At 44.1% G+C, this 250455-nt stretch overlaps 5 protein-coding genes across 7 annotated transcripts; 3 read left to right on the top strand and 2 right to left on the bottom strand.

The window, feature by feature from the left end:
- Positions 1–7385: 7385 nt before the first annotated feature.
- Positions 7386–21910, bottom strand: HAUS1 (HAUS augmin like complex subunit 1). 2 transcript variants are annotated; one of them, XM_067545631.1, is made up of 10 exons: positions 21773–21844; positions 20696–20809; positions 17460–17634; positions 16341–16476; positions 14922–15056; positions 13602–13725; positions 12663–12728; positions 11140–11211; positions 9259–9306; positions 7386–7690 (listed from the first exon to the last, which is right to left on the bottom strand). In XM_067545631.1, the coding sequence occupies exons 3-10, from the start codon at positions 17491–17493 to the stop codon at positions 7607–7609; spliced, it is 699 nt and encodes a 232-aa protein (XP_067401732.1). In that variant the 5' UTR covers positions 17494–17634; positions 20696–20809; positions 21773–21844; the 3' UTR covers positions 7386–7606. The 2 variants fall into 2 exon arrangements, with proteins under 2 accessions (XP_067401732.1, XP_067401730.1); XM_067545629.1 differs by lacking the exon at positions 20696–20809 and having other exon boundaries at positions 21773–21910.
- A 2194-nt stretch (positions 21911–24104) lies between these two features.
- ATP5F1A (ATP synthase F1 subunit alpha) lies at positions 24105–36246 on the top strand. The gene is made up of 12 exons (XM_067545366.1): positions 24105–24259; positions 25487–25565; positions 27086–27255; positions 30268–30441; positions 30533–30699; positions 30876–31024; positions 32374–32525; positions 32665–32889; positions 33405–33512; positions 34436–34580; positions 34990–35140; positions 35753–36246. Exons 1-12 carry the CDS (start codon positions 24200–24202, stop codon positions 35832–35834), a joined length of 1662 nt encoding a protein of 553 aa, XP_067401467.1. The 5' UTR covers positions 24105–24199; the 3' UTR covers positions 35835–36246.
- Positions 36247–56415: 20169 nt separating this feature from the next.
- Positions 56416–121642, top strand: PSTPIP2 (proline-serine-threonine phosphatase interacting protein 2). 2 transcript variants are annotated; one of them, XM_067545365.1, is made up of 15 exons: positions 56416–56471; positions 83811–83911; positions 91334–91411; positions 93234–93268; positions 98173–98279; positions 99267–99329; positions 100050–100148; positions 100645–100690; positions 101721–101800; positions 104051–104149; positions 104707–104803; positions 105198–105282; positions 106506–106540; positions 107196–107253; positions 121539–121642. In XM_067545365.1, the coding sequence occupies exons 1-14, from the start codon at positions 56439–56441 to the stop codon at positions 107243–107245; spliced, it is 1008 nt and encodes a 335-aa protein (XP_067401466.1). In that variant the 5' UTR covers positions 56416–56438; the 3' UTR covers positions 107246–107253; positions 121539–121642. The 2 variants fall into 2 exon arrangements, with proteins under 2 accessions (XP_067401466.1, XP_067401465.1); XM_067545364.1 differs by lacking the exon at positions 121539–121642 and adding an exon at positions 107626–113112.
- On the top strand, positions 115716–189575 carry EPG5 (ectopic P-granules 5 autophagy tethering factor). The gene is made up of 44 exons (XM_067545363.1): positions 115716–115857; positions 121539–122477; positions 124467–124710; positions 125595–125731; positions 126962–127069; positions 127559–127632; positions 130930–131038; positions 132247–132361; positions 132879–133029; positions 135874–136029; positions 136527–136684; positions 140154–140308; positions 140959–141099; positions 141449–141613; positions 142581–142703; positions 144246–144505; positions 145958–146098; positions 147978–148122; positions 148964–149161; positions 149768–149878; positions 150791–150910; positions 152249–152415; positions 152635–152862; positions 155433–155556; positions 156591–156735; positions 158546–158717; positions 163042–163204; positions 163845–163987; positions 165795–165951; positions 166864–167058; positions 167956–168169; positions 169558–169712; positions 169866–170073; positions 170991–171066; positions 172226–172329; positions 173859–174034; positions 175538–175723; positions 179579–179788; positions 179926–180070; positions 181573–181815; positions 182517–182736; positions 184136–184351; positions 185343–185457; positions 187208–189575. Exons 1-44 carry the CDS (start codon positions 115810–115812, stop codon positions 187388–187390), a joined length of 7743 nt encoding a protein of 2580 aa, XP_067401464.1. The 5' UTR covers positions 115716–115809; the 3' UTR covers positions 187391–189575.
- Positions 189576–196453: 6878 nt separating this feature from the next.
- On the bottom strand, positions 196454–206987 carry SIGLEC15 (sialic acid binding Ig like lectin 15). The gene is made up of 5 exons (XM_067545628.1): positions 206936–206987; positions 204308–204691; positions 201699–202058; positions 199546–199576; positions 196454–196577 (listed from the first exon to the last, which is right to left on the bottom strand). Exons 1-5 carry the CDS (start codon positions 206985–206987, stop codon positions 196499–196501), a joined length of 906 nt encoding a protein of 301 aa, XP_067401729.1. The 3' UTR covers positions 196454–196498.
- Positions 206988–250455: the final 43468 nt, after the last annotated feature.

The raw sequence follows: 250455 nt of genomic DNA, 5'->3' as shown, positions 1-250455 counted from the left end.
TAATGTAGTTTTGAGTGTGTTTTCTCTCTCTATATATATCTTACTGTTTCCCCTTTGTGTGCTCTTGGTCTTAGATGGTAAGATCCTTGTGTAAGGACCAGCAAGTCTTGACCCAGTTATGGGCTTGATGTAGGAGGTACTGGATTAAAATCTATGGCCTATATTATGCAGGTGATCTGGCCTTAGAATGCCTGGGCAGAAAACAAAATCTGGGGAGCAGCTTGGAAAAATATATTCAGCTACATGTGGGGAAAATTATTGAACATACTTATTCAAAGGAAAGGAGACACCTGGAAGTATTAAAGAAACCTGGGGGTGACAGCCAGTTAGACACACATTCACATTGTGATATAGCTGCAAAAACAAAAAGAGCTGATGCAGAACTGGACAGCATACAGGAAGGCAGTGCAGAGACTAAACCTTCATTTCTGCACAGTCATGGTGCAACAATATTACCACAGCATCACAAATGTGAAAAAACAACAAAAGCGAGCAGATGGGTGAAGGTATTTAAGAGGGAAGATCAGAAAAGCTGAATACAATATGTATAGTTTGCCAATATAACCCTGCTTAGTTCATTAGCTAATCCACACATATTTGAAAGGTGTAAATACCAATGGAAGGAGAATTATTGATTGATTCAAGGGATATCCTAGTGATGGGCTGAAGTTAAGAAAGGGCATGTTTAGGCTGAATGTCAAGATGGGAAACTTTCTGAAAGAGAAAACACTAGACTGGAGAATTGTCTCCCAAGGCAAGGGCTATTGCTTGCAACTTTTAGTACTAGATTAGAAAATACACCATGGAATAATCCGTATGCAGTGTGCTTGTAGCTGTGTCGGTCCCAGGATATGAGACACAAAGTGGGTGAGGTAATAACTTTGATTGGACCAACTTCTGTCGGTGAGAGAGACAAGCTTTCACACTTACACAAAGCCCTTCTTCAGGTCTGGGAAACTGAAGAGTCTGGGGCACTCTGAGTGCATTTCCCAGACCAGAAGAGCTCTGTAGAAGCTGAAAACTTGTCTCTCTCACCATCAGAAGTTGGTCCAATCAAAGATATTACCTCACCCACTTTGTCTCATGGAATAATCTTGCATTTTAAGGAGACGGATTGGAAAATTAAGTATGGAGCAGGGAAGTAGAAAGACAACAGGTGGTGCTGGCTTACAGAAATGTATGAGGTTAAAAAAAAAAAAAAAAGGTAGCTACTCATTTACAATCCTTTGGCTGAGCTGCAGTAGACTTAGGCTATCATTACCTTAAAAATGACCCCATTTCAACATTATCTACCAAAAGAGAAGGACATGACATCTCTAGGTAGACATCACAAAATAGGAAAGTCAAAGGAGGTCTTTTTTTTAAAAAAAAATTCAAGGGTAGTGTTTCAGCACTGCAGTGCCAGGAAAGGATATTTAAATAAGTAGCAACTGGAAGATATAGCACAAGACTTGCATTTGCAGAGGACACTGAAACCCAATTTGCAACACTCACACTAGCTACTCAAGAACACTAGAAGGAAGTAAATTAAGCCTTCATAATACATTATCACCATTAGTATAAAACAGGGTCACCATTGAGCACTATCAGAGTGAAAGCGCATCCCTAAAGAAAGATATACTGAAGTGCTTGATACCAAGATGGATTTCAAGTTTTGAAATGTCTTTCTCTACATCAGTCTCAGTCATGCCTCCCTTCATTTTTGCTTTCTCCCTTCCTGATCATTGCACTTAAATAGAGCCACCTCCAAAACTGCTCATCATTAGACCACCACAAATGAGTTCTGGAGGTAATAGTTCCCAATCCAAGACCTGGACTCACTAAAGAGCCCTTTCTACTGGAGAATGACTTTTAAAAACATACCCAGATTTAACCATTAGAGATATGTATAGTCATGTTACTAAGCACCACCTGGAACAGAAATACACACATCTCCCCCCTCTCCTAGCGTAAAAAAGTCACATTTAAAATACACGTTGTTTTCCCAGTTTAGTCATAGATCCCCAAGAATCTGAAATCTTAAATGCACAATTTAAATCCATCTAGAACATCAAAGTGTTCTCCTATTTCTCTCACACTATGCCACACCTCAAATGAACTCACAACCTAAGTCGTAATCACAATCTAGACCTTCTAAGAAAAGAAAAAACAGCAAAGGCCCCCTTATTGTTTTATACAATCCCAATATTTAGCTAATTAACCAAGGAGGCTACTTAATTAACATCAAAGTCATATTAGCATGAGGGTACAAAAGGAACTCTTACTATCTGAAACTACTCTGCGATGTGGGAAGAGTTTTACCACAAACTGCAATGGTGGAATTACTTATGGATAGATGTAAGTAGTATTAAAAGCTCTTCTACAATTCTTTAAGAATAGAATCATAGAAGATTAGAGTTGGAAGAGACTTCAGGAATCATCTAGTCCAATCCCCTGCTCAAAGCAGGACTAACCTCACCTAAATCACACCAACCAGGGCTTTGTCAAGCCACACCTTAAAAACCTCTAAGGATGGAATTTCCACTTCCCTAAGTAACCCATTCTGGTGCTTCACCACCCTCCCAGTAAAAACTTTTTCCTAATATCCAAACTAGACCTCCCCCACTGCAACTTGAGACCATTGGTCCTTATTCTGTCATCTACTACCAGAGAACAGCCTAGATCCATTCTCCCTGGAACCCCCTTTCAGGTGTTTAATGGCTGCTATCAAATCCCCTCTCGTTCTTCTCTTCTGCAGACTAAACAAGCCTAGTTCCCTCAATCTCTCCTCATATGTCTTGTGCTCCAGCCCCCTAATCATTTTTGTTGCCCTCCACTGCACTCTCTCAACTTTGTCCACATCCTTTTTGTAGTGGGGTGCCCAAAACTGGACACAATACTCCAAATGCGGCCTCACCAATGCTGAACAGAGGGGAATAATCACTTCCCGTGACCTGCTGGCAATGCTCCTACTAATGGCACCCCAATATTCTATTAGCCTTCTTGGCAACCAGGGCACACTGTTGACTCATATCCAGCTTCTTATCCACTGTAACCCTCAGGTCCTTTTCTGCAGAACTGCTGCCTAGCTCGTCGGTCCCCAGTCTGTAGCTGAGCATGGGATTCTTCCGTCCTAAGTGCAGGACTCTGCACTTATCCTTGTTGAACCTCATCAGATTTCTTTTAGCCCAATCCTCCAATTTGTCTAGGTCTCTCTGTATCCTATCCCTGCCTTCCAGGGTATCTACCACTTCCCCTAACTTAGTGTCATCTGCAAACTTGCAATCTACTCCATCCTCCAGATCATTAATGAATGAAGATGTTGAAAAAAACCGGCCCCAGGACCAACCCCTGGGGCACTCTGCTTGTGACTGGCTGCCAGCTAGACATGAAGCCACTGATCACTACCCGTTGAGCCCAGAAAGGTGTGAGTCTCTAAGTCATGAACAAGAAATGAAATTCTGTGCATGGCAGCCATAAGCTCAGGAAGCAAATCATCTATGCTACAAAACCCAAAAAGAAGACAAGAAGTAATAGTGTTGTATTACTGTGGGTAGAAGATATTCAGCTAAAACAGCTAAGTGAAAGAAGAAACTTAATTTTTCAGTTTAAACAGATATTTATTGATAAATCCTTATCTTATTTTCTTCAGATTTTGCAGAATACACTCGAGTTTGTGAAATGGAAGTTGTAGTTATGCTGAGCCAAATTTAACTCTGGGATCATTTTACTGAAGTCAGTGTAACTCCAAAGTGCAAAAAAACCCAAGTTTCTAAAACCATTAAGGTTGCTGAAGGACAACAGAATGCTCAGATACTGGGGCGATGGGTATAGTACATAAACCTGAATGGAACAGAATTATCTATCACCTCATTCACAAGCCTCAAGTATTTAAAAGCAAGAAATGAAGTTAAGAATTTCTTAAATCTTACCTTATTGTCATCATAACCACAGTCACATTCTTATTCAATACTATAGCTAGTTGAAATTTTGAAGTTTAACAAAACTACATTTGGATTTTTTAAACTTGTTTTTGTTTGAAGAGTTAAAAATGGAACCATTTGGGGTCCCCCCCCCATTGAAAATTTTAATTGGGTAAACTATTAGAAATGTTCACATATTAGAAACGTTCACATATTAGAAATGACATTAAACTATTATTAAGTGTTCACATTAAACTATTAGAAATGTTCACATATTTTCTTACTGAATATTTTTTGGGTAAATGAAAAACTTTAATCATTTCAGTAATGTTTTACTTTTTCATAAATATTTCCCAAAAACTATTGCAAATTAAGGTGATCTTTTGAATACTTCAGAATGAAAAGTTGGAAAAAATTATACTGAAATATTTGCAAAGAATAGAACATTTTAAAAACATTGACAATATTTTTTGCAAAAAAACCCACCTTTCCAAAAAAACCCATTTTTTAAAACCAAAAGGATCCTTAAATAAATAAATATATTTCAACTCAACAAACTTAACTTTGCCCACGGATTTGTATTTTTTTCTTTAGTGTTTTGTTCATTTTAATTTTCAGCATCTAGTTATTTTTTAAGGCACATATGCTGTTAATTGGGAAATACTAACAGTTAATATATTTGACAGACTTTTTAAAATATGATTGTGGTTTAATAGGCAAAATGTATAACTTTATCATTATATGGTAAAATAGTGTACACATATGAATGTATATTTGAAAATAACCAATGTATCATTGTGTACGTATAATTTTTCTTTTCCAGAGATGTATTTGACATGTTTGTATCTTGATATTGTTGATGGAAAAATAGTATTTATTTTGGGTCAGATTATTGCGTTATGATCAAGTATCTTTTGTACTTGATAAGCATAACTCAGTTGATTTTCAGTGACACTGAGCAATTCCGTAACTCATACTGACTTTGGCCCAGATCCTCAAAAGTGTCCACTGGGAATTAGGCACTTAAATACTTTTGAGGATCTGGACCTTTTAGCCCCAGTGCTCCAAAAATCTTCACACCTGTTTAATTTTATGCAGTGATTAAATCCCATCGAAGTCAATGAAACTACATAAAGCTAAGTAAGCATATACGTCTTGGCAGAACGAGGGGCCTTCACTTGAAATTCTGGGTACTCAGCACCTCAAAGTCAGGTGCAATATCTTTCAGAAAAATGGACTTAATTTCAATTGAATTGGACTGTCTAGTGTCTGGAGTATTCTCAATTGTATGTCTTTAATAATGTACAATACCAATCATGAAGAGATCTCTTACTGTTTTGTAAAGCAACAGGTACGTTTACAACACTATGTAATTGAAGAACTGAGAACTCTTGTTAAAAATAAGTTAATTTATTTGATTTTCTCCACATTTACTGAAAGCTGAACTGTGCTATGTGACAACTGGCAGCTGATTTATGTGACTTTGTGCAGCAGATGGCTCAGTTCTGGCATGAGCCTAGCATAAAACTGTTTGATTCCCCCTCATCCGTTTACGTTTCCTAGCAATACCAAGTAGGAGTAGCATCCAGCTATCTTTGGATAGCACTGAAGTCAAACTCCAGCCCCTGCTGCTGACTATAGTCAGGCTGTTGGCCAATACTACGTACATAGTGTGGATACTTGGATAGGTCCTGCTGCTGCAAAACTAGATATGGAACCATGCAAGTTAGCAATGTACTAAAATCCAGGGCTTAACTTAGTGCTGAACTGAATAAAGCCTCACTCAAGTACATAAGAACAGAATATAAGAACGGCCATATTGGGTCCATCTAGCCCAGTATTCTGTCTTCCAACAGTGGCCAATGCCATGTGCTTCAGAGGGAATGAACAGAACAGGTAATCATCAAGTGATCCATCCCATTACCCATTCCCAGCTTTGGGCAAACAGCAATCCCTGTTTTATTCCCAGCTAGTCCATTGCAACACTGTATCCAGCAGATTGATGTTCCTGGAGCCTCTGGGTCCTACTAGCTGAACCTAGAAAAAAATGAGATAATCTACAGCCAGGGTAAATAGCCCTAGTCCCAGTTTATTTAATGTTACCATTTAAACAGCCAAACCACAACAACCCTCTCCTCTGGGAGGGTGAGATGGTCCAGAAAATTCCCAGGTTTAGCTCGCAGAGCTTTCTTGAAATCATCCCCTTGGGAAAAGGTTTGGGGAGGATCACAAAGGAGGCAGAGAGTATCATACACCAGCTCTGTGGATCTGGTGCTCCTGATCGCACACCTAAGCAAGATCACTATGGTCCTAGACTCCATGCTGATATTGCAGCAAGAAGCAGGGAGGCATAAGCAGGAAGAAGGCCAAGGAGAAAGTAGACCTCCCCCCATAGACCCAGCAAAGCCTGATTCCTACTGTGAACTGAATGGGGGAGTGCAGCTGAAGAACTGGACAATGCAGGTCAGAAATTGGCAAGCAGTAGTGACTAATTTGTGCAAATGAACTCCTCTCCATTTGCCTGTTCATTCAGCCGTGGCTTGTATTTCCACCTTCTCTAAACTCCATATGCTCAAAAGCCTGTGTGCGCCCAGAGCTAGAAGGGTCAATTAGACACCTATATCTTTTCTCTAGATGTCACTTTTCCCTTCATGGCTGAACTGCAGTACGTTCTTTGTAGTTTCTTCCCTTCACTTAGTATTAATCAAAATATAAATGTAAAAAAAAAATCAAGGACAGCAACAGAGCCTTAATCCAGTGCAAACTTTACAATTAAGGATATAGTCTAATCTGATTAGACTGCAGGGCATGTGAAGACCTTTAGGGGGTCAGTATTAGGAGATTTAAGCTCTAAGTCACTGATTCAAATCCAACCCAGATGAGAGCTGTTGCCAGCCAAAGGCTGTTCAATGATCTCTATGAAATGAGGCACTGAGCTCAGGCTGCTGGCAGGCAGGCAGGCATCCATCCCACCTAAAAAGACACTCCTTGTTGGCTGGTTCCAGGGCTTGAATAGGCTAGAGTGGCCTTCTTACTCTGATAAAGACCTTCCAAGTCAGTCACTTCAATTTATACCTGCAGCAGGAGCCAGTTATGTTAAAGTGGAGAAAGTAGTTAAGTTTCACCTTAACAGCTAAAGCTCTACATTCATTTTAGAAAGATTTGAAGAGGAGAAAACGAATAGAAAAGTCATCGATGTTGGGTGAGGAGACAGTCATCTCACAAGATGTTAGAACAAATACTGTCTAGCTTCCTTTGACTCACCAAATAGCGGACCCTGCTAAAGATAGAGATCCAGAACCTGGGTAAGACCAAGACTGACCAGGTAACTTTCTGTCAAGCCCCAACTCCTTCCTACCTCCCCCATTGATCTACTTTGATAAAACAAAAGATACCTGGTACAGAAATTTAACCAACCATGAAACTGCTTCTGTTTGCTGATTAGGGCGCCATCTGGAGGCCATTTATCAGTTTTATCTCATTTATAAAAATTTGAACGGAGAAGAAAGCCTTGTTTTTATTATTCAAGCTTATGGAAAATATACATAATTTTTACAAAACCAAAAGGTATGAGAACCATCAAAATCTGTGTGCTTGGCAGAAAGATGGCAAGTGTGCAGGCCCTAACAGTGAGGAGTACAAAACCATGTTTAAGGGTCCAAAAAGTCTACAATTAAAAAACAAGTCCTTTTCCACACATGACTTTAGGTAAATCGTCGTTTGCTGGGCTCTGATACGGAAAGCGCCATCAAGTCCACTTTAGTGGAGAACTCAGCCTCAAGAGCATTCTAATGGGAGAAAGAAGCAAGAGAAGTCAGTGACCATCCAAATAACTTTTACAACATTGTTAGACAAATATGTTTATAATGGTCAGCCCTATTGGATGTCATTTGTATGTATTAACCCAACTGACTGAAAGAGCTTATTGATGGGGAATGCTTACCAGCATTTGGTACTATGCACAGTTAGTTGAGAATATAATAGATGACTCAGCATTTAACAGTTCATAAACAGAAAAAATGAGTCATTTGTAAAGAACCAAAAATTAACATTACAAATCCTAATGAAGATTCTTAAAAATTAGGACAATCTCCAAATATCGAACACTAATAAAGCATTCATTGTTTCTGGACTATAAGAAGACAAACTTGTTTGTTATACTGTACTAACATCTAGAAAGCTTATCACCATGGCAGCTAACAGGCTTAATCACAGTTGTTATTTCCAAACTGATACCAGTGATCTATGCTGTGTGATCCTCAGGTTCTTAGGAATGCACCCTTTTTAGAACCAAGCAGCTGGCGATCAGCAGCTGAATAGAGAGGCCAGTCCATGAAAGAATCTCTTATGATGTGATACACAGAATGGGAATGTTGGAGAACTCTGAACTCTTGTTTTACTGAGATTAACATACAAATTCCACATGTATGCACAAAAACAGCAAAATGCTACACATATGGTGGGTCTCCCATCATGCTCAGAAGGTTTACCAGACCCAGATAGGCTGCCAAAGCAAATTACTAAAATGAAAAAAACTCAACTGAGAAAGCCCTACCGGTGGTGAAGAGGGCTCAAATTCATGAAATGATAAGTGCCTCACCATTGATCCTAGTGGTACAGTCCAGAGAGAAGGATGGGCTCATAACTGTGATTCTGACTGTTTAGGGCTTTAAGGATTATCATCAACACCTTGAATGGCATCCAGAAGCAAATAGGAAGCTAGTGCAAAAACTTAAGCACAGGTTTTATGTACACACTGGTTAATGACATTCAAGAGGAGGGCAGCTGCAGTCCTATGTGGACTTCAAAGGCAGCCCTAAGTACAGCACTTAACAGCAATCAAGCCTGTAGGAGACAAATGCATGGATGGCCATTGTGTGGTCTGTTTTATAGTGGAAAGGCCATACTCCTGTCCAGCTGCTGATTAAAAAAATGCATTATGGACCACAACTACCTTCTGACAATCTAAGAGCGGCAATGAATCCAACAGGGTCTAGAGGTGCAAACCATTTTAGCAGAAAGCACCCTTGAGAGGTAGTGCAAACACTTCTGTTCAGTTCCTCAAAAGTATTTAAGTGACCAACTTCCATTAATTTCAATGAGAACAAGGCATCCAAATAACTCTGAAAATCTGGGCCTTCCTTCAACATCTGTTCCTCCCTATCAACAACAAATCACTTCCATCTAATTTGAGTCACATTTGCATCCAGATCTTTATCTCTGGAGAGCATCAAGATTAGAATCTGAAGCAGAGGAACCTGCACCCAACCACCATCAATGTTAGAGTTTTGGAGTATTTTTTTTTTGGAAGTGAAAGTGTCCATATAAATCTCTGTAAGCAACAAAAAGCCCCTACCAGCTCCCGCTTTGCTTCTTCAATCTTCACTCGAGCAAGGGAGGGATTCTAGAAGAAAGAAAACCACATGTTAACCGCAAGTAGAGACAGTCCTATTTCAGCTTGAAACACAGTGTTTCTCCTCACCCAAAGATTTTAATAAAGGGCAGGAGAAGAGTGGGGGGCTAACCAAATGGTCTCCATGTGCTCCCCCAAGGTGCAAGTGCTGCAATTAAAAGATAAAGCCACATCCAAAATGTAGTGGATTTTGAAAGAACTTTTATGAGGCCTAATGTTAAAAGAAATATTTCCAAAAATTCACAAACATGTTGATCAACAGAGCCTGGCTTTAAACATTTGCTGCAGTGTTTGCAGGCCAGACACTGAATAGGAATGTGCCCACATGTGCACATAGCCTGCTTGTAGGAATCTTCCTCTCCCGCTCTGAGCATCTCAGGCACCAATGGGCGCCAGATAAATACAACAGATAGAATTGTGAATCTCTACACATTGGTTCATTTAATAAATTAGATAACCATCACAATGCTACCCCCAATTGTTGCAGCATCTTCTCTATGTCCAAGAGGGAGAAGCCCTTGCTATTGATTTGAGAAAGGAAAATGAATTTTGTGTTTCATCCACTTCCAGAGGAGCTGTGCAAGTGCTGCAGTTAGATTGTCCCCCAAACAACACATCCAGTCCACTTCATGCAAAGCCAGGGTTTGGATACCTCTCACTTTGTGGATTAATAAACTACTGTTGGCTCTAATCTCGTTGAACTACTGTACATTTGTTTACAGAGGTTCCCTTAAGTGAAATGGGCTTTTGCAACATGGGTTTCTCCTAATTTCAAACTACTGAATTCCTTCAGATCAAGGATTGCTTTATGCAGCAGTTTGCTCGTAATTCCCAATACAACTAACTGGCAGTAACAGCAGCCAAGCTTTAAAAAACAGATGTTAAAATTTAGGCTTTCAAGTCCACGGTCAGACACCTAAATGAGCAGCCTGATTTTCAAGAGGGCCCAGAACCCAGCAGCTCCCATATAAGTCAATGGGATCTGTGGAATACTGAACACTTTTAGAAGTCAGGCCACTTATTTAGGTATCTAATCATGGACTTAAGAGCCTAAATTTGAGCAACCATTTTTTGAAATCTTGGCTAGGAACTCCAACTACTGCACAATGCTGTAATCATTTATACTGCTAAATAACAATAATGGTGGTATGTACCCGCAGATTTCAAGTTTGATTTATATACCTTTTAAAATTATTGATAAACTTTTGGAAAACAACTCTATGCCAAAGATTGTTGTTTCCTTCTCAACATTTCCAAATAATTCATCTCATACCTAGCTTACCCAACCAGTTTATTTGGGTTCAATTCCCATGCATTATTGTATGAGAAAACAAAATCTATTAGTGAAACTATTCAAAGAGCCTTCTATTTACGCAAAATATTTTGTCTAGACTAGTGGTTCTCAACCTATTTACCACTGTGGGCCACATATACAGCTCTCTATGTATTATGTGGGCTGCATCCATAATATTTACACTACGTGTATGGCCCTGAGGATGTCACGTGGGCCACAGTTCTATTCTAATTGGCCCACAGGTTGAGAATCACTGGTTTAGACAATTCATTAAGGGACCTACACAGAGATTTGAAAACAGCACAACTATCAGCCTGTCAACTCCATTGCAACAGAATTTATTTACATTTTGTGTGTGTGTGTGTGTAATATTTCAGTTACAAACACAACCTCCACCCCATAAAATTAATTTGACAGTGGAATTGATGCCTATCTATAGCACCTAATGAGAAACCTATTCCATTTTCTTATATATACACATACACTTTTAGGATACCCGAAGATCATATAATAGCAGTAAAAATAATTACAGGAGTTAAGTCCAAGTAGGACTCCAGTTTCTTCTTCAAAGGCACAGTCTGTTGCTTTAGTTCAGTCAGTGTCTGTGAACACAGTAAAGCATCGGGTTATATTTCTGCAGTCTAATTTGGTATAAGTGATGCAAATCAATAAAACAAAGCATTTATGAATTTCCAAATGTTTCATTCTGTATTGTTTTTAAGAAGGTCTATTGTTGCAGTATGTCTGATTAAGGATCTACAACTCTTCCCAGGATTTAATATTCCAACAATTATTTAGTCAGATCCAGCTGAAGTTTTATATTGAAGTAAAAATGCAATTTTTTAATTACCCTTACAAAAACATACAATGTCCTTTCATGCAGTGTTACCATCTGACGGCTGTTCGCTGGCCTCTGTGAAAGGAGATGGCCAACTCAATCTAGAACCCAGTGGATAGGTGTCCACCGCACAGAAAAACACCATCAAATGAGCACTAACTGAGGTCCTTGCTGGCAATCTCAGCACAGACCAAGACTAAATAGGTCACGAAGAATGAGTTACACACTAACACCTAAAGGTTGCCCTGCCAGAATAGGACTGAGCCACATAGGTGGGGGCAGTGTGGTGAACCTTCCACCACCACTTTCAGTGCTGCACCTATTCAGTAGACAAAGAAAAGAGTTAACTCTCGAGGGCTACTGATCAAGCAACTTTCACCAGTACTAAATCCATTTAAAAATCAAAGATAAACCTATAACGCATTATGGTCCAGTAATTCATCCCTCTCAACCTCAAACATCTGTTCAGCACTGCGAAACAGATAAAAGAACACTGTCAAGTCAAATTTGCTCCCATGTTTAGATTCTATGAGAAGAGAAAAGTTTTACCAAACCAAGACCTACATAGATTTTTTTTAAACTTAAGATTCCAATGGGAACATTTTTCAGCCAGCATTTCCCCTGCAACATTTCGCCAAACAATGCTAGATCATGACAACCACCAAGTGAAACTGACTAGGTTATATTCATCATTCAAACTAACTAATAAACAAGAAATAAAAGAACAGAAATGACGAAAAGCACACTGCATGTTTGGAATTCTCTCTCTTATTGTAACACAGGGTGATTGATATTAGTGCTCTGAGAGCAGAAAGAACAGACACAGAAAGACACCATGTGCAACAGCAAAGAGCTAGAGAATCCACAATTAGAAACACAGGAAACCTGTTTTTTAAAAATGAAAGCATAGTGACGGTGTCCCTTTAACAAATTACACCATTATTGTCCTACACTATTTACAATTTTTTCCAAAAATGTTATGTTCACATAAACTGGAGGAGGGCTCAAAATGTAAAATTTGGATTACAAATTGGATTTGGATACCCCCCACAGATCAGAGGCATTTGGATGTGGGATGTTGGTTTGGGCCTCTCTCTAACATATACATGTGCTTTAAGTATCCATGTAGATAAATGTTATTTCCTTAAACTACCCAAACAAATGCTGATTCGCATGCACCACTTCAGAAATGTCCCCTTGTCACAATACACCCACCTCTGAGAGGCTCACTAATGACTGATGTGTCAAGGAAGGATCCATGCCACTTGCAGAAAGTTGCTCCTAAAGGGAAAAACAGTTTACAGTTTGTACAGCACACCTTGATCCTCTACTGAAACAGATCTTGTACAATACATTATTCATAGCAAAACTTTACACAGAAAACATGTGCAAGTATTTTGCTGCTTACTTTAACATAAGCACATTACACTGTACCACTACCAAATTTGTGACACTGGAAGAGAACGTGCTCTCTGATATCATCTGCATAGACAAATATGTGAAGAGTAATTACAACGATAATCCATGCTTATACATTTTTTAATTTATGAAGGCTCCCCGTATCAAAGAACACTCTGGAAAAAATAGCTATTTCTCTGTAAAATAAGAGCAATGGGGGACCTGGACCTGTAACAGTTTCTTTAAGGTCTCAGTCCTCCAAATACTTAAAGCCCATGTGTAACTTTGACTTTAATAGAACAATTCACGTGAGTAAAAAGTTACACACTTGCTTAAGTATTTGCATTTGTTCTCCCAATACACAACTAAGGCTACATTTTTGGTACAGTGGTCATGGTATTCATGCTAATCATTAATTTTAATAAAGTCTATTTAATAAAGCCACCGTCGTGGGATGAGCAGGGGACACATTCAACCCCTAAGGCCTGTTTTTAAGCAAAAGAATCCAAGCATCACAGCATCCATCCACTTATCCCCAGCTATGCAGGAAACGTGAGTGGAAATCAGTTACAGCTGATCTTCTTCAAGGAACAACCTTTATTTCCAAGTGTCAGTTGTAACAGATTTCCCCTGTTGGAGGCTAAGCAGCTCCAAGGATGTCTCTGTAATTAGTAGTGAAACCCTACATTTTTGGGCCCAATTTGACGTGATCACATCTTCCTTTAATAATATTGGTGTAAAACTCTTATCACCAACCTCTGCAGCCTTGATCCTGAATTTGAAGTCCTCAGATTTATCCTTCAAGAACTTCATATTCTGGGTTCGGCTGTCGGCTTTGGTTTTTTCCATTGCCAGATGTTCTTCTGTTTTTTTAAGGTCCCTTTAAGAAGAAAATTGTGGTGAGTATATGTGGCTTACTAATCTTTAGCCAAATTAACCCTCTCAATTAAACACCCATAGGAGGGACAAAGTTAAGCAGAAAACTGAGTTTCAATCAGTCTCCAGCAGCTCAGTCTATTGGTGAGATGAGATTTCCATGTGCACAGACACCCCATAGATTCCCAAGACCCTGGGATATCCCCATTAATAGCAGGACATCTGCATGAAAAGCTAAGACATCTGTACAACCACACATATTAATAGTCTGGTGGGTCACTATACTAAGGTCTGGTCCACACTCACCTGGCGATTCGGTGGCAGTCGACGGGAGTTATGCAAACTATATAGAGTAGCTTGCGTAACTCACGTCGACTGCTCTGCTTCCCTTCTGCGTGCTGTCTACACTGTGTTGCGCTACTTGAGGGGGTGGTTTTACTCAGTCGACTTCCTGATCAATTGAGCGGGTCTGCACTGACGGCTCAATCGATCCAGAAAGATCGATCTGGCGGCGGCGAATTTGCCGTCTTCAGTATAGACATGGCCTAGGTTAGGTAGTAGAGAATCTGGGAATACAACTGTTAAGTGACTTAACTAAAATCATGTAGTGAGGCAATAGCAGAGCCGGGACAAGTACACAGCAATGCTAGTTCTACAACTTGAACTACGCTGCTGATATCATTGCCACAATAGTTAAGAGTTTTCTATAGTGCCCATCATTGTTGTATCCCAAGCACTTCAATGTAAATTAAATATGCATAGTGAGGTCACTGGTGGACTTAGTGGAATTTTATAATCGTCTGGTTAAAGGAGACTCTTCTGAGGAATCTTTTTTTTTTCAGACTCAGTCCCTTATTTTACCACTAAACAACACTGCTCATGATCAGAAAAATAGCCTCACTTTGAACCTATGCACAAAGCAATCAGTGGGAGATGCAGGCATATACTTGCAAGCAGTATTCAACCTATAATATTTAATTTCATCGTTATAGGTTTGGGGTTTTTAAACCTCTTGACTATTTAAAGTAATTTTGCTGCAAGTACCTTCCTGATGGTTTAAATTGCTGTGAAATAGAGATATGTTTTAAAACTGAATATTCAGATATCCTTGTTACTGTTCATAAACAATATGCAAAGTTGCTGAGAAGAGGGGATGAGCAAACACCATTCAGCTCTTTCTTCTTCTCCCGCACTACTCACTCTTGAAGCTGTTTTTCCAGCACCAGCATTGAAGTTAGCTTTTTCCTAAGATTGGTCAATTCAAGTTCCATTTCTCTGTTTCTCAATTCTGTTGCATGTAAATCTGAGGTCAAATCATTGATAGCAGGGATGAAGCTAATGAAACAAGAAAATTCATTGATCTGTTTAGGAGTCACCTCTGCTGAAGTTCAGGACTATATAATCACTTTTTTTTTTTTCCACACTTCCCATAAACGTATTGTGGCATTGTTCTCAAATAATGGCAAATCTGATAATAGTCAGGTCTGTCTAAACTATTTTACAATCCAAATAACTAATAACTTCTACAAGACAGGGTTTGACAATGTAAATACATTTCAAAATTGCTTAACATTTTAACTGCTATGCAATACACATTTACACAGCTCCTTTTATCTTGAGGAATTTCACAAGCTATAAACATACACTAGCTGAACTGCAACCATTTCCGGGGAAGATGATGGCAGGCAGCCTGCGCGCACCATGCTGCTGGAGTAGGAAGGAGAGGAACAGAGGCAGAAAGGAACATTTTAGCCAAAGACACATGGCAAACCCCTACTTTTATTAAAAGAGCCAGACTGGACCTCATTTTTGTAAGGTTTCATCTGAGATCTACACAGGGCAAAAAGCCCAATATTCCATTTAAATCTCTCCAAAGGATGAAAGGCTAAGCAGACCCTGCCAAGTTCTGAACCTGGAGTTTTAGGGAGTCAGATTTGCAATACTTCAGTGTCCAACCTGTGGCCCTTGAGGGTCACTTCATTAAGGAAAAGTGTATTTTATTACGAATTGAAAATGCATCCCCTGAGCCACACCCTGCAATCCTTCAACAGAAGCCTCTGAATCAGCCCCATTTGCTCAACTGCCTCCCACTGCAGCTGGCCAAGGAGCAGGTCTGAGCAGCAGCAGCAGGCCCTATCCTGCTGCAAGTGCTCAACAGCTCCCCTGCTGGCTGCCTGATGAATCACAGGAGTAGAAGGCGAGAGTGGCAATGGGAATGAGCAGCCAGTTAGATTCTCTGCCTGAGCCAAGATTAGAGTAGTCTGGGAGCTGGTGTAATTTGTGCCTGCTGGCATAAGAGCCCCAAGGGATCATATGTCATCTGGGGATAGCTGGAGTGCAGCATCCTGCAACTACTCCCCCTCCCACCTCTGACCTGCTGCCTGTAGCAGGGAGAGTAGTGAGGAGTAGGAGGAGATAGCCATTCTGTCTCTACATCCAATGGGAACTCCCCCACCACAGAATTGCAGGTGCTGTCTACTCCCTTTGTGCCACTTATACAGAACAAAGGAGAAGAACAGGGCAGAAAATTGGCCCCAGGGTATTGAATGTGGCCTCAAGCTGAGAAGGTTGGACACTATTGACCCAGACTACTGTGGGAAGAAAACTGGGAAGAATTACCTTGCTAGGGAAGTGTCCCTTGTTTCAAGCGCCATCGCACAATCTACCAGTGTGTTCAGATAGCTGGTGCCTGCGCTAGAGAGGCTGCTGAAGGAAAGATTCACACTTTCCATGAGAAGATCCTGTAGATAGTTGGCTGAAAAAACCACACAGTTACTTTCATTTAATATTCATCACAGGTGTGCATAGGACTGTACAAACTTAGAATACACAGTCTCTGCTTCGAGGTGCTTATCAGACACAAAAGACACAGTTTAAGGTCCAATGTGCTGTGCTCCATTTTTTAAGTATTACATAAACAATCTATAGGATAAAACAGCGAGAGTTCTGTGGCACTTTCAAGACTAACAAATTTAATTTTAGCAGTCATAAGCTTTCGTGAGGCTCAGCTCACTTCATCAGATGCAGAGATCTTCATTGGGAGACTGCATAAGAAAAACAAGTTTTTAGGTGTGATTAGGAAAGTAGAAAGAAATTCTCCTGCACATAGTATCAGACTTCTTAGGATACTGTAAGCTTATAGAATCTTACCTAATTAAAACCTTACAAGCAGTGTTTATTTGGTATATGAAATGTTAAAATAATGTTAAAATAAAAATGATTACAGTGGCCTGAGCTGCATGGTTGCCCAAGAAAGACTGATCACTGTTCTCCGTTTTATCCAATGCTCACTCCCTATGGTTAGCTAAAGAGTTGCTAAATAACATCACTGCTGTTTCAGAATCCTAAAGTGCTGCCCTTAGTTAGAGATTGGCATTGACTCAGACACTTGAGCTCAGCACTAACCCTGACTAACCCTCTTCTACTTACAGTATCACTATTTCTGTGCTGTGCCATCTAGCTTGACAGTTTAGGAAGTTCAGCAGCTAAGCTGCTTTTCAGCCTTTACTGCCTGCTCAAGTTGATTTAAGAAATTGTGGTTGGCCAATCTGATGTTGGGAGAAAAGCATTCCTGTATGCAGTGCATGACAATATATAGCTGCATTTCAGTGACAACCTAGCCTATTGCTATTTTTTCAAGCTTATAAGATATTACAGTGAGTAGAAAACAGAAACCCTATAGGGTCACTTAGAAAAAGGCATTTTTGCTGTAACTGGAATTTCAAGCTCCAAGCTCACCTTCTGACTCATATTCCGCAGTCTTCTGTTTCATGTCATCTATCAGGAGGGAGACATCCCTGTCTCTGGTTTCACTGCATTCCGCAAGCTCATATAAAATATCAACAGTCCGTGAATTCACTTCATATTGTGGAATGGGTTGATCCCCAAATGTTCTTTTTAGCCACAAAGTAACCTGCCAGGAAAATGGGAATAAAGAAGGTAAATGGTTTAATTTAAGGATCAGGAAATAAATATCAGATGAGAAAACTGGAATGTACAACAACAGCCATGAATCTTACTCCTTCCTGTCTGTTGGGTCTTGTCAACACTAGACTTTTTGGGGTATCTCCCACTGTTGCACTGCTGTTGGTTGTAGCAATGGTAGAAGTGCAAATGTAGATTGGAAGTGCAGGGTTAGGCAACACAATAGTAAAAATACCAGAGCACTGAGTACTTTGTGCTCCCATTGTTTCTCACTCCTGATGTAGCATGGTGAAAAATTTCCAAAAGACTATCTGGTACAGATACAGCCTAGGACAACATAGTTTTTTTGTTTTGTTTTTTTGCAACCATGAAGGAGCACATGAAGCTCAGATGCAAAATGGAGTGAGATTTCAGGACAACAATGAAATAGTAGATTACAACCTGTAAAATCTAACATGGTGTGGAATTTCTAATGCTATGAAAAACTGTTTGGCTTGCTAGCATAGATAAGGCTAAACAGTTTATAATGTAAGTTGTGGTTGAATGTAATTCTTGGCCAATTCATATTTAAAGCAATTTTTTAAACCATAATTGGCTTTTAGGTAACCCAGGTCCTCCTCCAGCAACTGGTATTAAATACAGTTTTTCTTCAGCATTCAACTGTAGCCCAGATTAGAAGCTGGTGGCCCATCTACACTAGCCAGCCAAACAGGTGAAACACAGTTATGGTTCCTGTTACCATAGAATCTCAATATCCCATAGTTTGTAATGTATGTACCCTCTCAACAGCCCTGTGAAATGGCGGGTGCTATTATTCCCATTTTACAAATGAGGAACAAACACCCAGATCCTCAAACTTCCTCCATGGAAGTTAGGATCCTAAGTACCTTTGAGGATCAGTGGTTTATGTGGCTTGCCCAAGGTGACATAGGAAGTCTGTGGCAGAGTAGGGATTTGAAGCTAAGTCTCCCCAAATCCCAGGCTAGTTCACTGAACTATTCTTCCTATCAGGTTAGCCTGAAATGGTTTTAGACTGAGTTTAAATGTGGTTTGAATCCACAGAAAAAAAGCCCAGAAAAAGGGAGAGTTAGCATTAGCAGTGATTTCAAACAAACCACATGAATACAGCAGCATAAACTAGTTACTTCATAAACATGAAAAGAAGTGAGAGATTTTAAAAGGTCATTTCAAAATACCTTTATGAAATCTAAAACCCATTTTCATATCACCCTGGTTCACCTCAACAGACCAAGCAGATGTTGGAGAGTTCAAAAGGCACACTCCTTTCACTGTACTCCCCCCATAGTTGTACCTTGGCCTTGTGCTTTGCACCTCTAACTTAATGAGTGGACTTCCTCCTACATCATACTGGAGAAAACAAGGTCACAGCTGTGGGGGAAAAGCCAGACCTCCTGGAAATGTATAGCAATGATGTTTTGCAGATAACTGTAGTGAAATATTAAAAAAATTCCAGTGGTCTACTGATGGAGGAAGGAATGTATCTTCCTGATAGGAACTGGATAACAACGTAATCAGTGTGAAGCTGACAAACCAGGTGCCAAGTCAAGTCCCCATGTCTCAATGGAACTCTGACAAATACATAGCTGGATTCAGTCTGGCTCATCTATATATTGGTATTGTTAAAACAAGTATTAGAATTATAAGAATGTATTTAGTCTTTATTAAACGCTTGTGAGTTACTGCCTGCATTTATCTCATTTATAACATCTGTATCCCATATTGTAAGGTAATATTTGAGCATTTGTATTGTGAGCCTGACTATGTAAATCACCAGACAATAGAGAGACATTAACCAGTGTGAAGCGCTGGTCTCCAACAGAAGATGTTACATCCTGCCCAACAAGAAAGGTCCATCGATAACAGATAGACTATTGTGGGATATTAAAGAGGACAAAAGATGCTGGTTGTTCTACCTCCCTCACCCCAAAGACAAGTCATGCAAGGGGATTCCTCTCAGCTGAATTTGCAACTCAGAACACAATGGAGGAGGGGGATAAAAACCTCTAACAAGAAGGAACTGGATCCCTGTGCTGCTTGGACTCTGAGGGGCAACGTTTTCTAGGCATAATGAAAAGGTTCCCCAGCCTCTTAGCCTAGGTTAGCCCCGAGGCAGTGGTTTTCAACCTTTTTTCATTTGCAGACCTCTAAAAAATTTCAAATAGAAGTGTGGACCTCTTTGGAAATTCAACCTGTGGTCCGCAGACAGCTACCATAGAAGTCTTAGTTGAATTCTGGTCAATCCGTTTTCAGTCTATCAATGTTGCATGTGCTTGGCATGGTATTTGATGCAGTGCGAGAAAGCTAAACTGTGGGCTTCTATGGTAATGACAACACTTCTGGGTTTTGACCTGTAGGTGGGGTATTCACATACTTTTCATTAATCAGAAAAACAGAATGCCTTTTCTGGGATCTGAAACTTCATGTTCATAGTCACCTTTTGTGGACCCCTTAGATATAGTCTGTAGACCCCAGGGGTCCGCAAACTATAGGTTGAAAACCACTGTTCTAAAGGACATCTTGAGCTTGCTGAATACAGAAGCTTCTATCACCTTTGGAAATTTAAGATTGTAACTCATTTGGGTGTGTATGTTTACCTGGATTAATTTTTATAAATAACTAATTTTCTTTTCCTACTTAATACATATTATACAGTTTATTATAGGATTGGCTACAAGCATCGTCTTTGGTGTAAGATATAAGGTGCAATTGACCTGGGGTAAGTGACTGGTCCTTTGAGTTTAGGAGAACCTGAATATTGCTGTGATTCTTGGTGTAAGGAGCCATCTATCATAAAGATAAGCTTACTTGAGTGGCAAGATAAGATCAGAGTGCCCAAGGGGACTCCCTGTTAAGACTGTTTAATGTCTGAGGAGTTTATATTTGATAATTGGTTGGTGTAATCTAACTATAGACCTCACAACCGATTTGGGGTTTGTGCCCTGCTTCCTTACAGTCTGCTTTCTGAGTCACTCCTGGTAGCTTTACATCAGCAATTTCCTGATAAAAGATCTATCTTAATAGTACAGTACCTTAAACCTGCCAAGGTTGTCAGCTCAGACATCATTTAAGGCTCACTGAATACGAGCTGACTATTTTTTTAATGGGACTTTGCTTTGTTTTAAACATTCCCCTTCCTTTTCTTCCTGTTATAGACATAAGAAAGAAGGGTTTTTGGTTTAATGTCCCATGCAGACAAAAGGTATGAAAGCACGACAGTATCTAGGCTAACATAGATGTATATCATCTTATACTACTGAAGTGGGATGTGGAATCTACATCTGTTCTTGCCGAGCAGAAATATCTATTTCTCTACAAATTTCTGAGAGAAGCACAATTTCTGGTTAAACTTAGTTCATTAGCTACAGAGTTCCTATCTCCCAAAATTTTTGACAAGGGTGGGAGGGCTTCAAGTAATCCCAAGTGACCCCACCCATTAGCAAGTAACACAAAGAGTAGGATAATGATCGATATACCCCTCCACACTCCATAGGGTAGGGGGATGATTGGGGCACACCTGGGGGGAGAAGAGTGGAGGGTGGGCCTGAAGGGATCTGGGGCACACAATGGAGAAGTGGGGATTTGGGGCACACACCAGGGAGTGAGGGAGACCAAAGGGGGAGAATATTTGGGGCACACACCAGAGTGCAGGGGAAGCCTGGGAGGGGGGAGAATGTTTGAGGCACACAGCGGGGAGAAGGGCACTGAATGGGGGGCTTTTGGGGGCACACAGTGGGGAGTGGGGCACGGGACGGGGGGGCCATTGGGGGCACACGGCGGGGCACGGGCAGGGGGTATAACAGGGAGCACACAAAGAGGAGTGGGACACGGGCATTGGGGGCACAGAGCGGGGAGAGGGACACGGGGGGGGGGGCATTGGGGCGCGGCTGGGGGGAGTGGGAGGCGCACCCCGCGGGGGAGAGGCTCGAGGGCCCCCAGTGAGGAGGGGCCATGGGCCGGGCCGGGCCGGGCCGGGGGAGGCGCGGCCCGGCCGGGGTCCGTGCGGTGAGGGTCTCCCTCAATATCCCGGGCTGGGGCGGACTGAGCACGGGCCGACGCGCTCTTCTCCGGGGCGGGGCGGGGCGGCCCGACCGCGCGGGGACCATTACCCGGCTGAGCTTCTCCTCCATCCCGGCCTCCGCCGCTGTGCGCCGCTGTTAAATTCTCCCGCCTGCTTCTTCCCCGGCTCCTCCCTGCGCGCCGCTGAGTGAGCCGCCTCGGCGGCGAGGCTAGGTCACTCGATGACGAGGCCCGCACGGATGACCTCACTGCCGCGGCGCTTGCTGGGAGTTGTAGTTCGCAGCGGGTGTCCTGCTCTCAGGCCCCGCCCCCCCAACCTCGTTCTGAAAGGGCTGGCTGGCTGGGGCTGTGTGAGCTCCCAGTGTCCTAGGGGAGCACGAAGGGTCTGGGCTGTGAGCCTGTGTCTGCAGCCAGGGGCCTCGGCTTGCTCAGCCTGGGGCGTGAGAAGTCCCCAAGAATGTTGCAAAAACGCCTTGTCATGTTACAGTACAGTAACCGAGTCCCCGGGGAACCTGTCACTGTGGTGGTGATCTGTCAACACAATGCTGTGAAACCCCTCACCATGACATGACATAGTGCCCTCTCCCCACCCCCAAAAATGGCATCTTCTGTCCGTGATACCAGGCAAAACCATGAAGAGCCAGCACCAGCAAGAGCCAAAACCATGAAAAAAGAGGACTGGCCAGTTTAAAACCAGAAAAAAGGCCTGCCTAATATTGCAGGTGGGATATGTGTATGCAAAGACATTTCCACACAATACACAGTGGCTTTGCCACACCATTGTCACATTCCCCACAGGGCCAGATTAACTTTTTGTGAGCCCGGCACAAACACATTTGTGGGTCTGACCGGGGGCAATGGGGCATGGCACGGGGAAGCAGTGTCAGTCTCTGGAGTGAGAACCAGCCGGGGGCAATTGGGCATGGCAGGGTCAGAATCCCTTTCTCTCCTTCGGAGCTGGGTTGGGAGCCACTTTCTCTTCTCTCCTTTCCTCTCCCTCTGGCAGCGAATTGGGTTACTTTACTGTGCCTGACCAGACACTGTCAGGTCCCTCTGCAGCTGATACCTCCCTCCCTGTCCAGAGCGATGCATAATTATGGGCCCCTTCCAAGTGTGGATCCAGCATGACAGTACCATTTGCACCATAGTAAACCCAGTACTGGTTCCCCATGGCAAAGAAGTACTTTCACATGGTTCAACAGAGGAAGCCTTGATGGCCAAGTTTGTACAGAACTGCCAATGACACGCTTTCAAAAATTATTAGGCCCCAAAATATCATGAGAGTGACTTAAAATTCAGAAAACTTTTAGCAACATAATACATGTTGTGTGCTTTTTATTTGCCTCTGGGTCCTTAGAGTGCTCTAACATTTTCAAACTTTTTTTCCACAACTACAAGGGTCTAGAAACTACATATATAGTGTGTGCACGTGCATAGATATAGATATATATATATATATAATGTGTATATCTATAAATTAAAGTGGAGCTTCTTACAGAATCACAGGACTCCAGGACCTGAAACTTCAAGAAAACCACCAAACATGGGGATATTATTGTGGAGCTGATAACGCTGCATCAATCCCCAACGGGCACCATCATGTTGGCTATGGGGCAGGGTGCCAGGTGCAGAAGGGTTGCCAACCTTACCTTTTAGTTTTTACTGACATGAAGATCTGAAGTTGATTTTTTTTAACTGACACAGTAAACTTTTTACTGACATCACTAAAAATACCATAAACAATACAACAATGTCACAAAAGTGTGTACTCGCTCCCGACTCTGTACACAGTGAATTTGAATTACGCAATTGTTTTAGCTGCAGTTAATTGATCAATCGGGTTCCTTGGGCCTGTGCAATAATAGAAAACGGGAAAGTGATCAAGTCACGATGAGTGTAGTTTTATGATACAAGAAGTGATTCTGAAGGATGACAATCAATGGCAAAATCTGGTTTATTTCTACCCAATTTCACAAGCATTTTCATTTATTTACACGTTTGTGCACAGCGTTAAAATTGTACATTGTTGTACTGATGGTGCGTGCATTTTTGGACGGCTGCCGGCAGTAACACAGGTTAGCCTGGCCCGCTGCCAGCCTGGGCAGGGCCCACCTTTGGATGCTGCTGTGCTGTCCTCTGCTGCTCGCCGGGGGGCGGGGCGCCTGCCTCTGCTCCAGGGGGCGGGGCCATTTGAAGGCACCTGACAATCATTTTAACCGTTGTCAACTGTATTTTTTTTTTCACATCCGGAACCAGGAAACTCCCTAAAAATGGTGTAAAAACCCCGAAATTGTGAAATAAAAAGTGTAAGAAATCAACCTGGGGTGGAAGGAGGGGCGGCGGGAAGCGCTTCCGGGTCAGGGCCTGCGCCGGACCCGCGTCGCGACCGGGCTGGGGCGTGACCTTCCCGCAGAAAGGGGCGGAGCGCCGGCGGCCATTTTGTGCGGAGCGTGTGGAAGACACCGGCGGCAGCAGCTGCAAGAGACACCCCCGGCCTGCTCCCTCAGCCCAGCAAGATGCTCTCCGTCCGTGTGGCCGCCGCTCTCGCCCGCTCGCTGCCCCGCCAGGCCGGCCTGGTGAGAGCGCGCCGGGCGCGGGGGAGCCGGGCGGGGACCCGCCGCCGCCATCTTGGCGCCTGGGTTTGGGGTGACATTGAAAGGGGGCTGCGTCCTCCCCCTGCCCAGCGGCTGGGGGGGGGCAGCCCGGCTCCCTAGGCCTGGAGTAGGCATGGGGGGGCTGAGTTTGGGGGTGCTAAGCCCCAGGCCCTGGCGGGCGCGGGGTGCGCCCCTTTTCCGAAGGCTAGGGTGGGGGTATTCCTGGGCCCCTCCCAGCCCGGGCCAGGCGACGTGGGAGCCTTGGGGTCTCGGTGGAGGTTGGGCTGTTGGGGTGGGACTGCGGGTATGGGTCTCTGAGGTTACTCAGCTCCCAGCTGTGTCCCGGGTGAAGGCGGCGGGGCGGGATCTGGTTTTCCAGTCTCATTGGCCTGGCATCGCTTGTGTTAATACGATGTTTAAGACAGGCCTCTGGAAGCCTTCCTAGTACTGTACCACTGCTGCTTTGTCTTCTCCAGTCTGCCACCATAGCACTAGTTTTTGTTGTTTTCTCAAACAAACCCGTTTTAATTGATCTGGCTTATGAAGGTGAGACTTTCGGAAGGACACTGTATGCTTCAGTTGACTCTTTTTTAAAATCCCAGTTTCTGACAGTGCCCTTTTAAAAATTTTAAAAACCGTTATAGCAAAGAATAAACTGATTGGACTGATTTGAAGTGATGGTGTGGTGAGGGATAATCATCTTGCTTAATGTGCTTCTGGAAGGTGCCCAAATACGACAGTGATGAGGCCAGCACAGAATGTGACTGGAAAATGCACTAACTAAACAGGAACTCTTTACTAGCGACTTTTAGTTATACTAATCTTGCGTCTGATCCTGCAAATTGTCATGTGTAGGAGGTCTTCTATTTGAAGTCAGTCGGGCTTGGCAGAGGCTGTCCCTTGAGTGCAGCTTGGGAAATTGAGGAATTAGGTGTTGGGTTTCTGTCTGGAAATTTTGTACCTGTAGGTAGCTTTCAAGGTGATGGTGTCCTTTAAAATATTGTTCCAGAGGGGTAGCCGTGTTAGTCTGTATGCAGCAAAAACAACGAGAGTTCTGTAGCACTTTAAATTAAATTTGTTAGTCTTAAAGTGCTACAGAACTCTCGTTGTTTTTAAAATATTGTGTTCCTCTTGCATGTTTTTACATAGTCACTAGAAACCCAAAAGAAATTATTGACTCTTTAAATAAAATGCTTTTTGGTGTGTTAGGTTTCCAGGAATGCTCTGGGTGCAGCATTTGTTGCTACAAGGAACATCCATGCCTCCAAAACCATTCTTCAAAAAACTGGTGAGTCAAAAGAAATTTCTTAAAATGAAGCACATGCTGTTCTTGCAGATTTGCTCACCAAATGGCAATAGTCACAGCAGATAGAAGGATGACCTTGGGATATAAGTGCTCCATGCTGAAATGTAGAAAAGTCTCACATTTCCCTGTTTTATGGAGATTTGTTTATATCAAACCATCTTTTAGAAGTTTTGTAGCTATTAAGCTATAGCTCTACTTTGTTTGAATGACTTGCTTAATTGCCAAGGGTATGCTCAAACTAGAGGGAATGGTGTAGTAGTTTTAACCATGAGATCTAGTTATACCTAGACTACCTGGAACTGAAGTTTGAATTTAGCCTTACTAAAACAGATAAATGGAATACCATGTGGAAGAGCATTACGGTTCTTCCAACTTCAAGTTCCTGTTGGTTGTGTATTCGTGCTAGAACTCATGGCTTTCTCAAGAAGTGCTTGGCCCTGTGTCCTTGGCCATAGTTCCCCTCCCCATCCAGCAGTATGCTTTTTCTTGTTGGCTGAATTTTTCAATGGAGCATGTATATGACTTGTCAAGTGGCTTTGGACCTTTCAGGTTGAATGACTTCATAAAATGTAAGCTTCTTAACAGCATGGGCCTAGTTTGTCTACTCTGTTGCCACAAGCTTTTGACCTCAATTTGACCGTATACTCTAACCAAGTTCTAGTGAAGTTAATGCACATTTGGCTAGATTAAGCATGGATTACAACGAAGAACTAAACAGACTAGATTTATCTTGCTTTGGGAAAGACACATTTGTTTTAATCTGTTTAATTTTCCGAAGCAAGATACATTTAGTCTGTTTAGTTTTTGTTGTAATCGAATAACTAACATTTACCTTGCTTTGTAAAAAATAAAATAAACTGTTCAGTTTCTTGTTAATCAATTGTATTTACATATTCTAATGCAGTATCTACTGTAGTCTTTGAACTGAGTTTTAGGGGAATATTCACGTCTTAAACTCTGTTTTATGGAAACACTTAACTTGGCTTTTTTGTAAAACCTTACAGAATTTTAATATTCAACCAGTCCAAGTGAATGCTCTGCTGGTCTAGCCGCAATAGGACTAAATTTTAGATCCAGCAACTGGATCATCCCAGGTGTTTCCCTGCCTGCATGTTGAGCCTCATAGCACCTAATCTCTACCTGTCTAGCACCTTCTAACCCCTCAGGCGGTCCAAATCTAGTGCTTTAATCCTTCTGTTTGGAGAATTAAGTGCTCCCATCTTAATACATTTCATCCAGCGTCACTCCTGAATTCATCATGCTGCCTCAGAGGCACTGTGCTGTTGTAGTGACAGAAGATTCCCTTTTAGATATGGGAGCAGCGAGGGCTACTGTTGGCTGTTTCTTCCAAGCTGTAGTTCTAAAGAACAGTTGTCCTAAGATTTTTGTGTAGTATACCCTTATGCCTGTTTAACTTGTAGTTTCTTGAATTAACACTACTAAACTTATGCAACTGTTTCAGCAAGGTACTGTTTCATTTTGCAATTATTCTTTCTTGCCAGGCACTGCTGAGGTATCCTCTATTCTTGAGGAACGTATTCTGGGAGCTGACACCTCTGTTGAGCTAGAAGAGACTGGGCGTGTGCTGTCCATTGGTGATGGTATTGCCCGTGTGTACGGCCTAAGAAATGTTCAAGCAGAAGAAATGGTGGAATTCTCTTCTGGGCTAAAGGTAAACTTGATACAAATAAAACTTGTTTCATTCTGAGTGTTTCTCATCATGATGCTAAAAGTGTCATTGGAACTTCTCTGAGAGTCAGTTAGATGGGCCAAACTGTGGCTCATAAGCCGCATGCAGCTCTTTACAGTTAAAGTGTGGCTTGCGAATCTCTTCCCCTTCCTTCCCCATCCTCCCTACCCATCTTCCACCTACCTGACTGGGGTGGTGAGCTTGGACTTCTGCCCTGCGGTATGGTGGCAGGGCTAGAGGATTCTGCCCAATGGAGACGGGTTTTGGAAGGTCAGTATGTTTGGTTACTCCTGCTATATGCTGAAGCACTTATCTTCTACTTGATATTAAAAGATCATGGCAGTGTAGTGAATATTTTGGATAACAGTTGTGGAAACCAGAATTTAACTTGGAATCTGAAAAATAATGTTCTGGTTTTAGAATGTCTAATTTCTCTGTGTATCGCTGTCTTGCTGTTTGATATTTCTTTGCATTTTCACTCTACTTAGTAAGTCTTAGGATGGAAACTAAACAGAACATGTGAATTTGTGAGCCTCTGAAGGAGGGGCTTCCCTAATTTCAGACTATCTTTAGTTCAGTGAAAAAATTCAAATAAAAAATTTCCAAGGCCCAATACACAGGAATTAGCTAGATTCTTATTCAGGATTCAGCAGTCTAGTATGAACAAAGCAGTGAGCTGAGCATATGCTTTGCTCCTTACAACACTTGTGAGTAGAGCCCTGCAAATCCGTGGATATCCGCAGATCATTTTTTTTGGTGGATCAGATGCGGATCTCAAAGGCAGGGAAGCAGCTTTCTGCACCTCATAGCCTTTGCGGCTGCTTCCCCTGCCTTTGAGATCCAGGGGCTCCCCTGCCAGCTGCCGATCAGCTGTCTGGAAGTGTTTGGGTGCCCCTGAGCTACAGGTGTGAATGACTACACTGAGGATGGTGGTTGGTGGGTAGACGATTTGGGTGGATGTGTATCTGCACAGGACTGTACCTGTGAGTGCTTGCTTAGTAACTCCTTGTCTGGTAACTTTGAGTAACTTCTCTTTTCTATATGGCTGTTTCTGCTCAAAAGAATGGGACAGGAGTTGAATGTGATTCTAGAAGCCTATAGCTACTGTTTCAGGGAATGAGGTGATTCGGTTAATGTAACTAGATGTTAGATTTGCCGAAACTTGTACAGTGAAGGAGCTTTAATTAAATTTAAAACACATTTTTCAAAAACTACACTTCCCAGGAAAAGAGGTCATTCAGTATGTGCACCAAAATTTTAAAGGGGGGGGGGGCCTTGTTGACCCCTTTGAACTGAAGTTTCAGTTGCCATAGTGCTGAAATATTTACCTTATCACTGTCTTGTCTCAGAACTAACATTTGGTCATTTTGTGCCACTCAATTCAGAATTGAACTGTCTTAAGAACGTAAGAATGACCATACTAGGTCAGCCCAATGATCCATCTAGCCCCATGTCCTGCCTTCCACCGTAGCCAGTGCCATATGGTTCAGAGGGAATGAATAGAACAAGGCACTTATCAAGTGATGCATCCCCTGTTGTCCAGTCCCAGATTTTGGCAGTCAGAACATAGGGTTGCATCCCTGACCATCGTGGCTGTTAGCTATTATGAACCTATTCTCCATGAATTTCATTCTTTTTTTTTAGTGTAGTTACGCTTTTGGCTTTTACAACCCCCCTGTCCTTCCCTCCCCCCCCTGAGCTCCACAGGCTGATTGTGCAGTGTGTGAAGAAGTACTTCATGTTTGTTTTAAACCTGCTTATTAATTTAATTGGGTGACCCTTGGTTCTTGTGTTATGTGAAGGGGAAAATAACATTTCCTTATTCACTTTCTCCATACCACTTGTGATTTTTTTTATAGACCTCTACCATTTTCCCCCTTTAGTCATCTATTTCCTAAGCTGAACAGTTCCAGTCTTTCATCTCTCATCACATGGAAGTTGTTCCATACCGATGGGTGGCACATAAATACTCCTCCTTTGGGGAGGCTAGTCCCCTGCCCTGCCCCTTCTGCTCCCCCCGGTCTACCACTCTCACAGGCCGGCCACCTGGAGCATACTCAAAGGCCGGCCAGCACGCTGGCACACACACAGCAGTCCGGAGGAGCCCCAAGCCCTGGCTGGCTAGAGGAGCTCTGGCTTGCACTGTGGTCTGGCCCCCCAGCCTCCATTATCTGCTGCCTAAGGTGTGGGGGCCTCAGGGAGAAGGCAGAGCAGGGATGAGAAGGGGGGGGCACTATAGCCCAGGCTGCCCTGGGGAAGCTTAGCCTTCCCTGGCCTATTTTACCCACTGCCAGAGACATAGCCAGAATTGATTTTTTTTTTTTTTTTGACAGGGCTTGTGGTTGACAGGTGGGCACAAGCCTTGTCACAAGCAAATCAGAGTCTAATTAAAAACATGGGATGAATTGCTTAAAATCTGATTGGGTAGGCCTGCTTTCAAAGTGGCCATGGACCACCCAGGCCCATCCATAGCTACACCACTGCCCATGTCCATACCCTAACTTTTTGTTGCCCTTCTCTATTCCTCTTACATTTTTAATATTTTTTTGGAGATGGGAAGACAAGAACTGAACACAGTATTCAAGGTGTGGGCATAGCATGGATTTATGTAGTGGCATTATATTTTGTCTTTATCCCTTTCCTAGTGGTTCCTAATATTGTTAGCTTTTTTTTTTGACTGCACTGCACATTGAGAGTGGGAGTTGTTTTCCAATGTGCATTACTTTGCATTGTCTTGATGTCTTGTTACTAATTTTAAAATATGCAGAACTCCCTCTCCCCCTAGAATCAGCTTGACTTTAGATGCACAGGCTCAGTCTTCATGCTGTGGCAACTCCATCTATGGGGAGTTGAACTCAAGTGTGTTTAAAAGTTACTGTTCAGAATATCTTGGTTTTTTTGTAATTCTTTTAATATCTGAAGAAACTGTTGCAAGAACTAACTGAATTCCTGGTTGCATCAAGCTACTCCATAATGGTATCACCTCTGTTTTAGGGAATGTCTCTGAACTTGGAACCTGACAATGTTGGTGTCGTCGTGTTTGGTAACGACAGACTGATTAAGGAAGGGGACATTGTGAAGAGGACTGGTGCCATTGTGGATGTTCCTGTTGGTGATGAGCTGTTGGGCCGTGTTGTAGATGCGCTGGGTAATGCGATTGATGGAAAGGTAAATACGGCAGCAAATATTTTTGTTTCTGTTAGATTACATAGTGACAAACACGTTGCGAATAGCTACAACATCTTTTTTTGCTTTAAAGGGTCCACTTGGTTCTAAGACGCGTAGGAGAGTTGGTCTAAAGGCTCCCGGGATCATTCCCAGAATCTCTGTGCGTGAGCCCATGCAAACTGGCATCAAGGCTGTGGATAGCTTAGTACCCATTGGCCGTGGCCAACGTGAGTTAATCATTGGTGACAGACAGACTGGGTAAGAAATTGGTGTCTTAAACTTATTCTGTCTAAACTGCTATAGAGCTATTTGATATGGAAGATTAGGTGTGAATGTACAGATCTAATTGTAAATGTGAAGGGAAGGGAAGGGAAAAAAAAAGTAACTTAGTAGTGCTAAAGTTGTCCATATTCTCACTTTCTACTACTTTGCAGCAAAACTTCAATTGCAATTGACACAATCATCAACCAAAAACGATTTAATGAAGGAACTGATGAGAAAAAGAAACTGTACTGTATATATGTGGCAATTGGTCAGAAGAGATCTACTGTTGCTCAACTGGTGAAGAGGCTCACTGATGCAGGTATAAAGAATTAGAGAAAACGCTGGCATTCTTTAACTTAGTTACTTTATAGTGTAAAAATTGAATTGGATACTATTCCTTTTATGCTTTTAACGATGGATTAACTTGTGCAACTTGGTTAACTAATGCGAACCTTTCAAAATGTGCACTCCTATGACAAATCTCACTAAAAGCAAACTGTCTTCTGAATCTTACTGATAAGCTGGTTCTTTATTTGCACGACTTCAGATTCCAGACTGTTTTGCAGGACTTCCAGTTGGCAAAAATATTCTGTCAACAGAAAGCAACTTCCAGAAAAAGCACAGAGGCAAGCATGGAGCCTGATAGTGCTGTGCTCTGGGTGGCTTTTCAGAATAGAACTCACACTATTGATTTTAATTTAGCTATCCCTGATCTTTGGCAGAAGGCCAGTAACTATATCTGGAAAAATGCTGTGCAATATACATGCTTCGTAAAGTAGATGAATGTTAAATAACTTGGGTCTACATTTAATCTGCAGATGAATGAGCACAAAATAAATCAGGCATCTTAAGAGTTTAATGATAGGAGATGAGGCTGAAGGAAAGATCTTAACTGTATTCTCATGATTAGTAACTACAAATGTAGGTCAAAAATAGGTTTGGGGGGGGGGGAGGGATTTCTTTCACTTTCTCTTCTGAATTCAATAGTCTTCCACTGCTTTTTGAAAATACCCAAGTCTGTACTGCTTTGCTTTGAGCATGTGGTGTCAACATTCCTGGTGGGGGGAGAATGTGAACTCTGTGCTGTAATTCCATGGAGCAAAGAGCCATGTGTTAACTCTGCAGAAGCTGAGAAATTGTATTGCTTTGGAGTCTTCTGAAGAATGAGCCCTTAAACTTATGCATAGCAGCAGCTTCATTTCAACTTAAACTATAAATCTCCTTTGAGGGAAACCAAAATAGTGAGTGAACTAGTTGCTTTTGTAACAGGATTGCATGGGATTTTATTTTTCCAGGGAAAAATCTGTCCAAGGAAAAACAAGCTTTACAAGAGGTAGGCTAAAGATTGTTTTACTTGGTAATATATGCATTTTAATTGCAGATGAGCAGTTTGATAACTTACAGTCCTTGTAAACATTTGTCAAATGCAGTCCTTACAGAAACCCATCCTGATCCAAATTTTTCTGCAGCAAATTCCCAATTTGGGGCATCAGTAACTGAAATGTCCTGGTTTGCCAGAGAGTTCCTGTTCTAGTCATATGGCCTCAGATGTCCAGTTCTAGGTTCAACAGGCGTATATCATCTAAAAGGAAGACTGTAAAGGTTTTTAAAGCAAAACAGTAACATTTATCGATGACTCTTTTAAAAAAAAGAAAATGTCTTTTTCAGATGCTATGAAGTACACGATTGTGGTTTCTGCCACAGCATCAGATGCTGCTCCTCTTCAATATCTGGCTCCTTATTCTGGTTGCTCCATGGGAGAGTATTTCAGAGACAATGGGAAACATGCTCTGATCATTTACGATGACTTATCCAAACAGGTAAAACTAAATATTCCCTATGTCAGTTCCTTGAAACAGTTTTGGGAACTTAAGTCCGTGTAGAGTCCAAAGTTAAGGTTTAGACTTACTTTTCTAGAGCTAACAAATGTCTAACGACCTTATCTTTATTTTTATACAGGCTGTTGCCTATCGTCAGATGTCTCTGCTGCTGAGACGGCCACCTGGTCGTGAGGCCTACCCTGGTGATGTATTCTACCTACACTCTCGTCTCTTGGAGAGAGCAGCCAAAATGAATGACTCCTTTGGCGGTGGCTCCCTGACTGCCCTTCCTGTCATTGAGACCCAAGCTGGTGATGTGTCAGCCTACATTCCAACTAATGTCATCTCTATCACTGATGGACAGGTAGGATATAGAGATGTATTCCTCATGTGCTTGTGTAACTGAGTGATCTAATACAGTGGTTCTCAGCCTTTCCAAACCACTGTACTCTTGTCAGGAGTCTGATTGGTCTTGTGTACTCCAAGCTTCACCTCTCTTAAATACTTACAAAATTAGACCTAAAAATACAAGTGTCACAGCACACAATTACTGAAGAATTGCTTACTTTCTCACTTTTACCATATGATTATAAAATCAAGTGGAATATAGTACTTAGGTTTCAGTATATAGTGTGGTATAAACTAGTCATTGTCTGTATAAAAATTTAGTTTGTGCTGACTTAGCTGGTGTTTTTTATGTAGCCTCTTGTAAAACTAAGCAAATATCTAGATGAGTTAATATACCCCCTGGAAGATCTGTGTGCCCTCAGGTGTACACGTACCCTTGGTTGAGAACCACTGATCTAATAGGCAGCCAATATGCACTTGGAGCAAGCCTGTTAGCATCTAGGTAGAAACTCCAGAAATCTGTCTTCACAGATCTTCTTGGAAACGGAACTGTTCTACAAAGGCATACGTCCAGCCATCAACGTTGGTCTGTCTGTGTCACGTGTAGGTTCTGCTGCCCAGACCAGAGCCATGAAGCAGGTGAGCATAAAATGTTACAAGAACACTTGCTTGAGAGCAAGAAATCTGTGAACTCTTCCTCTAGTTCCTGTCCTATACTCCTCTTCCTTTACTTTTCATGCAATAATCCTAAACTCTAGTGAAAGGAATTGTATGGTAAAACTGACTTCACTGTTTGTTTATATAAAAGTAGGCATACATACACTCACTAAACTCTCTAAAGAATAAATCTCAAACTGGCCTCAGTACTCTTTTTTTCATAAATATTGGAGTTATGGAAATCCCCCCCACCCCCCAGTTCAGACAGGATGAAGAAGTCAAACTGAACTATTGTGTCCAAGTTGAATCCAGACCTGAAGATATTGGCTCTGATCAGAGTAAAGATTTGTGGTAATCTAATCTAAATAGATTAGTTACCACCTTCCTATTTAATGTAAATTGCAAAATTATTCTCCATTGAAGATTGTATTTCAAGATGTGACACAGCTCCACTGCCTGCACTTCTGCTTACCTTTTCTCTACTCTTCTTGATAATTTAACTTTCTCTCATTCTTGCACTCTTACGCTGCTCTTTATGCTTGAAACTCCTTTCCTACCATGCCATTTGACCACTCTAAAATTTCTCCTTGCCCTGAAGGCTGAATAAATTGTTTCAGGAAGTCAGTCCAATCTGTCCTACAGGAAGGGATCTTCACAGTTATATTGTGCCAAACTCATGTTGATGCTCAGACCCATTTTAGGACACTAATAGCAAAGATTAAGTACAGTGGAACTCCTAGTTCTAAACAGTAAAAATGAATTTAATACCCATCATATGGACCTCAAATGTACTGGACCTTAGTTGCTCTGATGGCTTTCTAAGGAAGATGTTAGGGGATTTTAGTCTCTTGCAAAATGGGGTGTAATACCAAATCCAGACTTGTACTAATCTTCATGTATTTTAGGTGGCTGGTACCATGAAGCTGGAATTAGCTCAGTATCGTGAAGTAGCTGCTTTTGCTCAATTTGGATCTGATCTGGATGCTGCTACTCAACAGCTGCTGAATCGTGGTGTGCGTCTGACAGAACTCCTCAAACAAGGACAGTATTGTGAGTTCCCTGTCTTTATACAACATTCGATGAGCTGAAAAAGAAACAAGTCTGGGTCTATAGCAAAGTCAGCACCTGCAGTCGATGTGCAACACTTCAGTCCTTTTGGAGTCTCTGATCAGCCATGTATCTGGTCACTGTCACTTATTGGGTGACTTCTGGTTCTGATTTGGTGTTGCTAGGCCATTAGAACGCTGTAACTACTGATCATCTGGTGTTTGTGACTATAGCTGCAGTAAAGTAAAGCTGAGTAGTTGTGAACATGTTAAGTGCAGATTGTATACATCACTATTTTTTAATCATATTGTTACAAATATGCAGTGAGCTTTCCAGGTACTCTTGCACAGCACTGAACTACGTTGTTCTGAGGCTGGAAATAAGTCTGCTAACACTGTGCTTTTCTGTCCAGCTCCCATGGCTATCGAGGAACAAGTTGCAGTCATCTATGCTGGTGTAAGAGGTCACTTGGACAAACTGGAGCCTAGCAAAATCACCAAATTTGAGAGTGCTTTCCTAGCTCATGTTCTGAGCCAACACCAGACCCTTCTAGCCACAATCAGGTATGAGTATCTTCAGTGCTTTGCATTTTATTTTAAAGGTTATGTATGCTTAAGTACTCCAAACATATAGAGTAAGATTCATGTTGATAACACTAAAATCTTGAGCATTGAAAATGGGTTTTTAAGTGTGGGTAATTAGTCACTGTTAAAAACATGTTCATCCCTTCCTTCTCTACTTGAAGGATAGCAGGGGAGGACACATGGTTTTTTTAAAGCGTATCTGAAGCATCTTGGATTATCTTGAAGTAAAGGTAATTGGCAGCAAACAGAACCTAGATACTGAATTGTTGCCAAAAGTGTACTTTCCTTCTCATGACAGTTCTAAGTGTGTTGAGGCTTTACTGATGTTGCTGCCACAAAATACCATACTACCTTCAGTAATATGCTTTAAAATACAACTTTTGATGCCTTACCCTTACAGTCCTGTTCGCTCACTCGCTAGCCTTAACAGTCCTCCTACTTACTAGTTATATCAATGCAGTCTAGAATATTGTGTCTAGGAGTGGGGGTTAGGGAAGAGAAACTAAATGACCTATTGGATCTGAAGTGTAATTCATGCCTGTCTTTTTTTTTTTTTTTTTTTTTTTTTTTTTTTCTTCCCCCTTCTAACAGGACTGATGGGAAGATCTCAGAACAAACAGAAGCCAAGCTGAAAGAAATAGTCACAAACTTCCTGGCTACTTTTGAAGCATAAACTCTTAACTGTTTTAACATGCCAGACTATTTTTTGTCACTGATAGTCCCAGAGCTCTAACTCTATTCTTCAGAAGTTTAATGTGTGACTTGACTGTACAGAGATTTCATTGAGAATAAAAGGTTCCATGTAAAAAAGCTTTAGATGTTCAGTGTAAACACCTTTCTATCCAGGTATTCTAGCTGTATATATTACAATGTATACACTGTTTAGTGTATACATAGACTACTAAAGCAACACAGTTCTAAATCTCACCTGAAACTTCTCCACTGATGGAAGTGCTGTTTAATTCTGAAAAGTGTGGAAAATACCATAAGGCTCAAAGTTTTTCACAATGATTCAGATCACATTTTGCTTAGTGTACAAGTATTCTTTTCGCAGGGATGACAAGAATCTAAAGTCTAAAAGCTAATGTGGGTCCTTCCTGGCTCTTTTTTCAATAGGAATAGATTCTGTTAATTCCAACTACAGTTTGGCTATATAATAGGCAGGTGCTCAGATCATAATTGTAAGTACAGCAAAGCACTTAACACGTTCTCCTAAAGCTGTAAGGCTCTGCAGCATAGTTTCTGCTTTATGGATATACTTGAAGCATGTGGAATAGTGCATTGAGTTATGACTATCTAGGAATCTTGAGTGTGAAGCTGTCACTCTCCTGTCATAATGCCACTTTACAATCCTTTTACCTCAGTAACCAAAAGCCTGTATAAACAAAGTTTGCAACAATTCATGAAAAACCTTGAGTTGAGATTGAGAATATTATGTGCACCCTACCTAACAAACACTGAATGGCTTCTGAGTATGTTCAATTCCATAATACAGAAAACTCAAGAGGAGGTAAAGGACCATTTTAAAACTCATACAGGTGAAAGGTCCGGGTAATACTTACCCCATTACAGTAACTTCAGGAATAAAACAGCAGTTTGAGGAGAGCAGGGGGGCTATTAAGCAATATTCTCTTAGCATTGTACACAAGGGAACTGAATCTATTGTAAACTTGTTCGTTCTTGCTTGCTTTCCAATCTGACGCTAGCAGTTAGTATATACTGGCTTGAGGTAGAACACACAAAATACTGCCACATGCTTGTCAAATGTGTATAATGTAGCCTCTTCTACTTTTGTGAGAGTGGCTGTTGAATTATGTCAAAACTAACAGGGAACAGAGGAAGCAAGCAGTAATCAGACTGATGTCATGTAGTTTAGGCCAGGGCAGCTCTACTACACTACCAGGCCACTGCACTTGCTTTCAGCACCTTTGTCCAGACCGTGCTCCTGGATCACTGAGCAGACTTTGCAGTATTTACAGTAGTGTTTAAGTGCCTAAATAGGCAGATAGGTGCCTAGTAGAACTTACAAACACACGTCCTCACAAGCAGACTAGCTGACTATTGTAAATTCCACTAGGTGTCTGCATACTTTAGGTGCTTAAATACCCTATGTAAAACTGCTGGTAACACTAGTCCAACCCTCACAAGTGATTTCTGAGCAAACTTTTGTGTGTGACAGCCATCCTATCAAAATCAAGGCATAATGCTCTCCCCCAGCTCACCAATATATAATTCAGGTTTACTGTGCTCTCCTTGCATGTTATGAAAAAATGTAAGGTTCAGCTACTTGTACCATCTTAGCTTGTATTCCTCAAACTGGGAAAAACATAATTTAGCTAAGACACTTAAAAGCAGGTATGTATTAACCCCCAAGCATTTAATTGTTCCCGTTGAAATACATCTTTCTTTTACAAAAGAACTCTATTAAGCTTAGGCAACTACAGACTTTAGCATGTGCATGAATAAAGTGGCTCTCCTTTGCTTTTTTTAAAAAAGTGAGCTTCCCAGTTCCTTAAAACTGCATCATAATATTCAGCTGCTTCCTCCTTTTGCAGGATTAAAATAGCACCCCTGTTGCTAACTTGTCAAAATTCTGTGTGGGAGATGAGAGCAATACTCCAGTATGTGAATGCTGGAATTCATGGTGGAAAGATCTTAAAAGTGGAAAGATGTGACTTTTCTTGGTCAAGCAGTAACACAAACTACTAGGAGTCTGTAGCTGCCAATAAAACCTGAACATCTTGTATGTTAGCATAAACATTCCATCCATTGCAAGAGAATGTAATGGCCCTGAATGTTGTGCTACACAGCAAGTGTCAATGCTTGCCATAGGTAGTGCTTGTCTTCAAAGTGCTTCACCAACGTTAATCAATATAATATTCCTGAATGATAAAATGGGTAGTCTTCCCTTTTATACAGGAAAGGGTCTGAGGCACATCTTAATCCAACAGATTTACCTAAATGCTAGGGTTAGGTTTTGAGTATTCCTAGCTTCCAAATCTCTTCTCAGCCAATTAAACTTCCCAGTTGCCACCATTCTAAAGGAACTGGTTGCAGAGCAAGTATGTATACATTTTTGGTTGCTGTAGGGTCTGTAGTTATAACAGGATTTATTGGCATTTTTTCCACTAGCTGCTTTAGTGTATGTTGTGTGACAGGGTCAGACAGGATGACTACCATCGAGTGCTTTTTTTTTTTTTTATTTGTTTTTAATACAAGTGATCCTTATAATAAGAATTCAAAAAGTGTGAATGCAATACACCTCAAAATATACTAACCTAAATCTAGATCTACAATATACATTAGGAATGCAAGCTTTAACCATAGAAAGTGCTTTTACACACACCAGTTGCAAAAAACTTTTGCAATCCTGTGGATTTATAACAAATGTATTCCAGTATTCATCTTAAATTATTGGCAACTTTTGTGAGTAGTGGGCGTCTTGTTCTCTCCTTCCAATTCTTCCATTCCTGCTTGTGTCGTAAGGTCTGTAATAGATGGCCAATGTATCAGCCCCAGGCTCAGCAAGTCCCTTTTCCCCTGGTACCTGAGCTGGGGTGACTCCAGGTTAATTAACACATCTGCAGCCAATCAAAGCCCTATGCCGGACTTGTTAAAAGCCCCCCCTCTAGAGAAAAGGTGTGGCTGGAGTTGTGAGTGAGGTGAATTACCAGAGACTGTGAGCAGGCAAGATGTTGTCAGGAACCAGGCAAGGAGCAGAACGCTGGCAGAAGAGAGCCCTGTGGGTACAAAGACTGGGAGAGGGAAAAACCCTGCCCGAAGAGGGCAAAGGACCTTTCCCAGGCCTGGAAGCCTGAGGGAAAAGCCCCTGCCAGAAGGGGAAGACAAAACTGGACATTGGGTTTGGGCACTACCACGCCCATTGGGGCTGTCAAAGGTAAAGAGCCTCCCTTGGCAAGGAGGGCAGGAAGGGCCCCTGTGTGAGCAGGGTCTGACATTAAGTCAAAGGGCATGGGGAAGTAACCCAGGGAAGCTAGCAGCTTTTCTGAAGCCATTGCATGAGGCTGCTATTTGTAGGGTTCCTGACTTGGGGCCTGGAGTTGAGGGTGGGACTGGGCCACCTCACACCTGCTACTGGCCATTCATTGGAGGGGCAAGAGCCTCTGAGAACCAGAGACAGGACAGCAGAGAGTGGCCATCTTAGAGGCTGTATTACCCTCCCCCACCACTAGAGGGTGGAAGAACACTAAGGGGTGAAGCAGTTTCCCTAACCTACTGCTAGAAGGAAGCGCTGGGACCCACCGAGGTAGAGAAAGAGCTTTGTCCCAGTGGGTAAGTGCATATTGTATATAATAAGGTTGGGCACTGAGGTAAGAGCTCAGCACTCTCCAATTCTAATGTCTACCACTGGCAGGCCTTTGGAGAAGTGTAAATTCTGTTTCCTCATGCTGATGGAGAGCACCCCTTAAAAAGTAGGTGCTAAGAGGCATACAAAAATGAAGTTACAATGTCTAAAAGCCTGGCTGGAAAGCAAAGTGACATGCTTTGGCCACAGGATGGTGCTAGATGATTAACAATGCTGTTTATCATGGAGGAGTACTGGGCCAGGAGGACCTGTTACAAACTGGATTGCTGAACACAATGTGGTGATAGCTTCGATTCACAAATTAACTAAGGATTGTGTCTTGTCTACACAGGGTGTTCATGCTCTCTCTGAATACTGATACATACTCGAGTGCATAATGGGTACTAGCAGACATACAAAAAACTAAGGGACGCTTCTGAAAAGTTAACCGTAAAGCCCTATCCAAATATTTGACACGACTCTTATCCCTGGGACTTAAATACTTCTGCAGAGCAAACTATTTTTAAATGCAATGGACCAGATTTCACCACACTGCAGGAATCTTGAGAAGGTGCCCCAGAGCAGAGTGCTGGAACCTCTCCGAGGTGTTACAGAACTGAACACTACAACTACCACTCTTACAGGGGTAGTAACTGCTATCGGGATGGTTGCAAAACAATTTCCATGACCAATTCTTGCTGTATTCCTCACTGTTCTCAGGAACAAAGTATAAATGTCCTGTTTGCCAAATGGTGGTGTCATCTTGATTACAATTAAGCACCTTTGTTTAAATAAAAGGGAAGATAAATAGTCCTTCAGCCCTCTGTGCGAACTTGCACACATTGGACCACGGGGATTTATCTCAATCTTGGTCGGCCCGTTTCTAGGGGCCTCTTGTTAAAGTATTGGCAGCACATCACTGCGAAGTTCAAGTGGCAGGGACAGGAGGAACTGTCAGGAATAGGTCATCTGAACACACGGCAATGACTCTAACCTGATGAAAAGTGTCAATGGCTTTGATTCACCGATGATCAACCAAGGATCATGTGCCTTTTGCCTTCCTTGTAGGGGAGAACTGATTTCTGAAATAACCAGCTGGAATTTCATATAGTTGCTGATGATTATGGAAGTGAATTAGTCCTCAACACTTACCATAGTTGCACAACAGAACACACTTATGCATCACTGCCTACACGCCTGCTCTGACTGGGTAATTCCATTCTGCCTGTTGAAATTCCCCTGCAGTTCCACAGAGCTGCGGTGGTCTTCACTTTCTGTCCTTGATGGTAAAACAGCTGTCCCATTCTACTTTAGAAGTGGCTGCATATCACTAGTGGGTGAAGTGTTTCTCTGCAATGAATGGCATGCTATACATCTTGATATTTGTATTAAACGCAGTTAACCATGCTCTCTCTGGAGTTAGTGGTCTAAAAAGATTTCACGGTAATTCAAAGCTCTGCATCTTAAAAGGAGATTTGCTTGCTTCAGTTTCCCCTTATGGAACTGGCCTTGAACCAGGCTGGAAAACCAAGTGCCGTTGGCTATCAATTCCCCCAGTTCTGCGCATTTGTGTCCTCTCTCAAGGTTATGCACTGAAAGTCTAATGACTGGAAACTTGTTGGAGAAGAAGTGGAGGAGGCCCCAGCACAGCCAACACTATAGAGAGGAATGTGCAAAAGTGACACATCGTACACACAGGATTCAGAGGAGACAGAGATGGAAAAGACCTAGCAGTTCATAGAGTTCATTCCTCTGTAAAAACAGGACATGTGCATTCCATTCATGGTTGGGACACCCAGTCAATATTTCCTTCATGAGCCCAGCCCTGTATTTCTACAAGATGTCACATGCTCTGAGAAGCAGCTTTCAGCTCTCACCTTCATCTCAGCTTGTAGAACCAGAACCCAAGTCCGTTCTTTTTAGTTGTCGGCGGAAGAGAGGACTAGATCTTAGAGAGTGCTTTGGAACATGCCATTCTCAGTTGAAATGAATAGTGGGTGGGTGTGGGAGGGAGGGAGGAACTATAGATGCCAAATGAAGGTTCTGATTGGATGACCTCTATTTTCTTGGTTAAGCCAGCAACATGACATTTCATGCTAATTTGCAAGAACCACGTTGGATCAGAAATTCAGGCTGCTTTAGCGCACAGTGACCAGGTTGTGCCAAAATGAAGATAATACCAAACTGAGTCTGGATAGCATTTAACTAGATTTTTGACTGGAAAATGATAATATTTACGTTGTGACTTTCATCCCAAAGGGGATCTTTACAAAGTGAAATGTAGGCACACGCATCACACTTCATCCCCATTCTTTGGCGCTTTCATTGCTAGAGAGCAGTACACAGCAGTGTAGGTAGGGGCCACGCAGCTGTAGAAGTGATGCAAAGGGACAGCTCAGGGCTGGGACCGTGAACAAGTAGCAGGGCATGGAGGGGGTTCTTGGATTTCTGGTTTGTGAGGTTACAAGTGTCCTCATGAACAGACACTGGGCTCAATGTCCGTGCAGATGCAGGTGGGCAACTTCCATTCAGTATAGATTCGCTATATGCTGTATTTCCTTGCCCAATAATAATTAATCAGTGGTTTGCACTTCTATGAAGTCTTTCATCGGAAGGCTCTCTCAGCACTTCCCAAACAATAAGCGAGCCTCACAATGTCCCTGCTAGGTATAAAAGGATACTGGGAGGTCACTTTACCCACCACGGAAATGCAGCCACCTCTGGGGTGGAACACGGCAACATCAGCATTATTTTATCCTATTGTTTAACCTGGTTTCTTATATAAATAAATAAACCCCCTCAAGATACCACCTCTTTTCAGAATATACTGGTTATGCTCATGAAGAACATAATTGTATTCCTGAGTATTTGCCATTGTGTTTAATTACTGTAAGTCACAAAAACAATGTGTCTGGTGCATTCCACCCCTTTCCAATTAACTAAACAGCACCCAAAATATACTAGAAACTTTACAGACCAATATACAAATAAGGCTCCTTCCTCAAAGTATATACAGTCTATGGCCATGAGTTACAATCTCATCTTTGCTAGCAGATTCATGTGCCCGCAGAGATCCACATAGAAGTCAGTGAGTCACTTCCCGGGGTTGCAGCTTCCTGGGGCCTAACTACACATCAAGGATAGCACAAAAGTGGCAGAGTGGTGAACTTAGCAAACTCATTGACTTCAGGATTTCACTCCCATTTTTTTTTGTTGTAAAGTTTTTTTTTGTTTTAACTTGATTCTCAGATACTCATTCCCATGCTGAGTGAATGCTGCAGGTGCCTGCACCTAAATAACATCTGTAAATTTCAAAATCAGTTAAACCAATGAACGTCAATGGAGTGGAGTTATTTCAAAATTAACTGATAAAAGTTCTCCACACAGATCTTCAAGTTACTTTAATTTAATTTAGCATAATTATTTTAGAAGCATTAACAAATACACTCTTTCACTCCCCCATGCAATAGCTCGTTTTGTAGCTCAGGAAACTGAGCACATAGTAGTTGAGAGACTTGCACAATGCCACAAAGATAATCACTATCAGAGCTGGAATTAGAAGTTAGCAGTTCTCAGCCCCCCACCCTGGGTTCAGCTGACCAGACTGGGATTTATCACAATAAATAGCATTGATTATAATCTTTTAGAGAGAGAAGCAGAGTCGATAGAGCTGGAGAAACAAAGCACAGAAAAGAAAATGAGACAACGAATCTTTTAAAAGATAATATGGGAAGCGAGAGAAGCAGAAGTTTGCAGTAGCTAAGAATCATAATTGCAAAACTAGGAAAGGACCAGACCGAGACTGCTTCATATGCACTATCTGTTACAGTAACCTGAATCTTCCAAAGGGGAAGGCATCTTCATGACCCTAGCATCAGCCCAGCCTGGTTTCAGGTTGGCAGCTTGAGAGTTCTGCTTTGGAATTCACAGACCATCTTTGCTAGTTAACCTTTTTGTTGCCACGCTAGACAGAAACCTTACATCCCGCTGAAATTCCAGGGTTTGTTGTTTGTTTTTGAGGTCGGTATAATGCTGCAGGGATTAAAAAGAGCTGCTCTTTTAAAAAGGATTAAAAGGCTTCTAAAGTGACTTTGTCCTATAAAATTGAATATCTCTTCATAGAGTCTCTGCATTTTCATTCATTTATTCCCAAACTTGCTTTACTCTTAACTTCAATAGCATTAATTTCTGGACAGTAACACTTAGGTTTCATAATCCCATAACAGAGTTTATTGTTAAACTTGGATCTTCCAGTTAGTGGTTATACAGCCCAGCCCAGTCTCACTTCCTCCCAGTGTGTTGTATTAGTGCACTGTGATGGCTAGATGAATTTCAGGGCAAGGATTGCCTGGTGGGGCATTCATAACATGAACATGTACTTCTGCTATTACCAACGGGTCTGACTCATTCTCTGCGTGGAAAAACTTGCAGTCAATGGGGCAAAACAAGTCTCCGGCGAGCAGAGCTTATTGAAAAATGGAAATGAAAAAAAAAAGAAAAACAACCCAACACATCTGTGTTGTACGGGGAGATTTTGATAGACCAGTAAAAGGGCCAAGGACCACATGATGGTGTAATATTGACTATCATATTTGTTGCTAACAGCAGTCAAACTTGGTAGGCCTTTCTGCAGGCCAGAAGGGGGGGGGAGCCTCTTGCTCAACCTTTGCCTGACCCTGCACCCTTCCCTGGTGCTCTGATGAATGTGCTGGGATCTTTGTTTTAGGACAAGACCAAGAAGCTTATTCGTGCATGCCCTCTGGGAGATGTTTGTCCAGGCCTCAAGATATGCAGATTCTATAGGAACACACCTAGTTATTCTGGTGACCTTTTTGAAACTTTTTTTCCCCTTTTTTAATCTGTTATTGTCTACTAACAAGGATAAATGGCAGGGAGAGGCTTGGACTCTTTGGGATCTCTTCTTGGACACAGCTTCTGGATCCTCCAATGGCAGCTGGAAGATCAGGCCAATCAGAAAATCGTCACTGTTTCCAATGGAAGTAACTATTAAGGGTTGGGGGTTGGGGTGTTTGACTAACCTGTTGCGGATGTGTCTGAGTGCTTGAGCCTAAGTGAAAATATAGCTCTAAAGTAAGAACAGTTTTGATTTCCTATCTGTAGCACGACCCTGTCTCCTTAACAGAACATTACAAGAACTGTTCCACATTAATAGCTTGATCTAGGTCCCATTATCAGAGAGTGCATGCCCACTGCTGCACACTTCAGAGGGTGCTGCATATTTCTCCCCCATGCTGGTTCTGCTCCAGTACCATTTATTACAAAAGTGGTTGGATCACAGCCTAAGGGAGGAGAAGCAATCTTTGCTTGAAACTGCAAGTACTAAACAGTGTAGCAATATACAGGAAATGTGATCAGAACATACACTATATTGCAGTAATAATCCTCCCCACCAGCACAGACACGCCGGGCCCATGGTTTGGATACTAGCCGATGACTTGGGTTCAAGTCCCTGCTCTGCCACAGACTTCCTGCATAACCTTGGGCAAATCACTTAATCTCTCTGTGCCTCAGTTTCACATCTGTAAAAATAGGGATAGTAATACTTACTTGCCTCCCAGGGATAGTCTGAGGATAAATACATTAAAGATTGTAAAGTGCTTTGAGGTCTAGTGCTAACAAGTGCTATATCAGAGCTATGTGTTATTACTGTAGGATCATGACTGCTTGAATAGCTCAGAAATACAATCTGATCTTGCAACATGTACTGCCTAAACAATTTCTAATCTGTCAGGCTCTGTAGTGTTCTGACACAACGAAAATGAACACTTGTTATATTGATCTCAGGTGGAAAAACAACACACGGTATGTGGGTGAACCTGAGCCATTCGCTGTGTTAGGCTCACGACACAAAGTTCTCCAAAAAGGGCCACAAATCCACACGGTGTCCCTGTGCAATGGGTTGATCCTTTGGAGTTGGAGCTGGCTGCCATATGTCATGTCAGAGATGTGTCTACGCCCGGCTTTTAAGCTAAAGGACAATGTTGGCACCAGAGCAAATTAGTATAAACTGGCCATGAATCAGTGTAGGCTGGAAATTAGAAGAAGGTTTCTAACATCAGCGGAGTAAGATTCTGGAGCAGCCTCCCAAATAGGAGTAGTGGGGGCAAGCAATCTAATTCGTATTAAAATGAAACTTGTTACATTTATGAATGGGATTATATGATGGGATTGTCTACAATGGCAGGGGACTGGACTTGATGACCCAGAAGGTCCCATCCTATGTCCCTGTGTGGTCACAGGGTTCTCTGTTAGCATTGCATCTGAGCAGGCTTTGATGGAAGTTATTTGAACTACAGATCTGCAGTTGCCTATGCTCCTTCAAGAAGTGCACACCTCCTGCTAGTTTTGCACCAATGGCCAATGTGTGTGGGCAGGGGAATTGAGTGGAAGCAGCATGGACCTGCCCTTTGGGGTGCTGCGTAGAGACTGCAGTTGTGTCTGGCTCTGACATGGGCTGCACAAAGACAGGAAGGTTCACCTATCCACCCTGTGTGAACAAGGGCCAGATCAGCTACTGAATGAGAGACATTGTCTAGTGCTCTGAGAGCCTGAGACACCTGGATCCTTCCCTCGCTGACTTTCTCTATGTCCTGGGGATAACGCTGCTTCCACACTTCAACGAGGGGGCGAGGAGAAATTAGCTACGGTTGTGAAAGCGTTGCAGAGCAGCTCCACGGTGAGCGCTGAAGTTCGTTCTCTGTAGCCATCCCGTGTCCAAATATCACCTTCTCCCACCAGCTTTCCCAAGAACTAACCAATTTCCCTCGGATGTCACATGCGCCCCTCATTTTCCAGGAAGCTGGGGATGCCAGGCAGTCAGTGAGTCCTGCTCTTGGTCAAATAAGTTCAAAGTCTGGAATGTTGTGTGTGGGGGGGTGATTATTTATTGACAGAAAGCAAATAAGAAATTCTAATGAACCAGAGATTAACTTCAGGAACCACAGACAGGCCAGGGCCTTCAGTGAGGGACAGCTCAGACCCTAACGCCGAGCTGAGACCAACGGGCTCTCCACCCTTTCCATCCTTCTCCTGGCCTCCGGAGTGCTCTGGTCTCCAGGGGAGATTTAATTCCCTCACACACTGCACTCAGTGAATAACCTGTTAAACAAGGTCCTAGCCATCTCCTACGTACTCTTGGGCAGAGACATCATTTCAGAAAAATCCGGGAGTGCATTGCATACCTAATGACCGCTTCCAAAGGCAGGGGGGTGTGGAGTGGAAGATATAATGGAGCATATAGACCTCTGAAAAGGACCTCTGGAGGGGAGCAGCTGCCTCCCATGCCCCATAGCAAATGACACTCTTGCTCTCGGGTGGCTAATGGGGTGGGGGTGGAGAAAGGGGCTTCAGCTGCCTTCCTGGGAACAATGCCCTCAGGGAAAAGGCAACAGAGTCCCACCTCTCTGCTTCAAACTAGCCCCAGTTGGGACGTGGTAATACCTTCTCCCCGAGCATTTCAGCCCTACAGGAGGGTGTGTGTGTGTAGAGGACCAGGGGAAGCATAGGGGGACATGGTTAGGGTGAGGAGGGGAACGGTGTCATAGATTCTAAAACCAGAAGGGGCCATTAGGTCATCTAATCTGGCCTCCTGCATGTCACAGGCCGTAGAATTTCACCCAGGTACACCAGTACTGAGCCCAAGAACTTGTTAGGTGGAGGGGACGGAAAGGAGACGTAAATATACATGATAAGGGGGTAGAAGTTCTAAAATATTTGCAAGGAAAGTGTCATTTTGGACAGGACGGGGGGAAGAGGGAGGCTTCGGGTTGTTAGCTGGACTCATTGACTTCAGTGGGATTTGTGGACGTTCAGCACGTCTGAAAATCAGGTTTCAACCTACAGTCTCCCTACTCCCCACCCCCCACCAACCCCATCCTGCCCAAAATGACACTTTCCTTGCAAATAGTGAACTCTAAAAACCAAGCCCAGCCGAGCAGGTATGTAATTTAGGCTCCTCAGTCCCTGTTCGGAGTCGGACACATAAGTAAAGAACCCTTTCAGCGGTCTTCCTTTTTCTCACCACTACTTTTCACACCCAGTTGTTATAGAAAACAATACAGATTGGAGCATCTTATTCACCTTCGGGTCAGAATTTGCAGACCAGCTGCCTCAACAAAAGCCTCATTTGCAGAGGCGCTGAGCACCCCCAGCTCCATGGGGCTGCAACAGGATTTGGGGAAGCCCAGCACTTCTGAAAGGCAGGTTTCTTTACTTCTGTGTCCAAACAGGGACTGAGGAGCCTAATTTACGTAGCTGTTAGGCTTGGCTTGAGTTTTAAAGTGCAAAGAGATCTTATTTATGGTCCTGATCCAAAGCTTATTGAAAGTAAAGGAAAGATTTCCATTGACTTCAATGGCTTTGTTCAAGTCCTGTGTATCTTTCTTTCTTTCTAATCTGGAGTTTATTTTGCCAGGCCCATGACTGAGCACACTACGACCTTGTCTACACACAAATGTTGTAGCGCTTTATCTACACCAGTATAGTGAAAGCAGAACACCCCTCAAAGTGTGGACACAATTATACCAGTATAGAAGTGGTGTATCTCATCCCCATATGGTATAGTCCAGAGTATAAACACTTCTGTACCGGTATAACTGTTCACACGAAGAGTTAGAACCATAGAAATGTAGAGCTGGAAGGGACCTCAGGAGGTCATCTAGTCCAGCCCCCCGCACTGAGGCAGGACTAAGTATACCTACACCATCCCTGACAGGTGTTTGTCTAACCTATTCTCAAAAACCTCCAATGACAAGGTAAATTTGTAGGCCCAATTATCACAGCAGTACCCCAGGGTGAATTTCATCAGGCCCTGATGACTTGAATACATCTAATTTTATAAATAATCTTTAACCTGTTCCTTTCCTTTTTTGGCTTGCATTCCTTCACCCTTATTGAAAATATTAATTGTGTTAAGTATTTGGTCCCCATTCACCTTTTTAGTGACGGCTGAAGCAAACTAGGCATTAAACACCTAAGCTTTCTTGATGTAATCCATTATTATTATTATTTGGATATGAATATACATGCCTCCTATGTGATTTCTATTCCTTACATCTGACTAAGTGGGTTACAGCCCACGAAAGCTTATGCCTGCAGAAATTAAATTTGTTAGTCTTTAAAGTGCTACAGAACTCTCGTTGTTTTTGCTGTATACAGACTAACACGGCTACCCCTCTGGAAATTATTAGCTCTGCTTCCTTGCTAAATAGAGGACCTACAGTTTTCTTCATCTTTTTCTTGCTCCCAATGTATTTATAGAACTTTTTCTTATTGCCTTTTATACCCCTTGCTAGGTGTAACTCATTTTGTGCTTTAGCCTTTCTGATTTTGTCCCTACATGCAACTATTTTGGTGAAAATTCATCCCGACCAGCACAGTTATACAAAATCCATGTGCAGATCTGGCTTTAGTGTTAAAATACCAGTAACAGGGACATTTGTCTCTTTTTCCCTTCCTTCCTCCCAACTGGTAGAAACTAATTGCATTGCTTGGGATGTTCATTTTGTGAATGTAAAGGAAATGCACCCCCTGGCCCCTTAAAATTATGAACACTTACATTAGCCAGCATGTTGATGTTTTCCTTTTTATTTTATCTCCTCATTTTGGCTTGCTACCCTAACTGCACTATCTTCTTGTATTGTTATTACTATAAAATCATAGAAACCTGTGAATATTTCTTGCAAATACCATCCTTTTTAAAACAGGCTTTTGCCATGGAGCTGCGTGCTACATACATCCCATTGCAGCAGAGTAGTGTAGCAGCTGGTAACAATTCAGAATGCTGTTTCTTATCAACACAACAGCAAGGCAGACCCTGTTAGAAACAAAGCACAAAGGGCTGGTCTGTCCTGGTTAAGTCAGTGCTTGTTTCTTTTTCCATTCAGCAACAGGTTTAAGACGATTAATTAAATTCAATCTCTTCTTTGCCCTGGTTCACATTTTCTCTTCATAATTCAAGGCTGTGGCCACAACCCAGGATTTCTGATATTCCACTCCTTTCTGACTAGGACGATTTTGGGGCAGGTTATCAACTGGTGTAAATTGTGGAGTGATGTCAACTTGCACCAGCTGGGAAGCTGCTCCCTATACTTCTCTGTTGTACAGCTTCATGCTGGTGCCCATTTGAGCACCATCCACATAAAATCCAAATCAACAGCAATGTCTGTATTGGATTCCGTGGGGTCTCTGGCACTTCTCTTTTGGATTAAAAACTATGCTAGGTGTAAGGGTTTTGCTTTTTTAATTTAATTTAATTTATTTTTCGTTGATTGGGCAGAAGGGTGTCAGTGCTGTGAGAGTTGTTCTTACGGTGGAAAGGCCTTTTTTGAAGAGGAAGAAAGACTTTAGGAAGTAACTTTTGCTGCCTTTGCAGGAACTGATCTGGTTTGAAGGTAATAGAAAGGTTTCTTTCTGAAGTTTGTATCATCAATCATCATAACGCTATGGACATATAGGAAGTTTTCTGTCTTCAAAATGTTTAACAAACATTAATTAAGCTTCACAATCCTCTTCGGAGGTAAGAAAGTATTATCATCCCTGATTTACTGTGGGGGAAACTGAGGCACAGAGAGATTTTTTTTTAATCAATGTACTCAAGGCCACACAATTAACTAGTGTCAGCGGCAGGATTAGAACTTGGAAGTTCCTAGCTCCCAGTTCCACATTGACTAGAATAGCTTAGTTTCTTCTATGCATGTTTTTCATATAACTTTTGGATTTGACTCTGTTTTAGCCATATTTTTGATTCTGTATTTTTGTGCCTAATACGCAGCTATACAGATCCGTGGAGACATTTCCCAGGGGACTCGGGAGCACACGTTCCCAAACAACGCCCCCTGCTGGTGTGCTCCACCGACACTGTTGCTCCACTGGCTGCTCTGCTACAGAACTATAGACCGGTCGAGCCGGCTGCGTGATCTGCAGCTGGTTCGCTGCAGAACCTTGCCTAGACATCAGTTCTACCTGCTTGTGCTCCATGCCCTCCATTCCTCACCCTCACGTCCCAATACTAAGTGGCGGGACCTCCTTCCACCTGTGGAGGGTGAGGAACCCTGATGGGCCAGCCTTTATTCTACCCTGGTCCCACGGCCCACCGGGGATATCAGCTGGCAGCTCCTCCATGGAGCTGTGAGCACGGATGTGTACCTGGTGCAGTTCACCCTCCTCCCCGACACCTGCCCCTTCTGCAATGCCAGGGAGACCCTGGCGCACGTCTACCTGGAGTGCGCCAGGTTGCAGCTTCTCTTCCAGCTCCTCCAGAACCTTCTTCTTAGGTTCTGGCTGCACTTTTACCCACACCTCCTGACATACACCTTATTCGGGGCCCCCACAAAGTCATGCAACCTCCTCCTGGAACTGGCCGAGGTGGCCTTCTCTAACACCAGGAGTCTAACACCAGGAGGAAGATGCTGGATGGGAGGTGCTCTGTGACTCTGGGCCCTATTTCTTTTCCTCCATTTCATCACACGTCTGGGCACAGTTCCTCTGGGCCGCGTCCGCTGGCTCCCTAGGCACCTTTGCGGAGCAATGGGTGCTCGCCAGGGTTCTCTGCTTGGTGCCCCCCTCCGGTTCCCTACTTACAACCCTGTGACCCTCATGCCCATTCCTGTCATCTGTTGTCCCCCCATAATTATTTGAGCCCCTGGCTTATTAGCTCCTCCCCTTAGGCTGGAGGAGGGGCTTTCAGCTCTGGGCGAGAGGCACATTCATACCTGTTTCACTGGCTCTACTAGTTGGGATTGTGCATCAGAGCTGACAGGTGCCGGGAGAAGGCGAGACATGGAATTCTTCTGGAACAGCTTTGCCCCAATAGAAAAAACGATATTCAAAGCGATGGCACCCCAGATGCAGGTAAGAGTCTTTGGCTGTGGTTGGGGGGAGGAGAAGGGTGAAATGCCCCCCGGCAAAATTAGTGAACTCCAGGGATACTGATTGATTGCTGGTTTTCCAAATGCATCGGTCCCCTGCATCTGGTGTGTGTCTGAATCATAAAAGGAATGTGTAACATTAGCCAGGTCAGGACAAGAGTGCCAGAAATGGTTACTGGCAGAGATTCCAGTGGGAGAGTGGTTTTGTCATTAGGATACAGGACTTGGAGTTAGGAGATGGGGTTCTGCTGCTGGCTCTGCTGTTGACTGTCTGTGACCTCAGCCAAGTCACTCACCAACTTGATGCCTCAGTTTCCCCAGAAGGGGGGATATTGCTTATCTGTCTGGCTCTCAGGGGCAGAGTCAAGTTTTAGGACACACGCCGACCACAGGACCCCCCCTGCTTTTAGAGACCAAGAAAGATCAGGATATATTTCAGCCCCTCTCCTTGTGGAGCCCTGAAAGCCTAAACCAATGGGAACTGGTCATTTCAGATGGTTCTGTGGCTTTCCCTGTAGATCCCCTGTAAGCTACTGAGAGCAAAAGAATTCCATGGGCTAATCTCAGCTCAGACACTGACTCCCTCTGTGGCTTTAGTCAAGTTGTTTAGCATCTTTGCCTCAGTTTCCCCATATCTAAACCACTGACGTGGATACTTACTTCACCTGCCTGCGGCAATTAACTAGTTAATGAGTGTAAAACTGTAGCATCCACATTCTCCAGTATCTAGCAGCCCCAGAGCCTCAGCTCATTTTGAGTACAGTCCCTCAACTAACCTTTCTGAGACACGTAGCTAGGGTCCACTTCTGTAGCAGGAAGCTGGTGATTATTATTATTGTTTTGTGGTGGTGCCTAGAGGCTGCAATTGGGATCTGGACCCGTTGTGCCCAACACTGCGCATGCACATAGCGAGAGGCAGACCCTGCCCCAGCGAGCTTACAATGTGCCTAGATAAGACAATTGGACCGGGAGAAAGGAAGGACTTAGATTGTAAGCTCTCTGGGCGGGGACCATCCTTCTGTTGTGTGTTTGTACAGTGTCTAGTGCAATGGGGCTCTGGGCCATGCCAGAGGCTCCTAGGTGCTATGGTAACACAAATCAGTGATAATATTACTATCCCCATTTTACACAGAGACTAAGTGACTTGCCCAAGGTCACTCAGCAAGTCTGTGGTCGAGCAGGGAACTGAATCCAGAACCTCTGAGTCCCAGGCCTGTGTCTTAAGCACAAGACCATCCCTGCCAAGAAGGGTTTTTCTACCCTGTTTTATAAACAATAGGTCAGTTAAGTTTTGAGAAGTCCTAAAGGCTCTTTTGTTGACCTTCTCTGGACATGATGAGATAAGCACCGAAATCTAGTTCAGGTTCTCCTCCTCCTGGCAGCAAGGGGAGCTCTACCTGTGATCACGGTTCCCAAGAACCATGGACTTTGTGCGTCTGTGTGAAAAATTGTTCTGTGGGCCTAAAGTTGGCTCCGCAAGCGAGGCAGCCAGGATAAGTCCATAAATGCTCCCAGGGCACCAGTAGATTCTTGAATGGGCATAAACCTGGCAGGTGCAAGTGCTCTTTCATTCTGCGCCCCTAAAGATTGAGAGAACATACATGGAGAGTCATTATTCCATCAGTCTGGGGACAGGAATTAGGAAACCTTATGAGTTAATGGTTTTCATGCTGTCGTTACTGAGCATGGAACATTATCTCTTCAAACATACTTCATGGCGGGCAGCCTTGCGCTCTCTCACAGAGGCAAAGCATACATCGGCATGTTAAACTGTGCAAGTATCCCTTCCTTCAGGACGCTGCAGACACTCAGTCTGTATCAGAGGAGAAAGAAACCCCATTAGGAGGAATTAATCAGACTGGCCCCTGCCATTGCCACATTTAAAAACAGACAAATCTCCGTGCATGGAGCAAGGACCCAAAGCTTCCCTTATCTTCACCCTGACTAGAAAGGGAGACTAATGGATTTAATTATCATTCTCAACAGCCTAGCTTCCCATTCCAGGTCTGAATCACAGGGTTATGAGACATCTGCATGTATATTACATGGCAAGAGAGCAGGAACCTGTTTTATTTTTCTCATCGCTGGCAGAGTTATTCTTAGTACCTTGACAGGGAGGATTCATTGAAGGAACTAGCAGGTCCTCCCACTTTTGTGGGATGTTAATGGCCAAATGCCACTGCTAATTGTTACATAGCTATTTAAAGCCTGTAATGAACATTCCTGAGCTCCTTCCTCCTTCCACATGGCGTTCTCTCTTCCCGCCTTCATGCACATTATTACCAGCTTGCACCAGAGTGCCGTTGCCCTCTCCGGGATGGAATGGCAAGAGCTGCTCAAGTATTTGGGATGATGTCACCTTCCAGTGGATGGCCCCGAAAGTCATAAGACAGTCACAAGCTCCCCTTTCTCTGCTAGAAGCTTTGGTATTTCGGTGCAATGTCCATCTAGCATTGGGCAAGTCTTGGTGGTTTCAGTTTGCATGGGGGGTTCCCAGCTCACACTCTTTGCTTTTGTGTCCGGCAAAGCACTGGAGATGATCCTTCGAAGTATTCAAGTAGAAGGGCCTGTTTCCGCCAGGCTTTCTACTTTGCTTTAGATGCCACCTGACAATACCACCACAGGACATTTTTTGACTAGCTTTCAGTCTGAAGGATCCCAACACACTTTGCGAGCTAAGGTCTGGATGGTTCCATGCAGAGCGGACTCCTGGCTCACGTGGAAAATATGGATAGCTGCCTCTACAACTGCCTCTTCCCCCATCCTGGGAGCTAGTGGTGCCCCTTCCTGGGCTGAGCATCATTGCCCCCGCTAACCTGCCGTCCTTTGAAAAGTAAATACAATCTGCAGCCATAGGAAGTAGTTGACATATGTGGAGATGCCAGCAGGGCAGCAGCGGGTGGAGGATTTCCAGGTAGTGTAACCCTGTGTTGCCTGGAAGCTGGAAATGGGTAGGGGCCCTGGAGCCCATACCCCCTCATGGAGCATTTGCACAGAGTGATGTGGCCTCCAGCAGATTCTCCTTTTAGATCTAGGTCTTTCCTCATGGGTGCAACACTCTCCCGCACTGGAATGACCTGGGTTAACCCTGTTAGTTACAGTTTGTAATAAACCACATAGGCAGCAGCAGCACTCCCCAGGGTACATCTACATTGCGAAGTTAACCCAGGTTTTAGCCCAACCCCCCTTCACACACACATTCCTGGATTTGGAGGTGCTTTAAACTTGGGCTAAGCTTGCCCAGATGGGAGCATAGATTAGAACTCAGGGGTCTGCTTTAATTTGTGCTGGAACCTGCCCACTTTGAAGTATGGACAGAGGCTAAATCACTTCAGTGCTGATCGTCCTCCAATGCCTTACCATGGTTCCCTCTGAAGGACTGAGAGGTTCTCTCACTGTTGAGTGGAAAAGCATCCTAGAGAATATACTCTGGTGGCAATCACCCAAGTTCACTGCAGCGAAGACATACCCTGTGTGAGATCTGCCATCCTCTTTGGGCTTTCCGTGGGAAGAAGCATTAGTAAATGACTGACACTAAATATCACCCCAGGATACGCTGCTCTTCTGCAGGGTTTTGTTATCCAACGGCTGAAAAGCAGCCAAGAGAGGAACTAATTCTAGGCCGTCTTTGATTAGTCAGATGGCAGTAAATGGACCTGCAGGTTCATGTCAGAAGGTTCTTGCTGGCAACAGAGTGCTTATTACTAAAGCAAGGTGTTGGCAGCACTAGCTAGCGATTAGTAGGACAAAGCCTGAGTTCTCATCCTTGCAATGTTTTTACCTCACCGTGTGACATTGGCTGAGTCACCCAGGCCGAAATTTCAGAAATGGCCACTAATTTTGGGTGTCCAATTTGAGTCACCATAAAAGAGTCTGATTCTCTAAGCTGCTGAGCGAGGGCGAGGTTTCTGTTCTGCTGGAGGTCAGATGAGATGATCACACTCAACCCTTCTGGCCTTGGAATCTATTCATCTGTCTGATTTGAGGGGAAATTCACACGCTCCTTGTGGGAAAGGTGCACAGCCAGTTGCACTAACTAATTGTGCCCTTGGCCTGTTGGCCCATATGCAATTAAAACTGTGCTTGCATCCCTGGGATTCTTTAAATAAACCCTGATTATTTGCTCGCTGGCTGTTTTGGGATGGCGGTTACCGGGCGTGCTTGATGGGCAGTGATTATTGGGTTTTTTTTTTTCTTTTTTTCCCTTGGTATTTCCACTCTGCCCTGGAGTTACTCCTCACTATCATCCCTTGAGTCAGCCCTGCAAATAGCTATGTATGTTACAGATCATTCACTTGGAAAGGCTGAGGGCCATCCAGAACCAGTTGTGGGCATCGAGCAATTGAAGATCTGGCCCCACGTCATTCTTGACCATGTTCTTTGCCTTACAGTGCTTTTCACCTGCAAAGTGTTGTACATGTAATTTAATTAGTGATTTAATATATGATTATTACGAATTATGCCTCGCTCTTACAGCAGTTTTCATCAATAGATCTCAGAGCACTTTACAATTACAGGATAATTAATGATCTCCATTTTATACATGGGAAAACTGAGGTCCAGGGAGTTACTTGCCTAAAGTCACCCAGCAGGCTAATCGGGTCTCCTGAGTCCCAGTCTAGTGCGCGCTCCCCTAGGCCACACTGATTTGAGGGTGGGACTTGACTCACAATTTTGGAATGTGTGGGGATGGCAGTGAGGAGTTCAGCAAGGAGCCTTGGAAGGAAACCTCCAGGTGTGGGCTAGCTGGCTTCACCCCTGAAGCCCAGACTCTCTCCGTTCCTTGCCCCTTTTTCCCCAAGAAAAGAGCCACTAAAAAGGAAACAAGCCCAGAAATACAGGGAGCTTGGCCAGAGGAATGTCCTGCTGAGCCTGGAGCCCTGCAATCCCATGCTCTCTGGCTCTGCAAGGAGGAGCGGAGAAAGGAGAGTGGCAGGCAAATTGATTTGGGGTTTAGGACCCAGAGGAGCCAGTGGCAGACAGCAGGGATTGAAGAGGAACTAAAAAGCTACTGGCTGGGTGTGGGTGGCTCAGATTCTCTGCAGCAGCTGGGGGGATCTGCCACTGCTTCCCTTCCTGCACCATGAAGGAGACTCTGTTCAAGGGGAACTTCTGGGTGAGAGGGGGAGCTCTGTGGAGGGCAGCTGATGGGGTGGGGGGAACCGCTGGCGCTGGGAACCAGAAGCTGGAATGGAGCCAGCAGCAAACTGGGCTTTTCTTGATTTCCCAGTAGGGTGACCAGGTGTCTTGGTTTTATAGGGACAGTCCTGATAGTCTAGGCTTTGTCTTATATAGGTGCCTATGACCCCCCCCCCAATCTTCTGTCTTGATTTTTCACACCTGCTGTCTCAGAGCATTTTTCTTTCTAAGGAGAAGTTTCATTCCGTGGTCTGGAGCTCCTGTCCTCGCCTTTCCTCCCCTGCTTTCTTTCCTCCTCTCCACAGCTGGGGCAGGCAGAGGCTGGCTCCAGGGCAGATGCTGTAATTTAATGTAAGCCATCCTGGTGACCCCCTCTGGTGCCCAGCACGCCAGGGTTTATGCGGCTCAGAAAGTAAATAATGCTGAGGGTTAAAAGTGCCTGCCAGCAAGGCAGTAAACTGCAGTGGGCTGTGGCGTTTGGATACTGTATGCTGCTGCTTCCCCTGGGTAGTGTGTTCTTCATTTACTGTTGTGTGGCTTTTGTTGTGCACTGTCCAGCAGTGGCTGTGTTGCACCCCAGAAGTGGCTGCAGTTCAGTGGTGGGTAACACCATCTTTCTGTGTACGTGCTTTGCGGGACATCCTGGCCCCAGTGAAGATAATGGGCGATTTGCTGTTAACTTCCTTGGGGCCAGGATTTCACTCTTTATTTCTGTGACGCCTCAGTTAAACTGTGTCTCAGAGTGCATTCCTGACAGGTAACACAGGAATAACAACGGCCAGTTAGAGAGCGCTTCTCATTCACAGATTCCAAAAGGTCTCTTACAAACTATGGCCCCAATCCTACAAGTTGCTCCCTCCAATTGATCCCATGAGCTGTCTCTCCACTGGAGACATCATAATGTACTGGGTCAGGCTCGGTGCTGCATGTGTAACTTTCAGGGGCAGGGTAGATGATGGAAACTGACTTTCTGGTCCTTCCATATAGTTTAATCCAGTGGCTCTGAACCTTTCCAGGAGGTCTGATTTGTCTTGCGTACCCCCAAGTTTCACCTCACTTAAAAACTACTTGCTTACAAAATCAGACCTAGAAATACAGAAGTGTCACAGCACACTATTATTGAAAAATGGCTGACTTTTTCTCATTTTTACCATATAATTATAAAATAAATCAACTGGAATATAAATATTGTACTTACATTTCAGTGTATAGTATATAGAGCAGTGCACACAAGTCATTGTCTCTGTGAAATTTTAGCTTGTACTGATTTTGTTAGTGCTTTTTCTGTAGCCTGTCGTAAAACTAGGCAAATATCTGGATGAGTTGATGCACCCCCGGAAGACCTCTGAGAACCCTCTGGCTGAGAAACACGGGTCTAACTAGACCAGTGAACTAGACACGCTTCTGTTTGGTTCTCTGCTCTTACACTGAATTGGTGTGTGATCTTTCGGAAAGTCACTTGTGCCTATGAATTGGTGTGTGAACTTTAGGAAGGTCACTTGCGCCTAAATTTTTCCCTCATCTTTGAGTTCCTTAATTTTTGGCGGGCCATGTGGTGACTTCTCTGGCCAGTGGAAGGCAGTCAGAGAAGTGGGTATGTGGCGCCTATGCAAGTCAGGCTCAGGGTATGTGGAGGTGGGCTCCCTAATACAGAGGCACCCAAAATGGGTGGCCATTTCTGAAAATGTTGTCCTTAGCCTCTTGGTGCTGCTATTCCCTATTTGTAAGATGGAGCTCATGATGCTTTCCTGGCCTTCCAAGGAGGTTAGCCTGCCTGAGAAGCACAGAGCAGCTTGCTCGAACTCCGTGCAGAGGTTGGATGGATGATTAGCTGAATGTGACTGCTGTGGTTTGCAATGCTGAGTGTTAGAATGGGTCCATTGTCTCCTAGCATGGCACCATTCCTATGTAAATACAAAGCACATATTGGAAACAATTATGAAAACAAGCCTTGGTCTGTGTCTCACCTCCGTTTTTCAGCTCTAAACGACACCCAGTTTTATCTTGCTCTTTGTTTTGTAGATGTGCAACAGAACTTCCTCTGCAGAGAGGAAGGTCTGTGGGATCCAGGGCTGTGTGTTTACAAACAAACAAACACCCCTGAAAACGGTACATTCAAGTTCCTCCTCACCCCTAGGATTTTAGAAAGGGCAGCGTGGGGCGAATGTGCCATCAGGTGCATGTGTGGGAAAGTAGAAGTGGTTTGAAAAACCTGCATCCGGACAATTTGCCTTGCTCTGAGGTCACTGTGGACTCAGGGGATGTCTTGACTCTGTGGTGAGCTACCGTCGAGTTAGCCTAGCTTGAGTGACAGCAGCCACACTGCGAAATGACCCAGGCGGGTTGGGTTAGCAGCGCAGAGGAGCGGCATCCCTCCTGCATGACTAGCTTGCGCATGAGCAGCACTCGAGCTTCGCTACCCACCCCCTGAAGGGCCAGCGAGCTTGAGCTTACAGCAGCATCCAGCTAGAGCTTTTTGTGTGTGGACAGGAGTCAGCTGAGGGGCAGCACTCAAGCCACGTCCTGCGCTAACGCTGCAGTGGAGACAAGCCCTTAAGTTAAAAGTAGGGCATCAGATCATCCCCTCCCATTCAGTCACCACTGAAAATTTTCACCCAAAACTTTTTTTTCCCAAGGAACAATGCGGCTCCAGCACCCTGAAATGTTTTTGTGTCTTTTTGCCAAATTGTTTCGTTACAAAGAAACCAAAAAAAAAAAAAAAAAAAAAATCAAAGTGAACTGAACAATCCGAGATTCGCACAGTTCTTGTTGGGAGGCCTCAGGTTTTGCATGGCCCGCTTGAGACCGCCAAAGACCTACTTTTCTGAGATGCAATGTGCTAAATTCCACTTGGAAACCAAAAGTGCTGGAAGTTCTGAATATCAGTGAAAACCAGGCCCTGGAGGGCGACGGGAGGAAGCTGGGCACCCAAAACTAATTAGATTGTCAACAGTTTGGGGCAGGGGCCATCTTTATGTTCTGCGTCTGTATAGTGCTTAGCACAGTGGGGTCCTGGTCCAGAACTGATGCTCCCAAGTGTTACCACAATACAAAGAATAAATAATAATGCTGGACACTTCTGGAAATGTTGTCCTCCTCTCTGTCCCCCTACTGATGTGTCAGAGCTCCTCAATGACGAAAGGGCTTGCGGCACTGGTTTAGCAATGTGTTTGACGTGGCTAGCTGGGATCCAGTTCCTCCCAGATAAGTTCTCAGTTGCACCCACCTCTTCCCCTCCACCCCCCCCCCAACGGCTTCTCCTTTTTCTCCTGAATTTAGCAGCCCAGTGCTGTAGTGGGGTCTCTCCTGACTAATCTTTTGTTACCTGGAGAAGATCTGCTGCAGTTCAGTTAGGAAGTATCCTAAAGGAATAAAGTTAAACAATGAAGCTGGTGGGGCGGGGGGAAGAGAAATAGATTTTGTGAAGTATTTTGAAAGGAATGAAAAGAATTAATTTCATTTGACACTTCCAGTGAATTTTTTTAAATGAACATTTCTTGAATTTCTGAAACAAAACTTTCTGAAATTTTTAAATACTTAAAAAAAAATTAAAAATTTGTCAGTGGGGCAAAAATATCTTTTTTTTTTCCAGCTAGAATGATGGAGGGTGGGGTATAAAAAGTGAGTATTCTCTCTCCCCTCCTCCCCCACCCACCAAAACAAAACCTTCCCAAAAGTTTCAAAACTTTGTGTTTCTAATTTTTTTGTTAAAATATACACATCTAATTTTGGTTGAAATTTTGTTTGCACGTGTATGTATGTGCAAGTTTTCATTCTGGTCAAAAAGATAATTTTCCATTGGGAGAAAAAAGTTCAACATAACATTTTTGATCTGTTCAACTAGCCAACACATGTAAAAATAAATGACTATAGAATGTCTTAAGATGCATGAGTCATGCTCTTTTTATTGAGTGTCACGTAAAGCCTGAGAATGGGTGACAGGGGATGGATCACTCATTCCCTCTGAAGCACCTGGCGTTGGCCACTGTCAGAAGACAGGATACTGGGCTAGATGGACCATTGATCTGACACAGTATGGCCGTTCTTGTGATCCAGCCAGCACTTAGCCAGATCATGTGAGTGATACCATGGAATTCAGTGGCACGATTCACAGTAGTAAAGTTACCCTCAGGCTGTGTCTACACTTAAAAATGCTACAGGGGTGTAGCTGCAGCGCTTCAGTGTAGATTCTCACTACAGTGCCAGGAGTGGTTCTCCCCTTGCTGTAGTTAATCCCCCTCCCTAGGAGGTGGGACCTAAGTCAATGGAAGAATTCTTCTGTTGACCTAGTGCTGTCTACACCGGGGGTTAGATGGACATAGCTAGAACTCTCAGGGGGGTGGATTTTTCACACCCCTGAGAGACGTCGCTTGGCCGATGTCAGTTTTCAGTGTGGAACCGCCCTCAATCCTAAGTGTTGATAGACTCCTAGACCCTAAGGTCAGAAGGGACCATTATGATCATCTAGTCTGACCTCCTGCACAGCGCAGGCCACAGAACCTCACCCACCCGCTCCTGGAATAGACCCCTAACTTCTGACTGAGTTACTGAAATCCTCAAAGGCTTCAAGGTACAGAGACTCCATCAGCAAGTGACCTGTCCCCCATGCTGCAGAGGCTTGGGCCCTGATTTGATTGCAGTTGTACATTAATCCATTCCACCCTCCTCAGCCCCTCCTTTTCAAAATGTTTCAGTTCTGCTATATTGCTGACCCCTTTCACTCTGATGTGAAGTTTTATGGTGGGTTCTGAGTTCTGAACACCTAAATGTCCAGGCTTTTAATGGAAATGCTGCTGGATTCTTAATCCTGCTATTTGGGGCACTTTATGAACAGGCTGGGCTTCTATCCCAGGACACATACAGTCTAATCTGCAGGGAGGTGGTGGTGGTGGGGGATTTGCTGATGGTTTTTTTGGTTTGTTTTTGTAACTATTTCTGTATTTAGGAAGTTTCGACAGGTTTGCATAGCTTCGGCATGCAGATATCAGCGCCAACACAATAATCTTTACAACCATGAGCTTTTGTTCAAAGACACATTGGACAGTACCATAATCACTGGATGGCTTTATTTGACAGGGTGTTACCATGCTACAGAGCGAGCGTCTTTACACTGCCCATGACACATCACGTCTAGGGATTTGATTAAACAGAGTGAAATCTCTGATGACAAACCAAGCGTCTCTCTCAAATATTAATATTCAAACAAATCACACAGGCACGCTAGGTATTTTTTTGCAGGGAGACGTACTTGATTTGAGTATTGAATAAATGATAACCAAATATCTACATATCAATTTGTCCTCTGTCTGTTTTCCTGTGTACATAATTGGTGCATTAATTTTTCAATAACAACCATCTCCCATCTTAGTTTGAACCATTCCTTTAGAGTTGGAATATTTTTAATTTTCCAGTGGGAAGTTACCAATAGCTTATCAACTATTAGCAGATAAGAGGTTAATACTTCACTTCCTTGTGTTTGACCCTTTTCTGTGGGAAGCCCCAGGGGATTGCCAAAGGATCAGTTGGTAATTAATATCTAGTAATTTGTGATATTTGGTTACAGATTGCATTCAATACTCGCCGAAGGCTGCAGATGTCCACCATATATGCATAAAATCTCCTTTTCTGCCACAATTGCCCCAACATTTAGCCCCCTAATTTTCAGTATTTACCTTGGCAAAATTCTTAGTGCAGTCAATAGGAGTTTTACCTGACTGAAGATGACCGGTTTGAACCAAGGATTAGATGGTTACAGTGCATTATTATTTATTTTGATTTGTGTTGTGGTAATACCTAGACGCATCAATCAAGGATCAGGGCCCCATTGTGCTACGCTCACATAATAAATCACACAATAAAGATTGGCCAGGAGTGTATGGTGGGGGTGCAGATGGGTGGGGGAAGGGAATAAATGATGGAAGGAGAATCCAACAAAGTAAATTTAAAGAGGGATTTGGAAGCCTTGTTTCAGGTTCTCAGCCCCTTTGCTTCAGCAGGTTACATGTGTATCATTACTGTGCTAGCTGTTGCATGCAATGACAGAGCTCCAACTTCCTCCTTTAATTTTGTCCTCTTTGTTTATTGAAAAAAGCAAGAGGAAGAAGAGTTTTTCTCCATTAACCCTACTGACCTATTGTGATCAGTGAGGGTGATACCATGGGAGAGTCAGAAGTTAACAACTTCTCTGTAAGGCCGTGTCTGCACTAAAAAACTTGGCAGCTATAATATCCACTGGTGTTGGCCAGGATGGAGTCTGTAGGGTAGACCAGCATCGTGACTGGTGGGTAGGAAGGGCTAGACTAAAAATCACAAAAACAAACACTGAGTTAGTTCTGTTTGTACTGTGGCTGTTGAGAGTGGAGTCACATTGGTGGCAAATTATGGCTACAGAGGTTCTTCATTTAGACCAGTCGGAGCAACCATGACTGGATGACAGCAGGTACAAGAAAAGTATCCCTTAAAGTGCAGCTGTGGATGCTGACTGTCCAAAGCTGCATACTGGTTGGCTGGTGAGGCCTTCTGGATGGCACAGGTATTCGCCAATTTCCAGCTGTGCGCAGCGAGGACCTCCTGATTGACCTGTTCCAAAAGTCTCTGTGACCGTTGTGGTAAAGGAGGAAAGTGTTCTGATGCTTCACTGATCAAGAACGGAAGGACAGTGGATTAGATTCTAATTTCTGGTGTGACTGAATTGTATAATGCTGTGTGTCAAAAACACAAGGTCCAAGATGAGCTACCCCAGGAGAGTGTGTTGTTCACCATCTGAGTGGATGTCTTTTTTCCCAGACATGTTTGAGGCAGATGAATACTCAAAGTCACTACATGGTTAACCAAGCCAACCAACTTCCGGTTGATTTTGATCTGAACCGCTTTATTTGTATCACCATCTGCCTGGCTGTCTATCTTTGATACGCTTGTGTGACATTAGAATTCAAAGAACAGCCATAGACATTTATTTATGTATTTTCATCTGAGAAATATTAGATAGAGGTGTCAACGGAGGTGGAAACTATAAATTAACTAGGACACAGTTTAGATCAGACACCATCCCTTACTACCTCACCTTACTTTTCTCCCACTTGCTACCATGCCTCACAGCCCCCTCCTGTTTCCAGTCTCATCCACTTGCTCCCCTATCCATGTACTTTTCTTCTCTTCCCTTTTGCTCTTCGTGCTCTTTTCTTCATCTCTGTTCCCACAACTTTTCTCCAACTGTCATAACTGTAGCTTATAAACAAACATTTTTGTAGCACAGCTGTTTCAAGCATGAATAACTAACCAACTTGACAGATTCTGATTACATGCATGTGATGTGCCCCTCTCGTGGCTACTTTATCGAGGTGTCTACTACTGCTACCAGCTAATGAAGTTATTCCTTTATGTCCAGTGGTAGAGGCCTATGCTTTGAGGGTGAATGTCTCAGGTTAAGTCCGTGCTGGTGGACCTGTGGAGGAGATGTTATTCTCATTACCCTTTCCTTCACTCCCACCTTGTTTATCAGTTTTCCTGTTAGGTCTAAACTTAGGTTGTAAACTCTATAAGGCAGAGAGGTCTCTTCCTTGTCTCTAAAGCCCCATATTGACCTCAGGCATTGTCGACATAAGCTGTGTCAGAAATTCTTAGTTATGTCCTTCACTAAGCAACACTCCTTCAGAACCCAGAAGTGAAAGATCAGTTATTAATGTAAACTGCCTCTACAAATGGAACTTAAATGAAAACAGAAACCTGCTGAAGGCAATATCTTTTTTCCCAACCTTCTATTTCCTGTTGGCCCTCCCTGAAGCAATTGCTGTGAATTGAGCAAGCAAAGATTTTGCAACTTGTCATTTTCATCTCATAGTTTTAGGCCTGTTCTTTTTTTTTAAATTTATTATCACTTCCTGGATTTCTGTGCTCGCTTCTCTGCAAATCAGTTCCCCCCCCACCTCCCTGAATATTTCAAGTAATTTGGCAGTCAAACACTTGGCTCCTAACTGGATATTGATTAGTATCTTGGGATGCCTGTAAATCAAACCATTAATAACAAAAAAGATTAAATTGCTATAAAACAATTAAAGGATAACCTACTGGAATGCAGTCCTGAACCCTTTAGTCATCTTGCTTTGCGTGATTTTAAACAATGCATTTATCTGTAGATTGTATGGAAAAATGCTTTAGAAGAAGATGCCTGGTAAAGTTTTCAAAAGTTTGTAAGTGAATGAGGAATCCAACGGTATGTCTACACTACAGACACTACAGCAACACAGCTGTGGCATTGTAGTGATTTAGTGTAGACATTTGCCACAGCGATAGAAGGGTTTTGTCTTTGAGAGGCAATAGCCAGATCGATGGAAACATTTTTCTGTCAATCTAGCAGTGTCTATACCGGGGCTTAGGAATTTTTCACACCCCTGAGTGACGTAGCTAGGTTGAAGAAGTTTTATATATCCACCAGGCCTAAGTTCCATTGACTTTCAATGAGACTTCGGTGTCTGCTTCTCTTTTGAAAATGGGACATAGCCTCTTAAACCTCTGAGGTGGTTTTGAAAACATTCCCTGTCCTCTCACTTCATTGATTCTATTACAAACTCTCCTATCTTTGTAAATGCTGGAGCATAGCGTGTCTTTGCATTGTTTTTATCAAGCATCTTCTCACGTCAAAGCCCTTGAGAAGCTTTAGCCTGGCAGTGCTGCGAGGGAGGTAAGAATTATTATCCCTGTTTTGCAGGGCAGGTAGATGAAGGGCTTAGCTCAGGCTTGTACAGTGAGTGGAAGAGTCCAGAACAGAGCCCAGGGGATAGATTCACAAGAGGGACTTGGGCATCTCAGGCCAATGTGTAGATGCCATTGGCAGACATAAAAACACTGCTTAGCTGCAGTTTAACCCTGCAAGTGCCTAAGTTTCCACCACTAAAGTGCCTTAGAGGCAGAAATGTAGGCAGCTGGGCACGCCCAGAGCCATCTAAGTCCTGCCACCACTGAGCAGTGTGGCCTGTAATGCATGCCCGAACCCTGTGAGGATTCACAAACTCGGTGTTCCCTTGCCTGTGGCGCCTGAATTGGTGGACTTGCTCAGACACCACCTGGGATCACTGCAGGATCCGGCCCTGCACAAAACGGAACGGTGCTGCTAGCCTCCCATCATTAAGGTTAAGATTCGGTCACAGGTATGTTTAGTAAAAGTCAGGGGCAGGGCGCGGGCAATAAACAAAAATTCACAGAAGCCCACGACCTGTCCTGGATGTTTATTAAAGATACCCTGGGGGAAGGAGGGAACCAGTCCTGCCGCTGCTCCAGCCCCAGGCAGGCTCTCCCAATCTGGGCCACTGCACCTGCGGGCTCAGCGGTTTGGCAGTCCCGGGCCTGCCCATCCATCTGCTGTTCGGGAGCTGCTCCAGCCCTGCCCCCGAAGTCAGGGAATCCGTGACCGAATCATATACTTACCCATCATAAACCCACTGGTCAGAGCAGTTATCCAGGGTGTAAGCCACCTGGGCTCAAATCCCTGCTCTGTCTGAGTCAAAGCAGGGACTTTAACCCATGTCTCCCAGCTCCCAGGTAAGTGCCCTAACCACTGGGAGATGGGCATGGGTGGTGGGTATAATAGGCCAGAGAAGGCTAAGCCTTCCCTGGCGCAGCCACCACCGCTCCGCCACCGGATGCCTAGGCTGTGGTGGCCCTGCCTCTTCCTGTCCCTGCTCTGCCTCTTCCCGTAGGCCCCCACACCATGGGCTGCGAGGAATAGAGGCCGGGGGGCCAGGCCACAGCAAGGCTCAGAGCTCCTCTGACCGGCCAGGGCTTGGGGCTTCTGTGGACAGCTCCGGGCGCCACCATGCTGGCCGGGGTTTAGGGCTGCTCTGGGCGCTGGTGGGAGTGTGGGGTGGGTCCTTGGGCGTAAGGGGCAGGGCAAGGGACAAGGGCATGCGCTATCCATGGATATAGGGTATTGGGGGTTGGTTTGCTCTCAGTCTCTCTGGTTGATGCTGTTCCTCTTTGTATAAAATACTTATCTATTCATTGAGCCAGAGAGAACTGAGAGAGAGAGAGTGTGTATCTCACACGCACACATTGACACATCTAGCGCTGGTAAACACTTTTCATGCAAAATGTTTTCACACGGAAAAATATGCTTTTTTTTTTTTTTATCACAACCACATTTATTTTTAGGGGTGGGAATGTTAATTTCAGTTTCTAACACATAATGTTGAAATAGACATCTTTGGTTTTAGTCAACATTTCATAATGAAATGACCATTTTTATTTGGACCTAAAAATATAATGTTGTGGCATTCTAGGGTTTTTTTTTTTGGTTTTAAAAACTGGAACGTGGTGCTCTTTTATGTTGATTAGTGATGACAATTTTTGTTTTGATCGAAGATGTCCACATTTTCCCTTTACTGGTTTGAAACTTTTCAGAATTCCTTTTTGTCATGTCAATATTTCTCCTTTCTATCCCAGTCAAGATCAAAATGTTTCAATTTTCCATAGCATGAAAACTGCATTTTCCAAACTGCTCTCTACACGTAGAATACCGCAGACCTGGAAGCTAGGTGCCCTCCACTCCTGATAAATGGCTCCTTGCTGCTTTGATCCTTTAGTGTGGTTTTTGAAATGGCTGAAATGTTAGTTTCCATTTGTTTGGAATCCTGTGTATCTTCTGCAGAATCTGGAAACATCAGCTGCTGCTTTGTCACCTTGAAATTGTCTGTTTAAAGTTTCCATGGATAATTCTGTAAATAGCATTTCTGGGTTTCTGTTAATAGCTGTAGCAGAGAGCTAAAAAGGTGGTTGGGAGGTGAGAATTGTGCTATATTAAGGCTCCCTTTATAGATCATATAAGGTTTTGTGAACAAAAAGCATTTCCCCTCACTTGCTTGTTAGTTTACTTAGAAATTCAGGTATTATTTGCCCTGGAAGACTTTCTGCTGGGAAACTGGTGAAATTGTGTCAAAGCAAGGGACTGAGGGTGAAATCCTAACCCTATTGAACTTGATGATAAATGTCCCATTGACTTTAATAGGGTTAGGGTTTCACCTTGAGTTGAGCTATGGAGGGTGGAAGGGATTCAGAGTAATACTATTTAAACCTCTGATTTTCACACCCATTTAACTCCAGTGCTTAATAAACAGGAGGGAGAAAGAATGTCCTTGTTAAAGATGTACCACCACTGCCCCTTATTAACATGCTAGAGCTCCCAGTAGTTATCTCTGAGAGCCCCAAGATGGCCTTCAGTAAAACTAGGGAAGATCAGACTGGACTTCCCTGATATCTGTAAAGTTTAAAAATAACCAAACCGTTCTCCTGTACCTCCCTGCCACAGACAACAAAAAGTCTTGTAGGGTTCCTTTGTTAATCAAAACCTCCCTTCATCCACAAACTCCCCTCCTTTTCCTTCTTCCCATTCCTCCTTGAAACTCTCCTTTGCTGTGATGCCTTCCAAGGCTTGACTGTTGTTAGACGGTTGCAGGGCTGAGACCACGGCCTGTCATACTGAGCAGCTTTGTCTCATTCTTTCCTCGTACTCCTCCCGTCTGTGTCTGTATGCACTTGCTCTCTCTTGTCTTAGGCTTTGTCTATGCGCAGACCTGCACTGGTTAAGGTAAATTAGTTAAATCAGTGCAAATCCTGCTGGAACCTCTCTTAGTTCAGTTGAGTGGCTGATTCTGGTTTAACTTAAACCTGTTCCTAATTAACTCCAGATCAAATGGGAAAAAAAACACTCTTATAATGGAACAGGAGGGTCGTGCACAGGGATTTGCACCAGTTTAACTATACTGGTTTAAATGCACACCTTTAGGTTACACTGGCATGGCTTTACACTTAGACTGGGGCAGGGACCATCCTTTTGTTCTGCATTTGTACAGCTCCTAGCACAGTGGGATGCTGCTTCACGGCTAGCACTCCTAAGTGCTATTGCAATAAACATAATAAGAGTAATAAATAATCACGTAAATAAAAGACAGAGGCATCCTTTGCAAGTCACCTTTAAAATAATCATGAATGAACATAAGAACAGCCATATGGGGTCGGACCAATGGTCTGTGTAGCCCAGTATTCTGTCATCCAACTATGGCCATTGCCAGATGCTGCAGAGGGAATGAACAGAAGAGGCAATCATCAAGTGATCCATCCCCTGTCGTCCACTCCTAGCTTCTGGCAGTAAAGTGTGGAGTCCCCACTCTCTGCCTTTCTTCATTTTATGTGCCCCTATTTTTACACACTCTTCTGTTTCTGGTCTTTGAACAGACTCTTGACTTTGACTCCCTTTGGATTTTTGGAGGGGTCTAATTCCTGGATCCGAGTCTGATTTTACTGCTTTGATTCTAAGTTGGACACAAAACCAGATGGGGCTTGTTTTCTGGTTATGGTTCAGAAGCAGCCAAACTCTCTTGCAAAAGAGCTTAGGAGACTTTAATTCAATCTGCACCTGAATTCAGACCCTGAATTGGACTCTGCCCCTAGCTCTCACCTAATATGCGTCTGAGTGCTGCAACTGTTTTCCTTCTTGTTCTAAAATCCGGGGTGTTTTAATCCCTCTAAATGGCTCTGTTATATTTTTACAACATACAAAACAGAGCACAGAGCTGGTGGTGATTGGGGGAGGGGTGGGAATGTGTCATGTTTAATGAGTTATAATTCATAACGAGCCATTCAGGGGGTCAGAGGAAAATATTTCTAGCCCTTGCGTCAAATCCTCTTTGAAATGACATATGTTATTAATCTGACCCTGATTCTGCAGATCTCTGTATTCAGTCTGTGAGAAGGGGAATTCAAAGGCTCTCTGCACCATATAAGGGACTCGGTGAACAGGACACTGGCCTGGGAACCAGAAGACCTAGGTTCTATTTCAGCCACTGCCTCAATGTGTTACCAGGGCTGAGTCACTTAATGAATATGTGCCTCAGTTTCCCCGTCTGTAAAACAGGGTAATGATTCTTCCCCACATCTTGTAGAGTACTTTGCACTTAGGGACATAGAACTGGAAGGGATCTTCTGGGATATCAAGACCAGCCCCCTGCTATCACGGGCAACAGTTTCTAGATGAAAAGTGCTAAGTATTTTTATTGTGTAAAGAAAGCAGTCTCTCATCAGGTAGAAATAATAGAAATGTTGAGCCATATTAGTATAATCACATCTCCATTCCTCCAAAGCTGATCTTCTGTCTTACCCCACTGGCAAACACTGATATCCAATGTACATCACCTGCAGGGGTAAAAAATCCCGCTGTCCTGAGCTGAACAATGCACAGTGCTGGAGACTTAGACACCTGCCCTGAGTGGGGGATCTTTCCATTTCTTATTTCATTATCGGGTCTCTGTAACGTGCACTACTGAGTGGAGCTGGTAGTAGATACCTGCTATTACGTTCCCAGCCTGCGCACAGAGAAACCAGATAGAAACATAAATCACTTGTGCTGGAAGGTTGCAAAGTAACACTGTGTTTGAGAATCCAGAATGATAACTCACTGTACCCAAAACCAGAGAGAGACAAAGTAGGCTGCTCCCTTAGCCAGAGAGAGGGAGACACAGCTCACCTCACTTTGTTTTAGGCTGGCTCTTTCCAGACTGACTTTGATTGCATGCTTTCCTACAGAGCCCGCTGGCTGGCATGTGGGACCTGGAAACAACTTACAAATTAAAGTGAAAGCCTACAATTCCAACATAGTTTTCCAAATATACCACACCTACACTGTGAGTCCAGTCACCCAACGGAGAGTTCTGCGGACTCTCTCTGTGTCCCAGCCTCAAGGAAGAGATTGCAGTCCTGAAAAATAGTGGACTATTATGTTTCCAGTGGGTCAGATGTTCTATCTCCACAGCATCCTAGCCCCGCTAGCTGAACCCAAATTGCTTTGAGTGAAACCTCAACTGAACACAAATCCGCAAAGCCGAAGACGGCTTGACTTTATTCAGGTACAAACAGAGCTCAGCACTGAATAAGCTCCTGCTCTGCAGAGCAACACAATTTCTGTGTAACGTGCTGAACACAAATACCTACGGAGCCGGGTCTGGAACCCGGATTTTTTTTTTTTTTTTAGCTATACCCTCCCCCAACCTCTACTATTTGAGCATGAGGAGAACTCCCTACCCTGCAGCAATAACCAGTTCCTTATTCTCTTTGAGGGCCAGCCACTTGCAAATCCAGTACATTACAAGGAGACCATGCTTCAGGCATCCAAGAAGCAGCAACTGGTTTTACTTTTCTTAGTCCAACCACAAGATCTGTGTCTTAAACCGAAACTACTTAAGCAAAGAAAGGCCAGGCCACTCTGAATAAGGAAGCACTCGTTGGCAGGGCTGGCAGCTCTCCCACAAGCCTGCGATGACCTTGCATGTGAATCAAAGATGGGAACAACTGGTTTTGCCCAATTTAGAATCCACTTGAAAATCAGAGTCTCCAAGTTTTGAACAGATCTTTGGCGCTTTGGAGCTTTGAGACTGTTTGTCTTTTGGCACAAGGCAAGCTCTGCAGCAATTTCTGAATGCGTTTTATTTCCCTGGAGCAGCACGACTTTCAGACAAGAGAGTCTTGGCTTGCGTAACACAGGCTTCCATATTGTTAGACTGTTTAAAACATTTAGACTGCCCTTGGAAAGTAGCGTCTTTACGTGAAGTGTGTAGAGGGGATGGGGAATGTTTTGTGGCATCCCAACCCCACTCCCGCCTCCTTGGTTCTCGCATCTCTGAATCAGATGTCCTCTTAGGGGGAGCCCTGTGAAGCGGAGTACAGATAGCTACAACAGTGTAAACCCTCAATAACTTGGGAGTCAACAGTTGCTGGGGATTGACACGGATGTCAGATTTCAGGTCAGATGTCAGATCATGGAGGCCAGATTTTTATCCAAGTCCATCAGTGGCCTGTAATTAGAACGTGCTGGCCATGCTCTGCGTGCCACATCTCTGACCTAGCAGACAATACACCAGAGACTGACTCACTGCTTCTGCAGGGAGCTATTACACAGACTGCAGGCAGCCACTCAACTTCCACAGACGCTCAGCAAAGCTGCATCAGACCTCGTCATGTTCCTCAGCAAGTTCATGAGGAAATTAAAAAAAAAAAAAAAAAAAAGTGTATTTTTTTTTTTTTTAAACAAGCCAAAATTTACAGCAAATGTCTTTATATAATCTCCTTGTGGCTGCGGCTATGGATTGCCGCTGCTACACAGCCAACCACAGGCATGCCACAGACACTTGACAAGTGCTTCAAACTGCTTCTGAGCATGTTGTCACCGTGAAAGCCCGTCTAAGTGGTTTTCTAACGTGTCCTCTTCCAGCAGCCAGCCCTTGGTGGTCGTTCTGGTTGTTGCTTAGAATTCAGCGTTGGTCTGGTTAAAAAGCTGGCCGTGCTACTCAGAGGGGGGCTGTGTTCTTGTTAATAAGTAACCCTTCTTTGTGGAAAGCCCTTTGGTTATTGACAAACTGATTCCAAAATCTTTCAGTAGCAAATCCTTCTCTGCGGAAGAGGAGATTTTTACAAAACAGGAGCGCGCCACCCACACTGCTCCGAAAAGTGACGCCCAGCTCCCCACAGAGGAGAGGCAAATGGAGCTCAGATTCAGAAGAGGAGGATTCCCAAGTTTGCTGGCATCAACAAGGGCAATAGCTGCAGCATCATAGCGCTAGCTGAGTAATGCCGTTGGAAGCCAACCGTTGCTCTGAATTTACACCATCGTAACCTGAGGCCAGACTTTTATCTGACTGCCCCCAGTGGCAGTGTAATCAGGGTGTGCTAGGCACATCCTGCAATCTTTTTATAGGAGCTTATTATCTCAATTGTCACGTCACTATAACTGCCTTTAGCATGTCGCGTAGACCTGATGATTTACCAGTGAAAGTGTCTCCAGCCTAACTTTTGGTCCGCTCACATGGGATGTCCCTTATCCCATGGCTTGGCACGTGCCTGCGTGCATCCCAAAGCATCAGGAGGAATTTGGCTTAACTAACCTTTGATTAGAATCCAAATGCATCTGGAAACACTCAGTTGTGGTGTTTATTAGCGTGCAGTGGCAATAATGGCTCCCGATGCAGGGTCTGTAAGTTTTTTGTATTTCAAATCGAGTCTCTGTTATAATCTTTCTGAGTCCCCTTGGGCTAAGCCCTAGAACAAACAGCCTCTCAAGATGAAAAGGGGAAGTATATGGATATTTGTTTCTGCGCACACAGGGCCTTTCCAGCGAACTAATTCTGGGCGTGTTGGTCTAGATCACTATATGTTGCCGTGATGGGTTGGATGTACCTAGTGGGGGTCCCGCAAGGGTCTGTTCTGTGTCTGGTACCATTCAATATCGTCACTGATGTCTTGGATAATGGAGTGGAGAATGTGCTTATAAAATTTGTGGATGACACAAAGGTGACGGGGGTTGCCATCACTTTGGAGGAGAGGCTTGGAATTCAAAATGAACTCCACAAATTGAGAGAATTAGTCTGAAGTCAACAAGATGAAATTCAGTAAAGATAAGTGCAAAGGACTACACTTAGGAAGGAAAAATCAAATGTACAGCTACAAAGTGGGGAATAACTGGCTATGTGGTATTACTGCGGAAAAGGATCTGGGGGTTAGAGTGAATCATAAATTGAATATGAGTCAACAATATGATGCAGCGGCGACAAAGGCTAATATCATTCTGGGGTGTATTAATTGGAATGTCGTATGTCAGACGTGAGATGTAACTGTCCCGCTGTTATAGGCATGGTGAGCCCTCAGTGGGAGTACCGTGTCCAGTTGTGGTGTCACACTTTGGGCAAGATGTGGACAAATTGGAGAGAGTCCCGAGGAGGGCAACAAAAATGATAAAACGTTTAGCAAACCTGACACTGACATACCAGGGCAAAATCCAGATGAATGAGCAGCTGTGTCACCCCTGCCCTGCAACCTTGGGTGCCTTACAATGTCTTGCAGAAGTAGTTCCCACCTGGGCCACTCATAAACAGCCTTCCACATGCAAGCCACACCCTGAGTGTCTGTGTGTAACCGCAGCCGACCAGCCACAGTTGGGTTACACTCTAGCTTTTACCAATCTGGGTTATACTGCAGGGTATACTAACACATACTAACACACCCCCATCTTAGATTCCCCCACCCCCAGAAACATATGTCCTCTACTACCCACCCCTATCCTGGACAGAACATTTCTTTTGAGTCAGTTATTCCTTGAAGGGAATAAATATGCACATAAATTGTCACCCCAAATGGAATTACCCAGACACTGGATTTGATAAAACAATAAAACAAGTTAATTAACTACAAAGAGAGAGATTTTAAGTGAGTACAAGTAATGAGACATAAAAGTCAGAAATGGTTACAAGGAAATTAGAGACAAAAGATTTACTAATAGCTAACATAACAAGTTACATTAGATTCAAGCAACGTTTCTCACCCCATGTTACAGCAGTCTTACTGACCAAGAGATGTAGGTCAGGACCCCTTCTTTCCCAGAGTCCAACAAATGCTTTCTTTGTCCCTTCGGGTACAGTGAATTCAGTGGGCAAGAAAAGAAACGGGTGCTTTGGGGTGTTTGTCCCTCCTTTTTATAGTTTGTCCCCCTTTTGAAAACCTTTCCAGCTGTGCACTAGGAGACAGAGAGTTTATGTGGAACAATATTCCCTGGTGGCTTTTCCTCACTTGTTTCATCTTTCTTTCTTTTCCTTCCTTCTTGATGACTTGGTTTACTGCTTAAATGCAAATTAAGTAGAGCATACATTCCTTTGTTTAGGACACACCTGGTTGCCAACCTTAGTTTGGGCAGAGTTCTGAGGTTTGGAACATGTGTTAACATTATACAAAGAATCTTATAACTTCACATTAACAGTGTTGCCACACACATTTTACCAGGACAATACTGACCAGCAAATTATGAGCTTTCAAATGATATCTTACAAGGCATACTTTGTACAAAGATAATTATATTAGCGTAGGGGTGTACTCTGTCACACTGACTGATGAGTAAAGGTTAAAAAAGTTGGGCATGTTTAGTCCTGAGAAAAGAAGAATGAGAGAGGACTTGAGAAAAGTCTTCAAACATGTTAAGAGCTGTTATACAGAGGACGGTGATCAATTGTTCTTCATGTCCACTGAAGATAGGACAAGAAACAATGGGCTTAATCTGCAGCAAAGGAGAATTAGGTTAGGTATTAGGAAAATTTTTTGAACTATAAGGATAGTTAAGCTCTGAAATCGGCTTCCGAGAGTGGTCAAGGAATCCCCAACACTGGAGGATTTTAAGAACAGGCTAGATTAACACCTGTCAGGCTAGATTAACACTGGGTCAGGATAAACAATTATTTTTTGTTAAGGTCCACATTTCTTGGTCAAGGAAGAGACAAGGTCCAGACTCCAGAGAAAATAATACAAAAGTAACAATAATGATGATAAGTAAATAAAAAGATTTCACGGTCCATTCAAAAGCATCTGGTGGTCCAGCTTTGGCCTGCAGTCTGCAGACTACCCCTGGCCTAGGTTTACATGGTCGGTCCTGCCTCAGTGCAGGGGGCTGGACTAGATTCCCTCTCAAGGTTCCTTCCAGTTCTGTATTTCTATGATTCGGTGGAAGGGGGGACTTCCCGTTGTGCTGACACACCACTTCTGCAGTTGACCACATTCATCACAGACATTCAGCAAAACTGCAAGTTCAGGGAGGATTTCACTGGAATTGTTTGATGGTGAAACTTTGTGTGGTGGGTCTAAATGGCTTTCAGTAGCATGTAGGATGGGAACAGAAAAATAGCAAAGGTCTGACCATTAAAAACAAATGAACAAACCATTCACAAAAATATATTTCTTGAAAAAGGCCACTTTCTTTTTTTAAATTGAAAAAGTTTTGTTTAAAGAAAAAAGTCAGCCTGCTCTTTGAGCGCTGGGGAGGGATTGTTTTGCATCTTCATGTGGGAAATTGGGAATAGGTTCTTCCCATCAGCCTTTTTTCCCCACACTGTGTACCAGCACAGAGGGAGACCGGAGTTTGCTCAGAATGTTATTTATTGAAAAGGTTTGCTTGTCTCATCTCCAGCCCCTGCAGCAAATACCTGTTCTCTCTACTGAGTTTGTGCTGTGAAACCCACACGGCTGGAATAAGAACAGATGTCACATTGACCACTAAAGTTTAAATCAGGGATGGGTTTGATCCACTGATGGCGGATCACATGGCAGAGGAATTGGCTGCTTAGTTTTGGTTTTAAAGTCAGTTTAACTTGCTGTAATTCACTCATCCCCTCTGCTTATGTAACCAAAGGGTCTAACAAATTTGAAAACCAGCTGATAACCTTTTTGATCCTGGTTATTGCTATCTCAGCATGTTTTTCATAAGAACAAAAGAATGTCCATACTGGGTCAGGCCAGTAGGCTGTCCATCTAGTATGCTGTCTTCTGACAGTGGCCAGTGCCAGGTGCTTAAAAGGAATAGGCAGAACAGGGCAATTTTGAGTGATTGATGCTTCTGTGGTTCATTCCCACCTTCTGGCAGTCAGAGGTTTAAGGACACTCAGCATGGGGTTGTATCCCTGACCATCTTGGCTAATAGCCATTGATGGACCTATCCTCCATGAACTTATTTCATTCTTTTTTTTTTTTTTTTTTTTTTTTTTTTTTTTTAACCCTGTTATGTTTTTGGCCTTCACAGCATCCCCCTGCAACAAGTTCCACAGGTTGACTCTGTGCTGTGTGAAGAAGCACTTCCTTTTGTTTCTTTTAAATCTGTTGCCTATTCATTTAATCAGGTGACCCTATTTCTTGCGTTATGTGAAGGGTAAATAACACTTCCCTATTCATTTTCTTGACACCAGTCATGATTTTATAGAACTCTATTATTTCCCCCCTTAGTTGTCTCTTTTCTAAGCTGACCAGTCCCAGTCTTTTTAATTTCTCCTCGTATGGAAGCTGTTCCATACCCTACTCATTTTTGTTACCCTTCTTTGTAGCTTTTATAATTCTAATATGTCTTCCTGAGATGGACTGACCAGAACTGCATGCAGTATTTAAGGTGTGGGCGTACCATGGATTTATAGAGTGGCATCTGTTTATTATCTAGCCTTTTCCTAATGGTTCCTTGCATTGTGTTAGCTTTTTTGACTGCCACTGCACATTGAGGTGCTGGAATGTAATGTGGTGGGTGAGATATGAAAAACAGGTCTGGTTTCAGGAGGGGAATGGTTTGGTGTGACATAAAGGACTCAGGAATGCAGGCAGCTACTGGACAAACACATGCCTCTCAGCATGTGGCACTGGTCACTATGCATAGTCAATAAAGATTTCTTTCCTACAACTCTGCCTGCCTGCCACGTCTCTTATTGCTAAGGAAGCTGAATGCTAGCAATATCAGAGCATTAGTGATATTAACTTCTGTTCACAAGAGCATATAATGGGGACACTTTACAAATTCTTCTCTGGGATACTGGCAAACGAATATCAGGTCATACAGTTTTGATCATGCCCATTCATCATGCAATAAAATGAGTGCCAGCTCCAGCTCTGAGTTGGCCTATTGGCTTGATGGAAAATCTGTGTGATAAAAGAAGACAGCTGTCTTTGTCTCATCTATCAGCTGTTCTAACACTTCTCTCACAGCTGTATCTAAGCACTGGATCTCGGGGCTCCTTGATCTTGATCTCCCAGATCTTGATCTTGATCCAGATCTTGATCTCCCAGATCTTTGGAGCTTCATTACATTAGCGGTGTCTGGAAAATAGAAAACCCTCTCTGCAAAACATTCACAATTTTGGGGAAAAAAACCTTCCTGAATCGGGACAAAAAATTCAAAATTTTTTACAGGATGGGATTTCCAGAAACATTTCGCTTTGAGAGAACTGAAACAGAATTTTTTTTTTGGTGCTTCTCAGCTGCCTGTCTAGAAGGCTTTTGTCAATTTCACCGTCTCCCTGCAGGTGGGAGTGAAATTGACAAGAGCCTTCCACCCCAGAGGCCATAATTTTGATCTTCTCCGTGGAAAAAAATCAAGAATTTTGTGAAACGAGAATTCTCTGTTGAAAAATCATTCCAATGACAAATTCCCAATCAGCCCTAGTGGTGACTTAGTGCCTGGGGGAAAGGAAATCTCTGTTGCATCCCATGTGAATTGTTTCTTGCCAGCTAACACAACGCAATGTTTGGCTGGCAGATGACGTTTCTGATGGAAAACTGGCTCCATAGCGTGTGGGGCTGTGGAGACTATTTCACCTCCAATAGGTCTGTACAGAGGAGCCTCTGTATTAAACAGTGGGGGTCGTATGTGGGTGTATGTATGTGTTATTATTTGTTTGTACTGCCGTAATGCGTGGGAGTCCTAGCCAGAGACCAGAACAAAACCCTGAGCAGAGCCAGTCCCTGCTCCAATGGCCTTACAATCTAAGTATAAGATAAGAGACAACAGATAGGAAGATATAGATAGACCGATAGGGGAATAGAAGGACACAAGTCTTAATACATGGAGTAAAATGCAGGCACAATCAACCACAAGGATATAAGGTAACAACTTGCAGGTATGCATGGACATATTACACTAAGGGGAAGTGCCCACGCTCATTACTATGGTTATTGTTGTCATTGGCTGAGCAACAGCAGCAGCAGCAACAATTAGTAAACAGTGAAGTGAGATTTATCTAAGCGGGTACAGGGGCGCTTACCAATGCAAGAACGAGGAGACCCATTCTTCGTTCTGATAAGCGAGTGGCGACTGGGGAACCGTCCTGGCCGAGGCATCCGCTAGCGCTTCCACGGATCCACGGAGAGTCTCAACTTGGGGAGGCTCCCGGGGTCTGATATACCCTTTTTCCCTCCTCAACTTGCAGTAAGCCTTACCCAGTAATACATGACGTATATCTCAATCCCAGTAGGGATTGGGCCTTAACACTTAGTTGCTATTAGTCTATTGGTAGTTAGCTAGGGACTTTCTGGAATAAAGTGATGTTAGTTGTTTACTTCAAAAGAATTTAATCATAGCCTTACTTTTACTTTATTATTACCAAAAACAGGAATCACTTAGCTTATCAAGCATCACCAGGTGTATGTGGTCGTCTCAGGACTCTTCAGACCCCAAGGCACTTCCTCCTTCGGCCCGAGGTCGGGCAGAGGGCAGTGTCTGGGTTCTGCTCCTGAGAGGCCTAACTCTTGCTTTACTTGCTGCAAAAGCTTAGCAATGCTTTTAGGACCTTGCTCTTGTCAAACTATACTGATTTCTTGTCACAAAGTTTTGCGCGCCCTAACACCTGCCCTGTAAATATACACTGGGAGGGGGATTTCTGGATCTGAACTTTCAGAGAGTTGCATGGGACTCCTAGATGCTGCCACCCAGTTTAATATATATTGGAACTGGAAAAGGTTCAGAGAAAGGTAACAAAGGTTCAGAGAAAGGTAACAAAGGCTTCCATATGGGGAAGATTAGTGCTGCTCAGCTTAGAAAAGAGATGACTGAACAGGGATATGATAGAGGTCTATACAATCGTGGAGAAAGTGAATAGGGAAGTGTTATTTACCCTTTGCACAAATACAAAACCGGGGTTACCCAATGAGATTTAATACAAAGTGAGGAAGTTCTTCTTCACACCGTTAACCTATGGAATTCATTGCCAGGGAATGTTGTGAAGGCCAAAAGTATAAATGGGTTCAGAAGAGAATGAGATAAGTTGATGGAGGATAGCTCTATCAAGGGCTGTTAGTTAAGATGGTCAAGGACACAATCCCATGCTCGAGGTGACCCTAAACCTCTGACTCCTGGAAGCCAGGAGGGAAAGGCAAGGGTGAAGGAGGGAAGGGTGTAGGGTGAAGAAGGGTGATGGAAAGGCAAGGCCAGGCCCTGTTCTGTACACGCCCCCGGAAGTCTGTGCTGACCACTGTCAAAAGGCAGGATACTGGGCTAGATAAACCATTGGTCTGACCCAGTCTGGCAGATTTTATGTTCTTAATCTAGGCTCCATCTGCTTTTTTTGCTAGCTGGATGCAAACACTGTTTTACTGGCCAGATTCAACTGGGTGGAAATGGGTCTATAAAGGTCTTACAAACGCATGGTTCTGTAAAATGGCTTTGTGATGGGATGTGCAAACCCCAGATGAGTCAGGAAAGGCTTAATGGGCGGCTCAGGTCCCACCCAATCCTGCCCTACAATCCCTAAAGCAGGGGGCAGGCTTTGAGAGAGGAGCTAAAAAGGGAGAGCCCAGTCCAGCTGCTGTCTGGTTGGGATGGGCAGCAGATTTTGAATTCTATCCGAGGGAGGGCGGGCTGGCTGGGGCCAGGAACTGAGGAAGGCTGCTGCCTATCAGGACCTCCCTCAGAGAAGGGAAAAACTTATGTTTCTTTGTGATTATTTTAGCCGTTGGGTACCCCGGGAGGAACGGAACTGTTACAAGACCGAGCTGGAGGGCTAAGTCACCTCCGCCTGGAAGATGTTGGAGACAAGGTGGAGCAGTGAAAGACTTGGAGGGAAACAGAGGCAGAGTCATTGCTGCACCATGCCATGCTATCGGGGGAGCACGGAGAGGGTGTGCAGCCCCAGACATATAAACCTGCTTCATCCCTCCCCGGGCTGGCCATAGACCCTGTGCAGTCTTAGCACTCGGCCAGCCAGGACCAGGTTGAAGTACCGCTGCTGCTAAGTAAGGCACTAAAAGTCTCATTGTGTCAGCATGCAGTTGCCTGGTGCAGCTGGGGATATTTGCATTCCAAGACGTGCCTGGAGATTGCAGGGGGCAGGACTGCTGGGGCTCTTCCTCCCTGACAGGGGTTGTTACAGATGCCTCGTGTTCTCTAATGCTGTAGGCTACAAACAGAACATGCTGCCCGTAGCCGGGTGCTAACCAGTGCTTGGGGGAAGGCCACAGACTGGGCAAAAATAAATTTTAAAAAAGCAGCCATGTCGCCGACGAGTGCACTTTAAGCTCGGTCTTTAGCAAACCTGTTGCTCCCAGGGTAACCCCCGACTTTTTTCAGACCACTCTAAATACTGGCACTGATGTACATAATCTCATGGGCCCTTCTGCTGTTCCAGCCCAGCTGTTCACCTGATCTACAGGGGATCCCTCACTCTCTAGCCATCACCGAGTTTCATTTCCTTGACATACAGCAGTTGCGTTTGCAGTGTTGAAATCCTTGCCATGTGCAGACAGCGCTGCTGCGACTTCTCTTATTTCTCTGTCCTGCCTCTTGCACGTGTGTACTGTGACAGGGTGGAGGGTGGTAAACCCCTCAGCTGCCTCTGTCGCCCCTAACCCAGTGGGCTGGGCTGAGGCAGTGCAGGTCAGCGGAGCCAAGAACTAAATGAGGCAAAGGGGGACAGCTGGCTATCTTGCCAGGGGAAAGAGTCAGAACAGCAGGCCGGGGACTCTAAAATGGGCCCAAGTGATGACTCCGATGCATTCCTCGGGACTTTTGAGATGGTGGTGACGGCAGCCGGCTGGGAGAGGGTGACCTGGGCCTGCGCCTTGCCCCATATTTAGGGGGTTGAGGCACAAGCTGCCTATATGGCCTTAGGGAAGGCCCAAGTCAGGGACTATGACACCGTGAAAGCCGCCATACTGGACCGGGTCGGACTCTTGGCCAGACAGTACCACCAAAAATTCCAAATGGCCAAGTGGACTGGAAGCCCACAGCCCCGGGCGTTTACCCAGAGGCTGATGGACTGGGCTACCCGGTGGCTGTGACCAGCCAGCCAGACGGTGGAAGAAGTGTTTAGACACCATAATTCTGGAGCAGTGTCTTCAAAGCCTACCAGAAACTGTCCGGGTATGGGTCCAATGGCATCTGCTAGGCTGAGTGGCGGAGGCTGTTGGGCTAATGGAAGATTATGTGGAGGCGGAGGTGCCTAGGAAGGTAGCGAAACCCGCCAAGGACTTGAAACCAGGGGGAAGGACCCCGGGGCCTATGCCCAAGAAAGGACCTGAGCGGGGGAGTGGCTGGGGCCAAGAACTGACGTGTTGGCAGTGTGTCCGCCCTGGTCACAAGAAGCAGGATTGCCCCGATATGGAATGTGGACTAGCAGACTTTTGTGGGTGGGCTGGTGGCCAGGGAAGACTGAGGGGGAAGCCGTTGGCCACCATACCCATCGGGGGGGGAAGAAAACCCCAATGGGGTTTGGTGGATCCCACCTCCACCCGGTTGCTGATCCGGCGGGGGCTGGTGAAGTCGTGATGGGTAGTGCCAGGGTAGAGGTACGGTGTATCCATGGGGACACCAAGTAATATCCGATGGCACAGGGGCCCCTTCGGGGTGAAAGAGCGTTTTAACTAGCAGCAGGTTAGGGTAGTGGGGGGGGATTACCCTACCCAGTCCTGCTGGGGACAAACTGGGGACCCCCTCCCAGGGAGTTGGGAGGACAGGGAGGCCTCTGGGAGAAGGAAGGAGAGAATAAGAGAGCGCAGGGCCCCTCGGAAGACAAGATCCCTAGACACAGTCAATGAGAGGAAAAAGCAAATAGGACCCGAGAGAGAGGGAAGGGGACAGGAAACCAACAAGGAGGAGAGGACAGGTAGCCCAGACCCCTCAGAGCCCACGAGCGCATGGGAATGTTGGGCTTGTGGGGGGAATGGGCATCAGTGGAAGCAGTGCCTGGACCCAGCAGGGCGGGGACCCACAGGCGTTACTCCCGTGGAATCCCCGACGATACCCAAGGGGTCTGAGGGCCTAACCGGCCAGGAGGCCTGAGGAGAGGAGAAGGCCGATAAGAAACCCCAGCAGGGAAGCTTAGGGGAGCAGGGAAAGGGAAAGGAGCGACCCACACAGGGCTCCGAGTGCTGGATCTGTGGGCTGAAGGGACATAGAGGGGAAGAGTGTCCGCATGGAGGATGGGTGGAGCAAGCCAGGAGTGATCCCCAGGAAAAAGACCCCGTGCATCCCCGGGTGGAAGAGAATTGGTTGCCTTGTAGCACCCCGTATGGCCGGCCACAGAGAGGTGGAGTTGGGTGAAGGAGGTGGTTCATTAAAGGGGGGAGGTGTGTGACGGAGTGGAGGGTGGTAACCCCCTCAGCTGCCCCTGTCGCCCCTTACCCAGTGGGCTGGGCTGAGGCAGTGCAGGTCAGCAGAGCCAAGCACTAAAAGGGGAGCAGACAACAGCTGAGCACACTGATGAGGCTAAGCCAGAGCCCTGACTAATGAGGCAAAGGGGGAACAGCTAGCTACCTTGCCAGGGAGGGTATATAGGCCAGCTCAGGGAACCAGGAGGGGAGGCATGGCCAAGCAGGGTGGGGAGGACTGCGAGTCAGCCAGCCTGCCAGCCAGGAGGGGTTAGCAACCCTGGGCCTCCGAGCCCCTAGAGTGCCCGGGGCAGGGACTGGGAAACTGACTGTGTGTGCACTGTAAATCAATGAGCACGGGTGACTGCAATGCAGACGGCTGTGAGTCCTTTGTACAGAGGGGGAACCCCAAGGGCGAGGAGGGCCCAGCCACATGGCGCCCTACAGTACACGCTGGGACCCTCTAGAAATTCCTTTCCCCTCCAATGATCTCTTATCTTGGTTTTGAACCGTTTCCTGAACCATAGTCTTGATATTCTTCTTCTTTTCACTTTAGGCTTCCTGTTATTTGTGTGGTTGTGGCTTCTAGTTTCTTTCTGCAAACTTCCTACCCATCCTGCCACTGCTTCCTTTTCCCACTGTTTGTTTCCGGATACTCTGTCCATATGTTTGTCTCTTCTCAACCGGTTTAAACTCTCACCCACGCTACACAGAGCTATCCTTTCAGCTGAGAACATCTTCCATTCAGATGTGGCTTGCAGCATCTGCTTCGGGCTCCTTATGTAGAGGAAGGAAGATCTGGTGGTTAGAGCACTGACCTAGGCCCTGGGAGAGTCTGGTTCAATGCCTGCTCTGCCACAGACCTCTTGTGTGACCTCGGGCAAGTTCCTTAGCCTGTCGGAGCCTCAGGTCCCTCTTTTTAAAAGGGGTAAAATAGCACTGCCCTCCTTCACAGGGGTCTTGTGAGGGTGCATACATTAAAGATAGAATGTGATGGTGGCCATATAATTACCTTTGATAAGTTGTGCCTTTGTGAGTTGAGAACATTTTTATTATTAATTCTCCAGGAGCACCTACAAATCCCACTCAAGATTGGGGCTCCGTTGTGCAAGACCCTGTACTAGATCTCCATAGTATTTAAGCTTGGCTGTTACATTTCCCTGAAAGCCAGCATAGATCCTTGTTCTGGGCCACAGGTTTTCTCAAACTGGGACCTTCCTCAGTCCAGAATAAAAGGATCTCATTTTATATATTCTGCAGACACAGCAGAAAGAGTTGGAAAGGAAACGAAGCATTAGAAATGGCTAAACTGTGAGCATCTTATGGCGCAAACTCCAACAACAGGTGATACTGACAATGAACTGTATTGGTGCACATGTGACATGCTTTTTATTTGTGCTTGCAGAGTACTGATATAACGAGCACAGCTGGTTATGACTGCATCATTCAACACTTGAATAATGGCAGGAAGAACTGCAAGGAGTTTGAAGACTTTCTGAAAGAAAGGTACAGCACTTTCTCTAAACACCTACAGAGGGATTGTCTACACTACCACTTTCGTCAGTAAACCTTACGTCGCCCAGAGGTGTGAGAAAACACACCTGTTGTGGGATAAGTCCACACTGGGTTGTGGAGTGAGTCCTCCCTGTCCCCCCTTTGGGCAGGGGACAGGGTGTTGTATCCTGGAGGCTAAATCCACCTGTAGCCTCAGGGTGGTAAGGTCTAGTGGCCTGACTCAGCACAGCTGCCTTTCCTCGCAGAGCTGTGTGGCCTAATGCTCACAGTCAAGATGGCAGCCCCTGGTTGCAGGGCTGTGAGGCCAATGGCTGACAGAGGGTGGACTACCCAGGGAGGGTCAGTCCCGCAGGGCCTGTACTTTATCCACAAAGGCCGCAGTTTCTCTCCTTCGATCGTATACCCTAGGTATGTTACTTCTGCCGGAGCTGACATTTGGCTGGGTTTGCCGTGAGCATGGTTTCTTAAGGGCCTTTAGCATGTTGGAGAGGTGCTGGAGGTGATCTTCCCAACTGGCACGGTATTCCACGATGTCGTCAATATATGTGGTGCCATACTGATTGGGGGGCTGCAAAACCTTGTTCATTAACCACTGGAAGGTAGCGGTGGCGCCATGAAGTCCAAACGGCATCATCATGAACTAATACAGGCCAAAGGGTATGGGGAAGGCTGTTTTCACTCGCAAGTTTGGCATCAGGGGTATTTGCCAGTACCCTTTTGTCAGGTCTAGTGTAGATAGGAACTTGGCTCCCCACCTCCCCCCAGTTGTTCCAGGAGTTCTACCCACAGCATCGGGGTATGTGTCAAACCGCGAGATGGCATTGACCTTCCGGAAATCAATACAAAAGCAAATGGTCCCATCCGGTTTTGGGACCAAGATTATTGGGCTCCGCCACTTGCTCTGTGACTTCTCCGCCACTCCCAAATCCAACATGGTCTCTAAATCTGTCCAGACGGTGTCCCATATTTTACTGGGGAGGGGTTGGTGGTTGTCGCACTCCTCTGTCTTGGGACAGTAGCAATGTGGTGGCTTATGATCATTGTACGCCCAGGGGGAGCCGATAAAACATTTGGGAAGATCCGTACAATCTGCTGTAGTTGTCCTTGCTGCTTGGGGCTGAGTTCAGGTCCCATTGTGACTGATCCTGACTCCAGTGGCCCCTTCACTAGGGTCTTAATTCAGACTCTGGGGGGAATGGGTTAATAAACAGGCCTTCCCTGGCCCTCCAGGCCTTCAGGAGGTTGACATGGTACATGCCGGTCTCTTTCCATCACCTTGGCAGCTGGATTTCCATTGGCCCTCATCGTCGGGCAACCTCAAAGGGGCCCTGCCACTTGGTCAGAAGTTTGGATTCCAATGAAAGGAGCAGGAGAGCGTGACCAGATGTCCCGATTTTATAGGGACTTTCCCAATATTAGGGGCTTTCTCTTACATGGACCCTATTACCCCCTGCCTCCTGTCCCCATTTTTCACACTTGCTATCTGGTCTACATGAGCAATCTTACAGTGGCGCAGCTGCATCAGTAGAACTTTGCTGCTGTAAGCTCACTAGCATAGACATGGCCTTAGTCATGATTAGGAAGTGGGTTGGTAATATATTTATCTGCTGTTCCCCATCTGGTTTTTCTGTCTTTCACTATCCACCGACAATGTAAAAATCTTCCTTGTTGGCCTGTATGGAACACACATTTTTATGCTTCCTGAGGTTGGTCTTGTGTGTGTTGTGCTTGAAGTCCTGTGCCAATTAAATGTAATGTCTGCTCCCAAGCCCGGTGTTCGATTCTGCAGCCCTTATGTGCCTATAACTCCTGTAGTAGTCCATGGGACGACTCTCTGCATGGGAAGTTCAAGGTTCAGTTGATCAATGGCTCCCTTTGTGAGGTGTTCAGATACTACAGTGATCGTTGGATGTTTTCTTAAAAGATCTGCTCTAGGACTTATTTTTGAGATAGTGCTAGAGCTTGTGTTATACAGGAGGTCAGACTAGATCAGTGGGCCCCAAACTTTTGATTGCACCCCCCTTACCCAATCCACACCCCCACCCCAGTCGCAGTTGGGAGCTGGGCCACGGTGGGGGCTGTGAGACACAGTCAGGGCCGGGGCTGAGCTGTGATCCTGGGGCTGGAACCAGTGTGCCGGAGCCGAGATGGGGGCAGAGCAGGGCAGGGTGGTGCTTCCTCCCTGTCCCCTATGGAGGCTGACCCAGCCCTGCCGTGCCCCCGATCATTCCTCCATGTCCCCTTAGGGGGCGTGCCCCACAGTTTGAGGACCTCTGGACTAGATGGTCACAATGGTCCTTTCTGGCCTTAGAATCTATGACTCTTTAACGTTTGTAGCCTCACAATCCCTTTGTGAGCGCGGAGGTGCTATTATCCATATTTTATACATTCTCCAGGGGGAACTGAAGCGACTTCCCAGCATCCCCCAGGAAACATGTGATGGAGCAAAGAATTGAACTCGGGTGTCCCAAGTTCCAGAATTATACCATAACTACTGGCCCTTCCTTCTCTCAGATTAGGGCAAGTAGGCAGATGGCATTTTATGGAAAACGTTGAGGGGGGGCAGGAAGTCTGCTTGAAACTATTCTCACTAGAGTCTCACCCTGTGGCTTTGTGAAGTATTTCAATGACGATCCACCACAACAAACGAAAAAGCTTTCTTATGTCAGCCTACGTTTCCAGCTCAGGAATATGTAAGCTGGCTTCATGGCCGTTATAAATGTTGGAGTCTCTAAAGACTGGCATGTATGCCTGTAAACTGGAGCTGTGTGCATCCCAGATTGTTTTGGAATGGTTGCTCTTTATTTTTCAGGGGCTCTACTGACTTTCTAATATGCTATCTGGAATTTTAGGGCCAATTTTTGGTCTTGGCAGTGTCAGTTTAAAAATAAAAATTGGGATATCGCCGGTAAATATTTTTTATTTTTCCTTAAATTCTTGTGCGTGGGTGTTCATACCTCTGCCCTGGGCATCTTTTACTCACCTACATTGGGGATACTGGCTGCATGTATGCTGAATTAGAAAGACTTATAGTTGTACTGAAAAGTATATATGCAATTTGTGGAATTGTGTGTTTTTACAGGCTATCCAACAAGCATTTTTTGGCATCCGGCATCTCTGTGTTGTTACACTTAAATGTGCAGGAGAAGCAGCGTGGGACTTAATTTTGGTCTTTTCGTTTCTGTTCCTGTTGCTTACTTGTTGTGTAACCTTGGGTAAATCATTTAAACCTTCTTTGTCTGTTTCATCATCTAGAAGATGGGTATAATGCTACCCTCCCTGAAGGTTGTGAGGTTTAAATAATAGTTGTAGGTATCTTCAAGGATTAAATGGCTGCAGAGGAAGAGATCATCTTTTAATCTCTTTAACTCATTTAGCACAAATATAGTGTTGGCGAAAGATGCTGTATGGGCAGCGCTGGAGACTAAATTCCTCGTTATGCACAGGTACGGTCAAGTTGCAAGACGAGTTTTCTCAACCCACCAATAGCTTTCAAACCTGACCTGGAGGGACCACATCTATGGAATAAGGGTTTGTTCAGCCTCCGTGATCCACTCAGTCCTCGGACCTTCTGCTAAAACAAAGTTGCCAGCTGGTGCCTTTTTGTGATGTGGACCATCCCTGACAGGTGTTTCTCTTACCTGTCCTTAAAAGCCTTCAATGATGGGGATTTCACAACCTCCCTTGAGAGCCGATTCCAGAGCTTCACTACCTGCAGAGTTAGAAATTTTTCCCTAATATCTAATCTAAATCTCCCTTGCTGCAGATGAAGCCCATTACTTCTTGTCCTACCTTCAGGGGACATGGAGAACAATTCATCACCGTTCCCTTTATAATGGTCCTTAACTTATTTCAAGACTCTTGTCAGGTCCCCACTCAATCTGCCCAACCTTTCCTCATTGGTCAGATTTTCTAAACCTTTGATCCTTTTTGTTGTTCTCCTCTGGACTCTCTCTCCAATTTGTCCACATCTTTCCTGAAGTGTGGTGCCCACAGCTGGAGGCAGGATTCCACCTGAGGTCTCCTCAGTGGGGAGTGAAACTACAGCTCCAACCAAGGAACTACAGTGAGCAACTCTGCTACAGTTCCCCTCCTCCTCATATCTCCTATCCCAGCTGCAGCAGGTTTTCACTGTACTATCCTTTCAGGGGAAGATTGCAGACGCGAGTCAGAAGATCCTCCTGATACTTAGCCCTCTGTACACATAGTTCTTCAGGAGCATCCATGGTCACTGTGTGGTGCTCCATCACACTGGGCTTATCTGATGGTTTTACACTTCTCTTTCAAGAGGAAGCCATGGGGATATTAAAGACAACTGATATTATTAGGTCACAGCTTTGGCAAGCAATAGGATACATATAAAATTAAGTAGCTGCCTAATTTTCAGGGGATCTTTACATTTTTAATACACTTGGAGTGTGTGTATTGGTTTCATATCAATTGTAAATGTCCATTTGGGCCTAGAATAAGGTGACCAAACACTACTTCTATGGTCTATCCAAGGGTTCAAACTCTGTCTTCCTCCAGAGAGGAGAGGCTAGTATGATATCTCAGAAGTCATGTAGCCTCTGGGACATGCCATATTTAACAGCTGTCTTGGTGGGTGACAACTCCAGGACTAAGGTCCTGCTTCAGATGTTGTTGTTTTTAAAACTTGTTTCTATTCCAAAGACCCCTTACAGATGTTGATCCATGAAAAAGTCCCACTGGAGCTTTTCGGGCCAAATTTTCTATCCATTTAACAGATGTAGCCCCTGTAAACCTCATTGGGGTAACCCCAAATACAGGGGGAGCTGTCCTTTGAGCTTCAAAGGAGGCAGAGTCTGAACACAGGTCTGGGAACCAGTAACTTGGAAATAGCATCGGGTGATTTTTGGGGGGAGGGGGACAGATTTTTTTGGTCATCTTGAAATTCTGAAAAAAAAAATCAATTTGAGTCTACTCAAAATATTTCAGTCGATTCAAAACGAACTTTTTTCAAGGAATTTTTTTTTTTTTATTCGACCAAAGCATCTGTTGGTTCAAAACAAACTGGATATTTTTTTGGTTCAGTCCCCAAACTGAGTTCTAATACCAAGTCTGATCCTGATTTTTCTTTGTGTCGGAGTAGAGGTGAGGTGGTTGGCTCAGCTGTCAAACTGAGGTGATACTTAGCTGCCTATTAAAGAATGCCTTAGAAGTGCAAGTATCAAAGCAATCTTTGCATATTGCTGATAAAAGGCTGTGCAGAAAGAATTGGGATTTTAAATAGAAGAGGCAAGTTCAGGACAAGCGGGTGAATTTTCTCAATGAACGTGTAAAGATGGGAGCGTGGTCAGGCATGGTTTTCCTTGGTTTCCCCTTCTTAAAGAAGCCATATTTAATACAGTTGAACTACAGTTTGGTATGGCAGGTCATCTGCTCTATCCTTCAATGGGAGAAACCGACCAGCCTGCCCTCTCCTACACATGAGCCCCTGATGGGAGGTCTATCATGGGTGCTAATGCAGCCCTCGCTTAGGCTGTTTACTTGTGTATGCTCTTGTGCAACTGGTTAGTGAAAACGTGTGGGTGGCTCTGGGTCAGAGGATTTGATTGGGGATTAAACCACCCACAGAAGCCATCAGTGGGCCCGTGGGCAAAACCTATGTTTCGGGGGTGATGCAAACAGACATAGATTGACAATTTCCCAATTTATGTGGATGAGTAACTTGTATGTGGAACCCAAGCGGGGAAAGAGGTTGCACAGATTGCTCCTTTTAAGTCACCTGCCCGACAGAACAGTCCCTGCCCAAATGGTCTCTGTGTTTGTTGGCCTATGAAGGCAGGACTCAGACAGCTCTTCATCACGCCATGTGCTATCGGAGTGTTGGCTGTGGTCATGTGACAATGCAGGGCCTAGACACTGGTACCAAATAAGCAGAAAGACTAGGTCAGTTTGATGTAAAGACTCTTACTCCTGGGGGAATTCTGTGCCATTGCGTGTGCACAGAACTCATGTCCCCTGCAGACTTCTTTGCTTCCCTGCAGAAAAATGACTTCTGACGGGGAAGCAATGGCAAGCCACAAGAGTGGTCCCGTGCCCCTCCCCAGCAGCACAGGTGTATTGTTTCGGCTGCTCGGAGCAGCCGGTGGAGAGGTAAATCCTGGTGTGGGGGAGGTGGGGTGGGCTGAGGACACCCTGGCCGGTGTCTCCTACGCTGTGCTGGGCTCAGCTGCCAGTCCTAGCTGGGCTTAGGGCAGGGGAGGATGGGACTTCCTTGTCCCCTGCACGGAGCGGCCGGGGCTGGGACAGACCCACCCTCAGAAACCTCCTCCAGCTGTAGGAAGATCCATGCACATACCATACGCTTCCTGTCTCCCACTGCTCCTTAGCCGTGGGGGGAGGGGTCCCTGTACGGGTAGCTGCTCTCCTGTCCCCCCAACCCCTATGCTTCCCCCCACCCCATATCCAGACCCCTCCTGCTGACCCCCACCCCTCAGCACCCAAACCCTCCCATTGAGCCCCCCGCACCCGAAACCCCACCCTGCTTAGCCCCACTGCCCACATCCAGACCCCGCCAAACCCCTCCCCCATGCATCCGGACCCCCACCCCAGTACCCAGACCACCCCCCGCTGAGCCTTCTGCACTTGAACCCCCACCCCAATGAGCCCCACTCCCCCAGCACCTGCCCCCCACTAAACTCCCCTCCATGCCCAGACCCCCACTGCTGAGCCTCAACCACCTTCACCTGCCTGGGCGTACGTGAGAGACTCTGTCCCTCTGTGCCTGGTGCAGAGGGGCAGGTCCCCAGGATCTTTCTGGGGCAGGGCTGGCCCTTGTGCTGTGTCAGGGTCAGGTGCAGCCTTACGGCTGAGTCTCTGTCTCGGGGGTGGCAGGATGGTCTCTTACCTCCAGGCAGCCAGTGGCCTGTGCACCCCACAGCCAGGCTGGGGCCTCCACATTTATTTACTGACAAATAAAAATATGCAGAATTTTAAAATATCGTGTGCAGAATTTTTTTATTTTTTGGTGCAGAATTCTCTCCGGAGTAAAGGACTATTGGGTGAACAGTGACGACATAATCTTAGCGGCTGCTCTTTTGGACTAACCACATGCCGCCTGTCTCTAACAGCCAGCTGGAAAACCGGGGGGTGGGGTGGAGAGGTGAAATTCACAAGACCTTATTTCCCTTTTTGGCCAAACCTTAGCTATTAGTCCTCTGGTGGTTCTGACCAGGTAGTTAGCAGTCCATTTCATGAACCCTAAGACCAGGCCAGCACTCGGCAAAACACCCTATGGTAGCACGAGGCAGGGCAGATTGTGTGTACCAGGTCTGGGAGCTAGAGATCTTTATAGCATCCTCTCCTTCCAGCCTTTACTCTTATAGCAAGCAACTTTCAGACTCTGCACTTCATGTGAATGTCCTCTAACCTCCTCTCTTTTCAAAACAGGGCAGCTGTGGAAGAAAAATATGGCAAAGAGCTCATTAACTTGTCAAGGAAGAAGCCCTGTGGGCAGACAGAATTGAAGTAAGTTTAGACCCGTGTGTGTGTGTGTGTGTGTGTGTTCATAACAAAAGCTGCCTTGATGTGGAATGCTGATGGAATGCACTGTGATGTCGAATCCAAAGAAGGTAGTGCATGGTAGAAGGAGGTTGAAATTTAGTATTGATGTTACAGGGAAAAAAACCCTCTCTAAAATCAAATCCTTGTGAACGAGAATCATGCTGTAAGTCCTACCCTTGCCTGTAACTGGGATCCATGGCTTTAGCTTTCCAGTAAACCAACTTCCTATTATCCAGAAACTAACACTACTTAACGGAAGTCGAGACTAGATGTTGCAGTCTAGTGGTCGGAGCAGGGGCTGGGAGTTGTGAGAACTGGGTTCTCCTCCTGATTTCATGGGTGGCCTTGAGGGGTGGGTCCCTTTGCTTTCCTGAGCAGTGGTGTGTGGATGTTATGAAGGGCTGTCTTCTCTACTTGCTCAGATCCCCCTGCATCTGGCTTTGTATGGAATGGAAATAAGATCCCCTCTAAAATTCATAATTTAAAATTCACTGTCTAAAAGATTCCAGTTTCTTGGGACACATTCCAGCATTAGGGGTGGTGAAGGGCTGCTTAGGTTGAACCTATTATGCCCTGAAGGACATTGCAAACTCAAGAGAACATATAACTAAGTGGGTTTTTTTTTTTTAATGTTAACTACACTTCCTTTTCTGCTACAGTTTTCCCCTCAGGACATCCTGTGACTACACTGCAAATGAAGGTGTGGTTGTGCCACGGATAGGCATATCTGTGCTAGCTTTAATTTAGCCAGCCCTAGTAACGGCGATCTCTCTATAGGCCATGGCTGCGAGCTAAAAATAGCTGCGTCCACAGCGCTTTGAAGTCATGGCTTCAAACGTTGAAGCCTTCGCTGCCCCTCCGTCCCCCCCCAACATTGTGGCTCAGACTCAGAAGCCTATCCGCTATTTTTAGTACCAAGTCTGCAGACCTGAGCTGGGAGGCTTGGTGCCACGGGCAGTGTACGCATACTCCGTGGCAGTGGGGACTTGGATTGCATGGGCTTCAGTGCGGGCTAGCAACCCAAATATTTACCCAGGGTCCCCAGTGGGTCGCTAGCCTGCGCTGAAGCCCATGCCGCCATGTCTGCACTGCTACTTTTACCTGTGCTAGCTAGAGTGAAGCCGACCCTAGCCACAGTCACAGAAAAGGAAGCGGAATTAAAGCAAGCACGCTAATTTTATATTCTTTTGAGTTTGCAATGTCTGTCAGAGCACCTCAGTTTCCCATCTATAAAATGGGGATAATAACTTTTCCTTTGCCTGTTTTGTCCCTGCCCTGAAGATCTTACAGCCTCTTGCTATGTTTATGTACAGTGCTTACATCAGTGGGACCTGATCTTGGTTGGAGTCTATGGGTCCTACTATAATACCAATAAATATGAATAATGATAATAATATAAGCATTGGTTAAAGCTGCCCAGGGTGTCACAGGAATATCATCCTGAACTGCCCTGTTGGTTGGCATATGCAGTGATGTTAATAGTGCCTCCTGTTCCCACAGTCTGTGCTGCTGCTGCATAGGGGAATCAAATCGTGTCCTTGAATGACAGAATGGTGAAAAGCCCAAATCTCCTCTGGGTGTGAGTGTGTGACACATACCCCATTAGTGTACATGATCGCAAAAGATTGCCTGAGTGGGTGTGAGCAGCATGTGAAAAGGGTCAGCTCCTGCCCAGGTTAGAGCAAAGTGGGGTATCTTGCTACTGTCGGTGAAGCCACCATTACATGGCATGGTGAGTCTGGCAATCCTATTTCCTACTATTTAACTCTCTGCCTGTGTTTTTCAGCACCCTGAAGAGAGCTCTTGAAGTTTTTAAGCAACGTAAGTAACTGTTTAACATTGTTCTTTGTATTTGTCAGGAAATCCTGCTGCATTGGGGACTGTGGACTACAGTTTGGAAAATATACACAAGTCTGCAAACCTGTATAGTCACTTGCATCAGAAATAGACTGTTAAATCAAATTAGCTGGGGATTTGTTTTAGTCTCTCTAGCAGTTACTTTCACTCCATAGTTTCTAGGAGCATGGTGCCATTCTAGAATACACTGCACTGTTATCTTCAGAGCACTTTACAAACCTTCATCAAGGAATCCTCACAAACACGCTTTGTGGACAGATCAGAGAGGGAAGTGTAATCTCTGGCTCACAGAGAGGGGAGCTGTGGCAGAGAGAGATGAAGTGAATGGCCTAAAACTGCAGTCAGATGGATGCAGTGTTAGTTATATATATGAGTCAGCAGTGTGCCCTGGTTGCCAAGAAGGCTAATAGCATATTGGGCTGCATTAGTAGGAGCATTGCCAGCAGATCCTGGGAAGTGATCATTCCCCTCTATTCAGTATTGGTGAGGCTGCATTTGGAGTATTGTGTCCAGTTTTGGGCCCCCCACTACAAAAGGATGTGGAGAAGTTGGAGAAAGTCCAGCGGAGGGCAACAAAAATGATTAGGGGGCTGGAGCACAAGACTTATGAGGAGAGGCTGAAGGAACTAGGCTTGTTTAGTCTGCAGAAGAGAAAAATGAGGGGGATTTGATAGCAGCCTTTAACTACCTGAAAGGGGGTTCCAGGGAGGATGGAGCTAGGCTGTTCTCAGTGGTGGCAGATGACAGAACAAGGAGCAACGGTCTCAAGTTGCAGTGGGGGAGGTCTAGGTTGGATATTAGGAAAAAGTTTTTCACTAGGAGGGTGGTGAAGCACTGGAATGGGTTACCTAGGGAGGTGGTGGAATCTCCATCTTTAGAGGTTTTTAAGCTGCAGCTTGACAAAGCCCTGGCTGGGATGATATAGCTGAGGTTAGTCCTGCTTTGAGCAGGGGTTGGACTAGATGACCTCCTGAGGTCCCTTCCAACTCTGTGATTCCATGATATAGCCTCTCTCCCCCGCCCCCCCCAGTATATATTGCATTATACATAGTGGGTCCCTGAGAAGCTAAACATCTAAACAGGTCAGATGAAGCACTGGGGGGAAGAGCAGGGATGTGACAAAGCAAATGGGCTGCCTGAGTGAGTCATGTGGTTTGCCACACGCCCTGTTTGAAGTTGTGATGTGTCCAGTTTCTTTGATGGGAATGCTAGGATTCTAAGAAGGGACCTGGACGAGATGTAGTGGTGTTGGATGCAAAATGACTCCACTGTTGCCTTCCACTTCTGCATTCTTCTCCATATCTCCTGCTGCTTAAATGCATTTACATTTGTGGTTCTGCTCGGTTGTTCCCTTGTGGTCCAAATATTTCGTGTCTTTCTCCACCTTGCACTAGCCCTTATCGCCCTGTGTGTAACAGCTCATTGTATTGCTTAGTCCGGTGGTAGAAAGAGAGAACCTACTTGTGGTGGTAGTTAGTGATTAACACGAGAGAAACAACTGATCTGACATGAGAAGAAGAGCTCTGTGTAAGTTGGAAAGGTTGTCTCTCTCTCTCTCTCCCTCACCGCAGAAGCTGGCCCAGTAAAAAACATGACCTCACCCACCTCGTCTCTAATATCCTGGGACCAACGCGGCTACAACAACACGGCAGGCGCCGATATGAAGCTTTCCTTTCGCATATCAAAGAGACTAGTTAGACTACAGCCAAACGCAGAATAGAGCTGGTCGGGGATGTGGTGATGGAAACCTAAGTTCAGTTGGAAAATAACAGTTCAGTGGACTGACGTGTTTGACCAACTCTGTTACAGATCAGATAAAACTTTCATGAGGACACAGGGAGCTCTCTACTGCCTGCTTTCCAGGTGGGCTGCTGGGAAGCCCTTGTTGCTGGGGCCAGAGCTCTGGGACAGTCCCACCATGTGGACTGCTCAGGGCCCAGTCAGGTCACTCTGTGACAGAGAGTCTAGCAGCCGTGTGAGTCCTGGCTGGGGCCAGGGATGCCAGAGACCCTGCAGTGGAGCGGGGAGTCAAGAACTCAAGAGCCTTGACTCTGGCTGCAGCTTGTGGGCAGCCTCGCCATGGCAGGCCTGCCAGGCTCCCTGCTTGGAGTCAGGAGTCTGAAAGCCTTTGCTGCTGTGGCTGTAGCATCAGCTTGGCTCCCACCTCCGCAGCAGGGAGTCTGGAAGCCCTGAGAACCCTGCCTCTAGATGTGTCTCGGCTCCAGCCCCTCGGCTCCAGCCCTGGCTTCCAGGCTTCCTGTCGCAGACCGGGGAGCCTGGAATTCGTGGAAGCAACATCCAGTGTCTGTGGCTCTGGGGCAGCTTGGCCATACAGATGCCCCGGGCTGGGGAGTCCAGGGCTTTCAGATGCTTGGGTCAGCTGGCTCCCTGGGCTGCCCTCCCTGACCAGCAGTGGTGAAATGGACAAGAATGTCAATTTCACATGTTTCCTTTTCCAAAGGCCAGGTGTCAGTGTTTGTCCCTTAGCAAAATGTGTCAGTAAATTCCCAATCGCAGAGAAACCAACCTCCCAAGTGCCACAACTTTTGGTGAGCTGGGAACCCCACGTTTCCGCCGGCTCTCGTGCTGTGTGCTTTTAAGTTCTTTTTCTTTTGTGCGTGTACAATGGGCCTGACTGGCCTTTCACTTACAAGGGTATAAAATCTGGGGTAACTCCATCCACGTCAGTGATGTCAGACCAGTGGGAAAGGCAGGAGAACGGAACAGTAATGTTATTGGGCGCTACAGGAAGGTTCATGGTGTACTTCACACTGCTCTGTTCTATGCACATTCTGACCACTCCTGGAGAGCTCAGAAGACCCTTCAAGAGACAAACTTGTCTCTTAAAAACAGCTGAGGTTAATTAGAAGTAACTGGCACGATAGAGCCACTAATGCAGTTCCAGGGTCCTGAAGTGTATTTTAAAGCAGGCGGACAGAGCAGTTATTTTGATAACTGTTTCTTTTCAGGCAGATAATCTGAAAGGGAGGAAGTGAATGGCGCATTAATAGCAATGCTGGCCTTTCAACACCCACGCTGAGTTAGACATGAGAGAGGCTGAAAAGAAGGTGATAACACCATAGTGTTGCCGGAAGTGCGCTCTAGGAACAGCACACTTGCCACTATTCTGCACACCGCCGTCGCTCGGCATGCTATGGCATCCATGGAGTTAGAGCTCCGATTCCTTGGCACCAAAAGAAAAGGAACTTACTGCATGAGCGGAGGAAGAACGAGCCATCTGGTGTCTGTTAGAGCAGGGCAGAGACAGGAACTCCGTTTTGTGGGTGTTTATGATATTTCAAAACTTGGTTTCATTCTGATTCAGAACCAAAACAGAAATTTTGAAATGTGTTGCAAAACGGGAATGGAGTCCCAGGTCGCCTCCATTCCCAAGGAGTTTGTAATTCTGAGGTTCTACTGTAAATCACATTCTGGAAGGTGAAGTATGTCCATTAAAAGCCAGCCTTTGTGGTACGCCCTGCACTTTTTTATTCATCCGTTTCAAGCAGTAATACTCAGTGGCTCAGGAGCCAAAATAGCGATCATCATTATCCAAAAGAGCCACAATTGTGTGAATTCATTGTTTCATTTTCTATTTATATATATTAATGCAACTCAATAACTTAATAACATAGTAAAAGCATCCTGACTGGTTAATAATTTAAATAATAATTAAATCAGTTTAATATCATGTGCTGCAAAGAGTCGCAGGAGAGCCACCTGCAGCTCGCGAGATGCAGTCTGAGTATCACTGGTTTAAAGTCTTATCTCCCACAAAATTCTGCCAGCACATCTTGATCCTGACCTGTTGCATCCCCGACTCTTCCACTCCCAGGCCTCTCTTGAGCAGAAACTGCCAATTGTCGGAGTTCTGGGTGTGGTTGTATATAGTGTCCTGTGGGACAAAATGGAGAACCACAAAACTTTCATCTGTAAGCTCCATGGCCTCTAAACCCAGACCATGCCATACCCAGTCAAGAGGATTCATATTAAAATGAAACCAACCTTGAGTGTCTTCTTTTCTGATTCAGGGTCCATCAATGGGAGTCCTAAAGCTAGTACTTTGCCTGTGTCTGTGCCTCAGTTTATCTATCTGTAAAGTGGGTTTAATATGAGGACCTACGTGATGGGTGTTTTTCGGGCTTGATGTGTATGAAGCATGGTGCAGCTAGAGTTGGGCAAATAACTGATTTTTTTTCAGTTTGCTGGCAGTTCCCAAAATATCAACAACAAAAAATTCAGACCGAATCTGAAAATTCAAAAAAAATTTCAGCAAATTGAAGAAGTCCACAGTAATTTTACTTTGGGTTGAACTAAATGCTTTGTTTGATCCAAAATGAACCAGTTCATTTCCAGGCACCTTTTCCACATAACAGCAAAGGGAACAAAGAGCTAGATTCACAAAACATCTCACCCGTTAGCCCAGCAGTTAGGATGGGGCAGGGATGCAAACTGAGGTCCCACAGGTGAGTGCTTTAACCACCTGCTGTTGAGATAGTCTCATGTTCTCTCTCTGGCATAGTGAGTATTTAAATACTTTATACTCAGTAGAACAGCTTTGACACAGGAGATGGAGAGAGCCCCATGCTAGACTACCCCATAACCCAGCGGTTAGGGCATTCACGTACACTGCGGGAGACGTAAGTTCAAATCTCTTCTCCAGATAAGGCAGAGGGGGATTTGAACCCGTCTCCCACATCCCAGGTGATTTCCATTTGCCTGAAGAACTCCACCTGGTGCTAGTTGAAACTCTTAGAGAAGGTGTATTAGAAATGCCAATAAGCGTTGTGTGTTAGATAATACAAGTGACTCCAGTCAAGATGGGCTTTGCGTGCATGTTGTTTTTATTTTATTTATTTTACTTGCAGAGATAGATGGTGTAGGGCAGAGTCACATCCAGCTGGCCCAGATGTTCCGGGAAGAGGCAAGGAAGATGGAGGATTTCAGGGAAAAGCAAAAACTTCATCAGAAAAAGGTCAGGAATTTGGGAAGTCATCATGTGGTTCTGTGAGCTGGAATTGGGCCAGAATGGCAGGCTTAAAATCTGACTTCTGCAAATGGTGCGATGGGATCTTTCATGACCCCAGAAGGCCAGTTCCTTAGCTTTACCCCTGGGGCCCGGAGCTGTGAAAGTTTGCACGTGTGCGAAGTTTCCTGTTCAGTGTATATACTGTCTGCTGGGGCAAGGGTTTTCTTTCTCTGTCCCGCCCCTTCTCTCACCCATGAACTCCCTGCTGCTTTGGGAAGTCCAGAGTTCACTCTGAAATGCTGTAACTGTATTGGAGTGAATCAGGGTGGCGATTTACAACTTCACCATTCAAGCTGTGTGTGTTTGTTTTTGTGTTCCTAAGCTCCTTTTAAGGAAATAAAGATTGTTTTAGTATTTTCATCCCATTGAAAGCTGCGCCTGGGGCCTTTTCTGCTCCCTGAACTTCACATCTTGGCGAGTGATCTTTACAATGTACAGTTGCTTCTAATGGGGCAGCTGTGGTCTGTGGGCAGGTTTTCAGACATGCTCAGTACCCAGCAGTTGCCTTTGTTTTCACTGAGGGCTGGAGTACATCTGAAAATCAAACCCTTAGTGGATTGTATTATGTGTGGGATCCAGGAAAGCTGGCTTCTATTCCTGACTCTATTTCCTGTGGAATTTTGGGCCACCCCATGTAACTCCTCTGTGCCTTAGTTTGCCCTCTGTAAAAGGAAGGCTAACAATAGTTCAAGTTGAGGGCTCACCAGTGTTGCCAGGCCTGGGGGAGGATGTTGAAGTCATGTGATGTAACATAGCGTCACAAGACTTGCTGGTCTCCCATTGCTGAGATGTTGTCTGACACACAAAAGACAAAACTTGAACTGGGAACCTACCAAGGTGAACGTCTTACCCCCTAAGCTCATCAACAGTTTTCTCCCTTGCAGCGCTCCTGGGCCAGATGGTGCACTAATGCAGGTGTTGTTCCCCTTGCAGATAGAGCTCATAATGGATGCTATTCATAAAACCAAGAATTTGCAGTATAAGAAAACAGTGGAGGTAGGCGACCCTGGTCATCTGGTTCTTACAGACCCCAGGTCTGTAACATGCAGGCATGTTAGAAATATAACACTGTATCTGAGTTACCTACAATGATTTTGTGTTTGAATGGTTTAAACAGTGGTAATGGCATTTGCATGAGCACACGTTCTGTGTCCAAGTGCTGACGCTGAATAAGCCACCGAATCTTTCGTTGTCTTTGGCTCTGTGTATTTACTGTATTTTTTTCCTGCACCTTGCGAGTGGTATTCAGGACAGGAGCTGCTAAGCAAATGCAAAGAATGTGGAAGGAAAATGAATGTGGGGCGACTTGCCGTTATGCAGGCTGTGATGAGGGTGATCAAATCTCATGCTTCAGGGCATAAACTGATCTTGGATCAGGAAGGAAAGGTTTCCTCACATACACAGCATTGCATAGTAGGCTGCCTTCATTTGAGGGGCTTTTCTTCCTCTGAAGCGTCAGATGTTGGGGGCTACCAGAGGCAGGATACTGAACTAAAGCTCCAGTAACGTATATGGCAGTTCCTATAGTTGCATTGATTTAACTTGAATGCAAGAACTGATCCAACAGGTTAGGGGGTGTGTGTGTGTGTGTGTGTGTGTGTGTGTGTGTGTGTGTGTGTGTGTGTGTGTGTGTGTGTGTGTGTGTGTGTGTGTGTGTGTGTGTGTGTGTGTGTGTGTTGCATTTCCTACTCGCTTACATACCCACCTCTCTCTTAGGCAAAGAGACTGTACGAGCAGCGATGCAGGGATAAAGATGAAGCAGAACAGGCCGTGCACCGCAATGCAAACCTTGTAACACAGAAGCAACAAGAAAAGGTAACGAGGGAGGGTGACTGGAAGGCAGTTTTCCTGGTCTACTGTAGGTACTGTTCCCCTTACAGGTTTGAACAATCAAATCACCTCCAGGAACAAAATACCATTTTAGAACTAAAGATATCGGCTGCAGTTTCTAAGAAACTTACCAAACTAGGACCCTGATCCTGCAGTTGGGTTTGCACAGGAGAGCCACCTTTCACTGCACGGAGGCTCTGCTGGTAGAAGCTCCAGGAGTTCAGAGATGGTTCTGGGTGCTTGGTAGCTAGCTAAAGGCCTGATGGTTGACAGCCAATGTGGAAGATTTGAGCCACTGGTGAGGGATCATTGACTCAGAGCTCAGGGTTAAAAATCTGGGTTGGTGGGGAAATGGTTTGACTTCACCTGCTGGATAAGGATGGATTTGCAGGATAGAAATGAAGTCCAACCTTACCTTCTCTGCAGTGTTTGGAGTTGAGCTGCTGTCTCACAATGACCCCTTTATCTTCCTGTTTTTCAGCTGTTTGTAAAGTTGGCTCAGACCAAGTCAGCTCTGGAAGATTCTGGTGGGTGTTGGTAACGTGGAGTATCAGTGACATTTGGAGGGGGTGGGACAGGGTGGGGACTGCTAGTAGGGGATAGGGTGGAGGAGAACCCATTACACAAGTTCTCTGTTGGGTTGACTGGCATAGACCTTCCTTTCCCAAAACAGTGGGTCGCACAGTTACACACTGGATACATTTGACCCAAGGAGACGTACGTCATGTCTTGATGGCTCATTGTCTCCTATGATGAGACAATGTCCCAGCTAGAGCTGGTTGGAAATGTTTAGTTGAAACTTTTTTGATGGAAAATGCCATTTTTGTCAAAACTGGAGTAATCTGAAAAACATTTCATTCGACTGACAAATATTCCAGCAGAAAAAATATTTTGAAATAAAAATATTTCCATTTTGGAACATGTTTGTTTTGAAAAATTTCAGAGTTTTGTTTGTGCATCATTGTCAGGACTAGAACCGGTTGAAATTTGGAATTTCTTAGTTTGCAGGAAATTTCAACATCTGAAATTTCCTTTTGTACTGATTCAAAATGAAAAGAGATTTTTGAAATTTCCCACAAAATGGAATTTCTGAATTTGGGAATTTTTTGTTTTGAAATTTTGTTATTTAATTTTGGACTTTCAAAATTTCATTTAGTATTTTGCGTTTGGAATATTTTTATTACATTATTGCATGATGCGTCAGTAGAAGTAGTGCTTAATATCCACTACAACTTCTGACATGTCATAATATGGCATAACAATAATCAAATAAAAATATAATATTTTAATTATTTTCTTTTCATACTTAAGAGCAGCTGCTGCTTAGAACTGATTGAAATATCTTAGCTTTCCTAGGTGAAAGTGTCTCTACATTGTAATTAAACAATATGACCCTTTGAAATGAGTTTGAAACTCACTACACATGCTCCAGACCCAGATTAAAACCAGGGCCCAAAGTATTCTGATCAGTGTTTAGAATTGTTTACCTCGGTCTTTCATACATCCAGACCTGTGTGTTATACATGTGATCAAATTGCTGTTGGATTTCCCTAACAGACAGGATTTATCAGCAGAATGTTAACACGCTTGAGAAGATTAGGGAAGAATGGCAGAATGAACACACCAAAGCTTGTGAGGTAAAGCAACCATCCATTCTAGAAATAATGAAGGGTCTTAATGCTGGAACAGTCTATCTTTGAGGTTGGGATTTCATTTCCTTCACTGCCAATGCTAGTAAGGGACCGCAGTTGGCCTCCTCTGTTTCCTTATTGGTAAAGCTTTAAGACACTTCCCAATTAAACTTGCATGTCCCTAACTCTTGGCTTCTGGTTACAAAGCTCCAAAATTTGGCATTTAAAAGTAGGGAAAGATAAAAGTAGGGAAACCTTAAAGTGCAAGGTTGCAAAATAGTGGCAATTTAGTGCGTTGGCTTGTTTGTATGTACAGTTCTGCCATCTACTGGATGGAACATTAAATTCTTTAATACAAATAATGGACAGGCTCAGGGAGATGAAATGATTTGCCCAAGGGGACACAAGAAGTTCTTGGCAGACTTGGGGACAGAACTCAGCTGTGACTCTTGGTCTGGTGCCATCCTTATCTCTCTCTAGCATTGTAAATACATGCTGTGCTTTATAGGGAAAGGGCCTGATTCTCCTCTCCCTGATGTATGTTTTATGGTGATGTAGGAGTCACTCCTGATTTTACACCAGGCTAAGTGAGAGGAGAATCCGGTCACAAGTCCCTGGCTGAGCGGTTTGCAGTACAAAGTAAGATACAACCTAACAAGGAGTGCTGTCAAGCCTCAGCGAAAGTACAAAGGTGACAGCAATAAGACCATGCAATTTGCTTTGTTCAGCAACCAGGTTGTCTTGAGGTTTCTGACACGCCTGTGGTCCTGTCACGTCTGCTTCAGCATCAATATATTACATTTGCTGTCCTAGGCAGTGCGGCTGGGTTCTATTCCCTCCTCTGCCACTTGGGCATGTCACATCATCGCTCTCTGCCTCAGTTTCCCATCTGTTAAATAGGGATGATGCCATTGAACTCCTTTTGTAAAGTCCTCTGAACTCTATGGATAAAAAGTGCTCTAAAAGGGAGGCACTGTTATGAGTTCAGCTCAGTCCATTTCCCAACAGCGCTAACACCTTCTGAAAATATCGCTGCACGTTCTTCCATTTTGCTTTGGTTTCTTAAAATGAAACGGCCGGACGGATCTGTATAGGGATCTGCCTGCATGTGCTGTACCCGTACCAAACTTGTCAATGGCTCTGGTTAATGAAAACCTGTTTGCTGACCGTGAGGGGTGGGAAACGAAGATTCATTTCCTCAAATTGGTTGGGCTCTGATGATTGGCACGCTAAGTATGGAAGTTCTGCCTTGCGTCCACTACAAAAGTTACTGCTGATTAAATGTGTGCTCTTGGCGAAAGGTGACTGGTTATCAGTGGAAACATGTAAAGAACGCTTCCTGATGGAACAAATACGTATGGAAGAGCGGACTTCAGAAAGTTTGGGCTCTGAGGAGTATCCAGGATGTTCCATGCCTATCTGAATGACCCAAGGATGGATGTGGGTGTGGGTGTAGAGGGGAGAGCAGTGGTCTGGGATCCCCAAATCCAGGGGTGACCAAATAGTGCAGTGGCCAGCTGGCTTGCCTCCCCATAGTCCGCAAGTGTCAGCTTCTGGAGTCAATCCTCCCACCATGGTGCAAAAGGACCCAATAACATGCCTGAGCTTCCCCTTTCAGTATAGCATGCAACTTTTGGCCATTTGATGTGGCAGGCAGGATGATCTCATTTCTGGTGGGGAGTGGAAGAGATGGGGCAGGAGGGAAAGTTGAAGTCCCATTTTGGGGGTGAGGGAAGGGGAGGGGAGTCCCTTCAGCAAATGTGCAAACCTTGATGGAGCAGAGTGCTGGGACCAGTGGACCTGGTGGATCCTGCCTTGATGCCCCACTGAGCAGGCTTCTGTTTACTACCATTTAGTGGTGTAAAATATACCATAAAAAAGTGTCAATTTGTGTTGCTGGCTGGTAATCTATTTTTCTGATAGAGAATAAAAGATCGTAGCAGTTAGAGATGGAAAAGACTCATTAGGCCAAGTCCAGCCCCCCACAAAGGTTGGATGGACTCCCCCACAGAGGAGAGATTAAGGCCAAAATGCCAAAAAGAAATGCAATTTGACCCCAGGTCACCTCATTGCTTAAGACATCTGAAAACAGGACTCGACAAAGCATTAGTATGTGTTCAATATGGCTCATCAGGAGGTGGCCTCAATGTATGTCTTCTCCTTCTCTAACTTCCAAGATTAATCCCAGCCAGCTGAGAACGTGGCCATTAGTTATTTTGGTAACATATCCTGACTTGCCTCCCTGTATCTCTGCAGTTCTTTGAGACCCAGGAGTGCGAACGGATACGTTGCTTCCGCAGCGCAGTGTGGCTGCACGTTAACCAGCTCTCTCAGGAGTGCGTTCAGAGTGACGAGGTAGGCCCGACAAAACCAAGGCGCTCCAAATCTTTGCTCTCCCGAGTGGAAAGGGAAGGTCCTTAACTCGCATTGCACTGTCTTCCCTGCTACTGTTACCTGCACTAGCTGTATTCAAGCTGGCTCTGGTAGAGTAGAATCATAGACGATGAGGGTGGGAAGGGACCTCAGGAGGTATCTAGTCCAACCCCCTGCTTAAAGCAGGATCAACCCCAACTAAATCATCCCAGCCAGGGCTTTGTCAAGCCAGGCCTTAAAAACCTCCAAGGATGGAGATTCCACCACTTCCCTAGGTAGTCTATGTACATCTTTTGCTGTGTAGATATTCCCATAGACAATCCAGCCCATCACAATACCAAACACCCAGTCAATAATGTGGAACATGATTTGAATGAAATCCTGGCTCCAACTAATTCAGCGGCAGAGCCTCTATTGCTTTTAATGGAGCCAAGATTTTTACATCTTGCAAATGACATCCTTTCTCCTTCTACAAAGAGGAGTGAATGTTTGTTTCTGCACTTAATGCTTTTAAAAAAACTTGTTTTTTTTTTTAACAGAAGTACGAAGAAATCCGAAAGAGTCTAGAAATGTGCAGCATCGAGAAGGATATCGAATTTTTCGTAAATTTCCGTAAAACAGGAAGCATGCCCCCAGGTAACTGCTTGTAGGTTTTCTCAGCAGTGCTGACATCAGCATACCGTACAGCTTCTCGGCTCTCGCAAATGTGTGGCTTTTATTAAACCAAGCTCGGTGCAGAAAGCAAGTGAACTTGATGGTTCTGGTTCTGTTTGGTCTCAAAATGAAGCCTGGGTCTAGACTGGCATCTTTGCGTTGGGCTAGCAGGCAGTTGCCACCAGGCCCTTAAGAGAGCTGAAGCCTCATTTCTGTAGGCTTTGGCTTTTAATAATCCAGCTTTTTAAGCGTGGAAGGAACTGATCTGAAGAAGGAATATGCATCTGCTGTTGTGCAAATGTGGTGCTGTATATTGCATGCCAATCACTCATAAAAACACTACAGTTTACAACAGACTTCTGTTTCCATTCCCCAGCTCCTGTTGTCTATGAAAATTACTATAACACACAAAGAAATGCAACTCCAACAAGAAATCAGGCCCCAGCACCTGGGATAGGGAGGTAAGAATAAACGAACCCAACACAAACCAAATAATAAAAGCAGTGGCCTGCCTATTGGAAACCGATAGGCTAAAAATGGGTGTTGCTTCTTTAAGTCTTTTGGAACTATTTGGATGGTAGGCTATTTCAGAGTCTCATAGAAGTTGGTGGGAGGTTGGAGTATGTGTCAGCAGGGAGGCAGGGCAGGCTGGGAATTCTGCCTGGGTTGAGTCCCATTCTGTTCATGGAAACCCTCTGAGATCTTTGGCACCGGTTCACCACCTCCATTGCTCCCTAGCCCATCCCTGCTGCTGAAAACCCTCCTGGATTCCCTGCATGGCTCCCTTCTCCCCGGGGAGGGCTGGATCATCTAAGAGCACATGTCTACGTGGGCAGAGGAGAGAACCTAAATCAGCTGCATTGGGAGATGGGGAGAGCAAGGGAATCCACTGACCAAAGAGGGAAATTGGGCTATGAATGAAGGATGGGTCTGCTGTGGTGCCAAGTCTCACTGGGTTTTGCCGGTGGATGCTGCCGGATGTGGAATGAGTCCTTGGGGGAAGAGGCGGGGCACGGGGCCACCGTGAGAGCTGTCCGTGCAAATCAGCCATTCGGGACACTACCACCCGAATCAGTTGTTTGGGGCGCCTCCGCCCCAAACAGCTGAGTCATGGTGGTGGCAGTGCCACCCCGAACAGCTGATTTGCGGCAGCCAGCCCTGGTGGGTGTAGAGCACCGCCTATTTTTCCCCGTGGGTGCTTGAGCCCTGGAGCACCCATGGGATCTGAGAACAAACTTGTTCTCACTGCTGTTCCCTGAAGACTAATGTCCATGGCTTCTTTGCAGGAGGAGTCAGTCACAGTAATGACTCTCTGATAGTTTGGGTTGGACTACTGAAGTGTCTAAACAACGGCACATTTGTGTGTGAAGCCCCACCGTTCACACTGTGAAGGGCTTTGGCCAACCACCAATTTTCTTCCCACCACAAAATCTAAGTTCCGGTGGGACAGGGACTGCCTAGTTCTTGCTTCTTTTCCGTTGCCAATGACATTTCAGATGGTTTAAAAAATAATGGCACATTTTGAAACCCCAAACCAACCAAAATTCTCGGCATTTGCAATCTAGGGGAAATGCGGGTGAATAGAATAGGCTGAATTAGACCTCGGAAAGAATTCAATAATATGAAAGAATCAGATCATTTAGCAACAAGGAGACAAGTGTTGTCTTGTTTGTTTTTTGTGTAGGAGGGGGCCATTTCCCATCCCTGCAAGTGAGCGAGGTGAGTTGCAATGAGCCATTCTAGAAATCACACGTTTTTAAGCATTTTAGTGTGCAATCTTCTTTCTATTTAAATACTGCAAGTGTTGCAGGTTCTGACAGAGTCTGCCTGTAATTCCACTCCCATGTAAATATTGGTGATCTTGCCTGATTCTCCTGGTCCCCCCCAGTCATTCTACTCATTGATCTCTCTAAAAACATTGCTCCAGGCACCTGTCGGTTTCTGTTAGAAATAGAGGATGATGTCATGGCCCCACTGAAGCCAATGGGAATTTTGCCACTGATTTCAGTGGGGCCAGGAGTCCACCCAGCAAAAGGTTCAAATCAAAGTCCTGGATATGGACAGTTCTGAACTCTGAGGAAAAACAAGATCTAGACCTGAAGGCTGCAACTTGGAAAGCTGGGGTTTTTGTTGTTTGCTCTCTGACCTAGTGGATAGGGCAGTGGCCTGGGACTCAGGAGATCTCTGGGGTTCTATTCTGGGCTTTGCCTATTGGGTGACCTAGATCAAGCACTTCATCTCTCTCTGCTTTTGTTTCCCCATCTGTAAAAATGGGGATAGCGGTATTGATCTCTGTTGTAAAGTGCTCTGAGGTCTATGGATGAAAAGTGCTATATAACAGCTAGGTGTTGTTCTTGTGATCTCTGTTTTACAGGTGACCCTGATTATGCTACGATCGATGGTTACAGTTTAATACATCACTAGCGTGAGCTGTAAGTATTTTAATTCGGAGAGGAATTACTTGGGGCCTGCATTAATCCACACCAGTAAGGTGTCGTGCACTGACTGCCTCATAGAGACCCTGAGAGATCCTTAGTGTGTGTTCATGTAGTCCAGTTTCAAACAGTACTATGTCAATGCAACGTTTAGTGCGTGCCAGCAGGGTCCACATGGCTCCTCATCATTTGGTGTTTTAGAAGCCACACTACAAAAGCACTACCCAGTGCAATAGTGGAACAATCGTGCATTGGTTGGGAGAGCGACTGGATGATCTAGCAAGTTGTTTTCCTCCCATCGTTGTTTGATTCTGTCTACATTTCTTTCACTGAAATATTGACTTTTTCAATATCCATCTGCTTCTCTAGGATCTCAAAGCTCCTTGCCCATCAGTACCACTGAGTGCAAGACATTAGTCATCTGATCGACCCGTCAGAGACCGCGTATTCAGTTGCAACTCCTGCATTGGGCACAGTGATACAGCATGGAGCTGTTTCTTCTTTTAAAAAATATTTTGAAATTCTAGGGTAATTATTTTGTATGTTTGGAGGATCCACACAAGGTCCAACAAAATCCCTCTGCCTTCATGATGACAAATGACATGGCCTGATGTCCCGCTTTCGAGGTCCGAAAGGAGGACATTGAAGCTTTGAATAATATTCGCTGATCCATTGGAATCTCCCATATCAATGGGGCGGTGCTAGTGTCCCGGTGTTCTTTGTGATGTGCAAATCTCAACACCGGTCTGGAAGACTCTAAAGGATTTTAAGTAAAAGAAATCTCTTCTCAACATGACGACTGAGAATTCACATGTGCCACCATAGTGCTGCCAATGGGAATCATGTGCAAGGCTTTGGGCATGGTGGAGCGTGCATGTGGCGCACAGGTCGGAGTAAGACCTGCAGCCAGGTTTTGGTCTGTTACACTTGATTTTCATTAGTGTGATGAAGATCATAGCTTGGCCCTAATTGTGGGAGTCCTCATTAGACTGTTGAATCACGGCAACTCGAGAGTTAGAACTCGAGGTATTTATCGGGCTACACTGCGCATTTGCTCCAGGCTAAGCTGTGATGTTGGAAGAAGTTGATTCATATCCTGTCTCTGTCTGTCACACTTCAGGAGCCTGTTTGGATTACACGAATAGTCCATTGACTTCGATAACGAGTTCTTACAAGAGGAAGGTGAACAAGTTATGCCCCTTCAGTAGATATCTATCTCCCTTCCCCTGTTCTACTGTGACTCAGTTCAATACACAACTATCTTTGCAGTTCGGGTTAGGCTGATGCTCTGCTGGTGAACCCCTCCATTCTTCTTGAATAACTGGAGGACACGAGCTGGCCCTCCAGGAAGCAGGGCTTGCCACTGTTCAGCTTCCTGCCACTTTGCAGAATCGGTCGAATGCAGGCTAACTCCAATCAAGCTAATTTGCGTGAGCTGCTGGACTCTTGGGGGCATGGTTTGAACTGGACCCAGAATCAGAACCTTGTGAGGGTTTGCCCATCTGAAGCAACAATTAAGGGATGTTGTCAACTGCTTCTTTTATCGTTTGCTTTCCACTATCTAATACGCTTGGAAATAAAAGAAATAATATTTCCTGGTTGCCTCTTCCTGTCTCCACTTAGCAAACCTCCCTACCCCACCCCTGTTGGAATGCGATCCTGCTCCCATAGCAGTCAGTGGCAGAATTCCCATTTGTTATTAATGATGTGGGGTCTGGGTCTTTAGTTCTACTGAAGCGCAAACTAACCGTGGCTGGCCTGCAAAGATCATTTCCGGACCAGAACTTCCCCAGACTTCATGTCCATCTCCATGGGCTATTACCTGTCTGCTACTCTGATGCAGATGCACAGACACGGATGAAGTCTGCACATTTGTGTGTGGCTCTTCGTGTGAGAGTCTACATGTTTAATTTCTTCTTCTAGACCAACAGGGACGATTCTACATCAAACTGCTTGTTCTTCCTCAGCTTGAGATATGCGCAATTTTGTGGTTGGGGGCATCGACGAACCTCAGGAGCTTTGCTTTGTTTCCTTGTGTGGGAAAGTCCCCAATGTGATAAGTGAGATTTGAATTCTGCCCTGCTATATTTTAATGATCTACATGAAATAGACACGCGGAGAAATATGTTGTCTTATAAAATAAGTCCCTTAAATATCCCGCTATAATTTTATATTGTAGATTATTTTTAAAAAAATGTATAAACATTTCAGAGTTGAGGCTTGCGTGCCGAACGTGTAATTTTATAAGCTCTAAATAGACTTCAATGTGCGAGGAGAGTTTGCTGCTCCTACATGTCAAGGCCTGGACAGAGTGGGTTATATCCAGAAGTACAGTGTGCAGGCAGGAGGCATGGAAGCTTACAGGGCTCTGCCGCTGCACCTTTTTCCTGATCTAACCTCTCCCTGCTCTTTCAGGCCTAGTCCTCCTACATAGCCCTCCCTTGGGATCTCACTCAGCCCACTACTCTTTCAAGTCTCCCCCTCCCACCCCCAAATAGTTCTGTCAATGCTCCTCACAGCTATCCATCTTAAATATTAATTGAGCGTGGGTCATGGCAGAGTGGAGGTGCTGGCCTGTATTGTTTTTCTGCTGGGCCTTGGATGCAAGTTTTCCAATGCAGCACACCTGTCTACTCTTTTCCAGTCCTGGGTCTCCAATGCCATTCTGCCAGTACACCTCAATGCTGACCCTGAGCTTGCTGCGGTATGGATTTCTGCTTTCCTTCCCGTTCTGAAATGTGTAGCCACTAGCACATATATTACGTATATACTCCAGGCAAGACACCTATGGATGTATGGAACTTCATTGGCTGGATCTCCATTTATGATGGCCCATTGGGTGGATTCTATTTTTCTTTTGCCTCAGTTTGGAGTGGGATGGGAGTGGGAAACTGATCCTCCAGGTTTCAGTAAATGCAGGTGAAACCGTGACTTTAATGTGGTTTAAAATGATGATGTAATGCTTGTTGCATTTAAACAGTGGTTCTCACTCTTTTCCCTCTTAGGCCCCCTTCCCATCTAGGTGGGATCCCCTACCCACTTATCAGCATGGGAAGGATCAGATGACTGTGACCCCGACACCTGTTTGTGACAGTCCCCATATCTGTTTCAGTGGTTGCAACCCCCAAGATGAGAACCTCTTATTTAAATGATACCAGAAGCTGATCAAATCTGGATTTCATTTGTAAATCCAGACCACAGAGCATTAAAGAAACAAAAGTGCAGTTTAGAAAATACATCATTTATTGTTACAAATGTACAGAAGACTAGATGTTCAGTAGTACCATCTAGCTTGTTTCATCAGTTGTTCTCAAAGTGCTTTAAAAAGGGGATCAGTATCACCATCCCCATTTGACGGGGGGGAAACTGAGGCGTAGCAACTTGACTGCAGTCACCCAGCAGCTCATTCGTAGAGACAGAATTAGAACCTAGATCTCCTGAGTCCTAGTCCTGTAGTCACTCCACTTGGCCACACAGCCTCATTTTATGAGATTTAGAATTGGTACAGAGCTTTATGAGTAGTGACCAAATATTCCTTCCATCTAAAAGCTGTAGAAAGGGAATTGACCCCAGATCTCCAGGTGGGACCTTTCCTTCGAGATTACTAGGGGTGGAGGTATTGTAAGGTCAGGGCCATAGTGTAACGTTAATACTCGGAAACATATTGTACAAGAACCTTCTTTTCTTTGCTGGGATTCCCAAGCTGGCTCAGGGCAGTAGATGGTTTTATTTTGTTTCGTGCCTAAAAAATTGCTACTCAGCAACTTTCCAAGTGGTGCACAGGGTTTTAGGCACATGACTTGCAGTAACTTTAATGGAAGTCATGCAGCTAAAGTCACATGCATAACTTGAAAAATGGAGGGGTTAAAGTGAAGCCCCATGTCAGTCGTCCAAAGCGTCTGATGAACCTAACTCAGTCCTGGGGAGTGGGGAGAGCGCTTGGTTACTTATTTAGTTGATTGAAATAAATGCAGCAGGCTCCAATTACGAAGTGCTTTTCAAAAGGGTCTTTTCAGTTCAGAGTGAAGTTCATCACAGGGCAACGTCATGAACTTTTGAAATGTGGATTACTTCACTGTGTTTGCTCTCTGATTTAAAGAAGCCAGTCCTGAAAGTGAAAGTACAAATATTCTCCCCAGGCAACCTTAAACTGAAAGCAAGCAAGCTGTTCCCAAAAATAAAGGTTTACCTGCCACACTCCCCCTCTGAGTTGTGTCCTAGAGAGTGTCTAAAAGCACTTCAAAATCAATAGGTCAATACTCCCTAGATAAAAGAGGAAGGGTTAGAGCCAATAGCAACACAATATGGAGTTCAGGTTTTCAGGACGTGAAGGCTGTATGAGGGTGGAGTTAGGCATGTAGAAATACTTTCCTTTCTAGCCTGATGTTTTCAGTTTCTGAAGGAGCCTGGGAAAGGCACACCATTTCAAACTGCAAAATTTTAATGATAAAAATGACAAGGGTGATCAATGCCAGTAGATATTGTAAAAGCTTTTTATTGTTGTGATTAGGGCAATCGTATGTAAAAGTATGGAGGCAAATTTGGAAAAATACTTGAATGAATTTATTCAGAGATTAGTACAACTGGGCTAAAGTGAAACTTCACAAGCAAGTGGTAGAAGGGAGGTTTCAATCTGGGGCCACAGAATTCCGTCAGCCAACATCCCCCATCCCTGCCACTGCAGTAGGAGGCAGAGTTACAAGTGTTACATCATCAGAAAAAACTCTCAATGGATAATTATGCTCCCAAAGCATGAGATTTGCTAGCTGCTTGTGGAAACAGTCCATTTTCTACAAATTAAGCCTTTTGTGAATGTTGTGCTGCATTTTTCTGTGCACTTGCAGCACAGAGACTGCTGAGTTCTATACTAAAGCTGTTAACCGAATGAAAAGAGAATTTAAACTCATTTGGAAACTAAGGCAAAAACTCTTATCTGAACCGCAAATTGCTATTGCATCTTTGGTACTCGGTGTGTGAATTCTTATGGACACCAGTAGAATTCCCACTGCAATGCAGAATCTAAAACAGAGACCTGCAGGGCAGGTAAGTGATCTGTAGTGTGTGACCCAGATGGAGAGAATGTTAGTTAGTGGCAATAAAAACTTTAGGGTATCTTAGCTGTTGCGGTACAGAAAAGGACATCAGTTAATGTGTCACAAAGACATCACTCACCACTGCAGTAGAGGAGAGAAAAAAAGCTTGAAGGAAGTTTGTGGAAGTTATTTTTGCTTATGTTTGTCTATCTTTAGTTGGCTTCCTAACCAGGATTTTGGCCCAATGACAAAAGACACTAACACGCCATATCCCTCAAAGACTCCATCCAAGGTCTTTGAATTATACCTGTTGCATGCAGGGCTCGGATTTTAAGGCCTTGTGTCCATAGACCTTGCTGCAGAGTTTAGGAACCACATATACTTAGATTAACGTGCGCCGGAAAACCATTTGGTTGGTCGTTGTGGCTGGGTCCACTTCTGTTGGAATGGTGGTGAGAGGGGAAGAAATGTGCTGCCCAGTAAGAGAACAACATACTGTCTCATCGCCTGGAAAATGCAGCCGAACAGTTCGTTTGCAGAGAGTTCCTTACAAAATACTTGTGCAGAACTGATTTTTGTTAATAGAAAACAAAACGAGTCCTGGCTGGTAAATTATCTGTGTGGTGAGATTTGTCTGTGCTGAGTAAGATGTGCACTGCTATAAATGATAACAAATGGGTGCTGAATGGGCTGCTTTGTCATGAGTTGTGCGTTTTATTGGATTATTTTTTGTAAATTTGAATGATCTCTGTCATGTTAATTAAGAGCTAGCAGTTTTTTGTTAACATTGTTCTGAATATTTAATAAAATGTCCTTGATACGTGTCTGTCTGAAGTTGTTCATCTTTTATCAAGGTGATCAAAACTCCGTTTGTCTAGTGTAGCCTGTCAGCTTGCCTGTGTGTGCTGTTGAAGGACAAGGCGTATATGCAGTTGCTAGGGCATAAGAACGGCCTTACTGGGTCAGACCAATGGTCCACCTAACCCAGTATCCTGTCTTCCGGCAGTGGCCAATGCCAGGTGCTTCAGAGGGTAATCAGCAATGGATCCATCCCCTGTCATCCACTCCCAGCTTCTGGCAAGCAGGAACACTCACAGCATGGTGTTGCATCCCTGCCCATCCTGATTAATAGCCATTGATGGACTTATGCTCCAGGAACTTATCTAGCTCTTTTTTGAACCGTGTTATTGTTTTAGCCTTCACAACATCCACTGGCAAAGAGTTTCACAGGTTGAGAGTGCATTGTGTGAAGAAGTACTTCCTTTTGTTTGTTTTGCTGCCTATAAATTTCAGTGGGTGACTCCTAGTCCTTGTGTTATGAAAGAGTAAATAACATTTCCTTAATCACTTTCTCCAGTCAACATTTTATAGACTTCTATCTCATCGCCCCTTTGGCACTTTTCAGCTTGGAAAAGAGATGACTATCTTTTAAATCTCTTCTCCTACGGAAGCTGTTCCCTTCCCCTAATCATTTTTGTTGCCCTTCTCTGTACTTTTTCCAATTCCACTATACTTTTCTTTGAGAGAGGGTGACCAAATGTGCACGCAGTATTCAAGCTGTGGGCGTACCATGGATTTATATAGAGGCAATATGATATTTTCTGTCTTATCTATCCCTTTCCTGGTGGTTCCTAGCATTCTGTTAGCTTTTTTGACTGCTGCTGCACACTGAGCGGATGTTTTCAGAGAACTATCCACAATGACTCCAAGATCTCTTTCTTGAGTGATAACAGCTAATGTAGATCCCATCATTGTGTATATATAGTTGGAATTATGTTTTCCAATGTGCATTACTTTGTATTTATCAACATTGAATTTCATCTGCCATTTTGTTGCCCAGTCACCCAGTTTTGTGAGATCCCTTTGTAACTATTTGCAGTCTGCTTTGGACTTAACGATCTTGAGTAGTGCTGTGTCATCTGCAAATTTTACCATCTTACTATTCATTCCTTTGCCCAGATCATTTATGAATTTGTTGAACAATATTGGTCCCAGTACAGACCCCTGACGGACACAACTATTTACCTTTCTTCATTCTGAAAAGTGACCCTTTATTCCTACCCTTTGTTTCCTATCTTTTAACCAGTTTCTGATCCATGACAGGACTTTCTCTCTTAGCCCATGATAGTTTACTTTGCTTAAGAGCCTTCAGTGAGGAACCTTGTCCTATTTGTAAACCAGAGAATGGGCGGGCTTGCGCTAAAGGCACTGGGGGTGGGCATCAGGGAGTGGGCGGGCACTGCTAAAGGCCCCTCCCCCAACCTAAGGGGAGGAGCCACTGAGCCCGGAATACAACTAATTACTGGGGACAACTAATGAAAAAAACAGGAAGGGGCATGAGGGTCACAGGGTCAAACTGCTCCCGGAAGGTGTCAAGGGAGCCAGGTGAGGGACCTTGTCAAAGGCTTTCTGAAATTCTAAGTACACTATATCCACTGGATCACCTTTTGTCCCCATGTTTGCTGACCTCCCTCAAAGAAGTCTAGTAGAGTGGTGAGGCATGATTTCCTACAAAAGCCATGTTGACTCTTCCTCAACAAATTGTGTTCATCTCTGTGTCTGATCATTCTGTTCTCTACTACAGTTTCAACCAATTTGCCTGGCACTGAAGTTAGGCTTACCGGCCTGTAATTTGCAGGATTGCCTCTGGAACCTTTTTTAAAATTGGGTGTCACCTTAGCTATCCTGCAGTCATCTGAAACAGAAGCTGGTTTACGTGACAGGTTCCATACCACAGTTAGTAGTTCTGCAATGTCACATTCTGCGTTCTTTCAGAACTCTTGGGTGGATACCGGCTGGCCCCGGCGACTTATTTCTGTCGATCAATTTGTTCCAAAACCTCCTCTAATGACACCTCCCGCTGGAGCAGTTCCTCAGCTTTGTCGCGTAAGACGAAGGGCTGCGGGGTGGGAATCTCCGGGACCCGTGGCGGGAATGGCGGTGGTGGTGATGTGGTTGGCAGGGATGCTGGCGCGTATTGATGGGGGGGTGTGACGGGGCTGTTGGCGATGCCAAGGGCAGGGGCAGGTGTTGGTGGGGCGCTAGGGGGCTGGCAGGGCGCCGCAGTGGGGGGGCTGAGGTGTCGACGGGGGTGGCACTGGCTGGAGTGGGGCCCAGCAGCAGTGCTGGGGTGGGCGTCACGGTGGGAAAGTGGCCCCGCAGGGGCTGGGAATGGTGGCGGTGGGGAGGGCAGGAGCTGGAGGGCATGCTGGGGGGCTGGCTGGGCCCTGGAGGAGGGTAACAGTGAGGGCTGGGTGGGTGGGTAGGGCCAGCGCTGAGCTAGGTCCCAGCTGTCTGGCTTTGCTGCCCTGCCGCCGCCTTGGGCAGCGCTAGGGGGCGCTGGGGGGAGGGGGGGAGGGGGCGATCCGCGTTCCCTGCTGGGAAGGAATGTGTCCCTCCTCGCATACCATGGCCGCCGCGGCGCTGATTGGCGGAGAGGCCGGTCATGTGACCCGCCCCCTGCTCTGCGGGCGAGCTGCTTCCGGGGTGGGGGCGACGAGCTGCTCGACGAGCGCCGGGGATGGCGGAGGCCGCGCGCCCCCCGCGCAGGGCGCGGCCCAAGGCCAAGGTAGGGGCGCGGCGCGGCGAAGGGTTTGGGACGGCTCCTCCCGCTGGGCCCCGGGAGGGGGTCGGAGCCTCGCTCCAGCCAGCGGGCGCCGGTCCGGCCACCACCGCCCCCCTCCCCCCCCCGGTCCTGTCCGCTGGGGCCCGGCGGCACCTGTGGGTCGGGGCCGCTCCCTGGAGCCGCGGCTCGGCGTGTCGCTTCGCTGGGGGCCGGCGCGCGCTGGGAACCGCCGCGGAGTGTTGCTTCTATCCCCCCCCAGCTACCCCCTGCTCCGTCCTCCCCGCCCCTAGCCCCCGGCGGCAGCCTCCGTCTCCGTCCCCCGCCGCCTGTCTTCCGCTGCCCCTGGGGTCGGGTCTGTCCCTTGCGCTGTCCGGGGCCCACGCGTGATTTTCTCGGGCCTAGGACAAACTTGTGACACGGCCCCCCCCCACACACACATCACAGCCCCTCAGCCCACACCTACCATCTCATCAGCTGTCACAAAGCTTTTCCTCACGGTAACGGGGGTTGCGGCCTGAGCCGGTCCGGGTAAAGTGAACCCATTCCCCCCCCCCCCCCCCATGTGGGAGTCCTGGCGCTGTCCCCCGCCCGTGCCAGGCGCAATGGGGCCCTAGCCTGGCTGGTCTCTCGCCGCTGCCTTTATTCATATTTAAAGACTGATCAAGCCCACTTTGGCGCTTAGGATTGAGCGGCTCCCCTGGTGTGGTCACCTGGTGCATATCCCACCTGACATAGCCGTGACAGCCTTTACTATCGATAACAAATAACTCGGGTTGTGGGCCCTCCTCACTCATGGCTTTGCCTGAGGATCTTGGCTCTCATTCAGAGTCCTCTCTCTTTCTTTCCTTACCGATTAAATAGCAGCTTTCTTCAGTCACTGAAAAAATGATCCCATAATTCTTGTTGAAAGCAGCTTGAACTTTTGCTCGAAATTGTTTGGTTGCTGATGTTTTGATCAAATTTATAAGGAGGCTTGCATTAACAGGTGATTGAATTAAAGGGAAGTGTGATATTTTATTTTTGTATAGCACTTTTTATTGCAAAATCTTTAGCAAACTGACACGAAACTGGAATTACGTCAGTCACTTCTGGGGTGGAGCATTGTAGCTACTCAGTTGCATATAGCAACACATGAAAACAGCATAGGACAAGAGTCTTAATACCTCTTCTGGTTAAAACTGCAGCCATGTGTAGCGCTGGCTCTGAAATATCCAAAATATGAAGCCACCTGGGACAAGGTGTATCATGCCTGAAAAAGCCAGTATTTCTGTTCACATTTCAAACATACAACTGTCTACATACCTTAGCTTTTTAATCATGTTGTAGATGAGCTCTGGGCTTCCAGCAGTTTGCATGTGAAGATGCTAAAACAAACTAATCTGTCTACGCTTTCATTTGCTTGCTGTTAATCCTCACCCATAGCTGACATTGTGATCTAAATCATCATCATCTTGCTTTGGATGTAAGTCTCAAGGATTGCACACACTCCTCCTCATGCAGCTGTCCCTTTCCATTGATGTAATAAACTGTAGTGCATGGATAAAACCAACTATCAGACCCAAGTGTCAACCACTGCCAAGAGCTCTTACCCTACTGCAGAGAAAATGTGAGTTGGAGAAAGGACCAGAAACCAGAGCTGAGAAAAATAACCATTCTACCATCTTTGTCTGAATTCAGCCTCCTTGCACACTCAAAACAGTGAATTCCAGACCACTATTCGTGAAAGAGATTCATTTCTCTCATGGTCACTGAAAGCCACTGAAAAGCAACTGGCCTGCTAGTAGTGGGAGTTATCAATGCCTCCTTCAGAGAAGGTGATCCCTCCCAAAGAATGTGATAGTTAAGGTTCAGATTTTGTCACAGTTATTTTTAGTAAAAGTCACGGACAGGTCACGGGCAATATGCAAAAATTCACAGAAGCCTGTGACTTGTCTGTGACTTTTACTAAAAAATAACATGGTGGTAGCTGGGAGCTACCGAGTGGTAAGGAGGGGGCGCAGGAGCTGGGAGCGGCGGGGCCTGCCACCTGTTCCAGGTTCTCCCTGCAGTGGCAGAGGGTCCCCAGGGCTCTGAAGTCCTCCTGCTGCCCATGGCTTGGAGCTGCGGGGCCCACCGCCTGCACCGGCTCTGAGCTCCAGGCTGTGTGGTTCCCCCGCATGGCTTGGGGCGGTGGGGGGGGACACGTCTGCGAGCTCTAGGGCCCCCTGCCATCAGCTGCTGTGGGTGGTGGGGACCCTGTAGCTCAGAGCCCCGGAGCTCTGAGATCTCCCCACTGCCTGTAGCTCAGAGCTGTGGGATCTCTGCCAGTGACGGTAGCTCAAAGCCAGGGGGATTCCACTGCCTGTCCTGGCGGGTACTAGCAGAGATTCCTGACATCTGTGTTGGCTTGGAGCTGCAGGGTCTCTGTTGCCCGCACTGCTGGGAATCCCTGCTGCTTGCTCTAGTGGACAGCAGCAGGACCTCTGCAGCCCATGGTGGCTCGGAGCTGGAGCGTCCCTGCCGTGGCTGAGAGCTGCTGCTCCTCTTCCTTCCACCCTTCGCCCCCCCCAACTCCGGGACCCTTCCCGCCTCTGGTGACTGAGAGTTCCGGTTCCTGCAGCTCCCAGAAGCTGAAAAGGATAATTTCATGGAGGTCTCTAGAAGTCACGGAATCTGCGGCTTCTGTGACCTCTGTGACAAAATCTTATCCTTAGTGATAGTCCATATAGTTCTTAAGAAATAAACACTTAATGTAGACAGTCTCTCCAGCTACTGCTCTGTCTTCAGACTTCTCTTTTAACACCATTACATGATAATAACAACCAAACTCCAACAACTCTTGGCATTCACTATCGTCCCGCAGCTTTACACAATAATTTTTCAGATCAGAGCATGTCGCTAGTCATTCTCTAGCAGTACTAGTGGGTATGGCTATGGCTATTGGTCTATAGTACTTGCTGTCTCTTATCCAAAGTGGTGCTGACCTGATCCCAAGACCTAATTGGAACTATCAGCGAAGTGCTATAGTGGTTCCTGTTTACCCTTTCAAACAGGACTACTTATAAGAGTTATGATGAACAACTATTCCTAATCAGTTCACTTGAGCCCTCCCATGTGGTGATCTGCAGGGGGTTTCCTGTTCCCCTCTTCTTCAATGGCTGAGACCATTTTGGAGAGATTGAGAGACCCTGGACTGCTTTGCCAGCAATTGGCTGATGATTCACTGTTCTGTCTCCTGTTTGCGCGATACATTTTGAGCCATCACAGATGTATCAATGCCTCCAAAAAGTTAGCATATGGATGAAAAACAGCTGTGGTTCTGTTTGAACCTAATCAACACTGAAGTAATGGTGGGGAATGGGGAAACCCTTTGAGGTGATAAACAAAACACAGCCCTCCCCTTTCATCAAAGGCATCTTCTGTCTATTCATCAAGCTGATATTGAGTCTTGGGGTTTTTCTGAACTCATTACTAATTTTGGATACCACACCCAGGAAGCAACAACGACAGGACATACATTATTTCACCTCTAGCTTGCCAGGAAATTACAAGCTGCCTTCCTTGATGAGATGATAGCTAGTGATCTCTGTGTTGATCATCTGTTTTTCCATTCATAACCTGCTGAACCTGCTGAATAAAAATAGCCCACAAATATCTAATAAGAAGAATGTTAACCAACTCACTCTGCTTTCTGTGGAAATAACCATATCTTCCTGTCTTGTGTTATGGATGTCTCTTCACTGCTGTAATCTGTTGTTTTATTGCAGTACAGCCTGGAGGCCTGTCTGCATTGTGCTAGGCACTGTACAAAAACAATGAAAAGTTTACACTCAGAGTATAAGAAGAGAAACAACAGGTGTTATGTCTTTATTTGAATTTAGAGCCTGATCCTGTGGTCCTTATCCAGATGAAATTTCTATTGAGATTGTAGAATTTTTACCCGGGTGAGGGAGAAATGTCAGACTCCATGGACTCTGCTGGGGATTTCACTATCAATTTTAGGGGAAGGTGCTCAGATATGGTGGTGATGGGCAGCAGTATAAAATGCTAACAGAAGATAAGGGTTGTTTCACTTGAATAAGGCCTGCAAGATAGTGCTTTGGATTTTAAGCATCAAAGAGCATGGGAAATTGTCTTATTTTTCCATGAGGTCCAGACTAATGATCCTATAGAAAGAAGTGAACAGGAGATGTGGTGTCCAAAAGCAAATAAAATATATTGCCATTTTGTAAGGAAGCTGCGAGCATATGTGTTTAATGGGAGGTTGAGAACAAATGTGCTAGGTTAGCTGGGGCCTTGATGTCAGTTGTTGTGCTTTATAAGGCAGAACCACACAGTCAGCTGCTCTGCTAGGAAATGTGAAATTGTCAGTAAATGTTCAGAACTTTACTTCTTTGTTACTTGCTTCAGCCTTTTTCCAGTGTGGAGCAGGGACTGAGATGTCTTCATTGGTTCCCTCTCTGGCTTTTGTCATATGATGATTTTGGAGGTCTGTTGCATAATACAGGAAATTAGAGCAGTATAAACTAAATTTCCTGCTATTTTCTCAGTGCTGCTCTCATTTAGTCTTCTGAACTCTGGATTCTAGCTATTTACACAGGAGACCTTGTATCAAATCCTGGTTATATTGTCAGAATGGTGTGATCATTCCGCATGCTTGTGCTTTTGGTGAGGAAGTAACACAAATACACTGTTACCGTTTAGCTGTTTGGCTCCTCACAAAATAACCACCCCTATTTATTAATAGCTAATGTTAACTAAAAAGGGAATAATCAACTTAAAATTCACATCTCTCTCATTTTCATCAGCTTTTCCGTTTTTCCAAGTAACACAATTCCTAGTGAAACTGCTAATTTCTAGTTTATGGATTGCATCACAGGGTCGATGTTTGTTACTTGCAATGTATCAGCTGAAAGGTGTTGTGAAAATAAGCTCTTCCGGAATTGAAGACCATTAGACAAGTATCCATGAAACTAAAAACACGTTCCAAAGTATTTATACTGTGGTAGAGTCAGGTTTCAATCAAAGATCAGGGCCCCATTGTTTTACTCATTTGTACAGCACATAGCACAAAGACAGTCTGGGCCCCAGAATGCTGACAGTTTTTCATAAAACAACACTGTGGGCATCATTCCAGTGCATGAAAGCAGGGAAGTGAAACTGACAGATCAGTTTGGCTGCTGTCTTTTGGGACCTGGGTGTGGGGAAAGAGGGAAGCTGAAGACTGAGGTGTGTCAGGTATGGTGGTGTCTGAAAGTTACAGCTTGCATAGTTTCTCTCATGCTTTGTATTAACTCTCACACTTGCTTCCCAAATGAGACTTTGAGTAAGAAAAAGGGAAATTCAAAAGACACGAAATAAATAGAGGAACACAAACTGTTTAAAAATGGATCATGTGCAGTGTTTGGTGCCTTTGACATGTCCACATGGCCAGTAGACATCTGATGAATTCTACTAAACACAGAGCACATTTTAAATACCTTAGCATTTGTGGATTAAGTGAAATGAGGGGCCTAGTAACTGCAGCTGGCTTTCCAAGTATACTTATTCCACGTCAACATGAGAGTTGAAATGTGCATTTATTTCTTAGCTTCATAACTATGGAAATTAGTCTGGTAATGTAAGCTTTAAGTACATGCTGATTTTTTTTGTTGCTCATTTATTATGTCAATTTCCTGATACCTTGTCTGTTCTTTCTTTTCTAGGAAAAGAAGAAAAAACGTAGTGAAGAGCCTCAGAAGCAGGGCTTGGGTGAGGTCTTTCTCCCCAACAAAGTTAGAGATGAAGAGGTGTCTTCTCAATCTAGTGAAGTGCAGGTGGAGCATCCTGAAGTGTTTACAGAGATTCAGCTCAGTGATGAAGTAGAGGATGGAAAAAATGTGAATGATATGTGTGATATTCCCTTGACTTCTTTAACCTTGGCAGATGAAGGATCCCAAACAGCTATGCTAGAACCTCTAACACAAGGAGAAGAATTCAGAGCTGGTCTCTTGCATGAGAAATGCAGGGGAAGGCCTGAGGAAGATGGTAGAAATAAATTGGACAAACCCCAGAACGTTATGGAAGTTGCTAATCAATCAGCAAACTCTGGCATAGCAGAAAGCACCTTTAAATGCAGTGCTGCTTGCACTCAGTCACTGATGGGAATTGTACAGGACAGAGGAACTGAGCAGGTACAAGAGGCTACAAATCCTGTTCTTTCTTTAGAGGCACACCCTGTGCTGTCTCAGCTCTCTAATGAAGCCAAAGAGCGTGCTCAATACTCTGGGTTGAAAACTTTGTATCCTGATTTATCGGCTGAATTGTCCCAAGAGAGACTGAGCATGGTCGCAGTAAAGCCACTGTTACACAAGGAGAGGCTGTATCCAGAGATTCTGTCTGAGCCAGAACTAGTGCCATTTACCAAAGAGCAGCTGAAAATCTTTGAGCCGTGTTCGTGGCTGGAGAATGTTGATTCCTACGTGGAGGAGTTTGAGAGCATTGCTCATCAGGATAGACATGAGTTTCATGAATTGCTTCTGAACTATTGGCGCTGTAGGAAGCAGCTCTTGCTGGCTCAGGCTGAGCTACAGGCCATGACATCAAATTGCCAAAGTGCCAGGGACAGGTTATGGACTTTTAAGGAGGAACAGCAATCTGTCAAGGTGGTGTAACTGAAGTTGTTTTTGACCATGGCTACGCTATGATCCCAGTCATGTGCTTTGCTGAATGTGTGTGTGCTGTATTTAAGATGGCTTGTACAGAAAGATTTATTTGCCTTGGATGATGTCTTTTTTTTTTTTTTTTCCCTGTTCAAAGGAAAATAAACTGCTTAAGTCAAGTTCATTACATAGAAATACTTATTCCACTGAATCCTTGATTTAAACTTGTAACCAATATAGTGCAGTGCAGTCTCTCTTTGTGTGAGCTCTGATGTACTAAAATTCCTGTATGCAGTGAATTGGAATAAAAGTTCCAATGCACTGCAGTGTGAAAACTGGAATTCAGCTTAGAATGATCTTCTGCTGATAGTGATATATTTCATTATGGTGCCAGTACTGTCCCTCCTCCTTTCCTGGGTGTGGATGACCCCATATACAATATCCCTGGTACAGTGGTTCTGGAAGGATTTGAGGATGCTATGCAGCAGCCTGGTTATTTGGAGCAAGGGGACTAAGGGATAGATCCACTTCCATTGGTGGCTGTTTCCTGCATGCAGCACAGAGATTTGTTACTTCAGGGCTGCAGGTGCAGGCACAATATCTTTGGGCTTGGCTATGCTGCACTGCAGTGTAAATTACAGGGGTGTGCATTGCAGAGCACACCAAAGTGTTGCACTGTGACTATCCTGTGTGGATGCTGTTCGTGTGAAAAGAAGGTACCTATTTCATATTAACATAGCCCTTTTTGCAAGAGGATTACGTTACTGCCAACTAGGTACCTTCTAGTTCGCACCAGCAGCCTCAATGTGGGGCAGTTAGAATGCAACACTTCGGCGCGCTTTGCAATTTGCACCCCTATAGTTCACACTGCTGTGCACTGTAGACATGGGCTTTGTAGCTCTGCAGTTGTCTCATGGGGAAAGATTCTTTTGCCAATGTCCCAGGGAGAACCCTTGATATTCCAACTGTGTGCTGACTTGCAGGATTTGGTCTTATAAGGCCCTATCTTCAACTAGGAAAAATCGGAGATATTCAGCAGTGGTGGAAGGCCGTAGTCAGTGTAGATGTTCTTACCACTGTCTGATCCTGCCCCAAGCAAGTTTAGATACTAAGAATGCCTAAGACCTATCTATCTGACGACTCCCACAGTTGCTCCCATGAGTTGAGCTTCATGGCTTGTGAATTCCAAGTCCAATTTTTCCTACACCTCCTAGTGTAAAGTACTGCATGTGGTGTGAACGATTTTCAAACCAAATTTTCTAAGTGTGTGCTTTGAAGTTTAGTTGCATGGCTGAATGAAACAGTGTCATGGGCAGAATGGAACGATGGCTTCACTGTATTAAAGAACATTGGGTGAGGTGAGGAAAGACTCCAATCAATGACTTGATTTGCAGTTTGAGGAAAGTCATTTCATTGCTTGGTAAGTCTGGATAATTTTAAAATATATTGTGGCAAATTGATGTTATGTGGGCTGGAGTCTAGAAAAATACTCCACTTACCTTCTTTTTAAGCCACAAGATGTACCCAAGTATCAGGGTCTGTGTGGAAATTCTTTGTATGTTTTATTATATGCATTTTAAGACTAGACAGGACCAAGGCTGTGAGGCAGGTGTGCTCTACTGGTTTGGTGTGAGGATGAGAGTCAAGAGACCTGATTTTATTCTCACTTCTGCCATTGACTCACTGTGTGATCTTGGGCAAGTCACTTAAACCCAAATTTTCAAAAGCAGTCTCTGATTTTATGTATTTGAGGGGTTTACAGGACCTGATTTTTCAGAGGTGCTAGGCACTCATCAGCTCCATTGCTCAGCACCTCTGAAAATCAAGTTGGACATCTAAATTCAGAATCTGCTTTCAAAAATATATCTTAACCAATGGGGAAACAGAGGCTATCTGAGAATAATGTTGCTGAACCGCCTTTATAAAGAGCTTGGAAATCTGTGTAAGTGCAGATTTTTTTTTAACACTTTAAAATAATTATTCTCTTTGCAGGGTATCTGTGCAGATCAGTGCCAAGTATCTGGCTGCCATCGCTACCAGGTAGTAGAGATGAATGAAAGTGTGTTGGGGGAACTAAAGAGGCTGTTTGAAGCCAAAGCGGAGCACGTGCATCAGACGCTGGTGTTGCACTCGTATACGTCAGTGTTGTCCCGCTTGCAGGTGGAGTCTTATATCTATGGATTACTCAATAGCTCATCCCTGCTGAGATCTGTGGCTGTTCAGCAACAAGAACAAGGTGTGTCCCCGATTTGGGTTTCCGCCTCTGATGTCCATAGCATGCAGAATACTACACCTGAACTTTCACTCTGCAGTTCTGTGTGTGGATATGCATTGTAGAGGAACCTTCCTTCAACACCCAAAACGAGGGGGAGTACACGAAACCCCAGTCCCTCAAAAGCACCCTGAATTTCTCATCTCAGTCTCATGGAGCATAGACATATTGCAGAAGTCTTAAGCTTATTCTAGAAGCAGTTTGCAAAAATGTCTCCTGCTGTCTGATCTCTGCAGTGCCACTGGCATTGCCTGTGTTGAAAAAATATTTTAGGGTACATCTACACTGACAGCGGCAAATTTGCCGCCAGATTGATTTATCCGGATCGATTGAGTGGCAGTGAAGACCCGCTCAACCAATCCAGAAGTCGATTTAATAAAACCACCTCCCCAAAAAGCATAGCGCTGCGTCGACGGCTTTGCATTTCCTGTCGGCGCAGCGCAGTGGAGATGACATGCTAAAAGGAAGTTACGAAGTCGACGGGAGTTAGGCAAGCTACTCTGTGTAGTTTGCGTAACTCCCGTCAACTGCTGCTGAATTTCTCCGGCAGCGTAGACCAGGCCATAGTTTTGTGTGCAGGATGTTTGCAGAAGGGAGGCTTTACCTTAGAGTAACAGACATTTTTATATCAAAGCTGCTATTTAGTGATTGATAAGATGTTTTTAAAAAACTATTTAATGTCTTAGTTTTAGAAAGTAGTAGAGTCTTTGTTTGGATTTAATCATATACATATAAAGGACAAAGGCAAAATTTTCTATAGAACCCCCAAAGCCAGGAGGGCATAGTTAGCATAGCAGGGCTCTCAGAGTGAGCGGCATGAGAGCCCTAATTCTGTTTCTAATTCACAGCTTCTAAGCAGTCAGAAACCCTTTCCTCGGACTTGGGGCACCTGAAGGAATGTGTCAGCATTCTTTTTGGTTTCACGCGCAGAGTTATCGAAGATACTCCGTTCCAGAGTGACCTCCTCCTGTGGCTGCAAAGGCTGGTAAGGGAGAAGCGTGTGCAGTAACTGCTGTTTATTAAAATTAACTGAATTGGTCCCAGCAGCCATTCTTGGAAACATCACCACTGCTCTTCTTTGGTGTCCTGGGTGAAAAGAATTTGGTGGTTTCATTCTGGTTCTTAGCAGACAATGGCCACATCATTGAAATAGCTAGAATAATTTTATTCCTTTGTTGGTAGAATCAACTGGGAGGCCAAGCGTTGAGAGGACTCGAACCTGTGAACCCAAAGGTGGTTGGGCTGGATTGGGCTCATGTTGGATACGGAGGTTTTCAAGGCTGTCAGTCTGGTGACCTTTCTTCACTCAGTTTCACATGCATCAGTTCTTTTAAAAAAATATGTTTTGTATTGTAACTCTTAAATCAAGCCAGCAGTGTTGTCCCCTTCAGATTATTGGTGATGCAGCATCCTCTATACCAGTGGTTCTCAAACATTTTAAATGGAGCCCCCCATGGATTTTTGTGTAACAATTGCACCCCTTTCCCCCAAAAACCTCCCACTTTCAGAAAATAAACAAGGGCTACATATCATAGGTGGAGTTCTAATAAGTTGGGGGAGGTGGGCAAAGGGTAGCAGCAGCTCCCCCACAGCCCTGGAGCCTGATATGACCCATGAGAGAAAATGGTGGTGACAGTGAGGAATTGCATCTTGTCCTCGGGATTATTTTCAGGCAGCAGCACAGATGCAGTCGCTGCCTCTGGGAGCCTGTGGAGTGGCAGCGGCAAGGGGGCTGCTGCTGCTGCGGGAGATGGGTGGCAGCTGCCAGGAGCAGTGCTCTGACTGGAGATGGAAGCAGTCGTGCAAAGCATGGAGCTGGATGAGCTCTGTCCCCGGCTCCGCCAGCAGTGCCGGCCCACACTCCCCCCTGCTTCCGCTCCCCTCCTAAGGGCGCCCCAACACTTGCTTGGGGCTGCCCGTATGAGGCGCCGTGTGTGCTGCTCTCATCCCGCACCCCGCAGGGGGAGGCGGCTCCATCATCATAAGTTTGGGGGGTCATTGTCCCTCATCCCTCCCCAAACTCCGCCAATGGTGTCCCCCCCACAATCCATCTCGCACCCCTTTAGGGGAGCCCACCTCCCAGTTTGAGAACCGGTGCTCTATACAAACCAAATGGGTGTTAGAAAGTTCAAGGAGCATAATGGAAAAGCCAGTTGAACCAGTCTAAAGGAGCCAAGTTTGAAACTGCCATTACAAGATGCTTTTTATTGTTTAGGTGTCAGTCTTGCAAAGAGTTGGGTGTCCTGGGGACCAGCTCTTCCTCTTAAACCATATCCTCCGATGCCCAGCAGGTGTCAGCAGATGGGCTGTGTCATTCATTCAGGTGTGAATGTTTAATCCTGTGTACTTTGCTTTTTTTGGTTGGGATTTTGGAGTGGGTGGGAGAAAAGAAGAGTCTGTCCCTTTTTCTTGATACCATATGACTGTCACTTGATTAACTGTCACACAAGGACATTTCCAAAACTATGGAACGTAGGCTTTGGAAGGAGAAAAGGAGCCAAAGTCTTTCTGTGGGGCTTTGATGGGCTGCATTTTCTCCCTTTAAATTCCTTCCTCAGTAAATCCTTCTATTGGAAACAACTCTCCCAATCTGGTGTCATAGTGACATCTCCAGCTAAGGGCAGGAGCCCTGTCTCCTTTGAAGATCTGTTTCTCACTTAAATCAGTTAGTAGGCTTTGCTGAGATATTTCTTTAATGTTAGGAAGTAAAAGGAAAAGACATAATGGAAATCCAGAGATTTTATTTAGAAGCTGAAACAAAACTAGATGTGGCTTCTGGTTTGCTTAGACTGAAATTTTGGTTTAATTTCAGATCAAAGTCTTGGATAACCCTTCAGGAGTGTTTCATTTTATGCAGTCTCTTGCCTTGCTTATGTCTCCTGTCAAGTAAGTGGGAAGGGAGAGAATTTGTAAACATATTCTGAAAATGCTTATCTGTGGCCATTAAAACATTCAGATAACCTTGAGGAATTGTCAAAATGGGCACAGGAAACTGATAATTAAGTTTAAAGTCTTGTTGTTCACTCATCCCCTATTTACAGCCTCAGCACTGTTCTCAGCATAACAAAGTTAATATACACTATACTGTACACTTCCTTTTTCAGATGCTAAATATTTAGCATGTTGCGTGTGTAGGGCCCTACCAAATTAACACCCATTCTAATCAATTTCACGGCCATAGGATTTGAAAATTGGTGAATTTCACAATTTCAGATGTTTTAATCTGAAATTTCAGGGTGGGGGTCCTGACCCAAAATGGGCTTGTGGGTGGGGGTTGTGGGTTCAGTTCTGTGAGGTGAAGTGAGTCTGTGATCTCCCTGTACTGCTGGGAGTGCCCCAGCCCGGCCGGGAGTAGCAACTGGGGCCCTTCCAGCAGCACATGGGAGATCAGATTTCATGAGGAAGGGCCAGTTTCACTGTCCGTGGCAAGTTTTTCACGGTTATGAAATTGGTTGGCCCTATGCATGTGCAATAGCCCTGTTGTTCCTATCAACATTGCAATTGTTCCTGCAAACTGTAACCTTTATTTCAATGGATGAAACTTCTAAAAGGAAGTGCCCGAGTCACTAGGAATGGAATAGCTGTTGAATGCAAAGATTATGCAGTTTGATTTTTTTCCCTACACTTCTAACTTTACTCAGAAAAAACACTTGCAATACTTGATTAAAAACAGTGAAGTCAGGGACCAATGATAACAAATGAAACATACTTCAGATAAAACAAGTGATCTGATCAAAAAGACAGTCTGCTCCTGTTTGAGTGCCCTCCTCCCCACCTCCCAGCTCTCTGCTCTGTTAGATTAGTAAAGGTTGGTGTGATTTATGTTTGTATGTGTGAATTTATTGCATTCTGAGAGTTACAACCACTGGTTCTTTGAGTGTCAAGATAGGCTCAGTAGCTACAAATCGAACCGAAGCAGTTTTATAGAAATATTTTAAATGGCGAAGGAGAGAACTGGACTGAGTTATATTTAGAGTTAATATTAGTCACGCCTCGAATGTCTGAACCCCAGTTAACTGAAACTCCTGGTTAGTCGAAGATCTGTTGGAGGTTTGATTTTAGTGCATAAGGATTTATATGCTAAGCTGAGCTGGCCGAGAAAGCCATGGATGCATCTGTGTCTTTCTGGGAAATAAATTGGCCCACACATTTTGAAATCTGTGATCAGAATTTGCTGAAAACCTTAGAGCAGATCCTTCAGCTCTTGTAAATCTGCAAAGCTTCATTGAACTTTGTGAAGCTATACTGAAGTACATCAGCTGAGCCGCTCACCTCCTGAGGGCAAACTTCAGTCTATTGAACTAACTTTTGATTGTCCCCTGAAACCTTGTGTCGTCAGAATTGCACAGTAGCTATTTCATATCAGTAGTGGTAGTAGTGAATCTAGTTTCTTAAAATGTTCATGTAATCAGGTGGGTAACCAGAGTACGAATTCACAGTGATCTTTTATTTTAATTCTGATCACTGGTGTTGGATGCTGAGGGAAGATTGTTATCCTGACATTATTTGTAGTAGTGTTTTCAGCAACATGTTGCTGGCCCTGATAGGTTGTGAGAGATGAGACCTTAAGATCATATCATTTTGGTTATTATATTACTTTCCCCTCATTCCCCCCCACACTTCATTTTTGATGTGGAAGAATCAGCTGACATCACCTGCACAGTTAGGGAGTTGTGTTACCCTGGAATACCGGTTTTCAAATAGTGTATCGGGTTATCTAAAGTATGGGATTCTGTCTCTAGAGGCTTTCAAGTTAGCAGCCACTAAAATAATCTTGAAAGGGAACTATGAAGAAAAACAGGATGACCAGAATGAGGAATTTAAGGTCCAGTGCTTCATGAGCTGTCAGTGCTAGATATGAGTGCTTCATACCATGGGAAGAGTCCCAGCTTTCAGCTGGTATATAAAACATTTGGTGCTAGTCCTTTTGATTTATAGACCTATGACTTGTATTCACTTTCAAGGGCCTTCATGGCCTATCACTACACTTCTTATCTCTCATTCAGTATCAAGATACAGACTCCCGTCTTAGATCAGCTGATGGTCAATCTATCTGAGGTGCTTACATGGCTCTCATTACCATAGTATCACAGTCCTTAATGAATTTATCCCCACAACACACCTGTGAGGTAGGGCAGTGCTATTATCCCCATTTTACATATGTGGAACTGAGGCACAGAGAGGTTAAGTGACATGCTCAAGGTCACATAGGAAATCTGGTAGGACAGGGAATTGACCCAGGCCCCACGTTAGTGTCGAAATCCGCTGGATGATCCTTCCCCTCATGATGCCAGCCTTGTTAAATTTTCAAACAAGCACTTTTATGCTCTTCCCCCATACTCCCCTTTACACTGGGGTGAAACTCCTCGTAAACATTTGCTACCCTGTTCTCCTCCAAATCCCTCCTTAAACTTTGTTGCTGTGATGATTAAAATAACTTGACAACAGTTAGACAGTGCATCCTCACCACTGCCCATTATGTTCACCAATATTGTCTCATTATTTCTTTGTGCTTCCCCATCTCTCTCTGTCCACCTGCTGTTGTCTTGTCTTGTCTTACACTTGTACTGTAAGATCTTCGGGGCAGGGACCATCTTTTTGTTCTGTATTTGTACAGTGCCTGACACAGGGGGTCCTAGTTCATGACTGGAGCTCCTAGGTGCTACTGAAGTATAATGAATAACTGTCACTGCTTTTGGACTGACCATAGCAAGTACAGGATGTCTGATCAGTGTGACTTTCAGCCTCTGGTTCACCTGCTGATGCTTGGCAATGGTTGGCATAAATTCTTTTTTTTTTTTTTTTAAATGGAGCATACTTTCATTTTGTTGATTATGGTTGCAAAAAAGTACTCAGCAATGTGTCTCTTGTAAATTATAACAGTAGTGTCCCTTAGGATGGGCTATCCTGGAAACTAGGGTTTATAGCCATTTACATTTTTAGGATATTGTGTATAAATCAACCCATTAAATTGGTAATCAACTTGAGTGTGAATTTTTATTGACTGTTGTAACTTGTTCCACACTAGATGTTTTGGGCAGCCTTGTTAGTTTCTTGTTTCTGTGTGAGTTTGAAGAGATTTTTAAAACAAAAAGAATAGTTGAACAGCAAACCTTGAATATTTACTTTTTCTCTAATTTACTTAAGCCTGACTTTCATGTGAAATGAATTTCTATTCCCCAGAAATCGAGTGGAATTTATGTGCCACATGACACCAAGTGAAAGAAAATCCTCCTCCTCCTCTGGGAAAGAATCTGGGAACTGGACACTAGTAGACGAGGGAGGAGAAGAGGTACTTTAAAACTAAACAGCCCTGCTTAATGCTTGTGCTCGAGTCTGTGGGATGGGCCTTATTGAAGGGTTGGAAGAAGGAAAAATTGAATATTCTCCTTCGATGGATTTTCATTTCAAATAATAAATCTTGTATTCCTTTCATTGTAGAACAGTGATACTCAGACCTCAATGGTTCAGGAGCCAAATTAGCGATCAGCATTACCCAAAAGAGCCAGAGTAGTGTGAATTCATTGTTTCATTTACTATAGTACTATACATATTTAAACAGTACGATGGGAAATGTTTAGTTTTTATATATTTTTCTTTATATTATTTGCACAGCAAATAAATTAATAGCTTAGTGCAAGTTGATAACTTAATTTATAGTGAAAACAAGAATAACTTTAGTATCACACTTTCTAGAGACTAAACTCAACTAATAGATTAACCTCCTGTCTAAAGAAGTTCTCACCCAAGGTTCTTTCTGGCATTTTCAACCAAGCCTGGTTGAGACCCCTTTGTCATAAAGCAAAATCACTGTGGTTTCCCTTCCTCAGTGAAGGGTGACAGGACGTTGTCTTTGCCCCCACAAATATAGTTGAGCAAGCCTTTGATGTGCACCTCCAGATAAGGTTCTTTCCACTGCTCTTTTTCTCTTCCTGCTAGTTTCTTTTTGAAGTTTCCACAGTCCTTCATTTGCCTTCAGTTCAGATTCATGATAGGAGACTCCTGAAGTATACAAGATTAATTTACATGTTTTTATCTAGATGGTTGTTTACATATCTGGTCTGACAGAAAACCTGTTTTTCACCTCTGCTGGCAACCAGTCCCTAAACCCAGACCTTAAAATGTTCGGTGCATGTACATAACTCCTTACATGGTGCCTGTACAGACATATCCGAATGTTATTGATGACCAGAGTGACACACACTTTTATTAAAAACCCTCCATGACATTCTTTGGTGAACTAGACTGCACATGCCAGCCTCAGTAGATTCCTGTAATCTCTGTGTACTCCTGGTCAGCTGGTACTGACATTCCTGGGTCACAGTGGGGTGAGAAAGGGAGACCAGTATCCCTTTACTACACTCTTTCTCTGACCCTCCTTGCGTTCCAAAGAAAACTGGAAGTAGATAGTACAATAGCCAGGTTCACTCAGTTGTGTTTTGGTTTTTTTCCCCTCCCTTGGGGAAGCTAACAAAATCCACTTTGAATTTTTTTCTATAGGATGAAGATCCCGAAACTAGCTGGATTCTCCTTCTGGAAGATGACTTGATAGTCCTCCTGTCACAGTTTCCATTTCATGAACTGTTTCAGCATTTTCTTGGGTTTAACTCTAAAGGTGAATTGACTGCCATACACGTAGACTTCTAGTGGATATGAAATAATTTTTAAATGTCAAACTTGTTGGGGACTTACAAACGTGTTTCAGTGTATTCTGAAAGACTAGATTTTCCCCATCCCTTCAGTTCCTTTTTAGTAGCTGGCAATAGATATGCTTTTCAGATTCCATTTCTCTTCTCCCTGGCCTATGAGTTATGCCCCTAGTTCTGAGTGTCCCCCACTCCTTGTGCTCAATCACTGTCTCTTAAACTCTTCTCCATCTCTGTCCAACTACATGAAGAGATTGCCTGCAAGAGCTCTTGTAATTTACATACATTGTTTGTACTTGCACACTTAGATTTAATCTATGGTGAATCTGTCTGTTATAAATTGGTATTCATGCTGTATGAAATAAATCATATAGGTAGCGGAATAGAAATGCCTTTCTGATTGCCTCTAATGCTTTTTGAAGTCGAAAGTTCTAAGTCATGTAACTGATTTTGTGAAGCTTATGGTTCAGTGTTTTGATTTTGTAGGCATTTATTTCCCTGAAAAAACAACCCCTCAGGAGATGATGAAGTTTTTTGCCTTTGCAAACTCCTTAGTGGAGCTTCTAGCTGTGGGGCTCGAAACATTTAACAGAGCACGCTACAGGCAGTTTGTGAAACGAATTGGTCATCTGATCAGGTAAGAGGATCAGCTTTCTTTCCTCTGTTGTGTGAATCTGCACAGACCATGTGATGTTGGAGTTTAACAGGGGAGGCAATAGATCTAGCAGTATTAGTTTTAGTGTGTGTGTGGGGGGGGCATATATTGTATGTGAATATATGTATATGATATTTGAATTCTGTTGCACTTGTTACTGAGGTTCACCTCACTTTTAGAATAAGTTCAATGATAGTATTTCCCAGCATATAGGCTAGGAATCCTTAAGGGGCACCAAACTCATAATATGGGGAGTACACAATGGGATAAAGAAAAGCTGCATGACTCTCAGTTCTGACTGTCAGCAGGTAGTTATTTGAAATTTGCCTGCTGTCCCTTCTTGATCCTCTGGGTTCAATAATATTACACAGCTACTCAGCAGAAGTCAGGGCACAGCATGATGGAGCAAAGGTAATTTTAAATATATAAAATAAATACAATGCTGCTCCTGCAAACTGTGCAGCGTGTAGTAGTCTGTTGACATGGAGACCACCAAGCAAGAGCAAAAAGGCTTAAAAAGCAGAATGCAAAGAAAAAACCCAATATTTTCATTCTCTGGACAGATGGCTTAAACTCTCTCATAGATTTCCACTACAACTTCAACACCCACCACCCCTCCATTAGCCTCCCTCTGGAGCAACACACTAGCATCAACTTCCTGGACACCATAATCAGCTTCAACAATGGGAGCCCTACAGACAACCATATACAAGAAACCTACGGATCACCACACCTATCTCCAGAGACCCAGTAACCACCCCAAACACACCAAGAAATTGGTTATCTACAGCCAGGCACTCAGATAACACAGAATATGCTCAGAGGAGAAAGTTCGGGATATACATCTTAATGCACTTAAAATTACCTTCGCCAGACAAGGACGTTCCACCAGAGAAGTAGAACGTATCATGGAACGGGCCATCCAAATACCTCAAGAGAACCTGCTTCGATACAGCAATACAACTACACACCCCTAGTTGTCGCCTACCACCCCACACTGGAACCCAGATGGGGTATCATCAAACTACAACCCATACTAGATGGAGACTCCATCCTGAAAGAAATGTTTCCTGAACCCCCATTCTGGTCTTCAAACAACCAGCAAGCTCTGCATAGCCCAGGAGACACCCACTCAAAGCGGCACCATACCCTGCCAGAACAACAGATGCAAAACCGGCAGACATATCTCCACTGCTGTGATGATCAACCCCCCCACCACTATACACGTTTTAAGATCCATGGATCCTACACATGCCTATCACAACATACGGTGTACTTCATCCAGTGCACTAAATGCCCCAATAACAACTATGTGGGTGAAACCAGACGGTCACTATGCTCTTGAATGAAGTCTCACAGGAAAATGATAAAAGACAAAAACACCCTGTCATCTTTAGGTGAACACTTTTCACAAAGTGATCACTCTAGAACTGAGTTATCAGTCCTCACTTTCAAAGGAAACCTGCAAAATGAGCTTGGGAGTTTAAAATCATAACTGCTAGATGCTAAAAGTCATGGATTGAACTGACACTGGATTTATGGTTTATTACAACAATCTGTAACCACCTAACCCCCGCTCTCTTTTTGTCATATAACTTCAGAGATGGTAATGGACCACTCTACATTGAACAGTCCCTTAGTTTAGCATAAGTAGTTAGCACATATTCTATCTGTTCCACCTTGCATTTAGCTGTGACACTCGGGGCACCTTTCCCAGATCTGAAGAACAATTCTGTGTGCTCAAAAGCTTTTCTGTCTCACCAACAGAAGTTGGTCCAATAAAAGATAATATCTCACCCATCTGGACCTTGTCTGCACTAGAACTTACTTCTGTATAGCTTACATTGCCCAGGGGTGTGAATAATCCACACCCTTGAGCAATATAAGTTATACTGTCCTAAGCACCACTGTAGACAGTACTATGTCAGCTGGGAGAGCGCTCCCGTCGGCTTAGAGCATCTTTACCATAAGTGCTACGACGGTGCAGTTTCATCGGTGCAGTTGTGTCGTCGTAGCACTTCTAGTGTAGATGTAGCCCTTCTCTCTCTCAAAAAAAGAACAGAGCAAATGGATAGAGAAAAGAGTATAGGGTGTCAGCTGTACTCATGCATGGTGCATATGGGATCCTGTCTGCCAGACTGTCTCCAAGGTGCACCAAGAGAGGCTGGAAGCCACAGGATGAAATGTATTTCATAAAAGGTGTTTCGTTTCATGCTTTATCTTTTTTTGGGTTAATGATACAGTTAAATGGTCTGCATGCTTTCTCTGTAGTAACTCCGAATCATGGCAGGAGATTTAATTCACTAACTACTTGAAGCTCTTTATGTTTTAGTGAATGGACATAACTGTAAACAAAAAGCCATTCTACATTGTTAAACAGTTCTGCTAGTTCAGTCCATGTATTTAGTATTGTCGGCTCTATATTGTAATCCTTTGGGACAAAGTTTATGGCTTCCTTCCTGCTTGCATAGTACTGAGCAAGTTCATGGTACTCTATTGATTATTAGACCTGTGAGCTTTTTTTGTAGGTACTGCCAATTCCTAACATAGGGATGTATTTAACACACACGCTTTTGTCCCAACCAATTGGTCTAGTAAAATGTCAATCTATTAACCTGTAAGACCAAGTAAAGTTAACATAAGAATTATGATTCTGTTAAGTTCTCTGTAAATGGAAAGCTCTTATGGGGTAAGTGCAAGAGTCTGACACTTGGGGACAGCAAATTGAGGTTTTGGCTCTTGCTTGTGAAGAGTTACTGTTTCTGCTGACTGATGACATAATTTGTGGTCTGTTTATTTTCCTTTCCATTAACCCTTGTCGTATAGGATGACGGTTTGTTATGTGAGTGATCACTGGGCCCAGTATGTTAGCTGCAATAAAGAGTATGGCTCAATAATGCAGCCCTATTCTGTGGAGAAACTGCAAGTGGAATTTGATGAATTGTTTCTTCGGGCTGTTCTCCATGTGCTGAAGGCAAAAAGGTAGGAAATCCAAAGTGAAGGATGTGAAAATTCACACCAAAATGCTATTAAAAACAATAGGAGGATGAAGGTTGCGTCTAGAGGTGGGACCAAATAAAAATCCACATCAGACCTCCCCTACCCCCCCGGGCTGCAGAATCCACATCCGCATGGACAGCTTTGATCTCATTGTGACTTAATATATTAACAGTGTTTAAATATTTTCTGTTGATTCAGACAAGACTGTAACGTGCAAGATCCTTAAACCTGTAGATGGTACCACAAAAGGAAGTGGTTAGAACTCGGCTTTCAGGCTGCTGTAAATGATGCTGTGGGGGCTTCCCCAGCGCAAAGTGGGATCAGGGTCAATGGAGCACAAAGCCTGGCCTTGCATCCCTCTCTCCCAACTAAGGTGTGGGCTCCTCAACCAGTGCAAAGGATCTAGCCCTGTAATTTCTTTTCAGGCACTGAGGGTTGTTATAATGCAAATTATTTCTACTTGCCTTAAAATCCAACAGGCTGGGTGTCTGGCTGTTCATGTCTGAGATGCCTTACGGAACGTTATCGAGCAGCATGCTTTGGAAGCTCTTCTTCATCATGCATTATGCAGAAAATGAGCACCTGGAAAATCTCTGCTCCACCATACAGCCTGCCGACTGCAAACACAAACTCAGAGGTAGAATTCCTTTGCTTGGTATGAATTGAGGGACCTGCCGGGCAGTCTTCTGAATTCTGTTCTGGATCCTTAACTAAACACTGCCCCTCTTCCGGTGCCCCAGCATGTGATTTCCAAAGAACAAGGACGCTTTCTGTGGCTCATGTTGTAGCAGGCCTATAGTAAAACAAGAACTTTCGATTTGAACCAGATGAATTTGGGGTATAGTAGATAGTGGTGTTAGGGTGATATATTGGGATGCTAATGACAGAATTATTTTTTTTTAAAAAACCCAAGTTCAATATCATGCACTGTAAGGTTTCAAAAGAATTTTGCATTAAGATGGAAATGGATTTTTAGCTAAGGTTTGGGCTATGGGTCCTGAGCCACAAATGCTCCAGGGAAATACCTGCCAGTAGGGCAGTGTATGACCCAATGGGGATTTGCGACCCCCCTCATCTCCTTTATATGGAAAAATATGCTCATGGTTAGTTGGTAGCGGTAAACAGTGAATCTTATAGTCTGATCACTAACCTGGCTGCACAAAATGATCTGGATGACCTTGAAAACTGGAGTAATAATAATGGGATGCACTTAGGGACTGACCACAAGAATTTTTGCTATAAGCTGGGGCCATACTAGTTGGAAATGACAGAGGAGGAAAAAGACCTAGATATATTAGTTGATCACAGGATGACTCTGAGCTGCCAGTAAAGATAATATAGTCCTAGGATGCATCAGGCAAGGTATTTCCAGGAGAGAGAGAGAAGTGCTTGGTACTGTTATACAAGGTGCTAGTGAGACCTCATTTGGAATACTATGGGCCAGCAGTTCTCAACCTTTTTTTCCCCGAGTACCAGTCGGGGGAAAGAAAGGGGGGGGCCTTTTGGCGGTGGCGGGGTTATGCGGTGGCGGCGGGGTGGGACTTTCGGCGTCGGCGGGCTACATGGTGGGAACAATGCCCTCTGCCGAAACCCTTCCGCCGTTTGCCCCTTTTCGGCGGCAGGGTTTCGCGAGGATTGGTGGGAGGGCACTTCTGGCGACAGATTTGGCGGCGCGGTACGACTCGCGTACCACCCAGCCTTCTTCGGCGTACCACCGGTGGTACGCGTACCACTGGTTGAGAACAGCTGCTGTGGGCAATTCTGATCTCCCATGTTTAAGAAAGATGAATTCAAACTAGAACAGGTGCAGAAAAGGGCTACTAGGATGATCAGTGGAATGGAAAACCTACCTTATGAATGTAAATTTTTTATTACGTAACTGCAGTCAAAAACAAAACAATGTAAATCTTTAGAGCCTACAAGTCCACTCAGTCCTTCTTCTTCTTCAGCCAATTGCTAAGACAAACAAGTTTGTTTACATTTACGGGAGATGATGCTACTTGCTTCTTATGTACAATGTCACCTGAAAGTGAGAACAGGTGTTCACTTGGCACTGTTGTAGCTGGCGTTGCAAGGTATTTATGTGTCATATATACTAAATATTCATATGCCCCTTCATGCTTCGGTCACCATTCCAGAGGACATACTTCCATGCTGATGACGTGTGTTAAAAAAATGTATTGTTTACATTTGTGACTGAACTCCTTATATGAGAATTGTATGTCTCCTGGTCTATGATTTTACCCACATTCCACCATATATTTTGTGTTATGGCAGTCTCGGATGACGACCCAGCACATATTGTTCGATTTAAGAACACTTTCACTGCAGATCTGACAAAATGCAAAAAAAGTACCGGTGTGAGACCTTCTAAAGATAGCTACAACACTCGACCCAAGGTTTAAGAATCTGAAGTGCCTTCCAAAATCTGAAAGGGACGCAGTGTGGAACATGCTGTTAGAAGACTTAAAAGAACAACACTCTGATGCAAAAACTACAAAACCCAAACCACCAAAAAAGAAAATCAACCTTCTGTTGGTGTCAGATGACGAAAATGAAAGTGCGTCAGTCCACACTGCTTTGGATCGTTATTGAGCAGAACCCGTCATGAGCATGGAAGCATGCCTCTGGCAAGTAATACCTTGCAACGCCGGCACAACAGTGCCATGCGAACACTTGTTCTTGCTTTCAGGTGACATTGTAAATAAGACGTGGCCAGCAGCATCTCCCGTAAATGTAAACAAACTTGTTTGTCTTAGTGATTGGATGAACAAGAAGTAGGACTGAGTGGACTTGTAGGCTCTAAAGTTTTGCATTGTTCTGTTTTTGAGTGCAGTTATTTTTTTACATAATTCTACATTTGTAAGTTCAACTTTCATGATAGAAATTGCACTACCATACTTGTATGAGGTGAGTTGAAATGCTATTTCTTGTTTCTTTTTACAGTGCAAATATTTGTAATAAAAAATATAAAGTGAGCACTAACTATACATTTTGTATAGTAATTAAAACCAATATTTTTGAAAATGTAGAAAACATCCAAAAACATTGAAATAAATGGTATTCTAATTATTGTTTAACAGTGCAATTAATTATGATTAATTTTTTAAATCGCTTGACAGCCCTAATTAAAATTAAAAAGGAAAGAAGAAATTTCTATCCAAGGATCATAATTCCACCCCCTGGAAGTAGCACTGAGAAGGAAATTTTACTTGATTGACATTAGTCACTTTCTGTGTTTTTTAATATTGTCCTTAGATATCTCACTGTTAGGTTTGAAATAGAACCATGCCTTTAATTCCAGTGAATTGGCTTCATCTGGTGGTGTTGGTGTGCGCTGCTCCTTCTGGGCATCTGTGATACTGCATAGTTAACTACATTCACACAGTTCTCAAAAAATACAGTTGAAATCTTCAGTTCAGATACTCAGCAGTTGCGAAGTGTTCTCGTCAATTCAGAAACATTTGTTATACTAAGTCTGGGAGAAGCAGAGCTTCCACCAGACTTTGTAACACAGAATTCTTGGACTCTGCTTGGTTTTCGGGCTCAATGTTTCCAGTGCTCGCTTTAGTTTTCAATCAGTGTGGAATGACTTCACTACCTTAATTGCTGTCTATAATCATGATATATGGGATGAGCCAAATCCCTGATCTTAGTTAAAACCTAGCTGCTCGGCTTGGCTGTCCCCAGTTCTGATCTTCCTTTGACTGATTGTATAAACTATTTAAGACTGATAAAAGGAAAAGGTCTTTTCACATAATTTGTAATTCACCTGTGGAAATAATTGCCTCTTCAGTGCTTCAGAACATAAGCCCAATCTATAGCTTTTAGAGTTAGGAAGAAACCTTCCATGTGGGGAGGGTATTCCATAACTGCCTGCTGCGAACTTTTTTACACCTTATCTGAAACAACTGGTTCTGGCCACTTGTGGAGACAGGATACTGCATTATATGGGCCACTGGTTTCCATCCAGACCAGCAATTCATGTCTCTGTCTCTGTTTCTGTTCCTGGTAATTAGACTAAATGTAAAATATACATATTGTTATAGGAGGCAATTAACCGTTTCACCTATATTGACCTCTGTTCCCTCCATGTGATTTGCCAGACCCAGAACACATTGAAAACTTTGAGAAATATCTTACGTCCATGAGCTGCTCTGAAGAAATTTGTCTGCTCACCACGTTTGCCCAGATGGCACAAGCCAAGCAGGCTGATGTAGATGAGGACTTCATCAGAGTCATTGTACTGGAGATATATGAGGTAGGCAGTGCTTTGGGGTCAATTCTGTGAGGTGGTGAACACTACTGTGGGGCATTGAGCACTCTTCCATTGTTAATTTAAATGGAAAGTTCAAGGCATTCAGCACCCAATAAGTTTAGGGCTATAGTTTATCACCATAACAATGTTCTCTTCTCCTGGCTTGATTATTAAATACTCTAGGACTGAAATAAAGTATCCTGACTGCCTTGTTTATCACTGCTACAAAGGAACATCACTTCTGTAGACTAGGCTGGAATGAACAAAGTCAGGACATGGCAAATCCTTTCTTTCCTTGCCTCTTCCTTTCTCTCTTGGATCTGGCCTGCAGTGCGTCAGAACTGACTGATCTGGATTTCCTACTTTCCAGTTTTATGTGCTACCTGTGTGTGCTCCATATTAATTTTATGAGATTCATGGAGTCCATGCCACCAGGCAGTGTGGTCCAATAACGTTTCATGCTGTGTCAGGATAAACAGTTAAGAACTCAGGCTGGAGTTTGCGGTTTGTGAACACCATTGTCCAAGATCAGCAGAAGAAAATACATGTTGTTTTATTGTATTCTCCACTGCATTGCCAATGAAGGTAAATCATAGTGTGATTTTTGTTTTGTTTATTTGTTTTGTTCCCCCTTCTGTGCTCACAATTCTCAGGTATCTTATGTCAGCCTTTCCACAAGAGAGACATTTTCAAAGGTTGGCAGAGAACTCTTGGGTGCAATCACAGGCGTCCATATAGGGATCATTTCTGTACTTCTGGATCGTGTTAGAGACACCATTGAGAAAGTCGGGATGGTAAGTGCCGATCTGTGTCCTTTAAGCTCTTAACAGTAGCTGTTTTAAAGTGGATGTTATGACCTAGTATATTAAGGATGAATAACCTAGAATTTAGCACACAGTGCTTTATTAGGTGGTGCAAATAGATACTGGGAATGCTGCGATTGAGCAGGTATGCTCTGTGTGTTCAGATAGGTGCAAATAGAATGGGGGAATGAGGGATACTGGGAACAATGTTGAGTAACAGTCAGTCGTTTTAGGGATCGTCGATTCTGCTGTATGTTGTACGGTGCTGAGCACACTGTCAGCACTAAAGAAATCCGTCCCTTTAACCTTTGATTTGCAGTATGTATTTTTCCCCCTACAGGTTTCCTTATACTTGTTTAAAGAGCTGCCATTGTACCTTTGGAAGCCCTCTTCCTCGGAGATAGCGCTGATCCGTGACTGGTTATTGAATTACGGGCTGACCACAGTGGAGAATAAACTTGCCTGCATTATCCTGGAAGGGCTAAACTGGGGATTTGGTGAGCATGTATGTATTAAAAATTGAAAGCCTGACACACGGTCAGAACTGAGAAAAACTATTATTCAGCCAGCATTTTAACTAATTGTGTATGTTGGAGATCAGTGAACAGTACTAATGCATTCTACTGGGGTGTGATGGGTTGCTCTGTATGAATTGGTAGGTGTGAAAATGCAGGTATCCTAATGGTTTTGTATGATGCTACTGAAGGGAACACTTCTCTTCCCTTGCCATACGGCCGTAGTTGAGATTGGGAGAGGTGATAGAGCAAGAGCTTCCTCATTATAAACCAGAGGAGGCAGCTGGCAGTGTGTTTTCTGTGAGGGCCCGTTGACTCAGGAATGTGCTTCTCTCCTTGGTCTGCCATTACCCAGATTTTCAGGTGCACTGCGTAGATCGATCACCTCTTCCTTACTGCATTTAGGGAGGGATGTTGGATTTATAGGTGGTGGAGGGGGAAGGTTCTGGAAACTGAGCTGATTTAAGTGTGAGGTCTTTGTTATGTCATGATATGGTTGGCTGGAGTCCTTTGGTGGTTGTGGAAAAGTCCTTCAAACTGGAAACTAGTTTGTGGAATTGTGGTTTGAAAAATTCTACAGAAACTTCAGCTTTGAAATGTTATTTTGATATGATATTTTTTTGAGGATGGGGCCAGAAAAGTCGAGACCAAATCAATAAACAATTCTTGGGGTCATTAAGAAGGTCATTCACCATGGACAGGTCTTCAGCTGCGGAGCTCTGTGCCTTTAGAAGTCTCTGAGCCTGGTTCAGTATCCTTCAGAGTATGGTGCAAGACTCCTCTTGCTGACCAAGCATTTGGCTAATCTGATGCATCAGTTATGTTCTTCCCTTTTCTGTTTACACTGACATCTGTTCTTCGGTGATGTAACCAGAAACCAGATGAGGATACATTACAGAGCGAATGATACAATTTTAAAGGTCTTCTTTAATAAAGCAAACAATTTTACTTTAACAGGATACTACACTTCACCTTGATCCAGCTGTCCATGCTGAAGTTGCATTAATGGCCCTAGAAGCATACCAGAAATACCTCCCTCAAAAACCATATGGTGGGCTGCTTTCTGAAAGCATAAAACAGGTATTTCTCCCTCCCTCCTGAATTATTTTGATGGTGGTAGATGAAAAGTATAAGATGGGATTGTCAAGCTTAATTTTAAAAAACCCAAATCTTTCATGCTGTTCTGGGTGTTTCATAGCTGAAAGGACAGTTATGATGCTCAAGCTAATGTATTTATTACAGACACAGACTATGTTAAACAAACATTATAAAGATTGCAAAGCCAAACTCTCAACCTTAATTCTGGCATTTCCTGACTTTTATCTGTGCAACTTGAATTCATCCCCCTTGTGTGTATGCATGATGATACAGTCTTTAATTCTATGATCCCATGTAATTTCCACAGTACCACTGCCTGTTCAGTGCACAGAATGGATGATGCTGAATTAATGAGCAAGCTATTCAATATTTTGTTTTCTCCTCCTTGTTCAGTGGTTGGCCCTAATGCCTATTCAAACCCTGCTGTGACGACAAAATTATTAATTTCTTCATGGGTTTTTTTTTTTTGGCACTCATTACTGTAGCATCTGCATACTTCACACACATTAAATTAATTTCCCAGCTCCCCAGTTGGGAGTGTGGTATTATTTGCATTTTACAGATTGGGAACTGAGGTACAGAGAGATTAAAATCAAAAGTATCTGTCCTCCAGGCTCTGTCCTGTCCCACGTGGTTCTGTTTGTCTCCTTGCTCATCCAGTCCATCTCCCAACAATCCCATCTCCTAGTCTTACTCCTTTCTCTCCACCCCTTCACCAGCCACCAGTCCTAGACATGTTTGTGTCCTCCCTATCTGGGCGCCTTGCCCCCTTGTACTACTTGTCCTCAGGACTGGTTCTCATCCTCTTTGCATTTGAATCAGGCAACTTCCTCTTCCATGCTGCCTGGGCCCAGCAGTGTGTGCAATGAGAGCACAAGAAAGACAGCTAGCCCCGCACCCCCCTTCTCCTCCCCGGCTTATAGTTTGCCCCAAACTGGGTGGGTTTTCACAGGGCAGCAAATGGCATATCCCTGACAGAGCCTCCCCTCTGCCAAATTTCAAGTCTCTTCTAAAACATGAGGGAGCTACAGCTTCTCAAAGAAAAGTTTTGCTAGCATTTTTTTGACCTGGGCAAAATGATTTTTCCCTAGCCTTGTTCTTAGAAACGGCGGAAGCGTTTTGGCTAAAATTTCCCCAGAAACATTCAGCCTGAGACAGACGCCTATCATGAGAAATTTCAACCCAAACGCTTAAAGTTTGGCGAAGTTCTAAGCAACTAAAATGTGGTCCTTTATAATGGATTGTTTGGGGTGAACTAGGCAGTGTTACCAGCCCTGCCTATAATAAGGCCTCCATTACTGTTGTATCTGAATGCCTCACAAGCCTTAATGTATTTATCTTCACAACATCCCTGTCAGGTGGAACAGTGTTGTTATCCCCATTTTACAGACAGGGAACTGAAGCCCATTGTCGCACAGGGGTCTGTGGTTGAGTAGGGAATTGAACCAGAATCTCTAGTCCTAGCTTAATGCCCTAACTACTGGATCTTCCTTCCTCTCTGGTCATGTTGCTTCTTTGTTATAGGTCTCCTACTTGGCTAGTGTTGTTCGTTATGGAGAGATGCCCGAGACCTCCTTTAATCAGTGGGCGTGGGGCTTGATTTTGAGGTTAAAGCTGCACAGAAATGATCCCGGTGTACAGCAGAGTTGGCCGGCAGCTCCTGCTTTCAGCACTATGCTCGACATGACAGAGTCAGTCATGCTTCATCCACTACTGAAGGCTGTTAAAGCAGGCATCCCTGTTGGCTGTTACCTTGCCCTGGCAATGACTGCAGTGGGTCATAGGTAAGTATGATGAGTAGATAGCTCTGGCAGGCTGATCATCCTAAATGGTAATTGACTGGGAGGGCTAATGAATCCTCATTCATCTTCAGATGGTCTCAGGGCTTTGCTGAGGGGGATAGAAAACCCTGTTTTCCAACCGCCTCAGGAGTAACATGCTGATTCATTTATTTCCTCAGTTATAACTTAGGCCCTCTGCACATTATGGTTGAAACAATGCTAAGCGATGACAGCGTTGAAACAATTATTGCTGGTGTAATGTCTCTACCCATTGTGGATAGGGATTCCCTCCTAACTCTGCTAACCAAAAAGTGCTGTCTTGCGTTCCCTCCCATATTAGTCTGCAGCATGGCTTTCTAACAGTGTCGCAACAGATTGTTTAGAAAATTTGAAAAAAAATCCCGTTCCTTGTTGTTCACTAGAAATTGGTAAGACCCTTCTTACTTCAATCAAAATGTTAATCCTATCCTAGCAATAAACCGTGTTCCAACACAATCCTTCCTATCATAATAGTTTCAGCCGCTTTGTGGGTTTCTTCTTTGATTAAGACAAAATTGTACTGTAATGCTGCTCGTATCTTGCCTTAATATATTCATGCTTTTTCCAAGTTTCAGCCATTTTGCTTTCTCCTCTTAATGTTGATTTGATTTGTGAGGAGAAATTGCCCTAATGCACTTCCTCCCTTGTAGGAGTTACTTATGGAGTGGGCTGCATGTGCTCCCCAGTAGGATTAGAGCAGTTTGATTCCATATTTTTAAAGAGCAGTTGTAGCTTGAGAAAGTGAGTGGTGTGATCTGAGCATAGCAAAGAACTCCTGACTTGTGATCTGTGCTATGGTATTGACTCACACTGTGGCTTTGGGAAAATAATTTACTCCAGATCTTCATATGAAGAATGAGGGCTGATACGGATTTTACATTGCAGGAATGGTAAAGGCTGATTAATGTTGAAGTGAACTGAAGAAGTAAAGAGCTATGAAGGTGGTGGTGTTTAATATTACATCTTCCTGACATAGAAGATCTGGGCATAGAAATGTTATCCTCACTACCTTTCACATTGCCCCAGGGGCGGCATGTTCGTACTGCTAACACTTGATACCAGGAACTGCACTAAATGATATGTAGGTTGTCCCTTTTCTTAGACATTCGGAGCATTAATTCTGCAAGAGAAGAGGGCAGGAATCCCATATAGCTCCTCACCTAGCATCTGCTGTAGTGAAATGCATTACCAGATATTGAATGGCTCCCCATCTCTATCTGCAGCAAATACCTACCATGGTTAGAGGACTTAATTCCCTAGGGTTGACAAACCAGCAAGTTTTACCACCCTTAAATTCCGTCACTTTGGGGAGAATGAGTCTTCATGAAGTTATCCAAGCAAATTCAAGTCTTTCCACCTCAAACTCTTTGGTATGTGTTGGTCATCTCACTTTGTTTTTGTTTCTCTCCTTGGCAGCATTGAGAAGTTCTGTGTTGAAGGAATCCCTCTACTGGGCATACTGGTGCAGTCTAGGTATCTGAGAACAGTAGTCCATGTCCTGGATAAAGTTTTACCCTTGTTCTATTCCTGCCAATATTACCTTCTGAAGAATGAACAGTAAGCATGATCTTTACTTAACTGTAGCACCAAGGCAGAGAGAGATTAGTTGTGGCAACAGTTGACAAACATGCTGGTTATGCTTCTAGTTAAGTTGTTTTTTACGATTGTGGTCAGTGACGCAGCTATGGTGGAAACACCCACCACATGTGCTATCACCACAGGTGCAGGCATCCTGCTGAGACTAGTGCTGTGACTTGTAGCACAGTTCTTCAGTCTCTGGACAGCCTGATAAGTTCTGCCGGTGGATAGGCTAGGTAGATGAGCAGGCAACACTGTGGGTTTCAAGCTGTTAATGCCGTTACTGCAAAGCATGTTAAAGTTCCAGTCAGAGCCCTCCTAGGGCGTGGCCCAAAGGCCTATTAACATAGCGTCCTGTCATGGTTTATTGCTATGTTACTGGGCCAGGCTGCATAATTTGCTATCTGAAATCAGCCTCCTGCCAAGTCCTCATTGCTGTCATTCCAAAATGTGATCTGTGGTTTCAGTGCTTCTGGGACTGACTTGGTCACTACGTGGAGCCCCAATGGGCAGGCCAGGGTGGTTTTCAGTCTCTTTTCTTTCAAATCAGCAGGTCCTTCAGAGAGTGCTTTCCTCTGCAGGGTAACTACAGCAGAGAGATCCTGAAATATAAACAGCTCCTTCCCTCAGTGTTCCACATGCCTTTCTCCTGATTACCGATCTGTCCTTTTCTGTCAGAGGTCTCTCCAGGGACTTCAAGACTAATGTGCTCTCATACCACCCAAATGGTCGGAGGAGCAAGGGCAGGTTTTCTTAACAGGCTGTTCTTCCTCTGCCCCACTTCGTTTCCTGGTTGCGATGCCCCACTACACTTTCTTGATTTGGACTTTTCTCTTGTTCTTCCCGTTTCCTCTTGCACAAGTCTGCAAGTGTCAGGTACTCTTGTGCTAGTGTAGCACTGCAGAGTATCTTACAAACTGTGCATGTAGAGCCTCTGATGTAGAGGGTGACAGCCCACTTGCACCCTGTGCAACACCAGGCAATGGGGATTTTTGGCTAAGGACACTGAGGCAAATCCCTGCACTTACAAGAAGTACCATAGTCCAGGCAGAGCAGACTGGATCTTATTTTTTTAAGATCTCATCTGTGACCCGTATATACAAACTGCATTTAACTCACGCTCCTAAATATCACTTGCCTAGCTTTGCCCGACACACATCTTCACGCCTTCTTTCACGTTGGTCCCAGTTCCTGGAATTCTTTCCATCTCTTTCAACACCAATCAACTTCTCTTTCATAATTCAGGTGTCTCTTGGAAACACATTATTTCTATCAAGTGTTTCAGTGTTGATCTGGAGGCGCCAATCCAAACATCTTTGAAAAAGAAATTGCATTGATTTGAGGGGATGTTAGAATTGAGGCAGTTCGTATGTGACCTCTGCATTTCTGTTGCAATAAGGGTGATAGATTGGGTCCCATGCAGTTTGCGGCATGTTGTTCTGTCAGAGGAGACTGTAAAAGTCTGTCTGCTTTTTGCTGATATTTATGAAAAACAAGTTGAGATCCTTAGAGCCACGATGTCTTTGGTCAGAATTTCCTTCTTAAGAGTTCTATGTAGTGGCTGGTGCCATTTGTCCCTGGTGCTGCTGTGTTTCAGCAGTGGGGTGTTTAGGAAGGCTTGAGATGAAAATCATGGTATAACCATAAGATGATAGTTCAGATGTTGAAATGTTCATGTGCTAATTTTAAAAAATGCAAACTTCTTTATAATGGTTTGGGTTTAAGTCTAATAATTGTTACCTTTATTATTATGACACTTAAATCCCTCAAAACAAACAGACCCAGCCTTTTATATATGATGATGTAGGAGAAATCTTAGAATCGAGTGAATTTAATTTGTGATTATTATGGTCTCTAGGTTTTTATCTTACATCCTGCTGTTCCTTCATCTGGATAGTGGAGTTCTCCAAGGCATGACTCAGCAGGTTACGCACAAAGTGGCGCAACACTTGACAGGAACAAGCTATGGAGAAAATGTTAAGCTTCTCAACAGCATGATCCAGGTCAGAAGATGAAGTGTGAATGGATTGTGCACCTAATGGCTAGAGGGTGATGGATTAGGATTTCACGCTGCAGTGCACCAGTGCTGATTTCTATTTTTACCTTATTAGTGAAGCTCTTGCTTGATAAAAGGAGAGAAAATGTTCACCAGTGTTGCCTAGAATGTGGTTTGAAGCATAATTTGCACGCTGGCATTAGGGTTAGGTAGAGCAGGATTAAGAGGTATATCTGGCTACTATTAGGGTATGTAAGTTTTCCTTTCTGTTTTGCTGGTTTGTGACCAGTATTTGGAAATGTTACTGGTATAGAAAAAATTGGCACTGGTCTGCCAAAGTATTTCCACCCCATCAAGTCATGAGATCTAGACCCAGTGGTGTTAAATGGGAAAAAATACCGACTTAGAAAAGAAGATGAACTGATACCTGTGCTGATATGGAGAGTTCTGCCTTGCAGGGAGAGCAGAATGAACACTACGCATATGCCTTGCCAGGCATGATGCCTGCAGGTTTCTAACATATGGCCTCAGTGGCTGTTCCTTCTCATGCAAAATTAGAAGCCTTAGAAATGGTCTTTTTTCCAGCTCAGTTCATAAGCTCCCTGGACCCCCTGCTTCAGCAACTCTATAGCCTGAGAATTTCGGTGGTCAGGAATAAAGCACAAAAATAGCAAACCCTCTTACAGTGACGCCATTTTTGTTTTTCTGAAAAATAGACAGATGTCATTAGAGTCCATGAGGCTGTCACAAAAATCAACCCATGGAAATTAAACAGTTGTTCACTAAAGTTTTGTGCTTTAGAATTCAGGCTGGGAACTGTTTGTTAATTCTACCCTTTAACTTGGCAGACCCACATTTTTATAAGCAACCAGCCTGATGGAGTGGGCCCGGCAGCAGTACTGGAGTTCTGGGTGCAGGTCCTCACTTCTCAACAGCTGTGGCACAGGGAGAGAGCAACGCTCTGCCTGCTGGATCATTTATGCAAAGCAGCTTTTCAGTATGGCCAAGAGGACTGTGTGCAAAAACTGCTCTACCAACAGCATAAGGTGAAACAGATGCTTGGTGCAGCTGTAGAGAAGTTCTAAAGGTTCAGTTCTGGGATTACCAGTTCCAGTTAAATCTCCGTTGTGTACAGTAGAAACCCATGTATCTGAAATCTAACAGCGACGACATCAATAACAATTGAGTAAATTGGGGTTTGGCCAGTTGGGGTGGTACTGTGAGAGTCGGATTGGGAGCATCACTGGCATTAAGACAAATGTTTCATTTTGAAACATAGAGACTTAGATAAATGGAGTTTTATTGTATCTTTAAATTAAGGTGCATGACTCAGTAATGTATTTACAGTGTGCTCAGTGCTTTACATGGTACATATTCACAGTCCCAGCCCTAAAAGGCACAAGACAGAACACATTGTTCCTGCTTCCAAACTGGGAGGGTTTAATTATATTAATTGGTATTCAGCTCCCTGTGAGCCTCCTGGAAGACATGAGATTTTTAGCTGGCATTTCAGTGATGGCTTTGTGAAGTTTGGGAGTTGGTTATACGTGTAAAGGGCAGTCTGGAGAAAGGCACAGACAGTTCCAGAGCTATGTGAATTCCCTATCACTCTCTCACATACATTCTTTATTTTGTGCAAACTTCCCATGCAGAACGCTTTAGGTTATCACTGTGACAAAGGTCTGCTCTCTTCCCTGGTCAGCTGGATTGTGGCAGGAAATGTGACACCTTCCTTCATCGAGGGCAATGCGAATTCCACACAGGTAGGCAAACAGGTCACTTGAAAGTGCTCGTTTTTCCCAGGATACCTGTCTGGGTGTCGTGTCCTATTCTTACCATTTCTTTTTCTTTCTTATTGCAAAAGATCTTTTGGGATGATTTAAAATTCAGTATCCAGTCTGAAAGGGCACTGCAAGCTCATCAGATTGGAGATGTCACGGTCTTTTACACTGACGTTTTCAGGGTGAGGGAGTTGGCAATTTTGGGTCCTAATGTGCCCATGAACTCATTTAACACGACTGTCAGTCAGTGCTTAATTTGGGCCAGAGCTGAGCCCCAGCACCTCTAGGCTTGGCAGTTCATAGCCCTGGCACCTCTGGGCCGTGTCAGTGGTAAAAGTAAAAAAAATTGTGTGAGCCCTGGCACCTAGTTACTTAAGCCTCGGTACCTCTTTTGTTAGAAATTAAGCACTGCCGTCAGTACATACGTAATGTGGACCTTCCCCAGATGTTTTCTTGTTTCAGTGCGAGAGACTGGGCAGCCGTGTCTGATGAATATTCTGAATACTAGTCACCCTCCTCCCAGCTTACAGAATGTATCTCATCCAAGCACTGGAAACCAGCCCCGAAGCTGTTGTATATGTTGTGTGTTGTGCAGGAGAGAAGTTCAGAAAATAAAATGGTTACTTTATCTAGAGTTCTGTGAATGGATAGTGGTAGCTACATATCTTACCTGCCTACTTCCTCTTGGTCAGCTAAGATCCTTCTGGTTCTAATAGGTTAGCAATGAAATAGAAGGATTGGTTGCATATAAATGGGGAATAGAGTATCCGTTCATGAAACTTCCTGGCTCCATGTGTTGATGCTTTCAGAACTTGGTAGTGAGGATCTCTAAAAGATATTTTGAAAACAGCAGACTTTCTATAGTCAAGATTTTCTTTATACTGTATCTTACAGGTTTGGTTTTCATGGATGGTTCTGAATACGGAGTCCATATTTGAAGAAGATTCCCAACTTCGCAGAGTTGTGGAGGGCGAATTGGTCATCAATGCTTTAACTCCTGATCAGGCTCTGAAGGTAAGAGAACAATTACCCATTCATATATAGAAAAACAAGTCTTCTCTTGAGCGGCGTAGTTTTATTCCTGGCAGTTTTGCTTACACAGGTACCAATGTATCTATAAGACCTTATTTGCTTTGTTTACAGAAAAAATATGCTCCAAAGGAGTTTTCATCCTCTCTCTTTTAGAGTTAATATTTGAAAACCAGCATACCAAGGCTTGGTTTTTAAGACATTATTATATTTTTAATTTTTATTATTGTCTTTTTATGTTAAATCTTCTATATAAAAATACTTACATACCATATTTACTGTAGCATCTGAGCATCTCACAATCTTTAATGTATTACTTCACAAGGGTATTCAGGATAGGACAGTTCTATTATCTGTGTACAAATGGGGAAACTGAGGCATAAAGAGGCTAAGTGACTTGCCCAAAGTCACACAGGGAGTCTGGGAATTGAGTTTGCATCTCTGGAGTTCCAGGCTAGTGTGCCCTAATCACCAGACCATACTTCCCTGTCAACTTCTGGAGTGTAAATGTTCACAAGGAAGTTATTGTATATATCTTGTGAAATTGTGTTTGCTGAATGAACCTTAAGCCATTGGCCGTAAATATTGAACTGATTAATGAAATAGCTTGTTGCTAATATGAAACACTATTATTCTATTAATAAATGTGGTCTTATGTCTATAGGGTTCAGGGCTTGGTGGATACACCTGTATCATTTTTTGCTTTGCTTTCATCTCATCTATTTTTGGAAAAACTGATGCCATTCTTGTTAGTGGAAAAAGTTAACTTTCCATTCTGTATTGCTCCATTGCACTAGTTGTCTTTACATTTGCAAAACACTATTGAAAGTGCTCAGAATGTATTCATTCAGTAGTACCCTATTGGTTTCTTGGTCCTCACAAAATATATGTGGTCTGCTGTTGTCTACAGGATGGCAGGGGGATGTAAGCCCCATACAGAAATGTTAAACTTCTTCTGTGGAGAAGGTCAATTTACAATTTGAATTAAATACTGTGCCCCTTATGCTGCCTTGGTCCACAGCAGTCTGAGGCCAGTGGTACGTTTACATGAAGAATGAAGGTATAATATGGCCCTATAGTATCAAAGCAGATGGGCTGGATTGGGCCCATAACTATGAGTTGGGCACCTTGGCCCTGACGCCTGAGCAGAAACGTGAATGTTTCATAGTAACTGAAGTTTATTGACAGTTCCAAACACATCCTTGCTCTGCCAATGGGAATTAAAGATGTAAGAATAAATTTTAACAGTCTGTTTTAGGAAACTGCAATGGAAATGGGCCCCTTAGAACACTTGTTGAAAAGATTTCTCCTTTCCTTTTGCAGAAAGCCCAGGCTCAGCTGAAGCTGCCTATTGTACCATCTCTGCAGAGATTAATGATCTACCGTTGGGCTAATCAGGCTCTTGTTACCCCTGCAGATCACCCTCTCCTGCCCCTCATCTGGCAAAAATTTTTCCTCCTTTACCTTCACCGACCAGGGCCGCAGTATGGGTGAGTTTGTTATTCATTAAAGGCTCTAATATAATTAGTGGCAGGCATTTGTGTTTACAGTATAAATGAGATTACTGAATGCTTTGTACAGTCCCTTTTCTGTGGTGCCAAGAGCTCTGCTGAAAGCAATATTCGTTTTGGCAGCCTCCGGAAAGCAAAGACTAGTTTATTGTGCAGAGATGTTGATTTGACTTTAACAATAAGACTTTTGTTTTGAAGGTTACCTGTAGATGGCTGTATTGGAAGAAGATTTTTCCTAAGTCCAGCTCATGTTACCCTATTAAATGCAATGAAGCAGCGCTTGACAGAGGTGGCAGACTTCCACCATGCAGCTAGTAAAGCGCTTAGAGTAGAGAGCCCTGCAGATGGCAGTGAAGGCTTGTCAGAAAAGGGAAGCTGCTCACCAGATTACCTGACTTCACCAGAGCTGCATAAAGAACTTGTCAGGTAGAGAAAGTCATGTTGGATATAGCTAATTTTGCTATGGCAGTTGCTAGATAATAGTAGGATCTCAGTATGTGTATTACACATTGTGGAGGCATAAATACTTTACATGTATATTTGCATGGATTTAGGGCCCTAACAGTCACTCTAATTAAGTCACTTTACTAGGGGTGTGCCTGAGTAACAGGTAGATAACAAAGCCTTAAACAGCCTCTCCCAAAGTCTGTGTTCCTTGGTTCTGTTCCAATAGATTGATCTATTGCACTCCACCACATTATAGTACCACAAACGTGTCTGTTCCTTACGTGGTGGGGAAGTGGCACTATAGAATCAAATGAAGTAAAAGTCTTAAATGAACCAAACTGTACCATAAAATCTCTCTGGTTAGTAATTCCATGCTTGAATAATAATAATATAGCAGCAGGAAGATACTACTGACCCCCTGACCAGGATGGTGATAGTGACTATGAATAATAATGGGGGATTTCAACTATCTCCATATTGACTGGGTACATGTCACCTCAGGATGGGATGCAGAAATAGTTTGACACCTTAAATGACTGCTTCTTGGAGCAGCTAGTCCTGGAACCCACAAGAGGAGAGGCAATTTTTGATTTAGTCCTAAATGGAGCACAGGACCTGGTCCAAGAGGTGACCATAGCTGAACCACTAGGTGTAACAGTGACCATAACATAATAAAACGTAACATCCCTGTGGTGGGGGAAACACCAAAGCAGCCCACCATGGCAGTATTTAATTTTTAAAAGGGGAACTATACAAAATGAGGAAGTTCGTTAAACAGGCTCTAAAAGATACAGTGCCAAAAGTGATATCCCTGCAAGCTACATGGAAACTTTTTAAAGACACCATAATAGAAGCTCAATTTAAATGTATATCCCAAATTAAAAAAAATAGCTTTGCAAAACAAAAAAAGTGCCACCGTGGCTAACCAACAAAGTAAAAGAAGCAATCAGAGGCAAAAAGGCATCCTTTTAAACAGCAGAAGTTAAATCCTATTGAGGAAAAAAAAATGAGCATAAACTTTGGCAAGTGAAGTATAAAAACATAATTAGGAAGGCCAAAAAAGAATCTGAAGAACAGCTAGCCAAAGACTCAAAAAGTAACAGCAAAAAAGAGTTTTAAGTACAATAGAAGCAGGAAGCCTGCTAAATAACCAGTGGGACCACTGGATGATTGAGATGCTAATTTAGGTCCCATCATTTTATATGTATAGTTGGGATTATGTTTTCCAATGTGTATTACTTTGCATTTATCAACATTGAATTTCATCTGCCATTTTGCTGCCCAGTCACCCAGTTTTGTGAGATCCCTTTGTAACTCTTCACAGTCTGCTTTGGACTTAACTATCTTGAGTAGTTTTGTATCATTTGCAAATTTTGCCACCTCACTCTTTACCCCTTGTTGCAGATCATTTATGAATATGTTGATCAGTACTGGTCCCAGTACAGACCCCTGGGGACATAACTATTTACCTCTCTCCATTCTGAAAACTGTCCATTTATTCCTCCACTTTGTTTCCAATCTTTTAACTAGTTTTTGATCCAGGAGAGAACCTTCTCTCTTATCTCATGACAGCTTACTTTGCTTAAAAGCCTTTGGTGAGGGACCTTGTCAAAAGCTTTCTGAAAATCTAAGTACTTTATATCACTGGATCACCCTTGTTGACCTCCCTCAAAAATTCTAGTAGATTGGTGAGGCATGATTTCCCTTAGCAAAAACCAGGATGACTCTTCCCCAATAAATCGTGTTCATCTATGTGTCTGATAACTCTGTTCTCCACTACAGTTTCAACCAATTTGCCTGGTACTGATTTTAGGGCTTACTTGCCTGTAATTGCCAGGATCACCTCCGGAGCCTTTTTTAAAAATGAGCATCACATTAGCTATCCTCCAGTCACCTGGTACAGAAGCTGATTTAAATGATAGGTTACATACCACAGTTAATAGTTCTGCAATTTCACATTTGAGTTCCTTCAGAACTCTTGGGTGAATACCATCTAGTCCTGGTGACTTATTACTGTTTAATTTGTCTACTTGTTCCAAAACCTCCTCTAATGACACCTCAATCTGGGACGGTTCCTCACATTTGTCACCTAAAAAGAATGGCTCAAGTTTGGGAATCTCCTTTACATCCTCAGCTGTGAAGACCACTGCAAGGAATTCATTTAGTGTCTCCACAATGGCCTTATCTTCCTTGAGTGCTCCTTGAGTGCCACACTGGAGTGTAATAGGGCTGCTGAGTTGCGTTCTGGTGTAACCCACCAGGCAATGTGTATTGCCCATCCCCCTTTGTGTTAAATGTGTAAAGGATGTTAGTTACAGCCTCCAGTTACTGAGCCTGGTTCTTTAGCTCAAGCTGAAAAGACTCATTCATTCTTTTCAGCTCCACAGGTTCCCTTTCAGTCCTTAGTGTTGATGAGAACGGTGGTCATTGCGAGCTGCTGTGATTATACACTGGGTGCATGTGTGTTCATGTGCAATTAAGGGGGAAAAACACACTCTCTGTAAACTTCTAACTTTTTCTGTCCTCCCCCCCTCCATTTTTCATTTTAGGTTGTTTAATGTGTTTGCTTTGTGGTTGGAGGAAGAAAGCTTTCAGAAAGGAGATGCATACATTCCATCTTTACCGAAGCAATACGATGTGTACAGACTTGCTAAGATCATGCAAAATCAGCAGGTGAAACAGAGACTTCAGTATCACTGAGGGAGCAGGACTGGGTTGATTTGGAATCCAAAATTCAATTAACTTGTTAACACAGATACTTAGTATCTTCTTATATTGTGGGGCACTTGGTGCCCAGCTAGTCTGCAATACTGTCCATTCTGCAAGCTGTGTATCTAAAACTCTGGTGGACTTTTTCTTAGAATCATGTATGCTGACCCAAACAGCCTTCCTCCCTGTGTGGGCCAGAGCTCATGCCCAGGGTTCTTGCATGCCACTACAAGAACCTAGCTCTTATTCTGCACCTACTAGTGCTTTTTCAAATGGCTTTGAGAACAGTCCAAAACTGGAAGTTTAGACGGCAAAGACACTTGAGCCCCAAACCTGCTCTCACTGAAATATTGTGTGTTATTTCATGATCAAGCAAAAATGAGCAAGAAGGAAGCTTACATTACTCTACACAGCATGACACTGTGAGTTGAGGGCTCTTTATAAGGCAAACCCTTGAAAGTAACTCCTGGTGGCTGGAGTTGCATTTTTCTCTCTCCTTTTTAGTATGCTGTATGGATGAATTCTAGGAAATGCAGCCTGGTTTTGCCTGACTTCAATAACTTATGCCCTTGATACTTAAGGAACTGCAGCTTCCTCTCCATTTCTTGCAAGTGGTTGGTTGGTTGGTTGAATTGTCCTTGCCCCTGCTGTCTTGGGGTTCAGTTTGAATTGGCCTGGAATGGAGCCCTTTAGGCTCAGGGACCTATTTTATTGCAGTTCCTTCCGCAGACTGTTCGATTCCTTCCGTGGTGGTCATGAATGCCTGACAGTGGCCTGTGTGTGGATGGGTATACCTCTAGTGCCTGCTTTTTTATTCAACTTTTTTCTTTTGGGTGCTCAGTTTTTATAGATTGTTTTTCTCTAAAACATTTGGCCTGGTTTCTGATTGATTGTACAGTCTCCCTGGTACTGTACCTGGAGATGGGTGCACTGTATACAATACTTGGTCAGCTCTGCAAAGTGCCCCATGATAATTTGATCCTTCTCTCATGCCATAGGATTTGTGGATGGAGTATGTCAATATTGAACGCATACAGCATGAATTTCAGGAAGCTCTAAATCTTTGGCTCCAAGTCAAACATGAATCCCATGCAGCGTCTAGTACTTCATCAGTACAGACTGAGTTCACTAACCCTTTGTCAGGTAAGCCACAAACACAGCATTGTTTAAACTACGGCAAGAGCAATGCATGTACATTTAGGACTGTTGTGAAAATACCTCATTTTAGCATTTGACTGCTTTGGGAACACAGTAGTGTCTATCACAACAAGTGGGTTAACACAGTCCCTATATTTATGGAAGTACTTGGGCTTGCATTAGGATGACATTTTTTTAATGCAGTTAGTGACTAAGATTTTCAGAAATTAGGAGGCTACTAAATCCCCATTTAGGCACCTAAACAAGTAATGTGACTATTCAAAAGTTCTGGGCCATCCAACATCTCCCGTTGACGTCAGTGAAAGTTACATGGATGCTGAGCACTTTTAAAACTTAGGCCATTTACTTAGATGCCTGATTTTGGATTTGGGAGCCTAACTTTAGGCCCCTGACTTTTGATAATCTTGGCCCCAAGTGGCTATGCAGAAGTGTATCTGAAGGCAAGATTTATCGAAGAAATATCTTCAGGCAAAATATTGATTCCAAGAAAAAGAATATTTAATTGAGCATCATCCATTCTGTGCACTGTATGAGGCAATGGTCTTGGGGAGAAATTAGAATGTGACCATAGAATTAAAGACTGTATCATAAAGCATACACACAAGGAGGCTGAGTTAGGGTTGCACAAGCAACCTTCATTCTGGCATTTCTTAACTTTTGAGTGCTTGACTTTGCAACCTGGATAATGTTCTTTTAATGCATGTTTCTTGTGTGAAATAAATTAGTATTTAGGAATTGCCTCACTGGGTCTGACCCAAGGTTAATCTAGTTCTGTACCCTGTTTCTGATGGTGGCTGGTGCCAGGTGCTTCAGAAGAAGGTACGGACCCCAGAGGAGGTAGATATGGGATAATCTGTCCCCTGTATAAAATCTCATCCTGATCGCTAATAGTTAGAGATTGGCTTAAGCCCTGAAGCATGAGGTTTAATATCCCGTCCATAGACATTTTGTTTAATTATAATGACTCTGGATATTCTTAATATCCATATAAATATCCAATCTCTTTTACAGTCTAAGTAAATTCCTGTTATCGGTGACTTCCTGTGGCTGAGTTCCATAGTTTAATCACACACTGTGTGAAAAACTATTTCCTTTTGTTGGTTTTTAATTTCTCACCTTTTTATTAAATTGTTCCTTTGTTCTTTTGTGAGATAGGGAGGAGAGACATTCCCCATGTACGTTTTCTGTATTCATTAATTTGTATACTATTTTACTTTTAATTTGGATAAGAAACATTTCAATGCCAACCTTCTAAAAGGTGGTTATAATGGTGAGTGAGACTGCTATTAAAAATGTTCTGGAAAGAGTAGTGGATAGTTTTGTTTTTAAAGGTGAACTGTAAAACTAAAAGGAAAACTGAGTTAAACACAGATTTTTGTAGAGGGAGCTGCCACTAACCCGGCTGTGTATTTATTGCATGGGGATTCAGCCCAGAAATATCATTTAATTTATGCATGCAAAAGAGATCCTTCCTTCCTCCTCAACTTAGTTCAAATCCTTTTTCAATTCCAAAATAAAAACATTAAAAAAAATTTGAGTTTGGGCCAAGTCCCACTTGCAAAACCTACCGTGTGACTAAGCTGACCAAAGAAAATTGGTCATGCAAAATAACCCCTAAAAACAAAAAAGTCAAAGGGAAAAATTTCAAGAAAATCGAAACGTTTATCCATTGTCAAAAACAGGTTTCAAACAAACAAAAAAGCTACCAGTACTGATCAAATTATGTTTATGGTCAGATTGTATCCGAAATGTTTTTTTAAAGAGTGACAAGAATTGCCCCTCCTTTCCTTTCCAGCCAAGGAGAGAATAATGAGTAATTTGAAGAAGTATGATGCGCCCAAACCCCTTCTTCCCCTTCAACCAGTGAAACCTCCTGTGCCTGTTATTTCCTCTGCCAGTCTAGTAAGTCAGAAAGAAGCAACACAGCTTGTGCGCATAGACCTTAACAACTTGCAGCAACATGCCAAGTAAGATTTAGCTGTGTTTTTTCTGCACTGCTGGTATGTTCAATGACTTCTTAAGCAGCCTTCTTGTCTGTAGTGTTAGCATGTTTACAATTAACAGAACTCAATTCACTGTTACTGGCCCATTGTGTTATGCTTGTAGATTGCATGATTATTTCATTGATATAACTCATTTAGCACCACAACTAACTACTAAGATTTCTTTTGTTGCCTGGGTAATAGTGTAACACTCACCTCATTCTAATTAAGACATAACCTATTCCTACTCTAGATTATTATGGTCAGTAATTAATTAACTAATTCTTTTACACAAATCATTCTCCTGTGACCATTTCTAGCAGTGGAGCCTACAAAAGGAAAATCTGACCTCAGGTGCTGGTGACTTCATACGTTGTTTTTGTACAAACTGTTCTGTTGCTGTTCTCATAGCAAAATGCATCTGAAGAATTTAAGAGTTTTAAAAAAACCTCATAAATGAATAGTTAAAAAAATGTTAGCCATTTAGAAACAGTTTTGACTTAATCACATTTATAATGTGTAGAAGCAGAATAAAGTCTAGACCAGTGGTTCCCAACCTTTTCGAGTGTGCAGACCCCTTTCCAATCTCCACCACGTGCTACTAGTTTTCGTGGACCACCACGTACTACTAGTTTTATTTGAAATTGTACATTTCCTTGGTGAGGATGTTGTTGTTTTTCTTTTCCACGGAGCCCTGATTGTCTGCGGACCACAGGTTGGGAACCGCTAGTCTAGACCAGTAATATATATACTTGTTTCTTTAAGAGGGCCAGGTTCACAAAGCTGAAAACAATTAAACCAAATCATCTGAGAGGAATAACTTAATAGAAAAATGCGAATGATAATTGGGAAATCATTTAAGAACTCTTTAGTAGATGACCAAAATGCCACAATTGAAGAAGGCCAAACTGGGTAAAAAAACTGGGTTAGAAGGGGAATGAAAGCAAATATAAAATAAAATATATAATGAGATGGAAGAAAAGGGAGGTTGATAGTAATGAATATAAATCAGAAGTTAGTAATTGTAGAAAATTGATATGGGAAGCAAAGGATTACAAAGAGAACTTGATAGCCAGCAGAATTAAGTTCGGTAAGAAGGAATTTAAAAAATGTATTAGGAACAAAGAATCCTGACAATGGTATTGGTCCGTTACTAGATGGAAATAGTATAATTATCAATAATAATGAAAAGGCAGAGAAGTGTTCAATAAATATTTCTGTTCTGTATTTGGGGGGAAAACACATGAAATCTGATCATATGGTGATAAGATGCTTTCATTCCACTAGTATCCCTGGAGGATGTTAAACAGAAGCTACTAAAGTTAGACATTTTAAAATCAGCAGGTCCAGCTAATTTGCATCCAAAAGTTTTAAAAGAGCTGGCTGGACCATTAATGTTGATTTTCAATAAGTCTTAGAGCACTAGGGAAGTTCCAGAAGACTGGAAGAAAGCTGATGTGACCATTTTAAAAAAAGGGTAAACAGGATGACCAGGGTAATTATAGGCCTGTGATCCTGACATCGATATTGGGGAGGTTAATGGAGTGGCTGATGCAGACTTGATTAATAAAGAATGAAAATGCTAATAATCATGGGTTTATGGAAAATAGATCCTGTCTAACTAACTTGATATTTTTTTTGTGAGATTACAAGTTTGGTTGATAAGAATAATAGTGTTGATGTAAATACTTAGACTTCTGTAAGGCATTTGACTTAATATTGCATGACATTTTGATTTTAAAAAAAACTAGAACAATATAAAATTACAAGGCACACATTAAATGGATTAAAGACTGGCTAACTGATAGGTTTCAATGCAATTCTAAATGTGGAATCATCATCAAACATGTGTTTCCTGTGGGGTTCTGCAGAGACAGGTTTTGCCCCTACACTAGTTAACATTTTTATCAATGACTGTGGAAGAAAACATAAAATCATCGCAAAGTTTGCCGAGGACACACAAATTGGGGGAGTGGTAAATAATGAAGAAGACAAGTCACTGATACAGAGCAATCTGGATCACTTGGTAAAGTGGGCACAGACAGACAATATGGGAACAAAGAATGTAGGCCATACTTTCAGGAAAGCAGGGCTCTATCCTTAGAAGCAGTGCTCTGGAAAAGATTTGGGTGTTGTGGTGGATAATTAGTGAACATGAGCTCCCAGTGTGACCTGTGGCCAATAGAACTAATATGATCCTGAGATGCATAAAGAGAGAAATCTCAAATAGGATGTCACAGTGTCTGGAGTGGCTCACAACTGTGAGTGCCTACCTCGGCAGATTGTCAGAAAATAGAACAGGTGCTCCAAACTGGTGGTGTGTTCTATAATTAGATTTCACCAAGCCAGTATGAACTCCTGGATCACTATACCAGTCTTACCATGGAGTCACAGACAGTCCCCTTATATGCTCCAGTCTATCTTGCCACCCACATAACTGGGATTAGTGATAAATGGTCATTTATACTAAAAATCACATTGCATATAGTTTTTTCCAGTCCCAAGAGACCAATCACTTACCCCAATTGGTACTCTAGATCTTACACCAAAGAACACTGGTAGGCAATTCTACAGTAGACTAAAGATTTATTAGTTAAGAAAAGGAAGTGAGAGTTATTGAGAGGTTAAAGCAGATAAAGTATATGTACAGGGCAGTCACAGTCTATGATTCCAAATGGTAGCAGAGATGTAGTAATCTTCCAGTTTCCCAAAAGTCTCTCAGGGCTGCCCAGAATAACTCTGGGGATCTCCATCTTCTCATTGTTATTCTGTCCTGTTAGAATCCAAACAGTCCAGATATGAAGGATCTTTCTATTCTTATAGCTGCTTCTCACAGAAAACAAGCTGACAGTGTAATTACGCATGTGGGTTTTTTCTTTGATAATGGACAGTGAGGAATGCATTTTGAGTCTTTTGACCTCCGATCATCACACACAATGACCACTTGCTTTGAAATGAGTACTTTAACAGAAAAGTTCTTCATTTGCGTTCCACGAGGCTTCTTTCTCATTTGATGGCTCATTTGATGTGTTATTTAGTTACAGGGGTATACAAAATGTAAATGTTTGCTATTACATTATAATAGGATACAGATAAGTGAAAACAATGCAAGTAGCATCCATTAGTTTTTATGAAGTTTAAATACAAAATACACTCTTACACATTTAACAGTTACTTTGATCTGTACTAATACACAAGTGAATTGTCTTGGGGCTTTAGCATGAGCTGCACCTGGTCTGCCAGCGTCACATGGGAGTAGAGAGATTATCTTATTTTTGTTTTTGGCACTGGTGCGATGGGTGCTGGAATACTGTGTCCTGTTCTGGAGCTCACAATTCAAGAAGAATGTTGATAAATTGGAGGGGATTCAGAGAAGAGCCATGAGAATGATTAAAAGATTAGAAAACATCCCATAGTGATAGATTCAAAGAGTTCAGTCTATTTAATTTAATAAAGAGAACATTAAGGGTGACTTGATTAGTCTATAAATATCTACATAGCGAATAAATATTTAATAATAGGCTCTTCAATCTAGCAGAAAAAGGTATAACGTCATCCAATGGCTGGAAGTTGAAGCTAGAAAAATTCAGACTGGAAATGAAATATACATTTTTCATTGAGAGCAGTTAAACATTGGAACAATTTACCAAAGCCATGGTGGATTCTCCCTCACTGACCATTTTTAAATCAAGATTAAATGTTTATATAAAAGATCTGCTCTAGGAATTATTTTGGGGAAGGTCTCTGGCCTTTACAGGGAGTCAGACTAGATGATCATAATGGTCTGATCTGTCCTTGGAGTCTTGAAATCCTTTCGAAGAGTTGGTATGATCATTGAGAAGGGGTATATCAAAAGGCTTGAGTTTTAAAACAGAGCCTCAAAAAAAAAAAAAAATTAGAAGCAACTCTCAATGGACTTCACTGTGATAACTGAACCATCCAGCCTTTCTCTTTCAAGAATATTTGTACCTAGTTATAGCATGTGGCCTAATTAATTTCCTTCCTGTTTGTTCCAGAATCTTTTTTTAGATGCTATATTTGAGTAGTTTTGCTATTCTCCTGGCAAAGTTACTTTTTCCAATGTTATGAATTGCTGCTTGTGCAATTTACCTCTGGTTTTTATTCTTTTTCATTTAGTAAACTTCTATACTGCCTAATGTTTGGATTATTCACTATCTAGAGCTATAGTTAAGTATCTTTTCTTTTGTAAAACCCATAAACCTGCGGTCGTGGTATCTCTTGCTATTAAAATTGTCAATGCTTACTTCCATGCTAAAGGTTTTGTTAACTTCTTGTCTGTGTTTCACAGAACTGCAGCTCACCGGGAGACCCAGCAAGTTGCCTTTGATGGTGAAATATTGGACACGATGCCCAAACTTTATATCAATAGGGAAGAACAGATTACCCTTGAGCTGAAATGTCTGGGCACGTCAAATAAAAGCTGCCAGGGAGCAGCTCTTGTAACAGTCCAGGTTAGAGATCTAACTTCACATCCTCTAGCTCCATGCTTTTGGATCATTGGATTTGTATACTGAAAGCAACTGATAGTGTTTACAAGAGTTAAGAGTTCCTGCACTTGAGGTAGTGCATATGTGCACCATAGTACAGCTGCTGTGTTTCACTCTAGAAGTGGTTGCATTTCCTCAGCTAAAGAAATGTATGTAAAGTTTGTATTTAATCTTGTGAAATGATTTTGATGAAAGATGCTATGCAAATGAAATATTTTGTTCGTTGATGGGAATAAAGAAACCAGAATGTGATGTTTATAGAAGACCTCACTAATTGCGTAGATTGAGTTTCTCAGTGTGTTCTAATTGTGTAGGTTTTATCCATTTGGTTATAGGTATTTAAAAATACTAAATAGAAGAGCATAAATTATATTACCACATGATAGTTAACTATGAAAATGACCAAGGGGTGTGTGCTTATGCAGTACATTCCACAGAATCAAGAAATGTTCAAGGCCCTAAATTAGGAAATCATCTGTCTTCAGGACGTTACTGATGGTTTTCAGTTTCTTTTTACTGTTTGTTGAGAGGGGAGGGAGAATTATAGAAAAACTTGTCTTGTAAAAGTTCTTAAATTGTAGTTAACTGACTCCATCTCCCTTAGTTTGAAGGGAAGCATAAAAACGAAGCAATAAGCCAGCAGCTTCACGCTTTGCGTAAAGAAGTAAAACAACTACAAGCAGATGCCACAAAGCCACCGCCTTTGAGCATTGTGGAAGCAGCTGTACATGTGGAAAACTTTATAACGTAAGTTACACAGTTACTGCTATATACATTAGTGTTTTACAATGATAATTGGCTTTCTGTACAGCCAAGTGAAAAGACAAAATCTGTTTTCATGCTTTTATAATGCCTTCCAGTATGAGTCAAGAGCAGGGTTTGAACCTCAGACTTATTGGTTCATAACATAGACCTCTACCACATGAACTAAAGGTGTAACTCTGTCTTTTGACAGCAGTAGTAAGTGGGCTCTTATTATCCAGCCCCTACAAGAGGTCGCATAGTATTTTTCATGTTTTCATTTGTTATACTCTGCACTCATATAACCATTGCTTTTTAACTCATTTGCAAAAGCAAATGGAATACTTTCTTTGTGCAATGATCTCGTGTGTTAAATATCAGGTCATAGCAAAATTATACAGCAGTTAGATCCGCCATGAACTAAAATAGGTGGTTATAATATCAGTGTTTATGGACTTCCCTCAATGCAATCAGCAGGGCTTTGATAGTGATATGATTCAAAGCTATCAGACCAGCTTTCCAGAATGTTTGAGGTCATAATGTAATGGAAGAAGGCTCTGTAATTCAATCTGCTGACTGTATTAACATGAGGCCCACTTCCTCTCGAAGGCCTTGTTGCAATGGATATACCCTACAGTGTAGTTCTACTCTGTAAAGTTTCTGTAAGAATGGTTGCATGTTTGTTTGTATCTCATTGAGTCCCTATGAAATATACAAATGTTACGTACAACATTTTATGAATAAAAGGATGTTTTTCCTAACTTCCAGCCCTGTACATTCACATTGGGATCCTTCTTCCAGTTGTCATTGGTAATATATTCTGCAGGCAGAATTAATTCTTTGTTTTACACCTCCATTGTCATGTTAAATTGCCTACTATGATAATTATGCAATCCCATTGACTTCAGAATGTTTGCAAAGGTGTCACTGACTGGAACTCAATAAACAACTCTGTTGATGATGCACAAGAATAGATTAATAGATTCCAAGGCCAAAAGTGACCATAGTATTCATCTAACCTTACCTCCTTTATAACACAGGCCATAGAACTTCCCCAAAATAATTCCTAGAGCAGATCTTTTATATAAATATCCAGTCTTGATTTAAAAATTGCCAGCAATGGAGAATCCACCATGACCAGGGCTAAATTTGTTCCAATGGTTAATTAATCTCCCTGTTAAAAATTTACACTTTATTTTCTGTCTGAATTTGTCTAACTTCAGCTTCCAGCTATTGGCTCATATTATATTTTCTTCTGCTAGATTGCAGAGCCTATTATCAAATGTATTCCCCATGAAGATACTATAGACTGATGAAATCACCCCTTAAATGTCTCTTTGTTAAGCTAAATAGATTGAGCTCTCTGAGTCTGTCACTAAAAGGCATATTTTCTAATCCTTGAATCATTCTTGTGGCTCTGAACCGTCTCAAATTTACCAACATCCTTCTTGAATTGTGGACACCAGAACTGGACGCAGTATTCCAGCAGTGGCCACACCTAATAGTGTCTAATATAGAGGTAATATCATCTCTCTATACTTTATGCTGGTTCTTCAAGGCTAACAAGAGTAAAGTACCGTAATATCTTTTGGAAACAAAGTGACTCTCTGACCCCGCTTACAAAGGGGATCTGTTAAGTTCTAAGGTGCTACTTTTACATACTGAGCCATTTTTCAGGGCAGAACCACTTTTAAACAATCCCCCCATGCCAAAAGCCCTCGCTAATACATAGATACCAGCCATAAAAATGTGGCTTTTGTTATGGGTGATAATTTGTGTACAGATTAGTAGTTTTATCTGCATTTTTCTGCAGAGCCTTAATAAATATCTACAAGATGCAGCCTACGCCTAGAATCCAGAAAGTTGGAATTAGTTTGTTCTTTGCAGTAATAGATTTTGTGTGTGATGAAACTCAACGCCATCCACCCACAAGGCAGTTCTTTACCTCCTGCATCGAGATCCTCGGCCAAGTAAGTTTATTTTCTCCACGCTCTAATTTTGCATGCGTCACAGTTTTTTAATCCCATTTGCCTGCTAATATTGAAGGCCTAAAATAAATCCACAAAAGTCTGGAAATTCACAGCTAAGTCTGCCACTTGCTCTCCTACCATCACATTGCACAATACCTCAACGGTGTCACAAGCTGCAGGAAGACTGTCACTCTGAGATGCCTGTTATAGCTTCTGCAGGCTCAATGTGAGAAGAAAATGATTGCGTTAAAGAAGTTTGGATCTTCAGTTTGTCCTTTGAATCAGGATGTTTATGTTGATGTATAAAACCTCGTATAGTTGGGTTCTAGGTACCTTTTTCCCCATGTGCTACTGTGGCATTTGAGAGTAGCTAAAGAGTTCTTGATAACTGACCCTACATTTAAAATAGGTAGTGACAGGAGGAAGGACTCTTGAATCAGGAATTAATTTCCTCTTGTTGGCCCATCTGAGCCAGAATCCTTTGACTTTTAGGACTATGGTGTAAGAATTTTCTAGTCATTTGTAGTTTTGCTAAAGGTGCAGCAATGGAGCATATTTATTTTTACAAATGGATTTTGGAGGCGGGTTCTGTTACGTTTGTTTATATTACCTAGGAACCCCAATCATGGACCGGGATCCTACTGAGTAGGTCCTGTACAAACACTAAACAAAAAGATAGTTCCTGTCCTGAAGAGTTTACAATCTCACTTCACTTTGTATTGCATTTTAAGAATACTTTTTATGCATGCCCAGAGATGGACCTGATGGGGTGTATTTAAATACATGCATTAGATTATCTGTTCTTGAGAGAACCCTAATCCAACTGAATTCTCCACCCCCAAAAAAAGCCTGCTGTAAAGAATGAAGCTACATTTTGTAGGAACTCGTTATTTACATTCTCTCTCTTTCAAGGTATTTATCAGTGGGGCCAAATCTGAATGCAAATTAGTCCTCCAAACCATCCTACGGAATCGAAGGCTCTGTAATCTGCTCTCCCCCTACTTTACTCCAGTTGCCTCGTCTGATGAGTTTGTAAATCTGTATGAAAAAGTCGTGGCATTCCTGAGTGATGACAACAGTGATGTTGTTTTCACGTTGCTGACGAAGGTAACATGTTCTTGAATGCTTATAATATTGTGTTAGTTAGGTTGACTGTTTTCCTAAAGAATATGAATTCAGACGAACAGAAATAAATACAAATCTGATTTCAAAATAGCAATATGAATTATTCGTTAGGAGTATATTGCTAGTATAGCTCAGCTCTTAACGTGGCTAAATTGAAGCGGGGCTGAAGGTGAAGACTATATAAGAGATTGTAAAGGTATCCTTTCCCATCATGGGCAGCAGCGGTACATGCTTCCCTTTCAACATGCTTTAATTCTGAGCTGGGGTCAAAAGGATAGCTTGGTCTTCTTGGCTCATTCCACCCTTGGTGCCTCTGAAGAGACAACTCACAAGGGAGCCAAATGAATCCCATTGGGACAACAGTGTTGTAGACATGCACGGCCACTGGGAACCTGACTGGATGCCCCAGCGCACTTCATGGAGGCAGCCAGGCAACCATTGGGTGGTGATTACATTCAGTCACTACTGACCTCGGTTGGATTTGAACAGACGACCTAGTGATTAGAAAGGACGCTGTCCTCATGTTCAAATTTAAGAGTCATGTGGCCATCCTCTTTTGTCTCCACTACTGCTTTTAAAAGTCCTGATTCAGCAAGGCACGTGACTACCTTTCAGCACAGAGTTACTCACCTTGCTGAATCAGAGTCTAAATCAGGACTGTACATTCAGAAGATTGTCATGTAGCCTTAGGGAGTTTGGTTTTGCACCACTGAAAGCATGGGCCTGTATGAAAAGGACTTTTTCCTTTCCTTTCCTTGAAACAAAAATATCCCTTTTCTGTTCCAGCAAGTCCTTTTTTCCCTAAAATTTAAATCTTCAATTAACTCTGCTTTTAACATAGAGCTTCCTCGTACAAATACTGCCTTGCTTCTGTTTTAGTTTGACCTCCCACAATGGCTAAACCTCACTAAGCCTCCTCTGTCTGAACGTACCAGGCTTCTGGAGTCCATTCACTTAGCACTCAGCGCATGTGGCCTTGAACCAGAAGAAGACATTTTGATGCCATTTAATATTTTCTGCAAGCACTGGACTTATCTCCTCCAGTACCAGTTCCCTGACCATTACAGTGACTTTCTAAGACTGCTCATGCAAAGTGAGTATCTGAATCAACCAGGGCAAATCTCAGATTAATTTTTAAATAACTGATGCATTGAACTGTACTAGACTGCATCTATATTTATACTCGTAAAATTTGGACTGGAGTAGGGAGAGGGAATGCAATACAGTTAAAGCACCATAAATACAGCATGACTTCAACATTTTTTCACAGTTGAATAAATACAGGTGTGTATATTTCCTGCTAATTGTATTTTAGTTATACTAAAAAGCTACCTAGTCCTTCACGTCAAGATCCACAGATCTGGGGGGAGAGATTTTTCAGCCTGCATTGTTGCAGGGAGACCAAGCAGAACTTTCTCTCACTGGCAAAACTGGAGTGTGTCTCATTAATGAGCCATTTTGCCATCAGTTATGTTAGAACATGTTTTTGAGACACCTTTTTCTGGTTTTGTGTTTAAAACACTGGAATTCTCAGTTTGCTTCCCAGCTCTGCCACACATGCTCAGTGTGACCTTGGGGAATACCTTAATCTCACTATTCCTCAGTTCCCCATTTATAAAAATCTGGATCTGTAAAATGAGGAGACAATACTCTTCTTTCACCCACTGTCTTGTTTGTTAGGTTGTAAACTTTTTGAGGCATCATCTGTCTCTTTCTAAGGCCTTGTCTAGACTAGAAAAATAAGTCGACCTAACATATGTCAACTTACAGCCACCGCAATAATTACTATGGTGGCTGATGTCCACACTACTCTTCTTGGGTCAGTGTAGCGCGTCCTCACTTGGAGCACTTCCACCTACCAGAGGGGCAGTGTGGGGAGCTGAAAGGCCGGTGTCTCAGCTCTCTGCCAGAAGCCACACAGGCTCCTGGGCTCCCGATGGGCTTCTCGCTCTGCTCTCAGCCAGGAGTGGAGGGAGACCAGCTGCCCAGTTCTCCAGGGGTCAATTGACAAGTGTGACAGCCCCACTGCCGATGTAAGGGACACAGTGTCTACATTGACACTGCGTCATCCTAACCACACCGACAGAAGCCCTACACCTCTCGTTGAAGTGATTTCGTTATGTCGGCACAGCAGGGGAGTTACATTGGTGGGAGGAGCATGTTAGTTTGTACTCCTCCACTGTTTTGTCGACAAAAGCTGACTTTTGTCAACAAAACTCTCTAGTGTGACCAGCTCTGTGTCTGTATAGTGCAGTGGGGCCTTGATCTTAGTTGAGGCCCTGTAAACTGCAATAAAAATACCACTAAATCTGAACATTAAAACACCCACATCTGGGGATTAGATACCTGTCTCTCATGCAGGTTGCTATGCAATGTCAATCTAGTGGCAGGCTAATATTAGGAAAGAAGAATTAAAGTCGTCATTATGATTTGAATGTATTCTTCCTAAATAAAAAACCCAACCCCTTTCTTTGTCCCAAGGTTCTGCAGAGAAGCTCCTTAGCCCTGACTGTTGGAAGGCATTGCTTAAAACTTTGGGTTGCTGTTCCTCAGAAATTGGACCAAAGGGCCAGGGTGACTCCACTAAAAGTACAGTACGGCGAAGCGCTGCAAAAATCCTTCTGTCTGCAGAACAGGTGGGAAGCTTTCTGGCTGATCTCCGGAGTTTACTGTAATTTTCAGCTGAAATCAGTATCCCCATTGAACAGTAACATAGCGCTGTAACTGTTTCCACCCCCCCCCGAATTTGTATCCTCCTTGACTGATTCAGAGCTTTCCCCTCTTTGCAGGTCAGAGAGACAATAGAATGGCTTTCCAAGTCTTTCTGCAAGCTACGGTTAGCTTCTTTGGATTTCAGGAACTTTGGTCTGTTTTCAAAGTGGAGTCCGTATATGACTGAAGTGAAGACATTACTGGAGTACCTGGTGAAACGGCTTATTGACTCTGAGGTGGTCAGTTTAGCACAGGAAACAGTAGGCAGCAGCAGAATTCTAGCAGGTAATGTGCATAAAAGCAAATGATTTAAAAAGAGAAGTTGGATGTCCACAATCTGGAGGTTTAAGATCTTCTCTTGCACTTGCAAATATTCTATTAATATAATATATATAATATAAGATATAGTCTAATAATATAAATCTTCTGTTGCACTTGCAAATACAATAGAGTGCCAGCCTTATGAAGCTCTCAGCTGTTGCTTATGAGCTGTGCAAGAATTTAGCTTGTCCTAAGGCGTTTATGAGCACCCCAGAGCCGAGGCTTCCCGTGTACCCAGTTATCAGGAGCTGCAGTCAGTGAATCCAGGGAACATAATCAATCTGCACTTATCCAGAGTTCAGGAAATTCAGGCTGATCTGTATTTGGCATTCAAAAAAACAAGGCAAGGTATTGTGGGAACGCTTTGTCTGTAGTACTTCACATTGCAGCTATGCTGTATAACTTCTCTCTTCTCTGCTCATGATGATGAGAAAAGTCTAGATTTACTGCTCTGAGCTGTCACCTGATGCCAGATTCTCTTCAGATACATACGTGCCGCTTCCACTGTTTTCAGAGATGGAAGTGTGGTATTGTGGTATGAGCACGGGAGTGGGGAGCTAGAGACTCCTCAGTTCTGACACAGATCCTTTTTGCTTTTAGGCAAGTCCCTTCGCTCCTGTGCTTCAGTTTATCAATAAAAATAGGGTTAATATTTACCTGGCAGAGGTGGTGAGATTTAATGAGGTAATGTTTGTGAAGCCATCGGAAAATGTAAAATGCTTATTAATTTGTTTGCAGTCTTCATTTGCCCATACAAAACGGATTTAATTTGATTTGCACCTCTTTTGGAGGAAGAGGCTAAGATCTTTTCTCCAGGTTTGGTTGCTGTGTATAATTTGGTTACTGCTCTTCTACTTGAATAACAAAGGTGTGTTTTTTAGCGGTGCGATCCTTGCATTCAACTGTCGCTGAGCTCTTTAAACCATGGATTCTGGTTTTAGATAAAGATGATGCCAGGTAAACACTAATGCAATTTTATTTTTCATAATTAAATGAACTGTTGCTATTAAATGAAGGGTTATTTTTTTAAAGTGATGGTTTCATTCTAATCCTCTGTTTAACCCAGCAAAGCTGCTTATAATTTTAAGTCATGTCATTGAACAATTGTGGAACCAATCAGTGAACTCATTAGAACACTTGTTTTATTTTGAATTTTTTAAGGAATTGCACTTCATTAAGAACTACTTGGTCAGAGTCCTCTGACTCCTTCTAGTCAGTGTTGTGTTTGACTCGAGTTTCAGATAAGCGAGGTGCCTTTTCAGGTTTTCTCTGAAGTGTGTTTAAAAAAAACCCAACCCAGTAAATAAACTAGCTTAGTCTGCTGTCTTACACTTGCTTCATTCAGTCTTGGACCAGTGGAAAAGAAACACTGCCAGGCTGAGGACCAAGGACTATAATGAGAGCTAATAACTTGCTTACTGTCAGGACAAAAAATATATTGCCATAGCAGGACAATCCTTTCTGAACCTCGTACACTTGACCCAATACTGGTGTGGGACCACAGATGATAAAACGTACTGAAAATCAGTATTGGAAACAGATTCCACATGCCTGCTTTCAGCTTCCATAATAATGATATCTCCTGTCATTTTTCAGCAAGAGGTTCAGTTGTGCCAATTGTAGTTAAAAGCATTAGCATGAGTCAGCGCTAGCATTATACCTGCTGTGGGATGTTTGTTTTCAAACACATCTGAGAGTTTTTACTTGGGGAAACCCTTCTCATTTTAGCAGATTAAGCGCAGTTTCCTTTTAAACCCCAAATCTTCTTTAGCTGCGAATGCATCTCCCACGTATAATTGAAAAGTTAAATATTGCTGGTGTATTCTGCAGCTTGGCACTTGTGAAAGAGATCTGGGAATGTTGGCTCAGGTGATTAGATAGTGCTGTGGACCTCAAGGTGTACTCTGCTACAGCTCCAAGATGTGTTTGAAGGAAGGAATGGGTGAATGTAAATGGTTGAGTCTGAATGGAGTGCGCATGTCTATAATGTACCCATCCAGGTGTCATGAATGTGCTAGGGTGGCTTGTGCAGATATTTCTAAATTGCATAAATCGTTTATTACCGATGGTGTCTCAATACACCCAGTGACACTAATTCATTGTTTGTGTTTTGAAGTAATCAGCACTGCTACCCCTGGTTGGAGAGTGACACTCCTGTAGCCTCCAGCATGGTGCAGTTGTTCACAGATTGCACAGAGGTTTTACACCAAAGCTTTAAAGGTGAGTGAAATCCAGATTCATGAAATCAGTGTTGTTTCTACGCCATGGTACTTTCTGCCTCTAGCAGCTCAAGCAGTGTTTTGAGTGGATTTGTTTGGTATATCTGAATTTCTAGACACGCTTGTCTGCAGTTCTGTTATATAAGCACTGTCCTGTAACTCACTCGTGAAATGAATAGGGTTTGGTGACATGGGCAGAGAGGAAGGGTTAGGGTTTTTAGAAAGGTTAGAGTGGGTAAAGCAAACACTTTGGCAAAGGGCCTGGAGATGAGAGGGAGATTTAAAACCAAATACAAATATTGCTTGTTCCAATGGCATATGCACTTTGGGGAACTTCCTGTCTTGGTCCTGAATCATTAGCAGAACTTCTCCAATAGCAGGTATTTGTGCATTCCTGAATACCCCACTAGAGGCCACTGTGGGTGTTGCAGTGACCGGATCAGTTTTCGGCAATGTTTGTTCCTCACCTGAGGATTTGGGGAGTGTAACATTAGTAGGGTTATTCAGGGGCACATGTCATAGAGATGGGAAAGCAGGAGGATCCGTATGGGGCAGTGATCCAGGAGCTGTCATTAGTTGGGGTCTGGGAGTGAGAGGGGCTTTGGGCAGGGTTTGAGCAATTAATCTTGGTTGTTTATGGGATTCCTGGCAAGCCATTGGGTCAGAGGGGTCCTGGCGTGTGCAGGGGCCACCGGGCTCATGCCCATGAGTGCTGCTGGGCTTCATGGCATTTTACAAGGATATTCCACTTACACAGCCACAGACTAGATGGCAACAGCTCTACGCAAAATAGGGGTTTTGTTTGTTTCAGAACTTGGTGTGTAACTACTGCTGATGGAGGGTGCATGGCTGACATCCTGAATACTCGACTTCTCCATATAGCCACAGCACACATGTACTGCTACTGCCCATACTGTACCCTTCCCATCATTACCCTGCTAATGTGCCTCAGCCCCTAACCTGGAGGGACAATTTAATCTCCAGGCTCATCCACTCTTAGATGTCTCCACTGAGACCGCAAACAGCGTTTCCATTGGTCATGGTGGTGGTATATGCCTGGAGACACTTGTCCACTGGCAATGGAACTGTCACCCCCAATTCATGTCACACAGGCCACTGAAAAGCCATCACACAGTAATAACTTGGGTGGTAGAGCTGAATTCAGGACGGTGACAGCTGAACTGAAAGAACAACATGTTGTGATGCCCTTGAAAGTTTCCAAATTCTTAACAGGTTTGACAGGATCCACAGAACCAGTTCAGTACTTACAGAAATAAGTGTATTTCACAGGAATAGGAATATTCTAACTTTCTTATTGTCCAGTTCACTTTTAAAAAGAGAAGGATGCTCAGTAGAAGAATCATTTCAGTTATAGATTGAAACAAAAGAAAATGTCCTTTTTCTTAGAATGTTATGTTCTTGGTAGAACTTGTAGTCAGTGTGCGTCCCTTTTATGGTCCGATTTGTCCATATTTGGCTAGGTTTACCTGGAGTTGTGTTTTTTAAATGGGCTGTTTCCTTTTCATCTAGATAAGCTGTTGCCAGGCCAGCATGGGGCTCTCTGGTTACAACTGATGCATTATTGTGACTCTTGCACAGCCCCCAAAATGCCAGAATTCATTCTTTATACTTTCCATGCGGAATTCAGCAGACTTCCATGGAGAGAGATGCACCCAGATCAGATGCTCATGGAAGAATTCTTTAAAGTAAGCACCTAACGCATATTAAAATAAGACCATTTACACTTAGTTCATTCCATCCTTGAAATTAAATGGATGTGTGCTGCAGTTTGTTTATTTATCCAAGGAGTACCTCATTTAAGTTTATTGTAGAAGCTGAGGGTTGCTATTACATTATCATTATTAGGAGTATAATAGCTTTTCAGATGGTATGATACTGCTACCATGGGGATTCAGTTACACTGATGTTGCCCTCAATGGTGTTGTCTGAGCTGCAGTCACACCTGTGACCCACCGTGGTATCTGAGAATCTCACAGTCTTCAATGTATTTATCCTCAATCTCCCTGCGAGGTAGGGCAGTGCTATGATCCCCATTTGACAGATGGGAAACTGAGAAACTAAGTGACTTGCACAAGATCCCCCAGGATGTCTGTGGTGGAACAGGGATTGAGCCCAGTTCTCCCATGGCCCAGCTTAGCGTTTCAACCATTGGATCACTTCCTTTCCTCTCTTGTTATTTATTTGCATTGCGGTAGTGCCTATAAGCTCCAGTCATGGACCAGGGCCTCTTTGTGAACAAAAAGATGGTCACTGCCCCAAAGAGCTTACAGTCTACATGTAAAACACGAGACAATGGGAGGATGCACCAGGAAGACAGGGAGCACAATGAGACAGTGTTCTCAGCATGATAGGTAGTGATCACTGCATACCAGCTGCCTAGCCATTGTCACCAGGCAGTGAGGTATTAAATTTTCTGAGAAATAATTTTGTCTGCTTGGCTCTAGTCTTTCAGACGCTGCAGAGAGGACAGCTTATAAATGAATTTCTAGACAAGTAGTGAGCTTGAGGACAAATATTAATCCAGTTAGTCTTAGCTTTGTTAACATTTGGAATGTTTCCCAAAAACTTGACTAGATCATTTTTGGTTCATAAGGCATAATTAACATGGCTTCGGTAAATACGTATCAATAGAAGACAACATGTGACGTATCAATCAGTGGATTACAAACCAGTTTTATGCTAACTAAAATGACAGTCGTACTTTAATTTTCTATTGACTGTTTCTGTTTTGCACCCTGAAATTGTAGTACAGATGGTGGTGGGACTGCAGGATCTCTCCTCCGAGGCCTTTACTGCCATCCTGTAGGTGTCACATTGTCCATGTACACCTGAAGTTGTTACAGAATTTCTCAGACTGCCCAAACAGGAGAAAAATCAGTTGCAATTCTGCAGCTGCAAGTCTGAATTTTACCCCTTCATCTGAAGTACTCTGAATTTGGTGGCCTTCCGTACATAGTGGGATTTTGGAGAGTGCTGAGGGGTATGCATCCTTGACAATGAAGGAGTAAAAGGGAACTCTGTAGGTGTCTGGCTGATTTTGAATTCCTGTTAAATTGATTATTTAAAGTGGCTGAGGTTGAATTGTATTATTGATGCTGTTAGGGTCCCTAAAGCCATGCATAGTGTCCTTTTAGTTATGGTTTAAACCTTATTAAATAAAATAAAGGTGCCCATTTGTTTTCTCCTAGGTTGAAAGAGGCAGCCCGAAGAGTTGTTTCATATTCTTGGGTTCTGTTTTATGTGATGTAAACTGGGTCAGCGTCCTGTCCGATGCCTGGAATCCCAACCCCCACCCTGAAACGCACAACATGACTGTCTGCTTGCTCTATATGGTAGTCCTGTTGGCAAAGGAGGAGCAGCTTATAAGCAAAGAGGTAATTTTGAAAAGGTGTTTAGAGACTGATCAGGTTGCCTCGGCTTTGTCACAAACTTAAACAAAGATTACAATGCTAAGATTTCTATATGCTGAGGGGGCCTGTGCAGATGACATTTGGGGAGATGACATTTAGAATCCACCATATTAATGGCTGAGCACATGCAATGTGTCTGATATGCCATTGACAAAGTGGTCCAGCAGGTTCATAGTCATGTACCTTGCATCCAAAACTGCTGTTTTTTCGCCAAAATAAAACCACCTCAACAAGAGGTGTAAGGCTTTCGTTGGCTTTTGTTAGGGCAATGCAGTGTCAGTATAGATGCTGTGTCCCCTTACATCAGTGGTGGGGCTGTCATTCTTGTCAATTCCACTGCTCCAGTGGAAAGAAGGAAAGCCCAAGAAAGCCCAAGCCCAGGCTGCTGCAAGCCATGGGTGGCTGGATCCCAGCTCTCAGTTCCGAGCTGGGATGGGACAAGCTGCGGGTGGCTAGATCCTTGCTGCCTGAGGCAGCTGGACCCCATTCTCCAGGGGCGAGAAGCTTCCCCCAGCTCCCAGTGGGGAATGGGGATGGGAGAACCCTAGGGCTGGCTCCTGGTGGGGAACAAGAAGCGGGGGGAGGGCAGCCACTGCTCCCCTTAGGTCAGTGGAAGTGCTTCTGGTGAGGACGCACTCCGCCGAGCCAAGGAGGGTAGTGTGGACATCAGTCACCGCAATAATCGCTGCAGTGGCTGAGAGTCGATATATATTATGTCGACTTATATTTTGAGGATAGACAAGGTCTTAAGCCATGCTTGAGCTTCAGCATGCTACTAAAAGAAATACCATAAACTATTTCCAAACCTGGATCCATGGGGTCTGTCTGTCTTAGATACATATATAGCCCCCTTTACTATAGTATCTCACCATCTCTACTGTATTTAATCCTTTCAACATCCCCGTGAGGCAGTGGAGTACTATTCTCCCCATTTTACCGATGGGCAGCTGAGGCACAAAGATCACACAGGAAGTGTTTAGTTAGTCGAACAAGGACTTGTAGCCAGGGTCCCCAACTCCCAGCTCAGTGCCCTAACCATTGGACCACTCCTTTCTTTTGAGGTAGCTTTTCATTTTCCATTGTGGGACACCTTCATGTCAAGAGCCTGGTTTACCCATCTGTATTAAACTATTCAGCCATTCTTGTTTCACCCTCCCACCCCATGACCTCTGTAATAAATAAGGACATTTCTCTGGTTAGGTCCTTTTTGAGAATAAGGACTGAAAAAACCTATGTCATTTCAATTTAATTTAGACCAGACTCTTATTCTCCATTGTGTGAATATGGCATGATGGCCCCTCTGTGAATTGAATTTTACTATTTTTAATGTATATGCATCCAGAGCTTCTGGGGGCGAGGGGTGGGGAGGGGTCAAGTTCTGTGACTCCAGATAGATAAGTCTAGTTGCACGCCTTTCTAATGAGGAGTCAGCCCTCTGCAAGGAGGCAGGTTGCTGTTTTCTCTCACACAGGGAATGATTAACTAAAGTTTATTACATTTAGGAGTAGCAGACAGCTGTACTCCGGAGAGGGCTAAGAGACTTGAAAGCATGGTCATATTTTGTGAATTGTTTAATTGGGAGTTGTCCTCTCCTAGGAAGTGGCTGTAAGAAGCAGTGATCTGACTGCAGTTGGGCCTCCAGTGACTTTCTAGGAGTTTTAAAAGCAAACAAACATGCCTATCCCTACCACTGAGTCTTTATCTCACTCTTCCACTTGAGTCTTCCCCAATAGCCATGGAAGACCATTCCGGGAGAGTCCGCGGCTCTCCCCATGTAAAAATCTGTGGGAGCTCTTCTCGTTTTCCTGTATGATAAATTTAAGTATGATTAGCTTGAGCTGGTGCTGATGCTGCCCACACCTGCATCTATCCCAGGTCTGCTTAGGGCTGTTCAAAAATGGAAAACTGTTTTAAGCAAGGACCTAAAACTGATGCAGGAACCAAGACATAATTGCCAAGGAGCATAAAACAATCAACATGGAAACCTCTATCATCCTGTTGGACCGAAATGCACTGATTCAGTACTTTCATAGCGTAATACGAGCAAACTAAACCCAGTCATCAGCATTCTTCTCATTGCCTGGCAAGTTATTTACAACTACAGCCGTATAGCTGCTTCTGCAAATGCTTAGTTCTTACCATAGAACTCTCCTTCCATTCTTAACATGTACATGGAGATCCTCTGCAACTATAGCAGCAAGTCAGGGTTATGTAGCATTTTTAAGGCTGAGTCATCTCTCTGCCAGCTTGATGTTGCTTGTGGCACCTCATTGGGCAGAGATTGCAGCACCATCTGAACATTTTTATAACCAGCTTCCTCTGGCTCAGTTTATTCCACCTGTTCTCTCGCTGCCTCCTCTCCGGTGGATACAGATTTCCTAGTCTCTGATAGCAAGTGAGTCCTACTTCTTTATAGTTACATTTAAATATTTGTTTGATAGAGAGATGGAATGCATTAAACACAAAGAGAAACATTTAGCAAAAGTGGATTTTAAAGATTCATTACAAAGGTCAAAGACTGAGATCAGTAAAGTTTTTTTTACATAAAATTAGCCATGGATCACATCACAGCTCCCAAATTCCACCTGTGGTGGCATGACGAGTCACCCAAAAGTTCTGTGTTTGCACAGAACCAAGCACAATGGAGTGCTGGTCCATGACGGGGACTCCTAGGTGCTACCACAATACAAACAATAATCATCTTCTTTTTGTATTCCTTTGAGGCATTGTGTTGAGGAGGAATGATAAAATGAACCTGCATCTTAGCCTCTCATCCACCTTTGTATTTTCCAACTTACTAAAATTACTGACGTTCAGTATCCCAGGCAACACACTCCTTTCGATGATCTTCTAGATATCTTCTCATTTCAAAGATCTTCCTTAAACTTCTAAAGATACAATTGTGTATAATGTGTGAGCCACCCCAAAAGATTTTTCTCCCATCTCCAGGGGGCTTGGTGTAAAACATCTTAGACCAAGGTTCATTAGCATCTTAAGTATTTTCTCCCCTTAGAACTTTGCTCTGACTTCTTTTCCTGAATGACAAGCTCAGATTTGAGTCCTTTGTTCCAGAGAATGGATCCAATATCTCTTTATTAATATTATAAATGTAACATTCTTGTCAAACTGATTTCACTTGATATTTCCAGATCATTAGGGCACTAGATTGTACTTCATTTAACTGAGTTAACTGCATTTGAGAAACAGCAATATTCAATCGTTCTGTTTGTAAGTAAATTCACAGTGAACTAACTCTGGAACTTTTCAGTGTATTAAGAAAACTTTCGTGGCTGCAGCTTTCTTGTAGTGTAATACCTTGGAATCGGTGACTTGTAAGTAGCATAGTGTAGTGGGTAATGCACTGGACCAAATGATGAGAGACCTGGGTTCTGTTCCCGGCTCTGCCACTGACATCTATTATCTTGCCGGTGTGACCTTGGGGAAGTCCGGTCACATCACTGTGCCTCCATTTGCCCTTTTACACTTTCCTATGTGTTTAGAGTGAAGCTCTATTCGTTGCAAGGACTGTCTTATTGTGCCAACACATTGGCCTGCTAATCTTGGTTGGGGCTGCCAGATGCCCTGTAATACCCATAGTAAATATGATACATACAAATGCAGTGAGTATTATTTTAATGCAATGAAGTATTGAAGCCAGACTGACAGCAGTCAGCTATTTGGTGGGGTTTATTATTACACGCTGTGTATCTCTAATATAAACATTTTAGATTGATCTCTCCATTAGTTTCCAATATTTAGTATTGTGACTGTTGATTAAAAAGAGCATTTAAAAAGTAATTTGGTTTTTTAAATCTTCAGGAATCACCACTGATTAGCCTCCTTGGACAGACCAGCTCTCTTCCTTGGCAGCTTGTGCGCATTGCATCTTATCAAAACATCATCAGCTACTTTAGCAGCCACTATCCTCCTTCCATCATCCTAGCCAAGGATTCTGCAGCTGAATTGATAGTGAAACTCTTAAAAATGTCTGCAGGCTTTGGTGCTTCTTCTGATAGTCATGTGCATCTGGTAAGTATGATCGGCAATGCCTCTGGACTGTTTTTGATCATCTTTTCTAGTTGTCTCATTGAGGTTCTAATGTGTCATGTGGTCATATGGTCCATGAAACTAAAGCTAAGTGTGCCAACTTTTTTAAATTTTAATAGGATGCAACATTAAAAAGCCAAGCATACATTTACCAGGTGGTTCAGTTTCTCAGCACCCTGGAACAAAATGGAAAAATAACCCTTTCGGTACTGGAACAAGAAATGTCAAAGCTGTTAGACGATATTGTCATCTTTAACCCTCCAGGTTGGTTCTGAGCAAATGGCATAGTTTTTACAGTTGTCAAGACGTATTATTTATAGAGTCAAGCTAGTTACATATATAGATATTTTTAAAAACTATTTCATGCATTTACAATACATGCGATACTTCTGAGATGGACTTTGGACCTCTAAGGATTTATTGACTATGTAATGAATGTCCCTTGGAAAGTACTTTGGTTTTGAAGAACACACATGTGCTCTCACACAGCTGAAGGGGAGAGAATTCCCCCCTCACACTCACCAGCCAATAAAAAAGAATGTTCTTTGGTGTAGGCGATTGGAATGGGTGGAAGAAGAGCCTTCCTTTTAGCACCTGAAGAGCATGTTGGCATGCACCAGGTTTATCAGACACTTGCTAGTTAGAAGCTGATGGGAAGAAACATGTTGCTCCTCTAGCAGCATCCACTGACAGCACCTTTCTAGTTCACAACAGCTGGGGTGGGGAGGGCTGGGCATATAACAAGGGCGCTATCCCAGGGCCTTGCTTGTATGGAATTCTCACTTTTCTTGTCAGCCTCTGGCGCATTAGGTGTCTGGTAAAAATGTTTCCCCCCTGGTCGAAGTGGCTATGGCTTTGGAGAATTTAATTTTAATTTAACTCATTTAACTTTTTTGCCTGTTTCATGGTTTGAACTATGGTGACAGTAATACTTCCTTACAGCGGGCTGTGAGGATTAATGAGTTCGTTTATCAGTTTATAAAAATAGTATTAAAATACTTCATTTCCATTTAATAAAGTAAATTGTTGAATTAAATTGGGAAAAGTGCTATCTTTAGGTAAGGATTATAAGAACGAAGCATTATAATTATACGTTTAAACTGCGCTAAATAAAATTGTTATAAGTGATTACTGTTAAGGGGACCTTATGAAATAGAATAGGCAGTATGAAAAGAGATTCAGGGTCTGAAAATGGAGCAAGGAGTTCAGATGCTTAGATCAGCAAGATTATCTGGATAATCTAGTATCTTGGGAAATGCCCTGGGACTTGGGAAAATCTCTAGGACTCCTCTGATCATATTTGAAATGATCATGAAACCACAGTTTGTTGTAGCTATAAGCTGTTCATTAACTTTTATTTTATAACCAAGTTGCGTTGAGTGGAAGCCCTGTAAATGGTTTTTCCCTCCCACTTAAATAATAGCTGCACCTCGAGGCCCCAGCTGAGATCAGTACTCTGTTGTGCAAGGCATTATGCAAATACATAGTCATAGTCCCTACCCTGAAGGGTTTACAGTCTATTTTGGCAAGACAAAGTGGATTGTTCAGGAGGATTATTATCCCCTTTTTAAAGATGTAGAACTGAGGTACATAGTGAATAAGTGACTTGTCCAAGGTCACACAGGAAGTCAACTGGAGTGGCAACAATTGAACCCAGATTTCCTGAGTCCCAGTCAAGTGCCTTAAACACTAGATCATCCCTTCTCATTTTATTTTTATTTCCCAGCTGATTTATTCTTACTGATGGTTTTTTCTTTGACTTCCAGACATGGATATGCAAACTCGCCATATGGCTCTCAGTAGTCTCTTTTCAGAGGCACTGATGATGATGAATAATGCTAGCATCACCACAGCAGAGTCTCTACGGGGTAGCTTACAAAGGTGGATCAACACCAAAGTCCATGGCCTGCTAGTGATGCCCCTTCTAACAGCAGCATGTCAGAGCCTGGCATCAGTCGGACATATGGCAGAGACTACGGAAGCTTGTATTACAGCTTACTTTAACGAAGGTAAGAGAGAACCTCCCATTCTGTCACTTACGCCAAGTTCTGAACTGACATTAAAGATCACTCTTGAAATGTCCATTAATTAATTGCTAGGTTGGAACTCCTTGTAGCCTCAGGCTGCTCAATAATCGCTTTAATTTGGTTTTCGTTTCATACACAGACCTTCTTTCCCGAAGTACGTTGTTGATGTTACTTACCGTGCTCCACATATGTATCTGTAGTAATACCCATACACAGTCAAGCAGGGTGTGGACAGTGGTGTTGCTTTTTTTTTGAATTTCTTTGCTGTAAGAAACCATACAAAGATCATGTTCTTGCTCAAATTTTGTAGGTTTTTGGAGTGATTTCTATGGAACTATATATATCTATTTCTGCCCCAGTCAATTCTGTAAGACTTTAGCACATCCAAGGGAAGTGTTTGAAGTCTCATCACTGGGACTTATAAAACTAATTCTGTTATAACACCAGCAAATGTATTTGGCTGCATGGAGATGGATGAGGTAACCTAATAAGCCTTTTCCGTCTCTAACTTCCATGATTTTCTGACAAGCTGATGGTTTGGAAAATAGCTGCCACAGTATGATGTATTTAATTTAAAAGAATATAGTTAAGTAGGTTTGGTCTAAAGCTTTACCCTGTCCTCAAAGTGTTTTAACAAGCACGCCTTATCCTTTCTGTATTCTCTTCTCTCACTTTGTTTTAAGAATTTCCTCACAACCAGAATTTAGGCTGGGGTCCTATACTCGCCTCCCTTCAAGTTCCTGAACTCACAATGGAAGAATTTCTGCAGGAGTGTTTGTCCTTGGGAAGCTACCTGACCCTTTATGTCTACATGCTGCAATGTTTAAACACTGAGCAGACTCTGGCCAATGACATGAAAATGCTGCTAACTGTTGGCAAATGGTTAGAGCAAGTGGATCCAAGGTATTTAAGGTTTGATTCGCTACAGTCCTTTGGTCTGGACATAGGACTAGATACAAGGCTTTCTAATCCCAGCTCTGCTTTTGCATCTTGGCCTGCATTTTGCAGTATCAACTAATTTGAGATATGTCACATTGTGAGTGTTCAACTTGAGAGGGTTAAGGGCCTGGTTTTTATAAGGTGCTGAAGTTAATGGCAGATGCTCAACTTTGGAGGGGAAAAGTCAGGCCCAAGTGTTTCCAGTTGAGCACCCAAAATTAGTGGGCATTTTTTTAAAAATGGAGATCTTTGTCTCCCTGTAAAACGTAGATAAACTTAATAGGACGGAGTCTGGTGAGAACTGAGGGGGTTTTGTAACGAACTTTGAAGATGTAAAGTGCTGTGTACTGTAAGTACGAAGTAGTTATTAAAATACAAATAGTGCCACAGTACAGTACATTAGTAAGTATTACATGCTGCTTGACAGGTCTATCCAGAATGTGGCAAAGCTGTTGGCTGGTAAATGTCTCTCCATTCTAATGGCAATAGGGGAAGAATTTTCTTTGATTAAAAAGTCTTGCTAGGAAAATGCATGCTCTCCTATTTGCAATTCAAATCTCTTGACTGTCAGTGATGACTGTAGTACCCTGCAGCTCTATTCACTTGATTGCCAACGTGGGGAAAGACAGCAATCTGTATAGGGCTGTTTTGCTCCCTTCTCCAAAGCTAACAGCCTTTTTCAAGATGGCTGAGGAGTTTTAGGTGTTGGATAGAAGTTACTGGAGCACTGCCTGGTGCAGCTATCTCGTGCTGATGCTTTCTGGGGAATATCTGAGTTCGTTAACCTTGGGCGTGACTTCAGATTACTTGGTTTTAAAACAATGTTTAAAAATATCCACAGAGGAACTTGTGCTGTGTGCTTTGCACAGCAGAAGCCTTCAATATTTCCACTGCTATAAAATAAGTGGAAAACTGAAATCATGGTTAAAACAAAATCTACTGTTTCTTAGAGTATCAAATATCTGTAAATAAAGCCAAGATTGAAGAACAATGGCATGGCTCACCAGTCTGTTACACCAGATTTTATACTGGTGTAACTCCATTTCAGTGCTTGCAATACCATTTATTAATAAATATAAGGACAGAAGAAGTCATTATGATGATCTAGTTTGAGCTCCTACATAATACAGGCCTTTGAACTTCTCCCATTAATTTCTGCATCAAGCCCATAATTTCTGGAGTTCCACTTCACTGGAGCTACTTCAATTTAAAAACTAGTATATCTAAACGTCCTTCACAAAGATGTCAACTAAACACCTCACTGGTCTGGTGGGCACAGGGACACTTTCTAATGCCACAGGCTTGAGAAATGTTGAAAGAGGGAAGATCAGTTTCTAATTATTGTTCTTTCATCTACCAAAAGCTCAGTGAAGGAAGAGGCGAAGCTCTTTCTCTGGTGGCATAAATTCCTGCAGTTATCCTTAATCCAGATGGAGCAGAATGACGCCATCGTGATTGAATCCGTCATTCGGATATTGCTGTCCATGCAGAGCAGGCAGAATCAGCTGGCTGAGGAGAGGCTGACATCGGGAATATTGGGTGCTATTGGTCTAGGCAGGAAATCTCCTTTGTCATCCAGGTAAGAACGTAGGAAGGAGTGCTCTGAAAATACATGAACAAATCCTATACGCTTTATCAGTGAAGTTGGGTTCAGAATCCAACCTTCCTGAAAGTTTGGGGGTGTTCTTGTTTGGGCCCATTATAGAGAAGCCATGGAGTTTGGGACCACATTAAGATCTAACTGTAAACTTTCCATAATTTGTGGTAGAGAGGTGAAGGGAAAATATGTTTGGGAGTTCTGGTTTGATGAACCAGTTGGTTATGTTTGCAGAAAGATCCACCAAAGAGAACACTTACCTGGCTTTCTGTCATCTTGTCTCTAGCAGTCAACTGTCTTGTATGTCTTACATTGTCAGTGTGAGTATATTCATTGCCACTCTGCCTTTCTATATTATCCTTGATGTGTTGGAAAACATGTGAGAGTGGTTCAAAGAAACACTGAATTTAGGGTGTTACACAATTTCCTTCCTGAAGAGATGGGTAGAGAGTTTGGTAATAAGATAGCAAAAAGAAATTCAACTGGAAAGATGCAAGGGAAAAAAATCCAAACTGGAAGTATTCGTTGGGCCCTAATCCAGGAAAGCTCTTCAGGATGAGTGTAACTTTCAGCATATGAGTGGTTTCTTTGAATGAAATCCTAGCCCTGTTGAAACCAATGACAAAGTTCCCATTAAGTTGAGTGGGGCCAGGATTTCACCCTTGGATTCCGGTCATCAACATCTGAAAATATATAAAGGACGTAAGTACAAAGAATTAAAATAAGTGCTTTGCGGTGATCTGAGGATATAACTAAGACCAATGAGATCTCCAGTTTATTTGTGATAATTGTATTCTACTGCAAGTGGTTCATTGCATTTAAAAAAAAAAAAAAAAAAAAAAAAAGTAGTAGAAAGATTCCTCAACTCATTTAGTGCAAGAAATGATAGGGCGGTATTTTTGGCATGTCTAATCCTAATGCTGAGGTATATCTACATTTTACATCAGCTTCTCTCTTCCTTTTGACACTTAAGGTTCCGTGTGGTCACTCGCAGTATGTCAGCCTTCCTGTTGGTGCAGATTCCTCAGGAAAATCAAATCCGTCTGAAGCCAGGTTCAGAACTGCATCTGTCACAGAAAGCCCAGCAGGTAGTGTGTGTCAGCCATTGATTTCACTGAGCATCCTCTGGCTCTATACTGGCTAATCAAATTGCAGTGTGAGGCTCATAGGAATCATTACAAACAATATATATTAAGTCTATCTTCTCTGAAATGCCTGATTTGTATAACAAACTACTGCACTATTTGATACAATTTTGCAGGACTGCTAGTCCGTGTTTGAGAGAGCAGGACTAAGATACTTGAGGTGACCTAGGCCAAAGAAGTGAGTTGCATAGGCAGAGCTGGTTACACAGCAACCCATGTTGTTTGGCGGGATTATTTTGTCACATTATAAGTCTTAAAACACACAGCTTTCAAAGAAATAATACAATAATTCAATACACTTAGTGAAAAATAACAAATTAGATAACAGAAAGAACTGGAAAATATACTCTTTGGCAGGGGGGGCAATGGAGAGGATTGAACAGTTTTACCAATGGAGTAACAATTTCCAGTAGTTTGTATTTTTCTTAAACTGTGGATCAAAAATAAATCTTACTAGTAACTTCAGAACACAAAAGGTGCCAGTAAAAAGTGGGCAGGAAAGGGTTAAGTTTTTCTGAGGCCGTGGCTGTTTGAGCAAGATACACTGGTTTAACTAAAAATGTGATTTTTAAATTGATTTAAACTGGTGCATACCTCTATGTGGGCACTCCTTTATTTCTATTTAAGAGGGGCTTAGTTCAGTTTAAACTGATGCCTAATTGACTAAGCTAAATAAGCCTGGTTTAAATCCAAATAAGAGTGTCCGTGAAGCCTTTTGTAGCAGTTTAACTAAACTGGTTTAAAATGGCTCCTTTGGTGAATCAGTGCAACTTTGTCATGACCACGGGCTCTGAGTTGAGGAACTTTTGAACCCAGCAACAGCTGGTAGAAGGGATGAAACATCAGCCTTGACTTTAATATATTCCCTTTAAAGGGTTATATTCGGGCCATGTTTAGCCCAACGTTTTAAGTTTTGTGAAAACAAACATTTAAACTAGGACTAAGACCACAGAAAGGCATCCCCCAGCAGAGTGTTTGCAACCCACACATTTCAGCAGTATGCTAGTGCATGAGAACCAGAAGGTGGAATTGACCAGAAATGAAAGAGAAGCTGACTAATCTATTTTCCATCTCTGGTATGAGTGAAAAGTAAACGAGGTTCATTCTTCCAGCTTGAACTAATCACTGGTGTTATCACTACCATAGGTCAGGAATGTCTTTTTAACATATGATTTTTAACCTGACACTGTTCGGCAGAAACAACATATGCTTATATGGAAATCATGGGTACTTATAAGAACATTGTGCAGTGTATTGCAAGAGTATTATGAGCTATATTTTGGTGTGTTTTCCCTAAGATTAACTCTTTAGTGCCTGATGTAAATATAAATTATATGCCTATTAAATACCACAGTGAAACTTAAGACAGGGTATTTGTTCCTGTCCCCCATAGACAGAGAACAACATTGGCATGTATAGTGTGAATCTAATCTGCTGATACTGTACTATACAAAATGTATGGGTTGAATATTTCATGATCTTGTATTTTATATAAATATTTTATACAAATATGTGTATAATACCACTAGGTAGATGTAGGGTCAGATCCTCAGCTAGTGTAAATCAGCATAGATCCATGGAGTTAATGGAATCATATTTATTTACACCAGCCAATGATCTGGCCATTAACCATAACAGCAGAAAACAGGGACAGAATATACTTAGCTAACTGAATTTTTCCCTATATCTGTAGGCACTGAACGCTCTTGAATCTCTGGCCTCAAACAAACAGTATATGGAGTATCAGGAACAGCTTTCCCAAGCATCCAAGTTTATCAAACACCCAGGTCATTGTCTTCAAGATGGAAATAATCTCTTGGCTCTCCTTGTTAACACGCTGTACCCAGAAGTGCATTACCTGGACATTATACGATAGCGAGCACTGAGATCATCAGAAACCTTGTTATAATCTTGGCTTCCTCCAGTTTACATTTGAAATTGTGATTCACAAGTAATTTTCACTTGGCGAGTTCCACTTTATATCAAAATGAATCAAATGGGGCATGGGAGTGAAATGTACACTGGTATGTTTTAAACTCTTTGGTTTCTTGTTTGTTTTGTTTTTTAAATTTTTAACATACTGCTTTAAATGGAATCACTCAATTTCTTTCTGGTGAAAACACTTGAATGGCTTCCGGTGTATAGTACAAGTCTAAAAGGGTAGTTGAGAATTGATGTGTGAATCCTTTCGGAGAATGTAGCTTGTCTTTGTCTTACACAGAGCACTTGCTTTTTGCTTTGTGCCTTTTTCTTCTTCTGTGAGACTTCATTGCTTGGGCCAATCCAAACTTAAGGGTTGTGTGTAAGCAGAGTTTTGAACCACTGTTTAACCATTGCACCTCTAAATCTTATCTAACTACCTGTTTGGAAACTTGGAAACTCACTATATCCATGAATATAGTCTCTCTTAAAAATTGAAGTTCTCTGTGATCCCACAGACCTCTGCAGTTGTGTGGAACCTTTGACATCTCTGTGAGCACTTGGGATTTTTCCCAACTTGCAGAAGTTACTGAATTCCATATTGTTTGCAAGACTGAACCATTCACATCCATGTTGCTTTTATTATAAAGACAGATAAATTTAAGAACTGAGTTTCTAAATGTAGAAGGCAAAACAGCCAACGGTATTCATGTTAGCTCACCAATTCCTCAATGCAGCTGAAAGAGGGCTGGTTTTTGTATGACTGAATTAATCAGCAGGGAGACTACTGTGGATTTCCTTCCTCACTATTTGGGTATCTTGATGTTGGAAATGACACTGTGAAAAGTGACTAGTCAGTGTTTAATTTGGTGATTCCTTGTTAAAATTCTATTACCACAATGTAAACCATGGGCCTGTACATTTTGTGTCTCAGTTTAATGATCATAATCTTTGTTGCCTTCTTTGAGTGCATTAATGAAAGGAACACTTAATAAGGAAGCAGAAAACAGGTCTTCCCAGATGTGTATGTAGCTCTGGCCATTTTATTTGTGTCGGTAGAATCTGATGTGTTCCAAATGACCTAAAGTTCCATAGCTATTGTCTGTGCATAGCTCAAGATTTCTGCAAAGGAACCATAATATCTTTCTCCCCATCCAGTACTCAGTGCCTTTATGTTTAGGACACATTTAAAAACACTTAACTCTGGTCACCAATAAAGAAACCTCTTCCATAACTGATCATCAGCACATTCACCAGTATTCCACTTAAATATAGTTTTAGTGCCAGAGAACTGATCAGTTACTGAGTGACTCACTTGTTTTGTAATTTCCCTTTCTCTTCTTGCCAAATTATGCAAACTGTGTCAGATGGGACTTCAGAAAACATCCATTCTCCAATTGGTCTGGCAGTTTTCATCTCTATATACTAGTCCATATTTGCTGTGTTTTTCATTCTGTGCATTAGCCAGTCATCACTATAACCTGTTTTTAAAAAACTCTTTTGGAGACTTGGCAATTGGAAAAATAAATTCTGCTGCCTTTTTTGTTTAAGCTTCAGGCACTGGTTCAGTCCTTTTTTAGACTTAATGTTATGTATCAGTTGTGTAAAAAATGTGAAAACACAGGAACATTTATGTATTTGACATGCAGGTTTTAAAACAAAAGTCATTGTTTCAGCACTTTTACAGATGGTGAATTTATAATGTATGAGGCCTGCAAAGACCATGTGAAATAAAAAATGAAAATCAAGTAGCTCCTTGCGAAGGTCCTGATAATTCTATTGAACCACAAGAAGCAGGTATATTATCCCACAGTGTGTAACTTTTATTGTTCTTGGGAGATGAAGGTATTGCCTGGGTGTCTGAAGTCTTGGAGTTAGGTTAGTTGTCTTTCCTGACTCCATTCCTTGTATACAAATCACATGACCGTGTTATATGATTGGCAGAGGTCCTAAGAGAGGCCCAAGAGTCGAGTGGTAAGAATGTTGCTTTTTCTTCGCAGTAATATTTATTATAATTCTGTAAATAAAAGCTGTTTAAAGTTAATTTGTGCACTTTTGATACCTAGAAAATCAATATTTGTGGCTTTTGGAAAGCTTGAACTGTACAGTGTGTATTGCAATAAAGTGAATGGTCTTCTGGACTGCAATCTAATTTCTATTAAGAAAATGTAGGTTGGGAGGGGAAAGTCATAAAGTCCAAAGCTGGAAGGGACCATTGTGATCATCTAGTCTGACCTCCTGTATAACACAGGCCAGAGAACTTCCCCAAATAATTTCTAGAAAAACATCCAATCTCAGTTTAAAAATTGTCAGTGATGGAGAATCCACCACAACCCTTGGTATATTGCTCCAATGGTTAATTGCTCTCACTAAAAAATGTATAACTTATTTTTGGTCTGAATTTGTCTAATTTCAACTTCCAACCATTGGATCGTTTTATAGCTTTCTCTGCGAGATTGAAGAGCACATTATTCAATATTTGTTCCCCATGTAGCTACTTATAGACTGTAATCCAAGTCGCTCCTTAACCTTCTCTTTGTTAAAATAAGTAGATTAAGCTTCTTTGAGTCTATCACTATAAGAAATGATTTCCAGTTATTCTCGTGGCTCTTCTCTAAACTCTCCAATTTATCAACATCCTTCTGGAACTGTGGGCACCAGAATTGGACACAAAATCCAAGAAGTGGTCACAACAGTGCCAAATGTAGAGGTAAAATAACCTCTTTACTCCTACTTGACGTTCCTCTGTTTATGGATCAAATGATCACATTAGCTTTTTTGGTCGCAGTATCACACTGGGAGCTCATGTTCAGCTGATTATCCACCATAAACTCCAAATCTTTTCCAGAGTCCCTGATTCCCAGGATACAGTCCCCCATCCTGTAAATGAGGCCTACACTCTTTTTTTCTAGATATATATTTTTACATTTAGCCACATTAAAATGCGTGTTGCTTGCTTGAGTCCCATTTACCTAGCAATCCAGATAGCTCTGAATCAGTGACCTGTCCTCTTCATTATTTACCACTTCCCCAATTTTTGTGTCATCTGAAAACTTTATCAATGATGATTTTGTTTTCTTCCTAGTCATTGATAAAAATGTTAAATAGTTTAGAGCCAAGAATCGATCCCTCTGGGACCCCACTAGAATCACACCTGCTCAATGATGATTCCCCGTTTATTATTACATTTTGAGACCTATCAGTTAGCCAGTTTTTAATCTACTTAAAGTGTGCCATGTTAATTTTATATCATTCTAGGTTTTTTATCAAAATGTCATGTGGCAGATCAAATGCCTTACAGAAGTCTAAATATGTTACGTTAACAATATACCCTTATCAACTAAATATGTAATCTCATTAAAAAAAAAACCCCTCAAATTAGTTTGATAGGGTCTATTTTCCATAAACCCATGTTGATTTGCATTAATTGCATTTCCCTCCTTTAATTCTTGATTAATTGAGTCCCATAGTAGCCACTCCACTATTTTGACCGGGATTGACATCAGGCTGACAGGCCTATAATTACCTGGGTTATCCTGTTTACCCCCTTTTTAAAATTAGGCACAACATTAGTTTTCTTGCAGTCTTCTGGAGCTTCCCCAGTGCTTCAAGCCTTATTGAAAATCCAATATTAACTGTCTAGCCAGCTCTTTTAAAATTCTTGGATGCAAATTGTCTGGATCAGTTGATTTAAAAAGATCTAACTTTAATAACTTCTATTCAACATCCTCCAGAGATACTAGTGGAATGGAAAGAGTGTTATCACTTGATGAAACTATATCATCTGTTTTTTCCCAAATTTAGAACAGAAATATATATTTAACATTTCTGTCTTCATTATTATTGATAATTCTACCATTTCCATTGAATAATGGACCAATACCATTGTCAGGATTCTTTTTGTTCCTGGTATATTTTTAAAAAATTCCTTATTGTCCTTAACTCTACTGGTCATAGATTTCTCCTTGCTTCCCTTATCAATACTATACAATTCCTAACTTTTGATTTATGTTCATTACTATCAACTTTCCCTTTCTTCCATTTATCTTTATAGTAATAGCTACCTTCACTTCACCTCTAAATCAGTTTAGTTTTTTAATCAGCACAGTCCTCAATTGTGATATTGTGGTATTTGTGATATATTTGTGATACTGTCATCTAGGAAGGTATTCTTAAATGATTCCCAATTATTCACTTTTTTCTAATTAAATTCTTCCTTCCAGCCCATTGGGCTCATAATTGTTTTCAGATTTTTTAAATTGGTTCTCTTAATGCACCAGGTGTGTATATGTTACTGGTCTGGACTTTATTCTGCTTGCACATTATAAATGTGATATAATCATGATCACTTATACTTAAGCTACCGTTAACTTTTAGTTCTGTGATCCAGTTCCTCTTTATATGTTAGGACAAGTTCTAACAAAGAATTTCCCCATTTTCACAGTAACACTTTTTGAGTTAGAAAATTGTCATCAATAATGTTTAGAAATTTCAGGATGTTTTAATACTGTGGCAGCATGGTATCTCCGGCATAGGTCACTCAGATTGAACTAAGTCCCCCCATGCTCATACAGGTTTTCTCCTACGCCTTATAGTGTTCTATGGTGGCTTGTAGCAGACACCAACTCATACCCCCTCTTGTGTTTTATCTGTTAGGACATTTATCCATAAGCATTCAAGATCATTTTCTTGTGTGGCCTAGAATCAGGGAATGCTGTTTTTGACACTATGCCACTCCCCCTCTTTTGCCCATTTAATCCTTTCTGACCAGGTTATATTCACTGATTTTTAACATTCCAGTCGTACAAATCATCCCACCAGGTTTCAGAAATATCAACTAGATTGAATTTATGCTCCTAAATGAGCAGTTCCAGTTCCTCTTGTTTGTTACCCCGGCTGTATAGGCTTTGGCGTAAAAGCAATTGAAGAAGTTCTTCTCTTCATGTCCTTTGGTACCTTGATTACTAGTGCTAATTTCAGAGTAGCAGTAACTTGTGATAATGCAGCGAAGAAGAAAAACTGAAGCATAATATTTACGCACAACATTATCTGCAGATCTCAATGTACTTTACAAGCTCGCACAGGGAGTCCATGGCAGAGCTGTGAATAGAACCCCTATCACCTTAGACCTGGTCCTGTTATCAGACAATTACTGATGCTGTATATTTTGCATGGCTTAGGAGAGAATGGGTTCATGGCCAGTTTATGGCTAGCCAGACTGGATGATTTAATGTCACTCTCCCCAACAAATGTAGTAAAATGTGTGTATAAGAAAGGGAGGCAGCGGGAGAGTGTCTGTGGTACATGCTGATTGTTGCAACATACGGAGTCGGTAGTAAATACTGAATTATGCTTCATAGAAATCATCTGAATGTCCATCTTCCCCCTTTAAATCTGTTTTATTTAAAGTTAACACCAGTGGAGCCTTGCGCCCACACAGAACAGCTTGAAGGGTCAGCGTGTAAGTGGGGAAGAAATGGTTAGTCCTAGTGAATTAGTATTTTCAAACTGATCAAGTTTGACCTGTTAAGGAGCAATCCTGTACTGGGATGGGTTAAGGATAATGTGACCTTAAGTAGCTGATTTTCATCTAAAATTTCTGACGTTGTAATAGGAACAAAATGCAGCTTATATTCTAATTAGGACCCCCCCCCCCCACCTGCCCCTTGCCTGTACAAATAAACAGCCAAGTACGATATTAACTGCCTGTTGTTGAGACAGACTTTTTTCCTCAAACAGTTGCCTATTTTTAGCTGTTAAACTACACAGTCCATCTGAAATCAGAAGCCAGGGTATTCCACTGATGGTTGTGACAAAGCCATGGCAATGTCTGGATATTAAAGGTCATTTAAATCGTGCACAGGTGAATAGAACTTTGAGCTTATGCTCCAAAAACATAGGCCTCTGTTTTAACCATAACTACCTGAGCCAAAGGACTAGCTTGCAATGTCATTGTTTTATGGTCCAATCACTGGATGGTTACATCATCACATATTTGAGTAGATAGGGCAATCTATTTGGAGAAGAGAACTATATACTCATTAGCTAGTATATTACACCGGAACGAAACACAGGCAACATCAAGTCTACCTTCTGGGAGTCCCCAGAACAAGGAACTCCGCTCCAGGTGGTGAATTCTTTCTGCCCTTTTCCCAAAAGGTGTGTTTGATGCTTTCCCCACCTGATGGACAGGCTTCCTTGCCTTATTCTCTTTATCCCTTTATGGAGTCAGGTGAGGAAGGAGATGAGATCCAGTTACGTATCCTGGGGCCATGGGACAGGGAGTAGGGTAAGGATCCCTGGGCTGCTCTCACACTCCTGGGGCTTTTTGTTGCATCTCCTACTGTAATGCAGTGATTGGGAGTGAATGTGCTGTAGGCAGATTGCCTCGTATTTCATTTGCTGGGAGGGGATAGTGGTGCAGAAATAAAGGACATCTAATCTGCTTTCAGGCACAAGACACTCTATTTAGATTTAATTAACTGCTTAATAAGGAAATCTACTATAAGGGCCATCCAAGTCACAGCAGTTACAAACAGTAGGTTATTGCAGTCAGTCAAAGTGGCTTAAATTAAGGAGGATAATTAACAAAGAGGAAGCTGCAGGGTGGGGCTTAGAGGATGTAGACTGCATTGATAATTAAAGTTTCAAAGTTACTGCAAGTCAATTCAGTACATCCCAAAATTGAGTTAAAGTTGTTAAACACATCAATTAAATCTGTAATGACTTACATGGCCCTTATTACCATAGTATCTGAGCATCTAACTATCATTAATGGATCTTAGCCTCCATGCCCCCCTGAGAAGCAGGGAAGAACTAGTCCCATTTTACAGATGGGGAATTGAGGCACAGGCTAGATCGAAGTGACTTGCGAAGGGTCACACAAGAAATCTGTGGCAGAGCCAGGCACTGAACCCAGATTTCCTGAGTCCTTATTCCTGCTAATGAATCCACAGCAATTCTAGGGCAACACCCAAAGGTGAAGGACGTCAGCTGAAAATGAAGAGCTAGTTGGTCAGCGCAGCGTCAGAGAGCTGAAAGATTAAAAAAATTACTCAACCTCCTGACAGCTCTGCAGTGCTGAATCCTGCTTTCTCCGAAAGGCAGTGACGCCAGCTGCATCTGAGACCGCTTCCTTGGCTGGTGAATCCTTTCGAGTGGCAGTTGTCTTGGCTCACCAAAAGGAGCTCCAGAGGCAGGTATTTCTAAGCCGTTTTGGACGTTACTTTATACACAAAGTCTTACTAGGTTGTCTAAGGCTGTGCTTCTGGGCCTCTTCCGTACCAAGACCGTGTCCCATTTAGCAACATGGGAAGGGTAGGAGGGTGGTTGGGTTGAGAACTCAACATTGAACTCGCTGGTTCCCACTTCCATGGAAGTCAGGGAGTTTTCCCATCACCTCCATTGGGTGCAGGATTGAGCCCTAAACCAGAATTCAATTTATTCTGCACAGTGGTCATCATTAAGTCAAAATATACCCACAGTTTCCAAACTGCAGGATCATATACTGCAGATATCGTCATCTATGGAGATTAGGAAATAACCACAGGAAATCAGGCAGTTTTCCACCATGAGAGGGACACTGTGTGTGTGTGTGTGTGTGTGTGTGTGTGTGTGTGTGTGTGTGTGTGTGTGTGTGTGTGTGTGTGTGTGTGTGTGTGTGTGTGTGTGTGTGTGTGTGTGTTAGTACAGCAGCCAGCATCCTGGCAATGGCATCCTAGTCCTCATTTATGCGCTATCATGATGTCAAAGTGTGGTAAGAACTAACTGGGGTTTCTCTGTGGTAACTTAATTGTGACCACAGTGGAGTGATCATGCTGGAAGGAATCCTCCTGTATAACACATGTATGGATGAGAATTGGCTGGGAAATTTTTATACTTTTTTGAGAAAAAAAAATTAGAATATTTTTGTAGTGAATAAAAAAAAATTGAAAACATTGAAAAATGTTGGTTTTCCATTGCCGAAAATGGAAAACAATTCTTTTTCCAGATGATTGCTTTTTTTTGACAAAAACTCAAAACATTTTTGATAAACAAAACATTTTTCCCCCCAGAAATTTCTGTTTAGCCAAATAGCCATTTTCCATTGGACAGAAAACCAGTTGGACAGAAAAATTTTAACTCTGTCTCTGAAAAAGACAGAGGTTGATAATATGGCTTTTTTACTTTTACTGCAATGTAGCCTGTGAAGCCATTTATCATAAGGAAACTTAGTATATTTTGTGTGTGTGTGTGTGTGTGTGTTTATGTACAATATTCACCAACAGCAATTTCTACAATTAAGGTTGCAAGCAATAGAGTCCTAATTCCAATGTCCTGTATTCCCCTTCCACAGCTTTCTGAAAACTATTTTGGTCTGACATGGTTTGTCTCTGATGGAATGTAAATATATATATAAATGTATATATATATATATATTTATATATATTTGGGGGAGTTGTTTTTAAAGATGGAGTAACTTTTTTCAGCCGTTTTTAAGATGAAAGGATAATATATATAATTTTCACCCCCACTTAAAAAAATTCCAACCACCTTTTTCTTCACATTTGAAGAATGGCTGAAGTTTGAAACTGCAAACTTGGTTCATTTGTTGTTTATAATAGATTGTATGCATTTTGCTAACTTCTGTTGGGGGGGGGAAATGGTTTTAAAATGATTTTTGGAAAATGCAGCAGGGAGCCAGCACTTGACTTTTAACTGTATCCTGAATTCTGAGTGATACATGCTTAAAATCTACAGGTTGGTTGGAAATGACATTTAAAGTAGCTCGTCTTCTCCTTTGCCCTTGATGTTCCTTCCCTCTTTTCACTATCTTCTGCTCCTTTGTCTTTCCTCTTTTATGCAGGTTGCAGGCAGTAGGGGCTGACCTGCTCACACATGACCAGTCTGACATTCCATGCCCCAGAGGGCAGTAGTAACCATGCAGGTTGTGGGAGAAAAGACACACAAACATAGCCTGTTTTTTTTTTTTTTTTTTTTTTTTTACATGTAATAACAGTAGCTCAAAATGTGTAAACCTATGAAAATGATGTGGTCCAGATTCCAATGGCCAAGTTGCTGCAGTTCATTCTGTTGGCAAACCCTGACTGCCATGGTTGTTCCTGCGGTCAAGATTTTCATATGTAGAGTCTTGTGCTTGTTGCCTGCCAACGAAAGAGTTGAGAAAGGTAAAGGCTACCGTGTCCAGTGGCAGTAAATATAAATGCTGGCTTCCCTGTACTGGGCTTCAGAAATGATGCGGTCTTTGAAAACGCAGCTGATTTCAGATCACAGTTACAGGATGTCAGAAACAAAATAACTCATTTTATTTGAAGTTGGTCCTGCCTTTAGCAGAAAATCTTTTTGTTTTTTTAAGTTTCATATATTTGTACTTAGTATGTTTTAACCTGAAGGATCCAAAAGCATTTCACAAACTATATGCATACAACACTACCGCCAGACAGCTGCTCAGAAGCTTAGAACAGTGTTTCTCAACCTTTTAAGTAGCAAGTACCCCCTAACTTCTGAACATTTTAATAAGTACCCCAACACTCAACTTTCCACTCTGAGAAATACATTCTTTTTCCCCTTTACCACTGGAAGACTGTATTTCTCGTAAAGCAGGAGAGTTCTGAGTTCTGCAATGCTGTGTGGCTGTGGCAAATCACAAAACCCCTGCTGTTTCTCTCCTCCTTCCTCCTCCCCTTCCTCCATATAGGAGCAAAGGTCAATGGCGGGGTCACCTGCTGTTCTCCTCACACAGGAGGGAATTTGTGAGGTATGAGCAGGCAGTAGCGGCCCACCAGAGTGGACAGCAGCGCTCCCCATGGCCGTCCCTGGGGGGGTGTGGGCAAATCACACTGTGTGGGCCCCTCTTAACATTTTTATACTGGTAAAATCTGGGGCTGTCATAGCTGTCAATCACTGCTCAGCTAGAGCCGTGAAATTGACAAGTAAACCTGTGGGTAGAGCCCGGCTCCAGGACTGGGCAAGCCGCTGGGCTCTCTGCCTGGCTTCCTGGTCACCGGGCTTTGAGCCGGGGAGGGGAGCTGCCACCTGGGCAAGTTGCAGGTGGCTGCCGCCTGGCTGCCAACCCGGGAAATGGGCAACTGCCATCCGCTCCGAGCTGGGGCAGAGGAGGCTTCCGCGCAGGCTAGGACCCGGGGATGTGGGCAGGCGGCAGGCAGCTGCTGCCCATCTTCAAGCCAGGGCACGGGAGGCTGTCTTTCAGCTCAGAGCCGGGGTATGGGTGGCAGCCACCCAGATGCGAGCCCAGCTCGCAGGGTGCAGGAGGCTGCTGCCAGGCTCCCACATGGGAGTTGGGACTGGGTAGGACACGCGCGGCTGCCACCAGACTTCCCGAAAAGCCAGCGGCTGCCGCCCAGCTTCCCAAGAAGCCTGCAGGTGCCGCCCTGCTTCCAGGATTGGGACAGCTGCTATCTGCCTCCCAGCTAGGAGGTGGGACCAGCCAGGAAGCTGGCGGCTGCTGCCCACCTCCCCCAGAAACCAGCAGCTGCTGCCTGTCTCCCATCTGGGAGCTGGGACCAGGCGGAAAGCAGGCGGCTGCCGCCTGGCTTCCCCAGAAGTCAGCGGCTGCTGCCCGCCTCCCTTCAATGGGTTTTTTGCCACGTACCCCATGCCTGTGTCTTGCCTACCAGGATACACATACCTAAAGCTGAGAAACTATGGCTTAGAATACAGGGACACGCGTCTTCTTTTGTGAGAGATGTCATGAGATCTTGAATGTTCACGCTGAGCATCCAGGACCTTAGTTTTTAAGCTGCCATTTAAAACGACATAGGGCTTTTCCACACCACAGAGCCTTTGCTAGAATAGCTATGCCAGCAAAGCCCCCTCGTCGAGATGCCATGTATGCCAGCAAAAGGAGTTCTGCTGTCATAACTACACCACCTTCCTGAACAACATTAGCTATGACAACAACGTTGGTGGCGGGGGCTATCCCTCGATACAAGAATCATGTTTGACAACAGCAGCTCTCTCTTGGCATAATTACATCTATGTGAGGGTTTTGTTGTGTGCTGGGGTAGGGGGAAGGCATCTGATTTTTTTTTTTTCATGCTCTGAGCTGACATAGCTATGCCAGCAAAACGTCGTAGTATAGACCAAGCCCGCAGACACAGTCAACTGCAGGGGACCCGGTTCATCAGCTTTAACCAGGTCAAGGGACGAGTCACTTCTGGCAGGGTTTGAAGCGTATTTCTGGCACAGCTAGGTGTTTTCCGCTATGAATCTTACAACTGAAATATTTACCATGGTGTTAGGCTAGATCTACCCAGGGGTTAAGTGGAAGTCCGTTAACACATTTTTAAAGACTAATCTACTCCCCAAAAGTTTGTTCCAGGTGACAAATGTTTGTGGTTTACTTAAGGGGGGTCAGCCTGGAACAAATGTTCGGGGAATATTCAGATTAGCCTTTAAAATGAATTACCTACCTGGAGTCAATTGACAATCAGTAAGGCTAAGATTTGTCCCAGTTATTTTTAGTAAATGTCACAGACAGGTCGTGGACAATAAACAAAAATTCATGGAAGCCCGTGGCCTGTCTGTGATTTCTACTAAAAGTAACAGGAGGGGGCTGACCGTAGGGAAGGGACTGACCGCTCTACCCCCTGCTGGGCTGCAGAGAAGGAGGGAGATTGACCGTTTGGGCATGGGGCTGCAGCGGAAAACGTCACGGAGGTGTCTCAAGGTCACGGAATCTGTGCCCACATCTTATCCTTGACAATCAGTTAATTTGAGATCAGAAAGTCTAGTGTAGACAAACCTTTAGACAATTCTTTAGGGCTGCTGTACACACAGTTACCAATGTAACCAATTTTATACTGATTCACCCCTCTAGTGTGGACACCATCATACCAGTATACAGGTGCTTATATCAGCCTGGCTTATTTCGGTATATTGATGCAAGCGCTTTTATACTGGTGTAACTGTCCACAACTGCCTTGAGTCACGTCTGTTTCCAAAGCAATATAGTTTCACTGGAACAAAAACTGCATATAGACCAGCCCTTAGATTCAACATTGTTACCAAATGACGGACAAGTTGCAGTTCCCTGCTTGTCAAACAGGAACTCCGAGCTTGTTAATATGACAGATGACATGATGTTCTTACCGGGACAGGCTGGATGGGGTTGTGACGTGACCTGTGAGGTGAGAATAAAGATTCAACTTAGTTTATTGCCAATTCCAGTTAGGAAAAACTGAGACTCTAGCATTGATGGGTTTCTGAACCACAATGGATGTAAAAAAATTCCTTACGTTCTGTCTATGGCTGGTCTTTCAGCATAGTGGGAATGATGTCTAAATACAAGGAGAAAAGCAAATTGCTGCTCTCTTCCTAGATGTGATTTTCTTATAATTTCCTTTTCTCTTTCAAGGAGGTTAGTGGCTCTTGTACATCTTCAGCACAAGAAAGTGTCACTGTAGTTACAACAGAGTGAAGCATGATCTACTCTGAGCTCAGCCAGGCAGCCATGAGCGCCTCAGTCTAATCCTGGCTTTGGTGTAGCATAATAATGACGCTGGACTGGAAAGTGAGTTGGGAGACTTGTGTTCGATTCCTGCCACAGCCATAGACATACGTTGGGAATGTCACTGACTTCACCCTGTGTCTCGATTCCCACCTGTAAAATGGGGCTTATGTTTCCCTACTCCACCCTCCCTGGGGCAGTGTGAAGATGGAAATCCATGAATGATTGTGAAGCATTGAGCTAATACAGTGACAAGGGCCACAGAAGCACCCGGATAGACAGTGATTCTCCCTCTGTGGGTCATCTGCGCAGCCCGTGGCACTGCGTTTCTGAACTGGGCTCAAACTATAGCGCTAAAAATAGCTGCATAGATGTCGCAGCTGGGGCTGGAGTTCAGGCTCTGAAGTCTACCCGTCCCTGGCCGTCCCAGCCTGAGCTGCAGCCTCTCCACAGCTGTTTTTAGCACTGCAGCGTGAGCCCAGTGGGTCCCAATCGTTTTGACTCGGGAGCCACAAATATCGTTTTTACAACCCAGAAGGGCCACCAGTCTATGGACTCGTACAAATGTACAGACACACAGGCCATGAATCACTGCGTATTTCAAGTAAACAGTGTGGTGCTACTGGGCTCATTTTTACATGCACTATTCTACACCTACAAACTACTCACGGTGTGTCTCACACTCACAGACAAAGCACTAGCGTAGAGGAGTGACTGTCACTACACACTGAAGCACATGGCCTGGCAGCTAAGTCACGGTGGGTGGCCTGCTAAGTGCAGACCAAACCGGAAGGCGCTGCCCCTCTCCTCAAGCATGGTGGGTCCTGGTTGCTTTCTTAGCAGCCCACACACCCGCAGCCAAACGGAAGGAGTTCAGCGACGAGGCTGCCTCCTTGCTGATCTCCCGTCCCCCTGGCTGCAGCAGGGAAACCGCACGTGTCCTGTAGCCCTGTGTGCTTTACCTGGTCCTTGGTCAGTGGCTCCCTTCTGCAGCCAGGGGGACAGGAGATCAGTGCTCCCCTCCCTCCTCCAGCAGGGACCTAGCGCCTATGGACCCAGGCAGAGTGCTTTGCCCGGCTCCCTGATACAGCCAGAGGGAGGGGAGCGCTGAGCTCCTGTCCCCTTGGCTGCACTAATTTTGTAACCCCACAGCAAAGTGCTCCTCCCGGGTCCTTCTGCAGCCAGCGGGAGGAGAGCGGAGGCCACTTTGAAAGACCTGCCTGCAGGCCATGGATTGGGAATCACTGCATTAGCGCCAGTCTGTCGATCTGGGCGCTGAGACTCAGTGCTGCAGGCTGCCGCTTGCTGCGCAGATGTACCTTCTGGGACCTTGAGCAAGTCCCTTAACCTCTCTGCTTCAGTTCTGCCATCTGTGAAGTGAGGATGCTGACGCTGAGGATTAAACCATTCTGTGAGGAGTGCTGAAGGCAAGCTGTGCTGGTGTCTAGGTGCAAAGCATTAATAAGTAGTCTGCTTTACAATGGCACTCCCAACTGTGAATCTCTTACTTCCTAGACCCTTATTGTTAGTAAACAGGAGTTTCCATATGTCTGTTTTTTAAAAATACGCATTACAGAATAAAGGCCCAATCCAGCAACCCTGTAACTAGCAACTGGGGAGTTTCCTGTTTCCCCTTCTTTGCTTATGTTACTTTGCTCGGATTTCCAGTTATAAACATTGTCCCTAGAGGAGGAAAATCCTGGTTGATTGCATCTTTCTGCTGAGTCATCCCACTTGTCTGCAGTCTGATTAAACACAGAGAATAACATTACAGCAAACAATGAACGACACATACCTGCCCTCCAAAAAACAGCAATCCCCAGTATTGCCAGCAACACCAGCACTTTAATTCCTAGTGCTACAATCATCAGGATCAGAATCAAGGAGCTGCTGGCGGCTTTGAATTTATAGAAATACACGGCTCCCTCTGCTCTCCCGTGGCTGTTAACCGCCGTGCATGTGTATTTCCCATCGCGGGTCAGGAAGGACAACTCTTTGGTGACCTGGTGGTTGAAGCTTGTGACCAAAGTGGTATTGCTGTACAGAGGGCCTGTCCAACTCAGAGAGGGCAACGGCTCCCCTTCAGCTGTACACTGCGCTTTGAAGGTGTGGTCCTGGTTGGAGCCAATGGTGATGTTAACAATCCTGGGAGCAGCTGCGGGGGTCACAACAAGTGATTTAAAAAAAAAAAAAAGACGATTCAAATCCCTAGCAGGTTTTGGGCTCCAAGCATTTAGTACCATTGTTGGTCTGAACTGATTCAGGCACTGCTATAATTTTGTAACCTTGGGATCAATTTTCTCATCACTCCCTTCCCTTCAACATTTCCTTTCTCTAGATTCCCTCGTCACACCTGTGTTTTAAAGAGAAGCAGCGTGTTCCAGCAGATAGGACACAGGACTTGGAGTCAGGAGCTCTGGGTTCTTTTCCTGTTTTATTACTACGGTTGATAGTGTGGTCATTGAAATAGATTGTTCACGTTCTTTCTAATTTCCCCTTTGCTCTTTATGTGGTTTGGTTTGTGTAGTGTTAGTGTTTCATGCGGCCTGCATAGTGAAAATAGACTAGTCAGTTTCACTGCCTGCTTTTCATGCAATAGCACAATGCTGCAAGGATTGGACTGCAGACATTGTATCTCTTATAGGGAGGAGTCCTGTGAATGAATTCATGGGTGTGAAGTGCCTTCCTCAAACATCACCCAGGGGCAGACTAATATGTTCTTTTAAAGGCATTACTGCTGTTCTTTAAAAATCAAACAAACCCTCAGATCCTTTGCAGACTCTCTGCCACATGCAGGGATCACTCCTCCATTGCTGAGCCCCGGACAATCTTTGGAGTGCAATACCCACCAGCAATGCTGCACACAGCAAGGGAAGTGAAGAAACTTCTCCAGATGAAACTAGCCGGGGGTATTATTCAGCCAGGTTATCAGCTAACAGGCTCTGATACCGCTGTGAGCTTGTCACAGTTGGACCCTACATCCACTGCAGCCCTATTTATTTCAATGGCTGCTGCCTAATTTAGTGGATTGGGCGTGGCACTGGGACTCAGGAGACCTGGGTTCTGCTTCTGACACTGAGTTACCGTGTGACCTTTGGCAAGTCGCTTCACCTGTCTGGGCCTCTGCTGTCCCTCTTTGCCTGGGTCTGTGCTGTCGGTTTAGATTGTCGACCCTTCAGGGTAGGGACTCTGTCTGACTGTCTTTCTGTCCAGCGCCTAGTATGATGAGCCATAACTGAGACTGGGGACTGTAGGTGCTGTGGTCATGCAAATATTAAGAACAGACTCCTGCACAAGTGCAGGGTCTTCCTGCTTGGAGCTCGTCGCAGTATTGGGGCTTCAGCTGGGGAAGGGCTAAGCTCCTTATAAATGAGGCAAAGTGACGACTCCTGCGGGTGGCTGGTGAACCTATGTTAGGGGAGGCTAGCCCATGGCCCCATCCCTTCTGCCTGAGGCCACGCCCCTCCCGAGCTGAGCCCCCTACCACAGCCAGTGGGGAGGAGCGACCCCTTCCAGCCGTCCCGAGCTGCCAGCCCCCCAGCTCCAGGCAACCGGGGCCCTGGGCAGGCGTGGCCCCAGCCGGCGTGTGACCCCACCCGCTTTGGGGGAGGCTGACCTGCAGTGCTACTTCAGCACCCACCAACCTGGTGGACGCAGCAGGAAAGGGAGGGGCCCCAGGGCGGATTGTGGGTGGGGCCCTGCCTGGTTGTTTGAGAAGGCTAAGCCTTCCCCTGCCTATTATACCGACCGCCCATGGCGTCGGCTTCTCCCCGTCCCCCTTGCCGAGTTGTGGATTTCATGTTTTAGGGAGGCAAATTAGCCCTCGATGCGGCCTGCTTAGTTTTCAAAGGGGCGAATAACTTTCCCCACACAATGCTAGACACGACTGTGAAGGACAGCCTGACAGGGTGTTAGCGCCGGTGCTGGCTTTACAGAGTGTCCTCTGGTCTCTGCTTGGACTGCCCTGAGCCACCACTACCCTCCTACCCCGCTTCCCGGTGTGAGGCAGGGGATTGGGAGCCAGCAGGGGGAGGTGGAACAAACCTCACACTGTGGCGGGAGAAGCAGGGAAGTTGAAGACCGTCCAGGAGTCCCCATCTGGTTCTTACTCCTGCTGGCCAGAAGCAAACCCTTTTCCCTGCCACAGTTCCCCTTCGATTCGATTCTGGTTCTTATGCTGCGCACGTCAACGTAGCATCTGGGCACCTTAGCTGCTCAGGAAAACACCCTGTACTGATGTAGATCTGCTCAGGAATGGCCTGGACTGGGAAAGCTCATACTTTGCTGTGTGTGACAGTCAGGGGCAACTAGCATGCAGAGCTCTCTCCAGCTTCCACATCCTTCCAGCTCTCTAGCCTCCCGATGTAGCTGGTGTCCCTTTCTTTAGCTCTGATGTTCCCTTACCTATCAAATGGAGCCTTATCCCAGTCCTGCTTTCGTACTTGTCATGAAGATCCCCAGAAAACTCTACCCGGCAGTAGTATCTGTTGCTGTCGCTCCAGGTCAGGTTGTCGATCCTGATGGAGAGGTTATTGTGCCTGGGGTTCCCAAGCAGCTTGTACTTGTTCTTGTAGCTAACGGCAGTCTTACAGAGATCGCTCGAGCCGTGGCTAACGCACTTGAACACCACCATCCCGTCGTACGGTTCCTTGATTCTCCAAATGGCTGTGAGGGTCCGGTCTGATGTTTTGTGGGGGTGTGTGAAAGTACAGGGCAGAACAACTGCTTTTCCGATTTCACCTGTAGCGTCTGATGGAACCTGAATGGACCAGCCGCTGGACTGCAAACCTGAAACCAAAGGAACTGGTTTCAGAAGCCTGCACAGGCCCCAAAGGCCGATGTTCTAAACCTGAAGAACTGAATTATGGGGAAAAATACCAGCGATCTTCACCGTACCCTGAGTCCTACCTGCTCCATCCTTAGTTAGCTTATAGATACTCCATTCTCCTAGTTGGCTCCATGCCTTCATATATCCTCTCTTTCTTGTGCTAGGAGCCATCTCACAGATGTATAGGAATCATAGAAGATGAGGGTTGGAAGGGACCTCAGGAGGTCATCTAGTCCAACCCCAACTAAACCATCCCAGCCAGGGCTGGTTACGTTATGTCTTCGTTTTCTAAAAGCACAATCTTTTGAGCACGATCAAGCCTTTTAATGCAGTGGATTCAGCAGCTCTAACAGGAGCACACGCAGAATGGCAGTATTCCCTGTAGGGATGTCGTGCCTTCTGACATTTCCAGTAGTCAACCTTCTTGTTGACACAGGGGCATGTTGTTTGTGAGTCACCAAACAGTGATGGGGTCTAAAGGCAGACTTAAGAGATGCCGGCAATACTGATCTAACAGGCTGGACTGAGCCTGCAGGTTCCCAGCACCTTCCCCCAAGTGTCTTGGAGGAGGGTGAAAGTCCGTGACACTCAGAGGAAGGCAGTAAGTGTTAGAGGCTGTCTCCACAACGGTGGAATGTTATCTTACCCTACAGCTGCCAGCAACTTCCGTAAACAGTCCCTTTCCCCAGAACTACGCTGTGAGTTTCCCCCCTACAGAAGTGTTGTCAGAAATAAAAAAATCTCATTCTCTGGACCAAATCCAGCCCTGATAAATCTGACTGCAGTTAGTGGCAGTTGCAATTCCTTCATGCCGGGGCCAGAGTTGATCTTTGCTGTCTGATAATCCTTCTCTAGGAACCTCTTTACGAAAGCAGCTTTCACCTGAGTGGAATACACATGAAGGTGTCAGTCTGATGCCGTTACAGTTTATCTTGCCTGGCAGCTAATAGCTGAGTTTCCAGAAACAGAACTCCTGAAAAGTTCTATGCTCTCAGTTCTATGTATTGGTGGCGGCAGCAGCAACTGGGGCACCAGATAATGCTTTCAGGAACATGTGGTGTGGCTCAGTGTCTTATGGATCCTCCCTGATAGCTCACTGCAAAAGTAACTCATCCCTGAGTATCAGAAACCAGAGTAGATGGAAAAACTGAATGGCCTGGGGTTGAAAAGAGCTGAGCGTTCACAGCTTCGCTTGACTTCCCTGGGATGTGCGGTTTAGTGGTCATGGGATAACTGCCTAGAGAGGCTAGGTTGTTCTGTGTGCACATGTGGTGTTCTTCCATGGTCCCTGGCAGATATCTCTGGCACTGTACAACTCGCATCCCCAATGCATGCTTTCTGCAGAGCAAAAGCTAATGTAAGGACAAATACAGGTACAAATGATTATTGATTTGATCAGGTTCCCTATAGATTTTCCCTTCTCCGGCCCCCCAGTGTTCTATATTTTAGTGGCTGCGGTGTTGTCAGTGGAACATGTCTTAATTTGGGGTCACAGATCAAAACCTATGGTGATGAGCTTGGTTTAGCAGTCGTCTTGGGTCCTGAAAAGATCAGGCAAAAGAGATCTTCTTGCACGCTGATGATAACCTTATACTCAGATGGGCTTTGATCCAGAAAAGAAGTCCCATTGAAATCATATGCTTAAGCAAGTGCTTTAAAGCTGTGCTGAATCAGGGCCATAATGTCATCCATCCATAGGAATTCTAAGTTGTATGAGCTGATTTATTAATCACAGGTGTCAGCGTTGCATTGCAGTTGTGTGTGTGCTGGGGACTGCACACTAATTTTGTCTGTTACTGAAGTGCAGTGAACTCTAGAGCAGACTATGTTCATCGGATGATCGCTCCCAGGGACACTACACACCAGGCAGAGAAAAGCATTGTAACCAATTGAAAATGCAGGAGGAATTCAGGTAAATATAAATGCCTGAATTAGAATTTGGCTGTGATTAACCCCCCTACATGTTCCACAGAGACCTGGGAGCTCTCATGGCCACACAGAGTCAGAATTTTGTTTTTTTCCATAAGTTATTAGCCAGATTTAGTAATTATTATCAAAGCCACCTGGAATTTCAGGGCACAGTAAAGCAGCCTTCTGGGTCTACAGTTCCTATAAAGGTATCCCACCTTGAAGTTCCAGTGGCATCTCGACTGAGCAATAAACAGACAGTGATAACAGAGGCGGTTATAGCAGTCAGAACTCACCCTTCTTGAAGATGCAAAAGAGGCATGCAAGAAATAAACCAAACCCTTTCATGTTTGCCGATGCACCTCGGTACGAACTGATGGTGGATCAGCAAACTCAGCCAAAGCCGAGAGGTCAGTCGTGCAGTCGCATACCGGGTGGCTGGGGAATGGAAGCAGCGATGCTTTCCTCCCCGTGGAAGGAATGAGTCTGTTCAGTCAAACCGGCAGTGGGCTTGCTTAATAATACTTTTGTGGTCAGTCATGTGGAAAACACAAAGGGAGAGATCAACATTTGATCATTTTCCACTGGGGGGAGGGGCCAACACATCCCTGCTGAAAATCTCCATTTGTAACATTTATTGTACACGGCTGAGCCCAAGTGACAAAGCGCCGAAGTGCTCCAAACCCATGGGGAAGTTCTGAGAGTCTGACAAGCTAGGACAACAAGTGACACCCTGGCTCCTCTTGCTTGAAGGAGGTCGGCCTATTTCCTGATTCTCTAGCCTGCAAGCTGCATTCTGCTCTATTCCCATGGCATCTAGGTGCAAATCCCTCCATTCCTTCGAGGTCAGCCAGGCACAGGCGCTGAACCTTCTACCTGAGCACTTCCTGGATCTATGGTAACGCGAGGCAGGATGTGCTGAAAGGGTGCACGTAGGGTAGGAAGCAGGCAGGGCACGTGTGCTGCTGGGCCTGCACACTGAAGATATATAGGGGATGGAGAAGGGGCAGGGAGGGAAGCTGGACAGAATGGGAGGAGAGTGAACGGTGAAGGGGGGGCTGGGAAAGCTGATCTCTTAAAGACCACAAAAGGGCCATGGAAAGGTTTATAGAGAACGTAAAGTGAGACCTGGAGAGTACAACACCAGCAAAGATATTGAGACTGTGGTAAGCTGGAAAAAAGCTGCTTAAATTGGGGGGATATTTCACTAGCCCTTTACAGAGGGGAGATCTAAGGAAATCAGTGGCCTAAAAAGAACAAAAATGAGACAATTGATACCACATATTAGAAACATTTCTTAACACGAGGGGTCATGAGGATCTGACAATGGAATAAATCATGCTCAGGAATCAAGTCCCCATCATAGAGGAATAGATTATTCCCCTCTATTCGGCACTGGTGAGGCCGCATTTGGAGTACTGTGTCCAGTTTTGGCCTCCCACTACAGAAAGGATGTGGAGAAGTTGGAGAGAGTCCAGCAGAGGGCAACAAAAATAATTAGGGGGCTGGAGCACATGATTTATGAGGAGAAGCTGAGGGAACTAGGCTTGTTTAATCTGCAGAAGAGAAGAATGAGGGGGGATTTGATAGCAGTGTTTAACTACCTGAAAGGAGGTTCCAGGGAGGATGGAGATAGGCTGTTCTCAATGGTAGTAGATGACAGAACAAGGAGCAATGATCTCAAGTTGTAGTGGGGGAGGTCTAGTTTGGATATTAGGAAAAAGTTTTTCACTAGGAGGGTGGTGAAGCACTGGAATGGGTTATCTAGGGATGTGGTGGAATCTCCATCCTTAGAGGTTTTTATTGCCCGGCTTGATAAAGCCCTGGCTGGGATAATTTAGTTGGGGTTGGAGTAGATGACCTCCTGAAGTCCCTTCTAACCTGAATCTTCTATATTTCTATGATTCTGTGATCACTGGAGACATTCAGAGAGAGATTGCTGGTGGGGTTAGTGAAAGTGGAATTACTCCATGTGTGTACCGCACCTAGCACAATGTGGCTCCAATCTTGGTTGGGGTCCCTATACACTACTATAATAATAAATAGCAGAGACTCAGACCTTGGGATCCTGGAGGTCCCTCTCAACCCCTAACCATCTGTCTGTCTCATATTGTTGATCTCAAGACTTTCAGGATGAGTCTTGTGGCCTCAGGCAACATTTGAGATAATCTATTTGTGCAACTCGCTCTGCCCAGGGGTCAAAAGCAGGGAGGAGTGAGGAGAGAGTTAAGGGAGCAGATAAGGAACTCTGATGTAATTCATTGTGCTGCATAAGGTGAAGACGCAGAGTAGTGGCGTCAAAGACAGTTATTCCCCCTTGCAGCCTGCTACTGCTTCTCAGAATGCACTTTATGAAAAACAGCTACATATTTTTAATTTAAATCTTTTTATCCTTCACAGGCTGCCTCCCCAAACTGAAATCAGTGATCAAGTCTTCTGAAGCGTGAGATACAGCAGGGCCTAGAAGAATAAATTCCACTGGGCTACGCCTCCATGGGTATGATTCTGCTCAGGGTCAGATCTGCTGAAGGGGGGTCTCTGGTTGAGAAGGATGCCTTGCAATGACATCTTGCTGGTCTGTGTTTCTTCTCAGTGTCTTTGGCTCTTAAATTTACTTACTCCAAACATGTTTTCCAGCTGCCAGCCCTACAGATCCAATCTGTTGTTTGAAAATACTGGTGGGAAATAATTCTGTGTTTTGTCCACTTTGTACATCATCACTGCTTTCTAAAAGAGATGGTCTAATTCAACCACAAGTTACTGGGCTTGAGTCAGGACTCAGTGGGTGAAATTCTATGGCCTGTGTTAGACAGAAAGTCAGAACAGTCCCTTCTGGCCTTAAAATCTATAAATTGCTGAACTGGTGCTAGAGAATTTTGAATGAGTGTAACAGTGGCAGTGTTGCTGATGATGGAAGAGTCATAAATATCCGACAGTCTACTTTTCCATAGACTTCATGACTTTATTTTGTTGTCAGTGATAAAATCATGCTTGGAAATATGTAAATTCAAGATGGCACGTGAAACAAACATGGCTAGGGATCAGATGTTTGCAGCACCAATTATGGAGAGGTGATTTTTGATCACTTTTCTAGTAATCAGCCCACATTATTATATGCTGTTCAGATTTGCACACCATGCACATAAACGTGGTATCTGGGTTTTTCTGTGACTGATGAATCATAGCCGTTTGAGATGGAAAAGACCTTGTTAAGTCATCAAGCCCAGTCTCTGCTGACACAGAATTGTTCCCAATAGCCAGTGCTGTGTCCAGTTTTAAATGATTCAGGAAGTGTGCAGCCACCACTTCCCCAAGCAGAATATTCTACAGATCTCATTTTCCTTTGCTCTATTTCAGACCACATACTTGGACTTCCGCAACCAATTCCTTTGCTGTACATTGCCTTTAAACAGAGCTACATATGTGACTCCTATGAGCTTTAAATACTGCTAGGAACCACATGCTCTGGTTTGTCTGAGTCTGAAGTGGTCCTTTTATCATTTGCAATGTATTTAGTGGAGCAAAAGTATGCCATTTTCTGTGAACTGCGCATTGAAATCTGAAAGACCTCTGCTGTCTAGAGAGATGCTTGCATCCAGTTCACTATCACAGAGAGAGCGAGAGACCTGCCCCTGTGTTCTCCCATGGAGACTGTCATTTTGTCCTTTCTTGTTGCTATCAGGCTGAACTCCAAGCGTTGCTCAAAATCCTTGCACAAAGCTTCCTACCCTCTCCAAATTCCTCTGGGGATAATTCTTTTCAACTCTATGCAATGTATATTTCACAGCACTGACTCAGGAATTATTCACCAGGGGGCGCTCATAGTTAAGAGCAACAGATGTTGCTTAGTAACTGTGTTGCCATTACAACTCCAGGGTATTACACTTATCATGGCCCATTTCTTTCTGCATAATGGTCTTTTGCTGCTGTTACCCACCTTGTGTTCCATGTTACCAGAATAATCACATGAGCATTGGAGGAGCCTTATATTCTCTTTCCAATCTCTTCCTCCCTGTAGCCTCTTCCTCTTATACCTCTAACCCCGATTTCTCTCTTTTGAGAGTGGTACTTAAGGAGTGATTTGCAGATTTGATGCCTCTGTATTAAGTTTATCTACTTCCAGTCCCTTTCTTTCCCCTTTAAAGATCGGAGCCTGACGTTAATCTTCATGAGTTTGTATTTTTAAAGGGATGGGTTCTTTATATTTATTGTTATATGATGTCCTGAGCACTTTGCTAGAGGTTCTGATACCAAGTAGGTCTTCTTAACAGATGCGCAATGTGCCTCAGGGGACACATAATCAGGATTCATCACCGATTTTGGTCTGTTGTTTGAATCATTAGCTTCCTCTGCTCATGTAGATAACATTATTGTTGTTGAGTTCCAGAGGGGTAGCCGTGTTAGTCTGTATATAGCAAAAACAACGAGAGTTCTGTAGCACTTTAAAGACTAACACATTTAATTTCAGCAGGCATAAGCTTTTGTGGGCTTCACCCCACTTCCTCAGATGCAGTTGGTAGAAATAATATAGCAAATACAGGCAACATATATAGTAGGCTATATTATTTCTACCAACTGCATCTGAGGAAGTGGGGTGAAGCCCACGAAAGCTTATGCCTGCTGAAATTAAATGTGTTAGTCTTTAAAGTGCTACAGAATTCTTGTTATTATTGTTATGGTGTAAGGTAGATATTGCTAGCTAAATAACCACCAGGGGGCAGTAATATTTCAACAAATAACTATTCGCAATAAATGCAGTGTAGTAACTATTCTCAGTCCCAAGCTCAGAGTACGGCAGAGTAGCTAAAACAAGACTTGCTTCTTCAGTGATGTCTGCAAGAAGTGAGTGAAGAATCATACTTTTAAAAACTCAGCCTGTTCACCTGTTCAGAGTTGAATAATCACATGATCTGAGTCATAGAGACAGCATGGCCTAGTGGGCAGGGCACTGAACTATGAGCCATTTGACCTGCCTTCTAGTCTTAGTTCTGCCACTATTACCTTGGGCAAGTGATTTCACCTCTGAGTGTTTGTTTCTCTTTGGGACCTTTGTTTGTCTTCTCCTATTTTGGACATTTTTGGGACGGTGACGGTCTCTTATTTTGTATTTGTACAACGGGTCCTAATGGGATTTAAGCACATACTTAAAGTTAAGCAGATGTTTTAAGTGTATTGCTGAATTAGGGCTGAACTGACCAATTAAAAGTATCTCTGTCATTTCCAGTTGGTTTATTTTTCAGAGTTTGCCCAGCCTCTTCTAGGTGGCTGAAATTTGATAGTTATACAAGGCCTGGTCTAACTTAAAAATTAGATCGACCTAGCTGTGTTGCTCAAGACTGTGAAAAATTTTGCACCCTGAGAGCTGTAGTTAGGTCAACCTAATTCCCAGTGTACACTCTGCTAGGTCAATCTAACCCCCAGCGTAGATGCATTTAGGTCCCTGGAAGAACTCCACTGTTGACCCATCTACTGCCTGTTGGAGATGTGGATTAACTACATCGATGGAAACCCGCCTTTTTCTTGATGTAGGAAGTGTCTACACCATAGCTGCACCTTGTGATGCAGACGTAGCCTTAAACAAGTTGACTATATCACCCATACCTACCTTATAACTTGTCATGAGGCATTACTGATTCGAGTCTGATCCAATACTTACTGAAGTCATAGCAAAGATTTCCATTGACTTCAAAGGGCTTTGGATTCAGGCCTGTAATGACTGTAAAATGCTTAGAAATCCTTGGCTGAAAGGTGCTATCGCAAGGCAAAGTATTATTTACTGTTGTATTGAGCTGCAGAGTCAAATTCTTGCCTGGTGTAACGCCATTAACTTCAATAGAGTTAACATGGGGATGCATTTGGCCCAAGTGTGTTGGGTCACTTCTGTAGGATACCGTAGACTCCCGGAACTTGCATGTTGGAAATTGTAACTTTCTACTGGAGCTGGTCAAAAACTAAAAATAAAACTTTGCAAACATTTTTTAAGCATTTTTTTTTAAAGACTGATTTTTCGTTTTTCAAAATATTCCATGGAATATTTTTCACTTTTGAAAACAAAACTTTTCAGTTTTGAAATAAAAAAACATTTGAACATGATTTTTTTTAATTTTGCAAAAGATCCTACCGTGTGACTAAACTGTAAATTGTCAATGCAAAAAAACAAGCAAGCAAACAATGCATCACCCCTACCCCCCAACAACCAGCAAACAACCAAATGAAAACTAACCAGAAGAAAAGGCAAAGAAAATTTTTATCAAAAGTTTCCATCATAAATTTAAGAAAAAATGAAAACTTTGGAGGGAATCCCCTTCCCCTCTCCCCACCAAGTATTTGAAACAAGACCTACCCTTTTTCAGAACAAAAAAATAATTTGGTGTTAATAAATATTTTGACCCGTTCCGTTCACTACAAGCTATGCAATATTGTGCCTTTGAAACTCTGACCTAGAATGTGCTTTGTGGTCATTAAGGGTTAATATTTTGTCGAGCAGCTGAAATACTGTAATGTCTGTGGCAGGTCAATGCTGTGTCTTGGGGTTGTGTCTTGGGACTGCTTTGAGCAGGTTGGACTAGATGACCTCCTGAGGTCCCTTCCAACCCTCATCTTCTATGATTCTATGTAAACAGAGGCTATTTGTAGGTCAATTTAAGATATTTGGGATGGGTTTTTTACTAGGCATTTGTGTGAAGCTCTGTAACTGATACATTGTCGTGTGAGCATTCCACACAGACCGGTGCACTTTGCTTAGAAGCTTTGTGCTGTGTACATCAGTGCTTCGCTGAATCTTTGTTTTCGACCAAAAATGGAGATAAAAGGAAATGATTTACTTTTAACTGTTCTTCTTTTTCCTTGCCCATTCCTCTTTGAATGGCCTGCTGCCATGATGTCTTTCGCTGATTCAGAATATCAGATCTGTGCTCTGGTTTATGAAAGATCCTGTCAACACAATACATCAGCTCTAAAATCCAGTGACAATGCATCATCTCTAAAATATATATCTCTAAAATACAATACATCAGCTCTAAAATCCAGTGACACTCCATCACATACCCAAGGGATTTGTGACTTGCATAAATGATGTGTAGAGTATTAAAAATACACATTTTTCCAAATTCCAGTCCTCCAATAATAGTAGAAAATGGGGGATCTGACACCAGCTCTGGGGAATCAAATCACAGCAATGAGTAGCAGTCGTAATATAAACGATAAAATGGTCCACCCATGTTTTTGCTGTATACAGACCAACATGGCTACCCTTCTGCAACTAGTTTTTATAGTGTTTGATTCCTCTTTGTCCTGACAGCAGAGAAAGACAGAGTTAGCTGGATTTCATTCTTACCTGTGTAACAGCAACAGCATTGTTTACTAAGTTCCACCCTCTTACATTTGTGCAAACCCATTGAAAGCAATTTTGTTACAAGGAGGGCAGAACGGGGCCTACATAACCTGTGTGACTGGAGGTGATGCTCAAGGAAGAAAAACTCATAGACTTTAAGGCCAGAAAGGACCATCATGATCACCTTATTTGACCTCCTGCACATTGCAGGCCACAGAACCTCACCCACCCACTCCTGTAATAGACCCATAACGTCCGGCTGAGTTATTGATGTCCTCAGCTCATGAGTTAAAGACTTCAAGTCACAGGGAATCCGCCATTTACACTCATTTAAACCTGTGCCCCATGCTGCAGAGGAAGACAACTCCCTCTCTCTCCCCCAAGGTCTCTGCCAATCTGAATCAAGGGAAAATTTCTTCCCGACCCCAAAGATGGCGGACCCTGAGCATTTTGGCAAGACCCACCAGCCAGACACCTGGGAAAGAATTCTCTGTAGAGCCCAAATTGAGCGTCAGACTGAACATGTATGTCAAAGAAACGGTTGCCGTCTTTTACCACTCAAGCCATGCTATTCGTGGATCTGGTATTGATCTGCAGTTCTAATGTTTGGCCAATAGACGTGTCTCGATGCCCTGTTGAGAGTTCCATCGAAGGCCAGTGTCCAGTCCCAGAGCAAGGTGGAAGCCATCTTGTTTTGCTCAGCACACGTTGCTGATCTCCCTAATAATCCCTTTCCGAAGGACTGTAGCGTCATATCTCATGACACCCACCGTTCTGCCCACCTGTCCGGCCTCAGTGCTCCTTCAGAGAGAACAATCACAGAGCTCGGTTACATGGGCGCTCCAATTCCGGGCACTTTTCCTGTGCAATGGAACGTCACTGTCTGCTGAATGAGCCATCATTCAAAGGCAGGGATGAAAGTTTCTGGGTTTTCCCCAAGGGGAAGATATAGGGACCAGTTTAAAAAAGCAAATAAACACACTTTTTAGTGCATTCACTTTGTTTCCGACTGTGGCACCTGTAGTGATTAGTTCTACAAAGTGTCTCCCTCAGCCATTAACACCACCCTTGGATTTCCCGGGTTCACTTTCATCCAGCGGCTCCTAATCCAGAAGCTGGTCCCTTCAAGCATTGGGACAGATGGGAGATGCTGTGGTTGCTCTGGAGATGTGTAGCTGGGTGCGATTATTATTTGTCGACTGCACCTGTCCATTCCACTCCAGCTGTGCGTGCACCCAGTGCATCAAAGCCAAGGATATTTTTCCCGTAGCCGCACCCGTCGGAGCAGCAGATGTGCTCTTCACACACTTGTGCTGCCAGCTGATGGTATAAATGGCAGATCCTCTCTGACCCCCTTTGCTTTCTTCTCAGCACCTGTGGTTGGTAGGCAGCGCATGGATGCCTCATCACACAACTTCCCTTTCTTCCTCTATGAAGAATTCTTTTCCCCGAAGTGCTTTTTTGTAAATAGTTTAGTGCAATGCAGTTCCAGGGGTGCCGCTCTCCTTGTTCAGGTAGGCTCCCAAACCCTAGTCCAGTCTGAACCACTTGTGAGTCTCCTGAAGTGGAATGGACAAGTGCAGTCACGGGGAAGAAGAAAACCCAGTTATTTATCTGTTCTGTAACAGTTGTTCTTTGAGATGTGTTGCACGGTGTCCATACTATGACCCACCTTCCTTTCACTCTGCATTGGAGTCTGTACCGACTGGATTCCAGTCTGGAGAGACTGACAGGGAGCCGGGGGCAGCCCTACCCTTTATACCACTGGCTGGTAGCATGAGCACGTGTAAGGTGCTTGCGCTGCCCAGATGGGTAACGCTATGAGGACCCAATCTCCAGTGTTGGTGCCTGGGGCGCGCGCACCTCCGAAATGGAATGGACAAGTGCAACAGAGCTTGAAGAACAACTGTCACAGAACGGGTACGGAACCGTTTTTGTATGATGTGGTTATGATTTGTGTCTAGGAGCATGAAAAATCTATGGTAAAGTACAATCCCTAACCTGAACAGCCTACAGTCCAAAAAGACAATCAGACATGCAGGGCCTGGGGGGAAAGGAGCACAACATAGAAGGTAAGTGATCAAGGTGGTAACTGGCTATACCTTGCTAATCAATTTTCTTTTTAATAAGCCACACAAACCATCCCTACTATTTCCTACTCTTTTCCATTATGAAATGGCAAATTTCTTGTAGAAATTGGCCCTCAAGAGGAGATGTGGAGAGGATGTGGATGACTTTGTGGATCATCTGCTTATTGCTAGCATTCCTTCCTTCCTTCCTCCCCATGCTAGGTGCTGTACAAGAACAGAACAAAAAGATAGTCTGTGTCCTGCCTGTCTCAGTATGAGACAAGAGACAACAGATGGACACGGACAGACCAATAGGGAGTACACGGAAACAATGAGACAATATTGGTTGGTACGATAGGCATTGATCTCAACTCACCAACCGCCTAGCCATCGTCAAGGCTGTGGCATCTGTTAGTCTGCCTCCAGGTCCTGACATAGACACTGAATATAGTGGGGGAGAAAATGGATCCCCACCAGGGAACTCCTGGTTGCCCTCCTTGGTACAGTCTGTGAGGAGAGGGTGCAGGTAACTAAGTTCTAGCTCCCTGGGAGAAGCCAGCAGCATCTCATGCTGTGTGGTGCTCGGGTCTGCAAAAAAACTCACAAGTGTGTAACACCTGGGCCCATCCATCCATGGATACCCCTACAGTGCCCACCTCTTATCGGACAACTCCTTGTTAACTAACCCCTCTGGGGTTTTAAGGTGATGCTTTCCACCACCCGTAAATGCAATACAATAAGTGGTTGTAGTAATAATCGTGTGTCTCCTGTCCAGCAGAGGGCAGCAGGGTACGCGCACATCACAGCACAAAGCAGGACAAGTGCGGATTTGGATAAATGCATTGTGCTCCCAAATAACGCTTTCCCCTGCCTGTGTACACCTGTGGCTTTGCTGGCAATGCACTCCCGTGCAGCATAAGAGTTTCCGAGGTCAGAGTGGAGCGCTGAACGCTGTTTGTTTCCCTTTCCCCCGAACCTTAATCGTTACATGGCGTTCTACTTTAATTATTTCAATGACATGCAAAGATCCTGCCAGTCCCTCTTTAATGTGCCAATCCACAAATGTAGAGGCAAAAACCTTGTGCTTTGTAAAATTTGGCCCGGTTCCCTTAGGAGACAGGGCCTCTGAGGTAGCAGGGAAGTGAATCCAACAGGCCAGTGGAATTTTCCCTACCAGTGTCTGCCAAGAAAGCAGGAGGCTGTACCGTGCTGAGTTCTGCTCTGGTGCTAAGGCGAGGCTGCCAATTTTCCCTGTGTGTTTCTTTGATCCTTACACAGCTGGAGAAATACGTGGTTCCTAAAGTGCAAGCAGGAAAACATCTCGGGGCAGCTTAGGTCAGCCAGCATGCCTGCACGGGGCGCTGATCTTGGTTACTGGGGCTTACACAATCACAGAACACGGTCCGTGCTACATCCGCTCCGTGCGGATCCATTTGGGAAATTCACAGGGGTCAGTTGCTCACGGACAGCAGTTGTTCATTTCAGCCATTTAGTTACTTCCCTCCCTCCCTGCATGCTCTTCTAAAAGCCTCCTGCTTGCAATGGAGTTACTGCAGTGTTCGAAGCCGTGCCATCCTACCCTAGCAAGCGGTGACACACTTGCTGATGGTCTGCCGGGAGCGGGTTGCTTGGCTGTCTCCTCTTCCTTGTTTCCACCATCTAAATGACATTAAAAGAAACTCAAGCGTACACTAAATCTTTTCCTCAAATGAGAATTGCCGCAGGGGTGTTTTTTAAGCGAGGTGGTTTGATTGAGGTAGGGGGAAGTGGTCTGAGTGATCATGAGTGGAAGAGGAGGTGCACGAGGCACCCCCCCACCTCTGTTGAGATGTGGTCCATTTCTGCTGTAAGATAGTGTGGTCATTTTTCTTGCGATGGCAGCAATGGTTTCTCAAGTGACTAGCGCTTTGAGTGTTCGGTTGGCAATGTGAACTTTAAGATCTCTGCCCCACAAAAGCCATCTCTATATGTTATATCAGATAAAAAATAGGGGGCAGGCAAGGGTTTTGGGCTTCATCTCTTAAGAAACACAAGTCACCTTCAACAGTGCAAAATATGGTAGAAAAGAAATGAAAATGCTACAGCTTCCCTGTTTTGGATTTAAATTTTAAAGGAGTGGGGGGACATGAATGATTAGCCGGGGCCATGGACCGTCCTCTCAATTGTGCTGCGGAGTCTCAGCTTTTTTTTTTTTAAACAAAGATAACTGTTTGCTGTTAAGATTGAAGAGAAAACCTTCAACCCACCACTCTGCCATATGTTTGCTTCCTTCATGTCCTCTCTGCCTAGTGGTTGGAGCAGGAGTAAGAAATTGGAGCCCAGGGTGAGAGCTGGTGTCAGAGTCCAGCATGGTGCCAGGGCTGAAGTCAGAAAGCAGAGCCGGACACCAGGACCGGGTGACCTGGAGTGATGGCAAGGCGGGGAACAAGGCAGGAGCGATCGCAGCCAGACTTATGCTCCGAAATCAGTCACTTCTGAAAAAGAGATTTAGGTTCCTAAGCCACTTATGTGGTCTTGAAATTTTTCCCCTCCATGATTTGCTCATGGTCACGTAGGAAGTCTGTGACAGAGCACAGACTCCTGCGTCCCACGTTAAAGCCCTGCACCCCTTCCTCCATGATGGAGCTCGGCTGGGGTCTCTAGGAGCCTCTGTCGTCTGTATGCCAAGGTTCCAGGATTGTCCCTCTGAAGCCTAGAACATCTGCCGAGTCTGTGACATGATGGCACCAGCCGTGAGCCTGGCTGAGGGCTCTTTTTGTTAATCATCACCGAGACCCCATCTCTTACCATCCAATTTTTAGGTTCTCGGCCATTTTTGGCTTTTTTTAAACACACAGCTGTACAAATCACCGGCTTTCAGCGACTAGTGCAAATAATAAACAACAACAATGCCGCTTGCTAAGGTAGATAGCCTGCTCATGGGATTTTGTCTACAGCCTCTGCTATATGTGGACAGCATTTTCTACAACACTGAATTCTTCTGTGCAGGCCAGACAGACAAAGCCAAAGAATATAATTTATGCTCAAAGTTGTGCAGTGTCTTGCCAGGTGGCAGGGAGCAGGAAAGATGGTATTATTTGATATGGTTTTGGCAAAGAGCATGTGGCTATGTGGTTATATACTATATGAGTTCAGGCTGTATGTGTTAGACCCCAGGACGTACTGGGATGAGTGAGGGAGACCAGGCCTTCCAGGCAGAGAGAGGGCAAAAGCGAGAGACCTTGGAAATACAGAGAGGGCTATGGAGGGGGCCCCAGACTTCCTATGTGCTCTTGGACAAGTCACTTACTCCCTCTGTGCCATGTTTTCCAGCTGTGAAATGGGGTTCATAGCACTTCCCTATTGCACAAGGGTGTCGAGAGACTAAATAGATTGAAGTTGCTCAGATACTGTGGTGATGGGCACTGTATAAGTACCGTTGACATGTGTGTGCGCATTGGCCCTGGGAGGGTGGGACATTGCTTCTGTCCCAGCAAGAGAACAGGGTTAAAGATACAGAGGAAATGAGACCAGCAACATATTTTCGTGGCATACCTAGTAGACTTGAGGAAATCTCATGAGTCTCCCTCCCCTATTGCCCAGTGCTTGGTCTTCATCTCAGAATCACCTGCTGCCTCTTTGTGCTTTCTGGCCTCTGATAGCTCATCCCTGAGAGGTGGTTTTGAGACTCGCAGCTGGACAGACCTGCAGTCACCTTCGATCGGCTAGCTAATCGTGTGTGTGTGTGAGAGAGTGTGAGGCTGAAGCACAGGGGAGATCTCACGCTCCATTTTTGTCTCTTCCCCCAAGCTGAATGTCACCTGTGTGCGGAGCCGTCACTCCGGTGCAGCCCTATTTTCCACTGGATTGAGAAGTGTTGAAAAGCTGCACAGAGAAAATTCCTGCGTCAGACAGCGGGCATTAATCCGAGCCGTGGGGGAGTGGGGGCATTTGTGTTCAGAAAGGTATGCAGTAAATGTGCCTGGGTGGAAAATAAATTCAGCCCAACACAGTCAAATGGAGACAATAAACCTACCCATCAGTCTCACCCTGATGAATTGTTTTCATCTTGGATTAAGTGCATTTTGAACAATCACAACAGAATAATGACCCAGCCCTGCTGCTGCATTTTAGAGTCACCCTGCAAGGGTTTGTCTGGTTTCTGTTTCTGTGACTGAACACTGCTAATAATGTAAAGAGATTTACACTCCTTATCTGTAGCTCTCAAAGGGTAGGTGGGACAGCATTGCCTTCTTTTATATATGGGGAAACTAAGACACAGAGTGGGTAAGTGACTTGCCCAGGGTCATACAGGATACCAGTGGCAGAGTTGAGTATAGGGCACCTGGGGTCCTGACCTCCAGCCTGGAGTCAGCGTGCTGGAACAAAGCTTCCCCATGATCAGGACAGACCAATGGTTAAAGTGAGCCTGACATAATAGTTTTGGATAAGCACTGCTATTGTTCTGGTCTGAGATGCAGTCACCATCAGCTGGTGCAGCACCCTCCATCAATACATAGTGTTCCCCGAAGAATCCACTATCTAAGTCAAATTGAAGGTGAAGCCAACAGTCCAGTTCTCCTTGAGCAGTGTATCAACAACCCCTATTGGAGTTGATGGGAATTCCTCCTTTCCTGCAGGACAACCATTAAAATCTCTCCTTTGTCAGGACCACGGTTAGACAGCTGCTGTGCTGTGACCGCTGCCCATCGTGCCAGCCAATATTGTCTTATTGTTTCCTTGTGCTCTCCTGTCTGTCTGTAGCCATCTGTTTCTCTTCTCTTATACTCAGTTGCAATCTTTCTGGGGGCAGGGTCTGTCTTTTTGTTGTGTTTGTACAGCGCCTGACACAATGGAGTCTTGGTCCATGACTGGGAATTCTAGGTGCTACCACATTTTAAAAAATAATAAATATCAAGCCCTGTGAATTCTCCTGATTTCCTTGCTTTTCACTGTTTTCTCAGTGGCAATACCCGTGAGTGGGCAAAGTTACTGTCCCAACACACCCTTTTCTGGGCTAGCTGTAGCATTGCAGAACCTTGCCTCAGTTTCCCCCCATCATCTTTCAGTCTACTCTGACCGTAGGCATGTCCTGGCCTCCAGCCAGACAACTTGACAGAATCCTGTCTCTTCTGAGGCCTTTACCCAGTTGGGCTCAGCTATCAAGCACCTGACTGCAGGCATGCCTCTGCTGCCATAAACTGTCCTCCTGTCTAACCACAGCCTTCTGTCCCTTGATTAACCTCACTGCTCAGTGTGTGTCACGCTCCTCCCCTCAGGGAATCAGGCAGGCTCTAACTCCTCCGTGACTCTGTCTCTAGTCAGGCTTCTAGCTCACCCTAGAGTATCCACTCTGCTCTCCTCCCCTCAGCATTATTTCTGTTTGCTTCCTAGAGAGTCCTGTGCACAATGGGAACTGACTGCCTAGGGAAGGAGTCCTGCAGAAAAGGATCTGTGGGTTATAGTGGATCATAAACTAAGTGAGAGTCAACAATGTAACACTGCTGCCAAAAAAGCAAACATCATTCAGGGATGCATTAGCAAGAGTGTTGTAAGCATTACTTGGAGCATTTCCAGCAGATCAAGGGAAGTGATTGTTCCCCTCTATTTGGCACTGGTGAGGCCACATTTGGAGTATTGTGTCCAGTTTTGGGCTTCCCACTACAGAAAGGATGTGGACAAGTTGCAGAGAGTCCAGCAGAGAGCAACAAAAATGATTGGGGGGCTGGAGCACAAGATTTATGAGGAGAGGATGAGGGAACTCAGCTTGTTTAATCTGCAGAAGAGAAGAATGAGGGGGACTTGATAGCAGCCTTCAACTACCTGACAGGAGGTTCCAGGGAGGATGGAGCTAGGCTGTTCTCAATGGTAGTAGATGACAGAACAAGGAGCAATGATCTCAAGTTGTAGTGGGGGAGGTCTAGGTTGGACATTAGGAAAAGGTTTTTCACTAGGAGGGTGGTGAAGCACTGGAATGGGTTACCTTGGGAGGTGGTGGAATCTCCATCCTTAGAGGTTTTTAAGGTGCTGCTTGACAAAGCCCTGGCTGGGATGATTTAGATGGGATTGGTCCTGCTGTGAGCAAGGGGTTAGGACTAGATACCTCCTGAGGTCCCTTCCAACCTTAATCTTCTATGATTCTAAGGAAAACACGAGAGTAATTCTTCTGCTCTACTCAGTACTGTTACGGCCTGAATTGGAGTACTGTGTCCAGTTCTGGGCACCACACTTTGGGAAAGATGTGGTCTAGAAAACATGACTGATGAGGAAAGATTGAAAAAATTGGGTTGGATTAGTCTGGAGAAAGGAAGACCGAGTGGGGGCATAATGGTATTCCAGTGTGTAAAAGGTCATTATAAAGAGGAGGGTGATAAAATGTTCTTATCCACTGAGGATAGGACAAGAAGTAATGGGCTTAAATTGCAGTGAGGGAAATTTCGGTTGTACATTAGGAAAACCTTCTTAACTGTCGGTAGGTAAGCACTGGAACAAATTACTTAGGGAGGTTGTGGAATCTCCATCAATGGACAACATCTGTAAGGGATGGTCTAGATACTACTTACTCCTGCCTCAGTGCAGGGGACTGGACTAGATGACCTATTGAGGTCCCTCCCAGTGCTGTATTTCTATGATTCCATGCTTCTGTTCCTCCACTCCTCTGAATCTCCTTCCTCTCCAAATAAGCTCAACCCCTTAGCCACAGAAATAAGTCCTGCTCTCCCCAGTGTGGCTTTATTTCTAATTAGTCCTGGTCCACCCTTCACGTTAATTGGCCTCTTATGCTTAGGTTAACCTTTTCTCTGCATGTGTACAATAAACACCCCATCACAGATACCTCAGATGCCTCAGGAGGGCTTGGGGACTGTTTTCCAGTTGAGGGGCCATGAGCGGATTGCTTTTCTATAGGTTGCAATGGGCTTTATGGCTGGGAGTTGATGACCATGAAGGTCCATATCAAGATGAGGTTCTTGACTCCCCTCTGCCTCCTTTTGTCCCAGAAACAACATATTGAAAAAGAAAACTCTTTTAGCGCTAGTCTTTGAGTGCACATATTAAAGCAGGTGACTACCAGGGGTCTTTACGGCAGCCAGAGACTTTATCAGTAAGAGGCAGTGTTGGCTTTCAAGGCATTCTGTAAGGCCTGCCTGCTTGAGATGGATTGGGGAAAGGCTAGCACAGGGATTGGGTGGTTGCGGCAGATGTAAGGAACTCAAGCTGTTAGCTAACACTCGTACGTTAGGTTAGCACATGCCACGTTATACGCATGCCTGGCAGTTATAAAAGGTGAAATGTGCTTTTCCCTAGAGTTCTGTTCAGTCATGCTAAACTACATCCCATAACACTCTGCAGCAGTGCAACTCCACAGTTGGCAGAAGCAGATAGGAAACCTGTCCAAATCAAGATGTATCTGTTCCACGGCTTAGTACAAACTGGGGAGGTACCTTCACGGACCAGTACCCTGAATGTTAGTATCCAAAACAAAGATAAGGAAGGTAAAGATACAGAGCAACAAGTTAAGGAGCTGGTACAAACTAATGGGTTGGATTTTAGTAACACGCAAAAAGTTGTGTAACTTGTAAAATCATCCAATAAATACTTCTCGCTGAGGTGCGCAACTTCGAAAGCACTCCTGCGTCAGGTGAATTTAACAACGCTGCACAAATTGGCTTCCTGAAAACTGGTATCGTATTGTGCCTTTACCCCATTGTTGACTTGTAGCAATAAAAGTAATTAATATCGGGTATTTGGTTTCTTGCTTGTATTTCATAATGAACTGAAGTGTAGTCAAGCAATTGTCTAAACTGTTTGTCAGCAAAGATGTAGGGAGATTTGGTTTAACCTGTAAGATGTTTTGCTGGCTGGGGGTGGGTATGTGGGGGAAGGGCTCAGCATTCTTTTATGTTACTTTATTTAAATCCAAGCCGATACATTCAGAAGAGATCTCACAGAAGCACAGGTTTATAGATTTTTAAGGCCACAAGGAAACATTAGATTATCTAGTCTGACCTCCCATATGACCCAGGCCATAGACTTTTACCCAGTTACTCCTCTGTTGAACCCGGTAGCTTATATTTGGCTAAAGCACCAATGTGGCCGGTGTGGTAGAAGGACACAGGACAAATGAGGTCTGCTCAGCCAGTGCAGGGAAAGGTAAGAAGAAAGGACACAGGGCCCAGCTTTATCCAAGCAATGGCATTGGTATGATGACAATTAAAGGGCCGCTGGGCCATGAGCACCCTCCTGCAGCAGAATGAGCATGCCTACCTCAGTTTACCTCCTTCAGAGTCCCCATGAAGCCCATGTCAGACTCTTTTCTTAAACACTCCCCTTCTTAGGTCAGCTTGTTACAGACGTCCCAGACGTAGTCCATGTATCATCCCCCTGCACGTGGGCCTTAAAACCCTAAGGACATCGCATCCGTCAGCAACCCCCTGTACCAAACTTTGGTGTCTTCTGCTTCACCTGGGCTCTTCAGCGCTTACCTGTCCTCTTGGCAGGACACCCGCTCCCGGTGGAGAGCAGCTCCACTCTTCCCAGCTGGGACCCCCACAGCTTCTCTACTGGGAGTTCATCTTCACTCCCCCTGGCCCTCAGCCCTCTCTGGCCCTCTGGCTCCAGCGGGCTGGAGATGTCAGCAGCTCTCTGCTGCTCCTCTGCCTTCAGTCTTCTCTGGCTTAAGAGTCAGCAGGTAACTCCCTCTGCTGTTCTCTTGCCTTCAGCCCTCCGGCCCTGGCTCTCTGGCTTGGGGAGATCAACCAGCCAACCCCGCTTGCTGCTCTCCTGCCTTCAGCTTCCCCCAGGGACCATCGCCTGGTCTCAGGCAGCGCTCACCTCCCCTTTTCCTGCCTGAACCAGGCTGCTCTCACTCACTGGGTATTGCCCCCTCTAGGGCCCAGGTGCCCTCTTTTAAGCCCAATGGGGTCATTTGAGTCTGCCTCATTCCTCTTAAAGGGCCAGTTCCACCCTATATCAGTGACCCAGGCAAGGCTGGGTGACGTCTTTGGAGCAGTTCCCAGGAAACTGGTCACGTTCGTCAATAGGACTGGAGTCGGCATCTCAGGATTTTAAATAGTGATATCAAATCTTCACTTGATTCAAGGGCAGAGATGACAGATTTGTAAAGAGACTTTTCAAGAGACCACAGCCATTGAGATCGACTTCATCACATGCACACAGCATTGGGCGGGCGAACAGCCAAAACGGTTTGCTTAAAAGGGAGCAGTGCAGGTCCTGTTGAAGGAGTCCCGCTCTCACCTGGAGATGCAGTGCCTGCTGCTTCCCTAATGGAAGAAAGACCTGGGTAAGACAGAGAATATGGTGCAGTAGACCAGTTACTTGACCTACATGAAGTTTTGAGCCGAAACATCTTTCGGTAAAAGAATGCAGATTGGTGACACTGAAACGTTTTGCAGATTCATGTTGGCTTTGCTAGATTGTTTCTTTTTGCAAAAAAAACCCCCTTCAAAATACATTTGTAAAAAAAAAATCTCCCTGGCGGTTTCGACATTTTTTTTTAAAACGACACATTTTAAATATTTTGATACAAAACAACTTTGTTGCAAAATGTCCTTTAAGTTTATTTAAAAAAAACTGTCCAAAATGTTTTAATATGGCCGCAGTCACAATGAAGCTGTTGATGTGCTCCAGACAAAATGGTTCGTTCAGACTGAAACTGTGTCTTTGTCACTTTGTGATGTGCTGAAAACGCCTGACTGGTTCCTTTTCAGTGTGACTTTGTGGTGGGGCAGATCCCTATCCCAGTCAGGAAAGGGTTAAAGAGCTCCGCTGGGCCCAGTCTTCATGCGTGGCGATGGCCAGGCCTGCGCAGTGCTGGAGGGCACTCAGGGTATGTCTACACTGCATTGTAAACCCGGGTCTGTGGCACATGGCACTCCACACCGGCGCTTGCGCATCCACGCCGCATTGTAAACCTGGGCTGGGCCTGGGTCTCCCAGCCTTGTCAACGCATCCGCACTGCGTCACGCAGACCTTCTGCAGCAAAAGGCCAGGCTTGGTGCTGAGTCACAGCGGGACTCTGGCTCTCACACGCCCCTAGCAGGGTTTTGGACCCAGGCCCTGAGTCCTTGCTGACCTGAGTCAGACTGATTTGTGGGTGGGCGGAAGGGGGGGCTTAGGCTCAACCCTGAGTCCAGGCCAGGGCTTAGTGTGCAGTGTAGACGTGCCCTCAGAGAGAAGCAGAGCTACAGAACAGAGCTCCCTAGCCCCACTGAGCAGGGGCTGCTTACCCAGAAAGAGCCTCTGCTGCCTAGACCCCTGGAGCATCTTTACTTTGCCTTTCTCACTAGCGCTGGCCTGGGTTGCTCAGCCTGGGGCGCTGAGATGCTCCCGGGTGGGAGATCCCTGCCCGCTCACAGAGACTAGTCACCCTTTGCCTTGCAAGATATGCGTGCACCTGGTGGGTGTTGTGAGCTGCAGGATTAGTTAGTTTGTGTTCGTTTGCTTTCGGTTGCGGTCATGCCTCGAAGGTGGTTGTGACTTACAGCCAGGAGACTGCGCCCTGCATTGTTAACTAGGGTTGCCACCGCTGAGGTAGAAAAAATTGAGAGAGCCACCTTCCCCCCCCCACCACATACACCCTTCGATACTGCTTCCCCCCCCCCCTCGCTGCACCTCACCAAGCAGGTTGCAGTGCCGGCCGGATCCACCAGGCTCCCATCCAGCTGTGACCCCCAGCAGCCAGTACGTATGCGGTGGTGACTGGGCACTGCCAGCCCCCAGCGTCCCCTGTCCCACTCACTGCTCCTGCAGTGCCCTATCCCCACGGCTTCCAGAGAGCCCAGAGCCAGAGCTCGCTCTCCACCGGTAACGCTAACCTGTGGCTCTGGTCGCTATAGGCATTAGACATTAAGGTCAGAAGGGACCATTATGATCATCTAGTTTGACCTCCTGCACAGCGCAGGCCACAGAACCTCACCCACCCACTCCTGGAATAGACCCCTAACCTCTGGCTGAGTTACTGAAGTTCTCAAATCATGGTTTAAAGACTTCAAGGTACAGAGAGTCCATCAGCAAGTGAGCCGGGCCCCTGGCTGCAGAGGAAGGCGAAAAACCTCCAGGGCCTCTGCCAATCTGCCCTGGGGGAAAATTCCTTCCCGACCCCAAATATGGCAACCAGCTAAACCCTGAGTATGTGGACAAGAATCACCAGCCAGACACCTAAGAAGGAATTCAGTCTCTAGTGGCTGGGGGCATCGTCAGGGGGCAACTGAAAGAAAGCTCTGATGTCCTGGGGAGACGTGCAGATTTTCTGGGACAGCTGCCTGAAAAAAAAAGGGACCATCCTGGGGTAACTGGGACAGGGGGCCACCCTCCTCCATACCAGTGGTACAGCAATACCCACAGCCACAGAGGCATGGCTAAGATGAGAGAAGCAACCGGCCTCACCTCAAGGGAGTGCCCGGGAGGTACAATCAATGACAGACCCTGAAATAATTTTTAAAAAACCATTATTTGGAGTTGCCAGCAAACCAAAACAATTCAGGGAGAGGAGTGACCCACTGGTGCTCTGGGAGGCCCTGGGGAAGGAGTCGTTTTTTGCTTGTAGAAGAAAGGGGATCTAGGAGAAGGTGGGGACCCAATTCTGTTTTCTTGTCCCATGTGTTAAACTCACTGTGATGGCTCTGCAAAGCAGGGGTCTACAACTCCCACCAGCCCCCTGCCCACCGTACGTCCCCTTCTTCTGGCTGAGCAGGGACTCGGTTTCCCTAGGGTTGCCAAGTGTCCAATTTTCGACCTAATAATCTAGTCGAAGAGGAGACCTGGCAGTGTCCAGTCAGCACTGCTGGCCAGCTGCTGAAAGTCCAATCGCTGGAGTAACCGGAGTCATCCTGCCTGCCAGAAGGGCAGGAAAAGCAGAAGCTGCAGCTCAGCTGGAGGTTGCAAGCACTGACTGCCAAAGACCCAGCTCCAGTGGAGAAAGTTAGGTATGAGTCAGCAAAGCTAACACTGAGCTGATGACACCTTGTATGTCCAAGACACTGGGAGCTGACACATTCACAGCTTTAATAGCTTTTCCCCCTATCTTCTGGCAGATTTATACTGTTATAAATAAATGGGCCAAGAATCTATTAGAAAACCGTATTTCGTGCTTCCATAGTAATTTATGTAACTCAGATTTCAAGAAAGAGCAAACATCAACACAACCCATTAAAGTCACACATCAGGAATAACTGTAGTCAATTCAGAATGTGCTGGTTTCAGCTCGTATTTGCTGAACTTTTTTAACCTTGGCCAACTTTCTTAAAAGGCAGATTTCCTCTTCCTGAGCTGGGTCTTCATTTTACCCAAATGGAGATTGAAATTGCCACAGTGAATTCATAAAGGAGCGCTGTCTTGGTCATTCATAGAATCATAGAATCATAGAATATTAGAGTTGGAAGGGACCTCAGGAGGTCATCTAGTCCAACCCCCTGCTCAAAGCAGGACTAACCTCAGCTATATCATCCCAACCAGGGCTTTGTCAAGCCTCACCTTAAAAACCTCTAAGGATGGAGATTCTATTATTCTATTATTGCATCTTAAAGGTTTCTATTGTACTGTATAGCTAGCACACTATGCCAACCTGGAACAATGCTGAGGCATTTTGACGTCTCTCAATCTTTTCAGAATTAGCAGATCCAAAGTAGAAATGAAGGAATAGTGATAGATGAATCCCTGCTTGCCCCACAAAAATCCTCTACCCCCTTCACAGAATCATAGAATCGTAGACTGGAAAGGACCTCGAGAGGTCATCTAGTCCCGTCCCCTGCACTCATGGCAGGACTAAGTATTATCTAGACCATCCCTGACAGGTGTTTGTCTCACCCGCTCTTTACAATCTCCAATGATGGTGAGTCCACAACCTCTGGAGGCAATTTATTCCTGTTCTTAACCACCGGGAGAGTTAGGAAGGTTTTCTAATGTCCAATCTAAGCCTCCCTTACTGCAATTTAAACGCATTGCTGCTTGTCCTTTCCTCAGCGGTTAAGAAGAACAATTTTTCTCCCTTCTCCTTATACCAACCTTTTGTGTACTTGAAACCTGTTATCTCCCCACTCAGGCTTCTGCTCTTCAGACTAAACGGCGCAGTCAGAAGCGCATTAGACATGACTTTTCTATGGTTGCTATTGGAAGTTGTGCCTGTTCTCCTCTGTGTAAGTATTGAAATGTCAAGGATTTTATTTTTAATCCTGCTCTGGTATATATACAATATATAGCATTGTTTTATATTTTTACGGTCCATTTTACCATAACCAGGAATCTTTGAGTTTTGGCTGCCAAAGAAATTAAACACTAGTCTTATTTATTAAGACATTATTTAGTGATAAATGTAATGAAGGTCTGGCTTTAGAAAGTACCATGCATGAAATGGTCAAAAATCACATGGGCTTCTGAAGGACCCAACGAGCTCATTTATGGGGAAAAGTTTCATGCATGTTCATGCCTGCGTTTCTGGGACGTGGCTAATTGGTGCGCATGATTTAAGTGTTCTTGTTTGCCAGAAAGGAAGTATATGGCCATATAGAGGCAAAGCAAACAGTGACTTCATTCACTCCGCTTAAACCCCGAGGAGGTGGAGAGGCTCGAGCGGTGGAGATTGGGCGGAGCAGTGAATGCCGGGACTGGGGTGGGGGAGGAAGCTGGCAGGGCCTCGAAAGAAGAGGTGGGGCGGGGGAAGGTTCTGGCACTCCTGCGGGCCTGTCCGTATTTCAGAAATGGGAAAGTTGGCAGCTCTACCCAGCAGCCTCCTCCCCTTGGCACTCCCCCTTCTTCTGGCCAGGTGAGGGGCACGGTCCTGAACCAGGGGGTGGCCAGGCTCTGTCTGGGTGCTACTTGGCAGCAGGGAAGCTGGAGGGAAGCCCCCAGGAAGAGTGGACAGAGCCGCAGGTGGAGCGGACTGAGAGTGCCGGGTGCTACAGCTGGGTGCAGGGCTGGGTGGGGCTTACAGGGAAGCAGTGCAAAGGGGCACCATCGAGAGAGACAGACGGAGCCTGGCAGGGGAACCCACAAGTGTTTGTTTACTTGAGTGGATGGACTGGAGAGGGCACTCCAGGCGCTAGACTTGCGGTGCCCCGACTCTCCGTTGGTCCGCCTTACAGACCCAGACCGGAACCGCTATTGCTCCCTTCGAACTGTAACCGTTTAAGCCTCTGTACCTAGGGTATTTGTCACCTTTCCCCTGGCCCGCCTGCCCTAGTGAAAACTTCCCCTTCGCTCACCTCCGAGATGTCATACTTCAGACACGCTCCCGGACCCCGGTGGGTTTGTGGGACAGAGAAACTCCAGTGATTCCATGACATCCGAGCTGAGTTTGCACAGGTTTGCTTGCAGAGGAAGTACTGATTTTGAGAGAAACAGACACTAAGGCATGATGTTAAAGACCTAAGCCCATTACTACCGGGACATTCATGCCTTCCTTACACGGCACCTTATCTGCCATTCCATGTAGGTTGCAGTGTTGCTGTAACGGTATCGGCCCCAGGGTATCAGAGAGACCAGATGGGTGAGGTCAGACCTTTTATTGGACCACCTTCTGTTGGTGAGAGAGAGAGAAGATTTCAAGCTACACAGAGATCTTCTTCAGGTCTGGGAAAGGTATTAAGTGTCACAGCTAAATACAAGATCAAACAGATTGTTTAGCATAAGTAGTTAACATACTAAGGGACCATTTAAGGTGAAGTGGCCTGTTAACATCCCTGTATTCATAGGAAAAAGGGGAGTTAGTGGGTTACAGATTGGTTTAATAAGACATACATCCAGTGTTTTTATTAAGACTATAATTGTTAGTGTCTAGTAAAACTATGAATTTAACCGCCCAGGCTCCTCTTTTTAAAATGTTGCTCTGGTTTTCTTTGATGGTGGGGACTGATAGGTCAGATATAGAGGGATCCTTCTGTGAAAAGTGTTTGCCCACTTTTGGTGATGGGGTGGATTGTATTTTATTGTTTTCCTGAGCGAGTTCATTGAAGAACGTAGTGACTGTCTGATTTCACCCACTAGCGGTCATTGGGACATTTAGTGCACTGACTGGGGCACACCACATGTTGTGACAGGTGTGAGTTGGACCTATGGATATTGAAAGGCGTGTTATGGGGGATGCTGATCATTGTAACAGTGGAGATATGTCTGCATCTGTTCTGGCAGGGTCTGGTGCTGCTCTGAGTTGGTGTGTCCTGATGTGTAGGGAGCTTGCTTCCGATGATGAGCGTGGCGAGGCGGTGGGGTTGTTTGAAGGCCAGAAGAGGGAGTTGAGGACAGATTTATTTCAGGCTTGGGTCTCCTCAAGTATGGGTTGTAGTTGTTTGATGCTATCCCATGTGGGTTCCTTTGTGGGGTGGTAAGTGACAGCCAGAGTGAGATCGGAGGAGTTTAATGGAAGCAGGTTCTCTCGGGTATTTGGGTGGCCCGTCCCATGATGCGTTCTACTTCTCTGGTGGAGTGTCCTTGTCTGAATGTGGTTTTGAGTGTGTTCAGATGCAGCGTTCCAGAGATCTCTAATATTCTGAATGCTGCCCTCAAGTCAGATCACTTGCTGGCATGTGTTTTGGTAATGTGTCAGAGGCTGGTGTGGTTACCAGGTCTGTGCTGATGGCATCAGCAGATCTGAGCTGTGCCAATACCATGATGATGACAAATGATGTTGAGATTCCATTAGCTCCTTTTAATCTCCAGTAAAACAGAAACGCTCACAAATTATCCAGAACATCAGTTTTGGGGTAATTATAACCCTTACTTAGCTGCACTATGATTATTATTCATAGCACCATAAACTTGCATGGTACTATAGGTATAAAGCAAGATACAGTCTCCACCCAGAAGATCTGAGTTTAATTTATCCAGATAACAAGGTGAGTTGTGACATCAATTCTCGGGGTCAGAAGCAGTGGCTGATCAGACAATGGAGAGAACTTTTTGAGAAATGGAGACCGTGGTGCAGTAGACCAGGTTATTTGACCTGTGTGAAATTTTGAGCCAAAACACCTTTCAATAAAGAATGCAGATTGGTGATACTGAAACATTTTGCAAAGACGTGTCAGTTTTGCTGAATTGTTCTGGTTGCAAAAACCCCCTAAAATGAAATTTGTTGAAAATCTGTAATGTTTAGACATTTTTTAAATGAAACTTTAATTTTTTTGATTCAAAACAGCTTTCTGTTTCAAAATGTCCTTTAAGTTTATTTAAATAACTGTCCAAAATATTCTAAAATGGCCGCAGTCACACTGAAGCTGTTTGTGGTCAAAACTCAATGGTCTGTTCAGATTAAAACTATGTCTTTTTCAGTGTGTGATGTGCAGAAAACTCCTGAAAGGTTCCTTTTCAGTGTAACTTTGTGGTGGGGCAGATCCCCACCCCAGTCAGGAAAGGGTTAAAGAGCTCTGCTGGGCACAGTCAGCTTCGTCCAGAGCACCTGTAAGGTTGTTCCCGCGTGGCGATGGCCAGGCCTTGAGAAGTAGGAGGATGCCTGCTCAGTGCTGGAGGGCACTCAGGGTATGTCTACACTGCATTGTAAACCCGGGTCTGTGGCACATGGCACTCCACACCGGCGCTTGCGCATCCACGCCGCATTGTAAACCTGGGTTGGGCCTGGGTCTCCCAGCCTTGTTAACGCATCCGCACTGCGTCACGCAGACCTTCTGTCACATGTCTGTGGCTTCAGCTGTGTCCTCACTGCAAAATGCCAGGCTTGGTGCTGAGTCACAGCAGGACTCTGGCTCTCACACGCCCCTAGCAGGGTTTTGGACCCAGGCCCTGAGTCCTTGCTGACCTGAGTCAGACTGATTTGTGGGTGGGCGGAAGCGGGGGCTTAGGTTCAACCCTGAGTCCGGGCTGGAGCTTAGTGCACAGTGTAGACGTGCCCTCAGAGAGAAGCAGAGCTACAGAACAGAGCTCCCTAGCCCCACTGAGCAGGGGCTGCTTAACCAGAAAGAGCCTCTGCTGACTAGACCCCTGGAGCATCTTTACTTTGCCTTTCTCACGAGCGCTGGCCTGGGTTGCTCAGCCTGGGGCGCTGAGATGCTCCTGGGTGGGAACCCTGCCCGCTCACAGAGACTAGTCACCCTTTGCCTTGCAAGATATGCGTGCACCTGGTGGGTGTTGTGAGCTGCAGGATTAGTTTGGGTTTGTTTGCTTTGGGTTGCGGTCATGCCTCGAAGGTGGTTGTGACTTACAGCCAGGAGACTGCGCCCTGCATTGTGAACTAGGGTTGCCACCGCTGAGGTAGAAAAAATTGAGAGAACCACCTCCCCGCCTTACCACATAGACCCTTCGATACTGCTTCCCCCCCTCACTGCACCTCACCAAGCAGGCTGCGGTGCTGGCCAGATCCACCAGGCTCCCATCCAGCTGTGACCCCCAGCAGCCAGTACGTACGCGGTGGTGACTGAGCACTGCCAGCTCGCAGTGTCCCCTGTCCCACTCACTGCTCCCGCGATGCCTTATCCCCATGGCTTCCAGAGAGCCCAGAGCCAGAGCTCGCTCTCCGTCGGTAACGCTAACCTGTGGCTCTGGCCACTATAGTCTGTAGTGGCTGGAGGAGTCAGCAGGGGGCGACTGACAGAAAGCTCTGATGTCCTGGGGAGATGTGCAGATTTTCTGGGACAGCTGCCTTAAAATAAAAAGGGACCATCCTGGGGTAACCGGGACAGGGGGCTGCCCTACTTCATACCAGTGGTACAGCAACACCCACAGCCACGGAGGGAGGCCTGAGAGGAGAGATGCACCCAGCCTCACCTCCAGGGGGCGCCCTGGAGATACAATCGATGACTGACCTGAATCGATATTTAAAAAAATTATTATTTGGAGTTGCCAGCAAACCAAAAAACCTGATGGATAGGGAGTGACCGTCTAGTGCCCTGGGAGGCCCAGAGGAAGGAGTTGTTTTTGCTTGTAGGGGAAAGTGGTCTCTAGGAGAGAGTGGGAACCTGCTTTTTTTCTCTGTCCGTGACGGCTCTGCAAAGCTGAGGGCTACAAGTCCAATCAGCCCCTGCCCACCGTATGCCCCCTTCTTCTGGCTGAGCAGGGACTACGTTTTTGTAGGTTTGCCAGGTGTCTGGTTTTCAACCAAAAGTCTGGTTGAGAAGGGGAGCTGGCAGTGTGCGGCCTGCACTGCGGACTGGACACTAAAGTCCGGTTACCTGAGTAACCTCAGTCAAACTCCCCAGCAGGAGGAGCAGCTGTTGCTGCCTGGAGAAGCTGCAGCTAACCGGAGAGAGCGGACTGACGCCCAACGACCTGGTTACGGCTAAGAGTCAGCAAATCTATTACTAAATTGATGACACCCCGTAGGCTCAAGGGAGTTGACATTCACAGCTTAATAAAGTTTTTTTTTTTCCAGATCTTCTGGCAGATTTATACTCCTATAAACAAATGGGCCAAGGAAAATCTTATTTTTTGCTTACATAATAATTTATGTAATTCAGATTCCAAGAAAGAGCAAACACGAACACAGCCCATTAAAGTCACACATCAGGCATAACCCTCGCATTCAGAACACTGCAGTTCCAGCTAGAATTAGCAGAACTTTTTTAACCTTGGCCAGCTTTCTTAAACAGTAAATTTCCTCTTGCTGAACTGGGTCTCTATTTTATCCAAATGCAGATTGAAATTGCCACCGTGAATTCATAAAGGAGCTCTCTGTCTCAGTCATTCTATTCTTCTATGTTAAAAGTTTCTATTGTACAGCTAGCACAATGTGCAACCTGGCACAATGCTGAGATCTTTTGACTTCTCTCAATCTTTTCAGAATTAGCAGATCCCAAAGTAGAGATTAAGGAATAGCGATTGATGAAGGCTACCTCCACCCTCCGCCAAAAATATACCCCACCCTCTTTATAGAATTGTAGACTGGAAGGGACTCTGAGAAGTCATCTAGTCTAGTCCCCTGCACTCATGGCAGAACTAAATATTATCTAGACCATCCCTGACAGGTCTTTGTTTAACCTGCTCTTAAAAGCTCTGATGATGGCGATTCCACAACCTCCCTAGGCGATTTCTTCCAGTGCTTGAACTTCCTAACTGTCAGGGTGTCCAACCTTGACCACCCTTACTACAATTTAAGCCTCTTGTCCTATCCTCAGTGGTTAAGAAGAACAATTTTTCTCCCTTCCCCTTGTAATAAGTATGTACTTAAAACTGTTATCATGTCCCCCCTCAGTCTTCTCTTCTTCAGACTAAACGGTGCAGTGAGAAGAGCATTAGACATGACTTTTCTGTTGTGGTTACTGGAAGTTGTGCATTTTTGCCTCTGTGCAGATACTGAAGTCTCAAGGATTTTAATTCTAATCTTGCTCTGGTATATATGTAGTAAATAGTTTTGTTTTATAATTTTACTACTTTGTGGAGTTTGTTACCAAGTCCAGAAATCTTTGATTTTTGGATGTGAAAGAAATAAAACACTACTCTTATTTATTAAGACATTATTTAGTAATAAATGTAATGAAGATCTGGCTTTTGAAAGTGCCGTGCATGGAGTGATCCAAAATTTTATGGGACCAAACTAAGCTCATTTATGGGGAAAAGTTTCGTGCATGTGTGAGCCTGCATTTCTGGGAAGTGGATAGTTGGTCCACATGATTTACGTTTTCTTGTTTGTCAGAAAGGAAGTATATGGCCATATAAAGGCAAAGCATGCTGTGACTTCATTCACTTTGCTTAAACTCCGGGGTGGCCGGGAGGTGAAGAGGATCGAGTTACGGGGAAGGGGGAGGAGCAGAGCAGCGAAGGGCAGAGGTGATGGGAAAAGAGGCTGGCAGGTGGTGGATCCTCAGGGGAAGAGGTGGGGCAGGGGCAGGGTCTCGAGGGAAGAATCGGGGCCGGGGTCGGTTCCAGCAGTCCGGCTGTAGTGTCCGTATTTCAGAAATTACCATTACCCTCCAACTGCACCATTGCTCACTTTGAACGGTAATTATGTAAGCCTTTGTACCTAGGGTATTTTCAACCTTTCCTGCCCACCTAGTAAAAACTTTTCCCTTAGCCATGGATCTGCGTGGTTATTGCTGCCACCAGGGCAAAGCCTCATTGCTGAAGCACTTGTGAAGTTGTGGTACTTTGGATACACTACCGAAACCCTGTGGGTTTAGAGTACAAAGTAACCTCGGTGATTGCATGACATTTGAGCAGAGTTTGCACAGGTTTGCTTGCACAGGAAGCACTGATTTTGAGAGAAACAGACCATAAGACAAAACAGAGGCATGGTGTTAAAGATCTAAGCCCATTACTACCGGGACGTCCATTCGTTCGTTACACAGGAACCTTACCTGCCATTCCATGTAGTGTGCCGTGTTGCTGGAACCGTATCGGTCACAGGCACTAGACAGGGAAGGTGGGTGAGGTCAGACCTTTTATTGGACCAACTTCTATTGGTGGGTGAGACAAGCTTTCCAGCCACAAAGCTCTTCTTCAGGTCTGGGAAAGGTACTAAGAGTGTCACAGCTAAATACAAGATCAAACGGATTGTTTAGCGTAAGTTATTAGCCTATATTCACTCATATATCTTCTGCTTCCACCAGGGCTCTTCGGCTCTCACCAATCCTTTTACAAGGACAGCCACTCCAGCCGGAGCGGAACCCCAATCTTCCTAGCTGGGACCCACACAGCTTCTCTGCTGGGAGTTATTCTTCACCAATAAGCATCCTTCACCAGTGCAGCATCCTCTCCCCCTGGCCCTCAGACATCTCTGCCCCTCTGGCTACAGCATGCGGGAGATGTCTGCTGTTCTCCTGCCTTAAGCCTTCCAGCCCTTGCCCTCTGGCTTGGGGAATTCAGCCGGCCAACCCCACTTGAAGTTTTCCTGCCTTCAGCTTCCCTCTGGAATAGGGTGACGGTACGTTCCCTTTTGGCTGGGACAGTCCCTTTTTTTAAGTCCTGTCCCGACTTCTTTGGCAAAACTGGGCATTTGGCCCATTTGCTCTTGCTACGCTTGAGATGAGAAAAGCATCGACCCTTACCTCCAAGGGGTGCATTAGTGGTACAACCTAGGACAGACCTGAAACAATTTAAAAAAAAGTATTATTTGGAGTTGTCAACAACCAAAAAAAATTTGGTGAAGAGGCTTGACTGTCTAGTGCTCTGGGAGGCGCAGAGGAAGGAGTCGTTTTTGCTTGTAGAAGAAAGGACATCTCTAGAAGAGAGTGGGGACCCACTTCTGTTGTCTTTTTCCGTGTGTTAAATGCACCACTACAGTCTCTAGTGGCTGGAGGACTCTTCAGAGGGCGACTGACGGAAAGTTCTGGTGGCCGAGGGAGATGTACAGATTTTCTGGGACAGCTACTTTAAAAAAAAAAAAAAAAAAGAACCATCCTGGGAAAACCAGGACAGATCGCCAGCCTACTCCAAACCCTTTCTGTGTGTTCAATTCACTGCGATGGCCCTTTAAAGCAGGGGGCTACAACGCCTATAACCCCTCTCTCCACCATACGTCCCCTTCCTCCTGACTGAGCGGGGACTATGTTTCCCATCAGTAGGGTTACCAGGTGTCTGATTTTCGACCAAAAAAGCAGCACTACTGAACAGACACTAAAAGTCCAGTTATCGAAGTAACCACAATCAGCCTCCCTTGCCGGGAGGGTAGGAAAAGCAGCTGCTGCTTTCTGGAGGAGCTGCAGCTCCACTGGAGAGAGAGGACTGACGCCCAAAGATTGGCAGGGAAAGGTAGGTTTGAGTCAGCAAAGCCAGTACAGAGTTGATGACACCTTGTAAGCCCAAGACAACTGACACGCATAGCTTAGTGAAGTTTTATTTTTCCCCAGTCTTCTGGCAGATTTACACTGCTGTAAATAAACGGGCCAAGAATCTATTTGAAAATGTTATGTTCTGGTTGCATAGCAATTTATGTCATTCAGATTTCAAGAAAAAGTAAACATGAACACAACCCAGAAATGGGATACGTCAGGAATAATCTTAGTAAATTCAGAATGGTGGGGTTTCATCTAGAATTAGCTGAACATTTTTAACCTTGGCCAGCTTTCTTAAACAGCAGGATTTCCTCTTGCTGAACTGGGTCTCCATTTTACCCAACTGCAGATTGAAATTGCCACAGTGAATTTATAAAGGAGCTCTTTGTCTCAGTCATTCTATTTGTGTATCTTAAAGGTTCCTATTATATAGCTAGCACAGTATGCAAGGTATTGTGATTTCTCTCAAGCTTTTCAGAATTAGCAGATCCCATGGTAGAAATTAAGGAATAGTGATAAATGAAGGCCCATCCCGCTCCAAAAATCCCACCCTCTTCACAGAATCATAGAACTGTAGACTGGAAAGGACCTTGAGAGGTCGTCTAGTCCAGACTCCTGCTCTGTTGGAGAGACTAAGTATTATCTAGACCACCCCTGACAGGTGTTTGTCTTGCCTGCTCTTAAACATTTCCAATCATGGAGATCCCACAACCTCCAGAGGCAATTTATTCCAGTTCTTAACCACCCCAAGCGTTAGGAAATTTTTCCTAATGTCCAGCCTAATCTTCCCTTGCTGCAATTTAAGCCCATTGCATCTTCTCCTATCCTCAGTGGTTAAGGAGAATCATTTTTCTCCCTCCTCTTTATACCAGCTTTGTATGTACTTGAAAACTGTTATCTCCTCACTCAGTCTTCTCTTCTTCAGACTACACAGCGCAGTGAGAAGACCATTAGCATGACTTTTCTGTTGTTGTTACTGGAAGCTGTGCATTTTATCCTGTGTGCAGATATGGTCTTAATCTGATAAATGTAATGAAGGTCTGGCTTTAGAAAGTGCCATGCACAGAGTGTCTTTTTTCATTTTCCTGTTCGAGTTCATTGAAGAGCTGAGTGACTGTCTGGTTTCACCCACTAGTTGTTATCAGGGCATTTAGTGCACTGAATGAGGTACACATGTTGTGATAGGCATGTGCAGGACCCATGAAAGGTGTGTTATGGGGAGTGCTGATCATTGTAGCAGTGGAGATATGTCTGCAGGGTTTGCCTCTGTTGTTCTGGCAGGGTCTGGTGCTGCTCTGAGTTGGTGTGTCCTGGTGTGTAACGAGCTTGCTTCTGATGAGTGTGGCGAGGTGGTGGGGTTGTATGAAGGCCAGAAGAGGGAGCTGAGGAAAGATTTATTTCAGGATTGGGTCCCGATTGAGTATGGGTTGTAGTTGTTTGATGATATCCCATGTGTGGGGTGGTCGGTGACAACCAGGGTGTAGTCAGAAGGGTTTTATTTCTGTATAGAAGCAGGTTCTCTAGGGGTATTTGGGTGGCCCGTTCCATGATGTGTTCTACTTCTCTGGTGGAGTGGCCTTGTCTGGTGAAGATGGTTTTGAGTGTGTTAAAGTGTATGTCCTGGACTTTTTCCTTGGATGGAGCACATTCTGTGGTATCATTCCATGTGTAGATCTTTCTTGTAGTGGATGGAAGATTTCAGTGCAGCTTGATTGCAGAATCTTTCCTAAAGGCACAGCCTTGCAGTGTTCCATAGATCTCTAACGTACTGAATGCTGCCCTCAATCAGATCACTCATTGGCATGTGTTTTGGTCGTGTGCCAGAGGCTGGCATGGTTACCAGGTCCCTGCTGATGGCACCTGGATCTGTCAGCTGAGCCAGCAGATCTAAACTGTCCCAATACCATGATGGTGGCAAATGACCTCGAAAGTCTATTCGCTCATTTCAATCTCCAGTAAAACAGAAGTGCTCATAAATAACCCAGACTATCAGTAACCTTTAATTAGCTTCTGTATCATGATTATTTATAACACCATAAAGCTTTAACTGTAAAGTAAGATAAAGTCCCCACCCAGAAGATCTCAGAGTCTAATTTATCCAGATAACAAGGTGAGTTGTGACATTGATTCCTGGAGTCAGAAGTAGTGGCTGAAAAGACAAGGGTGAGATTTTTTGAGAGAACATCATTTCTTTTCGTTCTCAGCACACATTTGCACTCGCATAGTCCCTTCACTTCTTGGGGGTTTAATATTTTATGTCCTGACCATGATCAGCTGTGAAGCATCTGACTGAGAGTTTATAGAGGAGGGCTTTGGTTCATCTTGAGGTGGGTCAGAAGGAAAAGAGGTAGGCCACACAGGAGGGCAGAAGCTGTCCCGTGCAGAGAGGGGGGAATGAGAGAATGTGGAAAGGGAAACAAAAGGAACAAGAAACTGAGCAGAGGTGGGAATAATAGGAGCTGAGATGAAGGCTGAGTACTTACATGTGTGGGGATTTGCACAGAGGGGATTCTCTACTAGATATCTCCTGCTGCAGCTTTCAGTCCACTTTGCACTGCCTACCGTGGTGGACAGGAGAATCCAGCACCTGGTCCCTGCCCTGAAGAGGGACAAAGGAATGTCACGGGGAAAGGAGAGAGGAGGGTTGAAATAAAAAGGATCTGAGTCACGTTATATACTGAGCAAATGCAGGGTCTGGTATTTGTAACTCAGAGGTGAGGTAGAGCAAGTAGGGAGGAATTCACAGCTCAAGGGTAGACAATCAATGGACACAGACCACTAGCAGTTCAGTGTCAGAGGGCGACTGGCTGCTTTAAGAGGGAATGGGGTGCAGTGCACCTGGACTGACTCCCTGCTGTCCAGTTGGGTCCTATGAAGGGGAAGTCAGGTGTTGGTGGGTGTTGGCAGTTGCCTGCAGACATGGCAGGGAGTAAGAAGGCTCCTATAGGGCCCTGAGTGGGAGGGGAGGCCCGTGGAGAAGGCCAAATTTCAGGGAAGAGGTGCTGGGAGAAGAGAAAGACCAACTCTCAGGGAGGGGCTGGGCCCAGCTGACACAGGGATGAAGACTTTGGGAGGCAGTTCTTTTTGAAAGGCTTTGTGCAGGACTCAGTGAATTAGACCGCATAAAAGGAGGAACATTTTGAATGTCTGGACTGTGAGGGTTTTTTAAGGAGCCTGAGTGAAAGGGAAACTGAGGCAGGCCACAGCAGAGACAAAAAAGAAGGGGGCACTACAGGGCAGGTGCTCCTTTTGACATAAGGACGCTAGTGTGGGATCCAGGAGACCTGGATTCTGTACCCTGCTGCATCCAAGACATGCTGGATGTCCTTGAGCAAGTCACTTAGATTGGGGCATTTTAAAAAGTATTTAAGTGCCTAAATATGTAGATTGGTGTCTAATGGGACTGTCCAGCGCACCCAGGGATTTCAGTGGAAGTTCTGCATTTAGGCACTTTTGAAAACCCCACTAGGAGTTTATCTGCATCGTTAGGCAAGTAAATATCTTTAGAACTCTGGCCCTTAGCCCCTCCCTCCTTTGGTTCCCATCTGTATGGCAGGGGCATAAGCAGATCCCTACCTTCCAGGATAATTACATTAAAGACAGCTCGATGCTCGGATAGTAGGATAAGTACCTTAGACTGATATTTAGATAGAAGGGTTAGATAGATATCTTGACTTAGATAAGGCTTTTGATACTGGAATAAATTACCTAGGGAGGTTGTGGAATCTCCATCATTGGAGATTTTTAAGAGCAGGTGAAACAAAAACTGCCAGGGATGGTCTAAATAACATTTAGTTCTGCCTTGAGTGCAGGGGAGAGGACTAGATGACCTCTCGGGGTCCCTTCCAGTCATACAATTCTATGATTCGAAAAGGTGTTGAAAGGGCAAAGTGAGGGTGCTTGTCAAACATGTTTGTAATTGGGGATTTGGTTCAGGCCCATCTCAGTTTCTATCAGGTAGCCGGTCACCTTTCCTCAGGGAGGGATGAATGGACACATCCCATGCGCTGCTGCGGTTTTGAAGCTTGTCTATTGTAAATAGTAGTTTATTGCTTGATTATTCTATTTAATGCTCTCCAGACGGAATGGATAATTACATCTCGGTTATTTCTTCAATGCGTATTTGGACGAGTGCCCAGAAGAATTTACGCTTTGGACAGCTCCACAGCATGTCGGTAAGCAGCTTTTGCACCACGTCCTCTCCAGCACAGGTTGCTAATTGCCCTGGTGTGCATGAAGTGAAATCTGTGTCAAATCTCATATTCGACGAGCACACAAGTGAGGCCTGATCCTCCTCTCATTGCAGTCAAAGGCGTTTAGATGCACTTCATTTCTTCCCTTGCGTCTTTGCACTTTAATTTGGAAAGCACAGTTTTCACTAGTCCTGCAAATAGCCACTCTTCTTTGAAAGGTCAAGTCCATTGCTTCCAATAACCTTGCCTTGATTTTATCAGCTATATCACAATATTTCAGCCTCTAAATAGTCCCCCTGTTAGCTATTTACATGATTTAGCTATATTGAGTAGGTCTGTAGCATACTGACCAATGGTTTTACTTGGCAGCTGATTCCTCATAAAGAAAATGTGCCTTTCCCAATCGACATTCTTGCATGGACCATAGTATTCTTGAATTTTGTGAATGATGTCTAGGAGCTAGCACTCCTTTTCTTGCTGCTAGAATGTATTGTAGGTCTCCAATGCCTTTTGGGCCTGCCACATGTAGTAGCATGAATGATTTCACCATTTCTGGTTTCTCTGTATTCAATAGGATGAATATAAAAGCACTCTTATGGCTCGGCTTCAGGTCCCTGGATTATGCAGCATTATCACTGGGGACTGGGCAATAAATGTGCGTGGCTATGATTTTAGGTTGCACTGAAAAGCTGTTGATAGGGTATTGTGTTATCAAGGAGAGAGGCCCATTCTCCAGACCATAAATTTGGAATAATTTAGATTGTAACGTTTGCAAAGGTTTGTAATCTCAAGCTTCATTCATTCTTTGATTTTGTGATGCTGTACTTTCCTTGTAAAATGTAAACAAATAGAAAGAAACAAACCAAAGTCTTTATCAGAGAAGAGACAGCCTCAAATTCTGAGCAGGAAAACACCCCCTGTCTCTACTCCCAGTGTACACAAAACATAAAAAAAGAAACTATTCCACCATAAAACTTACAATAGTCTGTGATGAAAACCCAAACACCCATCCAACTCCCAAGCACACAAACCATAGAAATATTCCATTTCTGTGATCTGTTTTCAGCCTGTTTACAATGTTATCAGTCAGGGTATGTGTGCTCAGTGACAAAGAGAAAGAGATGAAGAAATCCATGTGCTTTTTTGGTCAGTTCCCTGCTATTCCTCTTGCAGTGCCTAGCATGATCTCCAATTCATGACATCCGTCTGTTCACTGTGTAAGCTCTTTGTATGCCTGTTCAAGGGATAATCAGGAGATCTGGTTGGGGAATGTTTTTGACAAATAGTGTTTTGTTGAAAAATGCTGATTTTTTGAAATGTAAACTGTTGGCGAGACAGGATTAGTTTTACTGAATCTCTAGACTCAAAAAAAAAGTTTGAAAATGAAGTTGTCAAAGTTTTGTTTTGATGTTTTCCAAGTGAAAAAATCCAGTTTTTTTGGTTCTAAATGACTTTTTCTTTCAAAATTTAAGTTTAATTAAACAGAACAAAAATGTTTTTAAAAAGGAAAAATGGTCAAAATCGAAATGAAACATTTTGAAATTATCTAAATTAAATGCTTTGACACGATTAAATTTTTTTTTTTTTTTTTTGCGTTTTTTCCTGTTTGTGAACATTTTTCAGTATTTCGACTTTTTGGCCTAATTGGAGATGGTAAAAATTTTCAACTTCTCAAAATTTTCATGGCACAAAAAAACCCTTTTCCTGTCCAGCTTAGCTAAACAATTCCTCTACCACCGCACCATACTTTAAGTTATGGCTTTAAAAATCTCTCCGTCTATTAACAGTAAGAAGTCCATCCCCAAACCTTATCATTTGTGCTACAAATGGTGTCTGAATACAAAGTATTTTCCTGTTATTATCTACAGTGCTGTTTAGCTCTGCTGCAGCATTAGCATACAGTAGCACAGGGATCCTCTCTGACCAGAATCTGTTTTCTGAGGGGCAGTGTGATAACTTGCTGATCACAGTTTTTAGCACCATGCTTAAGTCAAGGGCTATACTGGGGCATGGCCCGACATTTCTGGGAAGCAGAGCACTGGAAGGCAAGTCAGTCCCTTCATTACTAAAATTCTTCAGCTATGTTTACACTTAAAACATTACAGCTGCGCCTCTGTAGCACTTCTGTGTAGACACTCCCTACAGCAATGGGAGGGGTTCTACTGTTGCTGAAGTTAATCCACCTCCCTCACAGGTGGTAGTCAAAGAACTCTTCCATCGACCTAATGCTGTCTACACTGGAGATTAGGTGGGCGTAGCTACATCTCTCAGGGGTTGTGGATTTTCCCTGATGATGTAAATTTTGGATGTAGACCAGCCTTTAGGGATTGTAAGCATAACCTGTAGTGTAGACGCAGCCTGCTCTGATGAAAGTTTCCTGAGCTGTGGTAGCTACCTCAATGGAAGCATTCTTCTCTTGTCCTAGGTACATGTACAATGAGGGTTAGGTAAGCATAGCTATGGTGCTTAGACGTGTAGATTTTTTCATGCCCTGACCGCCGTAGCTACATGTCAACCTAAGTTTTAAGGGTAGACCAGACCAAAGACTGAGTCATCCTAATCTATATTGCTTCTGGTACATTCAAGGATAAGTGCTATATTGTGTTAAGTTTGTGTGAATAACAAAAGTGGACAATGATTTCTAGAGGGCATCATCTTCCAGTTCCAGAAGTAACATTCTGATTCCTCCTTACAGATGGTGGTTGCTGTTTAATATCTTTTTACCTGACTAAGGGTATGTCTATGCTGACGGCGGCAAAGTCGCCACCATCAGCTCGATCTTTCTGGATCGATTGAGCGGTCAGTGTAGACCTGCTCAATCGCTCAGGAAGTCGATGTTAATAAACCACCCCCTCAAGTGGCGTAGCGCTGTGTAGTGCAGTGTGGTGCAGTGCAGTGAAGATGGCGTGCAGAAGGGAAGCACAGCAGTCGACGGGAGTTACGCAAGCTACTCTGCATAGCTTGTGTAACTCCTGTCGACTGCAGCTGAATCTCCAGGTAAGTGTAGAGCAGGGCTAAGAAAAAGTGTGTACCTCCAGCTCTTAAGCTTAGAACCAGAACACACCTGGCATTTGAGTGAGGATGGAGAAAGCTGGGATTGCTGAGAAACACTGTGGTTTGTTTTGTTTTGTTTTTCATGTGGGTGGAGCAGAATTTGATTGTACAAACTTATTTTTGGAGAAAGGGGTGTGTCTGTGGAAGGCATGCAGATGGCTGGATTTAGCTTGATTCTACTGTACCATGAAGAGAGAAAATCTGAAATTGAAAAAAAAACCATAACTAAAAAAGCATGTGCCCAATACTGCTGCTCTTTCACCTTCTGTTTGCGTGTGTTTTGTGTATGGATATTTTTTAAGGCATTTCAAGAATCGACAAAGTTAATTGCTGTAATAAACATTGCAAACAAACTAAAGAAACCCCAAGAACCAACCTAGGATCCAGTATCTGCCCTCAGTTACCTTTGGATGTGAAGACCAGCACTGGCCTCTGTTAAACACAGCTCTTCAAGTGCATAGCATGGCCAGATTTTAAAAGACATTGTAGCTAGTCCATGCATTTGTGATGTTCTTAACTCAGATTTCAGCTCTCGAGGGCAAGGGGCTGTTTTTTTGTTCTGTGTTTGTGTAGCACATAGCACAATGGCATCCTGGTCCAGGACTGGGACCCCTAGGTACTAGGTATTCCCATTGCTATAGTATTGAGAGAGCCAAAATATGAAGAACTACATCAGTTGCCCCCCAGATATTAGAAGCTGAATCAGTTATCCTCTGCTTCGCTGTCTCAACTGAAGCTACTTTCTTATCGTTTTCTATGCTATTCCATTCTGATCAGTATAAGAACATAGGAAAGTCTGCATGGAAACTGTTGAATGTGGAGGCATGAAGTGGAGATTAAAGAGTTCTGGTGTTTTGTGCATCCCCTCTCTCTCTTGGGTATAAGCTCCTGTGTTGGTACAAGGTCTCTCAGGTACAAGCTCCTGTGTTGCTACAAGCTCCTGTGTTGCATTTAGAAGTCCTGCGGGCAGCACCCTGACTGAATGGCATGTCCCACATTTTAAAGTAGCCTCTAGCCTCAGCTTTCTTGTGAAAAAGGCAGTTTTGTGCTAAGTGGCAGTTTAGATAAAACTCGAGTTAAGTTCCCACTCAAAAACCACACCAAAACCGGTGTGTGCCATTTATGACTTTCCTTTTCCTTTTAACTCTTTTGTTTATAAATATGTTGAAAGTGTGCCAATGAAATATAAAGTTGCAACCCAGTTTTGCTGCAATAAACAGTGAGCAGATTTTAAAACGTTAGGATTATTCTAGGCATTTCTAATGATCTTGTCCCTGTAGCATCTGCACATGCAAAAATATTAAGAGAGACAACAGTTATCCTTTGCTGGGAAACCAACCCCAGCTACCCCTGGGGTGGAAAGTGAGGGAAGCCCCCCAAAACTAGGTCAGAACCAGACAGGTGTTGATGAGCTCCAGCAGACGGATTGCAGAGAAGGTCATGGATTGTAATGTTCATTGGGACTCCCAGAGAGGAGTGAGACAGTAGAGGTCGGGAAGAGAGGGAGAGGAGACAAAGGAGGTGAGAAGGGAAGGGAGAGGGGAAAGTTTGACTTTCCCAGAAAGGATAAGGTTAGGGCGGGTGTCACAAGAGGCCAGTAGGAGTTAGGAAAGAAAACAGAGGTAAGAGGAAGCAGTGTGAGAACAGCAGAGGTTGGATATGAGCAGCAGAGATCAGATGGAGAGGCAGCTTGTCGAAACAGAGATGAATAAGGAGAGATGGTGAGGATGGGAAACATGCAAGGAAAAATATGTTTGTCTGGAGCAAAATATAGTTACCCCAATAGCTTTCCCCCTACTTCCATTGCAATACTATAGGACAGTGTACATAATCATTCCATCCAAAGCCATGTACTGTGGTCTGAATGCTATCCTGGGGTACACCCATGCAATCCCACTGAAATCTCCCGTGAGATGTGATTTAGAAGACTGTCCATTTCCCAATTGCCCTGTTCTCCCAGAAATAGTGAGATAAGCGCAACACAACGTGGAGCAAGATGTGAAAATCCTCCCTGAAAGTCAATAACGAAACTGTCGTAAGGCAAGGGAGCGTGAAGCAGGGTAGATTTGAGATTTCTCTTCCCCATGGCCCAACTCCTAATGTGATGTGCATTCAAAAATCCTATAAAAGGGGCATTTCTGGTGACTGCCATCATGGTCGATGCTGGGGATTGAACCCGAGACCTGCAGAGCTAAAAGCACAACTTGCTGCAGTTTAAGATGAAGGTAAAACTTTAGGTTGTAACAGCCCCAGTTCCTCTGCAGGTCAGGCACCAGCGGGGGCACAAACACACACTGACTGACTGAGACATGCGTTAAGGGCGAGTTTTTCAAATGGGCACAGCCTTGGCTTTTTCTTTGTTGGTAAAATGCTCACTGACTTCACTGGAAACAACTTCCAGTTGCAGCTGATTTAGGCCAGTGTTGAGTGCTTTTGAAAGTCCCACCTGAAAACTGCTACCGAAAGGCTAAGCTGCAGTTCAAGGAGAGCATGTATACAACTGTGATGGCAAAATGTGATGGCACCCCTGTGGCCCACAAAGTGGTTGGGGTGCTTTGTAGTAATAACAAATCAATACAGTAAAACATGCACAATACACTATAATGCAATGCAAGGCTAGGAAAACGTAACAGGCTGGTAAAAAGCCACCCACTGAAACTGGCCCCAAGAACAAATAGAAATAACGAGGGCAGTGCCTCACACCCCTTGCCAGGAAGAAGGCGAGGGGTTGCCCTGTCTGTTTCAACCGGCGTGCTCCAGAAGAGGCAAGATGAGGGGAAGACACTCTCTCACAATGCTCTGTGCACTGACAATTGGATGACTAAGGTTAGTGCTTGGAGGTTCTTGGCCTTTGAAAGGCCTGTACAGGTGGTGCGGTTCATGTACTGCGTGCTGGGTAATAATATAGCTCTTATCAAAGCAACTATTTACAGAGCTGCTGTAACTGGTACTTAGTGTTCTATTCACATATACTTAGACTAACTGCCAGGTGCCTGCCCCAAATCATTCCGTCCTGCGGGCTGTGCTGCTCCATCCCAAGTGCCTGCCTTTTCACAAGAGCGTGTGACTTGCTGTGATCAGAGGATCTAGTACATAGCTCACCATGGGGACGCATCCTTTGCTGCCATCCCCTTATAACCTCTCAGGTCTCAGATTACTTCAAATGTGTTGGTCTGCAAACGAGTCTCCCATTCCTTAGACGTGTTACTGGCCGCTGTTGGTGGAAGAATTGCATCCACTCTGTGGCTGCCTTCTTTCAATTGAGAGGTTTCCTGTGGTCTTTTGTGTTGTTTGTAAGCTCCATTGCTTCTGGCTCTCCTACATCAGGCCAGCTGATGGCTGAGGTGCTTTCTGAGACATTGTGGTCCTGACCTGGGCCCCAGGTGTCAGCTCTCTGCCACTTGTCTACAGTTGTCACTGTGTTTCCCTCCACTGCTGTTCTGAGTCTGCAACTACCCTGTATGCTGCAGCTTGGACTGCTGCCTTTTGGCATTTCATGGAGGTATTCTGCAATCCTTTGCAGAAGGTTTCTTGGGAGGGGCAGTCTTAGTTCTTCCACCACGATAGGACACTTTCCCATGCCATTCTGTTCTTAAAGATGCTGTCATCATTGCGGAACACAGCATAGCAGCATAAGGACCAGGTCTGTACCAGAACGCTTGCAGCAACTGCTCCCTTTCCACCTGTGTTACCCTCAGGAGATTAATATTACATAGGGTCACATAGGGGAGCCAGTGCAAGTTTACAATACCCTTGCTCATAATGGGAAAAACAATGCGTGTGATCCTGCACCCAGGACAGTTTCTTGTGTCCATGAACCGCATGTTCCCCAACATGAGGTTCTTCTGGGTGGTCGGGATTGGGACATGGGTGGTCATGTGTTTTCTCCTGGGTGATTTCCCCCCCCCCACACACACTCCTTCCTTGGGCTGCCTCCTGCAAAAAAAGAATGATGGGAGGCTAAACGATGTTCCTTGGGCATGTTGCCGGGGGACGGGGGCCTTGTCCACAACACATTCTGTGCTCCAGAGATTTCCTTAACTTGGAGGCACAAGCCCCTTACCATGGCTGGCACACCACACCGACCTACGAAAGCAGCAGGGCTTGTGATTCAGGGCTACCATTCACTTAAGGGGAATTATTTTTACATTGCATCCTTGCTTTTTCATCCATGGTATGAACTAACAATGGTTGCCTTGTGCTTTGTGTGCCTTACAGTGGAAATCGTGGCCTTCAGTGCGTCCTGCACTCCTGAGGAGAGGCTGTTGCAGATTAGAAGGCGGAAAAAGAAGACTCAAGATGACATGTTCAATGAGATAATGAATGCCTCTGGGACTGCTGACACGGAGCTAAGAGCCTGGAGGATTTCATTGTCCGAAAAATTGGACATAGACATGGAGAGCAGGAGTGCATCCCAGGAGCACGAGCATGCCATACAGAAAGAGACACTGTGGATAATAAGGGATTAATCAGACATGTTGAGGTGTCTAGTTGAGCTTCAGAAACAGCAGTGGCAGGATAGACTCCCTCTGCAGCCCCTGCAGGACTACCAGGAACAAACGCCCTCTTCCCAAGCCTGCAGCCCCAAGCGTTTCAGGAGGAGGGTGGGCAGGGTGCAGTATGTGCTTCACTCAACACTGGGGGAGAGGAGCGAGAAGAGAAGACAGCCGTTCTAAAAACTTTTAATGTGCAGGCTTTGGGGTTTGCACAGACAAGCACTGCTTTTTTCTCCCCTTCGAACTCCATGAAAATGGTTGCTAGCAGTTAAATTATTTTCCTTTCCCTCACTGTTACGGATGTGCAATAAAATTGAACTTCTTTGTAATGAAATACTCTTTATTTATTACATGCATGGGGATGGGTGGTTGGGAAAGGGGAGGTGCTGGGACAGTGCTGCAAGGGGGGGATGGAATGTGAAGGCACAGCACAGGTAAGTGGTGCACATTACAAAAACAGGTTTTCAATGCCTCCCTGATGTGCAGAGCTCCTCACTGGGCTTTCAGTGTTACACTGGTATCTGGCTGCTCTAAGTTTGTGACCAGCCTATCTGCCTCCATGACCAAACCCAACGGAAACGTCTCTCCCTTTTTCTTGCAGACATTATGGAGCACACAGCAGGCAGATATAACTAAGGGGATATTGGTTTCACTGAGGTCTAAACTAGTGAGCAGACTGCGCCAGCGAGCCTTTAAACGTCCAACGGCACATTCCACCACCATTCTGCGCTTGCTCAGCCTATTATTGAACCACTCCTTATTGCTGTCCAGGTGTCCGGTGTCTGGCTTCATGAGCCGGGGGAGCAAGGGTCTCCCAGGATCACTATTGGCATTTTAACATCATCCGTAGTTATTTTTTGGTTTGGAAAGAAAGTCCTTGCTTGCATTTTTCTGAACAGACCTGAGTTCCTAAAGATGCGCGCGTCATGCACCTTTCCAGACCACCCTATATTGATGTTGGTGAAGCATCCCCTGTGATCCACTAGTGCTTACGCATCAAAGCAGGCCCATTGACCTCAGT

This window comes from Emydura macquarii, unplaced genomic scaffold (genome assembly GCF_026122565.2).
Source record: "Emydura macquarii macquarii isolate MOO-44397 ecotype Brisbane River unplaced genomic scaffold, CSIRO-AGI_Emac_v2 contig_1045, whole genome shotgun sequence".
NCBI classification, from domain to species: domain Eukaryota; kingdom Metazoa; phylum Chordata; order Testudines; family Chelidae; genus Emydura; species Emydura macquarii.
This window is presented reverse-complemented; position numbering and strand designations above follow the sequence as displayed.

What these genes read in the sequence shown, in the direction of transcription:
- ATP5F1A (XM_067545366.1), top strand. Translation starts at nt 24,200, where the DNA reads ATGCTCTCCGTCCGTGTGGCCGCCGCTCTCGCCCGCTCGCTGCCCCGC. An exon ending in AGACCAGAGCCATGAAGCAG is followed by an intron (nt 33,513 to 34,435) that starts GTGAGCATAAAA and finishes CATGTATTTTAG; the next exon opens with GTGGCTGGTACCATGAAGCT. An exon ending in ACCCTTCTAGCCACAATCAG is followed by an intron (nt 35,141 to 35,752) that starts GTATGAGTATCT and finishes CCCTTCTAACAG; the next exon opens with GACTGATGGGAAGATCTCAG.
- EPG5 (XM_067545363.1), top strand. Translation starts at nt 115,810, where the DNA reads ATGGCGGAGGCCGCGCGCCCCCCGCGCAGGGCGCGGCCCAAGGCCAAG. An exon ending in ATGACTGCAGTGGGTCATAG is followed by an intron (nt 144,506 to 145,957) that starts GTAAGTATGATG and finishes TCTCCTTGGCAG; the next exon opens with CATTGAGAAGTTCTGTGTTG. An exon ending in GCATCGAGATCCTCGGCCAA is followed by an intron (nt 165,952 to 166,863) that starts GTAAGTTTATTT and finishes CTCTCTTTCAAG; the next exon opens with GTATTTATCAGTGGGGCCAA.
- PSTPIP2 (XM_067545365.1), top strand. Translation starts at nt 56,439, where the DNA reads ATGAAGGAGACTCTGTTCAAGGGGAACTTCTGG. An exon ending in AAAAACTTCATCAGAAAAAG is followed by an intron (nt 98,280 to 99,266) that starts GTCAGGAATTTG and finishes TTCCCCTTGCAG; the next exon opens with ATAGAGCTCATAATGGATGC. An exon ending in CCAGCACCTGGGATAGGGAG is followed by an intron (nt 105,283 to 106,505) that starts GTAAGAATAAAC and finishes TTTTTTGTGTAG; the next exon opens with GAGGGGGCCATTTCCCATCC.
- HAUS1 (XM_067545629.1), bottom strand. Translation starts at nt 21,793, where the DNA reads ATGGAGGAGAAGCTCAGCCGG. An exon ending in AGGGACACTTCCCTAGCAAG is followed by an intron (nt 15,057 to 16,340) that starts GTAATTCTTCCC and finishes TTGTTTCATTAG; the next exon opens with CTTCATCCCTGCTATCAATG. An exon ending in CCTACTTGGACTTAACTCCT is followed by an intron (nt 9,307 to 11,139) that starts GTAATTATTTTT and finishes TCTTTCTTCTAG; the next exon opens with AATCCCTCCCTTGCTCGAGT.
- SIGLEC15 (XM_067545628.1), bottom strand. Translation starts at nt 206,987, where the DNA reads ATGAAAGGGTTTGGTTTATTTCTTGCATGCCTCTTTTGCATCTTCAAG. An exon ending in GATAAGGCTCCATTTGATAG is followed by an intron (nt 202,059 to 204,307) that starts GTAAGGGAACAT and finishes TGACCCCCGCAG; the next exon opens with CTGCTCCCAGGATTGTTAAC. An exon ending in ACCCCATCCAGCCTGTCCCG is followed by an intron (nt 196,578 to 199,545) that starts GTAAGAACATCA and finishes TTTCGTTGGCAG; the next exon opens with GCAACAAGCACAAGACTCTA.